Raw genomic sequence first — 281,463 nt, forward strand, 5'->3', positions numbered from 1 at the left:
CGACTCTGACATATATTTCAAGAAAATCCCCTTCAGCCAATTATTATGTTTTTCAAATTAGATCCAAGTCTGGCAGACAGTCTTCATTGGAAAAGGAAAAACAAATCATATATTGTAGTATCTGAAATTAAAGTGTGCAGCATATTTGTTGAGCTTAGAAAGAAGGTTAGCTTTAAAACTAACATAAATAAAGTATTGTTGTAAAATGTCTGCCAACTAAAGAAACGACTACGCTGTGTTTTATTTTGTCGCCATTCCATTAAATTTAATTTGATGTTTTACTAAAATTATATTCTAGCAATTTAATATTGGTCTCCCTTGAAGTTATGGGACTCAACAGAGACATATTTAAGAAAATACTATCAAAATCGAATTCCCTTAGTTTGGGTTAACCTCCAAAAACACTTCTCATACTCATTATCAGGATCTTTCGTGAGATCGTAAGTCTGTAAATCTCCAGTAAAGTTCCAGTTTGTAACGAAGGGTTTCTGTATATAAATATTATTTTTAACATCCCAACGCTCCCACCAGAGCAGAGTCGTGCTCCCCATAACAGGAGAACTGATCTTGACGGGTAAAATTGGTGGAATGCCCCTTTTAGATTAATTTGATTACATTTACATACTTTAGCTTGAGGTTGAAGAATGTTTCTACATATACAAACATGTAACACGTCATTCAAATAATTTCACCTCCCCAGTCCCCACACAGAGTGCACTGACAAATGAATCACGATGTAAAAAAGACACAGAGCTGTTTATGCCCCAAGCTTGACTCATAACGATGGATAAACGTCCTCAGCAGACGTTTGGCTTCCTGACCTCGACCTGCTGACTGGCTGTCTGACGGCAAATCTCCCTCCAGGACTGAACCTTTGAACTTGTAGAGCAATGAGGTTGAGGTTGCCAGGACTGGAGTGCTGCCTGTGAGGTTAATAGGAAGGCCTATAAAACAGGACTCTCACACCTCATCACACCACCAGGAGGGTGGCGGTGAGAGAGAAGCAGTGAGAGAAACAGAGAAACGTGAAATGTAAAAGGGAACAGAGAAATGACATCTCACGCAGACAAAACTGTGTCACAGTGAGTGTCAGGCTGAGATCTGACACACGACGGGAACATTTTCCAGATGTGTTCTCTAGATCTGATTCTCTTACCCAAACCCAAAGATGTCACTTCCCTTTTTTACATTCAGCAGGTTTTCAAAGGACGAGCGTGTATCTGTGCTGAGCGGCATGAGAAGGTTAACCAGCCTCAGATTAAACCTCAGAATAGCAGCTCAGTGCTCCTGTAATAGAGCTCGTCTTCCTCTGAGAGTAACAGCTCATTACCACAGGACTGCCCCCAAGGACCCCCCCACCCCCACCCCATCACCAGCACCTCACCCCTCTCTGCACGACCTCGCCCCTGAGATGGAGCCCCAACATTGTGACGCACGTAAATACACCCCCCTCCGCATAAACTCCTAACTTTAGTAATCTCAAAGTAACTCCAATACCTCCTCCTGCTTTGTGTTTTACCTTCCTCTCCTTCCTTCCTCATTGCAGACATTTGACCCATCTTTCTTCCAACCGAACACCCCCCACACACACAGAGACACACACACACACACACACACACAGACACACACCCTTCAACGCCTCTGTTCCCCTCTGTCCCCTTGCAGGGTGGCTCTTGTCGGCACCTTTCCTGATTTGGACATTTTTGATGAGAATTCCCCACCTCAATCTCTGCTGTTTCCCTACTTAACCCTCCCAGGGGCTTCCCAGATCTGCTCTGACTGACACACACACACACACACACTCACACTGACGCAGACACACGCTGTCAAAAACACACAAAAATGACTGGTTCATGCTGGCTGGGATGCACACTCGCGTGCACGTGCGCACACTCGCTTCGTTGTAGCCTTAATGAGGTCTCATCATGTCTTTTATTTCTCCTCCTCCTCCTCCACTCCCTCTGCTCTCTCTTTTTTTCTCTTAGTCAAGTGTCATAATTTTCATTCTGCCGCTGCACTGAGGTGTCAAATTAAAACATTAGCTGAGACAAGTAATTGAACTCCTTTCGGAATGTAGATCAACATAATAAACTATTTTCTGAGTTCTGCTTCGACAGTCCGTGAGACGCTTCAAAGACATTACACAAACACACTCTGGGAAGTCATCAATAAGTACGTGTCTCCATGAATACAAAGTGTATTATTTTCTTCTCTGTGAGAAAGTAAGGAGAACGAGTCTCACTGCGGAGGAGACGTCCTGTATATAATATGTGGTCTCAACATGAAGGACAAGGCCTGGGTGTGGAGTGCCTCTGCATGAAAATATACAGTACATCCAACAAAGGTCATCTGATTTGGCACACTTACCATCTGACGCATGGGAATGGGCCAGGGAGCCAGAATCTGAGAGGGTGGGAGTTGCAGGGTAGAATACAGCTGAGTAGTTCAAGAATGGACTGGGTGGACTGTTTCTGTCCCGTGTGAAACCAAAGTCAACATTCATTTAATTTATTCATTTATTAACATCCGTAAATTAACTAACACGTAACTACGTAGTTCTGAATATCAAACTATTCCTTAAAGATTTGAGTTGGTCCATATTTTAAAATAGAAAGGTGCTTATGGAAGTTATGGGTTCAGACATGGAGGGGAGTTTGAACATGAAGTCGAGGACCTGTTCAAGCCACAGGGATGTATAAAAGCATTTACACTTATCTCACATTTTTTTTGTCAAAACACAAATATAGTATAGATTCTCCCATGCCCTTATCTTAGAAACTGTTGTCTCAGCACTTTGCGAGGCTGGTTATAGTAGCCGTGTTTGTGTGATGATGCATGGCCTCTTGATCCTATAGAAGGTAGAGGTGCAGTCGGACTGCTCTCAGGAGACACCGCGCACAGCCGAGTAGAAACCCACTCAGACAAAACGCACACAAACGCTGAAGCAGCTGCACACAGTCGAGCAGGGCTGCAGGAAAGAAAAGGAGAAGAACATTTGAATAACCGGAGCAAGACTCCCAATGTAAAGTTTCCTCCCCTGTCTCAGGAGGATTCCAGCACAAACTCAGTAAGTCACAGTACTCTGAAGCCCATTTCTGTCCAAGTCTGTGGTGAGCTGATGAGTTTGCTTGTGATCTTCATTGCTTCCCCAGAGAACACCGAGAGCAGATTACTCTGTCCCTCACTACTATCTACCTTGTACTTTCCTATCTTTAACAACCTCCCAGAAGAGATATACACACACACTCCCACCCCAGCACGTTCACGTAAACCCGATTCTATGACTTCAAATTAACCAAGAAGCTACTGTTGCACTATTTGGCTTATATTTTGGGGCAAAATCAGTTAAAGTAAGAATATGTGACATGAGCAGGCTTTGATGAACATTTCTTTAATGAACGTCGGAGCGGAGGGGGAAAATAGTAAAAGAAGAAAGATCTCTGAAAAAAGCAGGGTCAGATATCATGCTGGAGGCTGCAGCTTAAACACATCTTTGGATCAATACAAGAGAGAGCAGAATAAAAGATGTGAAGACAGGGAGAGGAGAGGAAACGATTCTGTGATTCCTCTCCTCCACATGGGCCTCCCTCTGTTCACCGAGATGCTTCACTATCGATCCGACAGAAGAACTGTGTGCGTGTGTGTGTGTGTGTGTGTGTGTGTGTGTGTGTGTGTGTGTGTGTGTGAATTGGTCAGCTTCCACAACTTCTTGTAAAAATTAAGAGAGCCTTGAAAAAATGTCTCCTCTTAATGTTAGGAAGACAATAAATATGGCTTTTTGGGTGAACTCTCTACTCCCCATGCTCCCATTACCTCCGCCTGTATCTTTAAAAAAAAAGATTTACACATAATGTACACATTTTGTGGAGAGGAAAACGTCCTAAGATCGGTCTTTTTACTTAAAAATGTGGTGGCTGACTCTTTCTTTCTTACTTTCTTTTTTCAAAGATTATTTTTTGGGGGCTTTCTGTCTCTCTAAGTTCAGCTGAAGATCAAGATGAAGATCTCCTCCATGATTGCTTTAACTTATTTAAGTCCTGCTGCATATTGCTGCTCTGCATGTCTGCATTTCTCAACAAATGGCTTTAATCCGTTTTGCTCAGCTGTGTTTTGTTGCGTGCATGGCTATATGTACTGAACAGACATGGCTTATGTGTTACTGTACTAATGTTTTTGCTGCTTCCTGTTGTCTTTTGAATGCTTATTGTGTTGCTGTTGCTGCCTATATGGTGTCTTGTTGTCTTCTGTCTGTAAAGTAAACCATCACCACAGGACTTAGTCTTACTACATGGTCTACTGGGGCGCCCCGGCTTATCCCTTTATATCTTCAAACTTCATCAGCTGACTTTAAACTCAACGTCTATTAAAATCTGGCATGATCCTCTATCAGATATTCCCTGGAGGAGTATAGAGAATTCACCTTGTTATTGTTTGCCTTTCACCAAAAGAACAACCATTTTCCTCTGGGACACACTATGTCTCACGTTATATCTCTTTGGCAGCAAAAACGGAAAATCCATTCCATGGATGCTCCGTGACTTATCACCAGTATGGAAACATTATTCACTGGATCCTCCTTTAGTATTCCCTCCTTTAGTATTCCCTCTAAAGGTTAAAGGATATCTATAATGAGAAAGGCCTTTGCACCTTTCACAACCTGAAGTAAGATCATTGAAGACCCCGTTCTTTTATTTGACTCCGCACCGTCTTCAAGACAAATTGAATTCACGGGTATATATGTTCCCACCTGCTCGTCCCCTTGTTGCGCTTCTTAATTACAAATGAAGAGCGGGGAAACTCAGCCTCTCACTAGTGCCGGCCCTCTTTATTTCTTACTCTGAAAACCTTCCCCACCATGCAGCTTTTAAACTATGTTTATACTAAATATATATCTCACACCTTCTGCTGTAATTGTTCACACAGAATCATCAGAATGAGACATTCAACAACAAGTGTTTTCAAGGAAGTCTGTCTAAGAAACTATTTTTACTCTGCTCTGAGATTATGCTGACATTTCTTTAGCAGAAGGCTCACATTAGTGGTATATGCAAAACTCTTTGCTGTTATCTTTCAACTCTCTTCTTCAGCTGACGCATATAAATAGCGCCTGTGTCAGAAGAATTCCTCTCTGAGGTCTCTTGCAAGGTGGGATGTTAAGCTATCAGCTAAAAATTGTTTTTAATTTATCTGAAGTCACTCTTTAGAGCACGGCTTGTTGGCCCGCTACAAAAAGGATGAGTTGTCTTCCGTCACTCCAAACGATAAGCGAGAGATAACTCATGACTGTAGGAAAAAGTGCTGATGGATTTAGCGCAGTGATAGCCATCACAGGGGAGATCATTTGCATACTGCAGTGGACTGCTTGTAAGTAGAGCCCAGTCATACTGTATATATCCCACACACACACACACACACACACACACATACACACACACACATAAACATCTCAAGCCAAAAGAGATAAAGTTAGATGTTAGATTTTAAGATGACTTTCTCCCACATGAACTACTGTGATATAAATACAGCTAAAGTCTGTGAGTGGCACTGTTTCATTAGGACTTTCTTGAGTTACAAACTAAAGTCAGCTTGACTTTAGTTATAACACAGTGCCCTGCTCTTCTTGTCAAAGAAGATTTCAATAAAATATGTAATGTCTTTTGTTTCATGTCATTTTGTATGTTTATTTTACATTCTACCAATATAAATGCCTTTAATGTTTAAAGGCACAATGAGAAGGATTTTCCTTAATAACAATTTACAAAAGTAATCCCTCTGATTCGTGGAAGTGTGTGGCGGTCTCTGGATTTTGAAGAGACCCTGCCCCTCTGCCTGCATTTTGCTGTGTTTTTGTGGGAGGTTTCTGGGCATCAACTTCTATGAAAATGCAATGACTTGGTGCCAGATCATAAGAACGCATCCAAGAGGAAGCTACAAAAATGGTGGACACAGAGAGAAAACCCTGCATTTATCCGCGAGGCGAAACGCCAATTTGACAAAAGCTCGTTCCAAAACAAGAGTGACTCTCGGGCTGGCTTTTACCCGCTGGCGAGCACCTAATCTCGTTGAGCCGGGGAGAAGGGGCCAACTTTGAGTTTTGTGTTTACAAACTACAAACCGACAAATCATTGTGCCTTTAACAGGTTTCGTGTTTATCGTGTTCACCATCTTATCTGCTAGATAGAAAGTCTGAGGACCACCAAAGTTAATACACATCCTAGGGGGAACGCTATCTTATGACGATCCATCTGATAGTTGTTGAGATAATTCAATCAGAACAAAATAGGTGGGCCGACATTACCATCCCCAGAGATCTGCCACTAGCCAATTGTATATCCGTCCCAAATAGAGGGCCGAAATGTCTTTGCCGTTAGTACATGAATCACTTGTGCGCACGCTAAGATAAGCTTTGATTTCAAACTGACTAAATCTGTGTTTTTCTAGCACAAGTCCACGTCTCTTTAAAGCTGATATGCTGTAACTATCATATCAAAGCCATCTGTAATTTAAATGCTCACACTGGTAACTATTTTGTAAGGCCTGCCAGCTAAATGTAGGAGTAGGGCAGAGTGGTTTCTTTGTGTGTGTCAGATTCAAGTGCTCTCAGAAGTGCGCTCCAGCTGTGTTCAGCACCGGCACTCTATTTATAAAAAGGGCATTGAGGCGTGGGAGGAGAGCATTATGTTGTATCAATATTTCAGATAGCATAAACCACGGCGATGTGTTACTCAAGTAAGTGAGTAGAAAGGAGATGACACAAAGACACATACACACACACACACACACACACACACACACACACACACACACACACACACAGTGGCCTGGCCTATAATCGTACCTATTTAAAATGCTAATTTCCTCTCTCCCGCAGGTGCCTAACTGTGTTTGAAACTAAATTGCTCGTCATAGCAGGTCAGTCTGAGCCTAATGAATTCCTCTGTTCTCTCATTACACTTATCGATGCTGAATGGTGGACAATAGGTGCGCTGAGTAGCCGAGTAGCCGAGTAGCCGAGTATCCGAGGGTTTGAAAGCGAAGCCTGCAGCCTCTTCTTGCTTTCTCAGATAGATTTCCACATCAGCCTGTGAATATTTTAGTATTTGGCTTGACTGAGTCTTTGACCTGTGACCATCTCCATTACCATGGATATTTAACTCCGTGGTTCTTACCGACACTAAACTACCAATCAGACTAAATCGCCTGTCCCCAGCAGCTCCACACCAGCCCACAGGAGCTGCACTTACTTCATTTGACGGGATTTATAACATACTTTACTCTAAGCATGTGCATGAAATACTGACTTAATAAAACTGGAGAACAACCATACAATGTAGAAGAAAACGTAGCTCTCAGGGCGGAGATCATTTACATAAGAATAAATCAAAAACGCGTAGAGACACATATACAAAGTACCTATAGAGTGTATCAAGTGTTTTCTAAGCCTGCAGAACTATAATGCTACGGACAGGAAGCAGAACACAGGATGCATGATGGTGTGGGTGGACGGTAGGCACACATAAACACACACATACATACACTTGATTCTTTAGGCTCACAATTAATAATGCTCTCTCTCTTTGGTTTATAATGTAATTATTTTAATTCCGCTGCATGTCGCATCTCAACTCACTAATCTAAGTCTGTTCTTGATGTTCACTGTTGTTCACATCAGTACGCTTTAACTCAGCTTAGTGAGTGGGGAAAGTGTACTAAGCATCTTAACTACATTGTCAAAAATGTCCTCGCTGCCCATCTAAACGGAGCTATTGGAGCCCACACAGTGCCACCGACTCCACAGCGAGTAATCACAGGTAATGATAACCGAGAGTGAGCATAATTTTCCTCCATAGCCCAGCAACACGGCACAAACAAACCGGCCTCTCTGGGGAGGCTGGAGAGACCTGTGAAGAGGAGAAGTGATAAGGAGGGAGGTAAAAGGCCACAGGGGGACGTCTGGCAGGAAATCTGTTTACATATATATGAACAGAAAACAGAAGGAAAGGAAGAGGAATAAATCAAGAACAAAAAAAGAGATGGATGACGTTTCTCGTGGGCAGAGCCAAAGTAGCAAGGAGCTAATCTCGTATAAGTGGCAGATTTAGAGTTCCTCGTCAGCTGTGATGTAATACTTAATGCACACAGCAGCTATAAATTAGCTCATAGCACCATGTGAGCTTTTACCACAGCAGCCCAGCGGGCATGCGAGGGATGGATTGCAATCATTCGGTAAGAAGCAGGAAGGAGGGAGAAAGCCCCTCCTCTGCCTAAAGGGACTTTAAGTATTTTCTTCACTATATAAACTATCGATCGACACTCTTATTCAGCTCCCTCGACCTCTTCTCGTGCATGTTTGTGTGGTTTTGGTGCAGTTTTCCCCCCCCTGCACACAGATACAGTCAATGGGTGCCTTTTGTATTTCCTTGCTGCTCAGCTCAGTTATTGTCTCTGGAATCGAGCAGCATCCCTTGTTTCAAAAATGAGTAAATACAGAAATAAACGTTCCCAAAGATAGATTTACTGATACAACCAAACTATGTCGTCCATTTACAAAGTTGCTGATTGCACCAAAACAGATAATATCAAACCTCTAGTCAACACATATCTGAGATGTGCAACAAAAGGCTTTTACAGCTGTTTTTGCATGTATGTGGTTGTACTGTAACAGATCAGTTCCCCTTTAAGTAGGGGGAAATAAATAATAAATAAAATACCCTTAAATCAGTTTAGCTCTTGGAAAAAGATCAGGTTTTAGTTTGTCAGCCCAAACTCTAAACAACTTTTACAGACTTGCTCGATGACAGGCAGTCTATGGTGGATATTTTAGCTGATATTAGCTCATTTTATGTTGCTGTATGACTGACACTCCTGGTGCTACTGTTAAGCCAAAGTTACAGAAGCTCACTTAACTAATTTCCTTAAAGCATAACTCAATCTGAACTCATGTCATAAAGTTCTCTCTTCTGCGTCTCCTGTGTCATCTTCAAACCGTAGAACTGAAGGTGCAACAGGACTGTCTCTGCTATAGATCTATAATGTGAGGATGATTCTCCACATTTATTTCAAAGGGTTAAATGTATCACGTTCTCAGGGGAATTAAACTAATCCCAAACGGTGGATTATGTAAGGCGAACCTTAGCTCGGGCTAATCCTTCTCTCCTGTTACGCTGTTCTTTGATGGTATAGTGGAGACGATGTGGAGTCAGGTGAACGTTGTTATGTTGCCGTTCCCCCGAGAGCAACAGGAGTAGAGCTTTTCATTCACCGTCAACATTGACAAACTGTGTCGAACATGCGTAGCCACACAAACTTTGTATTTTATCGACATGAAGAAACAATTGCAACATTTTAAGTATGCCAGTGAGTAAGATGTGGACATCTCTATAGCTGCCGGGTTGCTCACAGCGTTTTTTTCCACTACATGAACAACATGCCCTGCCAATTCCTGCTGCACATTAGTTGCTAGCTAATCGAGGGAATGAGGGTCTTCTGATTGCATGTGGACTCAGCGGCCGTGTCAGGCTGAATGAGCTGTGTATGTTGTCATGTTTAATGCATGTTTGTGCCCGTGGGAGAGATTGGTGCAGCCGTGAGATTAGAGAACATTAAGTATTATGATATGTTATGCATTAGATTAATCAGATTTTGTCATATTCTAATACATTTGAGGTTACAAGTTAAAACAGGTGTTGAGTGTTTGCGTGTGTTTAGAAAAGAAGGGGTTTCGAATTGAACGCCTGGTTGAGTCTGATAATGAGATAATCGGAGAGTCTTCTCTGTCCTTGGCTGACCACTTACTCCCATCTATTGGCTTCCCCCCATTGGACTCCGCAACCAGAGCCAACAACTGATTGGCTGCGGGGGCAATTCTGAGGCAGAGGACTGGTTAATTATGCTAATCCACGAAACTGATAAGGAGACGGTTTTAAAAATGTAAAACCTCTGGAAACACGCACACGCTGAGGCAGTGTGGTTTAGGGAGAGAGAGAGAGAGAGAGAGAGAGAGAGAGAGAGAGAGAGAGAGAGAGAGAGAGAGAGAGAAGGGAGCGAGAGAGGACACAGAGAGAGAGAGAGAGGACGAGGAGAAGAGAGAGAGAGAGAGAGAGAGAGAGAGACAAGGGAGCGAGAGAGGACACAGAGAGAGAGAGAGATAGGAGAGAGAGAGAGAGAGAGAGAGAGAGAGAGAAGGGACGAGAGAGGACACAGAGGAGAGAGAGAGAGAGAGAGAGAGACAGAGAGAAAGGGATTGAGAGAGGACAGGAGAGATGGAAGAGAGACTAGGACAGAGAGAGAGAGAGAGATAGAAGATAGAGAGAAAGGAGCGGAAGAGAGACAGAGATAGATGGAGAAGGGAGCGGATAGAGATGACGAGAGAAGAGAGAGAAGAGAGAGAGAGAGAGAGATATAGAGTATACGCGTTATAGAGAGATCGAGATCTAAGAGAGAGAGACAGGCTCTGGGTTTGGGAGAAGAGAGAGGAAGTTCAGGAAATAGTTTTAATTAAGCTCTTTCTTTTTTTCTCATAGATCTCCATCTCTGCATACTATTCAAATATGTCTAATGCCAAACAGTAGTGTTATTGTTCAATTCTAAATTTGCTAAATTCTCTTGGATGCCGGACTTTTCCTTCCCCCCACTCAGCGCTCAGTTCCTCCTCTGTTGCTGGTATGCTGCTGGCCTTTCCCCTCTCTTCTTGTTAACTGATGTCTGTGGGCGGATAACACTGCTCCACTGAACCACAACTCATGACACACCACTCATCTTCTTTTTCCATTTCTTTCTCTTCTTTTTTATCTCTGCCCAAAACCATCTCAGCAGCCGATAATTCTCGCTGTGTACAAACATGCCATTACTGTCTTTCAATTTTAGTGAGCAGCACCAAGCAGACTTTTAATATTGTTTCTCCTACTCCTGTTTTAAACTCATGTTCTGTTACAAGCAGCAACCAAGTGCCAGATTTGATTGGATGCTGTGGGACTAGTTAAACTGCTCAATGACAAAATATGAGGATCTGAATGCATCTGATTCTTTTGAGGAAACTGTTTAGTTTCTCTAGTTTTTTTTGTCTGTAACAATGTAATGCTGGGAACCATCTGTGCCCCACAACAGTCAAAGAGCAAAAACTGTCTATGCAGTCTAACAAAAACACAGGAACCAGGCGAGCTCGGCACTGCAGCTCTGCCTGCCAGAACTCGTGTTGCACTGTGGAGACATTTGAGGATACTGAACCGAGGGGAACAGAGGGAGCTCACACCTCCTAGCTGACTCTTTCTCTGACATGCAGCCTAAATGTTCCACTTCTAGATATCACTGTATTCCAGGTACAGCTGGTAAGGCTTGCTATACTCACATCAGAGGACAAACAGCCTTCTCATCCACAACAACAGAGACCTGGCAACTCTGAGAAGTACAAGAGCTGTCTTCTCACACTGACATGTTTCTCCAAAGAAAATTATCCCTCTACCTTCCCAGAGGCATCAAATGAGTGAGGAAAGGATGCAAAGAGAGACGGCAAGCACGGAAGAAAGAAAGAAACACAAAGTTTTCCGTTTGCCTGTTTAGTTCTTGTTGCATAGCTTTGTGGTAAACAGCCTGGAGAATGGTGCAACACAATTATCTTTTAGTTATAGAATTATTATTCTTAGACTTAACGCTGCTAAACATGCACCATACCTGCAATGTAATAAGAATGTACTGAATATAACTAATAACAGTTATTTTGGATGCGACTTGTGGTTGGGACTGAGAGTTAACTGCAGAGTTAACTGACTTCAAGGCATATACAGTGAAAGAGAGACAGAGAGAGAGACACCGGGAGAAGAGAGAGAGAGAGAGAGAGGAGAGGGAGAGAACAGAAGAAAGAGAGAGAGAGAGGGAGAGAGGAAGACAGGAAGAAAAGAGAGGAGAAAAAGAGAGAAAGAAAGAGAGAGAGCGGAAGAGGGAAAGGGGGGAAGGTCTCTCTCTTTCCTCGCTCTCCTCTCTTTAGTCTCCTCCTCTCGGGAGGATAGATTGATGTATCTGAGGGATAGTGTAATATTATTACTCGATGGTACTTAACTCCATGTCTCCTCTCTGCAGGCCTGCGGCATACTGCTCTAAAATGCTGATTCTTGATTCAGTACACAGATAGAAAGAGTAGCACAGGGAGGGAGAAAAGGGGTGAGGAAAGGGATGCAGTAAGAGAGAGAGAGAGAGAGAGAGAGAGAGAGAGAGAGAGAGAGAGAGAGAGAGAGAGAGAGAGAGGGAGAGAGAGAGAGAGAGAGTTGATGATGTGAAATAAAGCAATAGATAGTTCAGTGGGACGAAAAGTCCCAAATGATGAAAGCAAACGGTGAAGGCAGGAGACTAAAGCTGCATAAATTAAAGTAATACATGAAAGATACGTTATATAAGATTCACTTAGCAGTTCTAGAGGGTAGATGCTATACTTTATGGTGTGAGGCAGGATACCTGCAGCCAGTGCTTGACTGTATTGAGCACTTTATTGAACAGCTGCAGATGCTAGAGAGACAGCAGTGCGAAGCCTCACCCTGCGTTATAAAGAGAACAGTGACATCTAGAGGTGAAACAATAGGTTTTACCTGCACTGAATTTCTACTGCAGAGCTGCTGATAAGACAGTTACCTGTATTGTTCCTGAATGTTTTTACACAGAAGAAGAAAAACACACTTCACCCCTCACTGCTCAGTGCAGACGTCCAATGCTTATTTGGGGCAGCTTTTAATGTGTCTGTGTGAATGTACCTTCGTTAAAATATATTATAGGAAATATCATATGCATCTATAAGAAATAGAGCCGACAGAGGTGTCCTTGTGTGGGGTGCTGACCCACTAACAGAGAGGTTAGTCACAGTTGAAAGTAGTCAGTCTGTCACCAGGCTGAGGGGGACAGAGGCAGCTCACATCTATAATGCACAAAGCTGAGTGTCAGGTTAACTGGAAGACAAGGACAAAACTGTGGAGCCAATAAACACTGGAGAGAGATGAGATGGACGGATAAAACAAATACTTTTCATCCGCAGAATACCAAATAAACATGCAGATATCATTTTGGAGCTACTATACACAGATATCTAAAGCATCATAAGCAGATTTCTGAGTTTCTGATTAATATGACCAACCATCATTTGTTTAATTCACTTTCAGAATTGTACAATTAAAAACTGTAGACGGCTCCATTGTATAAAACCTCAGAGACAGATTAAACCTTCGTGGCTAAACACCAGATGCAAGTGAAAACATAATGTTTGTTATTGGGTTGTTTGTTTTTTGATGATGGGAACTAATTCTTTTTTTCTGCTTTAGCCTGGTGGTCATTGATTTCCTCCTTTTGCTTAAATGCTCAATTTCTATATCCAGCAAGGGACTATTACTTAACAGAGTTAAACATTTGTTCAAATCAGATTCATGGAGTCATACATTTCTTTATTTGCATTTATTGTTAATGGCTTGACTATTAAATCACATGAAAATATTCTTGAAATCAGTTTTCTTTGTGATCGAGTACCAAGTAGTAAAGATACAAATCGAAGGCAGGCCGGTGATACAGGGTTTCTTGAAGCCCCTTTTAAATATAATATATTATAGATATAACATATATCCAGTCAAATGAAACAATGTGCAAAGTCAAAGTCACTGCAAGCTACTTAAATGTCTGTATTCTGTGTGATGACAATATGACACAAATATAACTATTCAAAAGATGTATTTTAACAAAATTACAAACTTGATTATGTTCCAGTTTCACACCATGGACGAGGACATCATGAGTGTAGGTGCCTATACTCAGTTGAGTGAACATATGTTGTGTAAACTATGATAAAAAAAACAAACATTATATAGAGGCCATAAGCAGAGAATGTCCCTTGTACCTTAAAAAGCTTCCACCAAGACCTCACATTAGCACAGGAGGATTGTTCTCAGAGAGGATGTGCGATACTTCCCCTCTGCTGCTGTTTCAGCCATGTCCGGCGACCTGGCTCTGTGCGTCGGACGTCAAATCAGGTTGATCGCTTTCCCTCGGCAGGAAGCCCCAAGTCTGAAGCAGAGCAAACCGCTCAGCAGGAAGAGTGGAAAAGTAGTCCTTCTGTTTCTGAGAGTAAATCTGAACTGGACGGACGATGTCTCTGTAACTCCAGTCCTGATGACGCAAACTCTCATTAACTTCAATTTATCATAGATTTAAAAACCCATTGAAACATACACTGGTACAGTATTTAGATTCACAGTTGGTACTCAACAATAGAATACATAATAAATAAATAACAATATGTAGGAAAGAAGTGATCAACATCAAAGAGAAATTCTAAAGTCCCTCATTAAGTAAATTAAAAAGTATTTCACGTTTTATTTGTTTCTTGATTAAAAGACATCGTTTTCTTTTTGTGTTCAAAACGACAATTAATTTGTATGCCAGCATCATGTAATGTCCTCATGAAAGAGACTGTATAACAACACTGTATTTTTATCTCAGGAGGCGGCCCATGGAACAACAAACCTCCACAGATGGGGGGTCTCTTATCTAAAGGCCATCTGTCTGGATGTCATGAAACAGTTTGGTATCCCCTGGTGTCTATTTAATATGTGTGTCGCAGGTATTATGGCTGCTGGGGTTCTGTACCTGCCAGTGAAAGTTAAAAGCCTCTAGCAGCTCAATCTTGCTCTCTCTGGAAGGCACACAGTCAGGAGGAAGAGGCTGCACCATCTCAGAATCTATCGTCACACCTCCGAACACTAACAGGGCTCTGATGGCAAACCAGCCCCCGAACCTCGGATGCACACACACTCCGAACATCTTCTGCAGGTAACAGAGGGAGATGCACAAAACAGAAGTGAAGCGACAAGAATGGAAACACTGCACTACAAATATCTATCAAATAACTATTGGAGTTTAATTACTCAGTAATTAATTAGATTCCTCATAAATGAATAGCGTTACTTTTTCAGCCCAGGGTTGGTCTCTGACATCAGACTGTTGGTAGTAGAAAGCTGCTCCAGACACGTGAGCCGCAGTCTGCGCCAAGAACTTCGGCTTCCTGCTGGGCAGCATCTCGTAGTCATATCTCACGTCCACTTCCTGTCCTGGGAAACACTGCAGGGTGGGGAGAGGAGATGGGTATATTTAGGAGTCACGACCTGATCATGAAAATAGTTATAGTTGGGTTAACCCACTATGGGGCCCCAAAAATGTATGTATTACCATGAACCCAGTCACTGCCAAAAACCTATTAAGTAAAGACTATACATGACATTATTTATACTAGCAGTACCTGCTATGGATTGTATGTCCAGTTGTTTTTGGTAATGATAATATTTAAGCATATGCAGCATCTAAGGACAATATTTATATAATCATTTTAGAACAAATGCAATGCATTAAATTATTATCAAACAAACGACACTCATTAAACCTGGGGAAAGTTGTTCATTAGGACCGACATATTCTACTATCCCTACTACTACTACAACGCTCACCTGGGAGACAGCAGAGGAGACGCTGTGTTTGACACACTGGTCTATGGGGTCAGACATCACCTGGCAGCCTTTCTCCTCCATGAAGGGCAGGAAGGCTTGTTCAAACATAGCAGGAGTGCTGAGCAACACCACAGCCAGGCTGTTATCGGGGTAAGCCAGGCGCAGGGTGGGAGGCAGCACAGAGTTATACCAACCAACCTGAACATGGTGGGACAGAGTGTCAGAGAGTCACAGGCAGTACAGACAGTATAGTACTGTATTGATGTACAGGTGGATTTATTTAATAGTTTTATTCCACTTCCTGCAGCCAAGACAACACATTAGAAATAAACTGGTGCCAAGATACCTTTAGAGGGTAGACTTCAAATCCAACCTTTGATAAACATTCATTTAACAGTCCTGTTATACCTTCCACATTGGCAGTGGAAGCCGCCATTGTTGCATGTCAACACAGCGCTTTGGATTGTGGGATATGATGTTCGTTGGCTAATTCCATGCCGTAATTAAGATAGACTCTTCCCTTTTCTGCAACGATTTCTTCTGAAAAAAACCGAATGAAAACAATAACATATACAATACAATGTGTTTCAGAGAAAGTCTACAGTCGCGCTACACTTATTTTCGGACTATAGTCACTATCTACTACAATACCCAGAAGACCACACGCGGCTACGTCATACGCAATCACGTCGATGTTATGGGCTCCTTGATTTAAAAGTGGAGTCGCAAGATTTTCTGTGAGCAACGTTAGCCTGACTAGCCAGCTAACACAATCCTTTGTATCGTTCTCCTTAAATATTATTTATTCTGTTTTCGGCGACAGGTGGTATGTTGTATTGAAAAGAAAACACCTCTCAGTGTTTAGGAAACGGTCGATAATTACTTTTCCAACCAAAACAGTAACGTTATGAACGCTGTCAGGATAAAGTCAACGTAAAGCTGCTGCTAACTGAAATTAGCATCGACAATGTTGCTATTTAGCGTTGCTACGCCCCTTGGCATTATCTTGGCTGGTGTGTTTCTGGGACTGTGCTGAAGTGTCCTTGACTTTCTTCTAGAAGTTTCTTTATCTGGAACCTGGAGACATATTTCCATGGATGTATAAAGAGGATATTCCCCACTGGCCTAGAGATACGACTCTGGGAAATCAAGTTAAATTTAATTTACATTGCTGGGCGACTGTTCTTCTGTTTTTTTGCACCTTGTGAAAACTTGCTATATATTTTAGGTAAAGCCTCAACTGTGTCTGAAAAACAAATTTGTGAAACCTTTTTATTATTTATTTATTTATTATTATTCTATTGTAAAAATGGGAGATTTCACAGTGTTTTGTTTCTACATCTAGACCACATTGTACCAGGTGTCTTTCAAAAGACATTACACTGATCTTGACTGGATTATCCCGGAGAAACCAGAGGATCTTTTAAACACAGTTTCAGATTTGTGAAACCTTTTTTATTCTATTTATGAAAAATGCAAAAAGAGGAGTTTTCACTTTGGGTTTTTTTTCACATCTAGACTACAGTGGACCAGGTCCAGATCAAAAACCACTTTACATACTTCAGCGTCATCCTGGAGATCAATTGAGTAGGCTCATTACATTATCACACGGCCTGCACATTCTGGCACCTGGGCTACATTTACCTGAGTAGCAGCTGATAAGCATCACTACAAACTTGCAAAAAATATCCAGGCCTGCTGTAATCTAATCCCCCACAAAGTGTCAGAGATCTCTACTTAGGTTGTTACCGCACCGATCAGCCACAAAGCACGTCTAAAGTTACTGTCTCACTATCCCACTGTGGTTTTTGACGTAACTTCCCTGTCAGGCCACACAACACTTGTCTTGTTTGACGTTTGTGCACCAAGGATCAAGAATTAACAGATTAATGCTAATGAATAATGCATTGATTGACAACTTGATGCATTTCTTTCTAGTTCAACTCTGACATGAACTGGGACAATCAGCTGAGCTCTATCCTGTCAGTGGCAGATGGCAGAGTTGCAAAGATGAGGGTGAGTAGATTAAAAATTTGCTTAATTTACTAGCCCTGCTGGAAATAACCAACTAACTATTCTAAAGCGTGTGTGGCTTTACTTTACGTTAGGCATATTTTGTTCTGCATCAGTGAAACAAGTGGCCTTTACAACATAGAAGAGCCTTCACTGAGGTCTTGTGGTCAGTTGTAAACTGTAATTATTGGAGCTATCTGTAGGTGGCAGTGACACTCCAATAAACTTTAAGACTGCAATCACCACTTTGATGTAGAGTCGACCAAAGGATGTGGAAAAGGCCTTCCTTTCGGTAAGAGTAAATAAGACTCTTAACTTACAACAACTGTGGTCGTTGTTGAATTTAGTTTTGTATTTCACTACATTTTAAACAAATATTTACACCTAAGGTCTGGCAGGATGCCGTGGTATTCCTTCTTCCCAAATTCAGTTGCCCCCTAAAACCTAAAAAAACTCAAATCTATGATTGTAGTCCAGTTGCTCTCACGTCAATTTGAATGAAAACCTTTGACTAACTGGTAAAGTCAGAACTCTTAAAGAAAACCTCTACGTTTAACACGACTCAAGCCCATATTTAACCAGAAGGCTTCTAGAACAATTTGACTGAAGTAATAATCTTGTGGGCTGGACTCTTGACTTTTTGACAGTGAGGGTAAATGGGATTCTGTCTGTCCACGTTTGCTCCTCCACTTGCACCCCCACAATAATGTGTCCTGTCACCATTTTTATTATTTATCCTTTACACAAATATGTGTCACAGCAGGTGGGAAAATATGACCATCTTAAAAGTGAGATGATGTTATTGTTAGTATCGCTCCAGGGCTATGAAACCATCCCAACCCGGCCATCGGCGACTTTGTGAAGAGTCCTGTCTTCCATTAAACGTATATCTGAAACTAATGACATGATGATTGATTTAAGAAAACATGCCCGCACACATGAAGTCATCAGTCAGACGGTGGAATGTGTGCAATCTTACAAAAATCTTGGGGCCAATTATTGACTCAAAACTGAACTTTGAAGCAAAAAAAAGTGACTTTTTGACACCTGAATATAATTGGGATTTCCTCTCTACTTATGACTCTGACGACTTCTCCATGGGCTAAAGAACTTCATGCTGTGTTTGAGGAAGTTGACTTACAATACATGTAATAATGTATCATGCAGCATGATAACAATCACAAGAAAGTTACTTCCTGCGTCTTCCTTCTTCAGAGGTTTATAGTCGTAATGTGTAGAACAAAGCAGTAAAAGAAAACAGCTTTGTTCCAGCAGCCATCGCTCAGACAAACAAGTCATGGAAACATTGCACAGGTGCTATATTTTAGCTTTAGAGTTTAGTGATTATTGGAGCCTTGAGTACTTTCATCGTGTCTGTTTATTGTCGGTGGTGTTTTTAAAAATGTGTGTAAAGTTGGAGGTCTCGTCTACTGCAAACCAAATCAAGTTACCTGAACTAAACTTTAAATCTAAACTAGATTAAAGATGCGTACTGAGAGGGAGAGTTTTGAAATACCCTCTGGTTTGAACGTGGGGGTTTTTTTTTTTTATCCACAGGAGAGACTGACGTCACCGGGGAAATTCGCCAAAGGAGGAGAAGGTGGGTGAACTATGGTCTGTTTTCTGAGGGGAAATTATTTGTGTGTGTGTGTGTGTGTGTGTGTGTGTGTGTGTGTTCCACTTTTTCAAACTTCACAGTATAGAACTGAAACGATAGAGACGGTGGTTTGAACTGATTTTAGTTTGAAGCCTATTTATGAGCAACCTCCCTCGCATGCCTCTCTTCCTCTCCAGATTTCTTCCCAACAAGGGAGAGGATTCATGATTCAGATTTGTGCTCTCCTGCTCTTCCTCCTCGAGCCCCCCTTCTCCGACAGCCTTCCCCGTCTCTCAGTCCTACAGTTCAGTGGGCAGACCTAGCTGCTATCCAGTCACAACTCCAGATACAGAGCCAGGTGTGTGAATATTTGTTTAACCAATCCATGTGTGGGAGATCAAATAGTTACCACAAAGTAGTCAAATAGTATGTCATGTGTACTCGGTGGCCACTTTATTAGGTACACGTGTACAATCTAACGCAACAGCCATAAAGTCTACCTTGACAGAGTTGATAATGTTTTGTTGACATTGTCTGTAATGTGTAAATGTAATTATAGGGTTATTATTGAGGTTGTATTCTGCGGTGGCATTGTACCGGAGGATATTATATTAAGAGGTGTTTCACATTGTTTGTCCTCCCTATTTATATACATGTGGGGGCAGAATATTACAAACACTCCTAAATATAATGCACTCCACCACTAACTAAGACCTTAATACTAAACAGTAAAATGTCGTCTTTTAGTTGAAACAAATTGTAAAATCTTAAGTAAAACTGTGTCTTTTGATTTGTTTTCTATTTAGTCACAAATTAAAACAAACTAAATGGAAAAACACAATTTGCTAAAGGGTGTGTACGAAGAAGAAGCAGCGCAGAAGACTTTCTTAATGGTCAGAAATGTTGCGGTGTAAAAATGTTAACATGAAAAACAACAAGCGCAGAGAAAACACCAACCGAGCAACATGGAGCGGAACGCAAATCCCTTTTACTTTGAACGACTTTATCTGAAAATTAAGTCTATTAAAGTCTTTTCTGTATGTTCTCCTAGGAACAGATGTCAAGCAAACAACAGACTTCTACAGAAATCAAAGTCACTCCTCTCTCTCTCATCTCGCTCTCCTCTCTCTCTCTACTCTTCTCGTCTTTCTTGTCTCGCTCTCGCTCTCTCTTGTCTCTCTCTGTCTATTCTCTCTTCTCGTCTCTGTCTCTCTCTCTCGTCTTTCGTCTCTTCTGTTCTATATCTGTCTCTCTCTCTCTCTCTGCTCTCTCTCTCTGTCTCTCTCTTCTTGTTCTCTCGTTTCTCTCTCTATCTCGCTCTCTCTCTGTGTCTCTTCTTGGTCTCTCTCTTTTCTCTCTTTCTATCTCTCTCTCTCTCTTCTCTCTTTGTATTCTTCTCTCTCTCTCTCTCTCTCTTCTGTCTCTCTATCTCTCTATTTCTATCTATCTCTTCGTCTCTCTCTCTGTCTCTCTCGTCTCTCTCTCTGTCTCTGTCTCTGTCTCTCTCTGTCTCTCTATCTCCTTCTCGTCTCTCTCGTCTTCTCTGTCTCTATCTATATCTCTCTTGTTCTCTAGATTCTCTCTCTCTTCTCTATCTCTCTCTAGTCTCTCTCTGTATCTAGCTCTGTCTCTCTCTATCTGTCTCTCTATGTCTATCTCTGTCTCTATCTGTCTCTATCTATTCTCTATGTATCTCTCTGTTATATCTCTGGTTCTCTATATATTCTATATTCTCTGTACTCTCTCTCTGATCTCTCTCTCTGTCTCTCTCTTGTCTCTCTCTCTCTATAGATCTATCTGTCTATCTCTGTTCTCTATGTCTCTCTCTCTCTCTCTATCGAATCTTGTCTGGTAGATCTATGTCTCTCTCTGTCTCTCTCTGTATCTCTCTCGCTCTCTTCTCGCTCTCTATGTCTATCTCTATCTCTCTTTCTCTCTCTCTCTGTATCCTCTCGCTCTCTCGCTCTCTATTGTCTCTCTCTGTCTCTGTCTCTCTCTCTCTCTGTATCGCTCTGTGTCTCTCTGTCTCTCTCTGTCTCTATCTCGATCTCTGTCTCTCTATGTCTATCTCTGTCTCTCTCTCTGTTTCTCTCTCTGTATCTCTCTTGTCTCTCTATCTGTATCTCTCTCGTCTCTCTCTGATCTCTCTCTGTCTCTATCTTGTCTCGGTCTCTCTCTGTATCTGTCTATCTCTATCGCTCTGTATTCTCTGTCTTCTCTCTCTCGCTCTTCTTCTCTGTCGATCTCTTGTCTCTCTATGTCTCTCTCTCTCTGTCTATATCTCGCTATCGCTCTCTTGTCTCTCTCTCTGTCTCTCTCTATCTCTGTCTTATCTCTCTCTCTCTGTCTCTCTCTCTCTCTGTCTATCTCTAGCTCTCTCGCTCTCTGTATCTCTCTGTATATCTCTGTCTCTGTCTCTATCTCTTGTCTTCTCTCTCTGTATGTCTCTCTCTCTATGTCTCTCTATGTCTCTCATGTCTTCCTCTCTCTGTCTCTTCTCCTCTCTCTGTCTCTCTGTCTCTGCCTCTCTCTGTGCTCTCCTGTATCTCTTCTGTCTCTCTCTCTGTCTCTCTCTCGCTCTCGCTGTCTCTCTCTGTCTCTCTCTCTGTCTCTCTCTCGCTCTCACTCTCTCTGTCTCTCTCTGTCTCTGTCTCTCTCTCTCTCTCTCTGTCTCTCTCTCTGTCTCTCTCTCTCTCTCTCTCTCTCTCTCGCTCTCTCTCGCTCTATCTCTCTCTGTCTCTCTCTGTCTCTCTCTGTCTCTGTCTCTCTCTCTCTCTGTCTCTCTCTGTCTCTGTCTCTCTCTCTGTCTCTCTCTCGCTCTCGCTCTCTCGCTCTCGGTACGTTTTGGTTCACTTCCTGCAATTGGGTCGGATTATGTTCTCACTGCAATCAAACCGCACTCGAGTTGAACCAACTAGGACATTATAGGCGTCATAAAAGTAAGCTTTAAAGCAGCGCAGTTGTATTGGATTGTACTAGATTGTACGGGTGTACCTAATAAAGTGACCACTGAGTGTATGGTGGTGTTATCATTGACGGATTAAAGAAAACATTGTGTGTTTTCAAGGCGATTGAGTCTCTCACCCAGAAACTCCGTGACGTGGAAAGAGAGAGACAGTCTCAACAATGTCACATCCAGACGCTACAAGGTAACGTTCTGCACCATCACTACTTACCTCGTTCGACTCTATTGTCTCCCCACAAACACTCCTGTTATTGCCGACCTGAAGAAAGTTCTGCTTAATGTAGTCACGCACAGTTTGCATGAGAGTCTTAAGTTTTATTAAGCAGCATTTCAAATGAACCCTTGACACACAGCTTCCAAAATATATTGTATTATTCAAATCAATGGTTAAGTCTGATGAGCGAGTGCATTGGAGTGCACAATGGAGTCTTTACGGTTCAATCTGTGCCCTCATATCGTCTTGAATACTGTACTTCTTTATTTTTGTACCATCCAAGTTTCTTCTTGTCATCGTCACCTTATTCAAAACACTTCGGCAAGGCTTTTAATGAAATCAGTGAGACTTGCTACATCACTTCATGCCTCCTTCCTGGGCCTGTTACTTTCAGTGTTGAAATGAACATATTAACATAAACGAGTGTTTCGTTTCCCCAATGGAATCTTTCTGTCTTTCTGTTTAATTGTCTCAGCTGCTGATAACTTCAAGAGGAAACGTAAAAAACTAATTGACCTTTATCTGTGTGTAACTTTTAGTTTCTCAGATCTTCTAAAACACTTTGGATCAACTGTGTTATAGTTTAATAGATATATAGAGAGATGTATATAGAGATAAAACAGGAACATTTTTAGTTTGCAGTAAATACACTTTGATCAAATTTCATTAGGATTACTGCATACTATTGATGTGTACAACGGCTTCCTCATCGCTGTCCTAAAGTTCAGATCCCACTAAAGCTCTAGTCTGCCTCCTCCACTCACTGTCCACTACTACTGTGTGGAAAAACTTAAGTATCATCAAAGGAGGATTCATTTATAATTTAAGACATTAATAAGTCATTTGGATTTGTCCTCAAGGCCGCTATAGGAGGGGAAAACTAAATCCCTTCCTCTCACTAACCTCTTTTGTTTTCCAGAGGAGGTACACGGGCTGCGTGAGGAGCAGAGGCAGAGGGGACAAAGTCCAGGAGCAGAGAGAAGGATGGAGCAGTGGAGGAGAGAGGTTGGACGTGAGCTGAGCAGTCTGCGGGGACACATCACCAGAGCCACGTCGCTAGGCAACCTAGAGGAGAGGTGCTTTAGGGGTGGGTCTGGGTGGAGGAGGGGGGGGGACATCTCGGTTTGCTGCTAGAAAGGCGTCTGGTTGACATTTTCATTTCAGGTATGACAGAAAAGAAATGACAAATTCTATCACCACTTTTTTTTCCTTCTTTTCAGTTTCAGCTCTAAGCTGCACCGAGAGGAGCTGGAGCACCTGCGGAGGGAGGTGGACCTACTGAAGACACAGCTAAGTGAGCCTCGTACAGATGCATTCATCATGCCCTCGCATTGATTCTGCAGGACTAAGCACAATGCTGGGCTCCAAAGCGCAGGCAAGCACAGTCTTGTTGACGACGTCTGCTCGTTCTTTTCTTCTTGACAGGAAGACAGGGGGAGGACGTGTTCCTCCAGCAGGCAGAGGCCAGGAGGCAGTACGAGCACGGCTGCAAGGTACACCCACATTATATCACGCAGGTTGTGTGTTCTTCTCTGTGTGGTTTCACATCCTTAACCTTTTGTTTTGTGTGTTTTGTTCAGACGCTGGAGGAGCTGACAGACAGCTACAGATCTCACAGCACTGAGCTGGCAAAGACCGTCTCTCAGTACTCTCACACACAACAAGAGGTCCGCCTGATCAGGTGTGTGTGTGTGTGTGTGTGTCTGTGTGTGTGTGTGTGTTTCTTTCTGGGAATTAACTTTTGTTGCAATTAATCTCTTTACAACAGAACAACTGTATCAGAACTGACGGAGGAGGTCAGGAGACTTATTCTCAAAGAACGTCAACCAACACCTTTGCTGGCAGCGCACACATCAGGCAAGTCTCTCTCCTTCTCTGCCTCTCACACACACACACACACACACACACACACACCAGGGTGACACACCAAAACTAAAACGAATAAAAGCGTTGAAAATATTGTCGTAAGCTAAAACGAAATAAAAATGATGTCCTAGACAATAAAACCTAAAACAATATTTCCTGTTTTTTTTTTTTGTTATAACTAATTAATTATTGAAATAAAAACTAATTGAAAATTTTAAACTATAATTACCTTTACACACACACACACACACACACACACACAGCATGATACAATTATTTAACCATGTCTTTCTATTTGATTCAGGGGCATCACCGCTCTCGCTCCCTGGCAGCCCCAGTCGAGCGGTCAGAGTTGAGGAGGCGGATTCTGACTCGGAAGACTTCAGCCCGACCCCGAGCCTGGCTGAGGTCAGCTCCGATGATCTGTCATGGCTTGAGGACAAAGACCCTGGTGAGGACAAATTCTTTCGGAATAAAACATTTTTACCTAAGCATGGTTTCCTTGTGCACCCACAGGTACTAGAGCGCTGCATGTCTCCATCATATCATGTTAACTAAGCTTCCTGTCCACCAACATGTTGTGACAATTAGTTCACACGCTCCAACAAGAGGGAATGTTACGCAGGGCACCAGATGGACACAGACTGATGGCGGTTTTAGCAAGATGGGACGTGTAGTTTCGCTTCCTTCCCCTCCCCCACACATCTGGCTCCACCTTCACTCTGATTTATTGCAGGAGATGTGACTCAGCACTCGACTGTTTGCATACAGTTAGTTAATGCAGTTTGACATGTTGGGAAATATGCGTATTCGTCTCTTACTGAGAGTCGGAGGATCGACAGTGCTCTCTCGTCTGGTTTCCTTGCAGCCTCACGGTGACGACAGGACTCCTCAAGTCACTGGGTTTTTTTTTTTACACTTCAGTTTGGTGTCGATTTAAAACAGATATAATATGAAAGCAAACAATGAGCTTCTGAAAGCTGTTCACACTCATTTTACAGCCTGCAGTTTATCACTGTTTGTGTGCATATGAATAAAATTGTATGTTGTTATTATTGTGTAATAATAAAATGTTAGTGATGTAGACACAACATATCTTTACCGCTACAAAAAATATTTTGACCCATTTACAATTTATAACGGTGTGCAAAACTTTAATACACATTTAAAAACTTTAATTTCAGATGCGTACATGCAAAGAAATACCAAAATGCACAGCAAAGGTGATTTACAACAGCAGGCTGTGAAATTGAAATGATTAATGACCCATATTTGCTACAATATTCAGTTTTATTTAGTGAGCAGTTTAGAGACGCTGGTAGGTGTGTTTGTTCACCTTTGGACAGAGCGAGCTGTTTCTCTCTGGTTTCAGTCTTTATGCTAAATTAAGAGGACTGGCTCCGGGCTGTAACTTCATCTTCAACATGAGTGTTATTGATCTTCTCATGTTGCGCACGGCAAGAAAGTGAATAGGTGTATTTCCGAAAATGTCAAACTATTTATTTTCAAGTGCATCACAAGAGGGCATTCAAGGATGAAAGTGTAACAATGGATTGGAATGAAAGAAAATGTTAAAATGGGTAGTAAAAGAAAAGTGAGGAATGTGATCTGGAGATGTGCAGCGCCATTGTGAGCACGTTTGTAGACCCACTGCTGTCTTCCATCTGCAGGAAAAGCAGTAAAGCTCTCATTTCCTCTCCCACAGTTTCTGCGTAGCCAGTCATTTCTCTCTCTGTGTGTGTGTGTGTGTGTATGTGTGTGTGTGTGTGTGTGGTGCGTGCGTGCTCTCACCCCTGAGACTTACTGTAGCAGAAGGTTGATGTTCCCGGAAGAGATTACAATCTCTGCTCTAAATGTTTCCCAGAGTGATTTGGGCCCATGAAGCCAGGCTAATTTCACAATAGTGTACTCACACACACACACACACACACACTGGCACACAGTTGTTATGAGAAAACATTTGAATGTCTTCCAGGCTTAATCCCACAAGAGGCACTCAGTCACACACACACAAAGTAACCGCTCCTCCTCCGCTCTTCACCTCTGCCAGCTTTTCATCAGAAGCCGCGAGTGCGTCTGAGCGTTCAGTCCAGACGGAGCGACTTTGCTGGTCCGGCATCAGATCTGGAGGACGAACGATGATGATGATGATGGTGGTGATGACCTCCTTGATGAAGATTTGAACCCAGATTTAGGATCTGACCTAAGTCTTGATGACCTCTGACCTTTTTTCGTACGGTGACTGTTCTGTAATTTGACTTGGGAAGGATTCAGCAAAATGAAAACCTTTCTTCCGGCTTCTCCAACACACCACCCGAGATGTTTTTAAATTGCTGAGTCGTTTAGAGTTACAGCTCCATTCTGAAATACAAAACTTTAAAAATAGAAATGGTCAGGGTAAGAGAAACTGCCATATGGCTCATATCCTTTGTTTTCTCAAGGGTACGGAAACAAAGAACAGATGACTTGGCATTACAACAAATAACAACAAGTACTTAAGTCATCCTACTTAGTGTTATTGCTTAAACACACGATATGTATCTGCTGCTTAGAGGTTTCTCAAGCAAAACAAAAGTTTGGTGGCTTCGTGAAGCAGCGTGGGATAATGGGAGTTGCGGTCTTCAAAACCATTTACGTCATTGCGGTCAGCTTCTCCCGGTTAGTATTCCTTCAGTGATCATCTCCTCCGCTCCGAAACGGGTGATTCAAACCTGTAAAAGCACTTAATAAAAGCAGTTTCCCTGATGCTGTTTGGCAGACGAGAGGTACCGAAGGTGCAGTGAGCAGTGAGTGAGTTAATAATAATACTACTACATTTATTTATGTGCCCACTAATGTCTGCTCATCTCGTTTCTCTGATCACTTAAAATCCATGTTCTCAAACGCTGTTCGGCCAAAAAGGAGGCTTTTTCAGCTTCTTTCTCCGACTTAAATCTTCATCCGGTTAAAACATTGAAATTCCAAAAGTTAAGCTTAAAATTGGATTAAAAAAATAATAATAACGGCTCCTGGCAGACAACCACGACGCTGACACATGCGCCACTAAACAGGCGACCAGGTTACCTTAATTAAATGGCAATTGTTGGAAACATTTGGGATAATGAAAGTACACAAGTCGACGGCATATAACATCGGCCGAGTCGTTTTTAGACATTTTAATGTGGAAAAGTAACATCATATACCTTTTTGTTTTATAGAACTGCTTATAATGTGTGATTCATGCCATTGAGGAAACTTTCGTTCCGTCCGGGGAATTCTCCAAAGCTATTTTTAAAGTTATTTGTGAGAATACCACAAGTGTTACGTGTTATCAAGTGTTGCTTCTCTTGATTATTCTTTAATCTGGTCCCATGTGACTCGCACACAAACTCGTGCTCCCACAGTGCGCTGAAACAAACCACCAAAAGAGTCAGCATTGTTTGCCCTCAGTCTTTGGTAGTTGGTTAATCCTCTTTAAATGATCAGCAGTAACAGTCTCCACATGTTCAGACCGGTTGGATGCTGGTAACAAAGTGAAGAGACAAGCAGCTGTTTAAGATTCTCTGTGAGAGCGTCTCATTCAGAAACTGTCGTCTTTTTATAATCAGCATTATTTCTCTCTGTAAGCTTGACTGATTTAAACCTTTTGCCACAAAATGTTTGAATCAGTCGCTCTCCAAGGGATAGATTGCTTTCTATTTTTGCCACACCCTCTGCACCCTCGCTGCGAGTCACTGAAGATAAATTATGGGTCTTGCCAGAGTGAAAGACAGAAGCTCTGTAATTGGTCCGCTAAACCACAACGTTTGGTTTCAGGCAGAATATTTATAAATGGTTCCATTTGGGGTTGTTGGGATTACAGATTGTTGGGGTGAGGTTTAGGTCTGCAGGATCTCTGCCTACAGCGCGATCCATAAGAACATCACTGTGCGTTTTGAATAGCAAAATAAGAGCCCACAGTATGCTTATATCTCCTTAAATTGTTTTCTTTATTATTTTATTTGTTATATAACTTTAACTTTATGAAAGTGCACTTTGATCCCTTGATGTACAGTTATATATCAAGATTCACAGTAAGCTTTAAAGTTGTGTTGATCAAGTATTATATGTAAGCTACACCCGTCAGTGTAATGGATATTTAATGGGCTTTTCTTCCTGACACGATGCACTCTTGCATCCAGGAGAAAGCTGATGAGGGATGGGGTTTTGATTCCTGGTAATGCAGGTGAAGTGAAGACGAGGCGAAACCGAAAATCTATAAGCATTACAGAGGCACCAGCAGGTCTTTATATACTGACGGCTCCGTTAAGACAGTCGAGACTCCCTTCATGAGCAAGCTGATAAATATTTCAGCATCCAGACACCACCCCCTCCCATATCGAGGATCCCAGACCACAGAGCGAGGGGGGGGTGAAAGTGACTACAGACACTTTCCAGTTCATTATCAAGACAAATTGTCTCACTAGTCAATATTAAGAAATAAAAGTCCTTTCAGGAAACGGTAACTGGCACCGAGCAGTACGCAACAGTGTTTAAACAAACTTCAGCTGACCCGCTCTCCTTGTATCGCTGCTGAGAGTGTGGTTGAAGAGACGTTTAATGAAGAAAAGGCTCATTTCTTTGTTATTGTGGCCAGATAATGGCTGATGAATCAGACCCTTCTACTGCAGTTTTATTGCATTTGCCAAGTATTGTGTAGTGGCGCTGCAGTGCACGGATTCATTCAATGATGGTCTGTAAGAAAATGTTTTGTGTTTTTGTCTCAAACAATAAAAGTCTGTTTTTTAAAAGGTTAAAAAGAGGAGTTTGACTCTGTTGCTTCTATAGATCAGTGTTGTCTTCTGGATATGCTTTTATTTTGTAGCTGATGCGCAGCCAAAGAGCAGTTTGTAACAAACTCTGAATAATTGAGATCTGAAATGCAGAGACTGGTTTCAAAATACCTTTAATCATAAAACAACAGTTCATAATCCACATCTGGCAGCAAAGCCTCATTATGCATTCAGCACATTTAACACTAATCAGGAATCTCAGGTGTGTAAATTAGATCTGGATGTACAGACTGGTCACAGAAAGGGTTCAAAACATTAAATGAGGGAATATCTTTAGGTGGCCCAATGCTTTACCAAGACATTTTATGTAGATTTTTCTTTTCTTTAGTTATTCGTGGCACAACCATTAAATAGAGGAAAGGAAGGAAAGTATTAGCTCCAATTGATTTATATCAATGTGGATTGTTTTGTCTCATTTCCTGGACATTTGCAAAGCAAATACACAGCGAGGCTGAAGTTTTAATCAATGGAATATGTGTGAACTTGCCTGCTGCGAGAACAAGGTGCTGTCAGGTTTGTGACTGGTGAAATGCTAAAGCAGCAACTAAGATGAAGAGTTTCGTAAAGTTGTCTTTGCATGACGCAATCATCAGTAGTATTTACAACGCACAGGACAATGCTAACATTGTGTGGTAAGGCCACTGGCCAATTTCAGTCTGCAACTGTCATTGTATGAATGAGTGCCTCATGCTGAACTCGCTGGAGGCTCGTGTTCAAACACAGGCGAGTCAGTGCAGCTACCTGGCCCTGAGAGTGAGTTTAAATGGGAATCATACAAGCACTGGGAATGACTGGTAAATCTGGAAGTTAGTTGGTTTGAATATCAATACAGTATGCAACAAGAGCTGTTCCTATACTGTGTAAGGCACTCTCTCCTGGACACAAGACTCCAGGAAAGAAACAAAAAAAAACACACACTGCACATATCAAAATCAGGCCAAAAGGCAGCAGGACCTTCAACACAGAAACTGAAAAAAGAAAAAAACACTTAAATATCTCCCCGCCATGCCTTCAAAAATCCACACGTGCACCTTCAGACTCACACATATACAGACACACACATACACACAGCTATGCTCGCACTTACGTATGCACACAAAGCTCAATCTTTCTCACACACAAACGTATTTGTCCATTTTTTCCACTCCTGAAAAAGTAAAGTGCAACTTTTTTTTAACACTATAATCAGGCCATTTGCTATGTTCATTTATTTTCCCGGGCTTTTCAGTAAGACTGACAGACTTTCTTTTCTTTCTGCCAGACTTTCTAAACTAACTGATTACAGGGAACTTGGACCAGTGCCCTCAGGTGAGAGTGTGGCAGGACAGGCTGAATCTGTCCAGGTGTGAACCATCCAAATGATGGATGCAACAGATGATGTTGCCTCCAGCTTTACACCTACTCTCTGGGGAAATCAAAATATATTATACAACTCCCTCACCCCAAAAGATGGGCTGAAAAAATATTAAGCATTCACTATTAAACAGACGCCTAATTTGTAATTACAGGCACCAAAATAGAAGTTTTGCCATAAAGACCTCAACACGGGCGACATCTTCATTGTCCAATGCAGCTTCAATCATGTTCTTTTCCTACATGTCAGTGATCAAGAAAAATGAAAGCAATCCAGGAGTTTGCTCACACCTACCCAGGATTCTTTCTGTTTGGTGCAGATTAAGTAAGGAAGGCCAGGTGCGGCACAGCTGCAGCATGAGCCTGGTTTCAAGGAGAGTATTTGGGCGCCAAAATGTGTCAGTCGTGCCTTCATCAGTAGCTGTACATGGACAACGGTGTGTCCTCCATCATATCGTCCTGCACAAAAATGGAATAACACAACTAATTATACACAGCTACATGTTTACACAGTCTAAATGCTCACAAGTGCTAATACCATATATGTTGTGGTACTACTTTCTAAGAAGAAGAAGAAAGTCTAAGTTGTAATTGTTGGTTAATTGATTATTAATTAATCATATTAATGTTTTTTTAGATCAGTTAGCCCAGGGGTGTCAAACATACGGTCCGCGGGCCAAAACCGGCCCGCCAGAGGGTCCAATCTGGCCCGCGGGATGACAGAGAAGACATTAACTGCAATTTCAAATGTTTTGTGCCTTTGCAGATACACTGTGATCTGTAAGTTGTAATGCACATGTGTAATGAAAAACTGAATATTGAAAAAAGACATTTCAGGTTGTTCATAATGTTTTGCAAAAATATCATTCATTAAATGTGAACAATTTCAAAATGTACTTTTTTTGCACTAAAACAAATGGAAACATTTGGAGTTGTCGTCATTTATATCATGCTGTGATGTTACTGGTCCGGCCCACTTGAGATCAAATTGGGCTGCATGTGGCCCCTGAACTAAAATGAGTTTGACACCTCTGAGTTAGCCAGAAGAACAACTTTATGAAAAATCACCATGGCTGGTGATTCATTAATAGTCAAGTTGACAAAGGAATAATTAGACCTTTTGGGAAATAATCTTATTCACTTTCTTGCCATGGTATCAAACTTCTCATCTACCTCTCGGCAAGAAAGCAAATGAACATATGTGTTCATTATCCATTAAGATAAATGTGAATACGTTTCCAGAAGGTCAGAGGTTAAATGTTAGAAAAGAGGACAAAGCAAGGATCCTGCTAGAGGATGATGTGAAGTTGTTGTGTTCCTAAATCATTAGTAAATGATTCATTAACCATTAATTAAACACATTGATGATATTATAGCACTGGTAAGTTGTAATCACAATATCTGTGAATAAGTGTCGCCTCACCATAGGTAGATCCTGCAGCCTGCGAAACTCTGGTCGGTTGTCTCTCCGGCGCAGTTTGAGGAAGAGGAGCAGAGTGATGATGACAGCAGTGATGATGAAGGCTGACACCAGGCCAGCCAGGAGGGGGTCTAATGTGGGAGAGTCATGGACCATGATCGCTGGAACAAAACACACAGGAGAAACTTGAGCAGGGCACGTTCCTCCTTAGACACGCTGTAGCCCAAGTAAACAAGCTGCAAATGCGCCGTTACAGATGGATCTGACTTTGACTCAATTTGGATCAAATAGAAGAAGTCCAGCTTCTTAACGGCTCGTGTAAAACTGTGACTGGAACTAAATATAGATTTTAACAGCAGCAAGTTGAGCTTGAGTGTTCATCATGTAGCTCAGGACAGAAATGTCAAACACAGGATGATGATGTTAAGCTTTCCTGTACTTAAGCTCTCTGTTGAGTAAGTTCATTTATTTATAGGGCAAGATTTCAAGATGTATTTTTAGAATAAGAATGAAGCCGTTTATATTGTATGAGCATACGGTACAGTATGTTTTAGTTTACATTATCACTCTCTGTTGCTGTCTCTCTGTGGTTGTATATTTCTGCGCAGGAACAGTTTTATTACAGTATATGGATGTTGCTAAGGAAGACTATTTTGTAAACTCTGCTGTTTGAAAGTAAGAACAACCACAGAGCAGTGAATGCTCCCTGTTCCTCTGGCTAATGGAAAGAGGCGAGATGCCAAGCGTGGCCTAATAAATCCACACAGAGTGAGAGAAGCAGAGATCATTTTATGTGCATTTTAACTGTATCCAAGAAGGCTGGAGAAGAGTTGATCAGGTTCCTTCTTTTGCGAGACATCCTGGTAAAAGTCCTCTCAAGGTGGAGTATAGATAGAGAAACATATACAGTGGCATTTAGCAGACAGACAGAGGGAGAGAGAGTCAGAAAAAGAAAGAAAACAGAGCATTCTCGAGGCCTTGAGTCCCATGACTGCCTCTGTCTCTTTCCCAAACAGAGCCATAATTGTGGAGTGCTTGGTGGTGACAGTGCTTGTAGAAGATGTAGACAGGGGGAGGGGGTGGGTGTAGTGTGTGTTTGTGTCAGTGTGTATAGAGGCGAGAACTGGCTTGTGCTGGAAAACAAAGAACAGCGTCACCTTTGTTGTGAAGCCAATTCACTTGTGGCTCTGTCTATATCCAGGCAGAACAAATTCAAGCACCAACACAGACGAGATCATGCACTTACGGTCACCCCCAACGTTGAGCTGGGAGGGTGTGTCAGCATGGGGTTTGGCCTGGGCGGTGGGGCTGCTAGGCGGGTCGATGGTGTGCTTTTGGTGGGCTTCGCTGGAGGTCTCGGGATGTTCGTTGGACTGTGAAGTCGTTTGTGGAGACGTGAGCGCCGGCGACTCGGAATTGGGGGGCACTTGAGAGGAGCTGGTGTTGGGTGTTGAACTGGTTTGCGCGATGATAGCAGTAGTGATGGTTTCAGGCTTTAGTGGCTCAGGTGTTGGGACAGGAGTAGATGAGTGTGTGGCGCTGTGAGTGGGCTGGTTGGATGGTGTAACGGAGTCAGGAAGTGGAGGTTCAGCGTGAGCTGTTGTGGGTTGCGGGGTGGTCGGTGTGTCTACACTGGTAGGGTGAGTTGTGTGTGTGGGGCCGGTGGTGGGTGAAGGGGTGGCGTGAGAGGTGGGGGCGTGAGAGGTGGGGGCGTGAGAGGGTGGGGCGTGAGAGGGGGGGGCGTGGCTCCCAGAAAGAGGAATTGGAGGCTGAGATGTCGATTGATCTGTTAGGTTTCCATTGTTTTCAGCAACGGCAGCCTCTGAGAGAGAGACAATGTTGGTATCTAGACAAAGAGAAAGACAACAGTATTATAAAAAGGGGGCTAAGATTTGCCATGCTGAAATACTGTTCAATGTTTGAACTGTGTTGAAGTGCCTGACAGGAGAAGGTGAGGCATTACAGGGTCCGTTCATCCAAATGAAAAATAAATACATTTTAGAAACACTGATTTTCTTGCAGTGTAACTGGTTGAAAACTACGCTTTTACAACTGTTTGGCTTGTGACTCTATATTTCTATTTGTTCACCCCTGCTCTAGTGATATATAGCCATGCAGATCATTTTGGTTTTATTAGTTTTGAAATATTCCTCTCTTAGTTTTCGGCGTCCACCCAAATACAACTTATTATTAAATTATTGGTGGTGCTCAGAACATTAAAAAAATACCCTTAGAAAAATCCCCCAACTTCTTTATACCCAAGAAATAGTCCCTGAAATCTGTTGATCTTGTGAGTTATTAGTAAAAGTTCCCATTTATTCTGGAAACGGATGTTGTGTTCTTAGTCATGCTCGCAAAGTGGTGTCATGGATGTCAGTGTTGTCAGACCACCACTTTGGTCCAGACTGAAATATCTCAACAACTATTAGATGGATGGCAATGACATTCTGTACATTCATGGTCCCCAGAGGATACATTTGAATGACTTTGGTGACCCCCTGACTTTTCATCTCGTGCCATCGTCAGTATTACCAATATCTTTGGTTTATGACGAAATACATGCTAAATTAACCACATCCCCATCAGCCTCAGCTGTGCTGTACTTAGCTGTGTTTCCTGCCGATCAGAACATATTAACACACTAAACTAAAATGGTTAACATAGTAAACATTATGCTGGCTTAATGTCAGCATGTAATTCTGTATGTATGTCACTGTGGGCATGTTACATAGCTTGCTAGCATTAGCGTGCTAATTTAATGGACTACAGAGCCATTACACTGTACACGCTGTACACTCTTACTGTTATAAATCAAGTATAAATCGATTCACAGGAAACTAAAAGTTGAACATCTCAAACACAAGACGTGTTCATGCAAACTGTTCTCTAATATGAGTGCAATATGCAGCAGAGTGTGTGTTTGTGATAGAGAGAGAGTATGTGTGAGCCTGGAGGGGGAGTATTTCACTTCTACCTTTCTCACCCCCTTGTGAAAAGTCACACATCATTTAACCACCTCTCTCCTCTCCTCAACACCAACCAACCTTTCTCTCTGTACTGTATATTTTACCATCCGTTGGATCTCCCAAAAGATTACACCTTATTTATTGCACTTACTAACTCATACCTTCTTAATTGTACTATTTTAGTTGCATCTGAGACTTTCTTTTCCTCTGTGTGCTCCAATTTTTTAAAAACCAGGCCGAGATGACTGTCACCACGTTAACACAGTCACTCCCCAGTCACTCACTCTGTAGCCTACTTCTGGACGTGGAAAGCAGAGATAAGGACTTTGTTAAATATAGCTGCTAAACTCTGAGCCACCTGCTGCTGGGTTCCTACCAAATTCTTCTTGACTGTGACAAACCTTCCCTACTGGATAAACCTGCTACAACATCAGATCACCTTTGTTTGCCACACCACAGACTTGACTACTCAAGTGACTCCTTCAGTCTATCAATTGTTTTCTTATAGTGATAAACAAAGGATTCAGAATACAGAGTTGCTGTTACCATTACTTGTCTTTGGTTCCGGTGTCACAGAGTTGGTTTCCCCTTCTGTAGTTGTGTTCAAACTGGGGGTGCCTCTTGAACTTGTGTTTGTGTCCGAGCCATCCAGTGAAGGTGCAGTAGTGGCATTAAGGATGAGGTCCAGGCTTGAACCAAGCACAGAGCCGGCAGCCTCAGGAGACTCCTCGCCAACAAGAGCACTTTGTGGAGCAGAGGAGGCAGCGGCATGGTCATCATCTGATGAAGAGAGTCACATTTGGATAACGGTCAGTCTCTGGTCGTGTCCTCAGAGTCATTAACAGATCATTTCATTATTCCAAGCAAACATGGGACAGCAGATGATGTGCACACTCCAAAACCATCTGAATCAATTTCGAGTCTATCAGTCAGCACAGGCTGCTGTTTATCCAAACAACAATTATTAAAACTGAAAAATGTATACACATAAATCATTTATCCGGGGAAAGTTATCGGTCTATGTTTTCCAGCAAGCCGTGCAGAACTTTTACAGAGTTCAGCGAGTTCAAATTGTCCCTAATCAGAAAGTTGTATTGGCTTGTATTACTGTATAATGGCATTGCCTCTTTTCTGTTAATATTGTTGTTTTAATTTTTTTTTTTTATTGTAATTGACTCTATGTCTTTGTAAATGAGGGTCGCCCCCTCGATGATCTCTCGAGTACAAGTAAAGGTTGAATGAACATGCGTAATCTTCTATCGATCAGAGCAAACAGGAGTTTAGTGTCTCGCTAAAGTGTTAGACCAGAAGATAACATCTCACATTTACTTCGCTAATCCCAGTTTTCTGTTGCATCAGGAGCTAAATGCAGTGGCTCCTGAACATGTTTGGCTCGTGACTTCTTCACAGCGACGCTTCTCGTGGCCCCTTGAGTTGTGAGCATGTTTTCAGAGGCCTGAAAAACTATCCACAGTTTCCTGCACTTAAACATGAATGAATATGTAGCAACACATATGCTTCATTCTTGTTAAACATGTCTGAACTCCTCAGATATATCTTAAGACCTCTTGGAGGATCTGACCTCCCATGTTGGGAACCACTGAATGGATACTGAGATTTGGAATGAAGCACAACACAGTCACATCACTGTAAAACATCATTTCAGAGCACAAAACAAAATGGATCAGGACTGTGTGTCTTTCACTTTGCATGACATCTACTCCAGCCCTCGTGAGACGTGAGGAACTTTTGGTCTTTGACGTAATATCCTTTTAATGAAGACCTTCAATCTATCTCGCTCTCGCTCTCTCTTCCTCCGACTGTAGCTTCCATTTCTGTTTCTACCTGCTTCCCTTTGATGAAAACCAGAGCACTGTTGTAATGTAATGTCATTACCGTTCAGTAACACACTGCCACGATGCCTTTCATTACCTCCATAATCACTCACTCAGCTCATCAGCGCACAGAGTGAGAGAGAGAGAGACCTGCTTGAACTGTAAATGATACAAAAACAGACACACTCATAAATAGACGGAGGTGCTTGGCTGAATAATAGTGGCCTTGTTCCCTCACTTTAGCTCCATTAGAGCTGCGCAGGTCAAATGCTGGAGTAGTATGTTGTACATGTGTGTGTCTCTGTGTGTGCGAGTGTGCAGAGTAGATTCATAAAGAGAACCACTGTTTTCCGCTGTTGCACACTCCTCTCTCCAGATATTGCAGGTTCTTACTTTGCAGGCCAATGCAGCGTGTACCTGGGGAAGTAGCTCTGTCTCACTTCTCGTACCCTGCCAGCGAGAGCACAGCCAACCGTTTCTCTGCGAGCAGATGTCTGCCACTTCAACACTCAATTCTGGACGTGCCTATCAGTAATACCTTCTGTGTGAAACCCATCTAACTGCTACTGCAAAATCCCATAAGCCCTGGTTTCACAGCACATGATTGAAAAATCTGGAGACAGCTGTGTGCATGCTGTCCTCTGGCTTTTCATCAGAACGGATGTTTACTGCCAACCGTTGTGTTACCTCTCAAGCGGCATGTCAGGTCTCTAGCCTCTCATCTTTTACCGTCCTAGGTCTTATTGTGCAACGTGTGAGCGCCTGAAATCACTATAGTTAGTTAGTTATGTTATTTATTGTGTCATGCACATACAAATGCTCAGCCCACATGGACTTATAAGACACCAAAATAGAATAGAATCATCCATACAGACGAACTTATAGAAATAAAGGACATATTACTAAAAGGTGTAGTGTTTGAATCATTTTATAACTGATGATAAAATATAAAATCGACTTCATCCTCAGAAATAACACACAAAATTAAATCAAAAATAGCAATATGGATTAGTGCAATATCCAAATCAGATGCAATATTTGTTAAATGCAAAATATGTTTAAAAGAAATGTGAATTAAGTATTGAGGTGCGGTAAATCATATTCTACAGACTCCACAGATCGTACAGATCTTAGCAAAAAAAAACCATCATGATCATTTTAATATAATCTTCAATGAAAATGAGAAAAATAAAAAATGATAATTCCCTCCAATATCGTGAATCATATTGCAAATGTCAAAGTCAAATAAATCGCAATGACATATTTTTTTCAGTCTGTATAACATGTAAGAACGGAGAAAGATTGGGAATATTTAAATATTCTTTGCTGAGAAAAGCTCAGAGGGATTTCTTTTTCTGAAATTGGAGGTTTGAGTTCCTGTCAACAGTAATGAATATTTGATTCTCGCTGACGAACATCCTGGGTTTTAATTTCATCTCTATACTGTATGTTTATGCAAATACAGCCTCATACAATCAACATACTTTATAAAGTCTGGATGCTTTGCTCTGCTTTAAAATCTGTTCATAAAGTCTACACACTGTACTACAGAGGCAAGCCAATTAGCATGAACCCAGTAAAATGACAGTGTGCTGCTGCACAGAGTTAGAGGTGTCATTTGTCACAATGTACTTCCCGGCTCATTTACAACCAATAAATGTCCTCCAGTGGAGCCGAGCTGTTTTCCATTCATTTGAATTTCATCTGAAGGAGTTGATGGGACAGTTCTGCCCAATAAAATCTTTTCAAATGTCAAAAGTCTCATTTTCTTTTTATGTGAGAGGCACTGACGGAGAAAAAGAGAGAAGGCCAGATGAGAGACAGTGTTTCGAAACAGGTAGGAGAGAAAACGGAAGGTGGGTGAGATGAGTGTAAATGTAATGCAGGCAGAAAGAGGAAGAAGCAGAGAGGGGGGAGGGAGGAAGTGATGTGAAAGATAAAGTGTGAGGCTGTTAAAACAAATAACAGAGGCTCCAAACAGCTGTGATTTGAATCAAAGTGAGGCCAGTATGAAACTGAAAAACATATTGGCTGGATATGGGAGAGAGTTTGTCTGCCTCTGATCTCAAGAGGGTTGAAAGAAAACACACAAGAGGGACCAAAATGTTTAGTTTTTTTAACTGCCTCTTTATGGTGTAACGCAGTAGACATCACACTGTGAACTCCCTTCAGATGTGTTCGTTTAAATCTCTGTTCAGGTGCCTGGAGGCAGGTGAGATTGTGTGTGCGTGTGTGTGTGTGTGTGTGTGTGTGTGTGTGTGTGTGTGTGTGTGTGTGTGAGGGGGTGGAGGTACAGTAACCCACAGTGATTTTTTTCTCGCGCATATTAATCAAACTGGCAACCGGAAAACAGCCCAAAGTCAAGAGATGAAATAAGAAGATAAATAAAAACACTACTTACTATGTTCAGCGGATCCCAAGTTAATGAGCAAGAGCGCACAAAGGGCAATCCTCAATTTGGCCTCCATCATTTCTGTCCTCCGCTAAACAGTAAGAAAATGACCAAAACAAAGGTCTCGTCTCGTCTTTAACTCTCCTTTCTCCCTCGTTCACCGTCCGATCCCAGACTTTAGGGGAGTAGTTTTAAAATCTCAGGCAGCTGTAGCTACTGTACAACCCACTGCAGCTCTGTCAGTGTGTGCGTGGCTGGAGGGACTGAAGCAGGAGTGTGTGCGTCTCTCTCTCTCTCTCTCTCTCTCTCTCTCTCTCTCTCTCTCTCTCTCTCTCTCTCTCTCTCTCTCTCTCTCTCTCCAGGAGCAGTGCCACGTGTTCCCTGTTCAAAATAGTCAGTGGGTCTGACTCTGTGCCATGACGCTTGTTCAGTATCAGACTCACTCCTACCCACAGTAGCCTACATAAGGGCATGCATACCAAAACAACAGAAGATCATGCAACTACACAACACAGTGTAGGCCTATTACGGTGCATCATCACAAACTACTGAGTCGAATCAACACCTCAAAAAGTCACAACATTTATATAAAAAATATTAAATTTATATTCATTTAAAATATTTCAAGCATTTTATAAACATTTTATTCTAAAACTTCTGAACTTGATTAAATGATAAGGCCTACAATATATATATATATATATATATATATATATATATATATATATATTTTGCGAATCATTAGGTTACAATGTGTGTATATATACAAATAAATGTGTGTGTTTGTCACGCCGAGAATTTTATTAGTCAACAATTAAAAAATAAACATATTATTTTAGGTATTTGACTTGATCCGGAAGCTTTACTGTGTCATCCTCACTGTTTTGCAATAGTGCAGTGACCGTTCAAAACGTGCCTTTTTTTTGCATGACTGGCTCTTTCTACAGGGTGCTGTACTGTATTGTGATGAGGTCGTTGGCCCACGTGGGGGCGCAGTTGCTCTACAGCTGACTCCTTGTCTCGTGGACAAAACAACACACATTTGCTTAGCGATAATAATGTCGAAATTGTCTTTATACTCCAGAAGAAACTGAAGTTTATACTTTCAGCTATTTACTTAGTATTTAACATCTTATTGTATGTCAGTACCATTTTTTATAAATATTCCATGAATGGGAAAAGTGTGAATATGTAAATGTGTTCCCCATATATTCACTAGAGGCCTATATGTGAAGGAAAATAAATATGTTTACTGAACTCCTCCTGTGTCATGTTAGCTTACAGCGTTGACATCTTCATCTGTGATGATAGAAATTACAGATCACTTATTTTTCTTCTGTCTTTATAGCAATACTTTCTGGTGTGATATTTATGATTGGCTTGGATAAAACATATTTTCTCTCTCTTATCTTACCATAAATTATATTACATTTAGAATCATAGTGGAGGATAAGAAAACTGAATTTCTGTTGTGTACTTTATTATTTATAGGTTGATTTTTTAGACACAAATGTAAATGTGTTAAGACACAGCTCTTATTTGTGTTTTTATGAGAGAACTGGGTCGCAGCAAAACTGAAGTATATGATAAATAATACAGCAAACAAAACCTACTGATTATTATTAATGCCGTAGATTTATTAGAAGAATCCTTCTTTTTTTTTGCTTTTTTGCTTAAATAATAAAAATAAAAACATCAACATCAACATCATAATATGAGGATTACATATCAACATGGAGAGGGAAATGCCGCATTCAAGTGTTTTTAATTTATATTATTTACCAAAGAGCTTTTGGTATCGATGAAACGAAACAGAAACATAAGATAGCAGGTGTTTGTCTGAATAACCGAACATTTACGAAGACTAAAAATACATATAATTGTATTCTGCTATTTTTTCAGGTTTAGTATACTCTCCACATTTATTATGTCTGGCCCTTTAGGAATCGCTGTTTTATTCACAGTGTTATTGGGAGGTCCTTGACCAGTTACGCTGTGATTACGATATTTCCCACAGCGCATGAATGTAGCAAAAAGCTCTCAGTGACGGAGCAGAGACAGAAAAGCGGCAGGGAGCTGCCAGCATCGTCTCATACCGTCGCAGCACAGAAAGGTGTGAAAATATCGGTCCTCTAGACATCCTTGAAGTAATACACGGACACGGCATTGTTTTGATAATGCTGTCACACTCTGAACATGTTAGTATATCCGTCTCGCTTGGTTGTATTTGGCACTATGGTAGCGTCAAGTTACATGTACTACGTTAGCTAGTTTGGCGTTAGCATAGTGGCTAGCCGTTGCTATAGTATTTTCCTATAGTGTATGTTAGCGGCAGCTAGCTAGCTAGCTTGCCGGTTAGCTTCTCGTGTCATCCTTATGTCTACATTTATGATTTCGTCGAGCTAACTTACTCATTCAAACGGCAACTGGAAATATTTTGGAAATGGCACTGTTTATAAAGGGACGTTTAACGGTGGATGCCAGCTCCTGAATGTGTTGCTCCTCTTTGATCATTTGACAGCTCCGTTTCGGCGGAGATATGGAGACGCCGGGGAGGATAGCAGCAACACCGGACGCCCTGGACTTCACGGTGGAAAACGTAGAGAAGGTGAGTTTTTGGACGACTCAGTCGTTAGTAGAAACATATAATCTTATACAACACCGGGGGTTTGTGGACTAAATAAGTGGTCTTGTTACAAAATAAACATACAACTTGAGGGGAAAGCATGGTAGCTTTATCTGCCGTGTAGCCACATAATCATAATAATAATAATAATAATAATAATAATATGTGCAGTACTAATTTCGCCTGGCGAGTAAATGTTGTTTGCATGTGGAATTTAGCTCATCCGTAATGTTTAGATAAAATGCACAGATGATCATCAACATAACAGGTTGCAGCCCGCCAATTCTTTGCAATCTCTGTTATTGTAAAATGATTGTCTGGGTCTTGTTTTTCTCTGTTGGATTGTGTGTTCGTGTTAGTGCGCGTGTGCGTGTGCGTGCGTGTGTGTGCGTTCCTGCTTGCTTGGCAGTGTTTTCTGTGATGAATCTCTTGAGCTGGGTGGCCACTGACTCGGACACGATGGGATGGGTGGGGAGACAATGGGGAGGATGGAGAGACAGAGTGAGAAAGGTGCTACTGTGGAGCAGAGTCGATGAGATAGATTGGGGGCTGAGAGGAGGGAGGGACAGGGTCGATGTCTATGACAGTGCCAGTAAAGAAATAGGAGGAGGTTGGCGATGCGACAGAAAATGATTAGAGGCAGGTTTGAGGGAAAGAAGAACATTCCTGTGGGGGAATGGCTTAGCCTAATACTGGTGTTTTGGGTGTAATAAAGGATGAAGAAGAATTACAAAACAATATTCATGGTCCTGTCTCCCTGTGGATAATCTCTTTAATTATTTGTTCATGTATCATGTATACAAGTGAAGAAAGTGGTGCTCTGTTATAATTTGGGAGTAGCAAATGTGTGAAGAATATGTTAAACATTTCCTGTCATTGTTCACATTAACTAAGTCAGAGAAAAGATTAGTTAATATTGTATGCATACCTAGGTAAATGTATAATTCATGTAACTAGGAGAATCATAAATAATTTGTTATGATATATGCTCCCCTGTTTGACAACCAAACATTTAAGAAGACTAATAATGTATAACTAAAAATAGTACATTCTTCTGATTTTTCAGGTTTTGTACATTCTTCACCTTTTTAATATTTCGGGCACTTTAGAAATCATGTAACTGGGAGGTTCATGAATAATTTCTTGTGATGTATTAGGGTAACCTTTAGTGAAAGTAACTGATACCCAACCTTTATAGATTTGGAATTTTTAATTAGATCAAGCTTTTTTTTATTGGGTTGTCAGGTTTTTAAGTATCTCATTAACAATGGAAGTGAAATACCCCAAGCGAGCACAAATAGTGCATGATATTAATCACAAATATAGTCCGAGCCACATGTCAGATATACATTCAGTATTCAGTGATTCATTTGATTATTTGAAGCATGAGATGCTTGCAGTGGATAAATGTCAATGTGGTAATGATTCAATAAACTATTTTAGGAACGTCATTGCAGTGAATACACTGAACTCTGACCTTTTTAAATAATCAGCCTTTTCTATTTCTAAGACATTTGAAAACGGTATGAAGCAGCCACTAAAATGTTATTCTGATTTCTTCTTTTTGTGTGGGTTTGTAGTTTAAGGTGCATTTTTTAGATCCTGTTAAAGCATTCAGTTTTCTCCGAGTGGTACAGCGTGCCATCAGTAATCTCATTAACTGATAAAACATGACAAACAGCATCTGAAATATAATTTCCCTTGAAGGCTATGAGCCCTTTTGTAATAATGCCACACTTGTATTTGAAAACTGATGCGATGTTTGTTCTTCTAAAGTCTATATTTAAAAAGTATATTTGGATATTTGTATAAAATTATTATTTTTCTTTCCAGATTTTTCTTATTCTACATGTAGATAACTTGGCTTGAATTATTTGTACTAATTAGTTATGCAATCAGCCCGATGCTGTTCATCCACTGGAATAAGAGGCTGACGATGGGGTTCTTTAGTACCTGTGAGTGCACCTATAATCATCACATTAGTATCTGCGTCAGACCTCCAGCTTAATGCATTCAGAACAATCTGAATTATTGCTTTTACCTGTAATTGTATTACCTTCTCTGCCAAACAGTCACAACAGCAGGTAACTGTAAATATACACAACACTCGCAGACACCTTGTAGTGTTCATCAATAGAAATTTGAGTTGCGTTTCCCATAAGGTGATTGAGAGAAAAACAAGTTGCTCAAAGAGTGAAGTCAAGAGACCAGCAGTGCACAGTTGTCACTGTTGTTCAGTGAGATGGTGGAGAGTGTGCTGGTTGTATACATTGTGCTGGAGATGATGGTTCCTGGCCCAGTATTTGTATGTCTCCAATAGAAAGCTCTTTGTTTAATCTTGGGTCGGTGAAACAAAGTACCACATTGTCAGTGTCTTTGTGTGTATAATGAATGGGAATGTATACAGCCTTACATTTCCGCTCGACTATAATTAGCCTTGACTGGAATCAATATTCCACTATTCCAAACAAGTGGATTTTAGAGGAAATTCGGAGCTCTGCATTCTGCTGTGAAATACTGTGCTGTTATGATTTAGTCATTTTGCAAGTCTCTCCAGAGACAAACAACTCCTGTACCAGCAGAAAGGACCACAGCACAGTAAAACTGGGTCAGTGTGGGTCAGCAGCACCTTGCTCAAGGGCACTTTGCCAGGGGTGGCTTCTCTGTAATCATCTCTATAACCACACAGGATTCTGCCTATAGGATGTTGTCGAGGTCAATTCAGTAGTGTGTTGCTCCCAGGCTCTGCTTTTTTGGAAGCGGTTTTTGGAAAGTACGGTTTGGATAAGATGTATGTGACAGCAAGTTCCATAGTTTTATGGAATTTAAAACAGAGGCCTGCCAGCTAACGTATTACAAAACATAGCAGGGGAATTTGACATTGAAAAATGATGTATTGAGTTGTTTTGTGGTGGCCACAGATGCTATTTCAAAGGAAAAACAGGAATCACGGTAACATTTACTGTCCAGTCATTGACAGAAATATACGGTGAAACACATGTCTTGTAGATTACATGATACAAACATACCCTAGTGCAAGCATTTAGTTTAATGTATTTATTTTAGTAGGCTATCAGACTATCATATATCCATTAATTGGAGGAAATTGTCCTTGTAAGTGAGGTTTGCACGTTGAGACACTCGGTGCAGGGGTTTGTTTTGCTGTTCATGTGCTGAAATTGTATCACTATTGGCAACATGGTATTCTTAATTTCTGTCTTGGCCGTGTGCTGTCAACAACCACCCGCGCACACTCTCGCACAAACTATTTTTCTTTGTTCCCTCATTAATCATCATTCCTCTGCTTGCCTTTGGTTCTTCACAGTTTTAGCGCAGTGCTATGATGGGTCAGTGGTGTGATGATGCCTTCTGTAGCACAGCAACAACACTGCCCTCCCATCACTACAATGACTTTCAGTCTGACTCTCTAGTGGACAGATGGTTCGCAAACACATTGAACCTACGGCAGCGAGATGCCATTACCTGCTGTGTGTAAACACAGTTTACAAAGTGTGTGTGTGTGTTTGCGTGAGTGCGTGTTTCTTGCACTTATCCCTCATGTGGAGGAGAGATTTCTATAATGTTCAATATAAACTCAAAAACGTTCTTCTGCCCCCTGCTTCTCTTTATATACATCTCCTGCCTTGCACTAAATTAATAAAAGTAATATTTTATAGACTCCTACCTTGTTTATTTGCTTCATATTTGTGCGTGATGTTTTGCAGAGTAAATGTATTCTAGTGGTCTTTGTTTACGAGGCTCAGGACCTACACTGTAATTATTCTCCTGGGGTTGGTAGTGAGCACACGCGTGTACCCGTTACAGTAAATCTGTGGTCATGTGTGAGCAGATGGTGAATCTGTCTAACTGAGCCATGTTTTTTTCCATTTGCATCCCTCTCCTTCCTCCTCCTGCTGGAAAGGGGCTGTAGATGAGGCTAATGACCTTTGACAGTGTCTGCCAAGAGCACGCCATCCTCAGGTGAAGCCAGGTGGTTCAGGCAGATTGCCACCATCTGTAGATACAGCGTTGCTTCAGTTGCATTAGTTGCTAAAGCTGCAAATAAACGCTACTGTCTAGGGGTTTGCATGTTTTTTGCTTGTTTTAGGAAACCTATTAGTGAAGGGCAATTACAGTTCGTTAGTCAAAAATAACTGCTGCATGTCTTGCGGGATTTTTAGGAGGAGACAGGCGGTGGTTCTTTGTTCATTTTTGCTGCTTTAATCTTCTCAGACTGTTTTGTGTCTTGCGCTTTGATAATAAACCTAGGAAGAACAGACACAGCTCTGTTTGGTGTTGGATAAGGAGAGGTCTGCAATCACACAGTGGACGGCGGTAATGATCCGCTGCTGCTTTGAACTCCAATATCACAGCTTCGTTTACAGGAAGGGTAGAGTGGAGCTGACTAACAAAAAACACAGCATGATAATGATCACATTAACACATATTTAATCAGTTCTGTCATGCAGCTCTGTCTAGAGGGGTGCACGAATGAGTCCTTAAAACCCGGAAATGAGTTGGCATTTTCTTGCACTAGCTAAATGAGACTACTAAACGTCATAAAGCCGAAGACGAGTCCACCTTTAGCTTAGTGGGGGTGATGTGAAATAATGCGACTGTGGTGTAGTTAGTTCATAACCCAGAGATTTGCATTTACGTGCTGTTCAAAACATGTAAGTATTATAAACGTTTGTTTGCCACAGAGTTTATTTACTGCAATAATCCAAAATTTGTGAAGAGAACTAGTGCGATGCTAACTTCTAGGTCGGCCTACAAAAATATGTCCTTCCTGCACCACTCTGTTCAATCTGTTCAAATTTGTAGAAAAGACATATTTTTGTAGAGGTGGTTTTTCTTCAAACTGCTTTGAAAGTGCAAAGAGTCTCATAGAAAGCTTAACATGGCTGTAGTGCAGGCTTATTCAACTAGAGGCCCACGGGCCGAATACGGCCCTTCTGAACTTTTTTATGGCCCGCAAGAGGATACCTGCAAACCGGGCTGGCATATAAAGCATAAATAAAACTAAGGCCTGTTTCACTCCAAATCCGGCGATGTGGCGAAAATGCCGGTTTTTCCATTCATTTGAATGAGGCCTGTCCGTTTTGCCGCGGTGTCTGGAAAGAAACACACTCTGTCCGCATCTGCCATCGGCTCAGTCAAGCTCACGCTGCACACTAGGTTGTCAGGCCACAGAGAAAGTCACTCACTTACTTTAGCTCGGCAAGCTAACAACACGCTTCAAGATGTCTCTCACCAAGCCAAAGAAACCTAAAGTTTATTCTGAAAATCGCCAATTCCAGAGCGAATGGACTGACAAATATTTATTTACTTTGCTTTGTGTTTATTGTGCAATGATTGTATTTCCGTGATGAAAGAATACAACGTGATGAGGCACTACAGGTCAAGTCATGGCTCGTTTTCTGCCAGATTTCCCGTGGACTCAGAGGAACGGAGAAGGAAAGTACAGGGACAGCTAGCATCATTTGAATGCAGTCAAGTGGCTTTTGGTCGCTTTTGCACAGAACAAGAGAGCCACGATAGCATCCCTGCGTGTAGCCTGGACACTAACCAGACAGAAGAGGCCCTTTACCGACGTAGAAACCGTTAAAGATTGCATGCTTGCTGTCATTGATAAAGTGGTTATTCACCGAGGACAGCGTCACTTCAGCCATTAAAAAGTGCCTCTATCAGACACAACAACACTTCGCAGACAGTGTTGCCAACTCCTCAGTAAGTAAAGTAGCTATTGGCTGTCCTAAAAGTAGCTAGAAGTCGCTAAATGACGCTAATGGGCGCTGTAGGAGAGAGGAATAACATTGTGGGAGAGACAAAGAGACAAACACTGTAAATATGTTTAGCACTACAAATTAACTTCTGTTGATTCTTGTTTTTTAATTTTGACATTCTTTTTTGCGCAGTCAATTATTTTACTCATTAATGGCATCCTGCTTTGGGGGAAACTGTTATAAGGCTTTGCCTTTTGAGTATGTTTTTGAGTTGTCGTGTTTTTTTATATCACAAAGTTTGGCGTAGAAATCAGCCTTACAACACAGGCAGTGTGCCCGTGTACCATCTCCACTAAACGGCTTCAACCAGCCTTTGGATTGAGGGTTTGATTCCCACTCCTTTCTGTAATTTTGAGTTTAGACATGGTGAACTAGCTAGCTAGATGTTTAGCTTATGTCACGGAGAGGCTCACACACACACACACACACAGTGGCAAAAAAAGTCGCCAAGAGGATTTGGAAAGTCGCTAGATTTAGCGAAAAAGTCGCCAAGTTGGCAACACTGTTCGCAGAGTGGAACTACTTGCAAAGGATGTGTCGAGGATGTGTCGGGGAAGCTTTTGGAAAAGCGGAGTTTATATCAATCGCTGTGGACGAATCAACTGACTGTATTGACATGGCCCAGCTATGCATCTATGTGTGGTTTTTCGATAGAGTGCACTTTAGGGAAGAACTTCTGGGGCTTATTCCGTTATTAATTTTCAACAGATAGTCTGGTTTTTTAACGAACGTGAACTGGATTTACAAAAGGTGTGCCTGTTGGTTACTGATGGCGCTCCAGCTGTAGAGTGCAGGGGCTGGTGGTGCATCTAACAGCCATAGCCCCACATATGCAGTATTTACACTGTATTATTCAACAATCTGTATGGTGTGCAAAGCTCAGTGGTGATTTGAAAAACACCATGGACACTGTCATGAGGATTGTACATTTCATTCACTCAACCTCCAGCCTCCATGACCAATGAGAAGTTGCATGAGGGTCTCAGGATTGCCCTTACCACTTATGAGCCAGACTATGTTGAAATAGCTAAATCAAGACAGTGTAATTTCTCTCACTGACAGGCTCAACATGACAGAAGTCTGATATGTGTGGTAGTTCTAGAGTAGTACATCACCTGACTTAGGCATGTAATGCATTCTTAGTGTAAATACAAAGACAGATCTGCTTTATGATGATTCAAACAAGCCTACTTACTGTTATATTGTAAAAATGTATCCAACATATGTATGTTATTGTGAGTCTGATGCTACTGTTTTACTATGTTCTATTTGCATTTAGTATTACATTCTACGGATATGGACATGTTTTCAAAGCACCTTGTGTATGCTTAGAAGTGTTGGGTATATTATAATCAGGGCTACTTACTGGTAATGTGGTGAATACTGTTTTATAATATTCATCTTTTTTTCTACATGAGTGGACATAAACCTGTTGGGAAACAAACTCTTGTCTCCTTGATTTTAAAGATGCAACATTTTGCACTTCTGTGTCAAGCCTTGTAACCATATCTTTCCTATCTTTGTGTTTGCACTGGTTGCTTTCTGTAATGAATTAAGGTGATACAATTAAAGTGAAGAAAGAGGATGCACGTGACTAGTTCATGTTATGTATTAGTAACTATTAACACTACTGTAAGTAAGAGTTATTTGTAGTGATTCATTGACAAAGTATTGTGTGGCCCACAAACCCCCAGTGATTTTCCTAATTGGCCCACTTGCTAATGAAGTTGAATAGCCCTGCTGTAGTAGATGTTAGTTGACTACAGAGACCTACCAGCTAAGTCAAAGCCACATGCATACTGTACACAGAGTACCTGCTGCACACACTGTACCTGCACCTATCTCTAACACACGGCAGCCATGTTCAGACTCTTGGAGACCGATAATTGCGTTCCAGGATGGCAGACGGGGTGAGAACCCCACCTGAGACTCTCTGCTTCTAGCAGGCATTGACACTGTATTGATGTTCCTCTCTTCAGATGCATCATCATACTCTGACCCATTGTGGATTCGTCACGGTATCATTCATCCTCCCTTGTTTTGCAGACTAAACTTCTCTGATGAAGGAATCGGGAGAAATGTAGATTATAGAAGAAGACAAATGAAGAGGGCGAGCTGAGGGATGAAATAAAACTGGATGGACAGTTTAGGCTGGAGGGAGGCGAATTGAGAAGGAAGAAAGAGGAAAGAATGACTGCTGGTGGAGGAAGAGCAGGCTTCAGGGGGAAAGACGAGGATCAGAAGCTCGCTGAATAGATTTTTTTCCCTGTGTTGCTTGTCAGACACTTAGTGCTGGCTGCCAGTAGTTTTAGTTCAGGGAGCATGTATGTATGCATGTGTGTATTTGTGTGTGTGTGAGAGAGAGAGAGAGAGAAGAAAAACCTCTCTTCTGGCACTGCCAGGGTTAGAAGTGTCTGTTTAATTAATGCTTGCTTTTCCCCTTCTTTTATTTCCCTCTCTCATACTTATCCTTTATCTACTTTCTCTTTGGCTTCCTGCTCCTTCTTGTTCTCCCGGCACTCAAGTACTCATATTACTCAGAGCGAGCTATATTTCAGAGAGTGCTGTTTTCAGGTCATTGCTTTCTCCATTGTTCAGATTTTCGAGGTAAACTGTCTACTATGCGTCTGTGTGCTTGCCTGTTGTGAGAAAAGATGCTCTTTTCTTAAGGTAACCATCAAATATTGATCAACATTCCATCAAACAAGAGCACAAAGGACTGCGTTTCTCTTCTCTCTGCTGGGTTCTAAGTACTGTGAATGTTTGTAGCTACGACTACAATATTGTAAATTAAAAAGGACTTTGCACTATTTCTTTTCCACCAGATGACGACAAAGCACCTGTTTACATCATCCTCTCTCTAGCCGAAATATTTCCTTACAACATTTATTTTTGCAACCTAATCTTTCCAACTAGTTGGGCCTGGTTTGGTTATTTGATATACTGTCTAAGAATGATTGCAATTGGTGGTTCGCTGTGCATGCAGAGACTGCAAGTCCCTCACTGTGTATCCAAGAACTCTTAGAATTTGAGTAAATTAGCCTCTGTTATATCACTCAGACTTCTCTTGGAAATTAGTCATTACAAATGAGAACCTTGCAGGTTTTCCTTTTGTATCAAGCTGCACAAAGGTGTAGCATGACGTGTTTCAGTTAATTTGCCTTACTTGACACCACATGTCCTGCGGTGTGGTTATTGTGCATGACATGATATATTGTGCAGCCCTATTTGTAACCCTAACCCTGTTTGAAGTTGCAAACATTTCTCAAATGGACTTTGTACAAAGTTGTTCAACCCCCTCATGGTTTAGGCATCCACAGATTGTATACATTATTTTACTTTTCTCTGTCTTTATTTCCAGGCTCTCCACCAGTTGTACTATGATCCCAATATAGAAAACAAGAATCTGGCCCAGAAATGGCTCATGCAGGCTCAGGTCTCGCCTCAGGCCTGGCAGTTTTGCTGGGCCCTACTGAGCCCAGATAAGGTATAGTGTACACACAAACTCACATGGACACACACACATACATTGAAAAATGTTGCACCTTTTGCATCCTGCTTATCATCTCTCACAGGTGCCAGAGATCCAGTACTTTGGTGCTAGTGCGCTTCACACCAAGATTTCTCGCTACTGGTCAGACATCCCCACAGACCAGTATGACTCTCTGAAGACCCAGCTGTTCTCCCAGATTGCCTGCTTCTCCTCTGGCTCCAAAATGGTACTCACCCGGCTATGTGTGGCCCTGGCCTCTCTGGCACTCAACACAATGCCTGAAGCCTGGCCTGGCGCTGTGCCGGAGATGGTGCGGGTTTTCCAGGAGGAGGGGGGAGGGATTGATGGGCGGGCACGCTGCCTGGCATTGCTGGAGCTGCTCACCGTCCTGCCTGAGGAGTTCCAGACCAGCCGGCTGCCGCAGTACAGAAAGGGATTGGTACGTCTGCAGGTAGCACTTTCTCCCACCTCTGCGGGTGGTGATGGCCACCTGTCCAATATGCACAGGTTTTCTTTGGACTGATTGGTTCACCAGTTTGTATCAAACTTCAATACATGAGATACTTGAGAACTTACTGAATTGTGTCTCTACGACAGAGTATTGAAAATAGTCAAGTACATAAAGCTGGAAGTGAATAATTAGTCAGATCCTTAATCTGTGTTCACTTCTTTAATCAGATATTCTCAGATATATTATTACAGGTCACATGATATATGATCTAAATCATGATTTTACTCATTACACGAGGGCTGCAGCTATCGATTATTTTAGTAAATCAATCGAATAATTGGATAAAAGATACTTTTGTTTTATTAAAGAGCAATAGTAAATATACAAAATAATGAATAAATAGTCATAAACGAAGCTTCGCAAAGAATTTGCTTCGATGATTTTTAGTCATTTTGTTACTTGAGGAATCGGTTCAGCCTGATATTAGATTATTTTATGCTGGATATGTTATTGTAGTGTGTTTGACTGAGAGGCAAAAACAAAATCTTTCTACGAAATAATTGTTTATTTTCAAAAAACTAATGTATCAGGAAAGCTTCATATTGGTGTGTGAAATGAGCCTACTCATTAAGCGGAGGAACATATCACACATGAGCGATACACTAGCTGTCTAAACCTCATTATCATCTTCCCTCTAGGTCCGGGGCGCACTGGGCAGGGAGTGGGGGTCAGTGTGTCCCTTACTGCAGCAACTGCTGCGAAGGACGGACAGCCCCGGGGCAGTGAAAGCTCGCGTGCTGCGCTGCCTGTCATCTTGGGTGCTGCTAGATGTGCCCCTCAATGAAAGCGAAAGCCTGGTGCACGACTGCTTCAGTGCCCTGCCGGACCCAGAGCTGTTTGACACAGCGGTAGAGGCAATAGTCAACGCCATCTCACAGCCCGACTCCCAAAGGTGTGTACAAATGTGTGACAGTGTAAACTCACGGCCCATAAAAAGACAGAAAAATAAATAATGATACAACTGTTTTGCATGAAAGGTTGTCTTGGCTTTGACTGGAGAAATGACACGGGAGCAGAATGGAGGTAGAAAGGGGAAAAGAAAGATGCATTTGCCAAGGGCAGGAAACAGACAGGGTGGGCACTGGGAGGGCATCAGGGAGGCATGGAGGGAGGGAGGGAGGGAGTGATGCAGGGCAAGTTGACAGCTAGGGGGAGGAGAGCAGCATTTCTCGGTTGGCTGCCGTTGCCATGGTTACAGAGCTGGGGAGAGATGTCATCATGCCCCGGTTGATTCAGACATGGCAGGCGCCCATTACCCCGCCCCCTAGAGAGAGAGAGGGAGAGGGAGATAGAGTGAAAAAAGAGGGCGTTGGTGATGGGGCGACGCAAAGAGAAGAAAGGGTGCTGAGGGAAGGTGTGAAAGTGAGCGAGTATAGAATACTTCATCCTCCATACCGCTGCACTGCTTCTCAGACAAGAGGGTCGAATCTGTGAAGTTTAAACTGTCACTGTAAAAGAGCAGATGGATGGAAGACTGTTAATTGCTCTGGAGTTACAGGTAGAACCAGCAGCACGTTAGTGAGAGATGAGATTCCAATGATTCTCTTCCCTGAATTTCAGTTGTTTTTACAATTGTCTATTTTTATTCTTTCTCTTGTTTTGTGTCACTTAATACTGATCACAGCCCTGGGTGTTCGCCGCCTTGTGTTTGTTAGCTCCTCCCAACAATCTTGACTCTCATCTCTTGAGACGCACTCAGCCTCTGTTTTTGTCGGATCATTGTTTGATTTATGGGTTTATATTTGACGACCTAAATTGTGTGTGTTCTGTGTCTATGAAAAAGGAGGAAAAGTGATAAATCCATCAGAAAACCTAGTGCAAGGTTTTTTTTCCCCCCTATTCTTTTTTAGGAAGTCATAGCCCTCCTTTTTTTTCCATCTGTAGATTTGGCTGTCTTTGTTTATTCTATCTATTTTATCCTTTCTCTCGCCTCTGTTTCTTTGTGCTCTTCATTTCCCCTTTCTCTTCTCTCACCATCAGTACTAAGCCCTCCTCCCTGTCTCTTGTTCTCTCCCTCTGTTTAAACACATTACACTCAACTCATTTGGGGGGATGCTATTGGTCCAGCTGCATCCTGTTGCTAGGCAACCCATTTCCCCTGTCTCGGAGTGTTGCAGTAATTGCAGAGGGGATCAGAGGTGGGGGAGGTGGGGTGGTGGAGGGAGAGAATAAAGGAGGAGTCATCAAGGAGGCAGAAAGTGTATAACAGCAGGGCAGGGTGCAAAAGAGGAGAGGACAGGCAGCTATGAGTTAGAGCAGAGGAGACTGCAGCAGACGGTCTCTGAGAAATCTCCAGAATGTCTTCGCTTAGGAGGAAAATGGGGAAACGCGTACAAATCCATTCCGCCCTTTTACTCGTATCATATACACACCAAGCCCTCTTTTCATAAGCTAAGAGTGCATGACCTGCATTTGCAAAGCACCTTGTTAAAAATGAATGATCTTCTGAGTGCATAAGTGCAGTCTGCCACTCACACGTACACACACACACGCACACACTCACTCAGTAAATTGCAGGCGGTCCTTGCGCTGCTTTCACAGAGTTACTCAGGCACCCGTACAGGGATGATGCCGACCAATACACGTACGGGTAGGGGCTTATTAGATGGAGGTCAGATTCATACACATCACATCTCAGCAGGGTGGAGCTCTCTCCAGAGAAGGCTGAGTCAGCGTGGGCTGCTGAGTAGGGGACTCGGCTTCATAAGGGGTCCTGAGGGAAATTAGAATAATAAATGCTTCCCAGGACCGCCGTACGAGATGTATTTAAGCTTCAGAGCAGAGGATGCATATCAGCGTCATTTTAACTGGCCACTATTTTCTTTTGCTAGTACTGTTGTATAAGGGATTACACTAATGCTGAATCCAGAGATTCACCAATTGCAATTTTCTTGGCCAATTCCGATTATGATTTATTTCCTTCCAATGACTACAGTTGACGGCATAGACAATCATTTTTGTAGCTTTTCTTTAACGGAAATTCTATTGTATTTTCATCCATATCAGGAAAGAATCAGTTAAAATATTATTCTATAATGTGTTTGTAGGCCTATTATAGAGACTCAACGATTTATTATCATTTTAAAACGATCTATTTATTTATACAAAACTATTTATGAATCAGTTTCTATTTACAAGAATGTAAAGGGGAGTATTTTATATTATATTAACTCCAATTCCTGCACCAAGTGGTGTCTTCCCGTCTGCGCCACACCTGCACGGTGCAAGAGAGGGAGCGACGAGCCTAATTGTTAAGTAAATTATTAAGCAAAAAGCTCTTGATTTAATCCTCAGACGCACTTTGAGTTACAGTGGTGTTCAGGTTGATTTGTTTATTATTGTTTTTCTTTGAAAGTCACTCAACCTTGTTGTGTCATTGATGAATATTCATTCTCATGGACCCTGTCCTCCTTATTGACATTCTCATGAAAGATGAAGCACCGCCTGCTTACCACAAAACCCCCCTAGGACTGACACGCACGTTATATGGTTTACATTTATAGCATTCACACATGCACATAATCTCCTCAGTGACATTCAGGAGCGCACACGCACACACACGCACGTCCTTCATCTCCAAATGTCACCCCTTCACTTGCTGTCATCAGGGATGACAGGAGGATGTTGTCACATGAGCAGATCTGAGTGTGTGTGTGTGTGTGTGTGTGTGTGTGTGTGTGTGTGTGTGTGTGTGTGTGTGTGTGTGTGTGTGTGTGTGTGTGTGTGTGTGTGTGTGTGTGTGTGTGTGTGTGTGTGTGTGTGTGTGTGTGTGTGTGTGTGTGTGTGTGTGTACAAGTGTCTATTTAGGTTTGTGCGTGTGCATGTCAGCACATGCGTGTGTTTTAGCCAGAGTGAAGGAATTATAGATGTCTGAGACAGCAGGAAGAGGACAGAATAGTAACCGACAGCAGCTCTCAGCTGCAGCTTTGAATAGATTTTCTGGTTCCCCGGTAGATGTGTGGGTTTTTTAGGGTGGGTGTGCTGGATCAGAGGTTAGACTGACATGGACTGAGATTTGATTTGAAATAAACACTTGTCTTGAGAAGGAGCAATAAATATCAACCTAGCTGTGAGCGGTGTGAGTCAGTTTTGTATTCACCAGTGGAGGCTCCCTGGCTGTGCGTGATATGTTCTTCTCACAGAACACTTTGCAATGTTTTCAACTCCTTTTCTTTAACCCTCGGGGGTCCGTGCAGACCCCAGTGCTTTACCTTTTGTCATATCTCACAAGTGCTTTATACTATACTTACAATTTTTCATGACTTTGTCAATCAATTTGTTTCCTAACAACTTCATTTCTATTTAAAAATACCAATATGTATAATAAATATGTATATAATGTTTTCCATGGACCCTAATTTACCCTAAAACTGATTTTCACCTTTTTTCGTTTTACACAATTTGCAAATTGACTGTAACTTAAAATGATAGTTAGTTTTTTCTTCAGATGGCTTTAACAACACAACTTATAATGCAAACAAATGAACATTTTGTTATCCTGGTTGTTACTTACAGTAGTTTATTCTTGGGGTTCCCAGGGACCCCACTCGGTATTCCTTGTATGTTAAATAAATTGGTAGGATGAGGGTTAAATGAATTAACTCAATTCTGGTGTTTCTTTTGCTTGTGTGTCAATGGGCTATAGATACGTGAACACTTTGCTGAAACTAGTTCCTCAAGTGCTGGCCCTCCAGGAGCAGCTCAGAGAGGCTGTTCAGAATGGAGACATGGAGACCTGCCACGGTATCTGCCGCATCGCCGTTACACTGGGAGAAAACCACTCCAGGTGTGTGTCGTTTCTTTATTCTTTCGGTAGGCCACATTGTAAAGATTTATCTCGACCGAAAAGATTTCCGTACATGACTCATTATTCAGTCTTGGGATGTGTTGTATTGTCCAGTTTTTAAACGTATCTAAAGAGAAATAGCCTACTATAAAAGAGAAACGGGTTTCTTAAGATTCATTTGCACTGAAAAAAGTTGTGCAATATTTTTGTCCCATGTCTCGCTGTGCAGTCTCTACTTCTGCCACATTTAGTTTGTTTGTGTTGCTGTGTTTACTGAAAGTTTCTTGTTAACCTGTGTGCCAGCTGCTGTGAAGGGGCTCGGGTTAGCTACCAAATTAAACGTTCTCTTCCCTCCACCCGCCTCTCTCTCTAGGACTCTGTTGGAGCAGGTGGATCACTGGCAGGGCTTCCTGGCTTTAGTCAACATGATCATGTTTTGTACGGGCATCCCCGGCCACTACCCGGTCAATGAGACCACCAGCTCGCTCACACTCACCTTCTGGTATACACTACAAGTAAGAAATCTGATCCTATCCTATGTTAAAGTAGTGTTGTGGTAGTTTGACAAATAAATGCTACAGTATATTTTCCTACTGGCATGATAAAGATTCTAGCTTCGTCTTCGCTAGGCACGTACAAGTTGGAGGGGTAAATTATTTCCGAGACTAAAAGCTTGGGTACTCTTTGAGAATAAAGTGGTACATTTACGAGAAATATTCTGAGAAACAATATCAGTATATCAGTAACAATATTTGCAAGGTTGGACTCTGTCTACAGTGTTCAAATAATAAAATATGAGTTTGTCTGAATACATTTACTTTTCTTCTTCTGCCTTCATCCAAATTAAGTTTGAGCAAGCAGACAATATGTACAGTGGCTTATTACATAATTTACTTTTTTTCTCAGTTATAAATTAATGATAAATACGAAATTTACTTGGGTGTCCGTTAAAAGCCTTTGCTAGTCCTAACAGATGTTTTTGTTATGTAAATGCATAAATAATTTGATGGGCAAAACCCAAGACAATTATTTTTCTCCTTACTCCATCCTCAGGATGAAATAATGTCATTCGAGACGGATAAGCAGGCAGTGTATCTGCAGGTCTACAGGCCAGTATATTTCCAGCTGGTGGATGTTCTGCTACATAAAGCCCAGTTCCCCACTGACCAGGAGTATGCATCCTGGTCCTCAGATGAGAAAGAGCAATTCAGGATATACAGGTGTGTATGTGAACATTTGTATGCCTGTTCCTGTCTCTTTGTTTTGCACATGCCTGTTTCAGTGACAGTCTAAATGACTCACTGACAGGATGATTGGTCGGCATACGAGTGTGTTTTTCTCTAATAGACTCTCACTGGATTATCAGCTGAGAGGGCAAAACCTGTCTGCCAAATAAATGAACATGTCCCAAGGTTATGTGCTCCTTAAATGTCTGTTTGTGCATGTGTGTCCTTCAGGGTGGATATCTCAGACACACTCATGTACGTGTATGAGATGCTGGGAGCAGAGCTGCTGAGCAACCTGTATGATAAACTAGGGAGACTGTTGACTAATGCAGAGCAGCCCACATCATGGCAGGTGGGTGAGACAAACGAAGACAAACGAAGAGAAAATGTGAACTATTTTCAGTTTCTTTGTATGTTGCACAGAAGCCCGCACTGAAAATGTGTCATACCAGATTTGATAAACCAGTACTTTTGTTTTCTACTTCTCACATTACTATATTTATGTTAGCTTGCAAGTACACAAAATAAACCCAACGATAACTTGAAGTGTATATTTACAGGATTTATACAATTGTCATGTTGATTTGGGGTTATTTTAACTTTCCATTGTCATTTTAAGAAAAAGTCCATAGCTGAATTTCCATAGTTATTAACTGGTGCTCAAAAAACACTGATGTCCTTCTCCTCCTTCTCCAGCACACAGAAGCCTTACTGTATGGCTTCCAGTCCATAGCAGAGACGATAGATGTGAATTACTCTGACGTCATCCCAGGCCTGATAGGACTCATCCCCAGAATCAGCATCAACAACGTCCAACTAGCAGACACAGTGATGTTCACTATAGGTGAGATTCATGGGTGGATTAAAAGGATTTCACCACACGTCACAGTTAGTGTAATCTAAAGACGACACAGGTAGAAGCGTCCGGTAACACTCGTATTGTTTCTCATTTGGGATCTGATCTGTTAATCTCCCATTAGGTGCTTTGGCTGAATGGTTGGCAGACCACCCCGTGATGCTCAGTAGTGTCTTGCCCTTGGTACTACAGGCTTTGGGGAACCCAGACCTTTCTGTTTCTTCTGTCTCTACACTCAAGAAAATTTGTAGGGAGTGCAAATATGACCTACCGCCCTACGCAACAAACATAGTAGCCGTCTCTCAGGTCTGTGTATACATGTTTTTCTTTAGCTTTTTTCACCCAGTTCAAGTATGAGAGCCAATAACAATGCTTGTTTTGATTTTACATCAACTGCTAAGGCGTTGAAGACTTTGTTGATGTTCCTGCTTTCGAGAAATAACATTTACTCCAGTTGTATTATTTAACTTTTTATTGCTAATTTGGGCAGGTAATTTTTTTGCGCTTTCAAAATAATTGAATCATCACTCTGACTTTTTCTTTTCTCTCAAGGAGGTGCTTATAAAGCAGATCCACAAGGTTAGTGTGTGCTCTCTCTCACATTCACTTTCTTCTTTGTCTTGGCACTCGAGTGACATTTAAATAATAGTACTAGTGAAAGAATTGCATAACATGTTCTCAGCCTGAGGTCTAAAGAAGACATGTTATGTGTTGTGAAAAATATTGAAAAAGGACTTCAAAGGGATAGTTTGGATTGTTTGAAGTGGGGTTGTATGAGGTACTTATCCATAGTTAGTATATTGCCTACAGTAGATGGCCCCACTTCAAAAAATCTGAACTATCCCTTTAAGCTCACTGCCTCCTTGAACTGATGCTGAACCTGCGATCATCTTTTATTGCAGACAAGTCAGTGTATGTGGCTGATGCAGGCTCTCGGCTTCCTGCTCTCCGCTCTCCCTGTGGAAGACATCTTGAGAAACCTTCACTCCCTCATAACCCCCTACATTCAGCAACTGGAGAAGCTAGCGGATGAGACGGTGCGTACACAGACCAACATGTAAAAGCGCACACACACAAAAACACAGAGCTGGCACAGCTGGAATCTGGCCAATAGGAACAGGCCTTGTTTCTGTGTGGTGTCACTGCAGTGGAACATTTCTCTGCGGGACCAGATTGGATTTGACCCTGCACCATGGGCGAGTGACTCACACGGAAGTAGCAAAGACACACTTTCTCACACTCGTGCACACGCACACGCACACACCACAGCAGGAGAGAAGACACATTGAACTCAGAAAAATGCCTACACAGACAGACTTACAGTAGGTCATGCTTTTACATGTGCATGCACACAGTCATGCAAAAGAATATTCTGTACCCTTTTTAAATGTCAGTTCTAATGGAGCTCGGATTTTCAGTCTGTCACTCTGGATGGTACAAATGTGGAGCTGATATTATCTAAAAGAACACACCGTTTGATATACTGTATGTGGAAGAAAATAGCATTTCTCCTGACCCCTTGTTCTGCAATCAGTAAAGACTTTGGGTTGGGTGAATAGAGATGTCAGGTTAGATGAAGCTTCTCTCTGTGTGTCTGTTCCTGTCTCACCCTTCGTAACACACACACACACACAGTCACACACAGTCTCATCCATCCTGTCCGACTTCCTCCCTCTCTCATTGTTTTCCGTCTAGCGTTTTGATGTATCGGCATTACATCAGACTAGGAAATCAGGTGCTGTGTGTCTGGAGCCGGACAAATAGTGGCACCTAGTGGTGTACACCTTCAGGTTACATTACATCAGGGGTGAATGACCGTGATGTCAGACGGGGGCAGACTGCAAACGCCAATGAAGTCAGTCTGATTTGGCTTCATTCGTAGTGTGCACACAACGTCGTTGTAGGAGGACTGTACGGAGAGATGTCGATGTAAGAGTCATCTTTTGGCTCTTGCACATCACCATTGAGACAGAGCAATGTTTTAAAGATGGCTGGTGAAAACCTAATTAACGTGTGTGTGTGTGTGTGTGTGTGTGTGTGTGTGTGTGTGTGTAAATTGTTATGACAACGAGCCATCACCTTCTTTTTGTCACATTGCTGAAATACATGCCCATTGACTTGAATATGTTGTATCTACAGATTAGAGCTGCAGCCATTAGTCGACTAATTCATTAGTCGATCCACAAGAAAATAAACTATTTTGATAATCGATTAACCATGTGGTTCTGATGGGCCTAGTGGGGACCCGGAGTTATAAGACGGGGGCGCGGTTTGGCTAAATATAAATGATGCATGGTTCTGCATCTGGCCAGGGGGGAGGGCTTGTAAGTATTCTTATCTCTGAAATGGTGGCGCTGCAGAAGAGTTTTCGGATCCACTGGATTAATTGTTAAAGAAATGTTTCGTGCAGAAATGGCCGCTGATTTCAGCCTCTTAAATATGGATATTTCCTGATGTTAAACTAAATATCTCTGAGCAGTTTGGACTGACATTATGATGATTTAAAGACATCACTTTGAGATACTGGGATGGACATTTGTCACTATTTTTAATTATTATTAATTTGAATCGATTAATCTAGAAATAATCGATAATGAAATTAATAGTTAGTTGCAGCCCTACCACCGAATATTTTGTTGATTTAGTAATGATTATTATTTCCTCTGTTTACTGTTATTTACTTGGCAAATGGCCTAAATTGTAAAACTGTTGGCTTTGTCTCTAAACAACTCCAAATATTCAATGTAACTGGCTTAATGAATTAAATGACGGATAAACAAATGTATTACTTATCAGCACCACATGTACCATATTTTTAAGTTGTTGTAGGAATTCCATTGATCCATTTTCAAAACTGTTTACCATGTTCAGGAGTAGCTAGGCTTTTAAAATGTGTTTGTCTTGTTAAATAATTTAGCAGTTACTTTGCACTAAATGAAACAGAGATCTGGCGTCCGTTTTAGAAAATGTTTGCAAATGAAATAATCAGTTTCTTTTATTTGTTACTCTTCCAGCCTAATCCCTCCAATAAATTGGCAATCATCCACATCTTGGGGCTGCTGTCCAACCTCTTCACTACGCTCGACATCAGCAAGCAGGACGATGAGTCAGCGGAAGGTTCAGCACCACCTGTCAAAACAGCCCCGCCTCCACCTGGACCAAACCCAGTCAGTCACCACACACACACACACACCGTCATCATTGTCATGTCAGCAGTGCGGTTGAGTGATTGGACAAATACGCTGAATATCATTAACAGGCTGAATCTGTGGATGATTAATATTCACCATATGTTCCCTTTAAAGTGACTATAAACAGCTTTTTTACTTTATCTTATCATTATGTAGTAAATATTTATTGCACAATGTAATGGCTGTATAATAATGACACCATGGGTGTTTAGATTTGTTCCATCTAAGCCTCGCTTTTACTATGCAATCCTGTCTGCCACTGGGTACGATCTCCCGGGAAAATGAAGGCTTGATTTACGACACAAAGCCGCGGAAAACAATCTGCAGTGTGTCCTGTTCTAATGAAAGCAGCTAGCACTAGCTCCTGAAGTCGCCAGATGACGGCATGCATACGCTTTGGAGAGTTGGAAAGTTGTCTATTACCCTTTTTTAAAGGCTTCATAATCCAGCACACTGCAGTTTTGTAGTTGTGAAATGCAGTGGTGCACATGGTGCTCGCAGCAAGATGAGCTCCTCTCCCCCCCTGCTGGTTGGAGGGATGAGGGTGGTCAACAGGAAAGCTTTGCACCATCACTCAACCATAGTCATTAGTAATGCTGCTGATAGGCATGCACCCATGTGTAAATGCTAATGTCTAATGCTACTGCTTATTGATGACATTCCTTTCTAAAGTGTTTTAATCTGTGTTTTTCAGGTGGTGGTGGTTTTGCAACAAGTGTTTGCTCTCATACAGACTGTACTCAGCCAATGGCTGAATGACTCGCAGGTTGTGGAGGTGAGTCACCGTCATGTGCGGCCACATATTGATTTTTATTTTTATTTTAAATAAATCAGTCCACATAATCAGATATGACATTACAGTATAGCTGATCTCATGTTGTCCCTCAGGCGGTGTGTGCCATCTTTGAAAAGTCAGTGAAGACTCTGCTCCATGACTTTGCTCCCATGGTGTCTCAGCTGAGTGAGATGCTGGGACAGATGTACAGTACAATTCCTCAGGCCTCAGCCCTCGACCTCACAAGACAGGTACACACACACACACACACACACACACACACACACACACACACACACACACTCTATTAGTATTCGTCTTTTAATACTTGCATGCAGAGAGATTTTAGAGATTTATCAGAAAGGGCACTAGTGAGACCAACGTTTATGAGGATGCAGTTTGTAAAACTTCATCCACAGTTACAGTCTGTATTCATGACAAACCTCTCAAGCATCATTTGTTTGTCCACATAAACAACACCGATGGATTTCTGCTAGGGAAACCTAATTTCTTGTGCACATCAGACGTAGTGGATCTTTGCATTCAGATTAATTCAATCCAACTGAAAATGATGATAAATAAATAAGCTTAAATAATGTTTCCACAGTTTCCTATTTGTAAAATGTAGACACATTTACAGAAAACTGCTCTCACTACAGAGCACAGCATGTCAGTCCAAATGTCATGACAATATAAGGAGAAATAAAAACTTTGCAGGCTGTAGCATCATAACCACCAATACACTCAAAACATAATTAACAGGGAGGCAATCCTAAAGATGTAGCCACCACAAGACTTTTTTGGATTACCTGGATTGCCTTCTTGTTGTTCCGAATTTTTCCAAGAGCACCCGACACATCTTTGATCTTCGGTTGAGTACACAGAGCATCTCTTGTTCCTCACACTCAAAACATACTTATATACATATTTTAAATGCATGTGGGGGGGGATTAGGGGAGACTTCTGATACGAATCAGGTTTCTGCAGTTAAGACATCCTATATGGTTTCCTGCCGTATCCTGTTTTCCTTGTGTGCAAGTGAACACGGCGAGTGTCTGATGTGAAGTCCTGCTGTTTCAGATGGTGCATATCTTCGCCAGTGAGACGGACCACTTCCCACCCATCAAGGCTCTGTTTGAGCTGGTTACCTCGGTAACGCTGTCCATCTTCCAGCAAGGTAGGGGGTCCAGCAGAGTGTGAATACTGTCAAATGTGTTCAAATCAGTGGAAGACCTTTTGTATGTTTCTGATTATGTTTGATTTAACAGGATCCAACATCATATATTGGTATATCAGAGGACAAGAGTTAAATTGTAAACAAAAAACAAAACATTGTTAAAAATGTAATTATTATGGTGATATACTCCCATTTGTAATTGAAGACTGACATGCTTTTGCATTTCTAAACAATAAAATAGGATAGGCCACATATAGAAAAATGACAAAGCGTTGGAAGTCTCTGGACTCAGTCGACCGTTAAACGTTTCCTCTTGTTACTCGTTAACGTCGGTGGAACCACAAAGTGTTCGATCTGCTGAATGTGTTAAAGTAACAAAAGTCTCAAATGATCATTTTATCAATGCAGACTTCTGTTTCCACTGATGGTCGTTGATTAAACCATTTTAAGACTGTTGTGGTTTGCTTTAAACATATATATATATAATCTACACGTTGCAATGTTTTCTATATTTATTTAATTTTTGGAATTTACTGTTTCAGTGTTTGGGCTGCATGAAAATGTCTTTCATTTTGTAAAGTGTTCAATGTTGATCAGAAGCTTCTTAATGTGCGTGACCCCGGAGCCAGACTTAGTTCTGATTTGTCACTCAACATAAGAGGGACATGAATGAGATGATATAATATCATCTACTACACTTAGGTTAAGATACTTGTACCAGCTCTGTCTGCCTCCCCCCTTTCCTTTGTGTTGTCGCTTCTTTCCTCTCCTCCTTTCCTGCTTTGACTTGTTAAGTAATGGCTGCCTCTCCTCCCGCTTCTAAACTCTTTCTTTTTTGAGCAGGTGCCTTAAAGTAGACAGTATCAGTACAGGATACAGTCACAGCACAGAGACCACTTGCTTATTCAGTTGGCTGACATATTACATGGCAGTGCCGGCCAACTTAATACTGCTGTGGTAGGATTAGAGTCGGGCTCTCCATCACAGCCCTCTGAATAAGCCCCGTTTTCTCTCGAGGGGTTGTGTGTGGACGAGGGCTGGAGGGGGGGCATTGAGCAGGAAACTTGTTTGGAGTCTGGGAACAGCTAAAGCTGGGCGCTTACTACAGACGTTTGTTCTGTTTCATTACAAGTTTGCGGTTGTAGTCCCGCCAACATCAATCTTAAAGGGACAGTTCACCCCAAAATCAAAAATACAGATTTTTCCTGTTACTCGATCTAAATGGTTTCCGTTTGAGTTTCCGAGTATTTGAGGTATCGGCCGTAGAGATGTCTGCCTTCTCACTTTCCAGAAATCTTTACCTGGTTTCTCAAGATAATCCACAGATCTTGCTGTGAGCAGTTTCATGTAGGAGCTATTTTCTTTCTACTGAACTACACCCGCCAACAGAACAAAGCATTTGTTGAGAAGAGGCTCGTGCTCACGCGTTGGCAGGTGTAGTTTGTAATTCCATTATATTGGAGAAGGCCGACATCTCTACAGGCGATATCTCCGACACTCTGCAACTCTCTGAAACGATCTATATTGATAAATAGCGCTACATAAGAGTAAAAATATGCTTTTTTCATTTTGGGGTGACCTGTCCCTTTAAGCCATCTGAGAAAAACATGTTTGAAAGTCAGGAATCTTGATGTGGATTCTTCAGTCCAGAAGCTCCTAGAGGATTGTGTGTTTTTAATTGTGCATCATTTGCAATACTTTAAAAAGTCTTGTAGTCTGTGTCCAGCACAAAGGGGAGGTACTGATATCAGAACATATCCTGATCTTTGAGTGTGATTCATATGGATGGCTATGGGGGATCTTATTGACCAGCTCTGAATGGACCCTTTACAGAAACCTCCTCCCCGGAGGCACAATCTGAGATGAAATGTGTCACTTGTTGTTTGATCACATTGATGCCAGCGGTGCCTCGTGGGACGAAGGTAAAAAGGGGGGTTCATTCAGGTTTGGTGCCTCTTTTCCTCCAAACTGTAACAGTAACAGAGGTGCCTCCTGGGTTCCCACTCCAAACCCACTTTTGTTTCTTTAGGTTTGTTCTTTTTCTCTCGTTACTTCTTTCTTTCTTTTTGTTTCCTCTCCAAACAGACCCATGTCTTTGTCTTCTGCCTGTTTTCTGTTTTTGGTTGGTCTGTTTTACCAAGACGCTGCCAAAGCTTCATATGCCCCCTCCCCCCTTCTCCCCTTCGTTCCTTACTCACGTGTGAATTATTTCAATGAAATATTTTTGAGTTCTCTTTTTATTTCCACATGACTGTTGAATCTATTCAGTTGCTGTTTGTATATTATTCTTATTCTCTTATGATTTCTTAAGTTTCATCTTTATTATATTTTAGGACCCAGGGATCATCCTGATATTGTTGATTCATTTATGCAACTCCAAGCTCAGGTGTGTTTTTGGTTTCTTATTTCATTCACTTTGGGTTTCTCTCTTTTTCTAATTTCTCTCTGTTTCTCTGTCCTGTTCTTCCTCTCTGCCTCTCTCTGTCCTTTGTTACCGGGCCCGAAGGTGTCCCATCACATAGACGAGGCAGTGGAATGAAACGTGAGGGGAATGTTTGAGAAAGAGACGTCTGTCTCTCCTCAAATGCTTTTGATTCTAACAGTCACCTCGCCACACAAAGTACAGACCTCGTGTAGGCTCGTCAGTTCACCTGCAGGAACCTCTTAAATCAGCCCGACGTGCTCATGAAAGTATACAAAGCTTTGATGACACACCAATCCTCGTCTTGCATGTGTTACTTGAAATACTCGCCCTGTGTTCAGTCAATTAACTGATCGGAAAATAATCACTGGCAGAAATGTTGAATGTCCTAAAAATCTCACTGCTTTGGTAAGGTGTTATGATTATTCACAGATTCTAGGAAATGATTTGAATAAATTAATTTCTAACGATACTCTGTAAACATGGCGTCACAGGTAGATAAAAACCTTGTTTTTCCAAAGTATTCTTACGAGCTAAAAAAAGACTTAAAGGTCGCTCGATGACGGGGCGTTTTTTAAATAGATTTTGGAAAGGTGTGATGAAATGACTCGCAGAGGGACATCTGTAATCGTTCTATAAATAATCATATTGATTTATTATACTGCTCAACACGGTGCTTAGAAAATATAAAAATGAACGCTGGTAGGTGGAGATTTTATGCATAAAGATTGACTATTTTAAGCACTTACATTCTTACTTAATCTTTTCCCTTTTTTCTGTAAAGTCAACATAAGGGCACATTTGCTCCTTGAAAAAACATCAGCACTCAGATGAAATATTTTAGTCGATCCGACACTCTTGGGAAGATGATGTAAGGGCGTCAGTATCGGCGTTGTGGTCCCAGGTGACTGGTTAGTCTCTGAGCCCAGTCCTCCTCTGAAGTCATTCCAGCCCAGAGCCAATCAAAGCCCAAATGAATTAATATTCAACTAATATTAATCAGTTCAGACAAATTGGCTGATGGCTCTTCTGTTTTATATTTTTGTCTTCATTCTTCTTCCTTTTGTTTTCTATCTTTGGATAGATCTGACCTTCATCTCTCTCCCTTTCCCTCTCTCCCTCTCTCCTCTCCTCCATCCTGAATGAGTTCATTATTACAAGATGATTATTTCTCTTTATCTGCACATGTTAATTACTTACACACTTCTGTTGCATATTCAATCCAGTCAACCAAAAACAAGGAAAAGTAATGTTTCAAATACAATTGATTTCAAAAAAACCAAACCATCATTGCCTTTAGTTTGACTTAAGTTTCCAATGATTTCAAAGTTTGATTTTTTGCAATTTGTTTGTTATACCTGCTGAGTTCTGCATTGGAGGATCTCTGTATGAGTTTGGATATAGTTTTTCCTAAACAGATGGAGAGAGTAATATAGCCTGGTAGGCAGATCTGTTCTCAGTCCTGTGTTGCTGTCAGATCTGGCTACCAGGCTGAGCGGGTATTGTTGATAGCAGTATTTTTGAAGGAGCTTATGCAGTGGAATGTGGTGAAGCAGTACCGATTGGGTCGGGCGGTCAGAAACATGCTCTGTTTAATGCCTTTATCTGCCTCTTAGGCCCTCAAACGGAAGCCCGATTTGTTCTTGTCAGAGAGTCTTGATGTGAAAGCAGTGTTCCACTGTGGTAAGTTTGCCCATCGTTTACACAAACACACACCCGTACACACTGTACTGGGTGTTCTGCTACTGTTCCTGAGAAAGTACAAAGTACAAACTATAACTTTTTGACACCATCCTTCAGTAGTTTATTTACGTTTCTGGCTCTTTCTCCCACTTATAGGAGTTCTGTCACTCAAATTTCCTGAGGCTCCGACTGTCAAGTCAACGTGCTTGTTCTTTGTGAGCACACACGCACACACACACGCACACCACTTGAAACCCTGCAAGAATATGCATATTTTTAAACGAGACATTTGGCTTTAAATATCCTGATTGTATCTGTGTTTCTGCCCTAGACTGAACTGATACCCCACTGCTCAGATGTGCCTCCACTGGCCCGAGTGATGCAGGAGGACGGTAAACTGCTGATCCAGGCCGTGCTGGAGGTGAGACGCAAGCATCACATAGAAAAGTTACATCATTTCACTGATGCTGCAGACGGCCGTGTTATCACACCTCAAACTTTCCTTCCTCTCTTATTGTACAGTAATTAAGTCCCTGTTGTCAAATTTCTTCCCCTCTCCCTCCAGGGCATCGGGGGCGGGGCATCTCGGTGCCTCATGGACCAGTTTGCAGAAGTGCTTTTCTCTATGAACAAGAACTGCTTTTCTCTGCTCGCTGTGTGGTTGAAGGAGGCACTGCAGCCTCCTGGGTTCCCGTCATCGCGGGTCACAATTGAACAGAAAGACCATTTCTCACAACAGATACTCAGGTAACAATCCGGTCATTTGTTGTTTACAGGCTTAGAGTGCTGCAGGAATGACGTATTTTGTTAGCATCGCAACGGTTCCCTGGACAAAACTCCAATGGGGATTTTTCCATCGGATTTTGAATTGTTGCAAAAAATAATAAGCTCTGCGGCAAAGAATAGTTTGATACTTGCAAGTTTCGTGAAGCGAGATATTATTTACAAATGAACTCCACTTTGATGATTTTTGAAGCGTAAATGCAATCGTCAAAAGTAAAAAGCTAACGTCAGGCTATAAGCGACTTACACCAGGGTCACATGAGCATCGCTCCCCGTGTTAGAAGTGGTGATGTTTAATGTTCTCGACAACCTCTGTCGTCTCATTTAGCCACTTGCTAGCAACCGTCTTTTTTAAAATGCGTAAAAGCTTCAGAATTCACAAGTGGGGTATTTACTGACGTATTTTATGTTGAAGAACAGAACGTTAAAAGCTCATCATGTGTTAACCACAGACCTTATTTCAGGCATCTAACTAGTTCCTGAGTTTTAGGACTCATTCCTGCAGCACTCTTTTGACTCATGACTCCATCCAGTTAGTCAACCACATAATCTTTCACGTATTCACTCTAATTGTATGTATGTGTCCTCTCTTTACTGTCTGCTCTGTCGTGCAGAGAACGAGTGAACAAGAGGAGGATGAAGGACATAGTGAAGGAGTTCACACTACTGTGCAGAGGGCTCCACGGTACAGAGTACGCCGCTGAATACTGAAACTCTGCCCTTGAACTCTCACCAAACCGTGACCTCTGCCCTCAGCGCCAAACAGCTGGATGCCACAACAACACAGTTTTCACAAACCCCATCAGCGAAGATATCATGGAATGATTGTAATGATAAACCCGCCCCGCCGCAGGACAAGACATGGACCCATTCCAGCACAGACCTGCCATCGGATTAAAGGACAAACATCAAATCCCCGGTGGTTTAAGGGAGGCTGTCCTCTCTGCTCAGATTTGTTTTCTGTTATAAGATTGTTGGTTTCTCTCTCCTCTGATTTCTTTAGAAGAGCTTCGAGCAGCACTCCCAGCATGCTGCCACTCGCCTCCTTCTAGCTCTGTCTTGTTCTGCCTTTCTAGATCTTCCTGTGGTTCCTAGGTTGTTTCCTGGTGATTAGCATCCATATGAAATTGGTAGTGGTATCGTACGTAGCTACTTGACATTATTTTTCAAAATAAATCAAATGAATTATATAAATGTATATGTAAACACATATAGAAAGATGGTGGATGTCAGTCCTGCTGCTGCTAATGGGAAGAGAGAAGGACCAATGTAAGGAGGGGATTCTGCAGGAAAATGACAACAATATTTAATTCCAACCATGCCCCTGTGATCTCTGCATTTGCCAAATTATCATTGTGAACTTGTCCTTTTTTTAAATTTTTGTTATATATGCCTTTCAGGGGGTATGAGTGGAGAAAGAACCGAAAAAAACACATAACTGGACTATAAACAGTCTGCTCTCTTACCCAGCCCTCGGTGTACAGGGCTGTACCTCATGTACATACAGTCCCACCCGGTCATACTGCAGCGTCCTCTGATTGTAGAGGGGTTTTATGCATTGGTCCCTTAGGTAAAGCAGGATTGCCTAGAGTGAAAGCTAGAAGGGGAAAAAGGAAATATAGTAGCTGGCAGTGAGAAAGAGTCACAAGATGGAAACTGAAAAGGGAACTGAGTGTTTGGAAGGATGAACAATCCTGACGAAGGACTGCTTAGTCACTGTAATTGTGGAAAAATATTAATCAAGTTGTGCATATTAACAGTTATTGCCGAACACTTCTGTGTATTTGAGTGTATGCGTGTGTTCATACCTGTATGTATGAGAGGTTGCGTGTGCACAGATGTATCTTTTTCCACTTGTTCAGTGCACTTATATTGGACCTACACTACACATCCATTACTTCCTCCTATCTTTTAAACAAAAGAGTTCATTCATTTCTTCACACCACACTCATTCAAACTACTCTTTTCTTAAAGACTGTCCAGTATTTCACCTCTGCTGCTCACCGGCAATCACACCCATCTATTAAAACCTACTTATCATCTGGAATGACCAGCCAGTGATAATCATTGACCAGAGTCATCTATCCATCTATCTGTTATTGACAGTACTACTCAATTCATCATCTATCTGGGTCACTGCCTAGGAGAGGACCAAGAAGGATTAGAGAGTTCAGTAACACAAAAGTTATTCAGCATTTGCAACAAGAATTAACACTGACGTTCTGTGCTCATCCATTATGCCAGAGACATTATTGTTGAAGTGATGTGACGGCTGTAAAATACACTGTCTAGTGAATCGGCAGGACCAGTTGATATCTAATAACACTCAGCGTCCAAATGTACTTTGTGGTCTCTGCTAAACTTTATCTCAGTCTAATCCTTCTGTCTTATCCGAGGTGCCTGCAGACATGTAGCATGTGTGTGTTTTGTGGGGGGGTTCAAGGGACAAACCTATTCATTCAGTGACACTGCAGAAAGACCTGAGGCAGGAATCAGCTCTGGAGCGTCGTGCCTCAGTCTAATTTGAACGGAGAATGATTGGACTATCCTCAGTCTGTATTGTTTTGTCAAAAAAAACTGTCACAGTTGAAAGAAAGAGTAGTAGTGGGGGGGGGGGGTTATGAAATGTACATTGTTTTTTTGTACCTTGGCTTTAATTTATTAAATATATCTAAGACTGCAGCTCCTGACTCTTGTGGGGGAGTAGTTTCGTTCCGTTCTTTCAATCAAAGGCATGCTGTCAGATATTTTTTCCAACATTTCAGAAACAATTTAACACGAGTAGAAACGTAGGAAACATATATTTTATTAGCCTATAATTGCCTTTTTTTTTAAATAAAATGATTTGCCATATTCAGCCAGTTTATTGAGGACAATTTGGAGTCAGTCCTTCATAATAAATATAAAATCTGATCAGGGCTGTAACCAGGAATGCATAAACATTAAAATAATAAGTCCATTTGAACCCTACTCTCCAAACACGACGAAACCAAAAATAAATTCTCTAAAATGTTTCAAATTTGATTTTCTCTTTTTTAATCACATGACCAGTTTAGTTATATATTCTGTACATTTTAGGAAATTAAATATTTCATTGTTTTTTTCAAGAAACCTCCTTTTCTACTATTACTAAGTTATATGTCAAATAAATCAGTAATATTTTATTTCCCATAATTAATTCAGAATACATTCAAGATTACATAAGAGTTTCTAAAATGATTGAACAAATCTTTGACCTGTAACTCAAATCACAGAAATTACGATGGAATAGAGTAGCAGCTGCGCATGCGCACCCAGTAGAGTGTCTCCCACGTGGGTGTAGAGGTCTATCCATCCTGTCCTGTCAGTCTGCAGACCTCAACAACCAAGTTCAGTCCATTTAACCGCTGCAGAAGTTTCTCCGGGACTCTCAACTTTTCCTCATAAACAAACATTCAAACTGCAGAAGCTGCTACACGTAAGTTAAGCTAACGTTACTAACTAGCTTTGTGCTAACTATAGTACCTTTTAGCCACTTAGCTTCCACACAAGTAGCTTGAAGAAACAAAACATGGGAACACAGCCCCAACTTTTTGTTTGGATATAGGAAACCCCGGGCATTATTTCGCTGTTAACTCATCATGTCAAAAGACACATTGAGAAGTTGTATCCTACATGTTGTTTGTAGACAGACTGTCACTCGCATCACATAGTGTGTGTGTGTGTGTGTGTGTGTGTGTGTGTGTGCGTGCGTGTGTGTAAGTGAGTTAGGGATTAACCGAAAGCTCATGACCGTGCAGTGTGTGACCTGCAACATGCACACAATCAGGGAGCTAATTGTTAGGAGGTTGAGTGTGTTTAGAGTTTGGTTTTCTTGAAAGAATATTATGTTGCATGATAACACTTTCTGTTTTAATATGAAGAAATGTTTTTCCTCTTTTAGAGTTAAGATTATATAAACTGAGGTTAGGTTGTTTTATCATACAACTGCAACATTGCCTCAACACATCTCCTTGGTCTGAATATTAATAATACAAATAATAATAAACCTTATGTATAGTACTTATCAGGTACAAAGTGCTTCACAGAGAGTAAAATACCTAATGATAAAATACATACAGATAATGAACAAGATCAAATTTAAAAACCAGTCAAATAAAAAGGGTGCTCAGATTAAATCAACTCGTGCTTTCTGATAAAAGTACATTTTTAGACTTAAAAGCTGTCACTGCTGATCACAGCCTTATTTCCTCTGACAGGTCGTTCCAGGGCCTCAGTGCCCCAACATTTCTGTCCCATTTTAGCTTTCAGCCTGCACTTTGGAAGATCTTAAACTACGCAAAGGTTCTTGAGGGATTTAAAAAGTCATAAATTACGTCTGAACCCTGGTCATAAAAAGCCTTAAAGGTATTCAATAAGATCTTAAAATAAATCCTAAAAAGAAACAGGAAGCCAATGTGAAGCTAAATCAGTGGTGACGTGATCGTACCTCTTGGTTCTGGTTAAACACTGAACATGAGATCTTGGGGGGGGCGATGTCGTTGCTTGAGATTCCTGTACTGAGTCCTGCAGGCTTTGCATAGCGTCGCAAACGGCCTGCTATCTGATTATTGGTTTATCTGGAGATAAAGGTCAGCCTCAAGGAGAAGATGTTAGACGCCTTACATTTCATCAATCATCTGTATTGACCTTTGACCTCTGGTCTTTTACTTCAGAATATGCTCTTAGTAAGAAGGCGTAAATCAATGCCATTGCCTACAATTCATCATCTTTGACATTTTGTGATTTGATTTTAGTCTTTACACTGGATTTATTTCTCCGTGTCTCCATCAGTCATGGCTGTAGTGAGGTTCTACAGTAATGAAGTTGTGAATGGGCGAGCTTTACAGAGGGCCGCCAAGCTCCGCCCGCAGCTGTCCATCACCACCGAGCTGTGCTACAATGTGGAGCTGACGGGTGAGTGTGTAACCGCTCGCACGTTGATGATGAAGGCACTAATAATTGGAGATGCTGAGGTTGCACACAAAGTTTAGTTCATGAATATAACTATTAAGTGTGTGCCTCCTTTTTGTGTGTGGCAAGCGGAAGAGCAAACGTCCGACTGCAGTGAAAATGTTGTTTTTAAAAGACTAAACGTCATCAGATATACTTCAAAGCAGAATATTTCGTTAGATCAAAACATGTTAAATGTAACATTATTACATCATTGTATTAAATGTAGACGCTCTGGAGTTATTGGAAATGTTTGGATCACACAAGTCGGAAAAGCTACGTATCCACCACTTCAATATAATTATACAAATAGTATAATATTAATGTTAGTGAAGCCTAATCTTTATCTGCAACTGTGCAGAAATACCAGGTTTAAACATAATGAATAGACGTGCAGACAAAGGCTGTGCATTCAAGTGTGGATTTAGAATTTGATGTCAACGTTATGAATGAAGTTTAAAAGTTTTCTGTACAGTCCTAGTAGCCTGGAGCAATTTTCCACACATTTCCAATCTTTTCCATTTATCCATGTCGCCATGTTCTCATTTGTTTCCTCCTGCTCTCTGCTGCAGGCTGTGAGAGTCTCAGTGCCGAGCAGAAGGAGGTTCTCCTCTGGCTGTTCCGTCCTCCCCTGCAGGCAGAGCCGCTGTCTGAGAAACCAAACCTCACAGAGGGCAGCGGGGAGAAACTGGTGGAGATTGGACCCAGGTACTACTGCATGATAAATGACCTCTATTACATGCTGTGGCTCTGCTTGTGTCCTACAATGGGCTTTATGTTCTTCATTAAATTGAAGACATCTGAAACTGATGACCTGGGCGGTACATGAAAAAAAGTATCTGACAGTCTTCATTAGCGGGGGAGATGGCTGACTTGTCATGGAGATTGTCAGCGGTGACCTGATAACAGAAATGTGGTCAATGCTGATATGTTTTGCAGCTGGGCAGTAAATTAAAGGTGCAGTAGTTACATTCAGGTCCACAGATCAACAAGACAAGCAGGACCTGTTGTGGGCCCAACATACAAGCGTTGGCATGAGAGCTGTCCAAGATATTAAAGGTTAATCTGTTCTGTACAGGACACCTGAAATAATAAATGGTTGATTATTAGATTAATAATCTGGCGTGATTATCACAGGAAGATAATATGCAAATGTAATGTGTCATACTGACTGTGGGTGAATATGATTTGTATTCTTATGAATGCCAGCAAAAGTTAACCTTATGGTATACCTTCAGGTTATTAATGATTTTGATAAAACAAAATGTTTTGAATCAGTGACTCATTACCAGACATCAAGTGCAAAAGTCTTCAAACTTGTTTTGCTCTTCAGGTTGAACTTCTCCACCGCCTGGTCCACCAACGCCGTGTCCATCTGCCAGAGTGCCGGCCTCACTGACGTCACACGGGTCGAGCTGTCTCGCAGGTTTCTAATCAAGGTTTGCACACACACACACACACACACACACACAGACACACACACACACACACACCTTTTTATAGAGCACTGATGAGATCTGTGTGTCCTCCCCTCCAGACAAAGAACGGAGAGAGTGTGAACAAACTTGATGGAGACATAAAGAAGCTGATTGAGTGTCTGTATGACAGCATGACAGAATGCATCTATCAACATCCCATCACCTCCTTCACCGTGGAAACCAAGCCACAGCCGGTGTTTGAGGTGGACATCCTGGGGAAGGGTCGTGCAGCCTTGGAGACGGCAAACAATGAACTGGGTGAGACTCTTAAAGGTTTCTAAATTAGTGGAGTCTCTCAAAGCTCTCTTCAGCTTCAGCCTCTCCATCTTTTGACTTTTCCTACTCAGACTGAGTCTCTTATGATGTTCTGTAAACTTCCTCTCTTTTCTCTTTCCTCGTGTCTCTCTTTTCAGTATTGCAGCTTTTTGACTGAGTCTGCTGGAGGTAACGATGTCACATGATGCATGACATTATTACTTAGCTGGTTGAAGTCACAGGACCGCAGCGATGCCACTGTTTATCTCCCACGTGCATGTGTGTGTGTCTAATGTGATAGAAATCAAACCCAAAAGAGGGAAAAGCTTTCTCTGTTACTGGAGAGACACATACTGAATAAGTTGATCTGACTGGTTTCGTCCAGCTTTTATGTTTCCAGCCGACTCTTTTCTCTCAACAGAGACGATAAGTAAAAAGGTTTTAAATGATAAAGTTGACTTTTGGGTAAACGGTGTAACTATAAACTCAGAATTTAAACATTTTACTTTCTAATGCCCCAATAAGGGCCGTAACTAATAAGCATTTTGATTATGGAAAATGTTTTCTTACTAAATCGATTCATTGTTTTGTCTAAAAAATGTTAGAAAATAATTTTTAAAATGTTCCATTTCCATTTCTTACAGCCCCCGGGGAACGTGTTCACGTTCCACACAAAGATTTAAAGTTTAAAACAACATAGGTTTATGAAAAGCAGCAGATCCTAACAATAAGAAGTAGCTACTTCATAGCATTTGTGATAAATGTTCTCTCGATCGACACATCAACTCATCACCTTTTTTGAGGTTTAAACGGACACTGCCCACCGCGACAGACAGAACGTGGTGTGTGTGTGTGTGTGTGTGTGTGTGTGTGTGTGTGTGTGTGTGTGTGTGTGTGTGTGTGTGTGTGTGTGCATTTGTTCACACTCTGCTGAATCACTTCTGCGCAGCTTCATTAATATTCACAAGCTGCTCAAATAGAATATTTTAAGTGCATAATTTGTAGGCTCTCCCATGCTCAACCGGTGAATTAAGGAGATGAAAAATGGCACGTCTGGAACCTATTGACACTATAGACGTTTAATTCCCGCTAAGGGTTGTTTACACCTTCACTATTTTGCTTCCCCCAGTTGAGTTAAACGTGGTGTTTAATAGAAGGGGCACAAATTCTTATAGGTGACAACACATCTTAAAGCAGCGTTTACTTACTGTAATAATCCTTTATAATAACAGTCTCTGCAAATTAAAAGGATGAAATGTAACTTTACATGCATTAGATACTGTGTGATACTTAAGTGTGTGTGATGTCTTTAATTGATTGATTTGCATCCTGGCCCGTGTTAAAGCTTCATCTACAAAATGATCATTTGTTTATCAATTACAGTTTTGCTTTTGTCAAATGCAGCTCCCATTTACTTCTCGATTCACAACCTTTGTTAAAGAAATCCTGGCAGTTTAGTTATTGATCACTTTCAGGGTGAAGTCTTCCTTTTTAAATGAGTGCAAACTACTTTGTAAGTTAATGTCTGAACTGCTGTTTATAATAACTAATTATACAAAACAAATTCCATCTTTGGTGGTGGTTGTTTTTTTATACAGGGCTGGCATTTGACTCCTGGGATCTGGACTACTACACATCGATGTTCCAGAGGATTAAAAGGAACCCCACCAGTGTGGAGTGCTTTGACCTGGCCCAGTCCAACAGGTGAGGTTTGTCCACAACGAGCAGCTTGGCCGGACTGCTTTGTGTTGCTCGGCTCTGTAGTCTTTGTTCCTGAGTGGTTTTTTTATTCTGCAATGTGTTCTTTGTGCCCCGGTGTCCCAGCGAGCACAGTCGTCACTGGTTCTTCCGTGGGCGGATGGAAATTGACGGGCAGGAGCAGAAAGAGACTCTTTTCAGTCTTATAATGGACACCCAGCGGCACAGCAACCAGAACAATGTCATCAAGTTCTGCGACAACAGCAGGTGGGAGTGGAAGGTGTGTGTGTGTGTGTGTGTGTGTGTGTGTGTCTGTGTGTGTGTGTGTGTGTGTGTGTGTGTGTGTGTGTTCGCACTGACTCAATGTATGCGTGTGTGTCCAGTGGTATCAAAGGGATGGAGATTGAGTGTGTTTACCCAAAAGATCCATCCCAAGCCAGCCCGTACGAGACACGGCCCTCTCTAAGACACGTCATCTTCACAGCAGAAACTCACAACTTCCCGACAGGTCAGGACACACAAAACATCTTGTTTAGTTGCAACTTAATTCTCCTCTTTCGTCCTCATGCAAGTAATCCTTATCAAACCCATCTGACCTGTAGGTGTAGCACCTTTCAGCGGAGCCACCACAGGCACAGGGGGTCGTATCAGAGACGTCCAGAGTGCTGGACAGGGAGGCCACGTCATCGCCGGCACTGCAGGATACTGCTTCGGCAACCTGCACGTACCAGGTCTGTAAACCAGCGTGCGTCACCTTGTTAACTTAAAATGTGAAATAGTTCTTAAATGAATAATATCCTTTGTCACTGTCCATGGCTGCAGGTTACGTTCTCCCCTGGGAGTCTGAAGGAGAGGGCTGGGAGTATCCTTCCAGCTTTGCCTCTCCGCTGCAGGTGGCGATTGAGGCCAGTAATGGAGCCTCAGACTACGGCAACAAGTTTGGAGAACCGGTCCTGTCAGGTATTGAACCCCGCCAATGCATGCCTAGATTTACTTTAACCGTTAATTCTTTATTTGTTTATCTGCATTTTATTTTTCTAGATTTTTAATTGTTTAGTCTATAAACAGTTTTTAAAAATGGTGCAAAAAATTAAATTTGCAATTTCTCACAGCGACGTCTTCAATTTGTTTTTGTCCGACCAGCACCTTAAAGATATTCAATTTACTGTCATCTGTGACAAAGCAAAGCAGTGAATCCTCCGTCTGTCTATTGGCCAAATAGATTAATCCACTAATTGTTTCGGCTCTAATTGATTTATGTTCATTGTTGATTAATCAATTTATTTATTTGAATATTATATATTATTATTATATGAATAGCATCAAATGTTTCTTAGATAAAACCAGAATGTGTGTCATGTCAAAATCAGTTCTTTATTCTGATTTAGTTGCCAAAAAACTAATTATTTTTAGAATATAAAACCGAGAACATCGAGACATTTAAGCATCTGTGAAACTGAAATCAGCAAATGGAGGTTTCCACTTGATAAAGGATGTTGTCATTTGTTATAATTAATTTTCTCTCCGTCAGATGGGTTGATTGATATTAAATTGTATTTAGCATTTTAATAAAAAATGTTCTGATTCCCTCCTCCTAGGTTTTGCTCGTTCTTTCGGCATGCGGCTGGCTAATGGAGAGCGGCGGGAGTGGATTAAGCCTATCATGTTCAGCGGTGGTCTCGGTTCTATTGAAGATACACATGTAAAGAAAGAAGAAGCTGAGACTGGTAATGCGTTTGCTCAGTGTGTGTGTGGAATCAATGCAGAGACTATATTTAGAGATATCGATTAACGACTCGGTGTCCCTCTGCTCCTCTGCTGTCCTTGTCGATCAGGAATGGAAGTGGTGAAGATCGGAGGCCCGGTGTACAGAATCGGCGTTGGAGGAGGAGCGGCCTCTTCCGTAGAAGTACGCTCGCTACAGTTAATCACACAGCTGTGACCTCACCTGGTGCAGAGGTTTCGGGGTATTTTTAAATACGTTTTGGATTGCAGGTCCAGGGGGACAACTCCAGCGACAGGGATCTGGGTGCAGTTCAGAGGGGAGACGCTGAGATGGAGCAGAAGATGAATCGTGCTCTCAGGGCGTGTCTGGAAAGAAGCAGCGGGAACCCAATCTGCAGTATACATGATCAGGGGGCGGGAGGAAACGGTATGAAACATAAGCTTTTTTTTAAAATAAATATAGTATAAAAAATATCCACCAAACATTTTATCGTCTCTTATACATTTTTCTTTTGTTTTAAACATGGAAGATGATAAATCTAAAATAAAAGGACTGCTTTCAAGATACTATACATCAACCACATTTACGTGTATCCATCCTTATATCAATACCATATTTACCCTTTTATTTATATATATTATACAATCATTTAAATTAAATCAAGAAAAACCAAAAAAACACATTAAAAAACGATTCTGTATTCACGCTCCTTTAAACTCGTGAACCTGGATACACCCTGTCCCACAACTCGTATATTTTAAGTGCATTTTTAATTTTAGATGTACATGTTTCCATCTTCAGGTAATGTGCTTAAGGAGCTCAGTGAGCCAGCGGGAGCCGTGATCTACTGCAGTAGATTCAAGGTATTTAGCACATGAACACGGCAACACAAAGATACACAAACACACACATTCTGCCTTTTCTTATTGTTTTCCTCTTCTCTCCGTCTGTGTTTTACAGAAAGGTGACCCCACACTGAGTGTACTGGAGCTGTGGGGGGCTGAGTATCAGGAGAGCAATGCCCTGCTGCTCCGTCCTTCAGACAGAGGCTTCCTGGAGAGAGTGTGTCAGAGGGAGAAGTGTCCTGTTGACTTTGTGGGAAACATCACTGGAGACGGCAAGGCACGTTTCAGCCGGGATCAAGTCAATAAATGCACATTCATCGTACTAATGAATCCACTTAAGTGATCACACTAATTAATATAGATTCAAGTTCAGCGTCATTGGGTTTATTTAAATCTAATTTCTCCCACAGATTGTGCTGGTGGATGACGAGGGAGGCAGAGGTGATCAGGCAGACGGGGGGCGCTGTCCTGTCGACCTGCAGCTGGAGTGGGTTCTGGGGAAGATGCCGCAGAAGGAGTTTAAGATGGAGCGTCGGGCCCCGACCCTTCAGCCTCTGGTTCTTCCTGCAGGACTTAAAGTCAAAGATGCACTGGACAGAGTTTTACGTTTGCCTGCTGTGGCGTCCAAACGCTACCTGACCAACAAGGTGTGTTCTTCATCCGTTCATCAGCCTCTGTCTTTAGTAGACATTTTGTTGACCCAGCTGTCCTGACCTCACCCACCCACCATCCACCCCAGTGCCTCTTTGTCCTCAGAGCCCAACCAGAGGTGTCCTCCAAGAACATTTATGTTATTTATTCAGTTAGTTATTTGTTTTTCTTATTTCTCTTTCTTTCTTCCTTTGCTTAATTCTGTCTCTCCCCTTTTGCTCTCTCACCCCTCTATATCTTCGTCAATTAAAACCTATCCATCCATACAAACGCACACACACACCTGAACACATGCGTACCACATTTGAAATTTAAGCCACACATCATGCCTTTTTTCTTTCTCTCTCTTTGTTTTCTCTCGTGTTGTTATTGTGTCGCTCGCTCTTTTGCTTCCTTATATCTCGCTCTCTCATATGTTTCATGTGTTTGTTTTCATGCTGGTCACTTGCATTGAACTATAAACCAAAAGAAGTACATTTTGTGCAGACACTTTGTGACTCTACGTCACCCCACTGCTTCTCTCTCTCTCTCTCAGGTGGACCGGTCGGTGACTGGGTTGGTTGCCCAGCAACAATGCGTCGGCCCTCTCCACACCCCATTGGCCGACGTGGCTGTTGTTGCTCTGTCACCGTTCAGCCTAGAGGGAGCAGCTACTGCCATCGGGGAGCAGCCAATTAAAGGCCTGGTCTGTCCTGTAGCCGGGGCTCGCATGGCTGTTGGAGAAGCTCTTACAAATTTGGTGTTTGCCAAAGTCACAGCGCTGCAGGTACAGTACATGATGATTTGTCCCTACAAAATAAAATAACAACTCTGTTGATGTTCTTCAGGTTAGAATTGGTACACAGAACAGATGATATGTTTTTTCCTCTTTCAAATAAATAACCCTGATCTCCCCGTCGTGTGTTTCAGGATGTGAAGTGTAGCGGTAACTGGATGTGGGCTGCCAAGCTGCCTGGTGAGGGTGCCAGTCTGTGGGAGGCCTGCAAAGCCATGTGTGAGGTCATGGGTCAGCTGGGAGTGGCCATCGATGGGGGCAAGGACTCTCTGAGTATGGCCGCTAGAGTGGGGAAAGAGACGGTCAAAGCTCCAGGTACTGTCTGTCTGTCTCTCTGTCTGTCTCTCTGTCTGTCTCTCTGTCTGTCTCTGTCTGTCTGTCTGTCTGTCTGTCTGTCTCTCTGTCTGTGTTTGAGTGTCTTAGTTAAGCTTGACTGTCCCGCTGCTTCTGTTTTAGGTGCTCTGGTTATTTCGGCATATGCTGTTTGTCCTGACATCACAGCCACTGTGACACCCGACCTTGAGGATCCAGATGGCAAAGGTAATTCACACAATGATAATGTTTTAACTTATCATTATCTAAGTAAATGCTGATTTATTTTTCCCTGATGGTGATAAATAAGTCCTAAGTGTTACATTAGTGCTACGCTCTGACGTCAACTGAAAGCTGGTTTTCTTTGCAACAGCGGCACCAACAATAATACCACTTTGAAACACTAGGGGGGGGGGGGGGGAAGAGTCCTTCAGGAGCATCCTGTATGTCTGACTGTCTTTCATTCATGGTTTTGGTTCAGTTAACTGAAATAGGACTTCTGAATCTGATATGTCATCATCTCACCCAGACGGCACACATCTTTCTCTCTCTACCAAATATACAAAAATATGCACACACACTCCTCAGTAACAGACTCGTACCCTTTGTCCTCTGTGTGCAGGCGTGTTGTTGTGGGTTCCTCTCAGTCCAGGCCGTCATCGTCTGGGAGGCTCTGCTCTGGCTCAGTGCTACAGTCAGCTGGGAGACTGCTCTCCTGATCTGGAGCAGCCAGAACTATTGGCTGCCTGCTTCAACACCACACAGGCTCTCATACACGGTCAGCAATGAGCTACCTGCCACAAAGGAGAGAAAAGCTTAACATTGTTTACTGTGATTCAGTCTTTGTGCAAACTTTTCTTTAGCTTTATTTGCATTCTTTATTCTCTAATCGTAAGGCCACAGCGTTTCACTGTGATACACAGCCACCTGGTGGTTTTACTGTGTATTTTCATTTGATAAAAAGCAGCCGGAGCTGGTGGCTCTCATCTTTTCTGTGACATTTTATTCCCTCATGATGAAAGGAAACGTAAATATTCCAGCAACCCTCTAAAGTTGTTATAGTAAAAGTGTCATTGAAAACTGTGGAAGATGATATTGGACGAGACTGACATTGGGAGTTTTCTTTGCTTCTTTCAGATCGTCTGCTGAGTGCCGGACATGACATCAGCGATGGCGGCCTTATTTCCTGCTTGCTAGAGATGGCGTTTGCAGGAAACCGTGGGATTGATGTTGAGCTGTCATCACAAGAAACTGGAGGTTAGTGAGCTGATGTGTCCCTTAGTTTGGTTTCTGTGTTATTCACACGTACACAATATGAACTGTGGTTGTAATCATAAAGTCATGCAGTGTTTTTGCGGCGTCTCTTTTCTGCACAGTCATAGAGCTGTTGTTCAGCGAGGAGCTGGGTTTGGTTCTGGAGGTTTCACAGCTCGATGTAGAAACGGTGTGTCGGAGATACAGCGACACAGGCGTGCAGTGTCATCGTGTCGGCAGAACCTGCGGCTTTGGGCCAGAGGCTGTGGTGAGACATCAACCTCAGTATGCATCTCAACGGTTGATATTTCACCTCTGATTATAACCGTTGTTTTTCTTTTTCCTTGTGTTACAGGTCAGTGTTCGTGTGGATGGACAGGAGGTACTTAAAGAGTCGCTGCCTAACCTCAGAGCATTATGGGAGGACACCAGTTTCCAGCTGGAGCGCCTCCAGACCAATGAGATCTGTGTTAAACAGGAAGAGGAAGCGCTAGCCAAGAGGACACAGCCGTACTTCAAACTGACCTTTGACCCCTCTGTAATGCCCAGCATCAGCCCGCTCAGTAAGACCAAACAGGATTGGTAGCATTCACAATGATTTAGTGCATTCAACAGCAACTGACCAACATGAAAGCTGGAGTGTGGGACTCTTACGTCCGTTACATTTCAGCCCTTGCCAAACTGCTGAATTAAGTTTATCGCCGTCGGGGAAAGCTTTCTGTATTTCGCAGTAAACTGGAGTTGTGATGTCTGAGGGGACTTTCCTGCGCTGGCACACTGTTATGTGTTTCATGTCAACCAGCCAGAGTAAAGGTGGCAGGAAGGGGGAGAGGGACAATAGCGACCGTAGCAGCTAGGAATTTGACGGGGGAAGTTTCTGGAATGAATGCTCCAGATAAAATAGAAACTTGGCGTTCAGAGGAAGGATCAAAGTATAAAAAAAAAAAGAAAGCAATCGATGGCGAGGACAAACACGTGTTGATTTACCGGCATACCTCATAAGCACACATCAACAGTGTTTGTGTAATGACTCTCACTGCAAGAAGGGGGAGTTTAAAACAACCCAAGTATTCAGTGCATTGATATCAAAACTTTGATCTTTGAGTAGTTATAACCTCTCATTTTTATTTTAATCTCTCTGATGCGTGTTGTTCTTCCAGGTGCACGTCAGCCTCGCGTCGCTGTGGTCAGGGAGGAGGGCAGTAACGGAGACCGAGAGATGTCTGTGTCTCTGTATATGGCGGGCTTTGAGGTAACTGTTTAGAGCTTTATTAAAAGGGCTGAACAATTCATCCGAATATTATCAGAAAACGCAACACGTACTAGTGTAATATCCCAATTACAGGAGGCGACATATTAGTTAAAAGCAAAACGTGTCAAAATACCATTCTGAATTAAGTATTGTGGTGCTGCAGAGATGTATCGGCCTACAATTCGTATTCTACAGACCTATTTGGTACATATCCTCACAAAATATCCATGATGATCATTCCCTCCCTATTCATGAACTGGATATATGTTGACCATATGTCTATATTTATTTGTGTAGGTGTGGGATGTCAACATGCAGGACTTGTGCTCTGGCTCCATAAGTCTGGAGTCTTTCAAAGCAGTCGTGTTTGTTGGTGGATTCAGCTACGCAGACGTCCTGGGATCAGCTAAAGGCAAATAAAGATCCATATGTACACACACTCATAGACTGCTTGATATACAAATTATTGTTTGTGTAATGCATGTCATCCTTCATAATAGGTTGGGCTGCTACTGTTGCATATAACCCCAAGGCCAAGGCTGAGTTTGATCGCTTCCGGCGGCGGGACGACACACTGAGTCTGGGAGTGTGTAATGGCTGCCAGCTGCTCGCCCTGCTGGGCTGGGTGGGAGAGGACAAGGATGGAGCAGGTAAGAGGACGAGGCACAAAAAGCCATGCCTTTTAATAGGAAAAACAATTCTATAGTGGTGAACTGAGACGATGCAAAAGCAATACGTGAAGAAATGAACGTAATCATCACAGAGGAGACCTTTTAAAAAAGGTTGCTGAGTTTAAAATTCTTTCCAATTTCCCTCGCAGAGACTGAAGTGGTGCTGACCCATAATAAGTCCGGCAGGTTCGAGTCTCGGTTCGTCAGTGTTGGGATCCAGGAGTCCCCGTCCGTCTGGCTGAGAGGCATGGAGGGCTCAGCTCTGGGAGTCTGGGTTGCACATGGAGAAGGTACAGTAACATGTGGTTGTCCTGAACTTGGCAAAACTGGTGCGTGTAGTCAAGGAAGGCAGCATTGCATCGAAATGAATTGAAAGCCCATTTGTTTGGTATTCATTTATTTTTTAATCCAAAATGACAGGTGTGAAACCTCCACAGGACAGTAGCACATGGTGAAAAAAAACTCACAATTATTCCAACACTCAAGTTGTTTTTTTATGCGCTCACTTTGCTATGTGAAACCAAGGTCGGGTCACCTGCCAGGCACTACAGAAATATGGCTATATCGTGCATAAAGCATCTTCTCTATTCAGATTAATGTATTTTTGTACGTTACCTGATAGAAATACATTTAATAAACTAAATGTAACACCAACGTGAACCTTGGTTCAGACTTTCAGTTGTGTTAAAAGTTTTGAACTTGCACAACTCATTCTGGTGACTCATAAGTTGCAGGTCAGTGTGTTCTGTAATCAACAGCTGTGTTTGATATTCATTTCCCCCCCCCCCCCCCCCCCCAAACTTCTTCCCTTCACAGGTCTGATGCAATTCCGTAGCTCTCTGGCCGAGGACCAAATTATTTCTGGTGGGCTCGCACCTCTCCGTTACCTTGACGACCAGGGTCATCCCACTGAGGAGTACCCTCTGAACCCTAACGGCTCCCCGCAGGGCGTAGCAGGGCTCTGCTCCAGGGACGGGAGACACCTGGCCATGATGCCACATCCGGAGCGCTGCACCTTGGGCTGGCAGTGGCCCTGGGCCCCGAGGGACTTCAGACCCTCTCTCACACCTTCCCCCTGGATACGCATGTTCAAGAACGCAGCTGCCTGGTGCAGCAACACGGAGTAGTAATATTCTGTTTGCATTGGTGCTGCCAAAGTAGTATTATTGTCTTTTGGGGGTTGTGGGTCAACTGAAACAGGAAGTGTGATACTTACTGTGGTACTTTGTCTGTTTGCATTATTACCTGCTGTAATACTTTATGACTTTGAGACTATTGTGGATTCTTGTTGACTTTGTTTACATTCTACAGGTTTCAGTCAGGCAGTCACTGTACATGTTACAAAACTGTCATGTACGAGTCAAGTCTGCTGACGTTATCAATGTTAAACATGGAATTTGATAATAAATACTTAAAATAAAAACATCAGAAGCACATGTGTGTCATGTTTGTTTTTTTAAAACGCATAAATATTCTTCAATAACACAAATGTACACTATCAAGTATTTACATATAGTAGAATATTACAGACACGACAGTTTATCTCAAACTTAATTCTGGACCAAATGTTCTGCACAGTTAGACTCTAACTGTTGCATGACTACAAATGACACAGTGGACAGTTTTCTTTCTAGGTAAGAAATGTGGATTATAATTGAAATATATAAAGGAATTTAAACAAGCCTATTTAATATGGATTAAAAAATGATGTCCCATCCAAACACTGCAGTCCACAGGACGTTCATGACATTGTATTTTAAATATCACTCTCACGTATGCTTTGTAAACACTTGACAATCAGGCCGAGTCCACAGTCTGAGAGGCTCAGACGCCGTCTAACATCTCATCTGTTTCACGCTGTGCTGTCGTCAATATTCCTGCATCCACTAATCCAACTAAACACAACCAGAAGGAAGCAATCCAATGAAAGTCCATGTCAAACAGCTTGTACTGACACTCCAGCAGCATCTGTCTACAGTTAATTCCCCATCACTCCTTGGGAGGTTGTAGCATTTGCAGAGTGTCCTCTCTCTGGCGCCATCTGCTGGTTGATGTTGATCACGCAGATAAGGAGCAGGACGACCACCACCAGGTCATCTAAGACCCCCAGCACTCCACACAGGGAGGGGTCTGTTTCCAGGGTATCTGCTGATGAGGAGACGGGGTCCAGAGGAGGGTAGGAGATGGAGACCACGGTCCCCACACAGCACAGGGCCACCCTGAATAAAAACAACCACACAAGTCCTCCCATGGTGCCCAGGCCTCGGGTCAGCAACTGCAGGAGAAGAGGCGCGTCACAAAGGTAGTCTGTTACCTGGAGGGGTCAGTGTGAAGATGACAACACAAGTCAGAAGAAAACATGACATTTATATATAGATATGAACATGCAAACATGATATATAATTGTACATGATATTAGGCCAAAGACTAAATATAGTATGAGAAGGAAAACTCACTTTTCAGCCAAATGCATGCAATGTGTTATGTACTTATTTCAAAAGAAAGGAAGCACTCATCCGTGGTAGGGCAACTAGGTGTGTCTGTGAGGTGTGTGTTGACACCTCCATTGTTGGGCCTTGTTGGACAATAAATCCTGGAGGTTGCATAAGTGGTTACCAAATGCCAAATACCAAATACCTGTTACCAAACTCTTTTATCAGAGGGAACGGTGGAAGAATTCTCATCTTTCCCGTAATCTAATCTGATGTTACAATTCAAGGCTGTTACACAACATTGCACCACCTGATACAGACACAGGTAAAGGGTGTAGAATAGGGAAAACTACTGTGAAAGAATAGTTTCTAATAAGGTTAGTTAGAGTACTGACCCTTCGCGGGGCTCCAGAATAACGTTTGTTATATTCTGTGATTTCCCCAAGAACTTCCTTTGACTGCTGGTCTGATCGACTCTCGTTAAAAAGATTACACAGCACACTGACCTGGAAAATAAGAAACATTTTATTCCACGTTCACACTCAAGCTTTTCATCGAACCTTTCATGGGATCATGCATAAAGTACCTTCTGTCTGCAGAGAGGGCAGCTGATAGCATCCAACCAGGATCCATGTCTCCAATAGGCGATCAGACAGGGAGCTGCAGAATCAAATAAACCAACACTTTTACATTTAACATTAAACAGTTTATACTCTATTGCATCATTCCAGTAAAACTGTGATGGAACTCTGATGCAGGCATGACGAGCATGCGCTAAAGTTACAGTATTGTAACTTAATGATAACAGGCCGTGTTTGGGAGATCAAGGATTAAAAAAGGCTCTGAGTATAAAAGGCGACACACAAGTGGGTCAGGACTACTGTGTTATGATGTGGTAAAGGTACTGCAATACAAATATCTATATAATCTGGGACAGATAATATCAAGGTTAAACGGTTGTGCATTTGTGCCATAAACATACAGCGTGTTGCAGGTATGACTGTCTCATAGCAAAGCACTTTCTTGTCTGTAAGCACTGGACGTCCTTCTTCCACAATATATTTTAGATAAACTTAAAAGGTAAAAGGTATGATACCCCCGCACCTTTCGGGTCAAATGGTTCTGGTCACAGAGTGCAAATGATAAAGTTTGGGGACGTCTGCTTTAGTTGCTCATAGTTGCTAGAACATCCTGGAGGTATCTTCAGACTCGAATACTTTGAGCTTCGTGTGTGCTTGATGTGACTGAGTTGCGAGTAAGTCACATACATTTCTTTCTAGTTGCATTGTGTTTTTTTGCTATACATATATTGTATAAGGCTGCCTTGCCTCACGTAATATCTGGGTGTAAAGTGCAAATGAAAGATGGGTCTATCTAATTATACTCGATATAATACGATGATGTAACACAATCACATCTTTTATTTAAAGATTTGCATTTAAGGGTTCACTTCTGCACATCTGTGAACAGCTGATTGATTGTGTTTAACTTTGGTGACTCGCTACATCTTAAATAACCGTACACCTTTGAGAAGAATGCTTTTAGTAAAGTTGTCATGTAAGAGGCAGAGTTGGAAAACCATGGCAACGGTTAATTATTGAAAGCCTGAAAAGAAGCCTCGAGACACACTGATGTTACACTGATCAGCCAATGAAATAAAAAGTTATACACTACAGGTGAGCAAGTGTGAGAGTGAAAGACCAATGAATTAATTCAGTCTCCGATGAGCGAGTAAACAATCACATGAATGAAAGAACTTGTCCGCTCTGATACTCGTGTGTCAGTTTGTGTGTTGGAGTGTGTTGAATCTCGTACCACAGAACAAATGGCCACAGTTCGTCTGAACTGGGAAACTGGCCGTCTGCAAGCACACTGGACAGTGCCAGTCTCGGCTTGTGGATGGACGTGACTGTGTAGCTTCCTAAAGAGATGAGAAGAGAAGAAAACAGAGACGGGAGGTAGAAAACAGGAAGAAGAAAATATGAAGCAGAGCAATAGTTGATAAAACACTTTATGGCCAAATGTATTATTCCTGATACTGTGTTCTATAGAACAACAAAAAGCTACACAATACATGTTCTGGGACTTTTGATTATGGTCTGGGATTAGACATGTAAACAGTGAGATTATTATCATTCGTTGGCAGCTATCTCCACATGTGACCCTAATAAATAAAGCTGTGTGTTTGTGCTGTTTACACCGTTTGTTGAAGATCTCAGACATTTAAAAAAAAGAAAATGAAAATTCAACACTGAAGAACCTGAAAAACATAAGTTTCATATATGTGCTCACTGCGTGTACGTGGGTGAAATTCTCACCTTATGGCGGCACATTAACGTTGATGCTGACCGCTCGGGTGAGCGCAGCAGAGATCTGGATGACCTGAGGTGGCCATGACCCGCTGGATCTTCAGAGGGGAGATGGTCCAGTCTGCAACGTGACACAACATGGCGACAATGACAAAACGCCTTAAATACTGCTGGTGAGGAGATACTGACACAAAACTAACGATTTGTGAGGCAAGGTTGATTGCACTCAGCTCTTTTCTATGATGCTGACAGATGCTGATGCTCTGACTACAGCAGTTTGGCAGATACGATGATATGTTGCATCGACAAGTACTGCCATTTACCCAAAATGCTTTTAAAGCTGAATTAATTTGTAAAGTGAATATATTAGATGGAAATTAAAAACTATCAATGCAAGGAATAATGTGAATAGTAAAATAAAAGCAGGCTGCGATTGTAACTGTCACCTGGCATCTTTAACAACTTCAGCTTCACAATCTGGCTTTTATCATCAAATTACATTTACAGTGATTACACTAATCAGCTTATAAAGTTAAGTCAGTTATTGAGACAGATAAACAGATCATTAATACTTGTCATTAATATGTCCGACATGCATATATTCACTATTATCTTATTGTTTGTGGTTTGCTCTGGTCTAAAACATATTTAACGTCATACTTTGTGCAGCTCTTAAAGTAAACAAAAAACTATTTAAAATGTCATATTACGCTGTTTCTAGTCTAGTGCATTACAAATCCGATGGAGCGAACTGAAATTTTCCCTAAACCCAAAACCTAAAATATCTTAAAAGTACAGTTACACTACACAACCTCACTTGTGTTCTAAGAAAACAAAAAGTGACCCTTCCACACGTATGATGAGACTCACCTGGACGGAGAGATGTGGTAAGGCAGCATAGTGGAACTAGAAACAGCAGCTGACCGTAGTCACAGTCTCCTAGAAGGAAGTGAAGTGCTGCCTGGCAGCATCACTGTATAAAATAAAGCTGCCTGTTAATGATCAACTACACCCTCTAATATCAGCTGTTCTCTTTAAGGGAGCAGTAATGAAGTCAGATGAATAAAGCAGGGGTTTGTACACAGTCGTGCTACTCCCAAAACACCACTTGTGACATGGTTACGATAGACTGTGATCAACTTTTAGTGTTAAAGTATTAAAATCATTACATCTAAAAAAGCCCCCCTCCTCCAGTCTGGCCCCAGGCAAACTATTTGGGGTCACATGACTTTCCACCAGATCAAAGCCAGGCTGTGTTTAAGTAGGTTAGATCTGACTCAGCCAATCATTTACCCAAAGTTTACTCTGCCAACAGCCCCGCTTAACATAATTCCTCTCTTACTATAAACTCTTGGTTGTGAAACGCATGTGGATGTCGCTGACATTAACACCTTACAACACTAAGGGTTGTGGAGAGACAAGTCAGCAGTAGATAATCAACCCAGCAACAAAAAGCAGGACTCTCATAGATCCACTGTGGTATAAAAGGTAGATTTCTGTATTCTCTATTCACATTCTTCTAACATTAATATAAAGCAAAAGTGTTGGCAAAATGACTCAAAATATAGCAATAAAGTGGTAAATAAAATACTAAAATAAATATGCTTTGATTAAAAATAACTATCTCACACTGAGTGATAACCTTCTCATAATTCACCAATAGCAGCCATTGCAGAAATATCTTGACAAATATTTACAGTATCAATGTGGATCAGGTCATCTAAAAATAGCAGCTATGAGTCTGGGTCTGGTAATAGCTCAGGAGATCCCCTACTGACGCTCCTGCAGGCCGCAGGGGTAAAGTGCAGTCTCGGGTCACACTGATTTTAGGAGTGTGTGACATATCAACGACTATATCACCTTATTGTTTGCCCTAAAGAGCAATGTAACAATGCGTTGCTGCATTCAACCAAATTGAAATTAAACGTGTAATAAGGCTACTGATACATCTCATCTCCTACAAGCTTTGTTTGGAAATGTCCATAATGTGGCTGAGAGAGCAGGTGACACACTGTAGCCTTTGAATTCTAATTACACACACACCCTCACGTGAGATATGTGAATGGTTAATGTGTGGAGGTTTATTATATTCATGAAAGGATTTACATTCAGAGAACAGTTGGCATGTCAGAAAATACTTTCTATTTTGAGTTCATGTAGCCTATAAATGAAGGGTTGAAACAGATTAACATTCCACTTGTATTCAAAATCCAACTCCAAGCAATACCTGCAAAACTGGCTGTGCAGGATTATTATCGGGTGAGGTTATGTAGTCTTTCGAACTCTGTCTTGTGACGCGCTCTGTAACTCATTTTGTATCTTGTTGTTTGCACCTTATGTTAATTTGTTCATTATTTTGCTTTGCGGGAAAACATAATTGTGTTTCTTTATGTACTGTACTGTACTGTATATAGATGAATGGCAATAAAGTGTCTCTATCTCTTATCTTTTACAGTAGGCCAGGTAGTCGTACATGAAACAAACTGCAATTAAGATTTCATATTGGTTGAGCAAGTGTTATTACTTGTGTTGTTGGCAGAGAAGATGAGGCCAAACAAAGTTATCGAACGAAAGTATAGGGCAAAACACATTTTCTTTAAATTGTTTATTTGATGTTTGCTATAAATGTATCTGTTTGGTGTTTTTGTCGTGTTTGCAGTTTATTATTATTTTGCACATTTCAGTAGCCTTTTCTTACATTTATTTATTGGGTTTTGGTTTTAACTTTTTTAAACAACACAGGGAATTTGATAGAAATATTTTGTTACCTTTGTCTGCAATTCTATGCAGCTTCATGGGGATTTCATACTGTATGTATATCTCTCTCTGTCTTATTAAGCTATTTGTATTGACAGCAGATTAAATACTGCAAACCAAAACAGTCTTTCTTTTATGAAATCTGATGAAATAATTCAAGTTCAAGTTCTTTATTGTTAACAAGCGCGCAGCAATTACAGAGGAGCATTGGTCATTGGCAGTGACAACCTCAGACCTCAGGCAATGAAAGTAAAATCATGCAAGTAAAAGCAAAATCTGAATCTAAGACAGGGCTAAAATATAAACAAACAAAATATAAATAAAGTAAAATAAATGTATTGAAAATTAATGATGGATTGTAAACAGGAATATAGTAAGTATATGCATAATAAGAATATATATATACACACACGCACGCGCACACACACACACACACAGAGGAGTAAACAGTTGTAAATAAAAGCATATAGGCTAAGGGTAAAGTGACGGTTTAAAGTAGTGACAATAGTGATGAGCACAGAGTTTAGGAAAAATAAATACTAATACTAAAATATTACTCTAAAATAAAACTCTGTTCGATTGCATTGTATTTCATCAACGTTACATAATCCATAATCCGTAAATAACGACAGGATGCCATTTAGTAATTACACAGATCAGATTATTTTTTGTCAAACAATACGTTAATTGCAGATCACGTTTACTGATTGGCTACAGCTCGGTTTGATAGCCGTCAATCTTCACATATCTCAACTCTGATTGGATACGGCATGTATCTCCCTTCCCTTTTCTCAACTCGCTGCCTGCAAGCAAGTAAACGCCAAAGAACTAAGAAGCTTTGCCATTCACGTACACTTTACGTTATTTTAAAGTCGGAACGGCCGTCGTGGCTCTCCAATTTACGTATTTGTCGTTGGAGAGCTACCTCTTGGCAGCAGGTGAGGTCAAATGCAGAGGAAAGGAGCGGAAGAGCTTTGCTGACAGGTGGAGGAAAATACTTTAGCTTTAAGCTAAAATGGAACAAATGGACGAGTATAAAACGGCACTGACCGAGAGCCTCGTGATATGGGTAAGGGTTTTTTTTTTTCTCAGTTTATAGCGTTATGACAATGATACAAGGAAACGATTTACCTGTTTGTAGGTGGTGGGGGTGTCCGCGAAAACACTTCACCAGCCCAGAGAAAATCAGGCAAGATATGGCAGTTGGTCGTCAGTTGGTTGTCAGTTAGTCGAACAGTTCATCGTAATTACAGAAATTAGCTTCTGTTGCAGCTGTAACTCAATTAGAGCCTCCATAGCAACAGTGTCAGTCCACCTACGTAACGACGTGAGCTGGTACTGCAGGCTAATAAATACAAAGTTAAAGGTACAAAGACAACACTATCCTTTAGTTTAGTCGATCCTCGCCGGAATTAGGGTGCTAATCCAATGAAGTAGGATATATGTGTGGGATGTTGCTCTTTTGTTAACCTTATGTAACTGATTAAATGAAGCTAACAGCAGCAATAGTTTAGTATCTTCACTTGGCTAGCGTTGCTGCACCTGTCCTTCATGGTTGTGAATCCACGGTCTGTTGGTTGTTTTAGGCTAATTAGATCTCGTGTCTAAATCCTACGGCTATATCAAATCCACACCAGTTACCTTGTTGGTAAACAGTGTTACTGTTTTACAATTAAGTAGGAGGTTAGATTAAACCTTGCATTTTGTGAACATTTTGGCTGTGTTATTGCTTATAGCATAACTTTTGGCAAAGATGTGATTTTTTTTAATTCAACCACAGCTCCAATAATAATAATAATAAGTCAATAATAAACAAATAAAAAATACAGACCCTCAAAATAGTCCTTTTAAAAAAAAAAATACATACTATTTTCATGATTTCCTGCACAAACAATGTTGTTGCTAATTATACATAGAAAATCCCCCTAGCATTTTGTACACAGAAGAATAAAAAAATTCATAAAAAAAAAACAAAACAACAACACTTATAATTCTGATATTGGTTACAATATTTAATTCAGTGAAAATGGAAAATAATATTAATGTATAATAATTTTGTGGCAGTTTGACATGGGCATTTTTGTCCTCGAAGTTCAGAGCAACCTTTTAGAAAATGTGGCCCAAGGTTTAGTCTATCAGGATTTTATGCCATAAACATTTGTGTCCAACTAGGAAACAAAACGTTTCTATCAGTGGTTTAATAAGTTTCCATCTTTAACTTATTAAAAATAACAATACCACTGTGTAAAAATAAGTTACAACTAAAAGTCCTGCAAGTAAAATGACATACGGATGAGCTTAGCCCATAGGCTTAAACATTTACTTAAAGTACCAAAAGGGAAAGTACTCATTATGTAAAATGGCTCATATCACGCTTGTTATTGTATTACTGGATTATAATTAGTGATGCAGTCATGTGTAAGCATCACTAAGGTTGCAGCTGGTAAATGTGTAGCTAATTTCAGCTACTTTCTAGACACATAACTTTAAAAGTTGTTCCCAAAGAGTGGACTTAAATGTAACGCTAGATGTAAATGTTTTGGAGTGAACCTCAAACTGGTTTGGTAATGATCACCATCATAAACAATGGGATGTGTACGGGGTACAGTTGTACAGTTCCTGTTTGAGGAAAACGATGTTAGCTCAGGAGAATTCACCTTACCATCCTAGCTGTTGATTAAATTATTTACATCTTTACTGACGCAAGGAAGCCCTTGTCTTAACCTTGCTAGTACTATCTCCTCTCTCCTTTTAACTATTCTTCCAGTTAGTGGTTTGGATGTAAGTACACCATCTCAACACATCTGCTCTGTTGTGAAATAACTCTCCAGTGATAGCTTTGTCACGATGTGCCTAACATTGTTTTGTTCCCTGCACTCTTCACGGGTTGTTGTCCTGTCCACATGGTTATGCTGTGCTTTGTGCCTCTCAGCTGCAGACCTTCAACACTCCTGCACCCTGCAGAACAGTGGAGGAGCTGACCAGTGGAGCGGCAATATCACAGGCACTGCATCAGATGTAAGAGCACACACACACACACACACACACACACACACACACACACACACACTCACACACACTCACACACTCACACACACACACCCTCTGATTCTACATTAAAGCACTCTACACAAAAAGCTATTTGATGATTCATTTGTAGTGACTTTTCTTTTTTTATGTAGTGCAAACCATTTGTTCAACTATGTAAATCAGCAAAAGGAAACATCAGATTTGTCAGGAAATTAAAATCAAACAATGATGGATTGTTTTATACATTTCACCAATTGGCACCAGCTTTGATTTACATAGGTCCATTGTAGAGGAAGGAGATACCACGCTCTGCTCAGACAGTAACCGTTAGAGTTCACGATGCATTAAAGTTAAGTGCTTGAACCTTAAAGAAAAAGTTGCTGTCACGCTCCACCTACATACACACAGCTGAATGAAAGAACACACCTGGTTTCTAGGAATTATTAAAAAAATATTCTGGATACGTTAGGAAATCATTTGCGTGAGTAAAATAAGTTTGAGAAAATGATTAATATTATATTAAACATTCAATATTATCTAGAATAATTTGACCTTGAACGATGGTGTAGATGAACTGTGTTCCCCTCTGTGTGTTGCAGAGACCCAGCGTGGTTCACTGATGGATGGCTCAGTCGTTTGAAAACAGTTGAGGATAACTGGAGACTGAAGGTACAGAGCAGTGTTGTCTTCCCCATTTCTTTATCTGTCCTCTCTGACTTGTGCTAAATCCTCAGTTTGCTTCAACCCTGCTAAACTGTCCTTGACACTGACCTCCTGCGCTGGTGCTCTTCCCGGCTTAGCCCGCGCTCCTCTGGTGAATGTGTACATGTATGTTTGTCCAAATTTGTCAGCTTTATGTAATGTAATTTAGAAAGAAAATGCATGCCACTCGCTCTCCTTCTGTCTGGCTGTGACGTTTTTCCCTGTTGCTGTTTTCTTCCTACCCTATAGGCCTCTTTCATGTAGGACATTTTGACATGCCAGAGCAGGAAACTGTTTAGATGACTCAAAATGTTTGCTGTGAAAAAGACCTTTTTGTGTACATTTGGAAAAATCTTGATGTTGTGATGGCATGAACATAAATTATGTTTGAAGTGAATCTCTGTTGTGAGTTTGTTCCATTGGTTCCCATTTGACTATAAACTAAGTGTATAATATTTTATAATCTTGTGTGTGATCTCAGATGAACAACCTGAAGAAGATCCTTCAGATGATTGTGGATTATTATAATGAGGTAAGTTGTGGTCATGTGACGTGTACAATATTGGTTTTGACTCTGTCAGCTATTATCTTTTTCATTTAGTCTTAATGTCAAATGTCCTTGTTAGTTTTTATCACATTTATTCGACCTCATCCTGTTTTGTTATTTTTATTCAAGTTTTAGATGACTAAAGTCTGGGCATTTCAGTCTTATCTTCATCAAAGACAACCGTAACTATTTTAGTATAGTTTTAGTCAATGAAAACTATTGATATTTTAGTCTTTCTTTCGTCATCAGACTATATTGAACATTTAAGTTGTGTTATTCTGGCCAAACTGTCACCTTGTTTCTTTCTCCCAAGCCATGTTATTGTCACTGTTAATTTAAGTAAATAAGTTACGTCGAGTCTTCATGATGACTGATCATTGTTTGCTGCTTTAATCCTCAGCACACTGCTGCATTGAAAGAATTAACCTGTAATAATTTGTCAACAAAAATAGAGAGATTTAGTAAAGTTTTAATTTCTTTAAATTTCAAAGGTCGTTGACGAACGTATTAAGTTAACGAAAAGACCACTGCACGATATCCTCCTTGTGTTTGCACAGTTGATGATTGGGAGACACACCTGCTGTATGTGAGAGTCGATACTCTTGTGTGTTCATTCAGATCTTGTGGGAGTTCTAGTAAGCACTGTTTACGTAGCGCCCAACCCTAGGAGCCTGGTGTGCAACTGAGATCAAAACAAGCATCAAGCAGTTAACGCCTGGCATACAATACACAATGGAGTGCTGAAGCCCAGCCATTTTTTGTATCCACTTTGCTAAATCAACACACAACTATTTTATTCATCAGTCCTCTTAATTGTGGTATTGTGTGTTATTTACAGAGCTTTTATAATCAATGCAGTTTCACTCAGTGTTATCCGTCTCTGTCCCATCAGGTCTTAAGCCAGGAAATCTCAGACTTCCCCTTGCCCGATCTGGCCCTGGTGGCAGAGCATGCAGACCCCGTGCAGCTGGGGAGGCTGCTGCAGCTCGTATTGGGCTGTGCTGTCAGATGTGAGCACAAACAAGGTATGTGGCTGCTTTTGTGTTGCATGAAATACGTGTACACAAATTAAAATTGGACACAAACATTTCTACAGTGTCTATATGTGCTGTACAGAGTAGATGGAAAGCAAATTGTTCCATCCGTCCTCAATCCTGTTAGGTCAGTTTTAGGCCAGTCAGCCAAACAATGTTTAATTATTGCCCTGCCAAGTCTCTGACAAGGGCAGAGCCCATCAGGCAGCCTGGCTGGGTAATCAATGACGGCAGTGTTGCATTTGGAAGTGGGACACAAGTGCTGGAAAATAATAAACTATGCAGTCAATGTGTGTAGTTTTTGAATCTCTCTCATTCTATCCACAGAATACATTCAGATCATCATGACCTTGGAGGAGTCTGTGCAGCATGTTGTGATGACAGCCATCCAGGAGGTCAGTCCATCATGAAGGGATAGTTTGGATGTTTTGAAGCGGAGTTGTGTATGAGGTACCTATCCATAGTCCATGTATTAATTACAGGGGCGTGTCAACCGCCATCCACTGTAGTAATACACTGACTATGGATAAATATCTCGTACAACTCCACTCTATTCAGAGAAGCTTGGCGGAGCAGTTGTACAGTTTTGAGTAATTTTAGCTTAAGTGTTTTAAAGGGACTTCATAGGCTACGCTTGTGTTCAGGTAAAATATATTGAGGCTTTGTAGCTATTCTAATGAGTCTGTGTGATCCATAAACCCAGTGACCCTTTCTTCTTCAGCTCCTGAGCAGAGAGATCATGTCCCCGTTTGGAGCAGAACTGTCGGGGGACTTGGAACAGCAGGTCAGTGTTATTATCACAACAGAGATTCCCCGCTGGGAGCTTTTCTTATTGTTTGCACATAGTCGGTACTTTCTGCTGTGTAATTCTCTAACTAAGTGAGTTTAAACTCTGTAATATTAAAACAAATCTACAACATCAATGTAATGATTATTTGCATATATTTCTTTCATTTGCAATTTATGTCTAAATCATTTTCTCATATAAGTATTTGGGTATTTGCTTTTTTTGTCTTACCAAAAGTAAAAATGTATGAGGTGTTACATTTGTTATGATAGTAAATGGAGAAAGAAGATCCTCACCTTTTTAAGAGGCAGACTTATCAAAAACAAAGATGCACTTGATGATCAAAATATTGTAACTTTGTGTCGTTTAGTCAATTTATTAACTTATCCTGTCAGCTCTGATGTGCTCTATAAACTGGTCACCAGTCTAACATTTGGCAGCTAAAGTTAACATTAACTTTTCAAAAGAGTTACTCATCACTGAGGCGTTTATTATGTTTGACCGCTGTGCAGAGAATCCCAGTGCTCGAATAATGACCCTCACTGCACAGTGCAGCGCTCTGGGCATCAGCTGCCTGAACAGGCAGAGGGACGGCGGAATGAGTCGTGTGTAACAGGCTTGACATTGGGTAAAAATGTAACATGGTTATCCATGAAGAGGAGGTGAGGAGGATTTGAAAGCCTTTTGAACCTTCTGACCGGAGTATTGCAGCAGTTATGTTGTAAGTGTTAGATAATTCTGCTTTTCCTTCATGTGTCCAGCTGAAAAAAGCTCTAGAGGAACTCACCGAACTTCTAGCAGAGAAGGAAGCGTTGGCCCAACGCTGTCAAGAGCTGGACATACAGGTGAAATACAAAGCTCACACACACACACACACACACACACACACACACACACACTCACACTCAAAAAGGCACCACTGAATCCATAAGGAGAATTATGCATAAACTTGTGGGTTCCCAACCTGACCGCTTTAGTTTAATATCTTGTGGTATTAATATTTATTAAGGCAAAAGAAGGCCATTTATGTTCGTCAATATTAGAATGAACATAAGATAAATGTTGCATGCAGCTTCACTATAGCTGCGACGAATATGAAATGCCTAGCTCGTCTGCAGAGAACAGCCTCGTGGAAGTGATATGTGACAATTTCCATGTCTACAAACACATGCACATGCAGAGTTGTGTAATTCGCTGTAATGCTTGGGTCCATTGTCTGGAGCTGCTGTGGCAGAAGGACTGTGGGCTTAGAGTCTGGGCTCTGCTGGTCCCACTGTGGCAACCAGCCCACGCTCTGCCGCTGCAGGAAGGCCTCACTCAGCACTGATCAGGCAGACTAGATGTAGCACAGGCACTGATCAACTGTTTAACTGGACTCTCGACAGATTGATTTGTTCTGTCACAAGTCTTGCTCATCTCTCGCCGCAGCAAGGTAAGTCCAACATGGCCGACCATTCAGCAAACTAAACCCATCTAAACCAGCCGCTCAAATGTTTACTCTAACTCCGCTAACAGATCAGGATTCTGTCCGAGACGAGTCACGCAGTGTGTGTTTAATATTGTGCGGTATCCTTCCAGTAATTCACCCAAGAACATCTGTCATAATAACCATTGTTTCATCTTTTGGTAAAAGCAGCATCACTTTATTCTGTAATGAATCTTTCTATGTGAGACTTTTTAGTATTGTTAAAGATAAGTCTGGGTAATAATTCAACATCATTTTTTTTATAGACTTTGTTTAATTCTTGTGGTAATGATGATCATCATATCATTTTAGAAAATTCTGTTTTCTAATTGAATGATATCAAGCAAAACACAAAAGCAACAACATAAGTTACTGAAGTGTCTTTATTTTACACGTGGGAAAGGTTTTGTCCATTGTAATGCTTTATATCTTAATATTGTTATGTTACATACCATTTATATGCATCAGAAAGATATTGTTGTTATTATGATAGTGCTTTGAACCATGTAGCCCAGCTCTAGTTAAACATGTAGTTTGTAATGTTGGACAAGGATCCTCAATGTTGTTTTTATCTAGTTTGAAGACATGTTGTCTGCAGGACCTTTGAACAAGTTAAACTCTGACTATTAGTCCAGTGACTGCTGCTAAAAAGTACACATCAGGGAAATGATGGGTGAGAAGTCAAACTAACCGTGTATTAACATGTTTGCTTAAAGTGCACTTTGTCTGTGCTCTGCTTCCAGCATGGATTAACTGCACTGTTTGCTTTAACAGCTGGGAGAGGAAGAGAGTTATCTGTAATGGAGGGGGGGGGGGGGTCTTTTGATGCTCAGATGTGACTCTGTGCTTGCATGAAATAATTTACAAAAGAGACATTTAACATCACACATTGACACAAATATGTTCTTGTTTGTTAATTTAATTCACGTTAACTTTGTGAAAATTGTGTGACTTTGTGAGAGTGGCTCTAAACCTTATTGTACTGTGGACAGGTGACTGTTCTGCAAGAGGAACGGAACAGCTTATTGGCTGAGAACGATGTCCTAACAGACCGAGCCAATCAGCTGGACACATTCGACGACCCGAGCACCCCCTCAGGAAAAAAACACAACCTGCTGCAGCAACAGTTAGAGGCGCTGCAGGAGGAGACCTTCAGGTGTGTCACGTTAAATGTACAGCAGCAACTGCATTATGGTTGTAAAAGTCTGAACAATTATGTGCATTTGCATCTTTTTAGGCTGGAGGCTGCTAAGGATGACTACCGAATCCACTGTGAGGAGTTGGAGAAGCAGCTGATCGAGGTTCAGCACCGTAATGACGAGCTCACCAGCCTGGCAGAAGAATCTCGAACACTGAAAGATGAACTGGACGTTCTGAGGTTTGTGTCTGTGGGGGAAGTTAATCCGGTCTGGTGAAGTATTTCTTTTAAACAATGTAACAAAACAGGTTTTTCTCCAAGGAGCAGCAAACAAACTCAGAAACTGAGCCAGTTAGCTGGAGAGAGAAGGTCACTCGTGATTTCACTGATTAGCTTTCCTTGCCTGGTTAGAGGTGTGCTAATCAGTAAAATTAGCTTATGTTCTGTTTCTCTGGAACAAAGATCAGCGCACATATTGCTCTCCACTGGCCTTGAGAGAGTAGGTCGACCTCTTCAATCAGCACACACAACATCATATATCAATCAAACATCAATATACAAAGTAATATTTCAAAATAAAGTAAAAACCCGGTAAAAGATGCATTTATTAAATTGTAACAGAGACAATGTGCAATTATTAGACCTTAAAGATAGAAAAGTATCCTTCCTGATGAAGTTGGAGTCAGTTATTCATTGGTAGCTTTTTAAAATTGTATTTATGCATTTATTTTATATTCATATACTGTAGGAACTGCTCAGATCGGGTGGTGATACTGGAGGCCTCGGTGGATACATACAAACGTAAACTGGAGAATCTCGGTGATCTGAAGAGGCAGATGAAGCTGCTGGAGGAGAATAACATGACCTACATGCAAAACTCTGTGAGCTTGGAGGAAGAACTGCGCAAGGCCAACGCTGCCCGCGCACAGCTCGAGACATACAAGAGACAGGTAAGTCATTTGCAAAGCATGGTTGGAAACTCCACCCTAAAAATACATATGCTATAAGACAAGGTAATCATTTTGGTATCTCAAGATGATCTGCCCGTAAACAAAAGGTTCAACTATTAGCAGTAGCAGTTGATTTAAGATGAAAGTGTCAGATCAAGAAGTACACATTATTAATCAGCGGATTTGACTGTACTTCCATTAAAGTCTAACACAGGCAGAAATGACATTGTGTATTGCTGTTATAGATAACGTTCAGATCAGTCCTCGTCATTTAAGGAGAGACCAGGCCGGATGCAAATTAGTAAATCAATTTATGCCTTGACTTTCTGTTCAGTTATGAATCCTCTCCAACAGTCCTATTGTCCCGTGAATACGAGAAAGAAAGTAACTAACCTACATAAGTGAATTTAAAAAAAAGTAGTTTTTAAGCATGGCCGTTCTCGGCTTCCGTATAAAAGTGCTGCATATTGTTTTGTTTGTTTACTTGTGTTTTTTTCTCATGCTGTCTGTCAGGTCCAGGACCTACACAGGAAGCTGTCTGAGGAGTCGCGGCGAGCTGACAACCTGGCCTACGAGATGAAGAAATTAGAGGAAAAGCACGAAACTGTGATAAAAGAGAAAGAGGTGAGGCAGCTTTGAAATGCGATATGAAGAATCGGCAGAAGAACTTTTTCACTCTCGCTGTCACGTCCTTTACTGACATTTGTTTTTTCATCATATCTTCCCCTCAGAGGACCATCATCGAGAGAGATTCTCTGAAGGAGATCAATGTGGAGCTGCGATGCACTCAGGTTCAACAGCTCCAGCTCTCCCAAGCAGGTATCTCACTGGAAAGTCATATCTGACAGTAATGATGCTAATTTGCCACTTTTACACCCTAAAGTGCGCACTTTTTTCATGTAGGGATTCTTCTTTCTACCAGCCCAAGCCATGATAACCTGGCAGCTGAATTGTTACCCATTGAGTTCAGGTAATAGACACTTCTTCTGAAAACGTAGAATTAGTTTACTCTCTGCTCAAGTGTGATGTGTGATCACTGACTTTGCATGCGTTGTTGTTCAGAGAAAAGTTCATCAGGCTGCAGCATGAGAACAAGATGCTGAGAGTGCAGCAGGAGGAGTGTGAGCGAGAGAAGATCGTTGCACTGCAGGCCCAGCTGGAGGAAGCACATCGGACACGCAGTGAACTGGACACCGAGAACAGGTCACCAGTTAATCTGTCTTCGTAAATGAGCAACAGGTGGATGTGATGGAGGTTCTTTTTCTCCATAGTCGTTTTGTGTGTTTTATAAATGTATTATTTTGCTTATATTTCCTCCCTCCACACGGTGATCAATCTGCAGATTGAGTCGAGAGCGGATCAGTGAGCTGCAGCAGCAGGTGGAGGACCTCCAGAGGGCTCTGCAGAGCCAGGCGGCCAAACCTGATGATGTGAGTGTGCCAAGAGCGCTGGCAGCCATACAGAGAAAAAGTCCCACAGAGTTTATCTCATTAAGCTGTTAGACTTTGTGCTGGCAGGGCATTATGGAAGGAAATCACATTAGTTTATGTTTTCACTCAAAATGTTCAACTGATTTAGAGGTAATCTTTGCAAATGTGTTTATTTTTGCAGTGTATAATTAATTGATTTAACCAATAAGCTCAAAATCTTTTCTCTTTTTTTACAGTCAAACCTGAAGCGGAAACTCGATGCGCACATGTACGTGTGAATTATGTGTCAACTCTGATTAGAAAAGTTGGGGGATGTAAAATGAATGTATGTGTTCTCCAGTAGAGGGAGGTAAAGGAACAGCATTTTGTTTCCTCAGGGTCCAACTGAACGAGGCTCAGGACGAAATCATGAAGAAGAAAGAGCTGCTGGAGGACCTTCAGCCTGACAACACTCAAACTGGTAAGTCTCCATTTTATAAATGTCTCTCAGGATGTAGACTGCATATAACACCTGCCATTGTCCGGCTATATCAGAAGGAATTCTCCTCACCTACAGCTCTCTGAGTGTTACCCATCGCCACGTGAAACAACAACAACAACAACCTCCGAACTAGAAACCTAAAAATGGCAAATTTTGACCCAAAAGATATTTTGATGAATGATTGTAAAGATATACAATATAAGAATAAAACAAGGACGTTCTTGCATGTTTTCCCACCGGTTACGGATTGTGTGCAGTGCTCTAGTGAGTGTACATGACGTGACATGTAGGTAACGTACATTTTTTTACTTTTATGTGGAGTTTTCTTTTGCAAGGATTTAGCCATTTTAATTTAAGGGCTCGCCCCCCCACGTGTAAATGTTCCCTCCAAGTTCACCGTCGCTGCATCCTGAGCTTAGCAACACATAACACGATTGCTTAAAGAAATATAAAACACCCAGAGTGCTTTTTCCCCTTCGAACTATGATCTTTTTATGAGAAGTTTATAAAATGATGAGTGTGGAGATAAGTGTGACGATGGGAGATCTTCTCTGCAACACTTCATCAGTACACAACAGCACAATATGACTGAAGTGAAACCTCATACTTACTTTCTTTCTTGCCTCTAAGCCTTAAAGCTGGAGGAGCTGATGGCTGCTCTGAAGAAGAAGGATGATGACATGAGGGCCATGGAAGAGAGGTACAAAATGTACCTGGAGAAAGCTCGCAATGTGAGTGATGAGATAATATAATTTCTCTTTTTTTCTTTATATTTTTTATTCCTGTTTTGTTACTCCTTAAAACACAAGGTTAAGTCCAATAGTTTAATCTGAATTCCGACCTTTCCTTTCTTTTGTGCTTGTAGGTTATCCGAGCACTCGATCCGAAGCTGAATCCGGCCACTGCTGAGATCCAGGCCCTGAGGAACCAGGTGTCAGATCGGGACAAGCAGATTATCAACCTGGAAGTAAATCTGCTTTTTGTCTCGTTCACTGTGAACATACAGAACTTTTTATATTCGTAAGAACTGGCTTTCAAACTTAACTCATGTTTGGTTGATTTGCCTCTGCAGCGTCAATGTGAGCAGGCCAAACTGAGAGAGTATGAGGAGAAGCTGATCGTCACTGCGTGGTATAACCAGGTAAAACATCTGTTATAGTCCATATGGGATGTACTATATCCGGCCTTTATATGACATTATTGACACTCAAATGTGTCTTTCTTTGTCCTCCAGAGTCTGAACTATCAGAAGCTGGCGATTGAATCACGTCTCGGTGGCTGCACCTCCTCCGTGCTGTCCCCCGGACAGTCCTTCTTGTCCCAGCAGCGGCAAGTCTCAAACGCCCCTCGGCGGGCACTCTCCATCAATGTGCCTGCCACTACCTCCAAGTAAACCTTAACTAGCTCATAACTAACTCACAGAGCCAAATGTCTCACCTTTATTAAGTTAAGGGAAGAATACTCTCCCTCCAATCAGTGAGCACTCAAGTGTCCTTAAACACATCTGCTCTCAGCGCTTGGGGAGGGGTCGTGAATTGGCTGATTGGGATCAATGATCACTTACTAATGAGACATAACCAACTGAGACGACAGCTGTCCCACAATACACTGGCTACAGGCGCACCTTTCTTAGAACAGGAACCCACAACCTGTGTTCACCTCACTAGCTAAACTAGCGCACTGTCCCAACCTGTAGACTTGGAGCATATTTCACACACACACGCACACACACATACACACACATACATACACATACATATATATATATATATATATATATATATATATATATATATATATATATATATATATATATATATATATATATATATATAGAAAAGAAAAATCAATTTAGCCTTCAGTCTCTTATATCCTGTCACGCTGTGTACTTGAACAGGAATGAGAGAAATGTAAATGAATGCTTAACTATTTTATTCAGAATTGGAGCCCATGCGATATATGAATGTGATTTTTAAAAAGGGTTACTTGAATGCTAAAGCCAACTAACTGCAGATGATTGTTGATGTATGGAAAGCTTTACCATCATGCTATGCAGTTGAGGGGGCGCTAATGTAGTCATCCTGCAGACAGACGAAAAGACAAACGTACTTCAGATGTCTTTGAGAAAAGAATCGCTATATTTGGTGCTGGCCACCAACTGCTTTAAAGCATCAATCATTTGTCACTTATGATTTTTTTTACTAAAATGAAACAAGCCCGTCATGTAAAGCTGTGAAAATCCCATAAATCATATTACCTGATCAACATCTGAGGTGCTGCGACAACACATACTACATTAAAACACCAGGACTCGTGTGTTTATCGTGTATTTTATATACTCTTAAAGTGTGATTAGACTTCCTTACTGGCAGCATGCTCTAAATAAAAACTGGCAAGCCTTTGTATTCACTGAATATTTTGAAAATCTTCTGTATACATGTAATGTAAATGTGATTTAAACACCAGCTTCTGATCCAAATGTCAGATTCAGGTTAAGCTTTCATACAGTACCTGCAAATTTTAACTTGAGAATTTGAATTGTATTCGATATTGTATTTAATCATGAACTTTTTAGTGTCAGTGAAAGTTCAGAGTGAAGGTGTAAGCAGGTGTTTTCTTTGGTGTTGTGGGTTATTGGCTGTCCAACCTTTTTTATATGGTTTAAGTTGAACTGCACTTGTTTCACATGTAATGGCTGTTGATTGATTGCCTTTTCACACTGTGTGTTTGCAATAACACTAAAGAGGCATATAGATGTGTGTCAAAGCGCTTTTATTTTCCTTTGCAGTGGATGATTCTTGTAGATTGCTGGTTTTTTAAAATCAGCAGTCATCTATATGAAAATAAGAAGTACAATCTAACGTAGCACGGCACAGAAACTACATGTGTGGTGTTATATGTCTGTGTGTAAATGAGGAAAAGTGAGGAGGCATTATGAGTTTTTAGGAGTTCAACATTTTAAGCCTTTGGTTTTCTTGTGAATAAATTAATAAATTCTTTTTCTAAAAGTGTGTTTTTAAATTCAGTGGCATTCATCTCAGTTTGGGTGCAAAGATGAGAAACGGGGAAGGTCTGAAAAACCAAAATCATTGCTTTTCATTTCAACACATAAAAAAAAAAAGCAGAGAGAGAGACAGAACGAAATCTGGCCGTTTATTTTTATAGTGGGCAATATTCCTACTGAAATCATATATATTGTTAATTGGTTAATAATAGACATGTTTGATAAGCTATTTGGAGAGTTGTGCTGCTACCTGCTAGGTATATAACCGTGTTAGTGTTGGACAAAAGATAATTCATGACATGATGCGAGTATGTGTTGTGGCCTTCCCCTTGTATGAAACAATTCCTTGTGTCACCATCAGCTCCAGTATTTCACACACATGTTGTAGACGGGACATATTATTAAAAGCTGTCTCTGCTGGATTGGTTTAAAAACTTGAATGGTCTGGTGTTGACAGGATAACTAACCACAGATTCAGCACGTGTTGTCTATATGTATATAAAGACGCATAATATTTTTATGCTTTGCTGTAACAGTCTATAGTAGAGGATAGGTTGCAGGATTCAGCGGGCTTTGGAATAGATCTTAAAGGGGTACGGCGTGCGGGTGGCTCCAATGATTCCCTCTGTACTCAGCTCAACTCCATCCAGAGTAGAAAAATTTAATTTCTGGAACAAACTGACGAAAAACAGGAACAGCTCCATTCTCGCCAGGCCTTCGCCCAGACATGCACGCTTTCCTGTAAAACAAGCATGAAGGCAAGTGGAAAATATGACCTTAAACACTCGTTATTTAGCTAACATGTTCTTCTTTCAGTTCAGGTAATAAAACCCATAATACTCAGTTTAATGTGAACGTTACCTGCAGAGAAAGGTAAAAATGCCTCCCTCCTCACAAACTTCCCTTCAGCATCCAGGAAGTGTTCAGGGTTAAATGTGTCTGGAGTTTCCCATTCAGTCTTATCAAACAGCACAGAGGTCAGGTTGGGCATCACTGAGGTTCCCTGCACAAACACACACACACACACACACACACACAAATCTATTTAATATTGTTTATACAAAAAGATTAGAAGAGATACACGGATAGTACAGCCACTCCTTGTTGTGAGATTATATGGTGAGTATTGACACTGAAGACATTAAGGATGTCGCAGGCATGTGGTTACATGTATGTAAACTCAATAATTAATTATTCGTCATCACTCATCTTTTTTTATTCATTTTTTTCCTCTGCTGGTTCGGTTTGTTAGCAGGTTCATTGAAAAACTACCTGCCTGATTCTCATGAAGTGTGGTGGAAGGGTGTAGCATGGACCAAGGAAAAAACATGTTACATTTTGGAGCGGATCCAAATCACGGGGCCTACATTATATTCTGACTTCACAAAATGACATATTGGTTTTGTAATAAACAAATAATGGACACAACTGTCCGTTCAGACGCCCTAGTGGCTGCGTGCTATAAGTGCACCTAAATGCACCTTGGGTATGAAGTAATCCCCCAGTGTCGTGTCCTTGGCGGCCATTCTGAGTCCATTTAGAGGAACAATGTTTCCCATCCTCTGGATCTCATGGATGACGGCATCAGTGTAGGGCAGGTTGGGTCTGTCTGCCATCGTGGGCTGGCGGCTCTCTCCGATCACTCTGTCTATCTCTGCCTGGACTTTATCTAGGAGATAAAAATGAAAGATTTTTAACTGATCAATCAAAAGGACTTCTTTGATCTTCAACATATTCTTTCTCTGGTAACTTTTAATCTACTTTTTTGTGCTGCTGCTGATAAGACTCCTGTATCTGAACACCCACCCTGGACATAAGCATTCTTGATGAGGTAGATGAGGCCCCACTGCAGGGTCTTCGAAGTGGTTTCACTACCAGCCAGGAACAGATCCAGACAGCACAGAACCAGGTTGCCATCGTCAAAACGCAGTTCGCTGTTTCTGTTGTGCTGTCAGGCGGAGCGGAGGGACAAAACATACGGTCAGTTAGTTTTTGTTTCTCAAACATATTGATTGATTGGCAACAATGTAAACGCCATACTGTCTCCTCTATCAGGAAGCTGTCGATGTAATCTCGTGGGTTGCTGGGGTCCAGATCCAACTTGTGTCTCTCTATCTCTTCCCTAATAGATGCCTCCAAAGATTTGGAGCTGCTGAAGATGCCATTGTGAGGGCCCGGCAGGTGTTTCATCAGCGCTGGGAATGCATCATATAGCTGTTTAGACAGGAAACAGGACTTATTTAGTGTTGTTAATATCCATATCCATATCCATTAGCAAGTAAAGATCTCGCTTTAGCTCACAATATTTTCTTCTAAAATGACAATTCTTGTTATTAAGATTATTTAATCTACAAATAATTAGGGATGTGCTGACATGATACTCAGTATTGGCATCAGTCCGATACTGGACAAAATCACTGGATGAAGAAAAAAAAAAGTCAAATCCAATATGATCCATTATCCTAAACTATCTCGATATAGGCTGTCGAGTTATATCGAGTATTTGTAGTATTGATCGCTACAAATGAGTCAATAAAATCAGGTGTTTTTTCCTGACACGCTGGTTCTGGTCCATGTTATGAATAGCTGTAGCCATGTGAGGTTGTTAGTTGTGTCCGAGCTTCTTTGCATCTTACTAGAGCCCATATGGAGCCCTCCAAATAGGCCATTTCAGTCAGATTCTTCAGCATGCTCTGGAAGTTGTGGTCGCTGTAGTCAAAGCGCCTCCCAAACACTATCTGGCAGATGATGTTGGCCACAGCGTTGTTTAAGAGGGGCACAGGATCAAATGGTTCACCTGAGCAGAAGAAATGTTGGTGTTTATTTAAAAACTTTTTATTCTGTTACAAATTGTTCTCTTTTCCAGTTGTGTTGTTTTTGCCAACCTTTCTCCTTCTCCATCGCCTCCTGCAGATGATGACTCTCCTCACAGATGCTCTGCTCCATGGAGCTCTTGGCCAGACCAGAGGTACGTAACATGGCCATGGCAAAACGCCGCTGTCTCCTCCAGACGTTCCCATTACTGAAGAAAAGACCCGCTGAGACAGAGAACAACACACAACCTTACTCAGGCAAGGATCAGGGGACAGGTTGTCTTCTTAAATACCAATGTGCTGTAGGCCTGTCACGATAACTATTATGTTTGGACGGTATATTGTCAAAGAAAACATTGCGATAAACAATATTGTTGTTATTTTAAGAGCATTTAATGTAGGCGCTATGGAAAAACACTTATAACGCTAGGGAAAACCTTCTGTTTATTCTGCCATCATGATGGCTAAAATGTTGGTGACATTCTTATGTAAACAAACGCGCATGTAAACAGGCAATATCGAGGTTAGCAAAAAGGATCGGGGTCATGTCCATATATCGTACGATAAGTTGCTAATTATCGTGACAGGTCTGATGTAATGTATGTTTGTGTGATTCACCTGAGTTCCCTGAATAAATCCTGGTCACCATCGGGCTGAAAGGCCTGTCCACGAAGTTGTCTGCCTGTGTCACTATGGCTTCCTTCACCATCTTCCACCCAGACACAAACACCGTTCTGTGTCTTCCCAGACGTATGCAGAACACATTCCCATAAACTTCAGCTAGCTGTGGATGCCGGAGCAGAGAATAAGCGGCCTATTGTCCAGCATGTGACTCTGATAAGATGCATAGTTCAGGACAATCATTTCTGTGACACTGTGACTTACTATCAGCAGGTTTTTAGCATTGTTGTTTTCTTCCATGAACCTTTTTAAATATTCTGTTTGAGTAGAGTCTCATATGATTTAGCATTAATTTCCCTTGTTTGAGATTCTGACTCTACTGCATACTAAAGAAGGAGAGTATATAGAGAGCAAATCTTCCTTCCACCTTTCACGTTTGCTTAAGTTTTCGCAAAAAAAACACAGCTGCATAGTATGAACATTTGATTCTGTAGTCTTACCTTGGTTAAGTAAATATGAGGCTGTTTGGATTCAATGTTGAAAACGTTTCCTAAAAGAGGGAGAGATGGTGGTCCTGGTGGAAAGTTGGGTGGATCCTTTTTGTTCAAAAAATACATAACGACGAGAACGGCAAAAATAAAAAGCAGCATTCCCCTCAGATCAAGCCACAGAAACAAATCACACAGCCACATTGTGAAGCAAAGGAGAATAGCAAGGGACTGATAAGGATGACTCGCTCCATCATCAACTTCTAGTCAGAGATGGGCTGGTACTCTGCTGACTCACACCTTTTGTGCATATAATGACCTATGTGTGTGATCAGCCCTCCATTTACCAAATGCAGAGTAAGAATAAGCTACGGTCATAACAAAATGGACATTATAAAAAGCATTAAAGAAGATCTTTCATAGACATCAAATCTTATTCTCAGAGATGTCAGTCCTCAGTCAAACTGTTTATAACGTAGTTAACCACCTTTTATTATTTCACGATTTTATGCAGCAAGTAGATCACAAAAAATATGCAGATTTGTCCAAAAGTGTAATGATTCTGATTAGACGTTTCTGTCCTCACAGACCTTTTGGAATAGATGATAGGACATTGATCTGGTATTTTTTTGTAATATAGTTTTTGTTGACTTGTAATGGCAGGAAAAACACAAGTTAAACAAATGTTACCACTGCCTCAGTTTCACCAAGTGTCCCAGAACACCTGGACAGTAAACCAGCATGCACAACACCAGCACCCTGTAACTAGCTCACCTCAGTGCAGCTGTTTGAATGTTTTTTAATGCATTTCCTGCTGTGACAAGCTCAAACATCTGCTGTCAAAAATGTCTTTCACATTGTGTTAGAAAGGAAACTAAAGTCTATAGATAGATAGATATATATATATCTCCTTTTGCTTTCTCCTACCTGATCTACCTTTGGATTGATGATTCTTCACAAGCCCCCTGTCTGGTAAAGTTTGCCTTTATTGTGCATGCTCTGTTCATTATTATTCCATTTCCGATGGCTTGTACATGGGTCACCATAAGAGGAAGGATGAAGGATGAAAATAATTTAAATTGCTTTTATTTTATTAAGTTATACATGTTAAAAAAAATGTATGTACATGTAATACATCTTACCATGGTAAAATAAATGTAGGGATGTTTCATGTCCATACTGAAGACATTCCCCACAATCGGAAAACCCAATGGTCCTGGAGGATAATTTGGAGGATTCCTGTTTTTCAGGAAATCGGCAATGAGGATAAAAATTAAAATAAACAGGAATAGCCCCTTGAGGTCAAAACCCAGCAACAAATCATAAAGCCACATTGTTAAAGAGAGTCAAACCAGGAGTAGGAGGAAGGTCTAAGCTTTTCAAGTATTCACACTACACTACCAACTACTAACATTACTGGATAGATTACATGAAAAACAAATCACCAATTCAGACTCAAAGGTCCTTGTGATAGTGGACTTATATAACCATAAAGGTTACACACACCTACCTTTTCCTTGGCAAACAATATCTATGTCATGTTACAAATGTTGATATCAAGTAGTAATAATAATCAAGTGTTATCGTGCCAAAATAATATGATGGTAATAACACTTTAGCAACAATATCAGCTTAGCAATGTGATAACACACTCAAACCTCCACTGTCTTTTATCAACCTTACACTGAGATTGCATTGGAAGTTCATAGTGTAAATAGAGTGAGGCCAAAAGTACAGTGAGTGAAAGGTGTCTAACTGATCCATTGTGCAGTTGCATGTAAATTAGTTTCTACCAGCCAGGAACAGATCCAGACAGCACAGAACCAGGTTACCATGGTCAGAACCCAGTTCACTGTTTCTGTTGTGCTGTCAGACACAGACAAACATGCAGTTAGTTTATAAAGGTTTTGGTTCTCATACATTGGCCCAATCAACATAGTTTCTCTATCAGGAAGTTTTTAATGTAGTCTTGTGGGTTGTTGGAGTTCAGATCCAACTTGTGATAGATGCCTCCAAAGATTTAGAACTACTGAAAACGCCATTGTGAGGCCCCAGCAGGCATTTCATCAGTGCTGGGTATAAAAATCAAGTCTGTACCAAGTGAGAAACTTGTGGTTTTGAAAAGTGAAGCCCATCCAGTGCCTTTAACCTACATTATTTGTAAAGGCCACTGGTTGCAAAAAGTCCGGTTGTGTAGAAGTTTGAGAAAATGACCGTAATTGTCATTTGATTTATTATCACAGTAAATGTTTTCCTAACATGTTTATGGTCTAAATCGTTAGTTTCAAGTCTTTAATACAGTTTGATATTCATTTTGTAATTTAAGGTTCCTTTTAGAGTAAAATAGACTGTATACCTGGGTATGCTTGAGCCCATGGCTACCTTATGATTGACAAGTCGCTTCTGCGGTGTTGTCTGTGTTTTTGTCTCAGTCTTTTAACCCTTTCTTGTTCAAAAACAAGATGGTAACGGCAAAAAATAAATAAAATCGAGATGGCGATGGCCAAAATGACAAACTCAAGGCATGGAAATAGTAGTCCACAAACCAATGGGTGACGTCATGGTGACTATGTCCACTTCTTATATTTCTGGATTTGAATAAACAAAGCTGAATAATCGGAAATACAAAGTAACAAATAAAACTGACGAAACACAAACCGAACCAGAGGTAGACACAGGGTAACCACAGGGTAGACACGGGGAAGCACGGCATGAAGCACAGCAGGTAGCACAGCAGGTAAACGGGCAGGTAACGAGCAGATAATATGAAAGACTATCCGACAAGGCACACTGGGGCAGACAGGGATATATACACAGACACCAAACGAGGGAACAAGGCAAACGAGGCCAGAGAACAAGACTGGAGGTGGAAGTTCGGGCATGAAGGAGGCCAGCAAGACGGGGCTGGAAGGAGTCCGGACTGGAGGAAGCACTAGGGTCTGGAGAGAAGAGGGGATCGAAAGGGCCTTGAGAAGAGAGGGAAGCGAAGGGATCTGGGGAGGCGAAAGGATCACCGGGGTCTGGGGAGGCGAAGGGAATACAGGGGCTGGAGTCTCGAGGGACAAAGGGAGCACAGGGGCTGGGGTCTCTGGGTTCTGGGTTCTGAGAACCGACATTATGACAGTCTGAACGGCCAGAACTCCTCCTCAGAAGCCTGGAAGCCCTCTGGACACTCAGAGGCCCCCCAAAGGCCAGGCGAGTACCCAGAAATGGGTCAGGGGCTGGAGCAGCAGGAACGGTGAGCTGGCGAGCTGACTGTAAGGCAGACCGATCTGCGAGGTTGAGGAAATTCCTGATTTCCTCCGGCGGAAGACTCCTCAACCAAGGACCTTCAGCCACCTCCCCGCGGGCCTGTCGAAGAACGGCGTGTTGGTCCCTTCTACAGGCGGCTTCTTTCCATTTTCGCAAAAGACATCTTAGCTCAAAATAAAGACAAAGAAAATCCTCGTCGTCAAGTACTGCTGGGTTCATCTTTGGTCGGATCGTTCTGCCACGGTTATGTCCAGGTATGGTACAGGAGAGGATCCAATTGCAGCAAAAGAGACAATGTTTTAACAAAAAGCGAGCCTTTAATAAACAAAGCTGAATAATCAGAAAATACAAAGTAACAAATAAAACTGAAGAAACACAAACCGAACCAGAGGTAGACATAGGGTAGACACGGGGAAGCACGGCAGGAAGCACGGCAGGTAACGGGCACATAATATGAAAGACGATCCGACAAGGCACACTGGGGCAGACAGGGATATATACACAGACACCAAATGAGGGAACAAGACACAGCTGGGGGAGAAAGACAAAGACACAAGGCCAGGGTAAATAGACACAGGAGGAACACATTAACAATCAGGAGGGGTGGGAAAATACACCGACAGGAAGTACAGCTAGACATACACAAGGGGGAGTGAACGTTTCAAAATAAAACAGGAAACCAAAACGCAACCAGACTGTGACAAGATTTACTTTGGACTAGTGGTTATTGTTTTGTTTTGCAGACATAAATGTATGCGTGCACTGTAAACTGGCACGTATCATAATTCTTACTAAGGTTAAACGGTTGTTTCATTTTGTTCCAAATAAAGTTATTGCTAAAATAGAAAGCTAACAGTTAGCAATATTAACAACGGAGATTTCCCCGTCGTGGGACAAATAAAGGATTTCTGATTTCTGATTATAAGGTAGCACTGGAGACAACGAGGCACCAAAAAGCATAGTGCAATTAGTCTCTATGGTCATGTTATTTTACTTTGCTAACATACTTTAAGTATGTGAGCAATTTGGGTTGTACATATTCAGTATTTTTAAACTTCATATATATGAAGGTTATTTGTTCAACGTCCCATTCTACACCAACATGATTATTGAATCAGTATTTTACCGATTTCCATATTTATCCTGCATCAATGTTTAGCCAATAGATGGAAGCATAGGCCAACCAATAGTATTTTTTTCCACCACTTTCCACATTCTACACTATGTCGATGTTGAGAGTAATTCTTTATCATTACACATGTTATGTTGTGTCTTAAACCAGGTTTGTGACACAAATAAACAAATAATTTACTAGTCATTTACAAATTAATTTAAATGGCTTTGTTAATGATTTGAGTGTATTATCAACTAATAGCTTATACATGACATAACTGTGTATTACTAAAAAGAAAACCTAGCCAATACAGGCTGGATTATTGTGTTTATTAAATCTCTATACATTTTGTCATTAATAACAAGGTACAAAGGTGAAATGTCTTATAAACAGTGGCATTAATACAAGAATATTTTAGTTAAAAATAACTTTATTACCCATGATTAAATGTACAGGCAGAGGGAATAAACAAGTCATCAGTGCATGAGGCAGTCATCAATCAACAGTGAAAGTTTGAGAATAAAAACTACAGATATTTGTCATGAAGCATTTTACTAACTCTTAATTGTTACACATTGGTTAGATGGAAATGATTCAGTGAGATATTGTATGATTCAGCGAGCCTTGGCGTAAACCTTGAAGGGGTGTGGTACTCGTGTAATTCCAGTAACTCCTTCTGTACTCAACTCTACTCCATCAGGAACGGAGAAAGAGAACTTCTGTAGTAAACCGATCAAAAACAGGAACAGCTCCATCTTGGCGAGGCCTTCACCGAGACACACGCGTTTCCCTGAAAAGTCCACAAACATATACACACATGAATGTGTAAGAGCTCAGGATATTTTATTTTCCACCTTTTTAAAATAACCCAAATAGGGCCAATTTGATCAAAATCAGACACTGAAATCCTCAAACAGGCCTTTTTAATATATATAATAGATGTAATGCACTTTTTTAATGCAGTAACAAAAGGACTCCATCTGGTCCAGAACGCAGCAGCCAGAGTCCTCAAGATCTAAGAACTTGAATCGTATAACGATGGTACTGATGTGTCTGCATGCAAGAGCTGATTTTTAAATCCTTCTTTTTTACCTATAAGCCTTTGAATGGACTGGCTCCCTCATACAATTCCAGCCTTATTTCTTATACGCTTCCTTTAATGCTGGTTACATAACCTTTCTTCAACTCTTTTGGTGGTCCCTCCTTTGCCAACTGAGCTCCATTGCTCTGGAATCATTTCCCACTGCACTGATCAGGATACAAAGCTCAGTTGATACTTTCAATCCAGGCTGAAAACATCCTTTTTCTCTTCCCTATGATCTCTCCTAATTTCACCGGCTGGTACCCAAATCACCTCGTTGACAAGTAGGCTAGCAACCACAATCCTGTTACAGTTATACTGTATGAGTGTTGTCGTCATGTTCACATTATGACATGAGTTAAAATTTTGTGTGTACTTTTACATGTAATGTTGTGTGTTTTCTTTTCTGTATTTCTTTTTTACTGACTTGTAAAGTGTACTTTCTGGATAATGTGCCCTTTAAAAAAAACTGAAGTTAAGTGGAGGACAGATAGGTATATTCAGGTTCAGGTAAATGCTTAAGATTGAGGTGAATGTGGTTTACCTGCAGAGAAAGGAAGGAAAGCTTCTCTCTTCACAAACTTCCCCTCAGCATCTAGGAAGTGTCCAGGGTTAAAGGTGTCTGGAGTCTCCCATTCAGTTTTGTCGAACAGCACAGAGGTCAGGTTGGGCATGAAGGACGTACCCTGAAAAAACAAGATCTATAGGTCAACACCAAGCAACAACAACAGTTACATTTTAGAGTAGTGATGTTCGAGTCATAAGTGAAATCATTTTACTGACTCCGGAGTCAAAAGTCCTCATCTCTACTAACTTGTTCACTAACTTGCCCCTCCTACCTGTACCTATTTGCAAGTGCGAACTGTTAAGACGAGGCGATTTTGGCTCAGTACTTGCTTTCCCAGCGCGGAGCTGAGGGTCTGACTCCGGCTGAACAAAATCACTCACTCAGTACTCACTCTCCCAGCAAGGTAGAGGTCGATAATTGTTTTTGAGTGTCACAACCCCCGCAAAATGACTTGTTTCTATCAGAATTATTAATTATTAATTATTAATTCAGTCCGATAACATTTAGAAAATATAGAAGAGCTGCACATTTAAATTATTTTATCCGATTCAAGTTAGCGGAGGGCTAAAGCGGATATTAGTTGGCTCGGCCGCCGTATGTCTCTGGTGTACATGCTCTATGGATGCTGGGGGATTCCAATCCAAGCTCTGGGGGACTGAGATGGTGACTCGAGTGACTTGAAAACATCACTTTCTTTAGTGAGTGACTTGCTCTGGGGGACTGAGATGGTGACTCGAGTGACTTGAAAACATCACTTTCTTTAGTGAGTGACTTGTAAACTCAAGTCAGTAAAAACAAACTCCCATCTCTATTTCAGAGATAATCCTCTTAAGACTTAAAATGACTGTGTAGGATTATTTAATGCACCTTTGGTACAATGTAATCTCCCAGTGTTGTATCCTTGGTGGCCATTCTGAGTCCATTTAGAGGAATAATGTTTCCCATCCTCTGGATCTCGTGGATGACGGCATTACTGTAGGGCAGGTTGGGTCTGTCTGCCATGCTGGGCTGTCGGTTGTGTCCGATCACTCTGTCTATCTCTGCCTGGACTTCGTCTGGAAAAACAAGAACATTGAATGAATTAAGCTTCTAGTAACAGAGGGACAAAAACTTGACATGAATGACATTTTAATATGACGTGATATGTTAATGCTAACATGATAAGCTGATAAGAGCTCATAAAATGGTGAACATCAGCATGTTTGTAAGAAATGTTAGCATGCTGATGTCAGCATTTAGCTCAAAGTACTGCTGTGCCTAAACTTGGACTGTAAACAATGACAAGCAAAAAGAAGAGGAAGCCTTGGCCTGGAAATCTGCTGGCTACACCAGAACCCCAGAAATATTTGCTGTTAACCCAGATGCTAAATAATCATCCGGCCAATAGGTTCCAAGATTATACATCCTCACAGAGCTGTCAGCATGGCTGTAGACTCTTTTAGTCTTGTTTTCTTGCTGTTTCACAGTTATCTCAGTGTAGGGCCTAGCATGTCACCTACTCTGGATTTCAGGGTTTTTGATGAGGAAAACTAAAGCCCACAGCAAAGTGGTGGAGGTTGTCTCTGTTCCAGCCAGGAACAGATCCAGAGAGCACAGAGCCAGATTGCTCTCAGTGAAGCCCAGTTCAGACTCTTTGTGCTATTCAGAAACACAGAGAAAATACAGTAATAAGTGGCTGGTAGATAGACAGAGAAGGCTACTGAGTGTTGTTCAGTTGTTCAGTTGTTCACTTACTTTTTCCATTTCTATGATAAAAGCGTCAATGTAGTCCCGGGGATCGCTGTGGTCCAGGTCCTTCTTGTGGCTCTTTACCTCCTGACTGATGAAGTCAAGGACGGTGTTGAATCGACTGAACATTTTGTTGTGGGGACCTGGCAAGTGTTTCATCACTCCAGGGAAGGACTCATACAGCTGCTCAGAAGAAAACAGTAGATGAGAGAAACGTTCACATGACCTTTCACCTCATGTGATAACATTTGACCACAGACTTGGGCCTCTCGGTCCCAGAATCCCACCAGAATGCTGTCTCTCTGAAAATGATTGATATAAATGGATTTTACTGACTTACCAGACCCCATACGGAGCCCTCGAGGAAAATAATTTCAGACAGATATTTCAGAATGATTTGGAAGTTGTGGTCGCTGTAGTCAAAACGTTTCCCCATCACCAGCTGGCAGATGATGTTGGACACAGCATTGTTGAAGAGGCCTGCTGGGTTGAAAGGTTCACCTGAAGGAGAAGAGTCCACTGTTTAGACAATGCTATTCTGGTGAACAGCTGCTGATTATGAGCTCATTTTGTACTGATTGTGAACCACCTTTCTCCTTCTCTATCTCCTCCTGCAGGTGACGGATCTCCTCACAGATACTCTGCTCCAAGGTGTTTTTACCCAGGCCGAAGCTACGTAAGGTAGACAAGGCAAAGCGTCGCTGTCTCCTCCATGTTTCACCATTGCTCATGAAAATCCCACCTAGACACAAACATGCAGAGGAAATAGGGTTAATGGCTCAAGGGAACTAATTAGTGCAGAGCATGAGACAAGAGAAAGAGAGAGATTTGTGCACCTGAGTCTCCTGAGTAAAACCTGTTGCTAACTGCACTATGTGGTCGATCCACAAAGTTGTCAGCTTGTGTCACTATGGCTTCCTTCACCATCTTGTACCCAGACACAAACACCATCTTGTCACCGCCGAGACGGACACTGAGCACATTCCCATAAACGTCAGCCAGCTGTAGACAATAAATCAAGGAACAAACACTGATGAGTCACTACTTTGACCCACACTGCTGCATCATATTAACCTTTTAAATGGTTCAAAAACAAAACCTACCTATGCACAATGAGGAATCAATGGGCTACCAGGTGTACCAAGATCAAATTTCCATTTATATTTCCAATTTGACCAGCAGATTTCAGTATCCAACATTAATTTCACATTTCCTGAAGTGTGTGACCAATTCAAACTTACATGCTTGAGGTGAATTCATTTAAATGGTTTCTATTTTCTTTAGTACATTTTCACAGTTATACATGTGTCTACATAAACCATACCTGTCAACCCTCCCGTTTTTCCCTGGATTATCCCGTATTTTTCCTTCTATCCTGTTTTCCTCCCGTTTAAATATTTTCCCGTAATTATCCCGTATTTTTAACCTTTCAAGGCCTAATTTTAAAACGTGTACAGTGGCCTCCGACAGAGCAGGTGGCAGTATTATGTTTAACATGAGCTGAAAAACGTTATCCGCCAGAAAACACACAGAAGAAGAAAACAGGAACAATAACACAGAAGAAAACGAAAAGAGATGGATAAGTCACAGTGACCGGGAGATAGATGGAGACGCAGTTGTACCTGCCAAAAAAGTTTAAACTTTATGAGAGGAGACCTTCCCTTATTTAATAAAAAGCAGAGTCGGGCAAACTCATGCTTTTTGTAAAGTGTGTCATTCAGATTTTAGCTTTGCACACGACGGAATAAGCGATGTTCGCCAGCATGAACAATCGTCCAAGCACAAGCACGAGGCACAAAAACATTTACTGTCAATGACTTCATTTGTGACAAGAACTGTGTCGGAGGCAGACCAAGTGACCAAAGCTGAGGGAAAGAAGTCGATGCTTTGTGCCAACAATAATGTAGCCTTCAGCTTCTGCGATGATTTCAGTCGCAGTGTACGCGGACATGTTTCCCGACTCTGACATCGCAAGGAAGTCCTCGTGGGGGGAAACAAAAGCCACACAACTCATGAATCAAATAAATTGATGATATTTACTAATAAATATAATACATACATTTTATAAACATGTCTGTACAAGTAATACATACTTTAAATAAACATGTATTTCCTGAATGTATATACCCATCCCTTATATGTTTACATTTACATTACATGTGTAAAATATGGGCGGAGTCCGCCAAAACAGGTTGACAGGTTGACAGGTTGACAGGTATGACATAAACCCCTTTCCTTATATCTATTGCACAATAGTGTTTGTGAAAGATCTTGAACTGATTGTACATTTAATTAAATCAATCAAACTAATCATGTATAAGAATGTCTCAAAGAAATTCATCTAATTCATTCATGTAATACATCTTACCTTGGTAAAATAAATGTAGGGATGTTTACTGTCCACACTGAAGAAATTCCCCACAAGTGGAAGACCCAATGGTCCTGGAGGATAATTTGGAGGATTTCTGTTTTTCAGGAAATCGGCAATGAGGATAAAAATAAAAATAAACAGGAATAGTCCCTTGAGGTCAAAACCCGACAACAAATTATAAAGCCACATTGTTTAAGAGAGTCAAACCAGCAGCAGGAGAAATGACCTGTTAGTATTTAAAGTTCTGAGGACACTATGACTGCCTTTCAAATCAATCCAGCACACTTCTGAATGTTCAAGATAATATTTATTTAAAGTGATGATAACAGCATTTTCTGCATCACCAAGTCCACAGCCCGAACTAAATCAGTTAACTATCTGTTGGTATAGCAGGAAGTGTAACCAAATCTCACAAACGATTTGACTAGTTCAACGCAAAAAAGTGTAGTCTCTTCCCATTGGTCCATGTTGGCGCGGTCACGCCCCTTGGAGAGCAGCGTTATGACGAGATGGTTGCGGACCTGTACCTTTTTAAAGGAGAAGCGTACCTGATAGTGCTCATTATACATTCGGTGGAGAAATACATGTGCAGAAATACATTTTGTGCAAAAATACTTATTGATTGAGGTGGACAAATACATGTGATAATCATCAAGTGTGAATTAATACAATCAGCAGTTATTTACTTCACACTACTAACATTACATGACACATTACTTACATAACAAATCAGCAATTCAGACTCTGCTCAAAGGTCCTTGTGATAGTGGACTTGCATAACCATATACCAGGGGTAATCAACTAAAATTCTAAGAGGTCCAGTTAGAGAACATTTTCGCGAGCAAAGGTCCGGAGCATCATAATGTCTCACGTGCGTTATGAATTAGTGTGATATAAGCAGCCTATTAGCTGTATCAACGTCTGCACATCATCAACAACTGACTGACAATATTTATTGTCACTTAACATTGAACTATACAGATATACAGATATATTACTGTAGATATGTATAGTGTTCTTCTCGGGCTACATTTAAAAATAAAATTGAAAAAATAAATAAAATAGCTTTTGAAAAATTGTGCATCTTAAAATAAAGTGCTTAATCTTAGAAAAATAAAATATAGTGTAGCAGCAGCTTGAGTTTCCCTTCTTCTTTAACTGTTTCACATCTTGATTTAACTCTCAATCAATGTTAGAATAAATCAGTCTCAACACATCTTAACAATTGAACAGTTTAACGCAGGCTACCACATCCTGGGTTAAACTGTTCTCTGTGGCTGATGATGCTGACAGGTGGCCTATTTGCTTTATTTTGTCACAAATCTAAATCACATTGGGCTCTGAGTGCTTATTTTCTGTGCCCTCAGTTCAGACCTGAGTGGGTTTGTTTGGTCAAAAACATTGTGCTTTGTCTCATAGTGGCGTTTCACATCACCACTTTTAATGAGCACCACGGTCTCTGAGCATATGAGACGCTGGTGTTGTGCTCCAGTGGGAAGGATGAACATGAATGAGTCCATTCTGGGTTGAAAGCTCTGTTGACTTTTCTCTTCTTGAAGAGCGCCATGAGTAGTTATTGTTCTCTATCAGGATCCAAATCAAATAAAAGGATTTAATCTGAATGACACACTTTACAAAAAGCATGAGTTTATCCGACTCTGCTTTTTATTAAATAAGGGAAGGTCTCCTCATAAAGTTTAAACTTTTTTGGCAGGTACAACTATGTCTCCATCTATCTCCCGGTCACTGTGATTTATCCATCTCTTTTCGTCTTCTTCTGTGTTATTGTTCCTGTTTTCTTCTTCTGTGTGTTTTCTGGCGGATAACGTTTTTCAGCTAAAGTTAAACATAATACTGCCACCTGCTCTATCGGAGGCCACTGTACACTTTTTAAAATTAGGCCTTGAAAGGTTAAAAATACGGGATAATTACGGGAAAATATTTAAACGGGAGGAAAACATTGTTTTATGTAGGACACATGTATAACTGTGAAAATGTACTAAAGAAAATAGAAACCATTTAAATTATTTAAATGAATTCACCTCAAGCATGTAAGTTTAAATTGGTCACACACTTCAGGAAATGTGAAATTAATGTTGGATACTGAAATCTGCTGGTCAAATTGGAAATATAAATGGAAATTTGACACCTGGTAGCCCATTGATTCCTCATTGTGCATAGGTAGGTTTTGTTTTTGAACCATTTAAAAGGTTAATATGATGCAGCAGTGTGGGTCAAAGTAGTGACTCATCAGTGTTTGTTCCTTGATTTATTGTCTACAGCTGGCTGACGTTTATGGGAATGTGCTCAGTGTCCGTCTCGGCGGTGACAAGATGGTGTTTGTGTCTGGGTACAAGATGGTGAAGGAAGCCATAGTGACACAAGCTGACAACTTTGTGGATCGACCACATAGTGCAGTTAGCAACAGGTTTTACTCAGGAGACTCAGGTGCACAAATCTCTCTCTTTCTCTTGTCTCATGCTCTGCACTAATTAGTTCCCTTGAGCCATTAACCCTATTTCCTCTGCATGTTTGTGTCTAGGTGGAATGTTCATGAGCAATGGTGAAACATGGAGGAGACAGCGACGCTTTGCCTTGTCTACCTTACGTAGCTTCGGCCTGGGTAAAAACACCTTGGAGCAGAGTATCTGTGAGGAGATCCGTCACCTGCAGGAGGAGATAGAGAAGGAGAAAGGTGGTTCACAATCAGTACAAAATGAGCTCATAATCAGCAGCTGTTCACCAGAATAGCATCGTCTAAACAGTGGACTCTTCTCCTTCAGGTGAACCTTTCAACCCAGCAGGCCTCTTCAACAATGCTGTGTCCAACATCATCTGCCAGCTGGTGATGGGGAAACGTTTTGACTACAGCGACCACAACTTCCAAATCATTCTGAAATATCTGTCTGAAATTATTTTCCTCGAGGGCTCCGTATGGGGTCTGGCAAGTCAGTAAAATCCATTTATATCAATCATTTTCAGAGAGACAGCATTCTGATGGGATTCTGGGACCGAGAGGCCCAAGTCTGTGGTCAAATGTTATCACATGAGGTGAAAGGTCATGTGAACGTTTCTCTCATCTACTGTTTTCTTCTGAGCAGCTGTATGAGTCCTTCCCTGGAGTGATGAAACACTTGCCAGGTCCCCACAACAAAATGTTCAGTCGATTCAACACCGTCATTGACTTCATCAGTCAGGAGGTAAAGAGCCACAAGAAGGACCTGGACTACAGCGATCCCCGGGACTACATTGACGCTTTTATCATAGAAATGGAAAAAGTAAGTGAACAACTGAACACTGTGTAGCATTCCCTGTCTATCTAGCAGCCACTCACTACTGTATCTTCTCTGCATTTCTGAATAGCACAAAGAGTCTGAACTGGGCTTCACTGAGACCAATCTGGCTCTGTGCTCTCTGGATCTGTTCCTGGCTGGAACAGAGACAACCTCCACCACTTTGCTGTGGGCTTTAGGTTTTCCTCATCAAAAACCCTGAAATCCAGGGTAGGTGACATGCTAGGCCCTACACTGAGATAACTGTGAAACAGCAAGAAAACAAGACTAAAAGAGTCTACAGCCATGCTGACAGCTCTGTGAGGATGTATAATCTTGGAACCTATTGGCCGGATGATTATTTAGCATCTGGGTTAACAGCAAATATTTCTGGGGTTCTGGTGTAGCCAGCAGATTTCCAGGCCAAGGCTTCCTCTTCTTTTTGCTTGTCATTGTTTACAGTCCAAGTTTAGGCACAGCAGTACTTTGAGCTAAATGCTGACATCAGCATGCTAACATTTCTTACAAACATGCTGATGTTCACCATTTTATGAGCTCTTATCAGCTTATCATGTTAGCATTAACATATCACGTCATATTAAAATGTCATTCACTTTTCCAGACGAAGTCCAGGCAGAGATAGACAGAGTGATCGGACACAACCGACAGCCCAGCATGGCAGACAGACCCAACCTGCCCTACAGTAATGCCGTCATCCACGAGATCCAGAGGATTGGGAAACATTATTCCTCTAAATGGACTCAGAATGGCCACCAAGGATACAACACTGGGAGATTACATTGTACCAAAGGTGCATTAAATAGGCCTACACAGTCATTTTAAGTCTTAAGAGGATTATCTCTGAAATAGAGATGGGAGTTTGTTTTTACTGACTTGAGTTTACAAGTCACTCACTAAAGAAAGTGATGTTTTCAAGTCACTCGAGTCACCATTTCAGTCCCCCAGAGCAAGTCACTCACTAAAGAAAGTGATGTTTTCAAGTCACTCGAGTCACCATCTCAGTCCCCCAGAGCTTGGATTGGAATCCCCCAGCATCCATAGAGCATGTACACCAGAGACATACGGCGGCCGAGCCAACTAATATCCGCTTTAGCCCTCCGCTAACTTGAATCGGATAAAATAATTTAAATGTGCAGCTCTTCTATATTTTCTAAATGTTATCGGACTGAATTAATAATTAATAATTAATAATTCTGATAGAAACAAGTCATTTTGCGGGGGTTGTGACACTCAAAAACAATTATCGACCTCTACCTTGCTGGGAGAGTGAGTACTGAGTGAGTGATTGTGTTCAGCCGGAGTCAGACCCTCAGCTCCGCGCTGGGAAAGCAAGTACTGAGCCAAAATCGCCTCTTCTTAACAGTTCGCACTTGCAAATAGGTACAGGTAGGAGGGGCAAGTTAGTGAACAAGTTAGTAGAGATGAGGACTTTTGACTCCGGAGTCAGTAAAATGATTTCACTTATGACTCGAACATCACTACTCTAAAATGTAACTGTTGTTGTTGCTTGGTGTTGACCTATAGATCTTGTTTTTTCAGGGTACGTCCTTCATGCCCAACCTGACCTCTGTGCTGTTCGACAAAACTGAATGGGAGACTCCAGACACCTTTAACCCTGGACACTTCCTAGATGCTGAGGGGAAGTTTGTGAAGAGAGAAGCTTTCCTTCCTTTCTCTGCAGGTAAACCACATTCACCTCAATCTTAAGCATTTACCTGAACCTGAATATACCTATCTGTCCTCCACTTAACTTCAGTTTTTTTTAAAGGGCACATTATCCAGAAAGTACACTTTACAAGTCAGTAAAAAAGAAATACAGAAAAGAAAACACACAACATTACATGTAAAAGTACACACAAAATTTTACTCATGTTATAATGTGAACATGACGACAACACTCATACAGTATAACTGTAACAGGATTGTGGTTGCTAGCCTACTTGTCAACGAGGTGATTTGGGTACCAGCCGGTGAAATTAAGAGAGATCATAGGGAAGAGAAAAAGGATGTTTTCAGCCTGGATTGAAAGTATCAACTGAGCTTTGTATCCTGATCAGTGCAGTGGAAAATGATTCCAGAGCAATGGAGCTCAGTTGGCAAAGGAGGGACCACCAAAAGAGTTTAAGAAAGGTTACGTAACTAGCATTAAAGGAACCTCATTACTTTTGTTTCCATTAGTCCTGACGCTTTTCTTTTCACAGTAACTTACAATGTGCTGATGTGCAAACACAGATGATTCATATTAATTAAAGTTTAATTCACTGACGACAATTAATAAACATGGCGTTCCTTTTAAGTAGTTAGGTTGGTAAAACAAACTTACACTTGTGGTCTGCAAGATGTCACTTCACAATAACAACGTTTTAAAAATCAAGCGATATTTTTTCTCCTTTGCTTATGTTCATAGTCCCTCAGAGTGTCGACTGTGTTTGCGTGAAAACAAGACTGAGACTTTCTCATGCTACCCTAGCTTCTGTGATTTCCCTTCACTGGTTATTTTCCATCTCTAACTTCAAAACCTTTACTTGGAAAACCCAGAAGTGAGATGAAGTGCATGTTCACGTAAAGATAAAAGAGACCTCAAGCTTTGGGTTTGTTCACCTTCAGAATTGACATATAAAAAGGTTAAAGGTTCAAAGTCTTACTTTCTATATATAAAGTTCTTCAAGCTGAAGACACCTCATATTCAACACATACAGGTGGAATTGTTCATTCAAATGTTCTGTCACACAAACGTCTGAAACATCCAGTTTACAGCAGAGTCATTCCTAATAACAGCAGGCATCACACATGCTCAGGTTGATACACAGCGGACACTGACTCCATGGTATTCTCTAGTGTTTTTCTCACCTGCCAAATCTCAGACTGAAACCACAGTGTGAACATGAACACGGCGGTCTGAATAAGAAGCACAAACTGAATCTCAGTATCATTTATTTTCACATGTTAAATTTCAGCCAATCAAAACAAAAATCAAATGTGCAGTAGAAAGGAAAGTAGGAATTTAGATCACGGTGATGCTTTTTTTTAAACTAGAAAAGGATTTTATTACAATTCAGTAGATCATATTAATAACACGAAGGTTTTACTTAAAAAGCCTTTTTTGATTGAGGAGAAGAAAACTACTTTAAAAATCATGTTTTACTCACACTATAGGAAAATAACAATGATATATAGTGATTCACGTTGTTGATTTCTTTAGAGTTTGGGACAGTTGGTGGGTTATCGTGGGACGGCACAGAGGCTGTAAGGTTTGGGACAGAGAGTGCCTCCTAACTTGAAGTCAAGAGTTGGCTGCTCTCCAGCGGGTGGAGATACAGAAAACCTCTGAAGGAGGGTTGTGAAGAAGAGAAATAACTCCGCCCTGGCAAGCTGCTCCCCGAGGCACACGCGCTTACCTGAGAATACACAAAACAGATGAGTTGTTATTCACTTTGACTATACAACAGTTGCCATACAAGGCATGAAACCTGATCCCCTCCCATTTATGGTAACTGGTTAAACAGGTAAGTGATTACTGGCAAGTGGCATGTATCTTTCTCATTTTCCTCTGTAAAGCCCTTTAAATGGATAGTTTGGCTGTTTTGAAGGGGGTCATGAGGTTCTTATCCATAGTCAGTGTATTACCTACAGTAGATGGCGGTTGGCACGTCCCTAGTTTGTTTACAAACAGAAGGGGGCAGCAGCAAAACTTATTTTAAAAATCTTAAGTGTTTGCTATTAAGAATATTTTGCTGTCAGACTGCCCGCTCATTATTTAAGCTCTCGCCAAAGCCACCAATAAAAGTAATTTAACCTAGGGATAAAACAGATGCTTGTCTGCCGCTGCCTCGATCAGTTAGTTAGTTTGTGTTATTGTGTTACTTTGGTTAGAATTCAACAAAGTCACACAATAAGACAAACAAGCTAACCGATCAGCGCAGCGGTAGACCAGCTACTTCCGTGTTCTGCGAGGTAAAATGACTGTTTTTGTCAATTGAGTCTGGTGGCTTTGGCGAGAGCATAGATAACGGCTTCAGAGTTGGAAAGGGCTGTCTGACGGCAAGGTAGCGCGGTGAAAATATTTAAAATAAAATATAGCACTATATTTATTTAGAATTTTATATAATTTGTAAGTGGCTAAAACACATTTTTCTGCCGTTCCTGTCCACAGCAGAATATTGCTTTGTTTCCGTGCTGGTACTCCTGTCTGTTTCTCCAAACTGGGTGCGTACAGACCGCCATCTACCGTAGGTAATACACTGAATATGGTTAAGTACCTCATACAACCTCACTTCAAACAATCCAAACTATCCCTTTAAGGTTTAAACAATATATAACTGAGTTTTAGAGGATTGTAACTATTGACTAACCTGCTGAAAAAGGAAGGAAGGCTTCTCTCTTTCTAAATTTGCCGTCCTGGTCCAGAAAATGTTGAGGGTTGAAGGAGTTTGGAGTTTCCCACATTGACTCATCACGTAGAACGGAGGTCAGCGCAGGCAGGACCATGGTGCCCTGAGAAAATTCCATTAATGAAAACGGCAAATGAAGCCGATATCTCCCTTTTGTTTTGGTATTTCTTCTAGTGAATTAGTGTGAATTAACCAGGAATGCATTTTTAATCTCAACAATTAAGCCAAACATGGACCATAACTTCTTAAAGGGCTCAAACACAAAAGGAAATCCACAACTGCATGACGACTGGGCTAATTAAGAATGTGTGATATGATCAAAAGAGCTGCTAAATTACACATTAAGTGTAAAATGCCTGGTAATTTATAACCAGCAGCACCAAAGTGCAACAGTGGCTTTGTACATTTTAGGCCCTTAACTTATATAATAGATTATCATAAATTAATATATGTATTTCCTACATCAATTCTGATTATTTTTAAGTATAACATGGATTTTCAAACAAATGTCTTACCACACAAGGCAGCTTTTATTATTATATTTATTATCGGTTATTCAGTTCATATCTGTAAAAATCTAAAAATCAACTTTGGTTTACTTTTTTATTAAACTTATATTTGACCGATTATGGGAAATGGATGTTTTTTGAGTTGCTGAGAAGCACCGAGCTATGCTGCCAGAAAATCCAATTTCGAAAACAAGCAATGAGCAAAAATGCTCACATAAAGCAATTCTTCATCACATGTGCATCATGTACCTTTGGGAATGTGTACTTGTCGACTGTGGTCTCCTTGATTGTCGTGTGGATCAAATTGAGGGGAATAATGTTGGCCATTCTCTGCATTTCATGGATGACAGCGTCAGTATAGGGCATGTTTTCTCTGTCATTCAGAGATGGCTGCCTGGATGAACCAACGACGGTATCTATCTCCGCCTGGACTCTCTCTGCACAGTGTAAACAACAAGCAATGTGAGTCTGTGCAACACGTTCCGCACACTTAGTAAAGACACTTTACAAAACATGCAGGAAAGGGTTGGGACACACACACACGCACCTTGTATGTGAGGGTAGTAGATCATGTATGCTAGTCCCCAGTGTAAAGTAGTAGTGGTAGTTTCAGTTCCAGCAACAAACAGATCCAGAGTGCAAAAACTCAAGTTCTTTAAGTCAAACCCAGAATCTTTGTCCTCCGTCTATCAATGACACAAAAGAACAGTTTCTAGTATCAGTTGATATATTTCCTTATAAAATGCAAAGAGAACAACAAACACAATACAGATGGATACAAACACTCACCTCTTCCATCTCTCTGAGGAAGCAGTCGATGTAGTCTCTTGGAGCGGAGGGGTCAAAGGTTTCTCTGTGTTCTTCGATCTTCATTTCTATGAAGTCGAGTAAACTATGTGACAGAGTGAATATCCTCTGGTGAGGTCCAGGCAGCCACTTCATCAGCCAGGGTAATGTGTTATAAATCTACAGAGCATGGATACAGGTACCAGAGCATTTGTTAACAGGCAATAGACACAAGTGGAGACTGAAAACTAATCTGTTTGTATCACTTATATCATTATCACAGCAGATATTTTGACATCACAGCAGGAAAAGCAAAACTTTTGTCACAGTTTCTAATTTAATGGCTTTTTATGTTTGATTTATTAAATGTCATGTTAAGTATGTTATTCTGGAACTTGTTTACACAATAGATATCAAAATACATGATTAACTTATGGGGAGTGGCTGGATAAATGATTTTAAAAAAGATTACGGCGTATCAAGGAGGCTCACCTGTGCCCATATTCCTCCCTCTAAGTACAATAGCTCATTGAAGTTCTGAAGAACACACTGGTGCTGCTTGTCATTGTACTCAAAGCGTTCCCCAAACACCAGGCAGCAGATGATGTTGGACACAGCGTTGTTTATCAGTGACTGGGCATTAAAAGGCTTGCCTGTAAAATAAAGAGAAAAAGTAGATAAGACACACAGAGAAAAAGGACACACATTCAAAACATAACGTGTGTGATGAGACGAAAGGATGATTATGGGTGATGAACAGGCCCCTGAGGGAATGAAGGAGGGAAATAGAGTCACATGCACATGGTCTAAGGTCCAATGCTACATGTTGGTGGTGTCTGGCTTATGAGCAAAGTTGAATCAAATGTTCATACAATACACATGATAATAATAATGTGTCACTGGTAAAAAAACAAAAACAAAGGTTACGAAGCATTAGCTGATTAACAGCTTCTTGTTGAAAAACAAAAGATTTGTTCAGTGCCTTGCTGAAGGGCAACAGCCTCAGTGAGGTACTGGCACTCCTGCTGGATGGATGGCTCCAGGGACATCTTTCCCACACCAAAGTTTCTGAGTGTACGAATAGCAAATCTCCTCTGCTGCTTCCAGAGATAGCCATTCGACATCACTAGACCTTTTGGAAACACAGTAAAGCATTAGACCTGACAGTAATTGGAAATGGGTATAACTAACAACTAGCTAATATGATGTCAGTCTGATGCAACTGTTCTATTTAAATACTAACTAGCAACTTTTAAACACGCAATGCAACACACACTACCTTTATTCCCAACTAGTGCGTCAATCAATGGTATGATGGGGCGATCCACGTAGTCCTCTCCTTTTTGGACAAGGACCTCTTTCACAAGCTTGTAGCTATTGATGACCACAATTCTTCCACCAAAGAGCCGAAGGCTGAAAATGTTTCCATACTTCTCTGCAAACTGAACACAGAGAGCAGACTGGGGTTTTGGTTGACATACTTTCTGAGGATGTCAAGAAAAACAATACATCAGTGCACTATATTAAATCATTTAGTACCCTTAGTTAGTGGTTACTTTGCAGATTCATGTTAATAATACAAAATATAATCAACAAATAACAGATGATGTACAATAATCGGTTAAGATAATACTTCATTGATCCTGGGGAGAAATTCATAAAAGGTACACAGAAGTATATAGAGTAGTTTAAATTACCTCCACCTTTACAGGCTTCAACAGTAATGTATTAACGCATCAATATATTATAATCCAATAATGGAATATACAATTCTGAAATGGGCTATTCTGCATAATGAGTATTTTTGCTTTTTGTACTTTTACTTTACAGTAACATTTTGAATGCAGGACTTTTGGTTTAGGCTGAATACCAACAGTGTGTCAAAGCAGAGAGAGTGACAAATGTTTTTCTGATATCGTCTCCAAACCTGCCCATAAAAACGATAAATACAGTACTTAACCCTGCAGTCACAAATTGTCAAGAGGCATATTTCATGGATTCTTTATAGGTAAATTTGACATTATAGGCCTGCGATCTATACGATTTAGACTCTTACGGTGTCAAACTCATTTTAGTTCAGGGTCCACATACAGCCCAATTTGATCTCAAGTGGGCCGGACCAGTAAAGTCATATCATAATAACCTGTAAATAACGACAACTCCAAATGTTTCCCTTCGTTTTAGTGCAAAAAAGTAAAAGTACATTCTGAAAATGTTCACATTTAATGAACTATCTTTTTACATTATGCCTCAGTTTATCATTTACACATGTGCATTACAATTTACGGATCACAGTGTTTCTACAAAGGCACAAAACATTTAGTCACAGGGATCTGGAACTGAACAATATAGTATTTTACTTTATGATCAAAACAACTTGTCAAGATATGGAAATTATTTTTAAATGTACATTCATTTCCACATCTGTGTAGTAATCCTGACCACCTGAACTGACACCACACCATACAAACTAAAGTGGGAACTATTAAGGAAGAAGGTTAAGTTATCCCCCTGCCTTACAAATGTATAAAATGTATACATAAAACATACATAAAAGTTGTGGCAGTGTATGAACAATAGGGTTCCTCCAAACCAAACTCTTTGTACTGAAGCTGCTGACTGACATTATATTGCACAATGTTCAATGTCTTTAAATATTTCCACAGTAAGTATTCATTTTCACAGAACTATATTCTTCAGAGTGTCTGAAGCAGCATTTTACATTAAGTAGGCTTTCTCACTGTTTAATTTTCTCTTGAAACTTGGCATCTTTTAGCGTCACAAGTGCATCAATATCAGGCGTCAACTCCTGAGTAGCAGCCAATTTCAGGATGTAATTGAAGCGCTTGTGTGTGAGCCTTGGACGCAGCTTTGTTTTATTGATGCTCATTACAGAGAAAAGTAGTTCCCAAAGGTAGGTAGTCGCAAACATGCTTTTGTTTCCTCTCGCTTCGACTACTGCATTATTTGCATTCTTTCTATGTAGGAATCGATCAGTGGTCCCTATCTCGCCTGTAGCTTGTTCAAAGTGCCGCTGCACGAGTCCTCACTGGAACCAGGAAGAGAGACCATATCTTCCCTGTGCACGAATAGATGTTATGTTTCTCTGCTGTGTTTTCAAAGCAATGCATGTTCTTCCACCAGTGTGTACTGATACTGAAACATAGGCTTACCTCTCCGATCTGCAGGTGAAATCTGTGGGGCTCAACGCGGAGAAGGTCACCAAGGAAAGGAAGAGCCCAGGGTCCAGGAGGAAAATTTGGCGGAGCTCTGTTCTTCAAAACATCAGTCAACAACAGAAAAACACACAGAAATATCAAAATACTCCTGTAGTCCATCCACTCCCAGCCAAGTAAACTGTATAGTGTCTCCATTTGTTAGCTTTGGTAGGCAATAATAGCTTGTTTATTTGACGATGCTTTGACTACCACAAACCAAAGCTCAGTAGCCGAAGGAGAAGGGGCAGGGGGACCAGTGCGTGCCTTAACTTCAAAATAAAAGTTGGAATGCGCTTCAGTAGCATTCTCAGATCTGTTATCGATGCAAACGTAACCACACCAAATACTTACTTAAGTAAATGCACTCTTAAAGTACTCATTATACAGAACGCCCCATTTCATATATAAAATATAGCCTATTAAATCACTGGATTATAACTATAGATGCATTAATGTGTAGTAGTCATTACTTTAATGTTGCAGCAAGTACAAGTGGGGCTAATTGCAACTACGTTACATACTACTGGGTAGAGTGATCTGTTATAATACATAATAATGTATTAGTTGATTGTATTTTGATGGTTAAGGTGAGGGTAAGGGGCGTAGCTAGGTTTTCAAGTTTCAAAATTAAGATGCTAGATCTAATAGAACTTTGTGGTCTTGGTAAGGGGAGGGGGCACAACTCTCAACACTAATATATTAGGTCTCGGCCCATACCTGTCAACATTGGAATTTCAAAATAAGGGAAATGCTTTGGCGGACTCCGCCCATATTTTACACATGTAATGTAAATGTAAACATATAAGGGATGGGTATATACATTCAGGAAATACATGTTTATTTAAAGTATGTATTACTTGTACAGACATGTTTATAAAATAAATGTATGTATTATATTTATTAGTTAATATCATCAATTTATTTGATTGATGAGTTGTGGTCACTTGGTCTGCCTCCGACACAGTTCTTGTCACAAATGAAGTCATTGACAGTAAATGTTTTTGTGCCTCTTGGGCGTGCTTGTGCTTGGACGATTGTTCATGCTGGCGAACATCGTTTATTCCGTCGTGTGCAATGCTAAAATCTGAATGACACACTTTACAAAAAGCATGAGTTTATCCGACTCTGCTTTTTATTAAATAAGGGAAGGTCTCCTCATAAAGTTTAAACTTTTTTGGCAGGTACAACTGTGTCTCCATCTATCTCCCGTTCACTGTGACTTAACTTACTCCTAGACCTGAACTAACCTCCATCACACTATTGGCTCCAAAATCACTTGTTCTTTGCTGCGGACGACACAACTGTGGTGGGACTCATCAGGGACAACAACGAACTGGCCTACAGGGAGGAGGTGAAGCATCTGACAGACTGGTGTCACACCAACAACCTGATCCTGAATGTTGACAAAACAAGAGTGTTGACTTCAGGAAAAAGCAGCACTGTCACACACCACTCCTCCTCAACGGCTCAGCAGTGAAGACTCCAGACAGCACAAAGTTCTTGGGGGTGCAACTCACAAACAGTCCGACCTGGTCCCTTCACACCTCCTCACTGGTGAAAAAGGCACAGCAGCGCCTGCACTTTCTGCGCAGGTTGAAAAGAGCACAGCTCCCCCCTCCCATCCTCACCACGTTCTACAGAGGCACCATGGAGAGCATACTGACCAGTTGCATCTCTACCTGGTCTGGAAACTGCAACACCTCAGACTGGAAGTCTCTGCAGAGAGTGGTGAGGACAGTGGAGAGGATCATCGGATGACAATGACAATACATTTTTTTGATGGATTGATTGAAGCCCACTTAAAGTAGGCCTAGCTACGCCACTGGTCCTCACAAGTATACCATAGTAGAAGTACAATCATGAGGTGGAGGTGAAATGTCACTTAAACCTTTATTACTGTTCATAACTGAAGTATTTCTTTGCTGCAATCGTTGATACTGGGTCAGATGTAACTTGTATTTTGAGATCATGAAACAGCTTCTCAACACATCTGTTACATATACACCTGCTGAACCTTACTTTAAGTAAGGTACACTGTAAAGTACACTGATTTAAATTAATTGTATTAAAAGGAGTATTAAGACCCACACTTGTCCATAACACACAGTGCACATGCATACAACTGAAAAGCAGGAAGAGTTCCAGCTCCGACTTTGTTTTTCACTTCAGGAGTCCAGAGAGGCCACCAGTGTTGCGCAACATTCCCTTTTATGGGCCTTTTTTTTTTCATAGTGTTGTCCAACCCACAGCCAGATAGCATGAGATCACCATCCTGCCTGCAGGAGAAAACAAATTTTAACTGAGTCTTTTAAATATAGTTATGATTTTTCAAGTACTTTTTGACTGTATGGACTTCACTGGTTGGCTGTTGTTTAGTTTTATAGCGTTACTCCTGACAGATGTGATCAGAAACTGGAGGCCACGCAGCTTTCCACCCGGACCCTGGGCTGTGCCTTTTCTAGGAAATGTCTTCACGGGACTTGACTTCAAAACAATGGAGAAGGTGAGGGGAACAGTACCACTTTATTATCCAAGGGTTGAGTAGAGAAGAGTCGAATAACGTAGGGGCAATTTGGCTTACAGAAAGTAGCATTGTCAACATGGTGAGCACAATAAATAACAACAAAAACAAAAGCATCTAAAGATTGCAACTCAAAAGTATTTTCTCATCAACTGCCAATTTGATATCACTGCATATTCATGTATTTTACCCAAAACTAAGATTTATTTTCGGCTATTTCTTAGGATACAGAGGGTAAACAAAAGAATGCAGCACCTCATGGAAAATTACTTTAAATCTCCAATAATTTTGGCAATAATGATTTAACTGATAGTATCTGACTTTTCAAAGCAACATGGAACAATTTATAAAGCTGAAAATATGCCAAATAATCAGCGACAAACTGCAGATCTATTCTTGGAAAACAAGTACTCATTTATTTGGTATGTCAGAGGTTGCAGTGAGCTGTATATGATCTACTGTTTCTAAGCATTTCGCCTGACAAAAACTGCCTTTATTTCTAGCCAATATATAGTTAATGCATTGAAAGAATACAACATTCTTGAAAAGTTATTTGTTTTTAAATGCAGCTTGCTCAGGAGTACGGTCCAGTGTTCAGCTTGAGGAGAGGCAGCGAGAGGATGGTGTTTATTTCAGGATACAAGATGGTCAAAGAGGCTCTTGTTATTCAGCTAGACAGCTTTGTTGATCGACCTATTGTCCCTCTCTTCCATGTTGTCTTCAAAGGGCTTGGTGAGTATACATGAACGAGTAAGAGAGAGCATGAATGTACCGCACATGTTGTTTGCTGTATGAAGCTCCTTCTCCAGGGAAAAATGAAATCTCTTTATGCTGATTTGAAGGATTTAACCAGAAATCATCAGTCAGCCAACTCGCATGGGACAAAGTATATTGTCAATGCAGAACAGTGTTAATATTTCGGCGTCTTCGTCCCTTCCTGCAACGGCCAAAGTGCACAGCACCAGATTAGGGAGTGATAATAACTGCTTCTTTTCAACGTAGGTGCTCAGAAGTGATATACATCTAAAATCTGTAAAGGCTGTGAATTGCTTGTTTGCTTCGTGAATGCTTGTTTGCTTTGTTAATAAATTGATAAAACATTCCCTCAGGCATATCTTTGAGCAATGGTTACCTGTGGAAGAAGCAAAGGAAGTTTGCCAACACTCACCTACGTTCCTTTGGAGACGGCCGGAAGTCACTGGAAAAATACATTGAGGTGGAAAACAACTTCCTCTGTGAAGCTTTCAAAGAGGAGCAAGGCAAGTAGAGATTCATCTGTTGAGTGTTTTTTCATCCTAATATGATCTATCAACACTTGAATACAATTCAACATATTCCCAGGAAGGCCATTCAACCCCCAATACATCATAACGAATGGAGTGAGTAACATCATCTCGTCTGTGCTCTTCGGACATCGCTTTGAATACAGTGATCAAAGCTTTCGTAAGGTCCTGAAGTTGGACAATGAGGCCATTATGCTTGCTGGCTTACCTCAGACTCAGGTAATTTCTGATCTGCCTCAACTGTTCAGTGCTGTTGGCCTATAACTGATCTGAGAGTTTGTCCCATCAACAGCTGTATGATGCCTTCCCTGGTTTGCTGAAGTACCTGCCAGGACCTCACCAGACTGTCCACAACAACTACAAAGACATCATGACTTTCTTGAATATGGAAGTACAGAAGCATCAGGAGGAGTGGAACCCAGAGGACCCTCGGGATTATATCGATGTATACCTGGGAGAGATGGAAAAGGTGAGATATTTACACATTTTTCATAAACGCTCCCTGGACCCTTGGCAAAGGATAGCTTCACAATTTTTCATGTTGTCTTAAAACAATCGCCAGGTGCCCTTATGATCAAGTTTTTGTTTGCTGTAATCATTCCTCCTATTTCGGCCAGAGATGAACAGATCCCTTTAGGATGCAATGTAAGTGATGGGGACAAAAAACTCAATCCACAAATCTAAACTTCATTGGAACGGAGTAATCATTAATGTTGTTAGTATCACCTGTGCTTTTCCTGCTGTGACAAGTCACAATAATCTTCTCGGGAAAATGCCCAATGATGTAAAATGAAAATAGACTTGTCAATGCTCATCTCATGCTGCTAAACAGTTCTCAATAAATTCTGCATGGCTCAGAATCCAGCTATTTAATTTTGGCTTGGTTGTCTGATTTATGGCTTCTGGTAAGGGTTAGGGTCTGCCCAACTGAGTAGTTTTTCAGTCTGTAGATTCACAGACTCACTCTAAAACTTCACAAAATGTCTACATACATGTTAGTTGTTGCTTGAACAAAGAGTTTCAATGAGCCATGCTGCAGTTTAACACACTTTTAACGATTAACTGGGGAATTCACTATACTGTCAATGTTTACATTCAAATATTATTTAATAATATATAAAAGACAAGCACAGCACAATGTATGATGTTGTTGACACTTTGCCAGAAAAAGGAGGATCCCCAGGCTGGCTTCAACATTGAAACTCTGCTGGTTTGCATCCTCGACCTGATTGAAGCTGGTACAGAAACATCTGCCACCACTTTACGCTGGGCACTTCTATACATGATGCACTTCGCAGAGATACAGGGTTAGTATCTTATCAATCACATTGAATTCAGGAGTATTCACATGAAGATTATAGAGGGTTTTGTGCTATTTCAATTGTAGAATATCCAACGACTTAGTTTTCTCACTCAGAGAAAGTCCAGGCAGAGATAGACACAGTGATCGGACAGTCTCGTCAGCCCACCAGTGGCCGACAGACCCAACCTGCCTTACACCGACGCTGTCATCCATGAGACTCAAAGGATGGGAAACATTGTTCCCATGGGATTCCCAAAAATGGCCAGTAAAGACGCTACACTGGGAGAATACTTAATACCCAAAGTAAAGGACTATTTACCAAACTCACCCAAATATGATTAGCTAAAATGTGTAAATTATTTATATTCAGCCGATATCAACATTTCATGCCTTTTTTTCCAGGGCACAATGATCACTACTATCCTTGCATCAGGTGCTGTTTGATAAGAATGAGTGGGCGACACCAGATACTTTCAATCCTGAGCATTTCTTGGATTCAGAGGGCCAGTTATGCAAAAAAGACGCCTTCTTACCATTTTCAGCAGGTTGGCTCAATATTCCTCCACTTTCAGTGATACTGTTTCGCTTACCAAACATATTTCATGATCGCAAAATGTGCAACTGTTTCCCGACAGGTAAACGCGTGTGTTTAGGAGAGCACCTGGCCAGAATGGAGCTGTTCCTTGTCTTTACATCTCTCCTGCAACACTTTACCTTTTCTCCTGTTTCGGGAGAGATGCCCAGCTTGGATGGTATTCTGGGCTTCACCCATTCCCCCCAGGAGTACAGGATGCTAGCTGTGCCTCGCTGATTTGCTCCCACCTTTTCTCATCCCAGCATTAAAACAAAGCTTCCTTTGTTTCCAGCACACTTTCTCTACGAGACAACCAAATCAAAGGTCACATATCTGACCCGCATTTCTGTGGAGAATCACAGCATTACAGGTCAACAAATATTTGCATGTTCTAAGCCAAAGGCATTCAGATTCAGATTCAGATTGAACTTTATTGTCATTGCACATATAGGTACAAGTACTGAAGTAACCAGAAGTGCAAAAGAAGCAGTAAAGTGCAGTGTAATGTACAAGTATAATACAGGTATATAAATATGAGAGATATGAAACTAAAGGCATGCTTATAGCTTCAAGGCAAAAGAGCTAGACCAGTTGCTTTTGATTTGATTCTTACAGGTAAATAAAGCACCTGCACGCCCATGATCCTCCCACAGAGGTGTTTTCTCACACTGTGTGAGAGTGGCCTCCTCAGACTTTAAGATCATAAATAACAGCTTGCTAATGCTAATGGTTGCTTTTCACTAAATCAACAAAATATCTACTGTTTTATAATATAATTGTACTGAAACAGTATCAATATATCACTGGTCTGACAAGCTGTTATCATTTAATGACATGGTCTTTAACATGTGACATTCAGAAACTGTTGATCTATTCAGTGTTGCATAATGTAATGAGCCGATACTGATCTTTTATCAGTATGGCGCAACAGGAGATAATGATACATTATATATTCATATATCCATTAGCTCATGATGTCTTGTGTATTATCTCCACATTAGTTAAGCATGATTTTCTTTACATCTAACAAAAATAAATCACAGCACTTACAAACAAATCAAATCCTCACTTCAATACTTTCTTACAAAGAACTTTCCAAAAACGACTTAATTTGACGCAAAAAAGTTTCTTAATTGCTTTAGCATGCATCCTCACTGGAGTAAGATATTTTGTATCATCTGAAGTCACAGGGAGCCTTTTCTGCTTTTCTACTATTTCTATGAGACGACAGTATTCCTATGATTGTTTACTTTCAGAGACCCGTCTTTAGTTATTGCAATAAACTTCACAATAGATCAGATAGACGACAAAAAGGAAATAGTCAAGTAATAATAATGTTAAAATATTATGCCTGAACTTTAGGGTTAATACAATGCAGTGCTGCGATGCAAAAGTTGGAGGAGCAGTTCGTCACATGAGAATAACTGGTCCACCTTAAGTCAGCCCACCTTAAGCTTGAGATGTTGTTGCTTCCAGCTTCGGGTCTAACCTGATCCCCTTCACTTTCATCAGCAAGTAGTCTTGAGGAGTTGTAGCATTTATTCACTGACAAATAAACGGTACACACATTGCACGCTTACTTTACTGCTGACTTCATACTCACTGCACACAAAGTTTAATACATTTACATTTTGTTGTGTGAATTTTATTGAAACATTATAATGCATGATTTAGTTTCATTGATTTCGGCCTGGAGCAGAGTATCTGTGAGGAGATCCGACACACACAGGAAGAGCTAGAGAAGGAGAAAAGGTGGTTCACAATGAGTACAAAATAAGCTCAAATGCAGCAGAATTTCACCTTTCTAAACTAACTGCATGTGTGTCTGTGTCTGACAGCACAACAGAAACAGTGAACTGGGTTCTGACCATGGCGACCTGGGTATGTGCTGTCTGGATCTGTTCCTGGCTCATTTACATGCAACTGCCCAATGGATCAGTTAGACGCCTTTTATTCACTGCACTTTGTACTTTTGGCCTTACTATACTATAAACTTCCAATCCAATCTCAGTGTAAGTGTTGGTATAAACATGATAGGAAAATACAGGAAATACTAATTGTTAAGCACAGCAGGGGACAGGAGGAACAACGGCGTGTTAAACACAGCAGGGGACAGGAGGTGAACTGCTAAATCAAAGAACAGTCCTCAGTCGATTAAATTAGCACGTCTGGGACCTGAGTTGATAGACGGAATCGGAATTTCGGGCTTCCGGTGGAATCGCAATGCATGCTGGGGTGGCAAGCCTAGAAAAGTGAGCACCAACTCTTCAAGGGCCGCCATATTGGATTTCTTCTCTACGTGTTTACATTGTATTTAGCTTATTCTTCAAGCGTGTTGTAAACAAACCTACTACTCTACAATGAGTTCTGAACTCCTTTCTTATGATGAGCTTCAGATGTGGAAAGTCGAAGCTTTGAAAGTATTTTGACGCAAGCGGAATTTAAAGGTTTCAGGAACAAAACTGGAGCTTATTGCCAGGGTGTTTGCTGCATCAGAGACGGGTACACACAGAAGAAGAAGAAAACAGGAACAATAACACAGAAGAAAATCCTAGACACAAACATGCAGAGGAAATAGGGTTAATGGCTCAAGGGAACTAATTAGTGCAGAGCATGAGACAAGAGAAAGAGAGAGATTTGTGCACCTGAGTCTCCTGAGTAAAAACCTGTTGCTAACTGCACTATGTGGTCGATCCACAAAGTTGTCAGCTTGTGTCACTATGGCTTCCTTCACCATCTTGTACCCAGACACAAACACCATCTTGTCACCGCCGAGGCGGACACTGAGCACATTCCCATAAACGTCAGCCAGCTGTAGACAATAAATCAAGGAACAAACACTGATGAATCACTACTTTGACCCACACTGCTGCATCATATTAACCTTTTAAATGGTTCAAAAACAAAACCTACCTATGCACAATGAGGAATCAATGGGCTACCAGGTGTACCAAGATCAAATTTCCATTTATATTTCCAATTTGACCAGCAGATTTCAGTATCCAACATTAATTTCACATTTCCTGAAGTGTGTGACCAATTTCAAACTTACATGCTTGAGGTGAATTCATTTAAATAATTTAAATGGTTTCTATTTTCTTTAGTACATTTTCACAGTTATACATGTGTCTACATAAACCATACCTGTCAACCCTCCCGTTTTTCCCTGGATTATCCCGTATTTTTCCTTCTATCCTGTTTTCCTCCCGTTTAAATATTTTCCCGTAATTATCCCGTATTTTTAACCTTTCAAGGCCTAATTTTAAAACGTGTACAGTGGCCTCCGATAGAGCAGGTGGCAGTATTATGTTTAACATGAGCTGAAAAACGTTATCCGCCAGAAAACACACAGAAGAAGAAAACAGGAACAATAACACAGAAGAAGACGAAAAGAGATGGATAAGTCACAGTGACCGGGAGATAGATGGAGACACAGTTGTACCTGCCAAAAAAGTTTAAACTTTATGAGAGGAGACCTTCCCTTATTTAATAAAAAGCAGAGTCGGATAAACTCATGCTTTTTGTAAAGTGTGTCATTCAGATTTTAGCTTTGCACACGACGGAATAAACGATGTTCGCCAGCATGAACAATCGTCCGAAGCACAAGCACGAGGCACAAAAACATTTACTGTCAATGACTTCATTTGTGACAAGAACTGTGTCGGAGGCAGACCAAGTGACCACAACTCATCAATCAAATAAATTGATGATATTAACTAATAAATATAATACATACATTTATTTTATAAACATGTCTGTACAAGTAATACATACTTTAAATAAACATGTATTTCCTGAATGTATATACCCATCCCTTATATGTTTACATTTACATTACATGTGTAAAATATGGGCGGAGTCCGCCAAAGCATTTCCCTTATTTTGAAATTCCAATGTTGACAGGTATGGGCCGAGACCTAATATATTAGTGTTGAGAGTTGTGCCCCCTCCCCTTACCAAGACCACAAAGTTCTATTAGATCTAGCATCTTAATTTTGAAACTTGAAAACCTAGCTACGCCCCTTACCCTCACCTTAACCATCAAAATACAATCAACTAATACATTATTATGTATTATAACAGATTACTATACCCTGTAGTATGTAACGTAGTTGCAATTAGCCCCACTTGTACTTGCTGCAACATTAAAGTAATGACTACTACACATTAATGCATCTATAGTTATAATCCAGTGATTTAATAGGCTATATTTTATATATGAAATGGGGCGTTCTGTATAATGAGTACTTTAAGAGTGCATTTACTTAAGTAAGTATTTGGTGTGGTTACGTTTGCATCGATAACAGATCTGAGATAGCTACTGAAGCGCATTCCAACTTTTATTTTGAAGTTAAGGCACGCACTGGTCCCCCTGCCCCTTCTCCTTAGGCTACTGAGCTTTGGTTTGTGGTAGCCAAAGCACCGTTCAAATAAACAAGCTATTATTGCCTACCAAAGCTAACAAATGGAGACACTATACAGTTTACTTGGCTGGGAGTGGATGGACTACAGGAGTATTTTGATATTTCTGTGTGTTTTTCTGTTGTTGACTGATGTTTTGAAGAACAGAGCTCCGCCAAATTTTCCTCCTGGACCCTGGGCTCTTCCTTTCCTTGGTGACCTTCTCCGCGTTGAGCCCCACAGATTTCACCTGCAGATCGGAGAGGTAAGCCTATGTTTCAGTATCAGTACACACTGGTGGAAGAACATGCATTGCTTTGAAAACACAGCAGAGAAACATAACATCTATTCGTGCACAGGGAAGATATGGTCTCTCTTCCTGGTTCCAGTGAGGACTCGTGCAGCGGCACTTTGAACAAGCTACAGGCGAGATAGGGACCACTGATCGATTCCTACATAGAAAGAATGCAAATAATGCAGTAGTCGAAGCGAGAGGAAACAAAAGCATGTTTGCGACTACCTACCTTTGGGAACTACTTTTCTCTGTAATGAGCATCAATAAAACAAAGCTGCGTCCAAGGCTCACACACAAGCGCTTCAATTACATCCTGAAATTGGCTGCTACTCAGGAGTTGACGCCTGATATTGATGCACTTGTGACGCTAAAAGATGCCAAGTTTCAAGAGAAAATTAAACAGTGAGAAAGCCTACTTAATGTAAAATGCTGCTTCAGACACTCTGAAGAATATAGTTCTGTGAAAATGAATACTTACTGTGGAAATATTTAAAGACATTGAACATTGTGCAATATAATGTCAGTCAGCAGCTTCAGTACAAAGAGTTTGGTTTGGAGGAACCCTATTGTTCATACACTGCCACAACTTTTATGTATGTTTTATGTATAAATTTTATACATTTGCAAGGCAGGGGGATAACTTAACCTTCTTCCTTAATAGTTCCCACTTTAGTTTGTATGGTGTGGTGTCAGTTCAGGTGGTCAGGATTACTACACAGATGTGGAAATGAATGTACATTTAAAAATAATTTCCATATCTTGACAAGTTGTTTTGATCATAAAGTAAAATACTATATTGTTCAGTTCCAGATCCCTGTGACTAAATGTTTTGTGCCTTTGTAGACACACTGTGATCTGTAAATTGTAATGCACATGTGTAAATGATAAACTGAGGCATAATGTAAAAAGATAGTTCATTAAATGTGAACATTTTCAGAATGTACTTTTACTTTTTTGCACTAAAACGAAGGGAAACATTTGGAGTTGTCGTTATTTATAGGTTATTATGATATGACTTTACTGGTCCGGCCCACTTGAGATCAAATTGGGCTGTATGTGGACCCTGAACTAAAATGAGTTTGACACCGTAAGAGCCTAAATCGTGTAGATCGCAGGCCTATAATGTCAAATTTACCTATAAAGAATCCATGAAATATGCCTCTTGACAATTTGTGACTGCAGGGTTAAGTACTGTATTTATCGTTTTTATGGGCAGGTTTGGAGACGACTATCAGAAAAACATTTGTCACTCTCTCTGCAGTTGCAGCTAAATACATGTAATATCATTAAGGAATTGAACAATTACAATATAATAATCACAGAAAAGCTAATATCTTACACTTTTTCTTTTCAATTTTGCTGAATAAAATCAGAATGGACCACGAATCCATAAACAAAATCAAAAATCAAAAATACTCTCAACTCACTGCTGATGTTTTGAAACCCGATTTGTTTTCGGTGTTGTTTCACAACTGCAACAGCTGATCTGAGCTGGGATGTCATCTGAGTTTAAAGGCACTAAAATCATAATTATATTTTTAGCAATGAATTGGCTAACATTGTAAACCCCCCTGGTGGCTGCAATTCAACACTCATCACCGACTGTGGTAGACTCAAACAACTGACCTCAATTATCTCTCTCTCTCTAGATTTATGCCATTGCTTAACTATTCAAATGAGTCCAACTCATTAGCTATTAATGAAGAACTCATTCCAGTGTGGTTAACGCCAATACTCTGAACCAGAGGTCGTTCTCAAGGCGAGTGACCAGCTACAAATCAAGCAGTATGACACAATAGCTTAAGAAAAATGTCAGAACCAGCAGATCTTTCCAAAAAAGCTGAACATGAAGCATTAAAACAATGAAACTGAGAGTTGAGAAATGAGACCGAGAATTGTTTGCACTCCAAATGATCCTTTCATTCAGAGACAGCTCAAGTTGGCTGGTTGTTAGCAGCTGGCAGCACTTTGTTTTGTCATTAGTCTGTGTGCATACCGGCCCTTTAACTAACATGTGTACACATGCATGTGTATATGTTGCTCTTCTCTGTATTATATATGAGGAAATTTGACCTTGAAGAAAAAAAGGTGTCTTTGTGTCACAGGGTTAAAAGTTTGTGGGACTGAACAACTCTGAGTCATCGCACCGAAACGAGCTTCTAGACCTTTAATTTTACTGCAAATTAAATGATGACAGGAAGAAAAAAACAGCAAAGAAAAGCATTAAAAAATACGTCTGAACAAGGATGAGACACAAAACAGTTTTCTTTTGTTGAGCTCTTCACCTGTTGAGTGATGAGTCATTTTTCTTTTCTTTTTCTTTTGACTCCACGCAGATGTTTTGTACGGCTGCGTCTGAGGAGGTGGTTCGCTGACGGCCACCTTCACACACAAACAATTTCAGACCCAGTCAAGAAAAATAAGTTTTCAAAATCCCTGACAAAGTTTTTGTCTTGAGTAAGGAAACAAACATCAAAACTGTGGGTGAATGAGAATTAGTCATTCCTGAAAGGTTGGTATTCAGCTTAAACCAAAAGTCCTGCATTCAAAATGTTACTGTAAAGTAAAAGTACAAAAAGCAAAAATACTCATTATGCAGAATAGCCCATTTCAGAATTGTATATTCCATTATTGGATTATAATATATTGATGCGTTAATACATTACTGTTGAAGCCTGTAAAGGTGGAGGTAATTTAAACTACTGTATATACTTCTGTGTACCTTTTATGAATTTCTCCCCAGGATCAATGAAGTATTATCTTAACCGATTATTGTACATCATCTGTTATTTGTTGATTATATTTTGTATTATTAACATGAATCTGCAAAGTAACCACTAACTAAGGGTACTAAATGATTTAATATAGTGCACTGATGTATTGTTTTTCTTGACATCCTCAGAAAGTATGTCAACCAAAACCCCAGTCTGCTCTCTGTGTTCAGTTTGCAGAGAAGTATGGAAACATTTTCAGCCTTCGGCTCTTTGGTGGAAGAATTGTGGTCATCAATAGCTACAAGCTTGTGAAAGAGGTCCTTATCCAAAAAGGAGAGGACTACGTGGATCGCCCCATCATACCATTGTTTGACGCACTAGTTGGGAATAAAGGTAGTGTGTGTTACATTGCGTGTTTAAAAGTTGCTAGTTAGTATTTAAATAGAACAGTTGCATCAGACTGACATCATATTAGCTAGTTGTTAGTTATACCCATTTCCAATTACTGTCAGGTCTAATGCTTTACTGTGTTTCCAAAAGGTCTAGTGATATCGAATGGCTATCTCTGGAAGCAGCAGAGGAGATTTGCTATTCGTACACTCAGAAACTTTGGTGTGGGAAAGATGTCCCTGGAGCCATCCATCCAGCAGGAGTGCCAGTACCTCACTGAGGCTGTTGCCCTTCAGCAAGGCACTGAACAAATCTTTTGTTTTTCAACAAGAAGCTGTTAATCAGCTAATGCTTCGTAACCTTTTTTTTTTTTTTTTACCGTGACACATTATTATTATCATGTGTATTGTATGAACATTTGATTCAACTTTGCTCATAAGCCAGACACCACCAACATGTAGCATTGGACCTTAGACCATGTGCATGTGACTCTATTTCCCTCCTTCATTCCCTCAGGGGCCTGTTCATCACCCATAATCATCCTTTCGTCTCATCACACACGTTATGTTTTGAATGTGTGTCCTTTTTCTCTGTGTGTCTTATCTACTTTTTCTCTTTATTTTACAGGCAAGCCTTTTAATGCCCAGTCACTGATAAACAACGCTGTGTCCAACATCATCTGCTGCCTGGTGTTTGGGGAACGCTTTGAGTACAATGACAAGCAGCACCAGTGTGTTCTTCAGAACTTCAATGAGCTATTGTACTTAGAGGGAGGAATATGGGCACAGGTGAGCCTCCTTGATACGCCGTAATCTTTTTTAAAATCATTTATCCAGCCACTCCCCATAAGTTAATCATTATGGGGTGTCAATATCTATTGTGTAAACAAGTTCCAGAATAACATACTTAACATGACATTTAATAAATCAAACATAAAAAGCCATTAAATTAGAAACTGTGACAAAAGTTTTGCTTTTCCTGCTGTGATGTCAAAATATCTGCTGTGATAATGATATAAGTGATACAAACAGATTAGTTTTCAGTCTCCACTTGTGTCTATTGCCTGTTAACAAATGCTCTGGTACCTGTATCCATGCTCTGTAGATTTATAACACATTACCCTGGCTGATGAAGTGGCTGCCTGGACCTCACCAGAGGATATTCACTCTGTCACAATAGTTACTCGACTTCATAGAAATGAAGATCGAAGAACACAGAGAAACCTTTGACCCCTCCGCTCCAAGAGACTACATCGACTGCTTCCTCAGAGAGATGGAAGAGGTGAGTGTTTGTATCCGTCTGTATTGTGTTTGTTGTTCTCTTTGCATTTTATAAGGAAATATATCAACTGATACTAGAAACGTTCTTTTGTGTCATTGATAGACGGAGGACAAAGATTCTGGGTTTGACTTAAAGAACTTGAGTTTTTGCACTCTGGATCTGTTTGTTGCTGGAACTGAAACTACCACTACTACTTTACACTGGGGACTAGCATACATGATCTACTACCCTCACATACAAGGTGCGTGTGTGTGTGTGTCCCAACCCTTTCCTGCATGTTTTGTAAAGTGTCTTTACTAAGTGTGCGGAACGTGTTGCACAGACTCACATTGCTTGTTGTTTACACTGTGCAGAGAGAGTCCAGGCGGAGATAGATACCGTCGTTGGTTCATCCAGGCAGCCATCTCTGAATGACAGAGAAAACATGCCCTATACTGATGCTGTCATCCATGAAATGCAGAGAATGGCCAACATTATTCCCCTCAATTTGGTCCACATGACAATCAAGGAGACCACACTCGACAAGTACACATTCCCAAAGGTACATGATGCACATGTGATGAAGAATTGCTTTATGTGAGCATTTTTGCTCATTGCTTGTTTTTGAAATTGGATTTTCTGGCAGCATAGCTCGGTGCTTCTCAGCAACTCAAAAAACATCCATTTCCCATAATCGGTCAAATATAAGTTTAATAAAAAAGTAAACCAAAGTTGATTTTTAGATTTTTACAGATATGAACTGAATAACCGATAATAAATATAATAATAAAAGCTGCCTTGTGTGGTAAGACATTTGTTTGAAAATCCATGTTATACTTAAAAATAATCAGAATTGATGTAGGAAATACATATATTAATTTATGATAATCTATTATATAAATTAAGGGCCTAAAATGTACAAAGCCACTGTTGCACTTTGGTGCTGCTGGTTATAAATTACCAGGCATTTTACACTTAATGTGTAATTTAGGAGCTCTTTTGATCATATCACACATTCTTAATTAGCCCAGTCGTCATGCAGTTGTGGATTTCCTTTTGTGTTTGAGCCCTTTAAGAAGTTATGGTTCATGTTTGGCTTAATTGTTGAGATTAAAAATGCATTCCTGGTTAATTCACACTAATTCACTAGAAGAAATACCAAAACAAAAGGGAGATATCGGCTTCATTTGCCGTTTTCATTAATGGAATTTTCTCAGGGCACCATGGTCCTGCCTGCGCTGATCTCCGTTCTACGTGATGAGTCAATGTGGGAAACTCCAAACTCCTTCAACCCTCAACATTTTCTGGACCAGGACGGCAAATTTAGAAAGAGAGAAGCCTTCCTTCCTTTTTCAGCAGGTTAGTCAATAGTTACAATCCTCTAAAACTCAGTTATATATTGTTTAAACCTTAAAGGGATAGTTTGGATTGTTTGAAGTGAGGTTGTATGAGGTACTTAACCATATTCAGTGTATTACCTACGGTAGATGGCGGTCTGTACGCACCCAGTTTGGAGAAACAGACAGGAGTACCAGCACGGAAACAAAGCAATATTCTGCTGTGGACAGGAACGGCAGAAAAATGTGTTTTAGCCACTTACAAATTATCCATCCATCCATCCATCCATCGTCTACCGCTTATCCGGGATCGGGTCGGGGGGCAGCAGCTCCAGTAAGGAACCCCAATCTTCCCTTCTCCGGGCCACATCCTCCAGCTCCGACTGGGGGATCCTGAGGCGTTCCCAGGCCAGTGAGGAGAAATAATCTCTCCACCGAGTCCTGGGTCTTCCCCGGGGTCTCCTCCCAGCTGGACGTGCCTGGAACACCTCCCTAGGGAGGCGCCCAGGTGGCATCCTTACTAGATGCCCGAACCACCTCAACTGGCTCCTTTCAACGTAAAGGAGCAGCAGTCACTCTCTGGTCCCCCTTTTTAAATAGGGGAACCACCACCCCGGTCTGCCAACCCCTAGGCACTGTCCCAGACTTCCACGCAATGTTGACGAGGCGTGTCAACCAAGACAGCCCCTCAACACCCAAAGCCTTCAGCATTTCTGGACGGATCTCATCAACCCCTGCGGCTTTGCCACTGTGGAGTTGTTTGACTACCTCAGTGACTTCCATCAGGGATGGCCCTCAAAAGTGACCCCCTCACCCCATACTCCCGCAGCACCTCCCACAGTATCACCCGGGGGACCCCGGACGCCTTCTCCAGATCCACAAAACACATGTAGACCGGATGGGCGTACTCCCAGGCCCCCTCCAGGATCCTTGCAAGAGTAAAGAGTTGGTCTGTTGTTCCACGACCAGGACGGAATCCGCATTGTTCCTCTTCAATCAGAGGTTCGACTACCGGCCGAACCCTCCTTTCCAGTACCTTGGAGTAGACTTTACCAGGGAGGCTGAGAAGTGTGATACCCCTATAGTTGGAACACACTCTCTGGTCCCCCTTTTTAAATCGGGGGAACCACCACCCCGGTCTGCCAACCCCTAGGCACTGTCCCAGACTTCCACGCAATGTTGACGAGGCGTGTCAACCAAGACAAGCTTTGCCACTGTGGAGTTGTTTGACTACCTCAGTGACTTCCATCAGGGAAATTGACGATGATTCCCCATCAGCTTCCAGCTCTGCCTCTACCATAGAGTGAGAGTTAGTCGGATTCAGGAGTTCCTCAAAGTGCTCTTTCCACCGGCCGATAACCTTCTCAGTTGAAGTCAGCAGGGTCCCACCCTTGCTGTACACAGCTTGGATGGTTCCTCGCTTCCCCCTCCTGAGGTGCCGGATGGTTTTCCAGAAGCACCTTGGTGCCGACCGAAAGTCCTTCTCCATAGCTTCTCCGAACTTCTCCCACACCCGCTGCTTTGCCTCTGACACGGCAGAAGCTGCCGCCCTTCTAGTCCTTCGATACCCTGCAACTGTTTCCGGAGTCCTCCCGGATAACATAACCCGGAAGGACTCCTTCTTCAGTCGGACAGCTTCCCTGACCACCGGGGTCCACCACGGTGTTCGAGGGTTACCGCCCCTTGAGGCACCTAAGACCTTGAGACCACAGCTCATCACCCCAGCTTCAGCAATAGAGGTTTTGAACATCGCCCACTCAGGTTCAATGCCCCCAACCTCCACAGGGATGTCTGAAAAGCTCCACAGGGATGTCTGAAAAGCTCCGCCGGATGTGTGAGTTAAAGATCCCCAGGACAGGGGCTTCCCCCAGACGTTCCCAGTTCACCCGCACTACCCGTTTGGGTTTACCAGGTCTGTCCAGAGTCCCCCACCCCTTGATCCAACTCACCACCAGATGGTGATCAGTCGACACCAGGCGCTCGCTGTCGGGCCCTCCCTCTGGGCCTGGCTCCAGACGGGGTCCCCGGGCTTTTTCTGGGCAGGGTCTCTCCTTTCCTTTTCCTAAGTCGTTTTTGAACCATTCTTAGTCTGGCCCCTCGCCTGAGACCAATTTGCCTTGGGAGACCCTACCAGGAGCACTAGGGTCCAGACAACACAGCTCTCAGGTTCATAGGGACACACAAACCTCTCCACCACGATAAGGTGATGGTTCCCAGAGAGGAACTGTTGTATAGTCAAAGTGAATAACAACTCATCTGTTTTGTGTATTCTCAGGTAAGCGCGTGTGCCTCGGGGAGCAGCTTGCCAGGGCGGAGTTATTTCTCTTCTTCACAACCCTCCTTCAGAGGTTTTCTGTATCTCCACCCGCTGGAGAGCAGCCAACTCTTGACTTCAAGTTAGGAGCCACTCTCTGTCCCAAACCTTACAGCCTCTGTGCCGTCCCACGATAACCCACCAACTGTCCCAAACTCTAAAGAAATCAACAACGTGAATCACTATATATCATTGTTATTTTCCTATAGTCTGAGTAAAACATGATTTTTAAAGTAGTTTTCTTCTCCTCAATCAAAAAAGGCTTTTTAAGTAAAACCTTCGTGTTATTAATATGATCTACTGAATTGTAATAAAATCCTTTTCTAGTTTAAAAAAAAGCATCACCGTGATCTAAATTCCTACTTTCCTTTCTACTGCACATTTGATTTTTGTTTTGATTGGCTGAAATTTAACATGTGAAAATAAATGATACTGAGATTCAGTTTGTGCTTCTTATTCAGACCGCCGTGTTCATGTTCACACTGTGGTTTCAGTCTGAGATTTGGCAGGTGAGAAAAACACTAGAGAATACCATGGAGTCAGTGTCCGCTGTGTATCAACCTGAGCATGTGTGATGCCTGCTGTTATTAGGAATGACTCTGCTGTAAACTGGATGTTTCAGACGTTTGTGTGACAGAACATTTGAATGAACAATTCCACCTGTATGTGTTGAATATGAGGTGTCTTCAGCTTGAAGAACTTTATATATAGAAAGTAAGACTTTGAACCTTTAACCTTTTTATATGTCAATTCTGAAGGTGAACAAACCCAAAGCTTGAGGTCTCTTTTATCTTTACGTGAACATGCACTTCATCTCACTTCTGGGTTTTCCAAGTAAAGGTTTTGAAGTTAGAGATGGAAAATAACCAGTGAAGGGAAATCACAGAAGCTAGGGTAGCATGAGAAAGTCTCAGTCTTGTTTTCACGCAAACACAGTCGACACTCTGACGGACTATGAACATAAGCAAAGGAGAAAAAATATCGCTTGATTTTTAAAACGTTGTTATTGTGAAGTGACATCTTGCAGACTACAAGTGTAAGTTTGTTTTACCAACCTAACTACTTAAAAGGAACGCCATGTTTATTAATTGTCGTCAGTGAATTAAACTTTAATTAATATGAATCATCTGTGTTTGCACATCAGCACATTGTAAGTTACTGTGAAAAGAAAAGCGTCAGGACTAATGGAAACAAAAGTAATGAGGTTGCTGTAAAGCTATGGTCAGCAGTAAAAATTCATGTCACGCAGTATGTTACATGTTGTGTTGATTACTTATATTATCTGCTAACAGCAGCACGTTTAATGAGAGCAGGTTCTCAGCAATCTGACAATTCACGTCATCTGAACCTTTTGTGGGGTTAAAAAAACAGGCAACTAAAGTAGGTCATCAAAGTACTGAAGCTACTGTTCAAAGTTTCTGAATTTGTCAAAATACCACCAAACTAGGTCACTGGCCTCTTTAAGATGTTTCATGTGCAACAAAGATCACTTTAGTCAGATGCTTCTCACAAAGCAAGTCGTCTGATGAAGATGTAACAAAAGCTGTGTTGGATTGTATCTTGATAAAAAAAAAACCTTGAAGGCATTAAAAAATGCTCACAGACGGCACTCAATTCAGGTGAGCCTTGAACATATCTACTAATGTAACTTGATGGTTTGTGCGGTCTTTGGTAGAAGTTATTTTGTATGAAAATGAAACATGTAATAACGACTAGATTGAGCATTTCTATTTGCTTTTAAGATGTTTCATAAAAATCAAATGTTAAGATTTGACGCAATGTATGGTAATTACATTTAATCTCAGTTAATTAGCAGGATATAAACATAAATATATTTTCTCTTATCTGCCATGGTGCGTGTGTCTCCTCCTGATGTTACCCAGAAGCTCCTGTAGACAGATGGCTGAACGGCTGAAGGTAAGTTTTGAAGATCATTTATGTATATGGAAATTCTCATGAAGGGATTCTTTAGAAAGAAGAATTTGGTGATTTATAATAAGAATAACTTTTGTTTACAGCTGCTGAGTCATGCTTAGTGGATCTAAAACATTAAGAAAGATGAGCTGAGATGAATCTCTCCTTAACCCTTTGGAGATTCATTATCTTACTTCTCAGTTTTTCCATCAAGCGTGAGTACAACAGTATCATTGTATGCATCCACATTCAGTCCCTGATTGAGGGAGAACTAGCACAACTGTGGTTTTGTGCTCCAAACCTTGCCTTTGCAGCTTTTACCACAGCGGTGAGCTGCATGGAAAGACACATTTTTCTGTCTCAAACCTTTCTTGGCATGTGTTATTGCAAAGCAAGCAATGACAATAAAATGGGAAGAGAAGGGATAGTTTTCATCACAGAATCACATCCCTGCATCTCAGGGTTTAAACATGTTTACTGTACGGCAGGTATTCAAATGTACCATCTAATTTTGATCCTTACTTTTAAAACCAAACATATTTTTTGGACAGGTGGCCCTCTGATCCCCGCTGGCTGCATGCACATGCATCTCCTTGGCTACCTGACGGTAAAACCATCTCCATTCTACCTCATCGGCTCAAACCTGACGGTGTACTGCCACGTCACAAAATGTGAAAAGGGGTAAGATTGTCAGAAAATATGATCAAATGTAGTACAATACAATATGACTTATTGTCTTCTGTACCTACATTCAAGTATAACATTCATTCAGATGTGTAAAAGATGCAGTTATGTTACTGTCTTCCAGTTTCAATATGTCCCTGGAGGTGAATGGTGAAACTGTGACATCTTGGAAGAGAGACAACTGCCGCACAACTATATTCAGTCTGTTTAATGTCCGGACGCCACTATCTGTAGTGCACTGCAAGCTGAAGGGTGCTAAATTGTCTACGTTAGTCGGTGGACTGGACCTACATGGCGGACGTATGTCTACAGTCATACATTTATGTGTAAATTAAAAACAAAAGGAAATATTTACTGAGGAGAATTTATGTGCAAATGATGTATTGCCAGGTAGTTGTTGCTGCTGCCATTGCCGCCAGTTTTAAGTAGTCAAAGTCACATTGAAAGTTTTCGGTTTGAATTTAATTTGCAGACTAGCTCCCATTATTTTCTTTGGGACAAAGTAATATCACACTTTTTTATCAATGAGCAGAATAGTAGACATCGTTTTTGCATTTCTCAGCAGGCAAACAGTGCTTTTCATTTATTTATTTTTTGTTTCCCATCCTTTGTGCTTGAAGTCCCTCCAGATAAACCTGAAAATATTATATGTGAAACGTCAAGGAGCTCAGATATTATAAGCTGCTCTTGGGAGAGAGGACGGGAAACACACGTCCTTACTACCTACAACATTTCAGTCAACAGGTATGGTTGCCTTGTTTTCTCGCAGGTCAGCATATGCTTTTAGACAGCAAACCTTATTTTTTAATGTTGTTTTAATTGTTGATGTTTTATTATCAGGGAAAATGGGACCCAGATATATCAGATCCCGGATGCTGATAATAGGGTTAGCCCTCACGCCCTCACCATACCACGGGTGATGATAGATGAAAACATTAAATACAGGTTGATTATCACAGCTGACAACCGCTTTGGAGCATCGCAGTCAGATCCATTCATCCTCTATGTAAAGGATATAGGTAAGCTCTCATTTCTGTTTGCTGAAACACACATATCTTTCTAAAGGAGTTTGCATCTACATAACACTTTAAAATGTTGTTTTAAAGATTCCTTTTATCTGAATTATGAAGCATTTTCTGGAGGAATTAGTCATCCTGTGAACTGTTGCTGCCTCAGCCCACCTCTGTCGCACTTTCTGTTGCAACAGACTCAACTTTTTGAGTCATTTCTGAATTAGTAACTGTTTTATTTGACGTTTTTGGAGTTTTTTGAGTGTGCTCATCACTATTCATCTAGATAATCGCTGCCACTTGTGCTTCTTCTATGTTCTTTTGTATTGCAGTTATACCAGAGACCCCTCGTATCCTGCTAATAGAGTTTAAAAATAACTCCCAAGCAGCTGTGTTGCACTGGAAAACCTCTGAATCTTCAGAGTATCTCAGATCCGATGTAAGGCTCCGCACAGATAATGGCTTCTCCTGGGTAAAGTGATGTTATGACAGCCATGATATCTTTGTGGTTATTTGCAGGATCAGCCTCAATCGGGCATTGTTCGGTTGACTTAATATCTTGATGTATTCTAGGAAGTGGAAGAGGGAGCAGAACTCAGTGAGGGTCTGATACAAGTGGACGGACTGAGGCCTCTGACTGAATATGAGTTCCAGATGAGAACATGTATCCCGCCATCAGGACTGACTCATACCAACATGCCCAGGTCAAACTGCAGCAGGAGGTCGTTCTGCAGCAAATGGAGCCAATCTGTGAGGGGGAGAAGTCCTGGAAAAGGCACGCTCACAACTCTTACTTATTATGTAAAAAAGGCTATTTTCGAATTCAACGTCACTCATACAAAACCCATAACTTGTGGTTAAACTTATCTTTAGGTCCGTCTCAGCAGTTGCATGTGTGGAGAACGTTAGGCAGCCTGGGAACAAATGGGCAGCAGACTGTGACTGTTTTGTGGAAGGTAATGTGTCATAGCTTTTCATTGTCTCTGGTTTTTATAGTGATCCAAATAAAAGAAAGATGATGCATTCATAGTGAAAGCCAAACACTGCTCATTGATTAAATGAATTGCTGTCTAGAGAGTGATGAGTGAGGCAACAAATGCACAAAACACAATCATTGTATGATAATCCTTCTACAGATCTTTAATGTGTGCACACCTGACCTGCCTCCTTGTGGGTGAGGCTCCTACAATGGGTTACATTGAGCTTTATAGATTAGTACAAACAAAGCCATAAAACACATGCCTTCTATGTGAGCAGGAACTCCCACACCCACACTCCCAGGGAATAGACTGTACACAAATGGGTGACCTGCTGACTGCAACAGGTTTTGCAACATTGTTAACTTCACAATGACCCAGATCCTGTCCCCCGCTGCTTATATGTTTTTTTTTATTGTGCAGTTGCATTATCCCAAATGTTTCCAACAATTTTCAAACCTAGAGAATTGGAAATTTGAATCTGTAATTGCAATCAAGATAACGATTAGTTTCATATTGTCGCCTGTAATGGCGACGTATCTGCGCATGCGTCAGAGTTGTGGTTGTCTGCCAGCAGCTGTTATAAATGTACTTTTTATCCAGTTCCAAGCCACACTTTTTAGATCTTTAAGTTATCAGAGAAACATTAAAAACCTCTTCACGATGAACAATGAAGGAATCAAAGTCGGGAGAAACTGACTTCAATGATGAAGTGGTGATTCAAGACTACAACTCCCATGATCCCGTGCTAGTTCATGACGTAACCAAACTCCGTCTTTTGTTATTGCTTTGATTGAGAGACCTCTTGCGGCAGAACATTTCATATTGTGCTTTTAATTGACAGATATGACGGTGGTATCAATGTTCTCATCTAACTCCTGACAAGAAAGGAAATAACCGTATTTTCCAAACTGTCAAAGTATTAATTTAGAACAGATGGATAAGTGATAAATGGATTTCTACCCCAGCCTCCATCTCCAGAAGATTTCAGTGGTGCGGTGCAACAGTATAACATCTTTCTGGGTAACGACCAGAAACATGAAGTGACCTGTCCTGCTGCTTTGAGCCAGTGTGCAGTTCAGGTACCGGCAGAAGTCCAGGCACTAAGCATCAGTGCTGTCACCACGTATGGGACGTCTCCACCGGCTGATGTGCCACTCAGACACTCAGGTACACAGATATTAGAAACCCAGCAAAACATGTTTTAGTTGTAAAACAAAGAGAAGAAAAAGTCCAATAAAGTGTAATAATTTCTTGGTGGTTTTGTTTTAGGTGATTTTGGACCTGTTTTGAGAGAGTTGGCTCCTGCAGCTAACGGCAGTGCTGTGCTCGTGTCCTGGACGTGGCTGGCCAACACACACTGGTCAACATCTGGAGGAGAACCACTGCACTGTGTGTTACAATGGACAAGTGTACCTGTGGCAGAGCTGCAGTGGCAAAAAGTGACTAAAGATCAAAACAACACTTTCATCACAGGTACACAACACGTCCATACACACACACACACACACACACACACACACACACACACACACACACACACACACACACACAAACACACACACGCACATGGTGAAATAACAAAAAACCTGTTATTGCATCACATAAAAAAAGCCCCAAAATGTTTTATTCATAAAAATTGTTTTCTATTGTATAATTTTTAAGCCATACAATTACAGGACAAAACTTTATACATTACACGCAATAAAGACATATAATAATTATAATAGTTATTATTATTATTGTTATTAATAATAATAATATTGTATATAATATTACAAATGTCTTCTTTTTTCATTGCTTTACTATTCTTCAGTCCACGTAATGTTTGAATGTAGTTTCTGATCTCAACTTTTGAATAGTTTGTATGTGTGGTTTCTTCCATTTGTATTTGTGAATATAGTTTTTTATTTATATAAAATATAGTATTTTACAATCAGTATAATTCGTATCATAAAAAAATATAATGCCTCTTTTTTATTAATGAACAATTCAACAAGTCAATGTCTTAAATAAATAGAAATAATATTCTATATCTAAAAATAATTGAATACATAGACTTTCATAAAATGTCAGCTTTAGTTTCATTATTGCAAAACACTCACTGAGGTGAAGCAGTGGCCTCTTGTGGATAGTAAATTACAGTAGTTTGTGTAGTGATTTAAAATGAAAACTCTTAATACAGCTGCAGCCAACGTTTATAAGAATTGTGGAAAAATATTGGAGTGAATGGTGACATTGTTTCATTGTCTGTATTGTTTCAGGCCTGACTGCAGGTGTGAGGTACAATATCTCTCTGTACGCTGTGACCACCAGAGGTGTTAGCGCTCCATCATCCAGTCTAGTCTACTCCAAAGAACAGAGTAAGATTCATAGATGCCTTAACCCTTTACTATTTTCCTAAAGTAAGAAAATAGTAAAAACTACAATTTTGAAGCCAGGCTCTAGATTGAAAGCCTGATGTAGTAGAATGCATAACTTTATGCTGTAATGAGTTTAAATGGGGACATTTGCTACATAGTATTGTTACAGACTTATTATAGCAGCTGAGGTTGAACTTCCAAAGTAAATGTATGCCATATGCATTAACACAATCATAATGATTGTGGGGTTAGATGTGTGTGTGTAAGGGTTAAAGATGAAAAGTATTTCCACGTGATAGATTCTGCATATCTATACAAGGGATTCAGACAACACACGGTATACAGAATGTATAAACTACAACATTATCCTCTCACTGAACGTGTTTCAGAGCCAGTGTCTGGTCCCAACCTGTCAGTACTGGTCCATCAGGCCAGACGGATCCGGATCCAGTGGGACGAGCTGCCTGTCGTCAAGCAGAGAGGCTTCATCACAAACTACACCGTCTATCTCAAAGTGCTGGGTTCCAGCAACACGAACCTCAGCGGTGAGCAGTTGCACTGCTAAAAATGATTGATTGGTTAAACGATTTATTTACAGGAGCTATTTTGATAATCAATAAATTGTTTGAATTAGTCTTTTTCTTTCTAGCAAAAAAAAATGAAAATAATTCACTGGTTCAAGATTTTCAGTTTGCAAGGATAAGCAGTTTGTTTGTCCAATGTTTTTAGACTGTAAGTCGGACAAATCGAGTGATGTGAAGACGTGTCCTTGTGCTCTGGGACATTGTGAAAGACACTTTAAACAATTAATCGACAAAAGAAATTGTCAGATTTAACGATAATGAAAATAGTTTTGAAGTTATTTATTCAAAAAATAAATTCTGTATTTTCAAAACATTTTATTATAATTGTTCAATGCTGTGAGCACCACATACACAATTATAATGACCTGCATTGTATTTTGGCGCCAGCAGAAATATCAGAGAAAGATATTTTTGAAACTTGTAATAACACCAAAACACTAAAACTATTATGTTTGCCTAGATACCACTGGAGGAAATACAACTTTGCTCTAAATCGTTTCCTGTTCTGGTACAATGAACATGAAGAGGACTTCTCTATTTAACCATTGTGTGTGTGTGTGTGTGTGTGTGTGTGTGTGTGTGTGTGTGTGTGTGTGTGTGTGTGTGTGTGTGTGTGTGTGTGTGTGTGTGTGTGTGTGTGTGTGCGCGCGTGTGCTTTACCTGCTATGTGCATGCACATGTGTGGGAGATGATATATGCAGTAGTATGCATATATTGTGTTTCGGAAGCCACTGTTACATAATGGAAAGTGTGCAGTCGGCATTCCATTGATACTCCCACAAAGCTTCGGTGCACCAGCACTCAGCAGGGTATTTCACCTCTCACTTCCAGTAATGTGCTGAGAGTCAAGTTTGACTCTTTTGTGATTCATTATTTTTTGAAAGAGCCAATATTCACATAAGAAATAGAGCCCATGGAGCATAACAGATGTTACAACATTGTTGAAGAAAATCCATCACCAAATATTAAAATGTGCTAGTTTTGTCTCAGAAAGTTATTTCCTATAAACTTCTTGTTAAGCCAAACTGAATATCCGCTTGAATTTATATTTGGAAAGCTATTCGATATATAACTGAGGAATGCGGACGTTCGCTAGTGAAACAATTGATGTTTTAAACATTGGTTGTCAACCTTTTCAATAGAATTTTCTAGAACTGGCTTTTACCACGAACAGGAAGCCATGCGGCTACGTGCACACATGCAACCATCAGGTTGTTACTAACAACTGCCTCGTACACTATTTCTGGAACTTCACTAGAAAGACACCTGCAAGTTTAGTTTTTCCTCTATCTCATGAGATGTGTTGTGTGTGTCCTGGATACAAACTTTAATATTATCTTATTCTCATCCTTTTTTGTACTTGTACCTCAAAACGTAAATTATCACATCATTTTAAATGATAAGAATCCAAAAGTCTGGAGATAGCAGTTATGGCTGCACCACACTGACCTAATCATAGAACTGATTCTTTATCTACATACTCTTGGTTTCTCCTGCAAGTTTAAGTTATTTTGGCAACCAAAAGCGAAGGTCGAGAGTGAGATCTTAGCGCACAGAACTGGACTGGAATTCTTTAGCGTTCATATCTGACTAAATATGTTACCACAAGGTCCATTTAGAAGCTGTTCTGTAGATCACGTCAGACGTTCAAATATAAAGAAAATCCTGAGCACTTTAAAGGAATAACTTCTCCCCCAAAAGGATCATTTGTACATCAGTTAGTCTCCCTGTGTTACCTTGAAACACTTCGTCCTGACAAGGAGCGCACCTTCGCAAGTGTGAGGCTGTTTATGCCGAGGTTTAATCGAAAATGACTGGATAATTGGAACTTGGATTAATCTGCACGAGTTTGTAAACGGATGCTTTGATATAACGTCAGTTATGCTGTTGTTAAACGTGGCCCCCATTTACTTGATTTTTGGATTCTTCATTCACTGTAGAGACATGTGAGAAATAAAGTTTTCTTCAAGAATTGAAGGTAACACGGGGTAAGAGGCACATGATCATTTTGGGGGTGAAGTATTCCTTTAAGGACTTCTCATCCATGATTGAAAGACAATCTCACCACAGGGTCAACTTTAGAGATTGAGATTGTTTATTTTTGTTTCCAAGTTTCAAGAATTTACTTTCCCTCTCAACACTCATATTGATTTACAGAGCTGAAATTCTACAACGTTTCACTCTTACTGATTTCCACCTGATTGTAGCTATTATAACATAAATAACAATAATAGTTATTGCCATAGTAAAGAAAACCATGACTGACTCCTCTCCAGTGACGGTGTCTGGCTCCGGACCCAGAGAGATGTGGCTGGACTGTCCTGAAGGAGCTCTGGCTCTGCAGCTGACTGCATCCACCGCAGCAGGAGAAGGGCAGCCGGGCCTCTGGATCTGCTCTCAGCCTGGAGCCTCTGCAGGTCAGTCTCCTGATGCCATCCTGTGTCAAACATCAACTTACTAAGCCTGTACTGTGAAAGCATTTGCCTGTAACTGTAATTCCCCTTCATTTGATATCTGGGCAATAAATCTATTAGTGGGACGATTAAAGAGAACTTTGTTTCTTAACTCTCTGACAGCTGTTGTGTCTCTCCCTTCTCGTCTCCTCTAGCTGGCCTGGTTTTTATGACTGTTTTCATCATTACCCTCTTTATAGCGATCATCGCCAACCTGTTGTGCTGGAGCTGTGTGAGGAAAAGGTCATATTAAGCATTTCTTACGTACCATTGTTTCATGGAAGACATCAGTCATCACAATAGACTCCATCCTCTTCTAATAATTGTGAAAGAAGTCTGAGGATAAACATCTTTTCTTTCTCAATCTCCTGCTCCTGATTTTGAATGTGCATAGGTTTTGTTTTACTAGTAACCAGGATGAATGCCACTGTGGCTGATTTCATGAAATGCCACACCGCAACACATGGGCCCCAGAACAAGAAGCCACACGATTAACATGGGCAGAAACCCCCTTCGCTGAGGTTAAACTCTGTATATGTGGTCAAAGCACCCAAAATATGATAGGTGGTTTTAGCTGTGGAGATACTGAGTGTGTGCTTCATACAATATGTCATTGTTAGTAATACACAGTAGCAGAATAAACTGTTTCTTTAAATTCTGTGCATTTGGCATCAATACGGCATCTTATAATAAACTATCCTCATCAATACTGGAAAAACTGCTCTGCGTTTTAAAACCTATTTGTCTTTCTATCTCAGGATCAAACAGAAATGTATATCTTGGGGTCCTGCCTGGCTTGATGAGAAATTACCAAAACCAGGAAACAGTAATGCCATCAGACTACTGGAGGTAATCAACTCCACCAACACCCACAATACAAGCGTAATTATATGCTATAGATAGTTCTTAAAAGAGAGTTCACTACAATTTTGAAACATACTAAAACAACACTGCAGTGTCTAGAGATTGATGTCTAGAGAGACCTTGATAATGTCAATGACGCACAGATTTGATTACTGTAACTCCCTCCTTTCTGGCATCAACCAAAAGTCACTCTCGCCTCAAACTAGCTCAGCTTCTCATTGTATCACATCCCCCCAATCCTGGCGGCTCTCCATTATCTTCCTGTTCGATTTAGGACACTTTTAAAGTACGTTTGCGTCTGGCCTTATGCTATATAGCAGAACTGTTGACCACATATGAACCAGTTTGCAGCCTCAGATCCTCAGAAAGGGCCCTACAGGCTTACATTTAAAGGTTTGAATCACTTCTTAAAAGCCATTTTTATGGAATTGCTTTTATGTGATGTCCTGTATCCAAAGCTTTTGCTTTGACAGTCAAAGCACTTTGTAAACTCTGATTTTCAATACAATGAAAATGATCACTATTATCACTTTCTGCTTTCACTCTGACAACGTGCTAATGTGTGAGCTGCAGCAAGTGAACACCAGAGATTTATTTGCACAACATATTTGCAATGTATTTTTCACTTAAAATAAATCTAAGGCTTTGCTTTTGTTTGTTGTTGTCACCAGCAGTACGTAAGTGAACCGACCTTCTCGTCCACCTACAGCGACCCTCCACTGTCGCCCATCAGGTTGATCTCCCAGGAGGAGAGGGACGACGTGTACCCCACCATCCACGTCGAAGTATCCCCGTTTGGATCAGGACGACCCACAGTGGAGACACCTTTGCCAATGTCGGCTTCCGGGACAATGCTTGTTGACAGCCAGCTGGAACATGTCAGCTACAAACCCCAGATTGTTACGTTAGCTCCACAAGGAGAGGAGGTAACGGAGACAGAAGAAGAGCAGAGGGACGCACCATCCAGTGGAGATGAAGACAGTGTGTTTGGGGGATTACTGGGAGGCTTTCTGTCCAGAGTGGAGGAGGATCCACCTCTGGGGCTGACTCTCAGCTCTGTTGGCGGTCTTTTGTGGCCTAAAACTCCCGAAACAACAAGTGTCTTAAATGGAGGCTTCTTACTGGAGAGGAGATGGACTGAGAACAATGTGGAAGCAGACTCAGCCACTCTGGATTCACAACAAGGTGAAATAATGACTCCTGACACTGTGGACACTTGTTTATCTCAGTATACAGTTGAGACTGCACTGACTGGTGGTTATTTCCCCCAAGCAGCCACCGTGAGCTGAAGTGCATTCTCTCTAATGACTCCACTGGTTGAAAAAGAAGTCAGATTGTATAGAAGTCTATGAGGAAATGACCCAAATTCTAACTTGATTTATTACAACAACATTTACCTAAAGACCTTTTGGTCCAAACGTTAGTTTCAAGTCTTCTCCAATAGAGTATGATGTTCATTTTGTAAATGATGTTCCCATTTATATTAAAATACAGGATAAAGCAGCGCATGCTTTAGGGCGGGACTACTTTGTGTTTGACAAGTCACTAACATGGCTTTGTCCGGTTTTGGTGTTGTTCGTGTTTACGTGTTAGAACTTTGACCCTTTCACAGCGTGTTTTCACTTCATGAAAGTTAATTGTAACATTTTGGTTGCCTAAAAATGCCGTTTTCAACGTTTCGTACTTCGCTCTACCCTATCGTGTAACTGCTGGTTGCAAAAAACAAAGATGGCGACGAGCAAATTGGCATACTCAAAGCTTCACAATTCTATTCAACAAACAAATGGGTGACGTAATGGTTACTACGTCCACTTCTTATATACAGTCTATGGTTTGACTGAATGGTACTATCGTTATAAAAAATCTATTCGGCTGACATATGCATCCTCCCGCAGCAGAACTTTCTCCTGTCAATCGAACCGCCACTTTAATCAAGACTAAAATATCTCAACAACTGATGGATACATCGCCATGAAACTTTGTACAGACATTCAGGCTTCCCTACTGACTTTAGTGATCCCCGACTTTTCATCTAGAGCTACTTGACATTTGTGTCTTCACAACTATTGGATGGATTGCCAGAACATTTGGTACTTACAATCATGTTCCCCTCAGGATGATATCTTTAATGATCCTTTCACTTTTCATCTAGCACCATCATCAAGTTAAGATTTGTATCTGTCCAATACTTTGGTTTAAAAACATTCCCATCAGCCCCAGCTATACTTTGTGTTTAGTGCTAATCATACCTGCTAAACATCAACATGTTAGCATGCTGCTGTTAGCATCTAGCTCAAAGCACCGCTGTGGATAAGTACAGCATCACAGAGCCGTTAGCATGGCTGTAGACTATTAGTCTTATTATAAGGCTACATAAAGAAACACTTGCATTGTTAATAAAGGTTTGTGAGTTTCTTACTTTATAATATATGTAAATGTAAATGTAAAAAAATATTAGGAAGTCATTACTAAAGTTCTTCTGTGTGTTTCTGTTATTTCAATGTTAGCATGTGACCTCTGTTTGAATCTAATGTTAGCCTTTGTGAATTATGAGCCAGTGAAGTGTACGATCAATCCAAAACACACCCAGACAAAAGTCAGTTGTGGGGTTTCCCTCTTACATGTAATGGCTCAGTTTGTGGTGTTGTAATTGTCTCCTGAACCTCACATCTGCACCACCTGCAGTTAAACACCGTTTTTTTAAGACTTCCTGAGAGTTGTTTCACTTCCTTATTGAAAATCTAAATTTTAGGAGGGTCTCTCCTTCACTGGGGCCTCATTGTCTTTAGAAGTCATCTCTCATCACTCTTGCTGATGTTTATGTGTAACACTGCAATTATGTCATACATCTTTATAAACCAGTATTGTGCCTCTACATCTAAAGGTGAAACATGTTGCAGCTATAAGGGAAAGTCCTCAAATGCATCACACAGGGATAGGATTGAGGGAGTGAGAGACTTTGGGCTGAGTGGAAAATATGATGATGAAAATGCATCAGACGGGTTGTTGTGCTGTTGCAGCTCCTCCTTTCACATGTGTCATAAACTCCAAGGTGTCACCTTGCAGACTTTCCTCATCGTGTCAGAATACAAATCAGTCCTCTCATCTTCCAGGTGGGATTCAGGACTATATGGGATCAAACCTGCGTCTACATCTTAGTCATTGTGGTAGCTAACCATAGGGACAGATTTAAGAAGTTGCAATTCTGGATGTAAGAATAAACAGTACAACAAACTAATACAGCAGGATGTTGTTTAATAGGGAAGCTATGAAAATGCTGAAGGAAAACTAAAGGCTTCTTTTATACTTTCTTAATTTCCAGACATTACAACAGGGATTAATACTCTGTAATGCATCATGTTCGCTGTAGAGGCTAATACCCAGTGGTGGAAGAAGTATACAAAACCTTTACTTCAAGTAAAATTACTAATACCACATTGTGAAAATACTCTATTACAAGTAAAAGTGCTGCATTCAAAACCTTACTTTTAAGTTACTAAGTATTATAAATCAAATGTACTTCAAGTATCCAAATAAAAGTCATTCTGCAGTAAATTGTTTCCTGTCATTGTTTTACTATTATATGTGATGTTTTTTTTTATTATTATTATTATTATTATTATTATTATTATTATTATTATTATTATTATTATTATTATTATTATTATTATTATTATTGCATTCATGTGTGTGATGTTACTGCTGTAGTTAGGAAAACAGTTAATCCTTTAGTTTATCGGAAATCACCCAATGAGGAAACACATGGTTTTTACTAGACAGGAAAAAAGGTGTATTCTGCAAAGTAAATAGTAACTGAAGCTGGTGCAGTTGAGGACAAAGTAGCCTACAGTATGTACCTCTGTAAGTGTAAAGTTGCATAAAATGTACCTATTTGGTTACATTCCACCTTTGCTAATACTTGACGATCTGCACAGCCTCTGAGCTTCAGCTTCCCTGAACTAGTTTGTGACTGAAGTTTTTCGCTTCACACCAGAGACGGCAGTCAGCCACCACGGAGTCTCCGCCGTCAGCTCGCCACACTTTGGATACTCTGCTCTATTAAATATGTCAGGAAGACTTACAGCTGACAGATAGAGCTGCAGAAGGCATTACAGGTTCATATGATACTGATATGTGATGTCTTGGTGAGTATGACCTCCTGTTTGTATTACCGTCCGGCATTATTGACGGTACGCAGCTGTCATATGCGTCGCTATATGGCTCTGCCTGAAATGTATACATCATTTCAATTTACTATAAATGGGACAACATTAGCGACAAAGGTCAGGGGATTCATAAAGTGCCGAATTGTTTTCCAGATTAAAACTTGTGATCATTAACTTAATCGTCATTATTATCAATCATTATACATTTACAATCGCTGTATCCCAAAACATGATTGAACCCATGCATCTGTGTGTTTTTCCTTGTTTAAAGGTGAGCTAGCGACAATGTAAAAGACATATAAAGAAGGCAGTTAATGATGGCAACAATGTCCCAAACATGGACCATCTTCACTGCTGTTATTGTGATGGCCGTGCAGTGTTGCAGAGGTAAACTCAGACTACTGTGGACACTATATTGCACTGCATTACACTACATTACACTATATTACACTGCATGCATGTGTGTGTGTGTGTGTGTGTGTGTGTGTGTGTGTGTGTGTGTGTGTGTGTGTGTGTGTTTTGTCAATGATAAAATTTGCATCTGCATAAGGATGATGGAGGATAATGTATTTTGTGTAAAGCAGGTTTGCAGAATTACATTTCCTCCTCTGCTCGAAATTCAACAAATCCATGATACTTTTCTTTCTTACATTCACACGATATGTTATGACCATGCAGTTTATATAAGTCATCATTCCTGCTTTTAGGTGAGAAATGCTGTCACATCTGGTCCAGCGCTGGACCTGTGGTGCAGCAAGGATCTAATTTTACAGTGAACTGCAACTTTACTTGCAAGTGCAAGGGATCCATGCGGAGCGGCCATCCGCCCAGACCACAGACACACACAGAAATAAATCCTGCTCTTATATATCTTAATGTGACAAACATAACCAAGAAGAGAACATTCAGCTGTGAGTGTAACTGTCCTACTTCTCTGAACCCCTGTGGACTGGACATCTCAACTGGATGTGAGTATGAAACCAAGGAAAGCATTCCTTTCTGACACAAGTTGAGTTTATTTGCACATATGTACACAAAAAGACAGTAAAAAAAGTTTAGAAAAAGTTAGAACATTGTGCAGGAGAGGTTAGAAGCCAAACATGTCTTATTGGGACACCTCCCCTGTTAGATATCAATTGTCATACCTAAAAAATATAAATAATAATGCAAAACAAAGATTGCATCAAAGTTTCAAGACTAAGCGGTGATACAAATGAAGCGACTGTCCAATCCTACAATAATACAATCACTCACCAAATGTATTTTACACTTACGCAGTATTCTCAGGTGAATATACACAGAATTCCTGCAGGATGTTTGACAGTACATGGCGTGTGGAGTTTCAAGATGAGACTTTCATATCTTAAGGCATGACTGTAACTGTTCAAGCTACAAGAGTTGTTAAAAAAAAAGAGGCACAACTGGTTCTGCTTTCTCTTCTAAATTATGCACTGTTCGCATGTTGCAGGCTGGGAGCAGTGAAGTGTCAAAGATAGAAATGTGATAAGTTCTGACCACAAACCCGTTGCTAAATGAGGACTAAAGACAAGCTTGTTATTGTGACACATGCATCATTCCAGTTTTAGGCATCTTTCAGTAATAATATTACTTTCTTATTTAAAAGTCCTAAATGTTTTTTTTAAAACCTTGTTTAGCCTGATTGTTAAGTTTATGTTCTCTGCTCAATACTTTACATTTCATTATTCATCTTGTTTGTCCTTCAGATCTACCAGAGCCTCCTAAAAACATTTCTTGCACCTACAAGGTCAAAGATAATGAAAGGGAAGTTGTGCTCTGCACTTGGGACAGAGGACGAGATACTTTTCTAACGAATAAAGTAGTGCTGTGGTGAGTTTAAAAACAAAACCTCATTTAGAAGTCAACAAAACAATTCTATCATATTGCTTGTATCTATTGGCAAATGCAATGTGGCTTTGTGTGTTTCAGGTTGAGAACTGTATCTAGAAACCACACAGATGGACTAGTGCTGAACAGTAAGGAAACTGCTTTAGAGTCAGCAAGTATCCCTGTGTCCAGCTCTGTGCAGCTCATCTCTGTGTGGGTCCTAGCACGAAATGAACTGGGCTCTGCAGTGTCCATCACCATGAACTACACACTCAGGGACATTGGTAAGACTGCAGCACGTTTTCAGTCACCCAGTCAAGTGTTTGAAGAAGTTCTTGGCAACTTGTGCAGAGAAGAGAGCCAGTATATATTCATCATGTGTTATGACAAGTTTCCAGTTGTTTGTAAGAGATGAAGTCATAATGAAGTCTTGAACGCTTCTTTGCAGTGAAACGTGTCCTTCGTGTACGCACTAATAATTACGTTTATGATGGTTGATAAACTCCCTCCATCCTTCTTTTCACTAAGCGACGACCACCTCAGTGGAATCCTATCTTTTCATTGCTGCTGCTTTTAAAGTAAAGAAAGCATCAAAACGTCATCACGTGTGCCCTTTTTTGTGTTTTATTATGTTTTCGGGGTTGTCCATACGTCCGTATCAATTTGCTTGAACCCAGGAACGCCCGGAGGGAACGAACGTCCTCTTGGACTCGAGGATGAACTCATTAGAATTTATAGTCAAAGGTCAAAGGTCACTGTGACCTCACAAAACATGTTTTTGACCACAACTCAATAATTCATATGCTTATTATGACAATTTTACACAAATATCTAATAGTCTTTAATAAAGTCTAATAAATATCTTATGTATGTAAGTTCAAATCTGTAACCGGTTAGAACTGGAAGTGGCGATGAGGTCTTAAAATCTATGAAATGATCTTACAAAACGTGATTATAAAAGGTAATCAATTTAACGTCAGTATTTCTGCATATACAGTATATCTCAAAAGTGAGTACACCCTTTAGATTTTTGCAAATATTCTGTTATATCCTTTCAGGGGATAACATTATCCTACTGAAACTTTGATATAACTTAAAGTAGTCAGTGTGCTGCTTGAATAACAGTATAGATTTATTGTCCTTTGAAAATTACTCAGTACACAGCTGTTAATGTCTAAACAGCTGGCAACAAAAGTGAGTACACCCCATAGTGAACATGTCCTAATTGTGCCCAATGATGTTGTTTTCCCGCCCTGGTGTCATGTGACTCGTTAGTGTTACAAGGATTCAGGTGTAAATGATAAGCAGGGCTGTTAAATTTGGTGTTTTGGGCACAATTCTCTCTGAATGCTGGACAACATGGCACCTCATGGCAAGGAACTCTCTGAGCGGCTGAAAAAAAGGATTATTGCGCTTCACAAAGATGGCCTTGGCTATAAGAAGATTGTCAACACCATGAAAATGAGTTGCAGCACAGTGGCTAAGATCATACAGCGGTTTTCCAGGACAGGTTCCACTCGGAACAGGCCTCGCCAGGGTCGACCAAAGAAGTTGAGTCCACGTGCTCAGCGTCATATCCAGAGGTTGGTTTCCAAAAATAGACGTGCGAGTGCTTCCAGCATTGCTGCAGAGGTTGCAGAAGTGGGATGTCAGCCTGTCAGTGCCCAGACCATACGCCGCACACTGCATCAAATCGGTTTGTATGGCCGTCGCCCCAGACAGAAGCCCCTTCTGAAACCGATGCATAAGAAAGCCCGCAAACAGTTTGCTGAAGACAATGAATCCAAGAACATGAGTTACTGGAACCATGTCCTGTGGTCTGATGAGACCAAAATAAACCTGTTTGGGTCAGATGGTGTCCGGCGTGTGTGGCGGCACCCTGGTGAGGAGTACCAAGACAAATGTGTTTTGCCTACAGTCAAGCATGGTGGTGGCAGCATCATGGTCTGGGGCTGCATGAGTGCTGCCGGCACTGGGGAGCTGCATTTCATTGAGGGACACATGAATTCCAATATATACTGTGACATCCTGCAGCAGAGCATGATCCCCTCTCTTCGGAAACTGGGCCGTAGGGCAGTTTTCCAACATGATAATGACCCTAAACACACCTCCAAGATGACAACGGCCTTGCTGAAGAAGCTGAAGGTTAAGGTGATGGACTGGCCAAGTATGTCTCCAGACCTAAACCCAATTGAGCACATGTGGGGCATCCTCAAGAGGAAGGTGGAGGAGTGCAAGGTGTCCAACATCCGTGCGCTCCGTGATGTCGTCGTGGAGGAGTGGAAGAAGATTCCAGAAGCAACCTGTGCAGCTCTGGTGAATTCCATGCCCAGGAGGGTTAAAGCAGTGCTAGATAACAATGGTGGTCACACAAAATATTGACACTTTGGGCACAATTTAGACATGTTCACTATGGGGTGTACTCACTTTTGTTGCCAGCTGTTTAGACATTAACAGCTGTGTACTGAGTAATTTTCAAAGGACAATAAATCTATACTGTTATTCAAGCAGCACACTGACTACTTTAAGTTATATCAAAGTTTCAGTAGGATAATGTTATCCCCTGAAAGGATATAACAGAATATTTGCAAAAATCTAAAGGGTGTACTCACTTTTGAGATATACTGTACCCTGTGTTAACATGTGCTGTATCTGAATACTGACATCTAGTTATAGAGCCTTTGTATTTACATTTGGTATTATAACGTTTTCTTGTTTTTATTTTTATTTATCCGACCATTCTGTGTTGATCTGAGCAGCCATGCCATCGACTCCTGTTCTCGGTCAACCGGATTGCTCTTCCCGAGAGTGCATCATCAAAGTGCAGCACTCTGTGAGGACTCAACACCTGGAGATCCAATACAGAGCAGAAGCACAGACGTGGGCATCTTCTCCAGACTCGGTTAGAAGTCTTAACTGTTCAGATTAGTGCAGATTTAGAACATTTAGGGACTTTCAATAAGATGTTGCAACAGATACTGCAGAAGGTCACCTAAACCTTTTGAAGACAGACAGTCACTGCATGAGGACACCTCATAAGTCTTCTGCTGATTCAATGCTAAAGGCAGATATGAGTGTCAGGTCTATGTGCACAAAGGTGAACTCACACTGTTGCACAAGTTTAAAAAACAAGTTGAAATTTGACAACTTGTCCTCTATCAGGTGTTCCTTCAGTGTGATGCTAAATGGCACTTTATTGGAACATTGATGAGTGAATTTAAATCAATTCAAATAAGATGAAAAACACATATATTATCTCCTACAGGTTGTGCAGATGAGTTCGGTAAAGGTGCCGTCTTTGGAGCCCTACACGTTGCACCATTTCAGAGCCAGAACGAAATTCAGCACCGGCCTGTGGAGTAAGTGGAGCACAAACATATCCAGCTGGACTCAAGAGGAAGGTAAGCAAAACTTTAACTTATCATTATGAAGTAAAAGTTGACATGTTGAATGCACAATGCATTTAGATTGGTTCCCTATAAGCCTAGCTTTCACTATGCAATTATATCTGTGATGGGGTACGATCTCCCGGGAAAAACGAAGGCTGGATTTACGGCACAAAGGAAGTGAGTCAACCATTTCACAGCCAAAACAGGAAGAGGATAGCGCTTTTTGTTTATCCATCAGTAGCTATCGGTATACTATCCCCAGTTATCAAAGAGTATCAATATAAGTTATTTGCATCCCCAGTAGAGTAAATGTTGCACTGTGGAAGAAGCAAGTGTGAAAAACTAAATGTCTTGTGCGGTTGCTATTTGCGTGGCTTTAAGGAAAACAGAAAACGTTCTGGTTGTCTTTGCGACACCAGTAACAACAATAATACCACTTTAACCTGCAGCTCCTGAACATTATCACTTGAATCTATGAACTAGATCAGATAATGCAGTAATGTCAGTTATCAGATCACCACTGACTGTCTGCAGGATACCTGTAAGCCACTGAAACTTTATTGGGTTGTGTGTTGAGAGCGAAACCATTCATTAGTGATAAGATACATTATGCACAGTGGCTTACACTGAGACTATAATAACATGTTATTAGTAAGCTGTAGTTGAGTTTGTTTTAATCATTGAGCAAGAGTGAAGAAAAGTGAAGTGGCAAAGGGAAATATCGCTGCATATTTTTAATACTGATGGTGTGAAGATATAAAAGTCTGATATATGAGATATGAATGTGCAGCAGCAGAGATCACAGTAGAAATAGCTGAAGAGACGTTTTTGGTAAACAGTGCTTACATGTTCTTTGTTTAAGAATCTATTGAACACATTAATTAAACTTGTATGTGTATCCTGCTCAAGTACATCGTGTCTAAGCCACACATGTGATTTCTGATCTTCCAGGCAGCCGCTGGTTTCATCCAGGACCGTATGAAAATCATCTTGAAACATAATTGAGAAAACTAATCTACCACGATAAACAATTAGTTTTCTCGTAAAAGTAATAACATCCTTTTCCACAGACCCCACTGCTGTATGTGTACAAATTATAACAATAGTTGCAAAATGTATTAATTGTTTACTTTAAATACCTTTTTTTTGCTGGCCTTACTAAAATCAGTGCTATAGTTGTGTAGTTTCTTGCAGTGCAATGTTAGCTAACAATAAAGTGTCAGTTTTCCAACAGCACTTGAACTCACCAACAGGCAGTGGTGAAATGTAATCAGTTATACATGGCTAATTACCTTATTAAAAATGTAATGAGTAATGTAACTGTTATAATTACTTCTTCAAAATAATGTAACTTATTACATATTATTACTTTTTGATTACTTTTCTAATAAAAGTTTTAAACTTGGCAATAAAGCTGACAAATTCTAAAAATATATACTTAAACCTCCCAGCAGTACTCAACACTGTTTACGATCAAACCTTTATTAAAAGTTCTTCAATATAACATGAATAGAACATATATAACGATCAGACAGAATTAATCTATATTCTATGGATGGAAAGGAATATATTCGGATGTAATTTTTGTAATTATTGTTTAACTCAATTGTATATAGTACTTATTTTAAAATATTTCATATATATATATAATTTAATTTAGCTGATTTTGCTGAGCTGACATGCTGTCTCTCTCACACACATTTCATTGTACTGTTGACGCTGTGTTAACTTGCATATGACAAATAAAACGTGAAACTTGAAATCATCACCAACATTTTAATTTCTCAGTAACTGTAACTGATAACAATTACATTTATTTTGTCATTTAATTACCCCAATAGGGTATTTTAAAGTCTATCAGTTAGGAATAACGCCTAAGAGATCTAAATTAAAGACATATATCATCACTCATTCATTGAAAACAAAACATCTGACAGATTCTGTTTTTGTTTTAGCTCCTGCCAAAGAGTTGGATGTGTGGTACGCAGAACCGGCCTCTGACTTTAAATCCCTGAGAGTTTATTGGAAGGTAAGTTTTAAATCTTGTTTAATTAAGAACTGTTGAAGGATTGTGACGGATAAAACACACCGCTGTACATGTTTCATGTGTTCCCTTTCCTGCTCTGCGTCTTTGTGGGTGTGCGGTGTTGTCGCCGTAGTAACGCTTTCTGGTCTTCCTGTTTTACTATTACTTTCTGCACAAACTAAAGGTCAACCCTTGACCACTGATGTGGTGACACCCTAACAACATCACACACACGCACACACACACTCATTTAATGTCACAGTGAGAGATAAGTGAAACCTGATGGCAGTTTCAGTTTACAAGAAAAGAGGAGCTGAACAGAAATGGTGTTTCTTACACACAGTGTGTTGATTTTGAGCAGCCTGTAAAGACAAGACAATTATTATATTTATTTTTCCTTCAACAAGAGCACATATATGGTGTCAAACTCAATAATTCACTTTTAAACATTTGTCTGACTGCAGGAGCTGAACATTTCCACGGCTAAAGGGAAAATCATAGTGTACCAAGTGAGAGTTTACAGCCCAAACTCTGGACCGGTCTCCATCACTAACGTTAGTGCCGATACCAGGAACTGTTCGGTCCCGTTCTGTGCCAACTGTGAAGTGACAGTGTGGGCTTGCAACTCTAAAGGGTCGTCCCCTCCTGCCAAAATCACAATCCATCACACAAAAGGTAATTTAGTGTTTGTGTAATTATGTCTGCAGCTTTATGAGGCCACTCTTTGTAGGAGAGCAGACATGTTACGAGATGCATCAGTAATACTGAAACTAATGTCTGCATGTTTCTCTCTTGTAGTGAAGGTTAAGCAGTTTCAGTCTCCTGAAGATATGCACGTAACTGTAGACAGGGTCACCATCTCCTGGAGAAAGCATGACACTGCACCGAGGCACGCAGTGTATGTGGTGGAGTGGTACCCAGAGGGCCACAAGCTGGAGGAGCTCAGATGGGTCAAACTGGGCAGGAATGACAACCATACTGTTGTTACAGGTGGGACATGTAGTGTTACAGTAAAGACTTGTTACCGAACGCCGTGTTTTACATTCGATTCTTCTATTGAGGTTTCCGAATGAAGCTTTGAGTGTCTGTCGTCATACTTTATCATATCTCTTTATTCAAATCCTCAATATGAATAAAGAGATTCATCAGATTAAATGATATAGTGAGTCAGAAACAATCCCACGCAGCCACCACTGGAATCTAATGCAATACATAGTATAATACTAATAATATTAGTGTGGCCTAATCTTTATCTGCAACTGTGAGGAATACAGGGTTCAAACTGAAGTGAATATACATGTAAATACATCGGAAAATAAACTGTGCCCATGTCAAATGTTGATTTAGAATATGAATGTCAACATTATAAAAGAAGCTTTGAACTATTCGGCACAGTCCTAGTAAATACTCTGTGTTTCCTCTACTGTTTTTTCTGTTGTAGGTATTAAGCCATTTGAGTGCTACGAGGGAGCAGTATATGTTTTGTCTAATGAGAGCTTATTGAGAAGGACCACATTTACAGGTGTCACCTCTTTGGAGTCAGGTAAGATCTAAGAAGACCATAAAAGTGTTGATTTGATAATGTATCGTTCAATAGCAGAAACACAACTTCAGTTAGTAACAGGAGTAGTAAATTGTTTCAAATATTTGTCATCCGTTTTCTTTTTAACTTTCTGCTTCTTGTTTGCAGCCCCAGTCGCTGGTCCATCAGTCCAACATAAGGTTGAGGGAAACCAAGTGAAAGTGACCTGGACAGAGATTCCCAGGGGTCAGCGTAGGGGTTGTCTCACTAATTATATCATCTATTTAGAGAACGACAGCGGACACAAGAAGCCTTGTAAGAACCATTTATCTGTACTGAAACATCTTGTGCATTGAGGCGATGGCTTGTTTTGTTTTTTAGCATGTAATCTGTTTTTAAAACATTATTTTTTATTCTTTTAACAATGGAAACAACTCTCCACATGAGAGGCCAAACAAAGTGTAAGAATTATACATTTGTGCTAAACAATCTTAGTCATATATTTCGAATGAATGAATAATGACAGTGAATAAAATAAAAGTAAAATAAGAATAGAAAAAGGAGATGGATGCCTACAACTCTCCATCTGTAGAGGTTCTGTCTGAAGTGTGACTACAGATTAAGTGGGAAACTCGTAGTGAATATGGTGCTACCTCTCATTTGTAGCATGCACTCTTTGGATGCAGACGGTCACATGTGTAACTTCCCTCTGCTGTGTGTCTACAGACATTGTACCAGCATCACAAAGGATGCATATCATCAAAGGCCTGTCTTCAGTTTTCTACAACCTGTGGATAACTGCTTCAACTGCTCAAGGAGAAGGCCCTGAGGGGCAAAAGGTCAAGTTCCTCATACAGAGTAAGCAGCTTCACAAGTTTTTTTCAAAGGAATAGTTAGATTGAGGTGAAATGATTCTCACTATTTCTTTGGAGCAAGTGGTTCGGTACTACACATTGCACCTTTAACGGACTGTACCAGATGAGCCAAATGTATATGCTGCAATCTTACATCTCCATCTGTCCCGGTTGCAGATGAGACGCCACTATCCCCCCTAATAATGTGTGCAGTCGCCGCCACGATCTTAATGTTTCTGGTGTGTCTGTGCCACAGCTTGGAAGTGAAGCAGAGGTATGTGAGCGAGTCTATATGGGTTTATAAGTGAAACGAGCTCACACCTTTCATTTTTTTTCTGTTCTGCAGAAAACACACAAGAATTGTAAAAAAATAAATTGTGTTTTTCCACATTCCCCCTCAGGTTCTGGGTGTATTTCCAGTGCCTCATGCTCGATGTTGTACCAGATCCTGCAAACAGCAAGTGGGCAAGAGAGTATACCCAGGAGAAGGTAATTATGTAAAAGTGGATAAAATACAAACTACTTTGCAACCCACTGTTCATAGTTTAAGCCTGTATTTCCACTTCAAAACAGGGCAAGATAAGCCTGCAGCTGAGTAACTCCAGTGTAACTGCGGAGGAAGATGAGCCCATCCTGGTGGATGTAGAGGAGCTTCCCAAGCAGAGCATTGACATCTGTGCAAACGTCTCCTCGCAGCTCCCTCGTCAAACCAGCCTGAGCCCTGAGACGGAGCCGGCCGCACTGCTCTACCCTCTGACCACTTACATCAAGAGCTTCTCCCACGACTCAGACAACTCCGACCAGCCGCAGACCTCTCTGGACACCAACACAACCGGCGACTACCTCTCATCACACGGGCCGGGAGATATGGACGAGGAGGATCAGGAGTTTGTCGACATGCTGGGTTTCTTCCCCAGTCACAACTTCTTCATGGAGCACCCGGAGTTTGGAGGGAAGTTGACTCTGAATGCGGTCAAAATTGATTGCAGTGACTTATTTCAGAACAGTGAGTGTTGACCTGAAACCAGAACTCTTTGGTTTGATGAACTTTGAGTGAAAACCATTTTTAGAGGAAGAGGATGGCTAAACGAAAGTGCCCAGACACAATAACTGGACTTGGTGACTGGTTTCCTCTTTTTTTGCATCATACATCTTGCTAAGATGTGCATGAACTACCTCCTTGCTCAGTGAAATCAGAACTGTAACGAGAAGCTCTCTCGCTGAAATCTTCCAGAGCTGTTATGCAGTAATCATTTTTGACTGAAAAAGTACTTTTGTTTTAATTCCATGCATTACCATTGATTTCTCTTCATAGCAGCATTGCACACACTAATACCAAGGGGTGTCACGTCGATTCACTGATCAATGGTCCAATATCATCAATGCAAAGTGAAAACACCCATACCTGTCATCTTGAAGATATACAACGGCGTTAGCTTCCTTTTAGTGCGATAGTTCAGGCGCCTGGTGTTGTGACTCTGGCAAGAAAACACTGATAATCTACTATAAATTATGTTTCAAAACACACACACACACACACACACACACACACACACACACACACACACACAGCGAGACAGACAGAGAGCGACATAGCAGAGCTTATCATTCAAATGTCTGGAAAAGCCCAGTAATGAAATTACCCAAATACTATTTTAGTTGCTTTTTGCTGATTGTGTTAAATGGGCATATGATGGGCTTCTACTACTATAACTATAATTAGCACTGCAAGACATCAGATATTGTCATTTATTTCCATCTATTTTAGCTAGCTAGCTCTAAAACAGGAAAAAGGTAAATCAACTCTCAGAATTGTTAGTGGTGCAATGCTGCTAACGTTTTCACCTTTTGAGTCTGTGTGTTTGTCATCATGGCTAAATGGGGTCCTGGAGACACCTACAGTAGCTGGAACTACAACAGAAGCAGTTTTGAGTACTTTGAAATATAAGTAAGTGCTTTATGAAGAAATAATTACCAGCTGCAGCAGCGTGTTGTTTTCACCTTGTGAGTCTGTCTGCATTCTTCCTAATGGCCAGCAGAGGGCACTGGTTCTAAAAGAAGTCAAACTGTATAAAAGTTATTTTTAATTGTCCCTTGTTAAATAGTTTGAACACTTAGTTACCGACAATACCACTAGTCCAGCAAGACAGACCTTACAACCACTCGGGTCTCCTCAATTGGCGTCACCGCCTATAAAGAGAACCCTCGCCACCTCTCAGACATGGCATGGATGTGCTTAGTGCCCAGCAGCAAGGAGCCCCTTGGAGCCCAGCAGTGGGTCAGGATGGAGGGCTGAAAGGCAGCGAGGAGGACACCAAGTTGGGAGGTTGACCAAAAACTTTCATGTGAGATAAGAGATTTGGAAGGTAGCCCAATTTTGTCTGCAAAACTCTAAATTAAAGTTCCTCTTCACATTCAAATGTTGACTGGGAGCTAAGATGTACCCGTCAAAAATGTTTAAGATTTGCAATTGGTTTTTTTTAAACTGACGGCATTTCAATATTTTAAAAATACCGTACAAATTCATTACATATTATCCAGCGATACGGCTCGACATCAGAAGACTACATACACTTATAGTCTACAAGCCGGAACTACCACTTAAGTGGTTTCAATAGCTTTGCCAGGCGTTTGTCTGTGAAATGTGGGTGTAAGCAAAAGCAAACAACGCAAGTATTGTACACTCTTAAATTAAAAAGCCTGTGTGCAGGCAGGGTCAAATAAGTGACAATGCAAAAGATTTACCGACCATCTTTATTTACCGACAGAGGTCTCTAATAGCAGGGCTAGAATTCACACATTTGTAGAGCACTTCAGTTCCACACAATGAACGACTGTATTTCTTTCAGAGCAATTATGCAGTGGTGCCATTTCGGAAGCCACAGGGCAAGTCAACAGTGGAGGAAAATATCAGCACAGAACAGAATGCAAAAACAAACTGAAACTGAGCCGAGTTTACATCTGTGGAAGGATGCTCAAGTGAAGTGTGTTAACAGTCGGACAGGGTCTGAAGGCTTCCAGAAGACTACAGCCACATCTCAACTGTGTAAAGACACTTCCTCTCCGTATCACTCTTTAAAGTAAAACAAAAGGCATTAATTGACTTGCACATGGCTGTAACCAAAGATGAAATAGGCAGGGAGGAAGAGGATGAGATAGGATAGTGAAGCACCCCAAAAACATTAGAAATCAGAACACATGGAATAACTTTGGGTGTTAAATTGAGCCACTTGACAAATATCTTAGGATCAATGCAAATTTAGGAGTAATCAGCAATGTGTTCTGCAAAAATGACCAAATGTTCCACTATTAGAACATTTCAGTACAAAAGAACCTAAATACAGATGTAGGTGCCATTTTATCAATGCAATCAAATGTAGGCAGCAATGCTTGATCAAAGATCAAGATGCATCCTATTTGCACCATGTGAAATACAGTCTCAAAAGAATTTATGAAAATAGTTAAGATTTACAGGCCAAAGATCATAGAAGAATAGACCTCCTGTATAAAATATAAAACAATACTCCAGTGCTAAAGAAAGAAAAACAAAATCCATATATCTTTATCAGTGAAGCTTTAACTTCATCAGAAATACCTGGTGTGGCTGCGCTTGTGAGCTTGGGTTGGAGCTCAACAGTGCTTATTTCAAAGCGAGCAAGCAATGGCTCACACCAAGCTAAAGACACCCTTCTTATGCTTACATTTCAAAATGCATATTTTCAAGCAGCAATTACAAAAATTCAATCAATGGACAATGCATAACCTCTGAAAAAAATACTGTATGAAAACATCCCTGCTACTTTGTTTCCAAGTACAAAACCTCTACCAATAAGTTGCTCCAGAGTAGCAAGAAGTCCTTTTCTTTTTGTTTTTTTTTGTTAATTTCTGTTTTTTTTTCCATCTTCGTTTTGTTTTTATTGGGTAAAACTCAGTCCTCACTTTGAATGCCATAGTTAATGACAGTCTTCATCATTTCACTTTGCTGAAGGATCCAGGAACATGCAAGCCTCGTAGTGGAGGTGCTCAGGAGGCTCCTGTAGGCCTGAGGGGCAGCAGCCGGGACTTAAGCCAAGGCTGGGAAGGCCTCTGGGTCGTCCACGTTGGGCACAGACGCAGATGACTGAGGAAAAGCAAACATTAAGTAGAAAAGTTAGAAAATTCAAACATTTAAAAGATGTGAAGGGGATGAAAATAATTCTAAGGAAGGGGTGACTGACAGTCAGGAAAATCATTCAAGATGACTCAAGAATTCAAGTTTCATCTGTAACATTCCAACAACAAACACTTATTTAATTTGGCAATGTGATCATTGAGTCCAGAAAACAACTCATTTTCAATGCAGATACATGGATGCTGACGACATGACGCAACAGCTAAATTTCTCATAGGATTATCTACCTTGTCAGTCCTTGTTGCACGAATTTGCCTAGTGGCTTCGGCGCTGGGAGGGCCAGGAGGCCCACTCCCGCCGCCGCCGCCGCCACCACGTCCACGACCGCCCCGGCCACCACGTGGTCCACCGCGTCCACGACTTGGACGGCCCAGATCTCCGAAATTGATCTCTAGCTGGGCCGTAATGTCATTGGCTGGCTTCCGGAAGTGGTGCTCATCATCAAGCTGAATTATAAAAAAAGAAAACAAAATCAGATAAAAAGCCTATTTAGATTTTCTTGTAATTTTTTTAATGTGGTCTATTTTGTTCACATGATTTGAGTTCAGACACTGAACAACAACAACAGTAGAGATTTTACCTTGGGTTCCTCAATCTCAGGGTCAATAACTTCTTCTTTCTTGTCCTGTGATGGAGAAATGCATAACAATACAAACATTAACAATATACCAAGAAAAATCATGTTTGTACAATCTAATCATAAATCAAAAAACAATGTTACATATAACTCCATCTTCCAACCAGACGGACTCAATGTGGGTCTTGGCTCACTTGTAAATACCATTGGTTTGAGTCCAGCCAGAGTATGAGCAGCAAGCATTAGCCTATTTTACAGTTTCAATCTCAATTGTTCTTAATCTTAAATAAAAATACAGAATGAAGGTGAGACAAGGTGTTTACTGCACATACAAGCAAAACTATGCTCGTCAGTGACTAATTTACTGTTGCTTTACATTGCATTTTTGTTTATTGCGCAAGACATTTTCTGCACGACATCTCGAGTATAACGTGACAAACAAATAGGTGAAATTACATTACACTGATGACAGGCAGCTACAACTTTCACCTAGTCCTGTGGTTGAGTGGAGCATTTGATGTGCAGCTATTAAAGCTCTTTTGTACTTTTTTTTGCAGCTAATTCAGGAAGTGATCGTCAGTGAGCCTCGCCACACAGCAGTCCTTCACAGGAAACTGATGCAACACTTGTGTACCTGATCTGTGTAGACAGCCTCACAGTAAGGGTTGGAAAAAATCTATCATAATTTTATATCTTAATAACGATATAGCATGTTTTTTTGCATTTAAATAAAGTCTAAGTAAAAATAAATAAATGGTAAGGCTGATTTTTCTATATTAAAATGAGAATTAAATACTTTAATTCCTATGAAATACTTGACTAATGTTATTAAGAGCTTTAGTGCAAAATGAACATAAGTGAAATTAGAGAAAAATTAATTATATACATTGCAATAGTAACAGTTTATATAAATATATACTATAGATATTTTTATATCGTTTTGACTGTATATGTAGTCATATCGCCCAGACCTACTTAGTTTCTTCACTGATAAATCAAAAGCGATTTGGGTTTTCCCCAATAGTGGTGGGGTGTAGCATTTGTACATTTATCTCATTACTTTGGAAAAAAATGTATTGTCTCATTTGCGATGGACCCCATATGGATGTATTCAGAATGAGCAACGGTGGTTTTGACTCACTTCTGCCTTGGACTTGTGCAGCACAAAGCCTTTGTTCCAATCAGCTCCCTCATTGGCCTTACGGATGTTGAACTCCACCTTGGCCCGCTCCTTGTCCTGCACAGCCTTCCATTCGTCCAGAGTCATCTCCTTGGGACCTTCTTCCTTCACTTCCTCAACCTCATTCTCCCTTCAACACACACACAGACGCACACAGTATCACAGCGTTAATGTTTAATATAAATCTGGATTGGTTGCTGGTGTTCTTGCTTTTAACACTAGTGACTATGTAAGTTATGAATCCTTTATCAATTACAGCAAAACCGAAATCTTGTCACAATTTATTGTTTAGAACATATTAAGACAAAAACCAAGAACTTACTTGTTCTCAGAGTCAGCAGGTGGATGTTCTTCTCCTTCAGGGTTCTCTTCAGTAACGTTTGATTGGTCAAGCTCGCTATGAAAAAGAAAAGAAAAAAGAATATCATTAAGTTTGGTATTGAGAACCGGGGTATTAATAAGGAATACTTCCATTGTGCTTATTCATGGCTTTAGTTTGTACCTTGTTGCTGTGCTACATTATATTAACATTTATTTACAATGTTCAATTGTTCTTGATAGGTGTCAACTTTATTCTATTAATTTTTTATATATTATTTTATTCATACAAGTCTGATGTTTCTCTTTTTTTTAACTTTATTGGATAGTGATAGCTTTATGAAAGTTGCAGAACGGAAGAAGTGATTTAACCTTAATATAGCTTTATTAATATAAAACGGTATCTCATATGGCATATTTTCATCATACCATTCAGCATCCCATAACACCTTACAGTTACAACAAAAATAGATTATAACCTCCATGAAGGTACAATTTTTGGAGGGCATTAGGGGTGACAGAACCTTAGTTGAGCACTTGTTGACTGGTAGCTGGAGAAGTGCCAGTTTAATTTCAACAAATGGTACTTAAATACCTGACTACCAAGTGTATTTTGACTTATTGTCTTATCAAAATAATTTGAAACAAGGATACGATTTGGAATCTTAACTGAATAAACATGTGAATATCCTACCATACCCACCTACCTATCCTGTGTATCGAATGAGAGGACTATAAATCACCATCAAGTGTTTTCTAAAAATACATCATACAAGGAAAAACCTACATGCAGAAGTGTTATTTCTGTGAGTTTTCAGTAAGAAAGTGTTATGGTGTTCTGCAACACCACAACCTCTCATGTTTCAGATTATGTTGCTAGTGTATGACCTTACTTTAGTTCATCCTTGACGGTGCCCCAGTTGTGAGAGCCACTTCCACCACGCTTCTCCTCACCTTTCAGACTACTGCTTATAAATAAAAATGTATTATTATTATTATTATTATTACTGAGAGAACATTAGCTTTAGCCAGGGTCAATGACACATGCACTGCATAAACATACAGAAATGTAGAGATTGATAGATATGAGCTAAAGAAAGTACTTACGATCGGTCACTGCCACTGTGTCTATCAAATTCACGTTTTCCTCGAGAGTCAAAGCCATCAGTGCGACCCATGCCACGGCCTCTGCCTCCACGGGGGGCACCTCTGCCACCGCCACCGACACCACCACGTCCTCTCATAGGTCTATCACCAACGGGTCTAAAGAGAAGAACGAGTAACATGGTCAAATTCGTCAGAAGTTTGATCTAAGGAAGGTCATCTACAGGTTTTTCCCCCCTTAAAGTGACAAAGTGGACAGAAAGATTACCAAAGAACAGCAGAAAACAATGCATTCAACAGGTGACATTAATTAACTTAACAGTTAATTAAGATAATTTACAAGTCTACAGAAAAAAAAAGTGATCATGACCTTTAACTTAACCTGATGTTGACTGAAGTTTGAATTTGGTAAAAATCTACATTGACATTTTCCAATTTAGTTTTTTGTTGCCGTTGTGATAGAATTGTGCACAAGTAAACTGGTGAGCCACGTGTACGTATAGATATTTGGGCAAAACTCATACATACTAAGCCTTATCATTGTAAGCAACGCCTTTAACTGTAACCCCACCCCAAAGAGAGTACTGCTTTTGGCTCTTCTGTAGATAGAAAAACAAAATGTCTAACAGTAGTGGATTCACTCTCCTCTTCATATATTTCGGTTAAAATGTCTGTGATTAGAATACAAACTCACTTTTCCACTGAGAATTCGCCTCCCTCAGGCTTCTCGCCAGCGTCAGAAGCAGGCCTTTCGAATCGACGTGGGGGCCGCCTGTCCACAGGCCTTCTGTCTGTGGGGGGGCGCCCCTCTCCCTGGTTTCCCTGGGGTCTGAAGCCATCGCCCTCCGGCCTGTGGCCCATTCTCTTCATGCCGGGACCTAGGATTGACCACAACAGGAGGATTAGAGGACCAATAGCACTGATAGATGAGGACCCACTGCGGAGCCCCAGACAAGAGAAAGAAGAGGAGGCAATTGTTCTGTTTAAATGGAGCAAATAATTCCAATTAATGTGCAGATTTAAACTAAAAGCAACTGATAGGATCCATTTATTAAATACTGTGTGAACTTCTACTATCTACAATGTAATCCGATTATTGATATACATGTTAACAAGTGAGTGCATAACAAATCTCACAGAGGAGAGTACTCTTACTTTAGAAGATCAGAAATATGATCATTCATTAGCTCCTAGTCTGAATTAAAAGTGTGATGATTAAAATCACCCTGCAACTGTGGATTTAATGAATGTCTACATAGTATTTCACCCTCCATGGCACATGGTATAGTGCCACTGTCCCAGAGTAACACAACAAGTCCCACCCATTGCCTAAATCAACAGCTACCAAAATAGACACCCTCCACTACACAGCAGCAGCTGGGTGAACCATAGTCTGAGCACCTGTCTCATCTTCTCTAAGTACACGGATATGAGGCCACTTGGCAGATCTACATGGTAATAATGGCCAACTTACTGTCTTTACGTAGATACCTGAATGTTTAAATTCTGCAAACTAATACTACAGTCTACATGCCATTAAATATGACAATATACAAAGATAATATTTGGTATAGAAAAAATAGGAAATAAATGATCTGGGGCAGGTCGAGCATGTGTACCGAGCATGTATTGTGCGCAAATGGGAAGTGGCAGTTTGGAGGCTGTGCTTTATTTCACACGCCCCACACTACAACCACGAGGTTCATCACCATGAAAGCGGTGCTGCTGCTAATGTCTGACAAGTCCACCTGCAAATGCATAACGTTTAAGTTAACGTATTACAAATCACATTACTTTGACAAGTTGTATTTCCACGTGGAATATTTCCCTTATCCACGCAGGTTTTATTTAACACATTAAAAAAAAAAATTACGATCGAAATTACCTACCTTTGGTCAATTCTGGGTAAAATAAGCAACAAGTGGGTTTACTGAAAAGCACCACTTAATAGGAGTAACATGTAAACCATTTCAAGGCCACTTTCTATAGTTAGCCAGGCTTTCTGGTTCAGCCTGTCCAACAAGGCCCATGGGGGTGGGGGACAAGCCAAAACAAGTTGGCTTGCAAACCGTTTATCACCAAATCGGTTGAGCTCCACACGTCCCATTAATTTACACGTTTGTATGCATGTCATCATTGTAGCAACTGACAGACAACAGCGGCATAAAAAGCAGCCATGCGGACCTCATGTCACGGGGGCTTATCAACCGCTGCTAGCTAGTAGGCAACTTAGCCGTTAGCCTCAAATGTTAATCATAGCTTAGCTAAGAAAAACCTAAAACGCAAAAAATATATCTTACCATCTTTCTTAAGTGGAACAGGTGCTTGGCTCTCCTCCTTCTTATCACCCAGTGGGACTTTTCTGTCTTTTTGGGACTCCTTTTTCGGCTGCTTGGAAGCCAGGGTTGAATTCTTGGCGGCACCAGGAGTAGTAGCCTCCTTCTTCTTCCCTTCGGCTTGCTTCAGCAGCTCAAAGGGATCCGACTCATCGTCAAATAACTGGTCGAACCGATTGGCTATGGCACAGCCAAAACCTTCTTGCATTTGTCCGGGCATGATGGCGCCCCTTCAGCAGGATTTTCCTCCGATTCTACGAGGCTTGGTGCGAACACTTCGCTAGATGAAGCCACAAGATGGCTGGGAAAAGGACCTTCTTCTCTTCCGGCGCGATAGACATCCGGGACCTCGGGGTTGGTGTGGGTGGGGCTTGTAGTTTTTTTTAACATGAGATGCAATTGATTTAGTAGTGCAATAATCCAATGATAAACTACAATACCCACAATGCCAGTTTATCCAGTGTTGCCAGCCTCTTTAGAGACAAGCATGGGTGCCCTCACACACACTCTTGTTTTGATTCCTGAAAAAAAACTCCCCATACCGTAAAACTGTGGGCTACAACAGTTTGTCAGTTTTAAACTTAAGATGTCTCAACGGCTCCGTCACCCCTGTTTTATACGCAAATAATACCTTCATAAACCTTTAAGGGAGATAGCAGGTGTATATGTTTGTGCCTGATCTGTTTCAGTTAAATAGGAAGATGTGTTTAGAAGAAAGGTCAACGTACTACAACACCTACTGACAAAATCTTCCTGAACGCTAAGTGACAAACTCTGGACTGTCCTGTTATTTAAATGTTCCTCAGAACAAGTATTTACAATACTCTCGAGTCCTGGGCCCTCTCTGAACTTTGCATGTGCTGGTAGGTAAACAATATTTCCCACTTGTATTTAGACATTTAGCACCACTTCTTATGGTCTTCCTGATCCATAGCGAATATGGGTCTGCTGCATACAACAGTAAAACATTAATCGACATCTACAAACATCTAATACTTTAGTAAGCAATAGATTGGTTAGAAGATAATCTAGCATTTCCTCAGCCACAATAATCCTATAGGGAAAGATGAGTTAACAGAATCAGAAATCCTTTATTTGTCCCACGACGGGGAAATTTACATTGTTACAGCAAAGAGCAAGAGAGTAAAGTGGCGAGTAACAATTAAATAGAATAAAATACAGTAACAGTAATATAAGTACAGTCATTGGGAAAAATGTGTAGGAGTGAATATTGCACATGACAGTGGTAATTGCAAAAGTTATAAAAAGTGAATATTGCACAAGGCATTGATAATTTCACACAGTGTTGGAATAGACTTTTCTTGGTGTGGTGGTCTACCAGGGGCTCTGTCCCTTCTTGAACAGAGCAGCAAAATTATTTGACCAGTCCAGTTTATTGTTCAGGTGAACGCCCAGGTACTTGTAAAATTGTACAATCTCAATGTCCGTACACAGGGCGTTCACTGGTGTTAGGGGGGGAATGATGGCGCCTCCTGAAGTCCACCACCAGCTCCCTGGTCTTCCCTGCGTTGAGCAGGAGGTGGTTCCTCTGGCACCAGAGGGCAAAGTCCTGTGTCAGCTCTCTGTACTCCTTGTCATCCCCATCAGAGATGAGGCCGACAATAGCAAAGTCGTCTGAGAACTTCTGCAGGTGACACTTTGCTGTATTGTGGGTGAAGTCTGCAGTGTAGAGGGTGAAGAGAAACTGTGCCAGAACCGTTCCTTGGGGGGCCCCCGTGCTGCAGACAATCGTGTCGGAGTGTCATAACAAAAGATAGCACATTACAAGTTGCAGTTTGTTTGTAGATACACGTTATGTTGTCACACTCAAATGTCTGTTTAATCATACATCTGTCTATTTGTTTATTAGCAATACATCTAGATATAGTCTCCAAATTGGGGCGTCCGAGGTGTTTAAAATCCTTACCATGTCATTGCAATTTTCCCAGTTTGATTCTGTCCAGGGACCTTTGTTGCATGTTATTATCCCGCTCCGCTCTCTTCTACGTTATCTCTGCCAAATAAAGGCAAACATGCCAGAGAAAAACTTGAAGAAATCTTCAAATGAAGTATGGCAGACAGTGGACACAGTGGGATATCGTTGGGGGGAGGGGGGGTGGGATGTCCACATTAAATTATTATGTAAACATCATCTTCCACTCAGGTGCTACTGGGAAAATTTTACCCGTTTCGCCGTTTTAAAACCGCTTTGCATTTGGTAGGCTGTTTGGTGGAGGCTAGTCATCTGCATGTTATAGATGTAATCAACATCTTGATCATGAACAGGAAACGCAAGCGATCGTTACATGGGCATCCTGATACGTTTTCACTTCTTCCTTTTTACATGGTGAGCGTAAATCATAGTTTTTTTTATCAAAACTTAGAAAATTAATATTGATTTATTTAAATGAATAGCTGCTTTTGGTTTGTTTATGACTCATGTCAGCTCTGATCAATTATGACACAATTTTAACTCATGTTAGTTTTGTGTGCATTAATGTTGTGTGCCTCAGGAATGCCTTGGGGGACCTGTAGGGATTTTAATGTTTAAATTACTTTTCAAGGACTAAACATTATATTTAATAATATCAGAGTATAATTTATTCACATTCACATAGTAGGATGTTATAGTTTAGTTGTGGCATCTTAAAATGTAAATAGTCTATATGCCTAAACCACTTTTTGACTCTGGTTAAAACTTGGTCTATCATATTCAAACGTGAAGCCCGACACAAACCCAAGCTCTCATTGATCACTGGAGGTATTTTGGGAGTTATGGGAGCTGGAGTTTGACCTTATAACGAAAGTCAAAGCCTGCAGTTGACGGGCTTGTTAGTGAACACTGTGATGCAGGGAGACAAATACACTTCAGGTCTGTTACAAAGAAGAATTACAATTTTATTTAATAACATAAAATGGGTGTGTTCCACATACATTTTGACATTTGCTGTCGTGATGGTAACTTATAGTGTACATTTAGTTTAAGAAGAAAAGAGGCAACAAAAGCAGTCACTTATTTTTTGCTCCTGTCTCACGTTACTGATATCGCTGAAGTGGTTCAACCCACCGGATGATGCCAAAGCGACAGTCCCTCGCGAACGCACTTTGGCAACTTTTTATTTCTGCGTATCCGAAAATGACATCTCCAGTCACCAAAGCCATGATAGAGTCCTACGCGCTCATGGTCATGGTCATGGGCACGTTTTTCGTCTATTTCTGCGGGATGGTGTGGGCTTTTTGCAATCCGAAACTGAGCGGAGCAGAGGAAGAGTGTGGGGCTGGGAAACAAGCAGCGGAACACGGGGACGACTGCTGGGTTAGCGCTCCCAATCCTCCAGAGCGGGATTTCAGGTGCGTCTGTACGCATCTGCCAGCACCGCCGTACACCGCACAGGGGCTCACGCAGAACACTTATGTAAACTTTTGGGACGATACTGATAGTCTGCTGTCAGACTGCAATGCTTTTTGCCGTGAGGATCATGGAATTATCAACCAAACTGGACATAGTCCCTCCTGGGCCACACAGGAAAAGTTGGTGACCTAGCTTTACCATCCATGTCTGCACGTGTGTGTTCACCTCATATAATATCATCCTTTAAGGAGTGAATGGACTTAAAATCACATGGATAAAAGTGGATGAGAACAGGCAATGCTCAATGTTATTGTTAAATCATCACAACATATATCATTCTGTTTCTGTGTCCTATAACAGACATTGTACTTCATGCTTATAAAAATCACTGTAACTTGTTTATTTGCGCTGTGAATTCAGGCTTGCACGTTGCTGTGTCAGGCAGAGGACACAGCTATTTTTGTTAGAGTGCTGCTCCCAGGTCACCAGACAGGATTAAAATACTCTGCATCCCAGAATTGTGTGATCTGAATCAAGATGATCCAGGTCCTGCAGGACTACTGTGGATTTAATGGGATTATTTTTGTTTCCCTTCAATTTCTTTCTTACTTCACTTTCTAGTTGCAGTAATTTCTTGAACAAAGCATCTGATGTGTCCAAATCAATATCCATCTGCAAAGTGGAATAGAAGACACAAAACTCACTACATGAACTATTTGACAAGAATATTTTAACTGAAATTTAATGGATAATATTCCTTGCCATACCTTGCGTGGCTGTATGTAGTTGTTGCCTAGCCCAGATGTTAAGCTTTGATACTTGGCTTGTGGGTCCAGTGATTCAGGCTTTTGCTTAAATAGCCAGAACTGCAAGAAAGAACAGATTTAATGAATGAATTATGTACCAACTGTTTAAGGAAATTTGAAAATGTGTTTTGCCTACCAGGGCTTCAGCTCCATTATAAGGGGCCAGGGTGAAATTATTGGTGAACATCCTTATCTGAGATTGAGAAAGAAAAATGCATTCAGATACGAATAATTTGAAGTGTGCGTGTCAATAATTTGTACGGTCAGAGTTGCACTCACAAGCCAAAGGACGGGCATCAGCAGGGTCCAGAGGAAGGCCGGGATGGAGGGTAGGATACCGCAGGTCAGCTTGGTTATCACAAAACCAGGACAAATGACAGACGAGTACAAACCCTAGAGAGCCCAATAAAAGCAGGACCACAGTTATCATCATCATCATCATCATGGGAGGTATAAAAAAAAAAAGGTAATCTTGCAGGCATGGTTGATACATGACACGTAAGGCGTGTGTGTGAGCCGACCTGTTTGTTGTAGTGTGTGTTGAGCGCCAGGCTGAGCAGGTCGGAGGCATATTTGGAGGAGCTATAAGGTTGTGTGCCTCTCTGGTGCTGCATGTCTTCAAGGTTAAAAGCTGAGCGGTGAGCGTTACTGGAGGAGGTCCAGATCAGCTGGGATGTCTGGCCCGCATGGCACAGAACTGGTTCCAGCTCCCTGATCTGGTCCCCAACACAGAACAACAAGACAGCATTACAATACACAAGAAAAAACAACATCTTAACAATTCATGTTCATAATAACAGATACTGCTGAATTCTTTCCACAGTTTGCCTTGAAACGAGGCAGAAATAAGAAGGTTATGGTTGATTTGTGTGAGAAACAGATGAGATTATTGTATTAGACTAATTTCCCTTACAAAAGAAGCCAAATTCCTCATTTTAGAATATGGTGAAAACTGTATATTTGTTGCCCCATTAGATATTCAAGTTATTAACTTCTTTGTGCTTTGGGTTTATTATTATATCTCAATATGGAAATCTAATTTGGAGCCTTGTCTGAGTCTACTCCCCTTGTTTCCCTTTACCACTCCTATGAGGGCAGGTAGCCAGAGCTCAGGGAGAGCAGTGGCATACAGCTTTTGATGCACTTAATGGTCAGTTATAGCAAGCTATTGGGGCATTTGTACAAAAACGTACTTTGCTTTTCAAATTAAACGTTTATAATATAAAAGTGTCAGCTCTCTATCATCTTTGTTTGGACTGTAATACGGAGCGTGTCTAACTGTATAGGCCTACATCATTCATGGAGCCTCAAAGCACGTTTGGACCACGTGAATGCCTTTACAAAGATATACTGAAGATTTTAAGCAGCAACAACAATCTTTCCACGTAGATACCACTAAAGTCTTTCAGATTCCTCTTCTGCCAAACTTGCTTGAATGTTTCAAAAAGATACCCAAATGCACTTAAAATGATTTCACCTATTGCAATCAAATGTACTTGCAAGATTCATGCCGTTCGGAGTTGTAGCCTCATGATTGTTTGGACCTATTGTAAGTCGCTTTGGACAGCTAAATGTAAAAAAACAAAGACCTTCCTGATCATATTACGTGTCACTCTTCCTCTCTAAACTATGTGTGAATACAGCATCAAAGACAGATCTATATTTAAAGTCGAAACAGTAACTTTGAGAAGGTTTCTCTGTGATGGCAACTTAATACATGTCAGATTTAATCTGCAAATGCACAGTAAGCAGGATACTATTCAGAGTGACCTTTCGCCTAGAACAGTACTGTTAATTTTTAATGAGCATCGTTGCTAAGAAACAGACAGATCCAGTATCACCTAAATGTATTCCTTCAAGGGGAAACAAATGACAAGAATTACTGTCCCTGCAGAAAAAGGAAGGAAACATCATTTTGTATTTGATTCTATGGATCAAACCACACGACTAGATAATTCAGTAGCCAAAAGCAGTTACTCACTAGTAGAAAGTGACCAAAGAGGTTTGTCATGAAAATTTCTTGCAGGCCATCAGGGGTGACACAGTCCTTCTGCGTCAGAATCCCCTCACCAGTGGCAAACATGGTGACAATACGGCTGCAATAAAGATTTAGAATAAAGTTACAGAAACCGAAGCTTTTGAAAGGCAGCATGGGATATAGAGGTTTGAAATAATCTATTTAAAAACGATATACAGACCGAACATGTCAAGTAAAAAAAAGCCACAGATGCAGCTCAGTAATTTGAAGAATCTTCAAAAGTAAAATCAACAAAGTACCTGGAGAAGAGGCCTTTGAAAAATGCATTTACATCAAACTGTGGGTTAGGCATGATGCCTGCATTCAGGTAAAGACAGTCCAGCCGGTTGTACCTGCAGTACACAAGTCACACATTCATTTCTGTAACACACAGAAAGCACATTTTCTAGATTTACCTTTTCTGTATTGATGACTATTTGATGTAAATATGTATTTGAGTGTAATGCTGTTGGGAGTCTTTCCTCCCACCTGAGTTTGACCTCCTGTGCAGCAGTGAGGACGGAGGAGATGCTGCTGGTGTCCATCTGCAGCAAGGCCACATTGGCTGTGGGGTGAGAGGTGAGGAGGGCAGAGCGAGCAGCCTGAGCCCGCTGCATGTTCCTGCAGGCCAGACACAGCTGGAGACCCTCCGTGTCCTGCAGGAGACGCTCACACAGCGCCAGGCCAATGCCACTGCAGGGAGAGACACATGCAATGTAAAGTAACACATTATAACAGCATCTACAGTTAAATTTGATTACATTAGTGACCAAATTAATTCCACATACATGTACAAAATGATACTGCCATTTGGACCAGGACTCTATTGACAAGGAGATTTCAAAAAGTCACATGAATAAATAAATAAATAAAATATCCATGCCTTTAATAATTAACAAACAGATAAAACTAAACTAAAAAGACATAGAAGCAAAGTCTCATGTCCTGAATCCATTAGGATTGGTAATCTGAATCTAAATAGGTTTCGTTATCTTTTTGAAATCCTCTTTACAACCCGAAAACAATGATAAAATGCTGACAACAAATAAATAAAAAATCCGATATCTGTGGCTCCTGGACTGTAATAGGTCGACCTACCTGTCTACCAGCGCGCACTCATTGCGCGTCACCGGAGTGCGTTGTTTAATACAATAGTTTTGCGAAAGTAGCTTTGAGGGGAATCCTAAAGCAAGCTGTTAGTGTGGACAATTTGGCGACGTTTTCACTAGATGTAGCGACTTTTGGAGATAGTGCTGCTACCTACATTCCTTGGAATAGGATTGGGTTTTGTCTGTTGGATACGGAGCCTACTCTTGCTAGTTTCCCCCAAGATTACAAACCCTAATTAAGGTTTCTAATAAAAGACAATAAATACAGCCATTACCTATTTGCTCCCGTCACCAAAACCACCTTATTCATCTTTTCTGGTCCAAACTAGAAACAAAACTGCATACAGAAAACACAACACGTCCTACCAAATGTTGTTTCAAAGCAACAGGGTGTGTAGTTTCCACTGAGTTATATAATGAACTCCTCCACGTTGTGATTGGACACTGCAGTAGCTCTCAGCCAATGAGAGCCTGATACCAGTCATACGAATTAAACAAGAGTTCTCAAAGAGATAGACTTCCCAGTTTCAATTTTATTTGTATTTCGTCTATCAATGTACAACGTATATAAAAACACTTCTCACTGAAAAACATTTGAGTACAAATATGCAATAAAACCAATTATGAAATCTGTCAGGGTGCCATTACATTTTTACAGCTATACAAATCACCACATGCTTCAGAAGTACCCAAATGTGTCTTCTATTCATATTTAACATAATTGTACAGATTTTTTTCCTAGATTGCAAAACACAGAAAGACAAGGATGACTTCCACATACAAGTTGTAAATACCATGCATAAGGGAAGATATGAGTGTCTTTTATGAACCAGGTAAGTGGGACAAAGGCCTCTGATAAGAGGGGAGAGCCTGTAAAACACAGCTAAAGTGGCTGAAAACAGTGGTATGCAGTATGAAGCTCAAGCTATTAGAGAGTTATACACAGATGTATGAAATTAAGAAGAAAGAATCCAGCATACATCAATAAAAGAAAGAACAAACTGATAGCTAAAACCTGTAGATGAGCTGCGTTAGTTTAAATGAGCTAATATAAACTAATCTGAAGCAGTCATACTCTTCCAAACAAACACATTATTTAGGCTGAATATTCCCATTTCCTCCACATTTCTCATTTAAAAGGAAATACACTTTCTTTGTCAACTGAGAGGAACTATAAGCCGATATGCATTAACTTCTTCAATACCCACAACACACTCGGTAACATCTTCCCAATGGTACTGACCGTAAACACATACTGTTGAACCAACATAACAAAACGCAGCCTGCATTACTGATAAGCGTGTTGCAACATCTGATCAATTATCAAACAGTGATATTAGTTTGTGATCAATGCTGGACAATAACAGTTTGCAGTAGGAAACAAACAATTAATTTGTTTGGTGCTTAGAGCCAAAATGTGAGCGGGAATGTTAATGAATCATGTCAAATATGATACTCCAAACACGTCAACTTAAAGAGAAAATGACTCCACAAATATATCAACAAAACATAAACAGAACAAACACATATAAACATATAAATATTAATACAAAATATTGCTATTTGAGATTTAGACTATCTATTATCTATTGAAAATACACAGTCATATACACTTCATGTTCAAATCACAGAAGGAAAACTGCAGGGAGATGAGAAAGTTACTGAGTTACTTGATATTTCCTTGTTATTCTAAATGTGTGGAGTTTGAGAAAACTGAGATGAAATAATTGAAATTCAACAGTTATGCTTGGCTGCACTTTTCCCTCTCTACATTCAAGCAGTCTTCCAAAAGAAAACACAAGAAAGTTCTTCAACAATGTTATCAAACACATGTCACATGGGAAATTTGAACTCATATTAAAAAGATGATAATAATATACATTTTCAAAAGTGTCGAATGTCACTTGCTACATTTAACTTTCGCTTCATCAACACATGTCACAACCAAAACTTCAATCACGTTTCTGTGTGCTGGTGTATTATAAAACAGAATAGATTTTTCAAAGAATACCTGTATGTCTATAAAACATCTTAGCCGTGCCGATTAAACTCAAACTGACACACACCAAAAGTCTTTGGTTGTCCATCTTTGTAGAGCGTAAGTCCATGAAACAGTCGTAGTAGGTGGCTCTCATCAGTTTCTCTACTGAAATAAGATAGCTTAAACCTGGAATGTGTCTGAATCATAGTCTACTCTTGTCTTGCACCATCACTGTCTTAAAACATTGCCCCGGCTTAAGGTTGTAGCTCCAGGAGGGCTCGGTGTATTTCCTGGAAGGACGGCCGTTCCTTTGTGTTCCTCCTCCAGCAGCTCAGCATGATCTTGTAGAGCGAGTCTGGACACAACACAGGCTGAGGCAGGTAGATCTGCATGACAGGGGGGGTAAGAAGGTAAGCCAGATATCCACTGGTTTTTATATGTCGATGAAATGTTTGTATCGAAACTCACCTGTCTTTTCTGGTCCCTGAAAAACTCCCCTGTGTTTTCTATCACCTGCTCATCCGTGAGCTGAGAGTAGGGTTGCTCCTTGCAGAAGTTAAGTATCTCCCACAGGGTCACCCCAAAGGCCCAAACATCGCTAGCTGTGGTGAACTTACCCTGCACAACAAAAGATGGGGATATGTCAGCTGTTCAAGAAAACATGAAATTAAGGATTTCTTGTCTACAATAAAATTCAAATCCATAAAGAAATATTTCTCCCCAAAGATGATCATTTGTATATCTATTACTCTGCCGTGTTTTTCTCGCTTGCCTCCACAGTGACAAAGAATCCAAAAAACTAAACAACTTCTTGATGAATTAAAGTAAATGGCGGCCGCGTTTATCAACAGCAAAACCATATTAAAACATCTGTTTTCAAACTCTCACACCACTCATGCAGTATAATCAAAGTCTCATCCACTCACTTCTTCCCAAACATATGCATTTTTGCTAAAACCTCACTATTTAAAACACTTTAGACTGGCACAGACGAACGTCAGACTATTGATATAAGTGTTTAAATGGTAAGGTCTTAGCGAAAATGCTTACGTTTGGGAAGTAGTTTGCAAACAACTGAATAAATGAGACTTGGAATATATTGCATGAGTTGTGTGAGAGTTTGTAAATGGAAGTTTTAACATAGTTTTGCTGTTTGATTCTAACCCCATTAATTTAAGTCATTAAGAAATGTCTTCGTTCATTGTGGAGGCATGCGATGTTTTCTTCTAGAAGACAGTAACACGCGGTGAGTAATTTACATATAAATGATCATTTTGGGGGTGAAGTATTCCTTTAAGTAGTGGTCCTTACCAGCAGGATGCTCTCCCATGACATCCAGCGTATCGGCAGTACCGCTCTGCCCTGGATGCGGTAGTAGTCACCACTGTACAGGTTTCTGCTCATACCAAAGTCAGCTATCTTAATCGTAAAGTTTTTGCCCACCAGGCAATTCCGCGTGGCCAAGTCTCGGTGGACAAAGTTCAGCGAGGAGAGGTACTTCATCCCCGACGCTATCTGAGCCGCCATGTAACACAGATTATTGAAGCTGGAGAGGAGAGAGAAGAAACATCATCACGTGTTAGAGATTTAAAATAAAACACACAAAAATAGTCATACATACATATACAGCTCTTGTTTGCTCACCACTCACCTGACAGTAGGTGCATTGCTGAGCAGAGCGAGTTGTCCCTCGGGTTCGTGGCGGGACAGGAACTGGTTGAGATCTCCGTTCTCCATGTACTCTGTGATCATACAGAGAGGGTCGCTGTAGATGCACACAGCTAGCAGGCGAATGATGTTGGGATCCTTCAAGCGTGACATGATCTTTATCTCTTTCAGGAAGTCATTCCTACCAAAACACAAAAAGTAAGGGACTTACTTTACACAGAGACATCTGAATTGTATAAACATAGCATTTCGAGACGTATTTTCCGTTTCAGGTACAGGATAAAAATGTGGTTTTTGGTGCATGACTGGAGTCGATACCTCGCATTTTTGCTGGCGTCTGACCGGAGCATCTTCACAGCCACTAAAACTGGCTGGTCCTCTGGGATGTCAAATAAAAACTCTTTATTCATGAACTCCTGCATTCCCTCTGCTTCACACAGGTGCACCTGAGAGGGAGAGGAAGGGGAAAGGAGAGAGAGGAGAAGAGGAATGCAACATTTATAACATCACATGTGCTTTAAGCTTATCAATGCTGTGAGAAAACCTGCAGAAGAATGATGAAGAGCGCACACCTCTCCAAACTGGCCCTCTCCCAGCTTCTCTTTGAATGTGAGCAGCTTTCGTGGGAACTCCTCCACTGCAACGTCCTTCCCTGACAACAGGTCCATAGTTAGCGCAGGGATGGCGTACGTGTTGCTTCCGGTCACGCCTTGCAGGTTTACAATGTCTGCCTCTGCGTAGTGAGGGGCGCCATCTTGGACTGCAGTAGTTGCCGTGGATTTTGACGCTGCTGTGCTGGTAGAAGCTGGAACACAATATGGAAAATGTTACTGAGAATCTCAATAAGATAATGTTGATTATTAACCTAATCCTACGAACTGGGGTACCCGCAGACCCCAGAGGTATACTGTTTTATTATTATTATTATTATTATTATTATTATTATTATTATTATTATTATTATTATTATTATTATTATTTTATTATTATTATTATCTCAAAGGTGCTTTATTCTCTCATTCTAATTGTTCATGATTTTATCAATCAGTTTGTTCCTAAAAACTTCATATCATTGTTTTTTGTCATTAGACCAACGCATTGGGGGCCCCGGTCAAAAGCACCCAATCCCCCTACGCAGTTTTATTAGGTGGAACTATTTATTGTCCTCAAACAGACAGATTTCCTCATGAGTTCTGTCTATTTTCGTTTTACATATTAACTGTAACTAAAATAATAATAATGTGTTTTTCTTCAGATGGCGTTTCTTAACTAATAATGTTCTGAGGTGAAAGTTAACAATTTGCTATGATGGTTGTTTCTTACAGTAGTGTATTCTCGGGGCATGTTGAATACGTTGGTAGGGTGAGGGTTAACTATGATGTGTGTATGTAAGCAGACGTGCGTGTCCACATACCAGGCTCCTCTGAGCTCTGAGCAAACTCTGGCAGTTTACATATGATGCGTGACGGCTCCTGGTAGTCTGGACCGAGGGGGAAGATGCGCTCATAGGTGGAATTAGACTCCTGCTCGCTGATTGTGCTCGACTGGTTGTGGTTGTAGGCGAACGTCTCACTCTGTATTGACAAACTAGCAGTTAGTTCATCGTCCAGCATCCGGCGAGAGGCCTAGAATAAAGGATGTTGGGGGTGAAGGAGCAGATCTGACCACCTCCCGAAAGAAGACTCAATGGAAATGCAAAAAATGACTCAACGTGCAAAAGCTGGTGTCAGTTTGATATCTAATACATCAGTGATGAGCTCACCTTCTCCAACATCTTCTGCCACACCTGCCTCCACAAGATGATGACAATGATGACCACAAGGATGAAGATGATGGCCACTAAACAGCCAATCAGAATCCGGGTGTTGCTGTCATCTACTTTGTGGGTGGGGTCATCCTCTGGGGAGGGAACAAAGAGAGGCACATTTTACAGTATGCGTGCATGTGTACACGGGGGGCCATACTGCACGTCTCAATGACATCAGGATATTACATCATAAAAAGGTTTCCAAATAACTAGACGCAGTGATAGCTTTAAATTTTGAGTTCATGTTTAAAGTGTTTTTGTGAAATGTGTTGCAAAAGCAGAACATGTGTACAATTTAGGGGGATTTATTGGAAGAAATGCAATATGATATCCATAACTGTGTTTTCATTAGTGTATAATCACCAGAAACTAAGAAATGTTCCACGGAGGAGTATTCATTTGGCAACCTCACTGCTAGATGCCACTAAATGCTTGACACTGGAGCCTTAAATAAATAATTCAATAAACTACACTCTGTAGACTTAAGCGGTGTAACTAATAATATTAATAATGGCTTCCTTCCATTTAGACAAGCCAAATCACAGACCCTGTTTTTGTGCGTGCTGACACACCTAAATGGAAGAGAGCGAATGAATTAATGTTCTTAGTTCCACCTGAGCATTTCCTGCTGTGACAATTTGAAATGTCTGCCGTGACGAAACCTCCGTTAAGTTAAGGCCATTATCAGGAGCATGGGGTTGTTGGATTAGTGTTCTGAAAGGAAAGTAATCTCTCGCTTTACTTTTTTATCTCTCTCTCTCTCTCTCTCTCTCTCTCTCCCTCCCTCTCTCTCTCTCTCTCTCTCTCTCGCTCTCTCTCTCTCTCTCTCTCTCTCTCTCTCTCGCTCTCTCTCTCTCTCTCTCTCCCTCCCTCTCTCTCTCTCTCTCTCTCTCTCTCTCTCTCGCTCTCTCTCTCTCTCTCTCTCTCTCCCTCTCTCTCTCTCTCTCTCTCTCTCTCTCTCTCTCTCTCTCTCTCTCTCTCTCTCTCTCTCTCTCAGCAGGTAGTGCAACGTTAGTCTCTGGCATGACAGTAGACCAGACTTAATAAACATTTTTATCCTTTTCTAAAAGGATCATAATAATTTCTAGTTTCTAACCTCTCCTGCACAATGTTGCAAACTTTTTCTTAAATTCAACCTTTCTTATATACGTGTATATGTACAAACAAAATTATATGTATAGTCCCAGCACTTGTAATGTATTTACTTGTCTTGTCTTTTTTTTAAATGTTTTTGCTGTCTTGCTATAGAAAAAACATCCTTTTGAGAGACAATACAAATCTTGAACTGAACTGTTTTCTTCCTGCTGATCCACCGAAGGTATTTTGCAAATCCTCAGACAAGGTTGTTAACAACAAATGATGCCATATGCATGTCACAAAATGTTTTATCGAAGGTCTTCATCAAGAGTGGAGCGATCACTGACCTGGTTGTATGTTAGGTGGCAGTGCTGTCTTGGGTGGAGCCAGTGTTGTGTTGTACATGGCTGTATCTGAAGGTCAGAAATGTAATTGTTCATCTTAAATAATAAGGACTCAAAACAGACGTTAATATTATCATTTAAAAATAAATAATAATAATATACTAATACAAATAATAATCATAAAACATTATAATAATAATAATAATAATACTAATAATACTAATAATAATAATAATAATAATAATAATAATAATAATAATAATAATAATAATAATAATAATAATATACAGTTTTTATGCACAGAGTTTCCAAATATTTGCAGAAATATATCAGTCTTAAAGTGTAAAAGTAGATGTCTAAGTTACAGATTTTACACACAGTTCTTCGGTCTGTACCTGACTGGAAGGTGATCTCGCTGAACAACATCCAGGCATCAGCAAAGAAGAACTGGCACTTGATGGCACTGGCCATGTGATTGGCCAGGTTGACGGTGATGAAGCGCGCGCTGGGATTCTTCTCGTCCTCCACGGGGCTGAAGGAGAGGGGCGTGGCCTCCCAGTCTGCCTCAGAGCGGAAGTAACACACCACCTGGCGGAAGGCCTTCACGTGCCGTGAGTACATGTTGTTGCAGTGGACCTGGATGAAGACACGTGGGGAGACTTTTAGCGCTGAGAGAGACGTAAAAAAAAAAACTGAACACATGGGGAAAATATTATCTCGTATGATCAGGAGCCTCACCTTCATGGTGGTGAAGTTGCGTATGCGGTCAAACTCAAACATGATTTCAACAAATCCACTGGGTAAACTTTCATTAGTCCAACCCACGTAGTCATACCCGGGCCACACATTGTAGACGTGACTGTGCGTAAAGTCATCCAGGCCACACACTCCATCAGTCAGCTGGCCCAAGCCCTCTGTCATACTGAGAAACAAAGTGCATTTACTTAAGTACAATTTCGTTTTGTTGTACTTTACTTGCATATTCCCAGTACATCCACTACATCTCAGAGGGAAATATTGTACTTTATACTTCACATTTGTCTGACAGCTTTAGTTACTTTACTAATTTTTTTCATACCCTTCCTGTCCAGTGCAAACCACATATCTCCAGATGTGTTAATTTTGACATATGAGGTGTTTCCTCTCTGGGTTGAGACAATTATTCTACTTCTTAAGCTAAATAACTAGTTAAAAACCCTCTTGGATCAGGGGTTCACCCACAAAGCTGAAAAGTACATTTTGCTACATACTTTTACTTAATTAAGATTTTGAATGAAGGACTTTTACTTGTTTTTGAGTATTTTCACAGTGTGATATTAGTACTTTTACTTAAGTAAAGGACCTGAATACTTCTTCCACCACTGGAAAACACAAAGGAACATCCTATATGCACTTCCTTTAAAATGTGTTTATGGTGCAACCATTTAACACTAGGTGGCAGCATTGTAAAACCAATTCCTCACTTCTGCTGTTGGCTGTGATATCGTAATAAAGGCCATTTTCTTTTCCCTTTGCACTGTTGCCTCCACAGAGAAAGGAAGCATGCATGTGTCATGGAGGACATTATTCACCATGCCATAAACTAAACACTACTGTCAACAAAAGAGGGATTGGTTCATTACGGTTTCTTAACTTCATAAGCATGGTTGACTCATTCCTATGAAGTATTGCCTAACTAAGTAAACCACCATGACCCACCCACCCACCAACGCCTGTCTCTTCACTATGGTGACATGGCAACAACAAGGTGCAGGGAAAAAGCACTGAGTGTGAGCTATGATGAAGCAGTGTAGTGGTATGTGTAAAAGGAAGGAGGAAGTGAGAATAACCACGCACAGAAACACACACACACACCTGTGGATGACAGCTCCGTCATAGACAGAGTCGTTGAGATAAGCAGGAGGAGCAGGCAAGCTCATCTGTTCTCCTGCTGGAGCGTTGTACGACACAAGACCATCTGTAAAGCAAAGAACAATTAGAATCTTTTAGATGAAACAACACAATTACATTTTACAGTCCATCAATCCTCATACTGTGCAGATAATGTCTGCTCGAAACCACAGAAGTAGCATAGGTAGAACTTTCCATTATGTGAAAGATTTTTCTTTTTTACTGTTCATGTATTTTTAAACTACTAAAAGATCTCCACATATTCACAGGACTTATCAAGCCTGTCTGACAAAACTATTACAATAGCATGCTAACTCAACCAACCAGCTGTGTCCTGCTTGTATGGTGACATGAAGTTGGACATTGGTAATAACTAGCTGTAGGAGAATTTGTTTTACAGTATATATCATTCTTTCTTTCTATTTATTGAATTTCTGATGTATTATTATTTAATTACATTGTTCCTAATCTTGTGTATGTATATTGATATAGTTATGTATTGTTAATGTTTCTTGGAAATCTAAAAATGTAAAGGTGACAGAGAATCAGCCGATCCTTTTCTATCTTTATGGGTTCAAAGGTAAGGACTGGTGCCTCAGTTTAGCTGTCCTTACATATCCTCGTTTCTCATCAGTCATTTTCCTTTCCACCTCAGCCCCCTCTTACCGAGCCATTCACAGCCGTAGAGCTCCACTCTCATGCAGACGTTCATGGAGTGGTCTGTGACGGGCATGAAGCGGACATAGCGAGCGATGATGGGCGGCTCGAGGTCCTTCAGGACAATGTCGTACGCATTCCTGTTTCCTTCAATCACCTGTGGGAAAAACAAACATACCTTGACCTCATGAAGAACCTCACTATTGATTAAGAATGATCCATGGCCTCCTTTTATCAATCAGTAGATAATGAAGAATTAATGAATCAATCCACTAAAATATCTCTATTGCAACTATAAACACAGTCATACCAGGCATAAACGATGACAGGCCATAAAAGCATAACTTGAAGGCAGGTGATGGTGGCATCTTTATCAGAAGTGTGTTATAAAGGTCAAAATAGATTATACGGTGTCACCCAAGCCACGGAAACTTGGATTACATCCCAGCAAGTGTAAAGCACTGACTGATAGGTTGACTTACCTGCTTGCCCTGCCGGTTTCTCCACGAGATCCAGCGGCTTCCATCGCGGCTGTACTTAATCTTGTACATCTGGGAGAACTCATTGCCGATACCACCTGCGTGACGACCCTGGGTGCCCACAAGGGTGATGAAGTGGAGCGAGCGCAGGTCAATCTGGAGAAACTCCTTCAGGCTGTCTGGCTCCACTGTTATCTCTGGACACCACGCGCCATCGCCTTCCTCAAAGTCCAACCTGGGAGAGACACACAGATAAAAGGAGGGTGAGGGAAAGGATGAATTTATGGTGGGTGGATGTTCACATTTGAATTACAGCAGGGAAGGGAAAGGAGCAAGGGAGAAGAAAAATTAGGACAGGATGGAGAGGAAAAGGTGAGAGGAAAGTAAAAGCGAGTGCGGTGGTGGATTTCAGTGCTTATAGATGGTTATAAAAACATCTGGGTGAAAAGCCTGCGCCGTAAATTCTTCTTAAAGTGTTCATTTTGGGCAAGGGACATGCAGGGGCGAGGGGGAGTCGGGCGAGACTGAAAACCCAGCCGGGATGGATGGGGAAAGTGTATTACATCATTATACTGATACTTACTGAAGGCCACCCAAGTTCTCATGCACACACACACATGCACACACACATGCCTCCTTAATCATGTGGCTGTAAGTAGAACTGATACCCCAGTTTGTGGCTGACTGCAAATAAACAGGCACCTTGCAGGATAAACCACCCACACTCGTTCATTATCATCATTCACACACACTCACTCATTATCAGGGTAAACATACTATGAGGCACATGTGTGTGAGTGTGTGTCTATACATGTGTGTGTGTGAGAGACCTACCTGCCATATCTAGCAGCGGTGGATTCGGACCACTGGCTGGAGGCAGAGATGTCCTCGTCCTGTATCTGCCCTCCTGACATGCCCAGAGGATACCGGCACACACCTGGAACACAACATGTTTGATTAAAAGACTAGAAGAAATGAGGTCATGAAGGTCAACAGATAAATGTCCACTTGTTTGGAAACTCATTGTGTATTTTACTAAGAGAGGGAAGTGACTTTTTAATTCCCTTCGAGCTTACTGTAAGTCCATTTTTGATTACCAGTATGTAGTTCGAAAGGCCAGAATACCAGAAAAGCCTTTCACATATAACACATAACACATATAAGGTTCACTAATCAACGCTTTATATCTTCCTTCATAACCCATGCATCAAAGTATTAAAAGACGTGGAGGTTTAACAGCGGGTTATGTGCTTGTCTACTTCAGTGAGTCTCGTTGTCCCCGCAAGAACATTAACTTAAGTGAAGTATTCAAATCTGTAACAGTACCGCAAGATATTTCCACCCCGGGTATTTAAAGCTACCTGTTTTATCACACTATGAAACACGCAGCTCACCTTCACTTCTCTCAGACCAACCACCAGCGCTGGTTCATGTTAAACAATTTGAAACCGTCCTTAAACATTTACCAGACGCTCAGAGACATTTATAAGACTTAATTCCCAACTCCTGTCAGGAAATGTGATGGATAGTGCTGCAAGAAGGAGTGGGGTGGTGATGTGAGAGGACTGCACACACACACACACACACACACACACACACACACACACACACACACACACACACACACACACACACACACACACACACACAAGCACACAAGCAACTACACACTCCTTGCACTCAAATTGTGGTTGCTTTATTTAAATAATAAGCTGGATCCATTCAGTGTCTCTGCCAGTCCAAACAGTGCTTGTATCACATGTACAGGAGTTAGTTACTGTGTGTCAGTGTGTCTGTGTGTGTGTGTGTGTGTGTGTGTGTGTGTGTGTGTGTGGTAGGAGCTGGCAGGTTTGAGCCCATCACGCCCCCACTATGTGGTCAATAGAAGCAGTATGCCCTCTGTTTCCTGCATGCCCATCCACCCACTCATGTCTCCTCTCACTCCTCCTGTGTGGTCTCTCCCCTCTCTCTTTTCATTTGTACCCTTCAGTGGCAAAGGTGATTAAAGTTAACAGCGCGATTTAGAAAATATTCATTTCATTAAGACTCAGCTGGCTGGTGGCTAACTGAGCATGACACAGCCAACATGGTATCTATTAACTTTTACAAGGCTCGTCATGAATCTACTGATTTCTGGGTGTTTCCAAGAGCAAAAACGAAAGGGAACTTTTCCATCGCACGTTATCTACCTAGGGTTGGGTTGATCTTGTTTTTTGGCCTAACATTGATAACTCCACCTAACAGGATATGGCCGCTAGTTAGCCTCATTATTGGATGAAAGAGCCTTGAAAAACTTGATTTCTGCGTTTGTGATAGCAGTTGGCTTTCAGTGGAGCTAGAGGTGGAAGTTAGAAGAGGACTGAGCTGTTAGCCTGGCCCCTTGTCTCACAGAAAAACCTTTGAGAAGATGCCAGCAACAGCAGAGGTTGAGGTTCAAGGCCTTCTCTGTCCCTCCTGCTCTTTCTTTCCTTCTTTTTCTCTCCCTGTGATTCTCTTTTCCTCTTTTCTTGATCTCCTCCAAATATTTGCTTAAAAGTCAAGATGTGAAAATCCCCTGGAAGTTTGGGACTGATGACCTGATACGCTGCTCACATGTCTGTCTGTGCACACAAAACCATCGATGCAACCACACACACGCATACAGGCCACGTCTTGGCAGTGACACAGTGACAGCCTGAAGGAGGCACAAACAAAAACTCTTCCAGATGTCTACATTCGCCTCGCCTCCTTTCATCTTGTCCTCTCTAACCTTTGTTCCACGGTGCCCTCTTCACTGCAGCACTCATCACTTATCCCCAACATGTTTACACCCCTCCCCTCAACTGCACTCCTATTTCTCTCCTCTCACCAGATCGCCTTGGCTATAAGCAGACCACATCAACAGAAGTCGTCTCACTCTTTTCATATTCTCAGCATATTAGCGGTATCCTTGGCTGCATCATTACAAAACCATTTTAATGATAGGTGCGGTGCTCAAACGGCACACATGATAGCTGGAGTAAAACACAAATCGTCAGAACCTGCTTCAAGAGAAACAGCAGAGATCTCCAATAAATGATATCAAATCAAATCAGGGCAGGATAAGATGAGAAGGAATGTGAATGTTTAAAAAAATGGAATAGCTGGGATGTTAATCACTGACATCAAGTAGCTGAAATGTTGTATCCGTCGGTCCAGAGGTTATGGAGTTTGAGGTGGTTGGCATTCCTGCCTCCTTGTGAGAGCCAGAAGAGCAGCACACGAGCCTCATTCTCACAGAGGTAAAGAGGGTAAACAGACATCGAGACGAAGAAAGAAATGACCACATCGCAGCATCTCTCCTTTCGCTCTTACTGTCTACACTGGGATGACACGTTGTATAAAATACAAAAAGTAATCTTAGTGAAATGCCGCATGATTGTGTGTATTGGGCTGTGCATCGGTACTCAATACCTTTTAAGGTATCGACCAAAATAACTCAGTACCAAGTAGTATCGAAACTTCTCCAGTCGAACAGAAGTTCTGCACTTGATACATTTTTGTACCCAAGTATAGAACAAATATTAGACTATGTATCGCAACCAATCACCATCAATGATGCGACGTGTGATTGTCCCACTACTGCAGCAGCTACGAGCCATACAGTCTGTGGTATGATGAGGTCGAGCAGGGTGTGTTGGCAGTTCAGCTTGCTGAGATATCGTAATTACGTAATTATCGTAATTTTCTAAACGATTCCCAGCCCTATGTCATCATGTCGTATGAGGTGTTGACATAAGTTGTATCGTTTTGCTATAAAGTCTTGGAGCACCTCGCTAGTTACCGTAGGCTAACCCTCTACAATGTCCTTTGTCAAATAACAACGGAAATGGAAAAAACAAATCAGTTCTGTGAAGTCTTACCAGAAAAATACAGTGATACACACACAAACAACGCAACATCACTAGTTGGGGAAAAAACACAGCAATTGCCTCGGACATAATTGAAGAAAATAGGAGTCATAATCAGAGCCTTTCACCACATCCTACAGAAAGTCAGAGAGACAGAATCAGTATATCGTGCCGGATGTGTGACCGCTCTTCCAAATGTTGGTTTTTGCCGTGTTTATTTATCTACCCAACCCACTCAGAGGTGACCCCAGGGGTGAGCTATGGGGGCAGGCGAGTGTGTGCCTTTGGACGCACGCACACATCCACAAATTTACCCACCTACTCACACACACACACCACCACCACCACCCTTCAACATTTGGCCACAGTATCTAAAAATATCAAACCAGAAAAAGGTGGAAAAATACCGGCCTTGTGTGGTGGAGGATAAAGAGAGAGAGAGAGAGAGAGAGAGAGAGAGAGAGAGAGAGAGAGAGAGAGAGAGAGAGAGAGAGAGGTGAAAGAGTAATGGACCAAACCCTCTCTCTCACCTCTTGATTTACCGCACCCTGACTACTGAAAGGCTGGTTTGTTCTGTAGTGTTTGCTGTCCAACTGCTGGCTCCAAATACACTCTCACACACACACACACACACGCACACACACACACACACACACACACACACACACACGCACACACACACACAGTTTTGGTTGTGTTGTTTATAAATGTAAAGTCTGCTTTATTATTGCCCCCGCGATTGTTGGGACGTTAAATCTGACCCAAAATATGCACAATTATCCTCCAATTTGGGGCCGGCATCAGCTTTGTCTCTAAACACAGTAGCAAAAAACTCTGGCCATATAATGTTTATAGGTGACATGCTGGAACATAGCGTAGTAGTAGCATGAGTATTAAAAAGTTATAACATCAGAGTGGGAGTTTATTTCTTCTTCCAAAAGTTACACAGTCTAACTTTGAAGTTCATACAGTGATGTGTGATTTTATTGACTCAAAGGGAAAGTTCTAATCCATTAATTGATTCACTCGAGGCCATCTAAACAACCACAGGAGAAAAGCCCACACAATAATATTACTGCTTGATATTTGGCTGCTCTGCTCAGCCCTCTGCTCATGTCCACACCTCCTCCCCTTCCACAGTGAAATAAAGTTCGCCCACTCACCAGTAAAATGGGAAAGACAGGGATGGTATAACTCCATTGCTTGGGAATTTTAAACAGGGGAAAGTTGGCATCACTCAACATCTCAGCTCTCCTAAATTCAGCCATGAATATTTCCAGACTGTGGAAAAATGACCCTCTTCTCAATGCAGCAGAACTAAAGCATTAGACAGAATTATAGGCGGATATATCCTGCTTCCATATATTAGAACAGGTTGAGATTTAAGCTTTTAGTGACACTGGAGGTGATTTAAAAAAATAATCGCGGGTGGTTTTTGAGGGAAGAAATCCCTGGGTTCAGATTATGGCTGCAAAGGTTTGTGTTGAATGGTGAACTTGTTAAACTTTGACTATGATCAGATGCACAAACAGTCCTTTCCTTGACTTATGAGTGGTCAAATACTCGGAAACACACACACACACACACACACACACACACACACACACACGCACACGCACACGCACACGCACACACACGCACGTACTGGAGAGAAAGACAGCGCCTATTTCAATGGACTTTCCTGCTGTCAGAATGTCTGGTATGCATTAGCCACAGACTCCAGTGGGATAGTTGGATCCACAGTATGTGTGTGCATGCGGGTATATGCATGCGAGCAGGCACACACACACACACACACACACACACACACACACACACATACACACACACACACACACACACACAAACACAAACACAAACACACAAAAACATACAAAAACACAGTAAAAAGAGAGGCAAGCAAAGAAAGTCACTCCCACAAAGGGTCAAACACTTAAATACTTAATTAAGTGTAGTTGAGAAGATGCCTCATAAAGTGAACAGTGAATGCTACATGATGCAGGACAGCATCCGATGTTACAGTCACATCTGGTTAAACAGGCCAGAAATGTAGCTATTAATATATAGGCTTATGTGTAAAGACACATATGCATGAAAGTAACCACAGCATGCACACACTGTTTTACTTGAAACTACTTCTATAAAAGCGCTCTATGATCTCTATCTCGCTCACCCTCTCCATGTCTCTCCTCGCTTTTTAAAATCTGCTTATTAAACTGTCCACTCTCTGTTATTCTGTTAGCTTTGGCACAAAGAACAAATGTGTGTTTGTGTTTATGCACACAAAATGTATTTTGCGCATGTCTGTCTAGTTCACTCTTTGAAAATAAGAATGATTTAAGGTACAGGCAAACACTCTGGAAAACAACTGCAGTTAAACATAACTTTTAGTTTGTTTTGTTCTTGGTTTGAAAAATCAAATGTTTGTGCTTAGATTCAGCACTGTCGACTGAGAAACCCACATGCTGTCATCATGACCTCATGTGTGTTTACACTCTCAAAAACAAGTTGTATTTACAGATGTATAACAGAATATAATGTCAGAAGTTTTACTTTGAAAGTGGAAGTGGGGGTGGAGTGAGGCGGGAGGATGTGGAAGTGAGAGGGCGTTTTTAAACACTGCTTGGCAGAGTTTGGTCAGTGTGACCTGTAAACTCTGTGTTGAACCTTTCTCACAAAACCATCATTAATTACCATCTAGATCTGAGCACATGACATTTATTATCCTTTCAACAATAAAGAAAACTCAGTGTGATGACAGAAGCTTCGAGACCGAAGTCATAAACAGTAGCCAGATCAGGGTTTTTACTGGCAGATATCTGCTGTATTTCTACAATTTCAACCTCTCTTTGGTTCCTATTTGACTCTGTCTTTGCCCAGCAAATGTTGCTACTCTATTTCCTTGTTAAAAAATTCATTGACATAACAAAAACCACCAGAACAGTGGAGGGAGAGCTGGAGAAAGGCTTGCATGCTGGGATCAAAGAGGCCAAACCAGAGAGAGGGGACCACATGGCTTCCACAAAGCAGCACTTATCCAAAATCTGAACCGTCGCAGTCTGCAGCAAACATTACCCAAAACTCACACAATTCATTTTACAGTATTCACAAACTCTCGAATATGATCTCATTGCAGTCGGAGACTTGAATACAGTCACCCTAAATCATAGCACATGCAAATATGAGATGCGGTTTGCTGCACACACCTGGGTTGACCTGTGATGTGACGGCTGCTAACAAGTAGAGGAGGATGAGCAGGAGGAAGGGAACGTCCCACAGGTGCTTCATCCCAAACACATGCACAGAGACCGGCTTCCAATCTGAAAGACAAGATGGACACAGCAGATTACGTAAATGTGTGGTACACAGTTTAATATATAGTTTGACCACAACACACTGTGAGAAATATCTCAGTGTGTTTAGAGGAACACATTTTATTTTATATTCACTGCTCTGTATTCATGGGAACCAAACATTTGTTTGCATATACAAGGGGAAAATAGTATTTTAATTGGAAGCATGTTTTTTATTCCACTCAATAAAAGACACAATAAATGCCACCAAACTGAAATTTCCATATATTTGTGCTTTATCACTCTATGAGAAAAAGACCTATTAAATTCTAACAGTTGTGATATTTCAATATCAGCCATACGAGACAGAAGAGTCTCAGTTCATATGCAATTAAAATGAAGCTTTTGTTTTCATTTATAATTTTACATATGACACACTAATTGTAGGAACAAATGCTGGATTAATAAATGATGGAGGAAGTGGAGAAAGAGACGTTGAGACACTGAGTCACAGACATGACTTCAGCTGCACAGACGCAGCGCCAACAAGCCGCCTCCGACTGACCACTTAGTCCAACAGCAGAGCAAAAACAACTAGTTTAAAAAAAAACAACGGACAAACAAGGACATACCCTTGGTAACTTCACATACAACTTTTCATATTTAATGTCGACAATGAGACGAGGATGTGTTTAGTTCTCCCCCACATTAGCAAAAAGCTTCCACTTAGTTTGCGTCACTTAAACAGCTCAGTGTATCTGATCATGACCGAGGTAACTACTTGGAGAAACCAGCAGGGCACTTTTACTGCTGCTCAAAGTCTCTGTTATATAAGTTTTATTGTTCACACTCTGTTAATTGCGTCTTATGCAGCAAAACTGTGCGGAAAAAGAGACACTTGATGTCTAGAAATCAAGTCTTCATTTTTAAGTTTAGTTGAAGTTTTCCGATGCGTTTGTGTTTTTTTTAGAAAGTATTTAATGATTGTGTATGTTTATTGTAGCGCAGGCGACAACTCTAATGTTAATACTAAAAGGCATTAACAAAGCAGGGTCATCTAAACCCAATTACACATGACACAAAACAAAACCACCAGAGCACTGTGGGAATTTTCACAGAGATACATCAGTGTGTGTGTGAGTGTGTGTGTGTGTGTGTCAGACGTTTCCTGGTCTTCATCACCAGCCAAAACCAACATTTCCCTGAAGTTTCCCCATTGAAATAACAGAAGGATCAGCAGCATGCTGTTAGGAGCTGCACTGCTCCGCTCTGGTCAATGGGAGACTGGACTACAGTGCAGGCCTTCATTCAAACGCTGTCCGATCTGCTGTCAGGGACTGTGCAGTATTGTTCTACATTAGTATTCCTAAAGTATCATCTCTATGCTTCTGTCTCGTTGCTCGTGTACACCAGGGGGTCTCCACCAGCAGTAACTCTGTCTGCTAACACTCCAGTTAACCTCTGTCCACATTAAGATCTGACATATATGTAGTGCAGGTTCACATATGCTGCACTCTGCCTTTGGGAAACAAATCCAGACCTGTTGATTTTGAGGAGTATGCCAAAATGTACTCTTGTAATTTTTGACCAGCAGGCTTGATTTTGTAAAGATACCTGATTTTTTCAGCTTTCCACATTGCCTGGGCATTTGGAAATATGAGATTTTTTATATTTCTGGTTTGTTTTTCTCCAAAAATAAGTACTTGGGATAAAAATGTGTTCTCTGAAGTCTCTTGAGTTAATAGCCAAATGCTCTGGCTTTAAAGTAATCCTGTAAAACGATCTCAAACTAATCTCGTGCGACCAGTGTTGATGCTCCACCCACTGAATTTTGTGACACTAATTAAGGTCTGACTTGCCTCTTTCCTTGTGCCTTAACACATAATCTTATTGCTTTTCTTACTTCCATTTCCTTCAGCTTCAGATTACAGCCACTTCCCACTGAGACGCCTTCACTAAACTTAACTCCTCTTGGCTTTTCATAGTTAATGAAACACAAACACCTGATGCCTTGTGTGCATTAAGAAGTCAAAAATGTGTTTACCATGTGCAAAAGAAAGTTGATGTAAAGGCTACTTGTGCTGTATTGGGGAGGAGAACTGAACTTTGGTTTGCAGACTCTTAAAGAACCTTAATGGTGTGTTTGCATGTTTTAGCTCATTTACTACAAACCACTGTACATTTTTGAATTAGTGCTCACCATTTTCCAAGGCATGCTGGGTCAGTCTCTCAGTCATCAACATGTTTTTGTCCAGAGTGAAATATATCCAAAAGTATTGGATTGATAATCATCAAATATAGCATAGACATGCATGGTTCTTAGAGGATAAATAAACAGGGAGACATTTCCACTTCTCCAACACTTGAATCAATGACAAAATCAATAAAATAAAATGAATGATCAAACTCATGTCAGCCTCAGCTGCACTTTGAGATCAATAACATAACATGTTATTAAGCTTTTATTATACTTATGTTAAATGTTAACATGGCAAAGCATTCAGCTCAGAGGATAACGGATGCTGACAGACGTTTATCTTTACAAAGTTAAAACACTATCAGAGTCGGAGTCTGAGATGCACTAAAGAGGCCACCATAATAAGAAAATCTTGTTTAATTTAGATAACAACATGGCCTTTGCTCTGGTGCTACCTTCAAGCCAAATATGTTTGGATTGGAAGTGGTAAGGATCTAAGATGAGCAAAGTTGTATCTTCATTTTTCAGCTGTCCGGCAATTTTGTTTTCTGGTATGCATTGCGTGAGCATCACAGGCATGGATTACCTATCTCGAGTAAATGTGGGCTCTCTCCATGTTGATTTTAATATTAGCATGTGCTAACAACTGTGGCAGCCTAGGAAAAATGTTTTTATCAATTTTAAATCCTATGGTAGTATTTGGGAAGTGTCTGGCTGTAATATAAACTGTATGTAATTTATAGAAAAAGGGCTCAATTGGTGTGAAAATAAGCCCCTCCTTAAATGATTCATACAAGATATTATTTAAGACGTGTTTCGCATGGTTTTATGTTTTTTGTTAAAGCTGCAAATACGAGATCCAAGTCATTGAGTGTCCTCATACTTTGAGTGTAGGTTACGTTGAGTGTACCATAAGGTCAACACAAGAAGCTATCTAGATGGTCATGGTTTAGTGATTGTGAAAATGTGCAAATGCATTTCCTGTCTATCACTTGTATTACTATGACCTCCTATGGATCCAGCTGTGTTCTCAATACCTATATGAAGTGAACAGCTGTTATTCCACCTCACCGGTCGCAGTTATAGTAACGTCAGATCAGTCAGCAGCGGTGGAGTAACAGAAACAGGTTCACAGTTCTGGAAACTTCTCTCCGTTCTCGTCTTACAGGAACACAGCAGGAAAAACTTATTCATGTCCTATCTCGGTTTCCAAAAGTGTCTACTCCAGGATTTTTTCCTTTTCACTTTCAAAGACATATTTCAAACTTTTTAAGGGAAAAACTGTAATAAACTTATGAAAACATTGTCAAATCATCTGAAGGTTTACATTTCACACTTACTGTGTATTTATCTCAAAAGTGTTCATAGCATTTTATTTATTATGCTCTTGCTTTCATCAAACTTGACTTCTTCCACACAGAAGTCTCATTTCATAATGAACCTTATACCGACAAGTAGTTGCAACTACATGCTTGAAAGTGGACATTGCTCTTTAAAATTCATTTAGACAGCTACACCTTGCAGTAAGACAGGTTTTGCTGAACTGAAAACACGAGCAGTAACAGTAAAAGAGAGATGGGGGGATTGGAGACAGAGGACCGCAACTAGGACCAGCTGCACAAACCCTTCAGTGGTGAATTTATTCTCAAAGCTCCTGAGAGACGAAGCAGGAAAAAGACAGAAGCCTTCCCCACCTGTGTGTCAGACCAGAGCACAGAGAGACACAGTAGGTTCAACCTCTCTGCATGCCCTTCTAATTAAACATGCAGGAGCACATACTGTGGGCTAGTGATGCTGAAGTAATGCTAGGTTTCTTTCTGAAAAATGTCTGGTATTTTAATGCTGATTAAACAATTAATTCAGCAACGACCAGCACATATTAACAGGCAAAATGTTGGATATCGCTGGTCTGAGGTAAACTGGGTCCAACAGTTTCTGAGTGTTGGGCTCAACAGCAGCCAGTCAAAGCTAAACTGGTACAAGGAGAGCCGCTGGGGGAAATAGGAGAGGGTGAGATGGGGGGAGAAATGCAATGTTTCAGGGGAGTAAAGATGACACTCTTTTCTCCTCTCATAGACACTACATGTTACATTTACACATATTTTTGTGACTAGATCTCTGTACACTACGAACTCTTCCCCATATAATGTTGCACATTTCTGCACAATACTATCAGCGTGAAAACTGCACAGCTCTTCACCTTTTAATTCAGATATACTATACATATTTTTGTAATTTTATACCTGCTAAACATCGGCACGTAAGCATCGTCAATGTAAGCATGTTAGCATGCTTACATTAGCTTCCCAGAGCTGCGAGCATGGCTGTAGACTCTTAGTCTTTAGTTCTTCTTCTTTTAACATTCCCTATTAACATTGTCACATTTTGTTAAACAAATCAAATAACTCCTATATATAAACAAACACAGTGAGATGTGTGGAGAACATATAGCCTCAGACAGAGCTGGGTCAAGTCTGGACTGAAATTCAACGTTATGTGAAAAAAATTAAAACCGAGTCTGATCTCATATCTTTCATACAGCTAACCTTCATGAACGTCTATACCACAACACGGCTCACTCCAGGGTCACATTTATCAAAATAAACTAAAGTCAGGTCCACTGACACTTCGAAAGGCTTTCAGAAAAGGATAAAAAAATAAACTGAAAGTGTATTAAGCAATCAAAACAAAGTCCTTTAAAAGTAGAGAAGCTTGTCTGACACATTTCAAAAGTCCAAGGGAGCATTTTAGAAACTTGTTCAAAAACTTAGAAACAAAGGAAGAAGATGAGAAGACGCAGACAAATGAGAAAAATAGTGTTTGTGTGTTTTTCTTTCCTGTATCTTCAATGCGTGTGTATCTAGCAATGTAAGCTTAAATTGATGCATGCATTGTATTTGTAGTCGAACATTTAGAGGAAAAAGAAAATCTATTTGAGCATACTTGTATTAATATATATTAATAATAACACTTAGACCTACTTTTCTAAATCCCAAAATCTTTTCATAACTGAGAATATATTATATAGCATGACAGCCGATTACAGTCCTGTGACTTTCTCCCAGAGGATCGCGTGTAAAATAAAAAACATATGTGGTAAATGATACCAAATGTGGTGGCAAATGACTGTATCTACTGTACCAGTGGGAGTTATGGCATGACCTTTTACATTAAACACAATATCTGACATGTCAGTTACTCACTCACTGACTAATATCTGTCGGTAGATGTAACCACAGATATGTTAAAGTTCTCAGTCACAATCTGGACGGACATTACAGACACAACAAACTTTGACTGGACCTTTGTGTGAATCCAGGTTATTATAAAACACCAAATGTTGATAGGCAGCAAGCAGAGTTGATTGTGTCAACGTGGAGCAGAAAGTTCCTGAATAGACTATTCACTTGAATTTCTACTTCTGGGGGGGGGAAAACAGTCTGTGCCCCATAAATATCAGCTCCCTCTCGGCATGTTCAGGAAGTGGTGAAGGACAGATACTCCCCTCAGAAACCCACAGAGCTCAACCAAGAAACACACCTGTACTGTACTGTATTTTTGAATCAGAAGGACATATTAAATGCATTGGAGATTCACCGATTAGTTTCTAAATTATAGGAAAGCTCATAAATAACGATGCAACTTTAATTAAGACTTCACACACAGACATTTACAGGTCATTTCGCAGATGCTCTTATCCAGAGCGACTTACAGTGAACAACTACACTACTACAGGGACAGTCCCCCTGGAGCAACTCAGGGTTAAGTACCTTGTTCAGGAGCACAATGGTGGCAGTCCAGGTATTGAACTCACAACCTTCTGGTGTTGTATTTGGTAGCCGAACCACTAGACCACTAGGACACCCACCTCTTTCTTGTCTTACAACTCTAGAAACACTCTCATGCATTCAGTAATTCGCTCGCTGCCGTGTCCTCCGGCGGTTTTTATTTTGCTTTCCCAGGCTTTCTTGTTTGTATAAATAAATCAGATTTTCTTTGGAGGGTCGAGCCCAGCACATAGTAACGTTGGTGCACCACGAGGTCCTGCACCCTGGGAAAGCCTGTAAAGTCAACACTCAGGTTTACCTGGCTCTGTTCCCGGCCTCTGTCTATATCACATATACACAAACACACAGCAGAGTCAACACTTGGGGCTTTACCTTGAGCCTCTGCAAAAGAGCGAGCAACCAGTGGAGGGTCAAGAACAACTGAATGGTTCACCATCGAGCCACCGAAGACTGTCTCACGGGTGGGAGACACGAAGGTGCGAGGCTACCAACAAGACTACATCTCTTCATTCATAATCATAACGCTCAAACGTAGGTCATAATTTCTGTTACTTCTGTGACTTCAAATGTGAAATATAATTACAATACTTTCACATAACAGTGTGACAAGTTAATTTCACTGCAGTGTGTTTTACTTGTTACAGCTGCATTTATTGTCAAGAGATTCTCCAGTCCATCATTGCCGTTCTAACTGATTTGAAATCCAATTTATGTTTTTAACTTGACAAGACCAAGAGTCATGCTAGCAACTCTGTGAGCCTGTAATCTACTTAAGTACAGCAGAGCTAAATGCTAACGTCAGCATGCTAACATGCTCGCAATGAAACTGCTAACATGCTGGTGTTTAACAGGTAGCTATAGGCTAATGTTTACCATGTTCACCATCTTAGTTACGTATGTTAGCATGCTAACATGCTCACAATGAAACTGCTAACATGCTGATGTTTAACAAGTATAATGTTTACCATGTTCACCATCTTAGTTACGTATGTTAGCATGCTAACATGCTCACAATGAAACTGCTAACATGCTGATGTTTAACAAGTATAATGTTTACCATGTTCACCATCTTAGTTACGTATGTTAGCATGCTAACATGCTCACAATGAAACTGCTAACATGCTGATGTTCACCATCTTAGTTAGCCTACGTATGTTAGCATGCTAAAACATTTGCTAATTAGCTCCAAACACCAAGTTCAGCTGAGGCTGATATTTGGTTAAAGTATTGAACAAATTAGAATTTTAACCTGAAGATGGTGCTAAGTGAAAGTTGAGGGACGATAAATCTTGATAAATCTTTTGGCTACAAATCCACACAAATATTAAAATACTGTATTACACCAGATTACAAATGCGGAAGTAACCAATGAGCCAATTATAACTTTCCCTAATTCCCAACTATTTGGGAAATGTGTTCGATGCTGTAATGGTATAAAGGTATACCACATGACTGCTTACATTTCTTAACAGGGACCACAGAATAAGTCAATTGTATTTATTTGAAAAGCTCAATATCATAAATCATACATTTTCTTCAGGGGGCTATACAATCAGGTACCGCAAACGACACCCTCTGTCCTTTTCGACCCTTGCTTGTGTGTTGTGTCAAGTTTTTCTGGTGCCTTAAATTTAATGTGTGGGGCGTCGGGGGCCTGGTGGTAAAGACCCATACCATATAACCACAACATCCCCGGTTCAGTTGCAGATGGGGAAGTTTGTGGCCCAAAAATGACATAAAATGCATTGCCCCTCTTAAATAACCTATAAATGATGGCAAACATTATGCTGGGTGTATGAGCTGCTGAAGACAAGGCAGATCTTATTTGCACATGGTTAAATAATATCAACAACTATTCTTACTTAGTTCAGATCTACTTCCTAAACCCATACATCATGCCTTAGCCTCATAGCTATAAACTACAAATACAGTATATATATAAGGGTGTGTGTGTGTGTTTATGTGCACGGTTGGTGCTGGGGATAATTATTATACAGTGTGCCCATATGCTGCGCACCGTAACCATCTACATCTGCTTTCTATTATATCCCCTTGTTTCTCCCTGAAGGCTATAACATAGCATCACAGATATTTTATTTTTATGGGAATGCGTGAAATCCAAATCACATTTCCCAATCAGACCCAGGTGGAGCCATGTAAACACACAGCAGTAAAATCTGAGAATGAGGTGCACGCACATACACAAAAGGCATGCACGCACGCACACACACACACACACACACACACATACGCACACGCACACATGTAATTAAATGCTCTTGACTGGAAGAGAAAACGTTGCAGAAACAATCCTCTATTGTCTGGTTAAGATGTGACACCTGGGGAGAAGTGTTCCAGTCTACACGTTTAATTGTAGGATATCTTACACCACATATGCACATGTAATGATATACAAGGCAGATTTCGAGTGTTGCTCCATGATAGAGAGTGGATAAAAACAAGACTGTGCTGCGTAAGCAATAGTTTTACAGTAACATGAAACTACTGCTGAGGCTGCAGTGCTTTAAATCCATCTGGTGAATCTTGTGATGAAGCAGAGGTTAAGGTCTGAGGTTTGTCTTTAACACTGTAACTGCTCTTGTTGAGGTTCGGCCAGGAGCACACCTGCTTTAGCTCCTCACTGATGGTGTTATCAGGGCTCTATAATTGCCGGAGGACATGAACTGTTCACGCCAGTCTACAGGTGCCTGTAAAGACTGATGCTTAGAGGCCACAAGGGAGAGAGAACGTGAGAAACTGCCCGAGAGCTCTACCAAAGACTCGTAACTGTTCATTGTGAATGTATTGTGCAGTGACAAGGGTTTTGTTCCTTATGTAAGGGGAGCAGCATCAAATCTTTGACTGGAACATTTTGATTGAATATCCAGGCCCGGAACTGTACAGCTACACTGTCAGATTGGAAAAACACTGGTTCATGCCAAGAAGCTCTTTTTTTTCCATTTCCCTCCATTAAAGCAGAAGTCCATCCCCTGCACGCTCCTTAAATCAAGAGCATTTGTGCATTCAGCTACGACCAGAAGCGCTTTCTTCAATTTCCGCAGAGAAAGTACACCTGTATTCTTTAACTAAGCATATAATGACACAACAAATATCAGCAATATGCATTCACCGATTTTAAAACTAAGTGAAGAAGCTTTGTTGAGGACAATATCACGTTATATACTGTTGTGTACAAAGGTATTGTCAGCTAAATGTGACTAAAGTGTGTGTTATCTTTTGTGATAACGAAAGTAAGGCCCTTAAACAGGTCACAAATATCTGAGGGGTCATGGGATGATGAGTGGAGTAGGACGAAGAAAAAAAGAAGTGTGTCAGATTTTTGTCTTTTCTCTGACTATCAAACTATCAGACTACTTACTCGCCTCTTTGGTTGGACAACTTATAGACATCTGAATCTGGACAATGGACCCCAGCCAGTCACTGCTTTTTTTATTGCGATTCACAAGACAAAAATGATGGAAATCACTGGTTAAATGTGTAGAAATGCACTGTATTTTATATGCTTATCATGTGTTTCTTATGTAAAATCTCAAATACATTATTTCCATATAAAATGTAGTGCAAGTATCTCAAAATAAAATAAAAGCACAGTTCTCGAGGGAATATACTTTACACCACAGCTAACACACAAATCCACTTCAGACATTCAAATATAACAACAACAGAGCAGATAGTAACATTTCTATTATAAATGTTGTCCATACAGGCGGATACGTCAGCAGAGACAACTCATTCACTGCCCAGGCTGTCGTTTGTACACAGTGGCAGCCTGGAGCACGTCATGAGGTCCTTTTGATGTTAAAATATATTACCTCAGATCTTCCCTGACAGCCTGTAATCAGGGAAGACAGGGGGAACTCAGAGACAAACAAACAAACATAAAGAGACAGCCGCTTGTAAACAGGAGAGAGAGAATGAGGAATGACTGAGGCCACAAGTGCAAACACAGAGGAGGATTTTAGCCACTTGACGACTGCGTGTTAATGTGTATGTGCTGTGTAAATACTATTTTTAAGTACAATTTTTGAGGTACTTGTACTTTACTTTCCATTTTTAGACATTTACTTTCCATTTTTAGACATTACTACACTACATTTTAGAGGCAAATATTGTACTTTTTACCAAACCACATTTATTTGATAACTTTCGTTACTTTGCAGATTAAAATAATTATTGCTAAATAAACTCATAGGTTAATCTACCCAGCAGTATATTAAGTAATAAAAACTAGCCTCACCTTTTACAAGCTGCAACATTAAAGTGATTATTACACGCATCTACAGCTAGCATATAATCCAGCACTATAGTATACATTATTCTGAAACAGGTCTTCTGCATAATGAGTACATACTTTTGTACTTTTACTTTAACCTGTAACAGACTATTTTACACTGCAGTATTGTTGCATGTGCACATCTTCTCGCTCCTCTACTATTTTTGTGTGTGTGTGTGATTTGAGCAGCCTTCTCTGTAGTCTGAATGATAGCAGCAACCTGATATTTACTTCATTAATTATTCCAAAATGGAAAATATCACAGAAGAAATGTCCTTTTTGGCATATTTCCTGTCACTGGAGCTAAATCTAAATCAGAGACAAACAACTAATTCAAGCTCAGAAATAAGAGGGAGAAAAGTGCAGTCTGCTTTAGGCTACGAGTAACCTAATCCCCCTCAAATGGTAGGTGATGAGTGGGGTGCTGGTTTGGGCAGGGTCGAAGTTCAAGCACGTGCGGGATACAAAGTCAACAGTATTTAAGGGATGATGTTCCCTGAAATCCTGCTATTTATACCAAATTACAGCATGCACCTCAGCTAGCGAGTGCACAGCTGGTTTTCTCTTGCCAGAGGCATTGATTTGAAAACTCTTCCAATCAAACAACGTCTGCGTTGAGTTACAGCTGAGCTAAGTAAGCACCGGGTGCCTCCAGTGCAGTGTTTTGAATGTGGGGTTGAAATTACAGACTTTGCTGTGGTGTGTGATTAGCGTCTGTATGTGAGGATGTCAGTGAGCCTTCCGAACTTCGGAGGGAAGGGCTGCTAATTGAAATGACATGTCAGAAAGATGCAGTGATAACTGTCCTACTCTCTCTCTCTCTCATTCTCTCTGACATTGAGTGTGTGTTTTAGCCTCTATATGTGTGTGCATCAAATATCAAATTACAGCCAGATAATGCGATGGCATTGGCTCAAATTCCCCTTGAACATTGTCTCCCTCTCTGTTTTCCAACTGTCTGGACAAATAAAAAACACTGAATGTGAGTACATTATGCACTCCCCTCTGACACCCACCACAGGCATTTCATATATTTCCCTGTCATAAGCAATAAGTCCTCCATTCTGCTTTGACAAAGAGCTTTTTTACCCTGATAAAGATGGTTTCCTATTTACATCCAGCCAAGAGAGCACACAACAAAAAGGCCATAAGGAAAAATCCACGCCCGAATACTCTTATAGTGTCATAAATCATCAATCTGTGGTGGTCAGTGCGTTCCTGAACTTAATTTGTGGTCAAGTTTTGTAATTTCCCTTTTTGTTTTCCTCAGCTTGCTTTGTCTGCTCGTGCTTTCATTACTTCTTTGTTCCTCAGGATTCGGACGCTGCACAGAGAAAATAAAGGCTGCACTCGGGTGAAGAGAGGAGAACTGATAGTGGAAGAAGAGTAGATACAATAAGTGAGATACAATAAGTTACACTCCTCATTAAAATCACAATGCATCATGACCCTGTGCCTCATTCTTCTTAACCAGCTGGGGATTTCTACTGAATACAAAATGTTTACTATTGATGTTTTAGATATCTAAACAGAGACATTTTACACTTAATTGTAGCTGAAGAAAATACGCTGAAATGACATCATGTCATCTACAGTACTTTTGTGACTTGTCCAAAGTACATTCACAAAAGGTTTAACAGTGTTTAAGCAATTTAAGGAAGAGTTTCTCTTAACTATGGTTAAAAACGTATTTGCTGTTCCACATAGTATAGTGGACACTTGAACTAAAAACTAAATAAACAACCTGCCTGCAAGCAACTAATGATTATAAATATATACGTTCATATTATTTAATTAACAATTTCATTTCTGAAACTGGAAACAAAAAATGTTAAACTTTGACTATGATCAGATGCACAAACAGTCCTTTCCTTGACTTATGAGTGGTCAAATACTCGGAAACACACACACACACACACACACACACACACACACACACACACACACACGCACACACACGCACACACACACACACACACACACACACACACACACAGTGGCACCTGACCTCAGAATCACCTTGACCTCTCTATAACAACTACTCCATTGATCATTGCCTCCTCTCCTCTCCTCTCGCTTACTGTTCAAATTTCAGAGTTGTGAGCTCATACATATTCTTAACTCTTCACACCGCTCTTCTGTGTCGAGTCGAGTTACCAAATAACTTCAATGAGGTAGAAAAGCGGCCTCTGTGTGGACACCTACATACTACCTACGTAACACCTGCATGACACTGAGGAACACACACACCACCTCCACGACACACAAAAGCAGGACATGTACTGCAGGGACGGAAATCTTTTTCAAAGCTGTAACTTGAGTATTCCTCATTTCATCAGCTGACCACAATAAACCATAAATGAGTCAGTTGTTTAACTTTTCCAAAACATACTCCTGACTACCCCGCCACAATAAAGCAAACAAAAATGTTGCAAGGCATTCGAATGAGAGTCACATCATTTTTACATTACTTCTTCTGTCGCTTGTAAAAAGAAGAGCTTACATTTAAGAGACATTTGTGAGATGCAGTAAACACTCCAACCTCCAGACAGAATTACCCTTAAATACTTTAACATGTCTTTTCTTTGAACTTATTAAGGAAGGAGCTGAATTACATGCATCTATGGAATAAAAATATATTCTTTAAAGGGCTGAAAACATAATCTTCTGCTGGAGTTTTGATGCCATTTAGAAAGAGAAGCTTCCTTCATTCATATTATTTTCTTCAACCATGATTATTATTTGATGTGAAAAGGTGGGAATGAGCCTTAATCACAGCCAAGTATAACAGCGTATAATAATGGCTTCAGTTTGAAACAGCTGGATCTGCAGCAGAGCAGAGAGGAGTTTGAATCTGGCGTCGCTCTACTCTGCAGACTAGAAGAGTGGACAGCAGATCAGCAGCTACTTCACACAAAAGGTACAAGGAGTTCAAACATGCAGCTCAGGCTCCCACTATGAAATACTTCAAGCTACTCTCATGGGCTTTGGGAAAAGTGGTCACAGTTTGAAGTCCTAACTTTACAGTCCGCACGATGATATAAAACAGGAAAGAGTTGTGGTGAAACGTGTAAAAGATGACTTACTTCTTAGATGTCTTATCCTTTCAGACCATTTGTTCAGATTATTCCAGTGAGAGTCAGGACGGCTGGACGTTACAATCCGAGCCCTTCTCTCTCTTCACTCGCTCGCTCTCAGACCGTCAGTCGCCTTCACCAGGGCTCTCTGGGCTGATGTAAGACTCCCCTGCACATAGGAAAAAAAGAGAGGGAGAGGAGAGAGAGAGAGAGAGGGAGAGAGGGAGAGAGGGGGAGGCAGAAAAAAAAAACTTCACATTCTGTGGATTCTTGGGAAAATGCCAAAGTCCCAGAATTCCACATGCCACACATAAGGTTTCAATTAAAGCTGAATCCAACGCTCAATCAGAAAGCTTTCTTCCTCCTGAAAAGAGCCTTTCTTTTGACAGCTACAGGCTGAAGCACCCATAATTCAAGGTAACACTTGTGCTGTTGAACTCATTTCTCTGTCATTTTACGACAGATTTATAGAACTTAAAGTGTTTTTTGCTACTTTGTTACAATTTTTCAAATCAATCATGCATTCTTAGTTTATAGCGCTGGAAATACATGACTTTAAAGTGAAATACTGTCGATCTGATGAGCATGAAGAATATGATATGAATACAATACTGATCTTTGACTATGCTATACCCAAGTCTTTTTCCCCAGTGGCCCTAACACTGCAGTTTGTCACAGCCTTAATAGTCAAACCAGATGAAAAGTGTGAGTCAAAGTGTCAGAGAGAGGTTGTCCTCTACTGACGTCATAAAGTGTGTGTTTTGCTGCTGATGTGGCCTGAACCGTTTGAGCGGATTAAAGAAATGAAAGTCATTTAAAAATGTGAAGGTTTCATTCAAAGACATTGTGACTTTTAGGTTTTTGATTCACAAAAGTGTTTCCTGAAGAGGAAGCTATAGTAACCTGCAGTAATCCAAATTCTGGGAGGAATTTAAGGATTTTATTTTCTGATTGAATTCTTCAGCTGCTTTGACACATTTCTTTAAGCCCGTTAGTCTTCTAGGGATTGCAATGTTGGTCTGTTAGTTCACCACTTTGGTCCAGAGTGAAATATCTAAACAACTATTAGATGGATTGCTAAAAAATATGAAATATTTACAGACATTCAAGATCCCCAGAGGATGACACCTTCTGACTGTTGATCCCTTCACTTTTCCTCTAGCATTTGATGTTGACATTTGTGGTTTTGAGTCAAATGTCTCGACAACTGTTGTACCGATTGCCTTGTAATTTTGTACACACAATCATGTGTCATAACTTTGGTGACCCATTCATTTCTCCCTTGGTGCCATTATCAGGTTATACATTTGTCTAAATTTGCCTGCACTTTGTGTTTAGTGAAAGTCAGGGTTCCCAACGCCTTCTTGAACATCAAATTCAAGCACTTTTCAAGGACTTTCCAGGCACAATTCCCTCAAATTAAACATGGCATAGTTTCAGACAAAGATCAAGGTTGATAACCGTCACAATTTCTCGATGCAGGTGGTGCGTGAAACAATGACGGAACAGACACACATGCAGACAGTGGAACGTAGCCTATTTACTAACTTTAAGTTCAAAATATATCATTCTTGCAAAAAATATATACATTTAATAAGCACATTCAATGGCCCATGTCTATTAATGCCTTGATTTTTGGTGAAAACAATAAGCATTGTAGCCTGCTAAACAACAGCATGTTAGCATGTAGCCATGCTAGCATTAGCATTCAGCTGAAAGTAGGCCTACAGCCTCACAGAGCTGCTAGCATGACTGTGGACTCAGTCTACATTGAACAAAAGATCTCTGTAGTAGAACTTTCACAGTACTTTAAATCTTTACAAAGAGACGCAAGTGTTTTTCTGCAAAAAAAAAAGACCTATAGGCTACTGAAGTTATATCATAATTCAGTTATGGAGCTGGAGAGTAAAGAAAATGAGTCAGAAACGAGCCACACAGAATATTTCCTGAACGGCTGCAGCAGCGTTGAATGCTCTGGCTCATCTTAAACATAAACCATGTGCTGGAAACTCTGATTCAGAACACCAGGAGCTATAATGCAAAAAACACAGCCTGGAGACACAGCCCAGTGAAACTCACACATTAACATATTGTTCCTTGATTTGTCCGAAAACCTACAAATTCTTATTTCGCACGCACGCATGCACGCATGCACGCATGCACGCACGTAGCCTACTTACTAACCTTAAGTTAAAAAATTATCAAAACAACATCAATTTATATTCCTGAACAAAATATATAAGTTCAAGCACTTTCAATGACCCATGTGTATTTATGTGTATTTTCTAAAACCTTTAAGACCTTGATTTTCCCCCCTGAAATTCACAAACTTTTAAGGATTTGAGAGCCCGTGGGAACTATGTGTAATGCAAATATCTCCCGATGCACACAGGTAATCACACAAACACAAAGACAACATATTCAGTAAGTTTTCCTATTAGGACGTTTCTTTAATAAAGATGATCATAGCATCCCTTAAAGCTGAATATTTGATCTTCATTGATTACAAGCAGAAAAGAAGCAGATATTATAAATACCCCCCATAGCCCGTATACCCCCCATGTACCTTGATTACATGCTAGTAAGAAACATCTTTCTGATCATTTCCTCTCAGTCCAATGTTGTATAAAAATCACCAGGTAACATGACTAGATGGTTATTTCCACCTATAGAGCATCTATCAGTACATATAAAAATAAGTCTCATAAGCAAAATAAATATGCACCTGAAGACTGCTTTATCCAGTCAGTGTGACAGGATCCTTCATCTCATGCCATGTTCAAGTGCTCTTCATAACAAATATGAACTAGATGTGACATTAACGTAGAAAGTAAACGATTGACTTCATCTGGCTCGTCGGCCTCTTTCATGAAAGCATGCACGCTACATGTTATTGCACAGTTGTGACATCACAGTTTCTCCCCGCAGATGTTGAGAGACAAAGGGAGGTTGGTCTTTGGGTTGTCACTCCATCTCTCTCGCTCTCTCTCTCTCTCTCTCTCTCTCTCCTTCATTGTCTAAACTCCATTCTTCACCAGCTCGTGGACTCCTTTCTCGTCGATCATCAGGGTTGGATGAAACTCTCGTCCCTTCACCAGCTCTTCGAGACCCTTGAAGTATTAAACAGCACCATCAGGACATTCATTCACCAGCAGATCTTAGGAAGACATTTCTTCTCAAAGCGCACTTTCCACAAAGATTCTGACATTCACCAACGTTTTCTTATTTGGGATTTGTTGAATCTACGCACACTCGTGCTGACATGTTTGAGAAAAATGATTGGTTATTGCGTTTTATTCAAATTCTACAGTTGTATAATATAATAGGATTTAAACTACAATAATATTTGTATCATTTATAATATTTAAAATATATATATTTTACAATTTCTTCTTTGAACTTAAACTTCTTGTGTTATTTTATATCCACTACTAAATATGACAGATAGTTTGGTATTCAGCTCCTGCAGAAGCGTTTTTATACTAATTAGCATAAACTGGTATTCACTTTCACTTTACGAGGACAATGGGATTCATCATTAATAGAACACACGTGCAAAAATAATCTGCGCTTTAAGAACACGTCATGAATCTGACCTAAACTTTTCTTGGGATCTTTCTCAAGAAGAAATTCAAGAACAAAACGTAGGAAGATATTGGTGAATGAGGCCCATTGTTAGTGGGTGTACAGATTATTTCAGGTCAACAGCAGGAGCAGAGCAACATCTGGAGTTTCCATTTAACACAATAGGCCTCGCCTCCTTACCTCTCCCCCGTAGGACACCAGTGGGGAGATCTCACATTTGATTGGCAGGTCTGTTCCGTCCTTCAGGCTGCGTTGGAAAAGGAACAAATTCAAGGGGAGGATAAGAAGAAGAAAAGAATTAAACAGAATGAGTGATTGTCTCTTGAAAAAAAGGCAGAGGGACTGTAGTTGAGAGAAGCAGCTGTACATCCTTGCCACAGCTGTTCTTTGACTGAGGCTTGTGATTAGAGTTCAAAAAGGCAGAGAATTAGAACTTCATCATTCCCAAACATGACCAGTGATTAGCCCTCTGACCTGTAACTGACTTCCCCTAGAAGAAAACACATGAATGACAGGTAATGTGGGTGTATCTCCTCACAGTGCTTCTAAAGAAACAACCTCGGGGAACTTGCCACCACATTCCCATCATTCAACTTGTTTAATTCTAGATAATCATTACAGACAACAATCACTAATCACACATCAGGTGCTTCAGAGGCTTTCTGAGCAGCTGCCCATACAGCTGTATCATTAGAATGAAGGGAAAGCTGACTGATTAAGGAAAAAAGCACACCCTTCAGAAGCCAGAATAACATTCATGGGTGCCATGAATGTTATTGAAGCACATGCTCATGTATTATTATTTCTTGGAAACAAAGCAGGTGGATTTAAACTCGAAAGGCGGACAAGCAAGCAATGAACGGCCGGGCTTGTCACAACTACGCACAAATCAACAGGATCGTCGTCTATTGCAGAGTTGACACGGTTTGCCAGAAAGTGTGACCGGTGTGGCCATTACCCAGCATGCAATACATTATGTGTATTAGTAGCAACCATTTGAGGGGAAAATGATCTGTCAGCAGGTCATTATGACTGCACATCATCTGACCAGCACGCTAAGAGCACTGCGTTTTCAGTTGTCTAAACTGATCCTCGCTGTCGTTTCCTTCATCACAACCGACTGTAAAGAGACAGAAAAATGTGCCTGGCACGTGTCCTCACAGATTCCTCTTTTCAGTAGGAATGAAGGAAAGGGGATCAGAAGTAATGTTATATAGTGTTAACACGTCTGAGCGAGCGGGACAGAAAGCCAACACCCCATCACCATGCACTCAGTACTGCAGGGGATAATAATTACTTTCTGTTGCCATCATCTGTGACACTGCCTCCTGCTCCGTCTCTGGAAACATTGCACGGGACACACAGGAGCAAGACCAAGCATGAGAGGAGGGGAAGTGAGAGTGTAAGGGCTAAAACAATATTGTGTCCATCACACAAACAAACAAAAAAAGGCAATGCATATAGTTTGTACACAAAGTGTGGAGTGTTGGGAAGGCTGGAGTGACCACGAAGAGCCCGTTTCTCAAACATGACATGCATGCGTTTTAACAGGCTGGCTGCAGTCACCTGGGTATGGCGGGCACATGTCTGCCGTTCTCGTCGATAAAGTGGCCCCCGGCGTTCAGCACCCAGCGGTGGTGGAGGGACATGAGGGCGTGTCTGGCTGTGGTGGGCGTGTCTTTTGCATCCTGACTGTCGGCGTTCTTCAGCGGGGAGAACTCGTCCTCCCGCAGCACCTCATACACAACAAAAGTCCTGTTGGACACACACACACACACACACACAGCAGCACATAAGCACGCAAGCAACACAGGAAGGACAATAACAAGCTATCATACAAAAGTCAGTTTGCTTTAAAGCGAATTCATCAGGAATAGATGTATTGAAGAAGCTGGATACTGCGTTCCAAGATGGCGCCCCGTCCATTCTTATGAAAGTAGCACAGTTGGCACAAATGGCTAAAACATTATTCTGAATTTCCAAATTGATCAAATTCTGGCCCTATATCATTTCAGGGCTCAACAATAAGGATTGTTCGATTGAAGTGTCGCGTTGGCCCCAAGCGAGTTTAAAAAAAGGAATTAAAACACATCGTCCACATCTCTCGGGAGGAGGGGATTTAAATACCATTTTCAATATGCAAGAATGTTTGTTGCTTCGCATCAATGCCCCACTGTGTCCCTTGTTATGATTCATATATTTACCTGTAAATAATAATTAAACAACAATTAACTTTTATTATTTTAAAACCGCTAACACATCTTCAAAGTGACACACCAAAACATTTTCCCTTTGTTTTACAGCCGATCCTTTTGTGTATGGAAAAGAAATAAAGTGTTATTGTGCCACTACGCCAAGATCCCCTCACAGACCCACATTGTTGCTGGGGGCTAGGATCCGAAGAGTCTGAGCCAAAAATGATGCATTATATAGTAGAAGCAAATGAAATGATCATTATAAACACTTGGCGGATGAACAGCAGCCATACATAATATATGTGGCTGTGAGATCCTCAGCCAAACAGAACTGAGAAAAAAAAAAACAGAAAATAGTTTGACTTTTTTTTAATCCCGTTGCAAAGTGAGTCAGCCCATCTGGATTCTGCTAAAGCTGCCACTCTGCCAGTCTGGGCACAACTGTAATCCATCTCCTCAGCAACACAGAAACACATTTCTTATCCCTTCTACTTTGAAATGCAACGAATAAACCTCGACGAAAGCTGGACATGTCTGCAGTGTTTTTCCATTAGTCAATCATTACAGGAATCCTTTCATTAGATGTATATTTCTATTAGTAGCAACGTGACTCAAAGCTGATGTCATGCAACGCTGGAGGAGGTGGAATGAGTGAACAGCTCATAAACCTCCATCCTCCTGCACAGAGCTTGGCAGGCTCGGTCTGCTGGAGCAGACTGTGGAGCAATGGCAGCACTGGGGCTGGTGGATAGGGATCGGGACTGGAAAAAAAGGGGGTTGGTTCATGCGTGGAAGGACAGATCAAGGACCAGTCAAACCCAGAGCCTGAAGGCCTGCCAGAAGAACATATGCAATCCAGCCACCTCTCAAAGGGAGCATAAGATATTCATTGTATTCTCAGCCTTTTAGTTTGAGGTGAGAGGCTGTCTGCTGATGCTGTCACACACTCTGTGCCCTCTATGGAAAAAACGCACTGTAACTCACTTTGCAAACTGGAAAATGTCAAAGACGAACTTTTCCATTTTAATCCCATTTGGTTTGTCTGGTTTGATTAGTTGACCCTCCGCATCCATATATGGGATCTTCTTCTGGGCCACGTGATGCTGCAGCTTTGGCTCGTACTTCCTGTTGTACAAACCGAGAAAAGAAGCTGGTTGATTGACAGCACATTTACTTTATAATGAGCTACTGTTCTCGCTACAAGGGAGCACAGCTACTGAAAAACAAATGAAGAGCACAGACTGCATGAAAGCCTTAACAAAGTGTGCGTGTGTTCAGTGTGCATTAGTCTTACTGTACTACGTCTCTGAGGAAGGAGAAGCTGAAGAAGTGATTGGCCACGTTTCCTGCGTTGAACATCAGTCGGCCCTCAGTGTTGCGCTTCTCAGCAGTTGCCAGGGTGATCTCGCTGTACTCCACCACCTGATAACGCCCATCCACCTTGCAGACCACGCCAACCGCCTCTGTCGGGTTGTTTTTCTCCACCACCTGGAAACGAGGAAATCATTTTTGCAAATTGCTGACCTGAATACTGTAAAACCTAAATATTAAAAACACATTCAATCCATATGACAATCAGCTTTAACTGTATCAATCAACCACTAACTAGCAGTTACTGCAAATAAAAGATACAAAAACATTCCCTGATGTTCCCATTTCCTCACATCACACCGCTTCAGTAATTGCATTATTTCCCAAAAATGATGTACAGTAAAAAAAAAAAAAGATTGAGGGAAAGGAGAAGAAAGAATAAACCATAATTTATCTAAATCAAGATACACCTATTTCTCTGTAGCTGTAATGTGTCAGAGAGTTCTGTGATCCACAGCTTCACTGGATCAAAACAGCAAACAGCCACAGTTTGGGGAGATAATGTCAAAGTGGCATAAACAAATAACACATTTATTCAAATGTGACATTGCTCTTTAGAAAATAAAAAGTTGCAGACTCAAAGACAAAGTGTATTCCACTTTATACAGCCAACAAGTTGAAGTCTGCACTGAAAAAAAACAAACCCTCTCCCCATCTGCTGCTGGTTGCTAATGACAGAGTGCAGTCCTGATGAGGGGGTTGGTTAACGGGGTGGAGTGAGGGTGAGGGGTGGTGGTGGTGGAGCCACATGAACTGTAGTGGAGCTTAGTAATTTATGATGGGAGGGTGGGACTCTGCTCTGATCCTTCCATCTCTGCTCCACCACACAACTCGTAATGTCAAACAGGAGTAGGCTCTGGACGATCTTTAGTTCCACACAGTTAAATATTTAAATGTATTCTGTGTTAGCTGGAAAATACACAAAGTGTCTGAGGTCCTGGTAATAACGTGGACACAGATGTTGTTCTTGTTACCTACTCAGACTCACTAACAAACATGACCTCATTCACGTGTGACTTTGAAGCAAAACTGATTAAAATAAAAAGGAAATGAGAAAAAGTGTATTTTAATGTATTTGATGAAGTTGCCATGGCAACATTGTGTCTCAATCTAACAAGGGAGGACCTGGCAGCTCTGTCCTATATAAATATATAATGAATCATATCCTATTGTCCAATCTTGAACTTTTGTCCTAACAGCAGAGAGCAACCGCTCCGTACAGGCTCTCCAAACAGACCGTAGGAGTTACTTTCTTCAGACATATAAAAGAACAGAAAATAATTTACAGTTAAATCGTTTTGTTGGTCTTGTTTAAAATCGCTCACTGTCTGGCTCTCTTAACTTTTAGTAGTCGTTGTTCCTTGGAAATCTGACAAGGTCAAAGCGTGCAACAGTACTTTTGTTTGTTATATATATATATATATATATATATATATATAAATAAATGTGCTTTATGTTGTCTTTCTTGATTAATTAAATATGTAAGAGAGGACAAGTCACTGTCATAACTAATTACAGAACTGACTAAACCAGCTTTGCCATTTGATCTTCTTCCTAAATATATCTCAATCTGAAAGACCTGTTTGGTGAGGCCAACTATTTATTCCATGTATTATTATTAGCTTTACTGATACGTATTACTCGCCAAACAAAAATGAAAGGAATATGAAACACATTTTCTTTTTCTAATTTAATCATGGATATGGTTTATTCCACGAGTGGAAAAAATGAAAGTACAGTCTGTCCAACGAAACTGTTTTGGAGTGGCATCTCCACATCACGCTCAAGGGATCTGAGAATGTGATGAAAAGTAAAAGATAATTCTGGGCTCAACCCTCACATTTCCTAGAAAGCTGTAATGAATTTATTGCTCAAGACAAGAAGAATACAGGAGGAGACGAAGTGGGCTTTATCGCCACCTAGTGGTGGGTGGTGGAAGGTTTCTACAAACTGACAGTTTCTGTTGTGACAGCTAACACTCGACATACGTCACCCTTTAAGAACTCCCGGAATGTAAAACTAGATTGACTAATTAGACAATAACAGTCAGCCCTTATTGTTTGTTAATATTTGTATGACTAATATGGGTGTTGATAGATTATAACCATTGTGTGCATGCATTCTTACAATATTATTCTTACTTCTTGTTAGATAAAAACTTGTTGTGGATTTGAATGGACATGCGTAGCATTCAAATGTTGATTTAGAATTTGAATGGCAACGTTATGAATGGATCTTTAAGCTATTCGGTACAGCTCTACCTAATTAGCACTAATATTCATCCTGAGACATATTTGAAATCATTAAAAACCAACCTTAGCGCCACAGTCCGCTCCCTTCTTCAAACAGAAACCTATAAAGGCGGGGTCCGCCACTTTGACCAGGATGTTGTCTACACAGTACACATGGATGGATTCTATCCCCCTCTTCTCCATGTCCTCCATAATGCCCTGGTGCCCCAGAGCTCTGTAAAGACCCCCGTTCCCATCTGAAACACAGACACAGAGACACTCGTTTGAAACATGGCGAACAACAAGACACACCAACACTGTGAAAACAGGCAAAAGTCACAAATCCTGGTGTGGGCTTACCAGGAGCCATGGAGAGCTTTCCTTTGCTCTCCAGGATGATCTTGCCGTTGTAGTCCATGGCTGGTAGCATGCCCTGCTGAAAGAAGATGATGTTGTTCTTTTCCAACCCAAAATAGTTATTTCTGGAGAAGTAGTCCTTGGTGGACTCCATTGTCCTGCCACTAGCCATGATGTACCTGAAGGCAAAGCAATTTTATTTTAAAGAGCACCATTCAGACACAAGGCAAGTGTTTTACAGGCGTTAAGAACTATATTCAATGTATTAAAAACACAATTAAAAACAAAAACAAATCTTTTAAATGCTATAGAAGTTTCTTCAGTGCCTTTTCACAAAAAAAAAAAAACTTACAACAAAGCTGTTGTCACCACAACCCAGAGACGTATAAAGTTTATGACGAGCGGTGAAAATATAACAACTTCCTCAAAGAATCTGACCCGACCTCATTTCTGACATAATCTTCAGTGACTGTTAAACCCTAACTACAGTGTTACGAGGACTTTATGCACGCCACTGCTTTCCTGATTATCTTTCAAACTTTGATCCTCTCCACAGGGATTTAATCCTTTTCATGTAATACAACTTCCTTGACCAAGTTTCCTTTGAGGCGGGGATTTGACCCAGTTATTCATCACGCAAACAGAACCAGTGGTTGTAGTTCTCATCATGAATAGAGAGACAGTATTTGGAGGCTTAGATCCTTTTTTCGTCTTCGAATAAAGCAGCAATTCAACAGACAGGCACACTAAATAAAATGCCTTAGTCATTTCTTCCTAAATAACCTCCCAAAGCATAACTTGATGTCTTACCAGGGAATACAGCACTTGATTTTGTGCTTCTGCTCAGCCAGCTGTTGCAGCTTCAATATGCGCTCGGCCTGGATCTCAAAGAGGGTTTTGTGGGACGGCAGGCCCACGTCGTACATGCCTTTGGGGTAAGAGACCCCCAGTCTGGTTCCTTGGCCCCCAGCCAGCAGCAGGACCGCCACTTTACTCTGAGAAATGCAGTGTAGACCTGAAGGAGCACAGAGCACGACAGTTTGTCATGAATAGTAGAGAGAATATTTGTGCGATAAAGTTTATTTAAGCTAGTGAAACACATCTTACAGGGTTCGTACAGCTTTTGTAAAAGTTAAATTCAAGCACTTTCAGTGTAACGAAACCAAAAATCTCCAGACTCTCAAAGCCTTTATCATCACATCTAATTTGTTACTATATATATATATTTATACCCACAGCAATTCATGTATATTGTCCCTTTGTTTATTTAAACAGGCGTTCATATTATCACTTTGTTTGTATGTTTTGATCAGGATTATTTAATGTTTCAAATGAGATGTTACCAATATGTTTGAGATTTTACAATGCTACTTCCCATTTTAAAACATTTTAATACCAATTAAGGTCTTATTTTTAGGTAAATTAATTTTAAGACTTTTTAAGGAACAAATATGACGGCAGGAATTCTTTCATTAAACAAATGTTGAGATTTTATGGTTTACATGGATGATTGTAGATGAAACTCCACATTATGTTCAAGATCAAGCACTTTTCAATGAGTATATTTAAGTTCAAGCATATTCCTAACTTTCAAGACTTTGCATGTAGGTGGACAGATGGCCAGAGTACATTGTTATCAGTCTTTGTACGGTCATGACAGATTATAAAAACAATGCTTGTAAATGCATTAAAAAAAAGCCATTGCCCAACATTTTATGACACAATAAATAAGCCCTAAAGTGAAATCCAATAACTCTGCACGTGTCTTTGATTGCCTTATTGTGGTTCATTGGTGCAATGATTTATAACGTGTAGTTTATCTTACATAAACAGCTGCTACGTGACTTGATATGCTTTTCCTTCTTACAGTATATGTGCAGAAAGACAAGGTTTAACTAGGTGGGCCTGCTAGACTTTGCCCACACACACACACACACACACACACACACACACAAATCACAAAAACCCATTTGTATTCTATTACAATGACGTAAAATTGAGAAAAGAAGTAAATAATCATATTGGAGAAACTGGAAACAACAAATGTTTGGGATTTGTGGGTGGCTAAAGGACGTACAATTGCACTTGATTAATGTTACAGTATGCAGACACACACACACACACACACACACACACACACACACACGAGAGAGAATGACCTCATAAAGGAGGGTCAAACAGAAACTCCATTTACGTCAGAAACAAAATCAAGAGCAGATGTTCTCTGCTGCTCGCCTCCACTGTCATCCTCCAGAGAAAAACAAACCCTCAACAGACTCGCTAGATGGTCAGACCCCCACTGCAAGGGGGATTGCGCAAACTCATATTTGACTGAGACTGGGAAACGTTTGTGAGTTTCTACACACAGCAAGCAAAGACGGTTTTTGACGCTACATAATGTGGACCTCTTGATAAGTTATTATATATTGTTTTATTACATTTTCCTCATCTGAAAATATCAGTAACACAAGTTACCAGAACGCACACTGTCCCATCTCAACATCAAAGCATCTGGGTTATCATGTGATGTTTTAATCCCCTTTAGGCTTTCCATTCTGACACCAGGAAGTATTTCCTCTCCCTCATCTGTGGACTATGACGTTGGAAAGCTGCTTAACAGCTATTCTTAATTGCTGAGCGTCATTCTCTCTAGGAGTATTGTTCCTGCAGTAACTACGCAAGTCTTAAAAGTTTAACAATGGGTGATTGCTCACTCATATTGTCCAAATATATCCTCTTTGTCATATGACATAAGACACCTTGAGTAACTTCCAATGACCAGCAGTGATAGATAATTGTTTTCTTATAGCATGTACTACACTGGTCCAACAAAAGGTATAACAATGAAGGCTCAGGCTGAAGCTGTATGAATTCACTTTTGAAACAGTTTTGATAGAGCTCACCTGCTAGCTCCCAGTCTTTAAGACTCTCCCTGTCCCTCGTCACACTCCCCAGCACCTCTCGAGGCACCGGCTCCATGCGGGTGTCCATCTTCTCTTGTTTGCTGCTGCTGGACGTGCCCATGGCCTTCTTGAAGAACCCATTGATCTCCCCAAAGTCCATCCCCTGGAGGTCAAGATTCAGGTTGGCCTGCTCCTCGGGATTCAGCTTTTTCCAAAACTGCAGGAGGTGAGACTGGCCGGCTTCAGCCAACCTCATGGCGAGTCCGCTGGCGTTTGGGTCCATGATGAACAGTGCTTTTGAATGACTTTGCCACGCTGAAACACAGATATAATAATGGGATGAGTTGTTACTTATGAGGATACTGAGGTCATCTAGCTACATCGTTAGACACAATTCTCCTCAGGGTCCCAATCATCCGAACAGAGCTCGTTAAATCTGCTTTCTCCTTTTAACTCCCTTTTTACTGTACCTTGGATAATTTACCCTCTCGTGACACGTTTTAAAAAAGAATCTGTTTTTACAGAGCAATGTTCTTGCTTTTAACAAGTGCCATTATCTACCTTGATTCTTTTAGCCTCTAAATCCTGTATGTTTTGTGACCGTTGTTGGGTTTTGGTATGTTTTTTTGTGATGTTATCTGACCCTGTTTGTACTACTTGTATATGACATTTTTTTATTTTTCTGCCCATCTCGACCAAGGCTCCCTAGCAGAATATCTAATGTATCTTAATGGTTAAATAAAGGATAAACAAATGTCATATTTCTGGAAATGTTGGGGTTATAAAGACATAAAGAGGAATTTAGATATTCTACAATTGCACAAATATTACATATGTTGGATTTTTGGACAAAAGAAACAACATAAATTCAGTAATTCCCACCACATACCTGGCACCTGGACATATTGTAGGAGAGATAACATTTTATTTAGTTTGATGGCTAAACAAAACAGGTAGGCGATGTTCTTCTGGGGGACTCATGACCTCAGTATGTCTACAATCCTGGCTTCTGCTTGTAAAACTAGCACAACATAATGCAACACCCAGCATGACGTTTACACATTGCACTGGAACTGTACATAGACAAAGCCTTGACTGAATAGCGAGTTAGTTTGAACCCACACCCACAATGAGCAAGATTCTTGACAGTACAGGAATTCTTCACACCACTACTGGAGGGGAAGTTTTAGCATTTGAATGGGATGCCGAGGGCTACAGCAACATACGCCTATACATTTCCTTAAAATGAACACCTGTTTGACACATTAAAGGATTAATCGTTAATTCTGATTCATAGTATTCATGATACTTTCAAACTTTACGTTTCCAGGAGGCTGTGCCAAGTCTTGAATAGGATAGTGAAGGTTTTCACAGCAGGTATTTATGCATCTTCACTGGTAATAGAGGACATTTATTATCAGCATGGTGTAATGAACTAGGCTGCTGTTACGAAGCTGTGTTATTCACAATAAGTGTATTTTCTATGGAAACTAAATTCATCATCAATCATTGTGCTGCCTTCGGCAGGAGCAGCACAAGAGTGACAGCAGCACCAGAGCCGAGCCGATACTAGCAGCTAACCGGCTAACTGATGAGCTAACAGTTAGCACAGCTCAGTGAATACATAATAGATAATATGATAGGAATATTAAACTCTTACCTCTCACGTCAAGTGCTCCTCTTGGGTATAAAGATCATTAATGTCAGTCTTTGAGTGGTTTCTTGTACTGGTTAGGTCGTCTCCCACCCGGACTACACCTCCTGCTACGTCACGTTTGACGTGGCACGAGTAAGTGGAGTGTGTGGCCAGCAGGAGTGGTGCTTTCAGGTGCTCCTCGTAAATTGTATTGATCCTCATGTCAGAAAGAATCGAGAAATTCTGGAAAGATTTATAAAAAATACTTTTCAGCAGTAGCGGTTCTGGGAGGGGGGGGGGGGGGCTACATGTCAAGTAAATTGTGACCCGCCTTACTTTTTTGGTGAAAAAGGGTTTTGAAGTAGTGAAAAATAAATTGTTAATATCATATGGTAACGGTGACTGTTTTTATTGAGAATAAGCATTAAGAGTTTGGTAGGTAATATTGCTGTGCATCCTTATTCCTGCAGACAGACTTGTTGCGTTCTAAAAATAGATTCAGAAGGAATTAATGCGAGCCCTCGCCCTTACAATTAACTACTTGTGCCCATCCCTAATAACTAGTTTCCATCGGTTTTGCTAGATGTAGTTGTGACGTTTTAGTTTTTGAATAAGTGCAAAGGCTACACTAATACAAATCGATATAACGTTATTTATATTTTGGGTTCCTTGTTATGTGTTCCTCTCCATTATTTGTTGTTCATAGTTCAACATGAAGAGAAAAAAGGACATTATGTCCTATTTTTGGCCCCAAAAGAAAAACAAAAATGATGAGGCAGACATTGAGACAGAGCCAGATGATCCAGGTGTTGAAAAAGCTGAGGAGAAACGTCCAGAAGTTGAAAGCTCTACAGAAAGAGAGCCGGATGATTTGATCTTTGAAGAGATTGGTTTCCAAAGTGAGGGCACAGAGCAGGGAAGAAAGACAGATGAAGATCCAGAGAGTGAGGCTGAGGGTGACATACAAGCAGAGTGTGAGACGCAGACAGAAGATCCATGTGCATCTACAAGCATTGGACCATCAGGTTTGTGAGGTTGAAAAAACATTTGGCTGCTTCTAAAGCAGTGTAATTATACTTTATATGGTATGTCCTTGTAGAAGTGTGTAGTAATAATACTCATAGATAATGTCAGAGTTATATTGTGAGGGTGTTCTAAAATGTTATTTCAGTTGTGATGTCAGTGTTTTTTGTGTGATTTTGGGGGTATGTATGGACAGACGCCTACAAACAGACACCTGACATGTCCCTCTTTTATGTAAGATAAATATTTTGGTTTGTCTTTCTCCACAGATATCAGCAAATGTAAAGAAGACCCACCGATGCAGCCAAATCTGAAACTGTTTCCACGGACCTTGATGGGGGACAGAAGAAGGAGTTTCAAGGCGGCCTGGTACAACATTCACCCCTGGCTTGAGTATTCTAAACTGTCGAACTCTGCGTATTGTTACGCCTGAAGACATTTTAGTCCCCCTAATTGCACAGAGACTGTATTTGACTCACAATTGGGATTCAAAAACTGGAAAAAGGCAACCTAAAAAGAGGGGGGGTTTGCAAAACATGCCAGGTCTGAGCGGCACAAACAAGCAATGGTTACATGGAGGGATTATCAGAGAGCTGCAGCAACTAACGCAACACAGTTAAATGTCCTAAACAAGGAACATAACAGACAGGTTTGAGAAAATAGGGACTATATAAAAACAATAACGGAAGTGCTGCTACTAACTGCTACACAAAACATGGCTCAAAGAGGTCACAATGAGTCTGCAGACTCGGATAATAAAGGGAACTTCAAGGCAATTTTAGAGACAATTGCTGACCACGACAAAGCTGTAAAAGAAAGGTTGACCTCCTGTCATAATGTAAAGTACACAAGCAAAATCATTCAAAATGAAGTTCTGGATTGTTTGGCAGACATGGTTCGAACTGAAATTACAGAAGAAGTGAAAAACAGTGAAGTCTTCAGCATCATGGCAGATGAAACAATATTTATAAAGTTGAGCTAAAGTCAACAATATTGTTTTATATTATTTTCATTTTCAGTATTGTAATATAAAATAATTGTAAATGTAGCATACTGAAAGAAATGTCTGTAACTGGAATACTGTTACTGTAACCTACCAATCATGGTATTGTTTTTGTTGTGCGCTATTATTTATACTTCCTGTAACTAAAAATATTTAATGCTTGAACACAGCTTCGTCTCTTTTGTCCCGGGTTGAATGTAGCTCGGGTTGAATGTGCCCCTCTGACGAAACACTTGGCCCCGGCCAGGCCCCCCTAGTGATATTGGTCTAGAACCGCCACTGCCTTTCAGAGAAGCTAAATGTCAATAAACAGAGGTGGAAAGAAACTAAGTATATTTACTAAAGAACTGCACATACGTCGCATATAGTTTTCTTAGTATGCTGTCATGTCTTCATTTAATTGACCACTGGAAGGCAGTGAACGCTCGTTTTTTTTGTGACATATTATATTGTAATGTCCTTTATTCATACAAAATGAAATTAGTCGTGAAGGCAATCATTTCGAATAAAGCAGTAGAAGAGCGACAAGAACAGCAGAACATTGAAATAAGGGGACGTTATTTTCTTTTTACAATTTAAATAACAAAGTGAATTCAACATTTAAATACAACTCAATTTAAATGGCACACATAAAGCATCCAACAGGTTTATGTGAGCTGTCAGAGTAAAACGTTTTTTTTTTGACAATTTATGACAATAAAGACTTTGAATCTTGAATCTCATGATATAAAGTCAGCCAGGGACAATATATGATACTACACACTCCGGTACAGTAGGTGGCGGTATGCACTTTATAGATAACGGTTGCAACCCGCCATAAAAACAAGAGAAGAAGAAGAAGAGGCTGAAGCGGATTTCTATCAACTGACACAATTTTGTTTTGGTCCTCCTCCCAGCTAAGGTCTAGCTCTTCATCTGTTTGTGTTTCTGCGATTGAATTTTTCTTTGACAGCTAACAGATATGAAGAAGTTTTTCGATGGCATTAAGAAAGACGTGAAGTTTAAAACTGCGGGACCTGGGAAGAAACTAACAGAAGATACCAGGCAAATAACAAGCTTTACTTTTCACAGCTGCTGCATCGCTACAGCTAGCCACTTAGCTAGCTGTCCAACGTCTGCAAAACTGAGTTAGCAAATAGCTAGCTGCTGGTCATTATTTATTATTGATTAGCATTACGTAAAGCTAACTAGAACAATATTGATTCGTGATGTTCACTGTATGTTAAGTAGCGTACAATGGGCTAACTGTCAGCCGTTAGCAACTAGATTATATAACGTTAATACCCAGGACAGGGAGGCGCCCATCTAATTTCAGGGTAGCTAACAGTTAATCCCTAAACAATCTTATTTAGCCAATAGTCTTAGTAACGTAAAGTGACTTTTACTCATACTTAAGCCCCCTAATTCACTGACTAGAAATATACTTGCTGTTAATGATGGAGAAAGTACTCAGATCTACAGTTTCCAAGTAAAATCAAAATGTTACTCAAGTAAAAGTACACAAGTATTAGCATCAACATATAGCCTACCTAAAGTACAGAGGGAGATCTGTAGGTGGAGATAGCAGGTCAACATCATCTAAAAGCTGGGAACTGAAGATTAATCTGAAATGCAGTTTAGCACTGTGTCAAGTTTTCTTATCATAAATAAATTTGTAATAAACATTGTGTTTTGGTTAGGCGAATGAAAGTATAAGGGATTAGAAAGTTATGATAGAAGCGTATGATGGCCATACCCATGTTCTAATATGTTATAAGTTGTTGCAACCATTCCTTACATAAAATTGGTCGTTAATTGATCAAAATGATCAGAAACCCCTCCAAATTTCCTCATGAAGACACCAAGACCTTTGAGGAACACCATAGAAAAACTCACTATGTGATTTGTTATAGCGAACATGATTTGAAAGCCTTAGGCATCTACTTTGTGGTTTGAAGTTTCACTCGATTCAAAACCCAGCTACAGCCTCTTAAAGACAGTAAAGTTGTCCTGGCCATCCTGCGGGTCACAGAGGGTTGTGTACATTGCTTTAATGTTGCTTTAATGTTTCAAAGTCGGGGGTTATTTATGTATTTAAAAAAAAATATATATATATATAGATGTATATATAGATGGATAGCTTGGGAATTTCACCAAATAATCAATCATTTCTTGTCTTGATCCATAATTAAAATAATACACCATGATTTATTTATTTACATTTTGTATTAATTTGAATCTGCAATGTAACTAGTAAATAAAGGTATCAAATACATGCAGTGGAGTAAAAGTATAATATTTCCCTCTGAAATTTAGAGGATTAGAAGTATAAAGTAAAATGGAAATATTCAAGTAAAGTACAAATACCTCTAAATGTACTTAGTTACATTCCACCACTGCTTGCTGTCACTGACGTTTGGATAATGTCATCGTTAGCATGTGAAATAGTCTAACTAGCTAAACGGCATAGTTCTACTCAACTCAACTTTTTGTTTACAGCACCTTTCATACAATCTTGCGGCCCAAAGTGCTTGCGGCCCAAAATGTTAAGAAAAAATAAGTCACTACAATAAACAAACACAAAAGGATCAAAAGTCATATGAAAACAACGATTAAGACTTAAACTAAGGCAACAGAGGACATTAAGTTAAATCCAGGCTTAAAAGATATCTTTCTTTTAAAAATGAAGTGGAGCCCTGCAGATCCTCAGGCAGACTGTTCCAGAGACTTTTTCTATGTGGGCTTCAAAGCTGAGGTCAGAATCCAAGATAACTCCAAGGTTTTTGACCTGCTCCCAGGTAGGGAAGGCTAATGAAGGTGTACAAACTCTCTGTGGGCTTTTGCCCCAACTATTATGATCTCTGTCTTGTCTAGATTCAGTTATAGGACGTTTCTTATTAAAGCAACAGTTATCACTGTTTGGAAGTGGAGATTTGAGGCACTTCGTGGAGCCACAACATGTCTCTTCACGTCGCTTTTCTGTCCTCATTACACTGTAGTTTCAAGCCTGAGGTGGTGCAGAGCAGCTCCAGTGCTAAGCATCATCGCCATGGTCCCAGTGAAGGATCCCAGAGGGCTGGAGCCGCAGCCCTGGCCAGGATTGAACAGCATCCACGGCCAAAGGTCTACACCTCTCAGGACGCCATCAGGAACCAAGGTGAGACAAACCACCCTAATCCAACACGGGTTCACATTAAAATGAGTTTAAATCAATCCCCTCCTGACTGCACGGTCAAACCCTTGAGAATCTCTGAGTCAGCCGCCGACCATAATTACCAAGTAAGGTTTAGCCAACTACATTGTCTCTGACCACAACCATGTCCTGAACAGTGAATGCAAATTGTTACCATCAAATCGGAGATACAGGATTCCACGATGTGACGATAAAGAGTTATCTTACAAAGTATCGTTACTTTTTTTGAATAATGAGATGTGCGTGCTTTGAGTAATGTTGCTTTGCTTCATTAAATGCAGTTGTCAGAAGAGGCTTGGGGTTATGGAGCCCTAATTAAACCCAGTTCATGTTCGGGCTGATGCCAGCAGACAGACAGTAATATTTGTTTGAATCCAGCACAATTATCCCTGACACTTTGTGTCAACTTACTAATTGTCTGTATTTGTAGTCTTTTATTCTTTTACAGACAAACACTACTATATTCTCCTCCTTTAAAAACAATTGAATCACAATTAAACGGCTTAACTCGTATACATACTCATAAAATACATATAACTATCATCATATAATTGTTTTTATTTTAGGCTGTAGTATAAGTTTGGTAAAAAAATACCAATTTAGTTTTCTATTGCTGATTATCTGTTGGCATGTTAAATACGCTGGTTACTAGAAATTAAATATATTTGCATGATTTCCTGTATTTGCTTGTAGTCCGAAAAGAACTGGAGGCGGCTTCAATGGCTGAAAAAGAAAAGACGGATACAGAAGAGGTATGTCTGACTGATTTGTACGGTGTTTCTGAAATGACGACATTAACATTATATTTGGCTCACAGCGATTTAATCTGAAGATAATGGTAAATGACAATTCTTTCCAGAGATCCAAAGTTCCAGTGATAGATCCCGCCTGTCTTTCAGTGTCAGGTGTGTATTTCACCTGTCCGCTAACTGGAGCCACTTTAACTAAGAGTGAGAGGGAAGTACACATTAAAGAGGCCATTTTAATGGTACGTCTGAAGATATTGTTACTTGTTGATTCAGCTCAAATTACATCTTGTGTGCAACATAATACTTAACCTGCATATGACTACATGTTGTTCTACTGAGTGTTGTTGTACTCTGTTTTTACTGTCAGCGGTTTGAGGAGGATGCAGTCGAGGCCTCTGTTATGATGGTGCACACATTTAACAAAGACAGAGAGAAAGTAAAGGCTGCTGTGGACATCATAAGCAAGTAAGACACGTGGCGATTGTTGATCATCACGCTGACTTTGACTTTGACTTGTATCGAATGTCTTTTTAAAATTTTTATTTGAAGCCTCTATTTAGGTTTTCAAATGAACTTTGAATGTCTGTCGTCATATTTGTAATCTCCAAATAGTATAATACTAATATTAATTGTGTCGCCTAATCTTTGTCTGCAGCAATACAAGGTTAAACTGAATGACCTGCAAATGATCAAATAAAAAAGCTGCGCAGCTTTTAAATGTTGATGTTGATTCAAGATTATGAACAAAGCTCAACACCGTTGGGAACAGCCCTAGTTACTTCATGTTTCTTCATTGTTTTGTCAACAGGTATATTGAGAATATATGCAAGAATCCCACAGAGGAGAAATTCAGGAAGGTTAAACTCAGCAACAAGGTGTACCAGGTGAGTTTGAAGCTGTGGTCTCTCAGTGCTGTGGATGTAATCCCTTTGAGTTTAAGCATTCTTTAAGCATTTCTTTGCATTTCTTTTATATCCTTCTTTTCATGTATTTCAGGAGAAAGTGCGTTGTTTGGAGGGAAGTAGGGAGTTCCTCGAGGCCGTGGGCTTCACAAGCATTATGCTTCCTGTAGAGGGTCAAGGTAAATGAATCCTGTCGCTTGTGATAAACACGTTTCTTATCTGTTGTCACAGTCGACCTGGTAAACACATTTAATCATTAGCACTCAAGTCAGTTATCACATATTCTGATTTGTGTCTTTCTTGGAGTACAGAGGAGGACGAGGAGTTCCTGGTGTTACTAGAGTATAGTCCCGATGCCCTGGAGTTAATGCAGGAGAGGAGAGATCGTCTGCAGAGAGGAGAGCCTGTCAGAGCTCAGCTGGACAGACAGCCTCAAGCATTCAGATCCTCTCCCAACGCCCAACGCTTCGAGCTGCCGCCAGAATTTTACAACCTGACAGCGGAGGAGCTCAAGAAGGAGCTACAGCAGAGGTAGAGACCAGTGGATGGTACAGCATATGTTATAGGAACTACACTTATAAATGCATCCTGGAGGTAAATGCTTTGTTACAACCCTGACGATGCGTTCTGGATCAGCTGAAGCGGTCAGATAGCAGTCTTTGACCGACCTGTGCAAAAATAAAACAATAAGTTTATTCCAATTTTGTAATTTAGAGGAGGTGCATCCTCTCCAAATATATACACAATGTCTTGTACACATGTGATTGCAGAGAAACTGCATTGTATTCTCTGATTGTGGTAGTGATGCCAGGACGGTAGAGTAAAGATCAATTGCTAATATTTAACACTCTTTGTTAATATGTGATTATGCAACCCTGATTTATTGGGCTTGATTAAATATTGCACAAGCATTAATAGGCTGTTACAAAACAACCACATAAATGTCTGCACATAATTTCTGTGGTTGGTTAAAGCTGGTGTTCTACACAACTTCCCAATAATAAACGAAACGGGGACATCTTCTAGACCCGTGCTATAGAGGATGGCCTGTGGCTGCAACGAACAAAATGCCAGAAGAAGAGCAGATGTAATGATGCTCATGATTGTTAATATCATCAAAACATCTCCCATCAATAATATATGATAATGGACCCCGTCAGTACTACCCTATTTTATGTGCTCCCTGAGTCTAGCCACGGAAATACCAAAGTGTGCGTCAGGTACACCTCCCCGGACCGTGTTCTGGTGGTGTTTGTCCATCATTTATTTTAGAGAACCTGCCTTCAAAGACCCGCGTGTCTTGTGTGTGTTTCCCAGGAGTGAGTTGGTGGAGAAGAACGCCATGATGCGCACTAAAGCCATGAGGGAGAGAGAGGAGCAGAGGGAGAGAAGGAAATACAACTACACTCTGCTCAGGATCAGACTGCCTGATGGAAACCTGCTACAAGGTAAGAGTATTCAGAACAAAACATATTGAGTTGTTGAAAAGCCCTGATATGGAAGTGAGTCAGTAAAGATGGTGTGTGTGATTGCAGGGACCTTCTATGCATGGGACCGGTTGCCGGTGCTGTTTGCGTTTGTACGGGAGTCCCTGGTGAACGGCTGGCAGCCCTTTGAGCTCATCGCTCCTGGAAGTCAGAAGCTACAAGAGTCTGAAGAAGTCGCTCTTGCAGAATGTAACTTGGTGAGTGGAAACCAGCTGTTTGAATTCAATTAATAAAAGTGTATATTTGAGGCCAGTTTTTTAAGAATAAGTCTTTAATTAGGTTTGGACCTTTAATTAGGTTTGGACCAATATGTAGTATTTTCTTTTCACAATAAGAAAAATACAGAATACAGCTGATTTATATTTAAATAATTCATCCAGTAAAAACGGCAAACATTTGTTGTTTTCTTCGTTTAATTACATCGTTGTATATTGAATAATTTTGAGCTTTAGTAATTCATGTCATTATTTTACTGTCTAATATTAAAGAACCAAAAAAAACAATATAATGTCAAAAAAAATAATAATAATTGTGAGTTGCAGGTCCAATGCAAACCATGGTGTCGTCTTTATACAATCCAGAAGTTAATATCATATTGTTCCTGTATGTTTTTAGGTCCCTGCAGCTCTGCTCATATTTGCCTGGGATGCAGCTGTACAGGCGGATATTGCAGCCGCAGGTGGAAAGAGCCCCGCCCTCCTCAAACCCGACCTGTTGAAAACCATTCGGACCCTCAGCTGAGCCGTACACACTGTCCCTGAACTCGCCCTGCTACCTCCCCCCCTCTGGCACTACTGGGGTGGAATTGCTCCTTAACAAACTAGCGATACGTTTATTTTTCACAAATGCTAACTTAAAAGTCGGTAGCAGTGATAGACTAGGGGCAACTTCACCTTAAAGCGTTTGTTTTGCTGAGCATACCCCTTCTCTATCCATGTGGGGATAATGTCACCTCTCGGCAGCACATTGTACGGAAGACAGCACGACTAACAGAGAATGTCCATGCTGTAGTAAGAAGCAGTGCTCTGTGCGCTTACCAACAATATCTACCGGTCAGGTATACTTCACTGTGGCATGTTGAGAGACCTTGTTTTAACTGTGTTCCACCCCTTGTTTGACGTAACACAGTTGGATTAACAGTGTGGCTGTTCAGTCATGTAGAGAAAAATCAAGAGTAGTAAAGCCAAGTTTTGCACTTGTATTTGGTGTCTCAGCACCGAGCTTCTGTCATTTAAAAGCTGCTGGGTGTCTGTGCGCTGGCTTAGACTTGATATGCTATTAGTTTTTGTCTGGCGGTGCTTAAGTTTAAACGGTGTTTTGTTTGTCAGCTGATGGTCCGGTGTGATACGAGTCTGGCTTGCCCGTTCGTCTCCTTCAGTGACCTTTCACTCGTTGACGTAAAACAGACTTCTTCTTTGATAATTAAAACTTCAAATGTCATTTCTATTTATGCGTATGAGCATAAACTCTAATCATAATCAAACATCAGAGAGCGCTAACCTCCCACAAGCAATTTCCAATAAAAAAAGTGTGTATCCGCCCCCGTGCTTCGGATCCTCTCCAACATTTAATGGGTTCTTCTTAACCCCACATGGTCAGACCAGTCGCTTTTCCGTAAACCTGCTGACAAGGCAAACAAACTGATAACAAAACCTTCTCGGTGAAGGTAAGAAGTGTTAGCCACGTGATGGTGATGCTATAGCCAACAGAACTTGCATTTGACCAGTTTTAAGCACTTTTCAGTATTATTTAAAACTTTATAAAACACTAAAGAGTGGCCTCAATGTACAATTAATTTAAAAGGCTAACTGCAGAAGCTTTATGTAACCAACTTGCTCTGGCATGCAGGCAGGCATGAATTACATTTCTGTTGTTAAAACTGGCAGCGCGGACGTGTGTTGTCTTAAAGTCATGCATTTGTTTGTATCAAACACATTTCCTTGGGATAAAAAAACAAAACAGAAAGGCTCCATACTTCAAACATGGTGGAAGTGGCATCTGAATGCAATGATTTACCCCTAAATGTTTTAGATCCACCCTTGAAACATGTCAATGAAGGTTAATATACATTTATTTTGGTAGTGGTTTTGCTGTATATGAATCCATACCAGGTACATCTGTAAAAGCTAATTATAGCTGCTTGTGATGGGTTAAGATGACAACGACCTACCTCTCCAATACATCCCAAGTGAGTTGTACACAAACGTGGCAGAAATGGATAGTCTAAAAGTCCTGTATTTGGGGTTTTCTTACACCGTAGAAATAATTGTCACCGCTTTAAACCCATACTGATATTAATTGCACACCAAAAATGGAACACCTGTGCAACTGCTGGGTGATCATTTGATGTCAGGTGTGATATTTGACTGCATCCCAGCATTTGTGAGGCCATAAGCAACATTTCTGCACTCCTCTGCTGTCTTGTGTTCAATAGAAGGTTGTAAATGTTCCGCACTGTAACCTTATTTAAATAATTAGTGAGACGTTGTGATCTGTCCACATGGTCTAAGTTGTATTCTGTTGTTTTTCAACCTGCCTGTAATAGAGATTGCTTGCATTGCATCATAGCGTTTGTTTAATAAACAGTTATGAGGCGAGTCTGTTTAACTTCAATCTGCGCCTAAAGGGAAGCTACTTTACAATCCAATAACACGACGTATACAACAACCATACCGATGTTCCTAAAAACCTTTCAATAGAAATGTTTTGTATTTGTGTTGCACATGTGTTTTAATATTACTCCTCTGAAAATGAACATAATTTACGGTATAACATTTGTCAGCCTTCATCCAAAGTGGAAAGTTCTAGTCTGATGAGAACAAATTAGATCGTTATGAAGCTAAACCTTGTTACTCTACACATCAACAGGACACACTTTTCCCACCATGAATCCCTGGTGGTGGCAGCCTTGTGTTGTGTGAATGCTTGTTTTGTTGGCCCTGCCTCAGACTGCAGAGGAACTATGACTTGTGAAGAGACTTCGAAGCAATTGGCTGCCAGCAATCCCATAAGTCTTAAAGCCGACACTGTTCATAGTTTAGCAATCGAGCCGTTTAAGAAAAATATATTTTACCAAAATTGCAGTACCCATATTATTTAACTTGACAAAGTTGCCTCTATAAAACATTTACTTCATGGGTTGAATAGTTATCATTCTGATGATCTGTTTTTAGTCTCATTACATCCACTGTTGAAAAGCTCCAGAGCGGGGGCGTCAATCTCAGAGCCAAAATTAACAGGGTCAACATTTATTGAACAGGATAGACATTGGATAATATTCATATTATCGCGGGGCCACTTCCTTGAGTTTGACATTTCTGCACTAGAGGATCTCCAATATATACTTAAACCTTTTTGGCTTTTCAATCATTTTAGCAGGTTAATGCATAAGTTGTAGCACCGGTGAATTATTTCCCCGAATTTTGGAAGTTCAACTTCAGCTCCGATATAAACAAGATAATAAGAATGAGCCAAATATTGACCCTCAGACCCTTAAGGTCATTGCAGCATAAACCTCATTCATTCTTTCATATCAGGCTTTCAAGCAAGAGCCCTGGCTTCAAAATGGTAGTTTACTATTTTCCACCAGATTGAGCCATTTTTTCACATGTGCTTCCCCCCCCCCCCCCCTGGTTTCCTCTTCTAAGGCTATTGCTGCTGTATTGTGTGTATTATGCAATGCATCAAAATAATTGTTGCTCATCATTGACATATCCTAGACTGTGAAAAAAAAAAACAGGAAATACAATTTGTTCCCCTTAAGAATAGTGGTATTGTGTAAACAAAACCTTTTTTCTTTTAAGGTTTAACAATCTGAAACTTATTTTAAGACATCAAGGCAACTTTCTTTTGTTTTCAAACACAGGTTCAACATTCATGTCTCAATCAAAACATGATCCTGAGAAGTAATATGAGCGACTGTCAGGATGCTGTTAGTGTCACGCTACAAAAGGCACCCAGAAGAAGTGGCGAGGAATGAATGGAATATAAAAGTGCAGTACTTTTATTCATGTTTAATGAACTTATGCAGTTCAAGTATTGTTGAAAAAAATACATATTTATAAAACATTGTGGAACTGGACCTATCTAGCAACTACTCCAGTGAGTTGTCAGAGTTAGAAATTGCAGAATAAATGCACCCATTGAAATTGAAGGGAAATGTACAGATGGACTTATAGCCTCTCATTTCCCAACTCTTATTTCTGGTAAACTATATATATATATATACACACATACACACACACACACACACACACACACACATACATTTATACTAGAAGATATCCAATAATCTTCATGAATTCAACATTTCAAGAACTGTAAAGAATGCCGATTTTGATTTCTTGGATGCTTCCTCCTGTACATTGGACATTTCTGTTCTGCTCTTCCTCCCTCTGCCCAACCCAATCTGCTGTTGCTAAAGCAGTGCTGTGAGTCTTTAGAGGCCAATGCCAAACATGCCCGACATAATGAAAATTGGACAAAACTGCCCTCCATAATCAAGTCACACTCCTGATTTTATGCACAACTAAATTTTACAGGCAAGATGACTCCTGACTCATTAAAAAAGAAAAAAGAAAAAGGTGCGATGGTACTCATAATACTGAGCAGAATCCACCTGCAGCGAGTTGCCTGTACCAAAGTGTGCTGCTTCATCTCGAAGACTTGATTCTGTCTTGGACACAGTAGAGTTCAGAACCAGGAAGGAGAATTTATGAGGGAAACGGTGTCGCTTGGTTAGTGGAGGCGGCCTATCCTGTCCTCAGGCAGTGGCAAGTGTCGGAGCAGCGCTGGCCACGGGGAGAGCAGCTGTGTCAGTGGGGGTGACTTCCATCACACTGTCTCCATCACTGGAGGAGGTCTTTCTGTTTGGGGCTAGAAAGTAATGTTTAAAATCAGGTTTCATTTGGATAATGAAAAACATTTACACATCAATTTAAACCTGGATACTAATCAAGAATAAGGCTGCACCTAACAATTATTTAAATAATGGTTCTGTTTTCACCTTGCTGAGTCTGTGTGTCATCATCACAAAATGTGCTACTGTAGCGGGAACAACCACAGAAGCAGTTTTGAGTACTTTGCGAGGTGTGTTTATATTTATGTGGACAGATTTTGACGCTGCAAATAGCACAACAACAAAGTAAGATGTGGTCACTAAAGGTTTGTAGTTTTATTATCGATTAATCTGCCTGTTTTTTTGGTTATTTATAGTTTGGGATAGACATTTTTCAAATATTTTATAGACCTTAAAGCTTTTACATTAGCTGTCAGTCCAAAACCTAAAGATATTTAGTTAAATAAGACATAAAACAAAGAAAAGCAAGAAGAACAAATGTTTAATTTGCGTTTTGAAACCACCTCCCGACTGGAGTTGGATCAACTAATTTGCCTGCTTTCAACATAAGTCTGCACAACACATTTGAGCTCTAGGAGGTTTGCACATCAGTTATGACCCACTAGAAGTATGTGGTAGTGCATGTACCTGCAGAGACCCTGCCCCCTGCCTGCAAGTTATTTTCTTTTTGCTGTGTTTTGAATGTTTCTGGGCACCAACCTCTATACAAATGTAGCAACCAGGTGTCAGATCGTAAGCATGCATCCAAGAAGAAGCTACTATGGCAGACACAGTGCCAAAAAACACAAATATAGTGATGTGAAACACCAATCAGAAAGAGATTGCTCCAAGGTTGGCATTTACCCGCTGGCGAGCACCATAACACTTATTGAGCTGGGGAGGAGGGGCCAACTTTTGGTTGTGTTTACAAACCGAAACCAACAAATCTTACAAGTTTTTCCATAAAATCTCAGAAAGAATGAGTGTATCTATTCAAATTAAGTGATGACAACACTGATATATTTGTAATAGGAGAATGTGACCAGCTCTTCTAAGCAATACGTCCTTGGGCATAAGTCTTACAATCATTGTGCAACATTTTAAATTGAATCTTAGAATAAACATTTAAAGTTTACAATCCCAGCTTTTTTTTCATCCCATGTAACTCACCATTCTGGGTGGAGATGAGGACACAGTCTTCCTCGTCGTCTTCCTCAGTGTCAGCTTGAAAACCCTCTGCCTCTATTGCTTCCGTCTGGCAAATACAGGGATATAAGAACATTTGAGACAGAGATAGGCTACAACAGCATGTGCAAAGCATATTTCAATTAGATCTTTAAAAAGATACCAAAAAGGGTGAATAAACTAAACACACAACAAAATGCAGCGGTAAGGTCTGCATGGTAATTAAGAAATTGGTTTTAGTGCGTTTCTCTACCTGCTCGGGGTCAGTACATCTCTTCATGAACTTTGTAATTGACATGCTGCCTGTGCTCTTCCTTTTGTTGGAGGATGAAGATGTGGTGGAGGAGGTCTGTGGGGTAGTGGGAGAGTTTCCCTGAGAGCCTGTGGCTACCTGGGGTTCTTCACGGGACTCTTCTCGAGCTCCTGTGGTGAGGTAGGTCCAGTGGCAGGGCACGGGAAGAGCCTCCTGCCCAACACGGGACAGGACCTCTGTGTGCACGTACCAGCAGCAGCGTCTGTAGGTCGAGCGCTTCTCATAAACAGCATTGCTCTTTATGAGGCGCTTCACCTGTATTCTGATGAAAGAGGGAGCGGAAAAAAAAGTCAATATAACTGACGTAAAACTAAAAACATCAGCACCCTTGAATTTAAAGGTTTTACAATAAAAGCTTTCATGAGATGTTTTAGGTGGTAAATTAGTTTGAGTCAGTAAATGATGATTATCATCAAGAAGGGTTTTAAGGGTTTGTGTATTTGTGCCATTTGGTGCACGTAATGTGGAACCAAAGTGCACAAATACGAGTTCAGTCTGGAAACTTTTAGCAGTCAGCGTTAGCAACATGTGATGAGGTTAGCACAACAAGTTGATTGGCGTGCGAGTCAGCCACACCACGGCAAGTGCAAATGAAATGCTGGAGGTGGAAGACACACCTGTGGGTTTCCTGTCAGCTACCAGAGCAACAGAGAGAGAGTTGTGAAAAGGACCAGGATGTTGTATCTGCGTTGCGCCACCATTATAGGGGATGTAAATGGAAACGCACTCTTGATGCAGAATTGTCATTAGTCTATGTACTTTGGTATTTTTTATTTCATAGCATAAGAGATATTTTTTCATATTATAGCATATTGTGACCCGTTGCCTTTTGGAAATGTTTGTTCAGGTTTTCGACCTTCTCACGATCAGAACATCTCTTCATGAACTTGGTGATTGACATTCTGCCTGTGCTTTTACCCATTTGAAATGATCTATCTTTATAACAAAGATAGCGTACCAAAGTTGCCAGAGGACAAAATTCCACCTCAGTCCCCAGCAAGAGGGTTGTGTCCGTCTTTGACATTAAAACATTTGTCTTTCCCCCCCCTGCTGTATGAAAGTGCACCAAACCATGACTTCTGTGCCCCGTTACACCCCTATTATCAAGATATCAGAAATGTGTTTTGTTTTAGTATTGGTTAAGAAAATTGTACTACTTAAATCATTTTATTGTTTCACCTTGTGGGGATGTTTTCTGCTGGGCTCTGAGGGCTGGACAGTTCAGGAGGTGATGAGCAGGAGGAAGTGGACTGCTGACGACAGAACTCCTGAAACTCAGTGATGATCACTTTGCTGCTGTTCATATTGCCGTGCAGCAGAGGCAGCAGCCGACAGAGTACTGTGGGAGAAAAGAGCATTACAGATTTTTTTTAGAATACATAAGCTCAGAAAAAAATAAAAGATTGTTACAAACTCATTATAACTGACAAACTATACACAGCATCATAACTTCCATAGAAATACATTTTGATGCCTCTATAGAAAGCTTTTATCAGTTAGAAATGTGTACTTTTTATTAACCAAATTGCAATTGCCTATTACTAACTGACAACTGGAAATAAACTCAGTTTACCCATAAAAAAGACAGCCCATTTAGACCGGTATAATTAGAATCTTTCATTATGTAATAAAAGTCAAAGTCATTGTGATTTACAGCGGTGGGTTGTGATTGTTGAACCAGCTGTATCATACTCTAGTGAAGCACCATCAATCCACTGCCAAAATAGGATGGTAAATACTGTATCTCACAAAATGTTAGCATACAATATACATAATATAATATAATATAATGCACAGTATTTCTGAGGAAAATGCAATAAGGTGCACACAATTTGCGATATCCCATATCAAGACAAAGAGCTAAACATTTTCAAGACACTAACCTAAATATACCCAAATACACTCAAAATACAAGGGTTGTACCGAATGTCTTTTTGTTTTTGTTGTTAATTAGAAACTGAACAATTTGTACAGCAGGAAAAGCACAGGTGTAAATAATCACATTAACGATGGCTTCATTCCATTAAGTGTCCGAGTAAGCCATGTCAGTGACTGAGCATGCACAATACTAGAGCCCTGGAACTGGCTCACCTAAACTGAAGATCGATGGGCAGTTCATTGCGCCCCTTCACATTTGAATGCGTCAGAGACGCAGAATGTGTGCCTCTCAACACCACTGATATCACATAAAGAACAGCTGTTCTCCGAAAAATCTAAGTAAATCACTTCACACACTTACATTGTGCTTCCCTCTGGCGCTTCTGTGAAATCTCCTCTGGGCCGGGGCTGTTGTCTACCTTGGGTAAAGGCTCGACCAGACACAATGCATAATGCTGGAAGAATTGCAAACCAGGTCCTTCTCCCTCCCAGACGCAGCCCCTCACCACTGGGTCCAGCACCTTCATCTTCTTCTTGGTAGACATCAGCTCATCCCACTCCCTTGCTTTCACTTTCTGACGTAGTTTCTGCTTCTCCATGTCACCACCCTCCTAGGAGGTTGCATGTGTGTTAATAGTGGCGCAAATAGAAAACAGAAACTTGACAAAAATCCAAACGCCAGTCTGTCAAATCAAAAAGTACTTAAAAACAACACATACTGCAGCTCCCTTCATACCTCTGCTTCTAGAGCACATTCATCGTCTGAAAGGTAGCCATGAGGAACAAAGAAGCCGTCGTCATCGTCATCATCTTCACCTCCTTCCTCCTCATCTTCCTGAAAATGATCAACAATTCAAAGTCATATATAGAAAACTATTATATCAGGATGAACTCCATGAGAATTTAATTGCCTTTATATTTTTTAAGTTACATTAATGTTACATGCAGGTGCATTTAGTAATATCCGTTATTCTATAAAATGGTCATTGTTTGCAACCGTTCTTTCAGTTTTAAGACCCTACAAGTTGGTGCTTTGGTTGGCAACTACATAACAATTTTAGATGCCAGGGTACATAGAGGTACTTTTGCATGCGTTTTAAACTATAATACTGGACAATAATATAGATACTATTAAGTACTATTTAAGTAAAGAAATAAAGGAATGGGCATAGGTTTTCACCCTCCAATGAAACTCACCCCTTCACTATGTGACAGGGATTCGCCGGGTTCCTCTTCCTCCCATTCGTCATCACTGTCCACTTCATAGTCCAACACATCCTGTGGTGACGGAACAAAGCGATTCGTGTCACAGCTACTCAAATACAAATATTCTAAATTAAGTCAAAATATTGAATAAATAAATCTTAAAAGTGATTGAAAAGCATAGCTATGTAATCTGGGTTCTCAGTTGATAGACATCTGCGTTACATTTTTTTACATGCTAATATAATCCATTTGATCAACCATGAGAAAAGTAAGCAAACAGATTGATGCCTTTGCCAAATCATTTCACCTTGTCTCGTCTGAGGGGGCAGCGAGGTGAGATGTGTGAACTTTTCTTACTCCAGGTGCCCCAGTATGCTGGACGGTGGTTTGCATGGAACTGCAGCAGCTTCATGGATCCATAACGTTTACGATCCGGCACACCATCTGGTTTAGGCACTTCTACAGTTAAACACTCACTGTGAAAACAGTAGACATGGGGGAAGAAGATAGAAAGAATATTTTACTATAAAGCTACAGGAAGGTAATACATGAACAATGCTGCACAAAAGGGTTAATGTAACAGAATAATCCAACAGCCGTTAACATTTACAAACAATTCATAATTGGTTTGGAAAGCGCAGTTGTTGTTGTTGAGCTTCTTCATATCGAGTCTTGCATGGTCAAAAAACATTCTATTAAAAGGATTAACAAGCTCAGGGTTTCTGCCAGTGTATTGCAAGCCCGGCGGTTCTAAATTGACTCTTTGACGGGCCTAGATGTCCGATAAACAGATTATTATTTTTATCTATTTTATCATAGAGATCGGACAAACAGATGATTCGAAACTTGGCCGCTGAGATAAGGACTTAGCCATGGTACATGGGCTGGCTGCTCTACCAGGTGCACTTAAAATGTGTTTGTAAGATGTTTCTTTTTTTTATACAAGTAGCTAGCTCATTAATTGGAAAAACTTGGTGCGTCAGTAGTGTGTGCAATGCTAGCAAGTGCGGTTGAGAGAGAAAAAGAGAGCGTGCGTGTGTCTCTCAACAGTATCGTTAAATCTGTGAACTTAGCAATGCAGTGTGTGTACAGTTTATTTGTCGGCGAATTAATGCTACAACTCCTAAAAGACCCAAGCCAAGTTCCATCATGTCTAGCCAGCTGATTAAAAGGGAAGAGGGTTAGCCCTGAAGATAGCGACAGCGGCTCAGGCTCACTTAAGGTGGGCTGACCGTTACGGTGGACCAGCTATTTTTATTCAGCTCATACTGGTATTTTCCTAGTCATTATACTACTACCATGTATCGATTTTTATCAGTAGAGTGCACACAAAACAAAAAAATAAAAAGGACAATTGTCATTTTTGGCAATAAATATAGAAGTTTCTTAACCATGGGGAAAACTATTCCCAGTCTTACCAGAGAATATCCAGTCTGTCTAGGATTGGTGGGTCCTGAGCTGCGGGGTGCATGCCCAATCCAGTCTTTAAGTCCATTCAAGTTATTAGCAGGGTTCAACAAACACTGGTCCAGTTCCTCCAGAACAGAGTCCTCACACTGAACCCGACATAGTGGTGCCAGAGCCATGTGTTCTTTTATCTCAAATGGAGCAAACTTCCCACATGCAGCTGCAAGTGTCTAAAAGAGCAAAGTTGCAGTTATATTATTTGTATTTATTCATTCAGTTGACAGACTATCTTAGTTAAAAGTGGGTTTACACGGATCAGAGAATATTATGCATCTCAAATCAAGCAATAAAACCCTGTGACCCTGTAATCAAGTTAATGTTGATTAAGATCATCGCTAGCTTTGTATCTTCATGCTACTACAATACAGTCAAATAAAAAACAGTAGTTATGAACAAACAGTTTATCGAGCAATAGACGAAGTGAATAAAACAAAATATATATATATATAAATAAATATATATTAAAAAAACAAAACATATATATTCTGTAATATCTACTAACCTTTGGAGCCTGTTGGATCTTGGGTTTCTGCAGAAAACGTGTAATCCCAGCTTTCTCCGCTTTCAGGCGCTGTAAACATACATTGGTTTAAAAAAAACGATTCAGTAAAACGCAAATCTGGAACACAACATTTTGCAGCTTCTACTTACGCATTTAACAAACATTTCCAAATGAACTTACATCCTTCTCTTCTTTCAACCGTTTCTCATCCTCCTTCATTTGCTTCTCCTCTTCTTTCTTCCGTTTTTCTTCAAGCTTTGCCCTAAAGCAATTTCAAAGTAAATTATTTAGCAAACAAAAATGTGTTATGGCATTTATAACAAACACCGACTTATGGAACTGAAAATATGCCACATGGTTAACACCCGAGTGAGTAACAGGGACTCACTCTTGCTTTGATTTCCGAAGCTCCTCTTTTGCTTTTAACTTGTCTGCCTTTTCTTTATCCTCCTTCTCTTTTTTCTCTCGTTTCTCTCGCTCCTCTTTTTCTTTTTTCTCTCGTTTTTCCCTTTCTCTCTCATCCTTTAGCCTGCGAGCCTCTTCTTTCTTTTTCTCTTTTGCAGCTTTAGCCTCTTCCTTTTGGAGTTCTTTCTCCTGCCGCAGCCGATGCCTCTCCTCTTCTTCTTGTACATTCTACAAATGCAAATGTTGAGTCAGTTTTTCCTCTTCTACTTAAACAGTTTGAATAAATCAGGTTGTGTTGTTAGAAATACTATTAAATAGACAGAGCTATAAACAGATTTGATATGGAATTCAAACCCCACTTGCAGTGTATACATCAAAAGTCCCACCTTCAATGAGCGTCTTTTGATCTTTTTCTGATCTGATGGTATCTTGGGGGTGGTCTTTGGCTCCTATGAGTATAGGCAAAAAAAAAAAAACACACACAAAAAACATAATCATTGTCAAATGGGTTTTACACAATGACATCTAGCCTAGTCAATGATTTATTTGCATGCTTTATAGCTGACAATTATTGAACTATTGTTTATTATTTTAACTATTATTGAAACCTTCATACTGTGAGTGTTTCACAAATACTTTCGTGTGTTAATATCTATAATATATCTGAAAGCCTGTACAGACTTCAAAAGTCTGTCACATTATAAATAAAATGTATTTGTATGTGATAAGAGCAGTGAAAACAATATGTACACTAATAATGACTGATCAATCAATTGTTATTCGTTTTCATGAGCGAATATTAAGAAATTATTAACAAGTTACAAATTGTATTAATGGTAGAAAGCAAATTCTTATTAAAATGTCTAATCACTAAACTACTAACAGCTTATTGTTTGAAAACACTAATTTCATCACACTTGTGTTACAATAATGTACTTTGTGATACACAATTTGTTTGTATGCAGATAGATTATAAAACGAACTCTTAAGAATATTAATAAATGTATATTATGTGATATTGCATCAGTTAATACTACAAATCCCAGAGAGGGATAAAAAACAGGCAATAGGAGGTGTACATACTGTTGTAGGTGTACTAATGGGTGTAGGGCCATCATTTTTGGACTTCTCTGGTGAGCTTTCAGATGTGGGGCTGACTGATGAAGTTGACAGCATGGACCTGTTTCCTGACTCATCCTGCTCCTCTGGCTCACTTTCAGAATCCTGTGTTGTGTCAAGCTGAGATATAGATGTCTGATTGCCATCTTCTTCCTCTACCTCTTCTTCTTCTTCTTCTTCCTCTACCTCTTCCTCTTCTTCCACCTCTTCCTCATCTGTGTTGACTACTGAGCTGTCTAAAGTGTGTGTTTTAAGAGTGCTGGATTTCTCCGAAGACGCAGTTTTATCTTTGCCCAGAAGCTTGTCTTTTGCAGGGAGGCGGGGAGAGGTGGTAGCAGGTGACACAAGGCGCTTTACAGGAGACGAAGCGCTGTCCGCTGTCAGATCTATAACCATGTTCTCATCTGAGGAGGCAGGGCGCCTACGGCTCAGGAAGCCATCAAGGGGCCCACGACCATTAACCAAGGGTGGTCCACTGTGTATAGGGAGTGCCACGGACTCATTCTCATTCTCCCTGTCCGAGTCTCCTGGTTTGGGGCAGGCATGTGCACAGGGTCGTTTAGGCGGTTGGTTTTCTTTAGGTTCAGGGTTCATGCGCTTAAATGGGAGACGAGCTGCAGGCAGAATTAAAAAGAACGGTCATTATAATGGCTGTTGTGTAGTATCTTTCTGCATAATGTTGAACAGATGATTGGGCTATTGCACAATTGTTTATCAAAATGCAGTGTGAGACCAACGGAAATTAAACAAGTTACATAAAATTATGCTTAAGTTGATGAATGTGTTAACTGAGGCTAAATATATGCAAAACTGGGGAAAAATCAACAGAAAATCATTAAGGCAATGTTAATGTCTGGTAAGAAATTGATAGTATTAAAGTCATCAGTCCTCCATGATAGATTATCATCTATAGCAGGGGTGTCAAACTCAATCAGAGGGCCAAAAAAAATTAACTGGGACTACGGGGAGGGCCAAACAGAGTCAACATTTATTGAACAGCATGGACATATTGGATAATATTCATATTATCGTGAGACGGATATAGGTCATTGAGTTTGACATGTCTGATCTATGGTATCTAATGTCTTATTCTCATAAATTATATTTAAATATTTTGTGAAAATTGAGTTGTATTTACCTTGGATAAGTTTCTTGTTGGCATTTTTACTTGATTTACCATCCATTCCTGAAAGAAAAACAAAAAGGCACATCAGAAAATAATACTTTGCACCAAAACTTCACTTTGGAATAATTACATTGCTATTATACTAGTCACAGAAAATATCCATCAAAGACACGTTTTGACAAATGTGGAATTGATAAGATTTTTGTAGCAGGTGAAAATGCAATGCTGACAACCACTGCAAATAAAGCTTTCAGTATAAAACTAGTTTGAATTACTATCTTTAAAATAACAACAACCTAGGCTCGACTTAACCACTTGTTTATAGTGAATACTGTTAAAGCTTACAGCAACATATAATTAGTTTACTATTGTAATAACCAAATGCTAGTGCGTGTAATGTACTGCAAGTCTTCATATGCCAATCACCCTGTATTGATGTGATAGTCTATCGAGTAGCAAACGTAGTCTTAAAATGCATTTTTATTTAATTTGTTATACGTGTTGCATTTAATGGCACATTAGATTGCAAATTCAGTGTGCAAACGTTACCGTGTTGCAATGCATTTAATGGTTGTGTTTGGTTTGCTCTCCCGCCAACCGGTGTATTATTAGTCTGTGCTGAAGGCCCAGTCGAGTCCGCAGAGCAAGCACTTTTTATAGGGCTGACAGGCAATTGATGCTTGCCTGGCCACAATACCAAAAACTTCGCACTTGGGGAGAATTGTAGCATATCATTTAGTATAGTCACAAGCACATCGGTTGTCTGAAATAGCAAAGACAATGGAGCAGCTCTGCGATGTCAACTTTGAAAACAGCTTTAATGCGAGGTTAACCAATTCACGGATGCTAATGTACCTAGCTTGTCTGCTAAACTAATAAAACTAGCGACTGCTAGGTACCTCGGGCAGTGCTATAACTAAGCAAAGCAACAGTAACAGAGCAAGCCGTGTAGCCGAGTGTGCCACTAGGTTAACACGCTTAAGTCTTTCGAATAGTAAGGTGAATGGAAACACTGGCAGTTTGAGGCCCAACTTACTCAAACATAACGTTATTGTGTCTTATTTGACGTTAAAGTTGACGAATGAGCGTTTAATGTAATATGATAACATTAGCAATGCCGGGCAACAAGTTAGCTATATGTAGCTAGCTTTAATGTTTGGAAAATTGGCACATATTTTCATACGAGCTAACGTATCCCTTGTAACAATGACGCTAACGTTAGTTAACCGGTGTCGACAGGAAAAACCTCAAAGACTTAACGTTGAGCAACAGACATATTTGTATGTTGCCATTCTTTTGTGGATTCTTTAACTGTATAACTGCACTGTGTCCGTATTATAAGTGTAAACATTTTGGCAAGTTGATAGAACAGTCTATACGCTTGCTAGAAAGGGTATTAACGTTTTACCTCTTCTGCGGGGAGTCGATGCTGCCAAACGTCCGTCCATTGATGGCTTTTCCGCCGCCAACATCCCAACCACTAAACCGGGGTTCCTCTCGTTTGCGATATTCTCCGGAACAATAACGGTACAGGTTGAGTGATCAACCGAGAATGCACCTGACAGCAAACCAAACAGTATGCTGCTATCTAAACAACCTGTATCTCTAATTTATTTCACATAAAACATAACGTATTCTCTTTCCGCATCTCCCACATAGTCCCTCAGTTTACCCCACTGCCTGCCTCGCGCTCCCAAGTCAGAATTGGCGGGAGTGTGTCATTGCATCAATCACCGTCGCTGATTGGTCAGAACCAAGTTACTGATCGGAGGTTGAGGCGTTTGTTTTGTACAGCTGCGTTGCACGTTTTAGTCGGTGTTTCTTGTCGTAAAGCGCATTGGGACATTTGAAAAAACACTAGAGTTTCAACTGTGGTAAAGTGTTCATCAGAAAGGCGAATTATGTGAGCTAACTTTATTCTGTGGTCTACATCTGGTTATGTTTTCTTTAATATACATACTATCCCCACACTATTCGGGACACCCTGTACTACAAACCGAAAGATGTCAAACGTCACTGATCCCACAGGGCACGCCTTCTGTGTGATGTTTTAGGCCTTGTGATTGGCTGAGGAGTTTGACTTTCAGAAGTCAGGGTTGCCATGTTGTCTTGATTGATATACCCAATACATTTGTATCTTATTATTTATTATTTATTATTTATTCTAAGACTGCTTTTATACATTCTAAAACTTTGTTTGTCACTCACTTCCATCACCCACAGTTGTGTTGGTATCAGTAATAAAGTTGTCAAATGTTGATCAATAATAATGGCAAAGTGTTCCACGTATCTGCTCCAAGATGACAATGGCCTCATTAACTGAATACAAATATTTGCCAAAGTAGTTTGCTATATAATATAATATAAATATATATATAATATATAATATATAATATATAATATAATATAATATAATATAATATAATATAATATAATATAATATAATATATATATATATATATATATATATATATATATATATATATTATATATTATATATTATATTATATATACATGTATATTGTCTTGAGTTTTCATGTATTGTTTGTTTTCGTTTTCAAATATAATATTAAATTGGATTTTTGGATAATAGATTTAGCTAAAATAAATAATGTTTAGGTTAATAATATAATATAATTTTATTGTATTGCCATTACAATTATTGAAACCAAACAAAAAATGATCTAGGCATACATTGAATTCAGAGTTAATCCCGTTTGGGTGGGTGGGATCCGTGAACGGGTGTCATGTTGAAGTCACGCGTTTCCCTTTTACCGCTCACATGAATCCTGGGAATGTTAGTTCTTCCAGCCCCCAAGCGCGTTGATTACATACAGTTAAGAACTACAAATACTACGGATGTGGCGCAGCCGCAGTGTGTTCGATGGATAGGGTCGTCAAAGCGCATCCTGAAAGATTCCCGGACCCCTGCAGTTGTCGACGGAAACGTGAGGAGATAAACGCTATCCCGGTAACGTTGACATATCTATATTACGTCTTACGGTGACTCGTTAGCTGTAACAACATTTCACTCCGTGTCAACTGCCAGCCAGTTAGTGAAATGAAGCATCAACGTTAACGTTAGATACAAAGATAGCTAACCTTTGAGCTGCATAACAACGCGCTTTAGCTTTCTACTGTATCATATCACACATACATTAAACGCATGATAACTTCACTCAGGTAATGTTATAGTTAGAAAGAAAGCCGAAGAATTTAACATTTTCGTATAAGGATTAGTTAACAGTTTGAACAAAGTTGTGTTGGCCAAATGTGCTGCCTCAGGAGAGCCACCGGTTTATATAATTTACTTAAACTGGTTGATGGTTAGAAATAGTAAAGCTGCAACTATGGTTAATCTGCCAATGTTTTTTATTATTATTATAATATTGATAACCGTTTAGTCTATCAAACGTATGCCAAAAATAGCCATCACAACTTTACAGAGCCAAACGTGGTGTCTTCAAATGTCAAGTTTTGTTCGACCAAAAGTTCAAACATCTTAGTTATCCTATATCCTATTATTTGAGAGTCTGAAATATGGAATTGTTTTTGCTTTGAAAATTATTAATCGATTATCAAAATAGTTACCAATTATTATTGATTGACTAATCGTTTCAGTGTTAAGGTTCTTTAGCCAAATCAGGCAAATAAAAACGAGCAATAATGAGTATTGTATATACTGTGTGTGTGTGTGTATATACTGTATATATAAATATATGAAAGTATGGGTATTAACTCCCTAATTCAATTTCTGTATGTTCTTATTATACAGGAAGAAATTGGGATTTCAAGATGGCAGGTTTGTCACTTACAACCTTTTTTTTTTAATCTATCTATCTGCAGTAATGTCACTTTCCACACTCCACTTCACTCCATTCTTGTCTCCTATGCCCTGTAATCATGTTGTATGTTGTGACATACTAAAATATAAAAAGTAAGATAGTAATACTATAATGACTCTTTGCTTTCTGTTTCAGAGCGTGTCAATAACTTTCCTCCCCTGCCTCAGTTCTTGAGAATAAAGCCTTGCTTTTACCACAACATTGAAGAGGAAATTCCTGCACCACACCAGCAGTTGGTGCGCAGAGTCTACACACTTTGGATGAGTGAGTGTTTTCACAAACAGTACATTTTACATTTGTGTTTGTCATTTCTTTGGAATAAAAACATGAATTTCCTCCCTGTACTGTTATGTTAATACAAACTATCACTACCCTTCCTCTCCTTTTGTCTCTTCTGTCCACGTCTCCACTGTCCTCTCTCCCCCGCAGTGTATTCAGGCACACTATGCTTTAATGTGATCTCATGTATTGCTTGGTGGGCTGGGGGTGGACGCGCCACGGAGTTCGGCTTTGCTCTACTCTGGCTCATCCTCTTCAGTCCGTGCAGTTACACCTGCTGGTACAGACCACTCTACAAAGCCTTCAGGTTGGTCGCCATCTTGTAAATGTCATGAAACTGAATCATTTCTGAACTTCTACTTAAGTTTATTTAAAGTTCACATCACCCACACACAAGTATGAGACATCACACATAACAATTAAATACAAATACAGACAGAATCCCAAACCCATAAATAGAAATGTTAATATAACATCCTAAATATAATAAGTTCATATAGCAACAATAACTGAATTGAGGGAAAAAAATATGTATTTTAAAATCACAATAGAGCCTGCCTTCCAACTATGCATAAGGAGTTTATTTTAGAAGAAGGGAGCTCGATGAGCAACCCCTAAAATAGCTTACACAGAGTAATAAGACGATGTAGGAAGATGGTACGTGAGAGGGGAGAAAAGAGTAGGTGGAAGATGTAACTGACGAGAAGACCGCAGAGTAGAAGTAAGTCGACGGTGAAACTTCAGAGACGACTGTTATGAAAGCTCAATTTAGTGCATTAAATGCCTTTTTGACAATAATATTATTTCACCAATTATAATGATGCGGTCAACAGCAGAGTTTTGGTTGCGTTTAATTCAAATGAATGATTTATGATCGGTAACTTAAGGAGTATGGATTTCTGTCAGATACTTCTTCAATGATGCAACATCGTCAGGGTATCTGCAGGAAAAATTAATTGAATTTATTTTTGTCAAAAAGGCCTTTACAAGCTATTAAAGCTAGGGTAGGCAATGTATCAGATGCATTCATTGTTATATTTGTTGAAATTCTCTTTACATCCCGACAACAATCAATAAATCAAATACTCTGAGAAAATAATCCGATATCTGTGCCTGTCCCAGGCGTGTAATAAGCCCATCGGACTACCTGCCTGTCTACCTAACCTACCCACATACCCGTGCACACTCTGCCAGTGCTCTTATTGCGTGTGACTGGAGTCTTCCACAAGGCTTGGCTGACAAAAATTCCCAATACTAACATGCATGCTGGACAACTGTGAGTACTGACGATAGCCATGTTTGTTGTTTACGTTCCTTATGATGATGTTAGGTGTTTTCTTACATGTGAATAAGACATGCGTTAGTTGGATACGGTTTGCGATGACAACGATGCGCTGTGCTCCTCCCCCTAACGCTCACTGGCTTTGGAGCGAGGCCTAAAGGGAGGGGCTGGGATTTCTTCTGTTGGATGCTTTCAAAGCTTTGAAAAGTCTGAAATTAAATGGTCGTAATTCTTAAATATTTTGTCTTGCCTGTCCGTAATGTTAGTTGTAAAATTTGCGATTTAAGGAGACACACACGGGAAGTGTCACACACACACACCTATAAACTAAAAGTAGGCTTGTCTAGGCAGTGTTTCATTCAGCAACATCAGGCCTATTGAAAGCGTTGCCACTACAGGAGCTTGGAGGCTCATCACCTCATAACAGGCAAAGGGTCCAGGCTGTGTTCATTCATTTTATGTTTCAATTATATCAATATGAATTATTATTGTTGTGTAATGCTGGAAAAGTATTGGAAATAATGTAATATAATGATAAATGGTTGACTTTCCATTTTACTTTCTAACTTTGGACAGTATGATTGTGAGACCCACAATGTATCCACGTGGTTGACACCTAGTAGGAGGAAGCAGCATTGCAACAAAAATAGTGCAACTCTTGGCGTGTTTGTGTTCTACTGTATAATCCCTTTTGTATTCTCTTTTGTTCATAGGGCTGATAGCTCATTCAACTTCATGGCCTTCTTCTTCATCTTCTTCCTTCAGTGTGTCTTGTCTCTAATCCAGACCATTGGCCTCTCTGGCTGGGGAACATGGTGAGTTGAACAAACCCAGCTTTGAAGACTTTGCGCATCTTGCTTGCCAATTTTTTTACCAGCGAGTGGGTCATGAGTGCTTTTGTCAAATGATCAAGGCTGCTGGAAAATGTGTTTTCCATTAGACACTTACATTTTCACACATTTTTACAGTTTCTATGAATTACTAGTTCAAGCCTGTTTCTGAGTTGCTGATAGGGCGTTGGGTAGGATGGCTTGCTGAACCATTCGCCACTTTATGTTAAATATATGTAAATAGGGGATGAAAGGTTTTATCCATAACCTTAAAAGGTCTTTTGAAGTGGGGTTGTATGAGGAACTTATCCATATTCAATGTATTGCTACAGTAAATAGCGGTCAGCATGCCCCCAGTTTGGAGAAACAGCTGGCTGGATTAGGTCAGTTTGTTTGTGACTTTGGTGAATCCGAACTAACTCTTTTTAAAGAACCAAAGTCCCACAATAACCGCGGTATACCAGCAACTCCAGTGTTCTGTGAGGTAAAATGTATAAGGAGTCTGGTGGCTGTGAAGAGAGCATAGATAACAGCTTCAGTTCCCCGTCGGAAAGGGTCTGACGGCAAGGTAAAGCGGTACGAAATATTCTAAACATAGCGTACACTTATACTGATATATAGATTATGTTTTGCTGCTGCACCTGTCCACAGCACTACATTGCTTTTGTGCTGGTACTCCTGTCTGTTTCTCCAAACTCATTGGTTGAACTAAACACTGAGGTTTTTAAATACTGTGGATTTTGAGCAAACCGTCACTTAAAAACATTTTTGAAGGGATGTTACTGAAACTATTCTAAAAATTAAGATTATTTACATTTAGTCAAACCGGTTGACCTTCATTTTGAACAAACATGTTTCATAGTCAAGATTGTATGCCTCTTTATGTGACTGCATTGCTTATACTTTTTAAAGTACAGTATAAAATGGTGTCAGAATGCCATGTTGAGAAGAGGGGAAAACGATTTTTAACACAAACAATTTTCCTAAAACTGAGCAATATGTGTGTCCATCAGCTTGTGATAATAATACTATTAACTCATGATACAATGTGTCATGTAAAGTCAATTTTACACTGATCGTCCGTGATGTGCGGTTTGCCACTGCATCTTATTTTCTCACGGCTTAATGGCTCATTAGTAACTTTGGATATTTGTATTTAATTCACTTTGCTAATTGCATACTGTGTGATAAACTAACCCGTACTACTCCATCTCACCCTCACCAACACATCAAAGCGGCTGGATTGCGACAATGATGTTTTTCGGCACAAATGTGGGCTCCGCTATAGTGATGCTTATCACAACTCTGCTCTTCACTGTGGTGACTGCTTTAATGGCACTGGTACTCTTTAAGGTGAGAATGCACAAAATACACACTTGCATCTATTTGTTGTCCCTTGTGTGTATATAAGCCTACACAGACGCTTAACAACAGACACAAATGCACATTATGAACTCGTTTTTTTTTTTTCTACTATCTTTTCTTGTGGTAGGTGCACAGAATGTACCGTGGCGGCGGCGGTAGTATGGAGCGCGCTCAGGAAGAGTGGAGCACCGGGCTGTGGAAGAGCGCACCAGTGAGGGAAGCAGGTTTTAACGCTGTTGCTCAGAATGCCCAAGGCCCGAGCTTGCCCCAGTACCCCGCCGCAGTGCCGAGCTATCCCGACAACAGTCACTGGTGATAGCAGAGAGTCGCCTCTAGGTGGAGACAGATAGCTGGTCGTTTCTAAGCACCATATCATCTCACCCTTATATGACAAAATGCATAGAAATATTTTTTTGAGTGAGAGAATAGGATTGCTATAAAAACGTTTTATCAAAGTTTTTCCACCAAAGCTCAATACTACACTTCGTAGTAGAGGGTCATCTTCAAAATATGCCATTCCATTTCAACCTTTGTTTACATATATTTTATTATTAAATGAATGAGAGAGAACTACAAATTCATGCTCAAAAGTCTTGCAAATATGCAATTGGAAACTCAAAAAGAGTGTGCACTGTTTCAAAAATAGCAGTATGTGAAGGTTGTGTGCCTTATGGACCTTTATGATAGCATTGTTTTATGTATTGCCAAATCTGCATGCTAGAAATCGTAGTGTGCCAAACAACAGGGTTTTTTTCTTATTTTGCAACAAGAGAACGTCTGCAAGCTGCACGTTTTTTATCCGGTGGAATTCTTTTCTTTGTAATACGTGTAGTGTCAGGACTTCAGTTTATTTTTGATACGCTTGAAATCTCAACGCTTTGCCTGCTGTGGCTGTGATTTCTTGACATGCGCCTTATTATTCCGTGCAGATCTTGTATGTGAAAACTATCCTGCTTGACTTTCGCCTTAACAAACGCTGCTTTTTTTTTTCCTTCATTGAACTGGACTTTTGCTTCAGTGAAGCAACGTGTGTGTGTGTGTGTGTGTGTGTGTGTGTGGAAACATTTCAAAAGTTGTTGGTGCGTAACCCTCCGCTGTGATTTCTCACCGAGCACTCGTGTGCCAAAACACTTGCCTATTTCCATTATTTTGATACTGAAAAAAGTCACACCCAAAGTAGATGTATTCAGTTTCTATATTTCCAAGGCTACACTGTTTGCTTTTAGTGGTCAGCGCCCTGCCGTGAAAGAACCTTATCTGCTGTTGTCAATGTTCCAGCCACTCTCGCTGTCCTCCAGATAGACTGAATTTTTGTGTTTGGTGACTGCAGTGTACTTGCATGTAGACTATCATGGGAGTGGGACTGAACAGGCGTTTCTTATTTCAAATGAACTGACCTCATGTAACCAATACAAACAACTCAACTGACTGAAAAAATAACTGCAAATGGATCAGCGGTGAAGTGAAATCTTGCATGTCAATGTATTCACAGTGTGTTTAAATATCCGTCTGCTAACTAATTTACTGTCATTTCAACAAACGTATGTAAGAAATCTGATTAACCCCAATGAGTGTGGCTTTTTATGCAGATAAAATATGAGTTCAACTGCTTTTTAATTTGGGCTTGATGATCCAAAAAGCCAATAAGAATAAGTACCGCCAGGAAGTAAAAGGTGCCTGCCGCGTAGTTTGATTTATTGACATTTTCTTGTTTCAAAAGTGTCCTTCATGGCCAACTGCCAAGATTATCATTTTAGATTTTTCTCTGTTCTTTGATAAGTGATTAAATGAAATGGGTATGTTAAAGTAAACTTTAAATATTGCAACATTTCAATAAATATTCTTATTCCCATCGTGTCTTATCTGTTTTAGCTGAATGTTTTATGGTTGGATTTGTGGTGAAAATCTGAGAAATAACAGATCTGTGTTTGACTTTGTATGACTCACAGCTGTAGTCTATTCTATTCCCCAGAATGTTTACATCCACTGGTGAAGTGTTAAAGGTTAGATTTACTTTTCACATCTCTTTATATAGTATCATTGCCGTTGTTTGAAAAAGTGGTGATTTGTTTGTTTCATCAATAGAAAGATGGTCCTCTGTGGCACTAAACACATCTATCATCCATCAGCTTTTCAAATTCCTTATAAATACATATTTGTCCTCTTACTTGTAGTTCTATCGATCTAGTTTTGGTTTGAGTTTCCGAGTATTTGATGTATCGGCCGTGCACATGTCACATGACAGATGTCTGTCAGCGTTCTCTCAAATATAATGGAACTAGATGGCACTCTGCTTGTTGTGCTCAAAGCTGCAAACAAAAATACATTTCAAATCTCAACAGCAATTTCTCTTTCCAGAAATCATGAACCGGTTACTCAAGATAATCCACAGACCTTGTTGTGAGCAGTGGAACTATTTTCTTCCTACCAAACTACACCTGCCAAAAAAAATCACATGCGAAGGGTGCATCTACTCATGGATGAGGCTCATGCTCGTATACTGCTAGCTCACCTGAGTTAGCTAATGTTACAACTCAGCCGAGGACGCCGTCAATATTTATGTCTCGCGCTGTCACGAGCACCACATGCTGAGTGCCATCTAGTTGCATTATATATGAGAGATGTCAGACATCACACTACGGCCAATACTCCAACTCACATTTTATTTTGGGGGTGAACTGTCCCTTTAAAATGAAATACAGGCTTCAACATACCGGTTGCCCTGGGCTTTCATCACCACATGGCCCATGTGTCTGTTTATCCCTTTTCGTGCCCACTTTGCTGTGTAAAATAGAGATGCTGCTGTCGTATTTTTTGTCGATTTATTCAGAAATGTTCAAAGAAACTGTACGCGGGATAAAAAAAAAAAAAAAGCCTGTGAGCCGTAACTATAAGACAGCCTGAACTAAAAGTAAGAGCTCATTAAATCTTGGGAGGAAAAGTAGGGCTGATGAACAGGAGGGCAGCTAAAACATAAAAAGTGTTTTCTGAAAGTTATAAACAACTCAGTATGAGCTCACTGGCTTTTTTTGTAGACGAAGAAACCTAAAACAATATTTGGTGAGTGGTTTGTTTTATTCCCCAGTGTAAATATGCCCACGCTAAGCACGAGAGCTCTTTTTTTTTAAACAACCGTCTTGGCAATATTTTATTAATTCATCGCCTGATGAGATCAATATATAACTTTAATTCTGTTCATGAAAGCTTACTGAAACTGCACTGCTGAATAATTGAGCAGAGCCCCACTTCAACCCTTTCATATTGTACAGTACTCGTTTGAGATGCTGTCTCCGAGCGCTGTTGATAATGACAGTGTGAAAAACACAGAGCACGTTCATGCTACTTTCCTGTAATTTTGTTTGGTCTTTTTCGACAAAAACAAACAGGTCTGAGGTAACTGTGAAGTCGGTTGCGTGTGTGTGTGTGTTTTTTTGTTGATATACTGCCACACAACCCACAGGAGTATCTGTTGGAAACAACAACAAGCATGTCAGTTGAGCTTTCAAATACATTTTTCAGTTTTGTGAGAGGGAAATCATTACTGACAGCTAGACACACGTCAAACTCCCAATAAAGTTTTTTTTTTTATTATGAACAAAGGGCTGTATTTTCCAAAGTTTGACAGCAAAAAAAAAAAAAATTCTTATCTGTGCTGTGTCTCTGATGCAAAGAGTTGATTTACTGACACCCACACTTGTACATCTCAATGACACTAGTTCACTCTCAATGACGATAAAACATTTACGAGAGTGAAATAATCTTGTGTTTTTATTATGCAATTTCACTCTGTGTCACATTAACCCAGCCGAAGACTGGACAGTATGCTCTCTGACTGAATGTTGTCTTAAATAAAGAGTCCATAAAATGAAATGTCTGAAAATTTAGAGGTCAAAGTTTTTGCTACTTGTTCATTGTTGCTATTTACAAGACTTATATCACAGGTTTTTATGATTGCTGAAATAAAAACTTCATTGCAACAAATAAATAGTCAAAAAAAAAAATGCTCTTCCCTGTACACAATATATTACAGTGTGTATTCATCACTTTTCATTATACAAAAATACATACATAAAACAAAATGTACTTTTCTACTTTATCCTGGAGTGAAAATTCCACCAGAAATCCTGAAACGTCTTCAGTGAACATCAGCTGCCCAGTCAGTCAGAGTACGGAAATGAGAAACAGTGTTGGAATTTGCCAAGAAGAAAACACCGATCAAAAGCATTTATAATGTGAACACTTTTTCTAAAGTAGCGCACTTACAGGAAGATAATTAGTGTAATCGGCCTTGGACTGAATTGTATATCTCAGCAGAGTCAAATCTCTGACTCATCATTTATGTATCCCAGACCGTCCAGACTTGAAATGTTGGCCATAGGTGTGAAGTGGTGCTCCCCGTTCCCTTTGAAGTCAACAGCAGAGTGATTATTATTGGCACTGCAAGGTCTCCCAGACTCAGGCCCCAGGAGCTTTATCTCTGAAGTTCTGTTCTGGATGTGCATGTATTCGGCTGACTGCCTCTTCGCCTCGCTTTCACTGGTGCGCTTTGCAAATTTTAAGCATTCCCAACGTCCTTTATTCCAGATCCAAAATATGACCCCCAACAGGGAGAGACTAAGCAGCGACAGCAGAGTCACAGCCACCTCTAAACGAGTTACCTTGCTGGTGTCACTTTGGTTCTCGGGCTTCAACGGTTCCTTGTTGGTCAGGTTTGGCTCCAGCTCCGGTGTAGCTGTATTCACATTGTAAGTAGAATTTGAGGAATTTGTCACCTCATTGCCAGGAGTAGTGTTGTCCCCCACTCCTGCGCGAGAGTAGAGCTGCAACTGATAAACCGCCACAGTCCGGTTGTACGCTCTGCCGTTGATTAGCTCTACTGAGTCACATGTGTACAAGCCTGCGTCCGATTCAGAGGCCCTCAGGATGAGAAGGCCCCCGCTGTAGATGTAGTATTTGCTGTTGGAGTGAAGTGTTTGGTGAGAGAATCGCCACAGGACCTGTGCCAAGTTGGAGTGGAGCTGGCAAGGCAGCTGGATGTTGTTCCCTGGAACTAGGGTGAAGTCCACAGCTGCTACTGGATCTAAAAACAGAGACATAGTATTCTTGTTTGTACAGTATGTATATGTTTTTTATGTGTATCTATATATGTATGTATAAATGTATAGATGCACATTTTTGCGTTTTTTTGTATTTATGTAAAGCACTGCTTTGGTGCTATACAAATACATTTGAATTGAATTGAAGACACACATATTAAGGTTGGTCTCCCTGCATACTAATGAATAAGACTGCTGGGATGCTGCTTCTTACAACAAGTCTTCCCAGTAACGCATGCAAACAACGCGTTGTAAACGTACCTGGCTGAGGACATTGTGTGACGTCTGCCTCCTTCAGACTTTGTATTGCAGTCTTTGCAGATGATACGCTGTAGACTGAGGAGCACTGCTCTGTGGTGGAGTCCCAGGCACAGTAAGGATCCCTGGCCACGATGCAGTCCACACAAGTGTCATAGCGGCTGCAGTTACTGACCGGCATCTGGATAGCACCAAACTCTGAACCTGCGTACAGTTGTCCCTATGTTTGCACACACACACACACACACACACAACACAAATTCAGACCGAAGCTTATTGTACAATATTTGCCAAGAAAAACTTGACTATAACCTATTATGATGATGATGATGATGATGAGCTAACAAACTATATTGCCACTATGTTGAACCTGTTAGGAGTTACCTTGCCGGATGAGAGGCGGAGGATGCTAATAGGCACGGGGGTTTCGTACAGTTGAATTTCCTCAATAATGAACATCTCTCCTGCGTTGTTGACAGCCTTCTGGATGTAACCGTTTTCTACCAGGAAACAAAAAAAGGACAATTTAATACCCACTTAATAAGTGCATTTCACAAAGACATGTTTTAACTCATTACTCATATGGAATGTGTGTCTTAAAAGGTACTGATTAAACAAATGTTGTGGCTTTAAAGGCGTAATAAAAAGGATGAGACGCACATCGATCAGGTGCTTTTTCTTTTTTTACTTTAACTGAAAATGCTGTTATTGAGAAATACTCAGCTCGTTATCTAGCAGCCCCGAAACATCAGTTCTGTTTATAGTTTAAAGTTCTTTATTGTCATGTACATAACAGTTTCAGAGAAGCTGTTGATGGCAATGAAACTCTTAGATCTCAGGCTCCATCTAACTGTGCTCATTAAAGATGTATCAAAAGGAAATCACATCAGATTAAAAAAAGAGAATCTAAGACATAAAATAGTGGAGAAATTCAAATATAGGGTATAAAATAATACATTTGTGTACGGTAATTGCAAATTTACTATTTATTTTATTTATTTTTACACATATCGCATAATTTACCAGTGCCAATGAACATGACGGCATATCTCTGTCCGTCCAGCGCCAACACACTGTCCACGACGATCCGAGTCAGCAAAGCTCCCCTCTTGACCAGCAGCGGCCCTCCTGTCAGCGGGCGAACCGCCTCGTCCATGAGGGGGCGGTCTCTGATGAACTGGAGGGTTTTGTCAGGAAGGTCCAGAGAGCGATTCATCCCCATTTTACGTGCCACACTATTGATGCACTGAAATAAAAAAAAACTTCTATTCAGAATTGTGTGTTTTTCTAAATTTCCCTTGTACGCTTTAAAATCCAGAATCACTTCGGGATTTTACAAAGTCTTCAGACTCACCGCTCCTGGTCTGGGGACTGGCACCTCTCCAGTGTACATCACCCACTTGATGTGAGATGTCTCCACAGCGACCGGTGTCTTAAACTTGCCCTCATTGAAAATATCTCGAATGGCAGACACACTATATGCACATACCGCAGACACCTGGGACAAGCCCCTGGAAACACACAATCAAAACACATTTAGTCAAGAAAACGGCGGGAAAATACTTTAATATATTAAAAATATCAACTGCTAAATTAAGTTTTTGTTTTGTTTTGACCAGTGATTGTGTAATTGTGTAATTCTCCCACATTGACCGCTCATCTTGCTGCACATCAACACCCTCCCTTAAAACTACAGGATTTGATTGCGAGTACTTACGACTGCGGAGTAAAGACAGCGTAGAAGACGCTCTTCCTCCAGTCCTTGTCCTTCAGCAGGAAGACATCCTGGACAATGGGGGGCAGGCTGGGTTCAGGGAGGGAACAATCCAGACGAGCTTTCAGGAACGACGTCCATTTCCTCTGCAGTGTCCGCTGGCCGCCCATATCCCCCTAAACACAGAGACAGAGCGCTCTGTCATGTGCACTTCTGCAGATACTCCTCTTAACAGAGAGAGAGCGTGAGGCCAAACACAACTAGCAATGTAATTAAACCTACTCTCTCCTAATGTCTCGTTTTTATTGAGTACTTAGTGATACCTTGCAGACACGGGCCACTCGAGACACTGCAACTTTGCTGTAGAAGTCGTACTCCATGGCGTTCTCGCTGAAGAACATGTACACCTTGTCATCATCGCCATCAAGAGTATCAAAACTCTCACCCACAAAGTCCATGTAGACAAAGTTTGGCTCTGAAATCATAAAACACGAAGTTAGCGCTTAGGAAAAGTGCAGAAAAATCTAAAAGATGTTGCCTCAGTCACATTAAAGGATATCTAAATACATACGTCATCATTCATAAATGTTGCTGCAGTATATTCCCTCTAAACTATGCATATCATTAAATACAACTTTAAATGACCCATTTTTGCATAGCAGGAACTCACCACTGAGCCAGGAGCTCTTAAACTCAGTGCGGAGAGCCAAGTCCGAGCTGCGCAGAACCACCGGCTCAGAGCCCAAGAAGTTGATTGATGTAGCAGAATACAGGTCATTTCCTGTTGGACAGGAACAAGAGGTGAAGAAAGAATCCTGGAAATCCATTATTCATATCAAGTTGGAACAATATCTCATTCATATGCCTACTACTGAGACAAGTGGCTTTTTCTAATTAGTATATATGTAGAGTGAGCAGGTATCACTAGCAAAGATATTGGGTGATATCTGTAATTCATTTGGTGCTCAGGTCTCGTGGCTGGTGAAATTTGCACACAGTTATCTTTCACTGAGCTTTTCTGTTGGTGCACTTTGAACGTTCAGCAGTATTCTGCGCTTTGTTCCTGTTGGCAGCAAACCTGACTCAGACACTCACCGACCATAAGGGAGGAGTATCTCTGGAAGGGATCAAAAGGACATTTCCCCTTTCCCTCCTCCTGCTTTCCCTCCAGCCTCAGCTGTCCCTTAACAAATGTCTGTCGGAAACAAGGGAAAGAAAGACTTGTTAAGGGAGCGAAAAGAAAGGAAAACGGGGCCATGTTATTCAGACACAGTGCTGGGACACAGGACTGAAGTGGTTCCCATGTTTTAGCCCTTTAACTTTACGTTATTACTATAAGTATAACACATATACAACACATTTTTAGATTGATCTCCAACACTCAACTCAGCTATTGTTTTGTATTCTTGTCCAAATGGTATCTTGCAGAGGCTGACCGTTGTTCTGTCTATGCTCGGGTCGGATGATCTGCCTTGTCCACCCGTAGACTTCACCACTGGCATATTCTTATTTATAAGGCTATCTGCTTTTATCTTACCTACAGATTTATATCCTTCACAAATGTATAGGATGTTATTCCTACTATCTGTCCCTAAAGCCAGGACTGAATTAAGAAAAGGTTGTTTAAGTAAGCTGCTCCCTCTACTTGCAAAATACCCCTAGTCTTTAGAAACTGGTCTCTCTGGATGCATTTAAAGGAATTTTAAATGACTTGGAGGCCGGCCCATCTGGCTGTAGATGTCTTGATTCGTCCTTTATGTTGATGAATTACTTTTGATATTTTATGATTCTCAATGAAACTCAATAAAAAATAAATAAATATTGAGATCGATCATTCTGTAAAGTAAACATAATGTTTTTATAAAGTTTAGGTTATTGTGTTGTGATGCTTTTGGGAGGCGCAGTCCTCATTCATGCTTTTTATTTTTAGATTTTTTATTCTAAACCAAGAAGCATATTAGAAGAAGGAAGTATACCTAATACCACTTCTGGCTGAGAAAATATGTTGACTCTGTTTAACAGAGAAGAGGATATGACTTTTCTTAATTAACTGCACTATTAAACCATCAATCGTTAATCCTTTAAAGGATAAATCAGGTTATATTTTATATATTTCTTATTATAAACAGATGCTGTGAAAAGCCAAAAACAAACAATGAAGGTGTTGTGTATCAAAAGGTTGATTTTGCTTATTCCTGTGTGCCACAGTGTTTGACTGTTGCCAAAAAAATATTGAAAACACATCAAAGAGCCTCACTGTTGTACTGAGTGACACGTTCCTCTTTTTAGCGATGAACGCGGTTTACTTTGAGTCGGTCCCACATGCACCCTCCTGGTGCGGTAAACACTCACTAGAGAACCAGTTATATGTGTATAATTGCGCAACTTAACATAGTCCCCAACAAAAGCTCTATTTAAAACAAAAACAAAAGTGACCAGCTGTTTTCACTGAGACGATTAAACTATACATTTGTAACCCGTTTTTATTCTTCAGTTCATTTTGTCATCGTTGGCCAAGAAACTGGCGAAACATTAAACATCTATTTTGATTGCATGGGAACTTTAAAGAAGTGTAACTATCATTAGTGGGATTCATCGTGGGTTTATAATCACAAGTAAAGGAAAACATTTAGCAAATGATTTGAATGACTCAGACTCTTCCGCTAATAAACAGAGACTCTGCCGACAGAAACTATTTAAACTAACTACATATTCTACAGTTTACTTACCATGTAATCACAGGTGGGGCTAAAAGCATTTGTGCCACACACATACATCGTAGTGGCATTCACTCTGTGCAGGGTTCGAATGTAGTTGCGGCATTCCACCTGCAACAAAATCCAGCGGAGAGAATGCCAAGGTCAGAACTTTGTTAGTTCAGCCGCGAAAAACACAAACATGCCACCTACACATGACTGCACTGGCTGTGTGGGGTTGAGCTGGTGACCAAAAGGTCAAGGCTGTGTACATGTATTTTCTTCTTGTGCCTTTATTTGGATATTCTGGACGCAGCTATAAGCAAATCCCTTCAAAGAGAGTTCTGTGTAAAGATATGAATGATTTACAAATGCACAGAGATAAACTGCATGTTGGAGCAAACTGCTTTCAGTCAACAGTCATCCTTTAAGGCTGTATCCTTACCCTAGAAGTAAAAGTTAGTGTATGCAAGCTCTGTTTCGAAAGACATTACACAAACCTCAGCATGTTTTCCTTTGTACGTGCACTCCCTCTGCTTCTCCTCGGTAACTCGCCAATACACCTGCATCAACAAAGGGAAAGTGTCTTGTCAAAGCACAAAGCAACGGTGTCGCAACCAACCCACAGTACAGCAGTGGAGCTGTAGCCCGTTTACCCTCACACACACATCTATTTATCTAACGTCAAGACCCGTCAGTACACTCTGGAAGGGAGTACCTGCAGGCTGGGACACCAATCCCTCTTCGGTTGTGACTGTTAGCTGTGTAACCACAATTATGAATCACCAGACCACTGTCTAAAGTTCAACAAGACCATTATTCATCCAAATTCTCATGCAAATGTGTACAGTGTTATACTGGCTGTGAGAGCAGTTCATTACACAACGTAATACCTTCAGCCAAAATACACCCTCAAAATAGAGAAAGAGGGCAGATAAAGAAATACAAAGAATACACGTACTGCAGGCAGGAACTGATTATGAAATGTTCTTGTGACAAAGATAAGTCTGAGTGGTCATAAACTGATTAAAGGTATAAGAAAGCAAAACATATATACTTCTATTGCAACTGTCTGAAATACTGGATACTTTCACTTTGTCAGCCTCCAAAAATGCTCCTTATCAGACATACTGAGGGAGAAAATCTTAAAGTGAAGTGCTTATTACTCACATCCACAGAGAAAGAAATATAGAAATATAAACTAAAATATTTAGGTAACCCTAACCACGGATATAATCCAGTCCTGCCTTGAGTGGCTTACTGATTATTTGCTGAAATGCCTTAAACCACCCTAATATATCATAATTGTTGCAATAAATAATTAAATTATATATTTTTATTCTAGCAAAAGAGAATTTGCATGTTAATATGCAACTGTTCTGCAGGCCCTGTGTGTGTTCATCGCTTATTTTACAACAGCTTCAAACTGAAAACAGCTGATCCCTACAGTGTGCCAGACCTGCACATTTTGTAAACAGATTTCTTTTGTATGAATCTCTTCTTACCGCAGCCTTTCTGACTGAGACGTTGTTTATGTCCAGAGCATATACAGCCTCTCTGGCCCCCAGCAGCAGCACACCCAGGTCGTCTCTTATTAACATAGTGGAGTAGTTGAAGATCCCCTCTTCGTTGAACAACTTCAGCTCGTCTAAAAAGGAGAGCATCTGCATTACTTTCAACATTTTAGGTGCCGTGACTCTGCTGTGCAGTGGGGAAAATGCTCCCACAGCAAAAACTAAATGCAAATTCATTGAAATTTTATAAGCTTGTCTCAGCCAGCACAAAAACTAGTTTAGTAGTTTAAAGGATAGTTCGGATTGTTTGAAGTAGGGTTGTATGGGGTTCTTATTCATAGTCAGTGTATTACCTACAGTATTTCTAAAATTGTAAAATGGATCTTTTTACGTGGCTAAACTACGTTTTGCAGCTGGCCCGTCCACAGCAGTAAGTTGCTCAGCTTTCGTGCTGGTTCTCCTGTCCGTTTCTCCAAACTGGGGTCAAGCCGACAGCTATCTACCATAGCTAATACACTGACTATGGATAAGTATCTCATACAACTATCCCTTTTCAGTTACGCTCCTTGTTCACATCCTGGTTAAAATATTTAAAAAACAACTTCTGGTATTTACTCGTCGATCCCAGTACAACACAGTAAGAATATGCCGTGACATTGAGAACTTATGACTTACTCTGGTAGGGGACAGTCATTCGTGGGACACAGTAGTGATTGTTGAGTGCACTAAATGAAACATGGAGCATCAATCCACAGACGATGCTCAGAGCTGAGAGAAGAGACATGGCTCAGAGTCCAGGTGTGTCTAAGTGTGGAAGAGCTGCACAGTCCAGCTCTGCCACCGAAACACCCGATCAGAGACAGAACATGGTCTCAGTCCAGATGTTGCTGTTGTTACACCGCCGGTCGGAGAGTATCTATGTCGGCGTTAGCCTCCAGCGCAGTGCTAATGAGCTACTAGTGTCCTCTCTGGAAGGAGGAGCAGAAGCCATGCTGCCCAGCTACTGGCGAGGGATGCTGGAGGAAATCATCTTAATGGTGCCCACCTCTAGGAAAGATATGAAAACATCAAAGCATTAAATTATTAAAGAGACCCATGACATGAAAAGACTTACTTTAACGATAAGACTGGAAATTAGCTATACATTCAAAGATGGATTAACTTCACGAATGAAAATGGCCGCTGGTTTGCCTCCTAAACCTTATTATTTATTATATAATGTGGTATACTTTATTATTATGTATACCAATGTCCCATCTTTTTAACAGTGCTTGTATGCAGTGAATGTGATGGTGGTCTGCCAACAGTTATTTACCTAATTTAATTATCAAAAAAGATGATTATTCAGATCTTTCAGCAAAGTACTGTCACCACAAGAAAATCCTGCCTCTTAAAAAGGGGCTCGCCAGCAATTTAGCGTTACACTTTCATTAAGATGGGGAACTCACAAGAGACTGATTAAAACCAGAACGGTCAAAATCAACCAAGAAAATCCTGACTTTCAGTGAACCGTATGAGGCCAGTCCACTGGATCCTACAATTCCCATAATGCAACTCAACAGCAGGCCCTCCCTTGCTGGTAAATGTCCTTAGGAAGTCCCAAGTTCACTCAAATTTGTATCAGAAGCTCTCTGATGGAAATTCTGGTTAGAATTTTTTAAGTATAGTTGTCAAAAACACATATGGTATACAAAACAGGGACAAATATATCCACGTTGTTACATCAGGGAAGTCTAGCACCACTTAGTCATAACTATGAAAAGTCATAACTGTAAACTTCACAGAGGAAATTGGTGTTAAGTGAAATTCTGCCATGCTGCCCATCGACCCCCACCCTCTCTTCCTCCTTCACTCTCTGTCTCTTCCTGTCCTCCTCCCTGATAAGAACCTGCTTCCTCTGGGCTCAGCGGGGTTCACGTGGCAAAAGGGGGATCAGCTCAGGTTTGGGCATGCATGCAGATCACAACTGCTTTAGTGCTCCATACCTACTCTGGGATTCATGCTGAATTGAGACCTACCACTTCTTTGGCGTATCTCTTTGTGTTTTGACTGACTGCGCCGTGCAGCCTCATTCAAAATTCATCAAGGCACCTTTTTCTCTCAGAATAACACACAAAGCATACTTAAGAGCAGACTCGCAAGGTAAAAACTATACTCTTATCTTTTTTTGGTGCACACTGCTCAAAAAGCAGCCGCACCACGCAGCTGCTTTGCAAGCTTTGTTTAGATTTAAAGCCTGCAGAGAAAAAAAATACAGCAGATTTCACAGAGATGCATCCTTTGAGACACACACCACAGAGTTCTGGGCTGTTGACAGAAACCAAAATGACAGCATCCAAATTTCCTCTAGAGACAGCCATGCGCTCGCTCCCTTGTGCCTCTGAACAACCTCAGTTTTGAATGTGCGTTTTGCAACAAACTGCCATGCTCCCACCTTGTTGTTACTTGAAACACAGCGGGACAAGCTGCTGCATGTATAGGACTGCTGTTGTCAGAGCGTAGACGTCTTGCATACTTTTCCCCTACGGCTGTGAGGGGAGGGGGGGGGCTGTAGATTGAGAGCCACAGCTGTATGAAATGATTGCAAGCTGTTTTTTCACAGCGTTTGACAAATACTTCCAAACACTGCAGACAGGCAGGTATGGCTTTAACAATAGAAGCAGCAGTTGTCCCTCTTTTCCCTAACTTTTTTTTTATCCATGGTCACACTGGTCAACATGTGACCAGTGTGTGTGTGTCGCACAGAGCTGCTTTTCTTATAGAATAAGACCCTTACATTTAGTCTGTCAAGTTACTTAATTTAAATTTAAAAAAGAAATCAGTCTTTTCTTAGTATGAGATTTCTAACGTTAAATAATGCTGAAGAATTTGGCAAACACATCCACTGAACAACATTACCATTCATTTGTGTGTCCGGCCACCTGATAAACACAAGACAAATATTTACTCTACTTCAGGTATGTTCAGGCCGACTCAACAGGAAAAATGTGTCTCTTTATCTGCTGAACGCTCCACTATCTTCACCAGCTAGTTGCTAACTGTGTGTCCATTTGTTAATGGCGCCCTAGCATTAATAGCTGCAGACTTGATGGCA

At 40.6% G+C, this 281,463-nt stretch overlaps 20 protein-coding genes, 1 long non-coding RNA gene and 1 pseudogene across 39 annotated transcripts in view; 11 read left to right on the forward strand and 11 right to left on the reverse strand.

Annotated features, from left to right (window-relative positions):
- Positions 1–13,422: 13,422 nt before the first annotated feature.
- mmachc (metabolism of cobalamin associated C) lies at positions 13,423–17,251 on the reverse strand. 3 transcript variants are annotated; one of them, XM_029429172.1, is made up of 6 exons: positions 17,115–17,251; positions 15,817–16,010; positions 15,471–15,668; positions 14,935–15,087; positions 14,617–14,793; positions 13,423–14,136 (listed from the first exon to the last, which is right to left on the reverse strand). In XM_029429172.1, the coding sequence occupies exons 2-6, from the start codon at positions 15,904–15,906 to the stop codon at positions 13,954–13,956; spliced, it is 801 nt and encodes a 266-aa protein (XP_029285032.1). In that variant the 5' UTR covers positions 15,907–16,010; positions 17,115–17,251; the 3' UTR covers positions 13,423–13,953. The 3 variants fall into 3 exon arrangements, with proteins under 3 accessions (XP_029285032.1, XP_029285031.1, XP_029285033.1); XM_029429171.1 differs by lacking the exon at positions 17,115–17,251 and having other exon boundaries at positions 15,817–16,117; XM_029429173.1 differs by lacking the exon at positions 17,115–17,251 and having other exon boundaries at positions 15,879–16,114.
- LOC115006725 (peripheral-type benzodiazepine receptor-associated protein 1) lies at positions 16,135–28,766 on the forward strand. Of its 4 annotated transcripts, none has more exons than XM_029429169.1 (12): positions 16,135–16,207; positions 17,409–17,486; positions 19,041–19,083; positions 19,278–19,438; positions 22,148–22,229; positions 23,179–23,335; positions 23,480–23,553; positions 23,685–23,752; positions 23,840–23,940; positions 24,028–24,116; positions 24,430–24,576; positions 26,176–28,766. In XM_029429169.1, exons 2-12 carry the CDS (start codon positions 17,421–17,423, stop codon positions 26,265–26,267), a joined length of 1,080 nt encoding a protein of 359 aa, XP_029285029.1. In that variant the 5' UTR covers positions 16,135–16,207; positions 17,409–17,420; the 3' UTR covers positions 26,268–28,766. The 4 variants fall into 4 exon arrangements, 3 of the variants coding, with proteins under 3 accessions (XP_029285029.1, XP_029285028.1, XP_029285027.1); XR_003832112.1 differs by lacking the exon at positions 16,135–16,207 and adding an exon at positions 16,218–16,621 and having other exon boundaries at positions 23,840–23,926; XM_029429168.1 differs by lacking the exon at positions 16,135–16,207 and adding an exon at positions 16,218–16,698.
- A 266-nt stretch (positions 28,767–29,032) lies between these two features.
- On the reverse strand, positions 29,033–39,187 carry LOC115006727 (sialidase-like). The gene is made up of 5 exons (XM_029429170.1): positions 38,912–39,187; positions 35,222–35,455; positions 32,956–33,555; positions 31,713–31,870; positions 29,033–30,748 (listed from the first exon to the last, which is right to left on the reverse strand). The coding sequence occupies exons 1-5, from the start codon at positions 38,979–38,981 to the stop codon at positions 30,704–30,706; spliced, it is 1,107 nt and encodes a 368-aa protein (XP_029285030.1). The 5' UTR covers positions 38,982–39,187; the 3' UTR covers positions 29,033–30,703.
- Positions 39,188–40,898: 1,711 nt separating this feature from the next.
- On the forward strand, positions 40,899–69,935 carry LOC115006933 (importin-13-like). 3 transcript variants are annotated; one of them, XM_029429563.1, is made up of 23 exons: positions 40,899–41,015; positions 41,424–41,510; positions 50,676–50,801; positions 50,890–51,246; positions 51,957–52,210; positions 55,964–56,104; positions 56,478–56,619; positions 57,158–57,324; positions 57,562–57,682; positions 58,027–58,174; positions 58,311–58,492; positions 58,739–58,765; positions 59,089–59,223; positions 61,201–61,353; positions 62,072–62,152; positions 62,266–62,403; positions 63,233–63,329; positions 65,663–65,715; positions 67,368–67,434; positions 67,591–67,649; positions 67,766–67,855; positions 68,000–68,181; positions 68,832–69,935. In XM_029429563.1, the coding sequence occupies exons 2-23, from the start codon at positions 41,442–41,444 to the stop codon at positions 68,926–68,928; spliced, it is 2,886 nt and encodes a 961-aa protein (XP_029285423.1). In that variant the 5' UTR covers positions 40,899–41,015; positions 41,424–41,441; the 3' UTR covers positions 68,929–69,935. The 3 variants fall into 3 exon arrangements, 2 of the variants coding, with proteins under 2 accessions (XP_029285423.1, XP_029285422.1); XM_029429562.1 differs by having other exon boundaries at positions 40,950–41,100; XR_003832134.1 differs by lacking the exons at positions 65,663–65,715; positions 68,000–68,181; positions 68,832–69,935 and having other exon boundaries at positions 40,950–41,100; positions 67,766–67,848.
- A 1,553-nt stretch (positions 69,936–71,488) lies between these two features.
- Positions 71,489–85,539, forward strand: pfas (phosphoribosylformylglycinamidine synthase). The gene is made up of 28 exons (XM_029429473.1): positions 71,489–71,674; positions 73,030–73,152; positions 73,761–73,896; positions 74,522–74,627; positions 74,726–74,924; positions 76,520–76,625; positions 76,746–76,886; positions 77,003–77,127; positions 77,222–77,350; positions 77,442–77,579; positions 78,218–78,346; positions 78,455–78,528; positions 78,615–78,771; positions 79,147–79,208; positions 79,306–79,467; positions 79,601–79,837; positions 80,377–80,607; positions 80,751–80,931; positions 81,073–81,156; positions 81,551–81,706; positions 82,066–82,185; positions 82,305–82,450; positions 82,538–82,745; positions 83,343–83,434; positions 83,732–83,846; positions 83,935–84,084; positions 84,255–84,395; positions 84,922–85,539. The coding sequence occupies exons 2-28, from the start codon at positions 73,032–73,034 to the stop codon at positions 85,230–85,232; spliced, it is 3,957 nt and encodes a 1,318-aa protein (XP_029285333.1). The 5' UTR covers positions 71,489–71,674; positions 73,030–73,031; the 3' UTR covers positions 85,233–85,539.
- A 4-nt stretch (positions 85,540–85,543) lies between these two features.
- On the reverse strand, positions 85,544–93,814 carry LOC115006879 (E3 ubiquitin-protein ligase RNF170). Of its 3 annotated transcripts, none has more exons than XM_029429476.1 (7): positions 92,735–93,814; positions 89,717–89,819; positions 88,856–88,967; positions 88,353–88,458; positions 87,124–87,197; positions 86,933–87,043; positions 85,544–86,380 (listed from the first exon to the last, which is right to left on the reverse strand). In XM_029429476.1, exons 2-7 carry the CDS (start codon positions 89,743–89,745, stop codon positions 86,084–86,086), a joined length of 729 nt encoding a protein of 242 aa, XP_029285336.1. In that variant the 5' UTR covers positions 89,746–89,819; positions 92,735–93,814; the 3' UTR covers positions 85,544–86,083. The 3 variants fall into 3 exon arrangements, with proteins under 3 accessions (XP_029285336.1, XP_029285335.1, XP_029285337.1); XM_029429475.1 differs by having other exon boundaries at positions 85,544–86,419; positions 92,735–93,805; XM_029429477.1 differs by lacking the exon at positions 89,717–89,819 and having other exon boundaries at positions 85,544–86,419; positions 92,735–93,805.
- Positions 92,423–104,924, forward strand: hook1 (hook microtubule-tethering protein 1). Its single transcript, XM_029429474.1, has 22 exons — positions 92,423–92,672; positions 94,536–94,621; positions 95,233–95,302; positions 95,817–95,867; positions 96,775–96,907; positions 97,244–97,311; positions 97,638–97,700; positions 98,465–98,548; positions 100,161–100,324; positions 100,406–100,546; positions 101,055–101,256; positions 101,770–101,880; positions 101,988–102,075; positions 102,160–102,226; positions 102,319–102,459; positions 102,599–102,686; positions 102,923–102,954; positions 103,064–103,146; positions 103,798–103,898; positions 104,033–104,134; positions 104,240–104,308; positions 104,402–104,924. Exons 1-22 carry the CDS (start codon positions 92,619–92,621, stop codon positions 104,558–104,560), a joined length of 2,157 nt encoding a protein of 718 aa, XP_029285334.1. The 5' UTR covers positions 92,423–92,618; the 3' UTR covers positions 104,561–104,924.
- Positions 104,925–106,295: 1,371 nt separating this feature from the next.
- LOC115006589 (cytochrome P450 2J2-like) lies at positions 106,296–110,297 on the reverse strand. The gene is made up of 9 exons (XM_029428871.1): positions 110,106–110,297; positions 109,603–109,768; positions 109,057–109,209; positions 108,808–108,968; positions 108,212–108,385; positions 107,978–108,119; positions 107,653–107,840; positions 107,033–107,174; positions 106,296–106,910 (listed from the first exon to the last, which is right to left on the reverse strand). The coding sequence occupies exons 1-9, from the start codon at positions 110,295–110,297 to the stop codon at positions 106,735–106,737; spliced, it is 1,494 nt and encodes a 497-aa protein (XP_029284731.1). The 3' UTR covers positions 106,296–106,734.
- A 4,472-nt stretch (positions 110,298–114,769) lies between these two features.
- Positions 114,770–120,593, reverse strand: LOC115006588 (cytochrome P450 2J2-like). Of its 3 annotated transcripts, none has more exons than XM_029428868.1 (9): positions 120,205–120,593; positions 118,673–118,838; positions 118,426–118,578; positions 118,177–118,337; positions 117,843–118,019; positions 117,608–117,746; positions 116,976–117,163; positions 116,085–116,226; positions 114,770–115,249 (listed from the first exon to the last, which is right to left on the reverse strand). In XM_029428868.1, exons 1-9 carry the CDS (start codon positions 120,394–120,396, stop codon positions 115,074–115,076), a joined length of 1,494 nt encoding a protein of 497 aa, XP_029284728.1. In that variant the 5' UTR covers positions 120,397–120,593; the 3' UTR covers positions 114,770–115,073. The 3 variants fall into 3 exon arrangements, with proteins under 3 accessions (XP_029284728.1, XP_029284730.1, XP_029284729.1); XM_029428870.1 differs by lacking the exon at positions 120,205–120,593 and adding an exon at positions 119,161–119,214; XM_029428869.1 differs by lacking the exon at positions 120,205–120,593 and adding an exon at positions 118,940–119,074.
- Positions 120,594–122,234: 1,641 nt separating this feature from the next.
- On the forward strand, positions 122,235–122,746 carry LOC115007207 (uncharacterized). The gene is made up of 3 exons (XR_003832156.1): positions 122,235–122,258; positions 122,364–122,388; positions 122,490–122,746. It is a non-coding gene; the product is annotated as an uncharacterized LOC115007207 (long non-coding RNA).
- A 7-nt stretch (positions 122,747–122,753) lies between these two features.
- On the forward strand, positions 122,754–139,654 carry LOC115006979 (cytochrome P450 2J2-like; annotated as a pseudogene).
- A 2,849-nt stretch (positions 139,655–142,503) lies between these two features.
- On the forward strand, positions 142,504–151,238 carry LOC115007060 (cytochrome P450 2J6-like). Its single transcript, XM_029429741.1, is given in 9 exon segments — positions 142,504–142,751; positions 145,726–145,888; positions 146,036–146,185; positions 146,513–146,673; positions 146,990–147,166; positions 147,269–147,407; positions 147,520–147,707; positions 148,363–148,504; positions 150,758–151,238. Coding segments are annotated over 9 exon segments (1,497 nt in total). The 5' UTR covers positions 142,504–142,550; the 3' UTR covers positions 150,934–151,238.
- Positions 151,239–152,329: 1,091 nt separating this feature from the next.
- Positions 152,330–163,797, forward strand: il23r (interleukin 23 receptor). The gene is made up of 18 exons (XM_029429878.1): positions 152,330–152,415; positions 152,680–152,713; positions 152,815–152,925; positions 153,262–153,391; positions 153,519–153,694; positions 154,015–154,138; positions 154,235–154,413; positions 154,737–154,876; positions 154,978–155,179; positions 155,278–155,360; positions 156,350–156,551; positions 156,654–156,857; positions 157,646–157,744; positions 158,134–158,289; positions 160,605–160,745; positions 160,937–161,024; positions 161,540–161,630; positions 162,317–163,797. Exons 3-18 carry the CDS (start codon positions 152,865–152,867, stop codon positions 162,932–162,934), a joined length of 2,694 nt encoding a protein of 897 aa, XP_029285738.1. The 5' UTR covers positions 152,330–152,415; positions 152,680–152,713; positions 152,815–152,864; the 3' UTR covers positions 162,935–163,797.
- Positions 163,798–165,646: 1,849 nt separating this feature from the next.
- Positions 165,647–178,610, forward strand: il12rb2 (interleukin 12 receptor, beta 2a). The gene is made up of 16 exons (XM_029429879.1): positions 165,647–165,790; positions 166,083–166,198; positions 166,519–166,779; positions 167,536–167,659; positions 167,759–167,940; positions 170,416–170,558; positions 170,922–171,057; positions 173,001–173,074; positions 173,536–173,746; positions 173,870–174,061; positions 174,513–174,614; positions 174,762–174,908; positions 175,320–175,451; positions 175,625–175,721; positions 175,849–175,936; positions 176,021–178,610. The coding sequence occupies exons 2-16, from the start codon at positions 166,126–166,128 to the stop codon at positions 176,462–176,464; spliced, it is 2,406 nt and encodes an 801-aa protein (XP_029285739.1). The 5' UTR covers positions 165,647–165,790; positions 166,083–166,125; the 3' UTR covers positions 176,465–178,610.
- On the reverse strand, positions 178,183–185,463 carry serbp1a (SERPINE1 mRNA binding protein 1a). Of its 4 annotated transcripts, none has more exons than XM_029429880.1 (9): positions 185,098–185,463; positions 183,492–183,675; positions 182,801–182,956; positions 182,587–182,661; positions 181,698–181,772; positions 181,337–181,508; positions 180,199–180,243; positions 179,846–180,064; positions 178,183–179,567 (listed from the first exon to the last, which is right to left on the reverse strand). In XM_029429880.1, the coding sequence occupies exons 1-9, from the start codon at positions 185,351–185,353 to the stop codon at positions 179,511–179,513; spliced, it is 1,239 nt and encodes a 412-aa protein (XP_029285740.1). In that variant the 5' UTR covers positions 185,354–185,463; the 3' UTR covers positions 178,183–179,510. The 4 variants fall into 4 exon arrangements, with proteins under 4 accessions (XP_029285740.1, XP_029285743.1, XP_029285742.1 ...); XM_029429883.1 differs by having other exon boundaries at positions 181,337–181,505; positions 182,587–182,658; positions 185,098–185,462; XM_029429882.1 differs by having other exon boundaries at positions 182,587–182,658; positions 185,098–185,462.
- Positions 185,464–188,010: 2,547 nt separating this feature from the next.
- Positions 188,011–192,816, reverse strand: hsd17b7 (hydroxysteroid (17-beta) dehydrogenase 7). Of its 2 annotated transcripts, XM_029429884.1 has the most exons (9): positions 192,693–192,816; positions 191,798–192,001; positions 191,569–191,661; positions 191,273–191,387; positions 189,813–190,007; positions 189,571–189,684; positions 189,428–189,484; positions 189,253–189,351; positions 188,011–189,157 (listed from the first exon to the last, which is right to left on the reverse strand). In XM_029429884.1, exons 1-9 carry the CDS (start codon positions 192,725–192,727, stop codon positions 188,981–188,983), a joined length of 1,089 nt encoding a protein of 362 aa, XP_029285744.1. In that variant the 5' UTR covers positions 192,728–192,816; the 3' UTR covers positions 188,011–188,980. The 2 variants fall into 2 exon arrangements, with proteins under 2 accessions (XP_029285744.1, XP_029285746.1); XM_029429886.1 differs by lacking the exons at positions 188,011–189,157; positions 189,253–189,351; positions 189,428–189,484; positions 189,571–189,684; positions 189,813–190,007 and adding an exon at positions 190,759–190,858.
- A 114-nt stretch (positions 192,817–192,930) lies between these two features.
- On the reverse strand, positions 192,931–222,978 carry ddr2a (discoidin domain receptor tyrosine kinase 2a). Of its 2 annotated transcripts, none has more exons than XM_029429877.1 (17): positions 222,848–222,978; positions 209,396–209,509; positions 203,155–203,257; positions 202,324–202,555; positions 201,851–201,998; positions 201,149–201,251; positions 200,033–200,216; positions 199,690–199,930; positions 199,298–199,363; positions 197,829–197,965; positions 197,481–197,640; positions 196,639–196,871; positions 196,385–196,512; positions 196,050–196,247; positions 195,710–195,944; positions 194,867–195,016; positions 192,931–194,784 (listed from the first exon to the last, which is right to left on the reverse strand). In XM_029429877.1, the coding sequence occupies exons 2-17, from the start codon at positions 209,475–209,477 to the stop codon at positions 194,653–194,655; spliced, it is 2,532 nt and encodes an 843-aa protein (XP_029285737.1). In that variant the 5' UTR covers positions 209,478–209,509; positions 222,848–222,978; the 3' UTR covers positions 192,931–194,652. The 2 variants fall into 2 exon arrangements, with proteins under 2 accessions (XP_029285737.1, XP_029285736.1); XM_029429876.1 differs by having other exon boundaries at positions 197,481–197,691.
- A 2,280-nt stretch (positions 222,979–225,258) lies between these two features.
- On the reverse strand, positions 225,259–237,298 carry uap1 (UDP-N-acetylglucosamine pyrophosphorylase 1). 3 transcript variants are annotated; one of them, XM_029429042.1, is made up of 11 exons: positions 237,141–237,298; positions 235,481–235,795; positions 233,388–233,592; positions 232,581–232,756; positions 232,305–232,477; positions 229,913–230,106; positions 229,603–229,743; positions 227,990–228,178; positions 227,721–227,762; positions 226,604–226,670; positions 225,856–225,948 (listed from the first exon to the last, which is right to left on the reverse strand). In XM_029429042.1, exons 2-11 carry the CDS (start codon positions 235,761–235,763, stop codon positions 225,856–225,858), a joined length of 1,563 nt encoding a protein of 520 aa, XP_029284902.1. In that variant the 5' UTR covers positions 235,764–235,795; positions 237,141–237,298. The 3 variants fall into 3 exon arrangements, with proteins under 3 accessions (XP_029284903.1, XP_029284901.1, XP_029284902.1); XM_029429043.1 differs by lacking the exon at positions 227,721–227,762 and having other exon boundaries at positions 225,259–225,948; XM_029429041.1 differs by lacking the exon at positions 237,141–237,298 and having other exon boundaries at positions 225,259–225,948; positions 235,481–235,763.
- A 2,653-nt stretch (positions 237,299–239,951) lies between these two features.
- Positions 239,952–247,451, forward strand: ubxn6 (UBX domain protein 6). Its single transcript, XM_029429044.1, has 11 exons — positions 239,952–240,186; positions 242,121–242,278; positions 243,008–243,066; positions 243,174–243,302; positions 243,431–243,528; positions 243,872–243,947; positions 244,060–244,144; positions 244,277–244,496; positions 245,283–245,413; positions 245,501–245,649; positions 246,068–247,451. Exons 1-11 carry the CDS (start codon positions 240,104–240,106, stop codon positions 246,191–246,193), a joined length of 1,314 nt encoding a protein of 437 aa, XP_029284904.1. The 5' UTR covers positions 239,952–240,103; the 3' UTR covers positions 246,194–247,451.
- A 1,981-nt stretch (positions 247,452–249,432) lies between these two features.
- chaf1a (chromatin assembly factor 1, subunit A (p150)) lies at positions 249,433–261,212 on the reverse strand. Its single transcript, XM_029429046.1, has 16 exons — positions 260,899–261,212; positions 259,503–259,550; positions 258,329–258,978; positions 257,632–257,694; positions 257,229–257,473; positions 257,021–257,102; positions 256,841–256,909; positions 256,290–256,508; positions 255,179–255,343; positions 254,863–254,943; positions 254,402–254,500; positions 254,027–254,276; positions 252,967–253,126; positions 251,728–252,049; positions 251,460–251,544; positions 249,433–250,327 (listed from the first exon to the last, which is right to left on the reverse strand). Exons 1-16 carry the CDS (start codon positions 260,960–260,962, stop codon positions 250,215–250,217), a joined length of 2,715 nt encoding a protein of 904 aa, XP_029284906.1. The 5' UTR covers positions 260,963–261,212; the 3' UTR covers positions 249,433–250,214.
- A 1,157-nt stretch (positions 261,213–262,369) lies between these two features.
- On the forward strand, positions 262,370–268,943 carry scamp4 (secretory carrier membrane protein 4). Its single transcript, XM_029430424.1, has 7 exons — positions 262,370–262,461; positions 263,266–263,292; positions 263,471–263,599; positions 263,765–263,921; positions 265,610–265,711; positions 266,962–267,079; positions 267,219–268,943. The coding sequence occupies exons 2-7, from the start codon at positions 263,286–263,288 to the stop codon at positions 267,405–267,407; spliced, it is 702 nt and encodes a 233-aa protein (XP_029286284.1). The 5' UTR covers positions 262,370–262,461; positions 263,266–263,285; the 3' UTR covers positions 267,408–268,943.
- A 1,713-nt stretch (positions 268,944–270,656) lies between these two features.
- The window catches only part of LOC115007550 (semaphorin-4E), a 14,337-nt gene continuing 3,530 nt past the window's right edge, over positions 270,657–281,463 (reverse strand). The window contains exons 2-14 of the mRNA XM_029430481.1: positions 279,045–279,416; positions 278,361–278,503; positions 277,356–277,418; positions 276,889–276,987; positions 275,255–275,354; positions 274,830–274,940; positions 274,483–274,634; positions 274,163–274,335; positions 273,800–273,956; positions 273,469–273,691; positions 272,830–272,945; positions 272,449–272,665; positions 270,657–272,171 (exon numbers count right to left, since the gene is read on the reverse strand). Of these exons, the coding sequence (XP_029286341.1) occupies positions 271,408–272,171; positions 272,449–272,665; positions 272,830–272,945; positions 273,469–273,691; positions 273,800–273,956; positions 274,163–274,335; positions 274,483–274,634; positions 274,830–274,940; positions 275,255–275,354; positions 276,889–276,987; positions 277,356–277,418; positions 278,361–278,503; positions 279,045–279,153 (2,427 nt within the window). The 5' untranslated portion in view covers positions 279,154–279,416 and the 3' untranslated portion in view covers positions 270,657–271,407. The remainder of the gene's footprint in view (positions 272,172–272,448; positions 272,666–272,829; positions 272,946–273,468; positions 273,692–273,799; positions 273,957–274,162; positions 274,336–274,482; positions 274,635–274,829; positions 274,941–275,254; positions 275,355–276,888; positions 276,988–277,355; positions 277,419–278,360; positions 278,504–279,044; positions 279,417–281,463) is intronic.

The sequence above is a fragment of the Cottoperca gobio genome, chromosome 4 (assembly GCF_900634415.1).
Source record: "Cottoperca gobio chromosome 4, fCotGob3.1, whole genome shotgun sequence".
Classification (NCBI taxonomy): Eukaryota; Metazoa; Chordata; class Actinopteri; order Perciformes; family Bovichtidae; genus Cottoperca; species Cottoperca gobio.

What these genes read in the sequence shown, in the direction of transcription:
- mmachc (XM_029429172.1), bottom strand. Translation starts at nt 15,906, where the DNA reads ATGGCGGCTTCCACTGCCAATGTGGAAGGTATAACAGGACTGTTAAAT. An exon ending in TCTCCTCTGCTGTCTCCCAG is followed by an intron (nt 15,088 to 15,470) that starts GTGAGCGTTGTA and finishes CCCACCCTGCAG; the next exon opens with TGTTTCCCAGGACAGGAAGT. An exon ending in CTTTTAACTTTCACTGGCAG is followed by an intron (nt 14,137 to 14,616) that starts GTACAGAACCCC and finishes TTGCGTCATCAG; the next exon opens with GACTGGAGTTACAGAGACAT.
- scamp4 (XM_029430424.1), top strand. An exon ending in CTCTCTGGCTGGGGAACATG is followed by an intron (nt 265,712 to 266,961) that starts GTGAGTTGAACA and finishes AACACATCAAAG; the next exon opens with CGGCTGGATTGCGACAATGA. An exon ending in TGGCACTGGTACTCTTTAAG is followed by an intron (nt 267,080 to 267,218) that starts GTGAGAATGCAC and finishes TTCTTGTGGTAG; the next exon opens with GTGCACAGAATGTACCGTGG.
- pfas (XM_029429473.1), top strand. Translation starts at nt 73,032, where the DNA reads ATGGCTGTAGTGAGGTTCTACAGTAATGAAGTTGTGAATGGGCGAGCT. An exon ending in TGGAGAACCGGTCCTGTCAG is followed by an intron (nt 77,580 to 78,217) that starts GTATTGAACCCC and finishes CCCTCCTCCTAG; the next exon opens with GTTTTGCTCGTTCTTTCGGC. An exon ending in GAAAGAAGAAGCTGAGACTG is followed by an intron (nt 78,347 to 78,454) that starts GTAATGCGTTTG and finishes CTTGTCGATCAG; the next exon opens with GAATGGAAGTGGTGAAGATC.
- LOC115006588 (XM_029428868.1), bottom strand. Translation starts at nt 120,396, where the DNA reads ATGTGGCTTTATAATTTGTTGTCGGGTTTTGACCTCAAGGGACTATTC. An exon ending in CCTACATTTATTTTACCAAG is followed by an intron (nt 118,839 to 120,204) that starts GTAAGATGTATT and finishes TATTGTCTACAG; the next exon opens with CTGGCTGACGTTTATGGGAA. An exon ending in AGGGCTCCGTATGGGGTCTG is followed by an intron (nt 118,020 to 118,176) that starts GTAAGTCAGTAA and finishes TCTTCTGAGCAG; the next exon opens with CTGTATGAGTCCTTCCCTGG.
- ubxn6 (XM_029429044.1), top strand. Translation starts at nt 240,104, where the DNA reads ATGAAGAAGTTTTTCGATGGCATTAAGAAAGACGTGAAGTTTAAAACT. An exon ending in TCAGCAACAAGGTGTACCAG is followed by an intron (nt 243,948 to 244,059) that starts GTGAGTTTGAAG and finishes CATGTATTTCAG; the next exon opens with GAGAAAGTGCGTTGTTTGGA. An exon ending in TGATGGAAACCTGCTACAAG is followed by an intron (nt 245,414 to 245,500) that starts GTAAGAGTATTC and finishes GTGTGATTGCAG; the next exon opens with GGACCTTCTATGCATGGGAC.
- serbp1a (XM_029429880.1), bottom strand. Translation starts at nt 185,353, where the DNA reads ATGCCCGGACAAATGCAAGAAGGTTTTGGCTGTGCCATAGCCAATCGG. An exon ending in TGTTCCACTTAAGAAAGATG is followed by an intron (nt 183,676 to 185,097) that starts GTAAGATATATT and finishes GGTCAATCCTAG; the next exon opens with GTCCCGGCATGAAGAGAATG. An exon ending in TGCACAAGTCCAAGGCAGAA is followed by an intron (nt 180,244 to 181,336) that starts GTGAGTCAAAAC and finishes TCTCCATCACAG; the next exon opens with GACAAGAAAGAAGAAGTTAT.
- LOC115006933 (XM_029429562.1), top strand. Translation starts at nt 41,080, where the DNA reads ATGCTGTCACACTCTGAACAT. An exon ending in CCCTCGACCTCACAAGACAG is followed by an intron (nt 62,404 to 63,232) that starts GTACACACACAC and finishes CTGCTGTTTCAG; the next exon opens with ATGGTGCATATCTTCGCCAG. An exon ending in TGATCCAGGCCGTGCTGGAG is followed by an intron (nt 67,856 to 67,999) that starts GTGAGACGCAAG and finishes CTCTCCCTCCAG; the next exon opens with GGCATCGGGGGCGGGGCATC.
- hsd17b7 (XM_029429884.1), bottom strand. Translation starts at nt 192,727, where the DNA reads ATGAATAAGGTGGTTTTGGTGACGGGAGCAAATAG. An exon ending in TCTTTGGTCACTTTCTACTA is followed by an intron (nt 190,008 to 191,272) that starts GTGAGTAACTGC and finishes GTTGGGGACCAG; the next exon opens with ATCAGGGAGCTGGAACCAGT. An exon ending in ATAATGGAGCTGAAGCCCTG is followed by an intron (nt 189,352 to 189,427) that starts GTAGGCAAAACA and finishes TCTTTCTTGCAG; the next exon opens with TTCTGGCTATTTAAGCAAAA.
- il23r (XM_029429878.1), top strand. Translation starts at nt 152,865, where the DNA reads ATGAATCTCTCCTTAACCCTTTGGAGATTCATTATCTTACTTCTCAGT. An exon ending in GTCACAAAATGTGAAAAGGG is followed by an intron (nt 153,392 to 153,518) that starts GTAAGATTGTCA and finishes ACTGTCTTCCAG; the next exon opens with TTTCAATATGTCCCTGGAGG. An exon ending in GGGGAGAAGTCCTGGAAAAG is followed by an intron (nt 155,180 to 155,277) that starts GCACGCTCACAA and finishes ACTTATCTTTAG; the next exon opens with GTCCGTCTCAGCAGTTGCAT.
- LOC115006727 (XM_029429170.1), bottom strand. Translation starts at nt 38,981, where the DNA reads ATGATGGAGGCCAAATTGAGGATTGCCCTTTGTGCGCTCTTGCTCATT. An exon ending in GCTCAACGTTGGGGGTGACC is followed by an intron (nt 31,871 to 32,955) that starts GTAAGTGCATGA and finishes GTTTTGTTCCAG; the next exon opens with CGATCATGGTCCATGACTCT. An exon ending in GGCTGCAGGATCTACCTATG is followed by an intron (nt 30,749 to 31,712) that starts GTGAGGCGACAC and finishes ATTTTTGTGCAG; the next exon opens with GACGATATGATGGAGGACAC.
- LOC115006879 (XM_029429475.1), bottom strand. Translation starts at nt 89,745, where the DNA reads ATGCTGCCTTACCACATCTCTCCGTCCAG. An exon ending in CGTTAATGTGCCGCCATAAG is followed by an intron (nt 88,459 to 88,855) that starts GTGAGAATTTCA and finishes TCATCTCTTTAG; the next exon opens with GAAGCTACACAGTCACGTCC. An exon ending in ATTCTGGAGCCCCGCGAAGG is followed by an intron (nt 86,420 to 86,932) that starts GTCAGTACTCTA and finishes TGACCCCTCCAG; the next exon opens with GTAACAGACTACCTTTGTGA.
- uap1 (XM_029429041.1), bottom strand. Translation starts at nt 235,763, where the DNA reads ATGGACCCAAACGCCAGCGGACTCGCCATGAGGTTGGCTGAAGCCGGC. An exon ending in TAAAGACTGGGAGCTAGCAG is followed by an intron (nt 233,593 to 235,480) that starts GTGAGCTCTATC and finishes GTGCTCCTTCAG; the next exon opens with GTCTACACTGCATTTCTCAG. An exon ending in ATCAAGTGCTGTATTCCCTG is followed by an intron (nt 232,757 to 233,387) that starts GTAAGACATCAA and finishes CTTTGCCTTCAG; the next exon opens with GTACATCATGGCTAGTGGCA.
- il12rb2 (XM_029429879.1), top strand. Translation starts at nt 166,126, where the DNA reads ATGATGGCAACAATGTCCCAAACATGGACCATCTTCACTGCTGTTATT. An exon ending in ACGAATAAAGTAGTGCTGTG is followed by an intron (nt 167,660 to 167,758) that starts GTGAGTTTAAAA and finishes TGTGTGTTTCAG; the next exon opens with GTTGAGAACTGTATCTAGAA. An exon ending in CAACCATACTGTTGTTACAG is followed by an intron (nt 174,062 to 174,512) that starts GTGGGACATGTA and finishes TTTCTGTTGTAG; the next exon opens with GTATTAAGCCATTTGAGTGC.
- ddr2a (XM_029429876.1), bottom strand. Translation starts at nt 209,477, where the DNA reads ATGAAGCACCTGTGGGACGTTCCCTTCCTCCTGCTCATCCTCCTCTAC. An exon ending in GCCACCTAACATACAACCAG is followed by an intron (nt 197,966 to 199,297) that starts GTCAGTGATCGC and finishes TTCCCTCCCCAG; the next exon opens with AGGATGACCCCACCCACAAA. An exon ending in TCAGGGACCAGAAAAGACAG is followed by an intron (nt 194,785 to 194,866) that starts GTGAGTTTCGAT and finishes CCTGTCATGCAG; the next exon opens with ATCTACCTGCCTCAGCCTGT.
- hook1 (XM_029429474.1), top strand. Translation starts at nt 92,619, where the DNA reads ATGGAACAAATGGACGAGTATAAAACGGCACTGACCGAGAGCCTCGTG. An exon ending in AGGATAACTGGAGACTGAAG is followed by an intron (nt 95,303 to 95,816) that starts GTACAGAGCAGT and finishes GTGTGATCTCAG; the next exon opens with ATGAACAACCTGAAGAAGAT. An exon ending in CTGTGATAAAAGAGAAAGAG is followed by an intron (nt 101,881 to 101,987) that starts GTGAGGCAGCTT and finishes TCTTCCCCTCAG; the next exon opens with AGGACCATCATCGAGAGAGA.
- LOC115006725 (XM_029429167.1), top strand. Translation starts at nt 16,568, where the DNA reads ATGTATAAAGAGGATATTCCCCACTGGCCTAGAGATACGACTCTGGGA. An exon ending in ATACGACTCTGGGAAATCAA is followed by an intron (nt 16,622 to 17,408) that starts GTTAAATTTAAT and finishes ATTTCTTTCTAG; the next exon opens with TTCAACTCTGACATGAACTG. An exon ending in GCTTGAGGACAAAGACCCTG is followed by an intron (nt 24,577 to 26,175) that starts GTGAGGACAAAT and finishes CACCTCTGCCAG; the next exon opens with CTTTTCATCAGAAGCCGCGA.
- chaf1a (XM_029429046.1), bottom strand. Translation starts at nt 260,962, where the DNA reads ATGTTGGCGGCGGAAAAGCCATCAATGGACGGACGTTTGGCAGCATCG. An exon ending in CAACAAGAAACTTATCCAAG is followed by an intron (nt 258,979 to 259,502) that starts GTAAATACAACT and finishes TTCTGCCTGCAG; the next exon opens with CTCGTCTCCCATTTAAGCGC. An exon ending in GCCCCCTCAGACGAGACAAG is followed by an intron (nt 254,944 to 255,178) that starts GTGAAATGATTT and finishes CCGTCACCACAG; the next exon opens with GATGTGTTGGACTATGAAGT.
- LOC115006589 (XM_029428871.1), bottom strand. Translation starts at nt 110,297, where the DNA reads ATGTGGCTGTGTGATTTGTTTCTGTGGCTTGATCTGAGGGGAATGCTG. An exon ending in GGCGATGGAGAAGGAGAAAG is followed by an intron (nt 108,969 to 109,056) that starts GTTGGCAAAAAC and finishes TCTTCTGCTCAG; the next exon opens with GTGAACCATTTGATCCTGTG. An exon ending in GGGATTACTTCATACCCAAG is followed by an intron (nt 107,175 to 107,652) that starts GTGCATTTAGGT and finishes GTGTTTGTGCAG; the next exon opens with GGAACCTCAGTGATGCCCAA.